This window comes from Jaculus jaculus, chromosome 19, assembly GCF_020740685.1.
Source record: "Jaculus jaculus isolate mJacJac1 chromosome 19, mJacJac1.mat.Y.cur, whole genome shotgun sequence".
Taxonomy (NCBI): domain Eukaryota; kingdom Metazoa; phylum Chordata; class Mammalia; order Rodentia; family Dipodidae; genus Jaculus; species Jaculus jaculus.
Window position 1 is genome coordinate 36,445,435 of NC_059120.1, and position 288,358 is coordinate 36,733,792.

The 288,358-nt window shown below is 44.8% G+C and overlaps 2 protein-coding genes, 1 long non-coding RNA gene and 3 pseudogenes across 5 annotated transcripts; 3 read left to right on the forward strand and 3 right to left on the reverse strand.

Moving 5' to 3' along the window:
- Positions 1-3,607: 3,607 nt before the first annotated feature.
- On the forward strand, positions 3,608-72,923 carry Casq2 (calsequestrin 2). Its single transcript, XM_004667527.2, has 11 exons — positions 3,608-3,973; positions 27,646-27,730; positions 30,971-31,071; positions 33,745-33,856; positions 41,233-41,306; positions 48,314-48,444; positions 50,937-50,982; positions 57,586-57,640; positions 68,620-68,720; positions 70,630-70,704; positions 71,776-72,923. The coding sequence occupies exons 1-11, from the start codon at positions 3,740-3,742 to the stop codon at positions 71,983-71,985; spliced, it is 1,224 nt and encodes a 407-aa protein (XP_004667584.1). The 5' UTR covers positions 3,608-3,739; the 3' UTR covers positions 71,986-72,923.
- Positions 72,924-86,062: 13,139 nt separating this feature from the next.
- On the reverse strand, positions 86,063-134,747 carry Vangl1 (VANGL planar cell polarity protein 1). Of its 3 annotated transcripts, none has more exons than XM_045138374.1 (9): positions 134,695-134,747; positions 124,913-125,076; positions 117,114-117,246; positions 111,435-112,042; positions 95,962-96,095; positions 94,918-94,956; positions 94,487-94,619; positions 93,295-93,529; positions 86,063-87,977 (listed from the first exon to the last, which is right to left on the reverse strand). In XM_045138374.1, the coding sequence occupies exons 2-9, from the start codon at positions 124,981-124,983 to the stop codon at positions 87,717-87,719; spliced, it is 1,614 nt and encodes a 537-aa protein (XP_044994309.1). In that variant the 5' UTR covers positions 124,984-125,076; positions 134,695-134,747; the 3' UTR covers positions 86,063-87,716. The 3 variants fall into 3 exon arrangements, with proteins under 3 accessions (XP_044994309.1, XP_044994308.1, XP_044994310.1); XM_045138373.1 differs by lacking the exon at positions 134,695-134,747 and adding an exon at positions 133,937-133,955; XM_045138375.1 differs by lacking the exons at positions 94,918-94,956; positions 134,695-134,747 and adding an exon at positions 133,937-133,954.
- Positions 134,748-168,421: 33,674 nt separating this feature from the next.
- Positions 168,422-178,368, forward strand: LOC123455966 (annotated as a pseudogene).
- Positions 178,369-198,580: 20,212 nt separating this feature from the next.
- LOC101600469 lies at positions 198,581-199,413 on the reverse strand (annotated as a pseudogene).
- A 74,943-nt stretch (positions 199,414-274,356) lies between these two features.
- LOC101600768 lies at positions 274,357-274,715 on the reverse strand (annotated as a pseudogene).
- A 5,720-nt stretch (positions 274,716-280,435) lies between these two features.
- On the forward strand, positions 280,436-284,665 carry LOC123456071. Its single transcript, XR_006634300.1, has 3 exons — positions 280,436-280,569; positions 281,295-281,392; positions 284,433-284,665. It is a non-coding gene; the product is annotated as an uncharacterized LOC123456071 (long non-coding RNA).
- The last annotated feature ends 3,693 nt before the right edge of the window (positions 284,666-288,358 follow it).

Here is a 288,358-nt window from a genome sequence, read left to right on the forward strand (position 1 = left end):
GGCCACCTGGGCATGAAAGGAAGGAGTCATCAGGTGCTCTGGTGGCAGCAGAGGACTTGCCACATCCAAACAGGACACAGGAATTCTCTTTTTCTTCCAGCTTCTGGACTCATTTTGGAACTAAAGGAAAATTCAAAATTTGGTCAGACCCCTAATGGCTATTAACTCCTTTGAAGAGTAGAAAATGCTGACTGGATCATCATGTGACCAGAAGAGATGACCAAGAAGCCACTTAAGAAAAGGAGTGTTTGTAGAGGAATTGCCCAAGACAGAGGCCATGTAGCCTGGAGTCCTGGGCGTTGGTAGTTTTGAGCTCTCAGGCTGTCTGCTATGAACTCTGGATCCCAGACAAATGGCACATGTCTCTGGATCTCAGTTCATCTGTACAATGACCACAGATCACAATTGTATCAGCTGTCTGGTGGGATAGTAAAAGGTCAACAACATTAGAAACAGATAAATAATTATAATAACCAATGTTCTACTTCCTCCAATGAGAGTTAGGCAACCTCAAAACTCTTTTTGAGTTCTCACTTTGCACCCTCGCTCAAACAAACAAACAAACAAAAACAAACAAAAAAAGCCAAAAGGAGGATTTCAACTCTGACCTGTCTCAGCACCAAGAAGCTGTACATCAATCTATTATTAATGAGGGAAAAGTGGCAAAAAAGGTACTTGAAGAGTTTATGCAGGTCTGGAGAGATAGCTCAGAGGTTAAAGGTGCTTGCTTGCAAAGCCTGATAACCTAGGTTTGGTTGCACAGTACCCATGTATGGTGGTTTGAGTCAGGTGTCCTCCATAAACTTAGGTGTTCTGAATGCTAGGTTCCCAGCTGGAGGTTGGAGATTTAATGCCTCCTGGAGGCAGTGTGTTGTTGGGGGCAGGCTTATGAGTATTATAGCCAGTTTCCCCATGCCAGCATTTGGCATACTCTCCTATTGCTATTGTCCATCTGATGTTGGTGAGGGGGTGATGTCCACCCTCCGTTCATGTCATCATTTCCCCCTGCCATCATGGAGCTTCCCCTCCAGCCTGTAGGCCAAAATAAATCCTTTTTCCCCCAACAACCTGCTCTTGGTCAGGTGATTTCTGCCAGCAATACAAACCTGACTGCAACACCATGTATAGCCAGATGCACCAAGTGCTGTGTACACACATCTGCAGGTCATTTGCAGCTGCAAGAGTCTCTGGTATGCCCATCCTCTTCTTCTCTCTCTCTTTCTCTCAAATAAATAAATAAATAAATATTTAAAAAGAGTTCATATAAAAATAGAAACAAGCAAAGGGACACAGAGAAAGTAAGCTGGAGTTAAAACAGAAGCTGCTCAGCTTTCTTTGTACCTGAAGATGCTATGCAAGGTTCTGGGGGGGGGGGAGTCACCAACAGTCCTACACAGCTGTGGACCCCGTGTACTCCGCCACCGACCCAGCAGGTAAGACGTGACTACTGGTGCAGTAGCGGCATGAATGGTATGGGAGTAACCAAATGCGTTCTTGACTGGGTCTAAGGCCCATCCCACGGGAGGGAATTCATGCCTGATACTGTAAACCCGGCTAGGGACATGGGTCCAAGGGGAGAACCTACCTCTGTTGTTAGGTTAAATGGATAGCATGTCAAAGTGACTTCTAAATACCCATAGTTGCTCCTATAGATTGGTACTGCTTGAAGCCTTGATCACAGAAGTTTCTTATTACCGTGGGCAGAGGTTAATGCAGAGATGCATAGCTGGCAAAATTGTTTTTTTTATTTTATTTTCTCAATTTTTATTAACATTTTCCATTATTATAAAAACATCCCATGGCAATACCCTCCCCCCCACACTTTTCCCTTTGAAATTCCATTCTCCATCATATCCCCTCCCCCTCTCAATCAGTCTCTCTTTTATTTTGATGTCATGATCTTTTCCTCCTCTTATGATGGTCCTGTGTAGGTAGTGTCAGGCACTTGTGCGCTCAGCTCCAAACATCTAAACCACCCCTGTAAGGCTCCAGGAACTGCACAGAAGATGGAGCTGAATGAACGTAAGAGCAAGGGTGGGGTGGAGGGTGGGGAAGAGGGCTGAGAAATGCTGTCTTCTGCATACCAACGCAGCTTTCCCCTCATGCCCTCCCTGCAACTGTGAGGTCCTCACAAAGCTGTGCCTACCAGTACTTCTCCATCAGTGGGGGAAGCGTACATGATCCAGCCCCCTCCCCCCCACTTCCCAGAATAGCTAATGATCCCCGGGAGGGGGGCAGGTTCATCAGTGATGGAGCTGCCAGTAAATTGTCCATTACACAGTAAATAACACTCCACCCATAATTGTGCAAACGACCCTAAATTTTGTTTGATTTCTGAGGTAGGCTATTGCTCTAGGCCCGGCTGACATGGAATTCACCATGTAGTCTCAGGCTAGTCTTGAACTCACAGCAATCCTCCTACCTCAGTCTTCTGCGTGCTAGGATTAAAGGCATGTGCTACCACGCCTGGCAAGCAACCTTAAATTAATTCAACGGACAAAAAAGATATGAAAGTAAGATGTGAAGTAATGGAGAAAAGGAAGGGGGTAGATTATATGCATGAAAATAAAAATGGAAAAAAATAAATTTAAGAAGTTCATATTGACAAGAGAAAGAACGAATAACCAGGTTGATAGCAGAAAAGCCCGAGAGCAACGGCAAGCTTTTATTTTATTCTTTTTTGTTGTTGTTGTTCATTTTTTATTTACTTATTTGAGAGCGACAGACATCGAGAGAAAGACAGAGGGAGAGAGAGAGAATGGGCGCACCAGGGCTTCCAGCCTCTGCAAACGAACTCCAGACGCGTGCGCCCCCTTGTGTATCTGTCTAACGTGGGACCTGGGGAACCGAGCCTTGAACCGGGGTCCTTAGGCTTCACAGGCAAGCGCTTAACCGCTAAGCCATCTTTCCAGCCCTTGTTTTATTCTTGTAAGTGATCAAGGGTTCTCCTGCCTCTGGGCGCGGCTGTGGAAAGGGGCAGCAGGAGAGACGCTGGAGCCCGGGGTCGGCTGGGCCCTCGGGAGTCCTTCGTGCGCAGGGCTGGTGGGACAGGGTGTGTCCTGCACCCAGAGCCCAGCAGGAACCCATGCGCAGGTGCTGCCGCTCAGCAGGGTGCCCACCCACAGGGAGCAGGCTTGCCCCCATGGTGCACTACGCGCATGGCAGCCAGGACTGCTTGGCTGCACGATTGGTCCTAGAACACAGCAGAGCATGTCCGAACCTCTCCGAGTCTTGTTGGCACCATGGTCCCTCTCTGCTCTCCTCTCTCGCTCTCCTCCCTCCCTCTGGGGTCTCTTTCTATCCTTGGGCCTTTGGAGCCTCCTTAATTTCACATATGTCTCCTTTCTCCTGCCAGCTGCCTGTCCACCACACCACACTGTACCAGCGAATCTCTCAACAGTGTCATATCTAACTTTTTTTTTATTCATTGCATGATTTATTTTTAGCCTGAAACAACTGCATCCTAAAATTGGAGCTCCTAATAAGACAGGGGCTGGGCAGAGCTATGTAAGGTATCTGGGGCTTGGCCTCCGCCTGGCTCTTCCCCTATGCGCATGTGTGTGCTCCACTCAGTCCTGAGCCCAAGATTACACCGGTGTGGGGTCCACACAGTTTGTGGGACCCCAGGAGGTGAGAAGGAACAGCCTCTGCTCCCGGCTGGGCCCCGCAAGGCTACCAACAGTCTCCATCTCTCCCACACTCAGCTATTTTGGGGAGTGAGAACCCCAACTTTTTCCAGATGAAGAGAGCTCACCTGCTGGTCGTGGGGGTCTACTTGCTGGCCTCTTGCAGGGCAGAGGAGGGGCTGAAGTTCCCCACGTACGATGGGAAGGACCGAGTGGTAAGCCTTTCGGAGAAGAACTTCAAGCAGATTTTGAAGAAGTATGACTTGCTCTGCCTGTACTACCATGAGCCTGTGTCTTCAGACAAGGTCGCGCAAAAGCAGTTCCAGCTCAGAGAGGTTGTGCTGGAGGTGAGTGCGGCCGGCGCCCCGCTGCCCCGCTTGGGGCTGGGGTGTGGGAGAAAGAGAACAGAGAGGGCATCCTGCTGCGCTCTGCTGTGCTTTAAAAGTGTTGTGAGGCTGGGATGTGTGGACAAACTCTTAACATGGAGGGGCATGCACATGTCCCACAGCAATCCTCCTTGGGTCCCAGGAGTTGTATACTCTTGAGCTCAGGACAAACATCAGAGGATCATGGACAGTGAGTCCTTCATTGCATAGTTCTCCTAATTCTCCAGGGGCTCGTGTCCCTCTGCCATTTCCCTGGAGGAACGTACAAGCTACCGACAGGAGGGGGGGGGGAAGCCCCACCCAGTGCTGGTTCTCGGGTCTACTGCCAGCCGCCCCCTCCCCCCCTGCCCTGCGGGTGCGCGACTTCCCTGGCCCCCACTTCTCTGCGGCTGTGTGGTTCTCCTCTCCTGGTTTCTTCCTGCCCTCCTTACAGAAGTGAATGTGTGACTTTCTGGGCTGCATATTTATTAATGGGGGGCCTTTATTTTTTTGTTTTGCCTTGTTCTGTTTTCTCAGAAAGTTCTTGGTGTGAGCTTAGGGCATGTGCTGAAGTCATTTCTTATTTTATCTGTATTACATGGCCTGTTGGTCCCTTGGCACTGGGGCCATTTCTAATCCTTTGTGAGCGCCCGGGAAAGGCCGCCTACAACTTCTCCTGGACAGCCAAAGGCCACTGTCCCTTCAGGGGCACCTGTGCAGCCGTCAAGGTCCTCCTCAGACCTCAGGCCCAACCTACTCACAGTTATGGGAAATGCTACTTGAGAATGAAGTGATTTATCAGCCAGCATAGTCAGGGAACTCAGATTAATACAATACTTTAACAAAGTTCCCTTATAAAACCCATATGCATTTAAATTCTTCAAAAGATGACTATAATAAAATCTAGCAAACCATGCTGAATATATCAAAATAATAATAAGGCATGGTAGACACACATGGATATTTTCTCTGTTGCTCAAAAGGATGTCACAAAAACACCCAGAAGCAGCCTCACTGGGTTTACTGTCCGAGAAGCGACCTTGGAAATGTTCTTCATCATGCATTTGCAGCTTACTAACTGGGTTAGAGGTTGTGGATTCAAGGAGAGTGAGACACTCAAGCAGTTCTGCCCAAATAAAAGGCTACAGTAGCATGGGTTACTGTAACAACAGAGCAACCTAGTCAGTTGCCCTTATTGGTGAGAATTGGCATACCAAGACCCTAGGTGGATGCCTGAAGCTGCAGATAGTTCCTCACCCTGTGTGTGTATTTATTTATATACACATATACTTATATATGTGAGAGTGAGAACAGGATTCAACTTGGGATCTTCCTGCTTCAATCTGCCATATGTTATGCTTTTTTTTTTTCTGTTGATGTCCACATTCTGATAATAAAGTTTAATTTATATGCTAGGCATACTAAAAATTAACACAATAAATAATAAAATAATAAATAAATAAATAATAAAACCAGACAATTATAGCAACATACTATAATAAAAGTATGTGAATGTGGTCTCTCAAAACATCTTTTTTATTTCATGTTTATTTTTATTTATTTATTTATTTGAGAGAGACACAGAAAGTGAGTATGGCACCTGGAGAGATGGCTCAGCAGTTGACGTATTTGCCTGCAAAACTTAATGACCCAAATTCAATTCCCCAGCACCCATGTAAGCCAGATACAGAAAGTGGTACATGCATCTGGTGTTCATTTGCAGCAGCTAAGGCCCTCGAATGCCCATTCTCTCTCTTCTTTGCTGCAAACAAACTCCACCTGCATGCACCACTTTCTGTATCTGGCTTTATATGGGTGCTAGGGAATCAAACGCAGGTTCTTAGGCTTTATAGGCAAGCCCCTTACCCACTCTCCAACCTTGTCAGAAACTTTCCAACTCTCACTTAAACAGTCAGCCTGAGGCTTCCTTCTGGCTTACCCAGATTGCCAGCATCCTTGTTCTTGTACTTGGAGCCACTATTAAATAAATTAAATAAGGGTTACTTTAAAAAGGATGCTGTGTTCCATATCACGAGATCAGTTTGCTAACTGAGAAGGCGGCTGTTGCAGTCAGGTTCACATTGCTGGTAGAAATCACCCAGCCAAGAGCAGCTTGTGGCAAAAGAGGTTTATTTCAGTTTACAAGCTCGAGGGGAAGCTCCATGATGGCAGAGAAAATGATGGCACGAGCAGAGGTTGGACATCAGCCCCTGGGCAACATAAGGTTAATAGCAACAGTTAATAGTGTGCCAAACACTAGCAAGGGGACACTGGCTATAATACCCACAATCGCGCTCTCAACAATACACTCTCTCCAGGAGGTGTTAATCCCCAAATCTCCATCAGCTGGGAATCTAGCATTCCGAACACCTACGTTTATGGTGGACACCTGAATCAAACCACCACAGCTGCTAAGTAACTAACTGGCAGGTAATATATATGGTATGGACACAGTGAACCAAGGCATGATTCTTATTTCCTGGGCAGGAGGAAACAAAATGAAACACTTTTTCATTCTAGTACTCAGAATGACACAAAATTTGAAGCTGTAAATTATTTCTTGATATTTCCATCTCAAGTGTTTATATCTCAACTGACTTGGAGTAACTGAAGCTGTGAAGCAGAAAGCTAGATGAGAGGTATTGTGGTTTAATGTAAAGTGTCCTCCATAGGTTCATGTGTTTGGGTCCCAAGCTGGGGTTCCTGTTTGAGAAGGTTGTGGAAGCTTTAGGAGGGGGAGCCTTGCTGAAGGAAGTTGATCACTAGGGGCGGTCCTTGTGGGTTTATAGCCTAGCTCCACTTCCTGTTTCTCTTCCTTTCCTGGCTGTGGCTGCCATGTGACCAGCTGGCCTTCTGCTCCTGCCACCATGCCTTCCCCACCGTGATGGGATGCATCCCCTTGAAAATGTAAGCCAGTAGAAACCCTCTCCTGCCTTATGCTGCTTCCTGGCACACGTTTGGTCACAATGACTAAAATAACTAATACAGAAATTTGGTCCCCAGTACCAGGGCCATTGCTATGATAAAACTAACCATATCTTTATAGGCCATTTGAACTAATTTGCAGAAAGAATGTGGAAGAGTTTGGAACTTTGTGCTAGGGAAGTGCTACAATGCTGTGAGCAGAGTTTAAGAAGATATTCTGATGGGAGTTTGGAAAACTAGAATGAAGAGAAAAACACAGGGGTCTAGCAGAGGTCTGGCTCATGAGGCTTCAGAGGGAAACTAGGACTGTATCATCTGGAATGGGGCTAGAGGCAGTTCATGTTATATTCTGAAAAAGAATCTGACTATATTCTTCCCATGTCCTGAGACCTTGACTGAGGCTGAAGTTAAAGTCATGGACTAATGTTTTGGCACAGGACATTTCAAGGCAGGATAGCACTGAAGCTGTGGCAGGATTACTGTTCAGTGCTCTCCTTCAGGTCAGCAATGAAAGAGAATGGGAGGTTTATAGAAGAAAGGACGGAGGAGAAGTTTAAATTCCAGACAAGGCATCAATAATTATTGAACAGATTAAAGAGATTCATTCCATTCGTGAGAAAACTCACTCTCTTCAGTGGGACAATAGGAAAGGTTCCCTTGAGGGCAAGATCCCACCTACTGCAATTCTAATTCATGAGACTATAAATTCTTTTTAAAAATATTGTTTATTTATTTGAGAGAGACAGAGAGAAGGAGGCACACAGACAGAAAAAGAGATAAGGGGAGAATGACTATGGACATTCCAGGGCTTCCTGCCACTACAAATGAACTCCAGACACATGTGCTCCTTTGTGTATCTGGCTTTGCATGGGAACTGGGGAATGAAACCTGGGCCATCAGGCTTTGCAAGCAAGAGTCTTTAACACTGAGCCATCATTCCACCCCTTGTTAATTCTTTTGAAAAGAGAAAACCTAAATTAAGAATGTTGGGCTGGAGAGATGGCTTAGCAATTAAGGCTCTTATCTGCTAAGCCTAAGAACCCAAGTTTGAGTCCCCAGAACCCATATAAGCCAGATGCACATTGTGGTGTATGCAACTTGAGTTTGTTTGCAGTGGCTAGAGGCCCTGATATGCCCATTCTCTCTCTCTCTCTCTTAAATAAATAAATAAGTAACAAATATTAAAAAAGAATGTAACATAAGGGGTTTCCTGCTTTAAATATCATGCCTAAGAAAGTGTCTTCACAGAGTCAACAACCAAAGCACACAGATGCCACTACAGCTGCATTCCAAGGGAATCAGGCTTCCTCCCAAATAGGCAGGAGAAATTGCCAGCATTATCCACATGGTATCAGTTTTGTAGGCATGAAAGATGCAAGAATGAAGGAATCCTGGCATCTTGCTGTGTGGTTAGGAGAGCAGCTGAGGCTTGGCAGTGTGAAGCAAGATTGCATTCCTTGCAAGGAAATATCTACAGGCCCTTAGGTGAAGCTGTGAAGGTTAACCCTCAATTGCAGTGGAGACCCCAGGATGTTGGTGATGTCAGGACCATGGGATAGATAAGAAAATCTATAGGCTCAGAGTGGAGCCAGCCCCAGAGAAAGGATGTACATGCTACAAGCAGCACAATGGGAGAGGAAGGCCTACTGAAGCCCTTTGGAGCCCAGAAGAGTCACATGAGTCCCAGATACTAGACATGGCTATAGGATTGGGTGCTTACCCTGCTGGGTTTCAGTCTTACTTTGATCCTATTTTTCCTTGCTATGCCCTCATTCCTCTCTTTTGGAATAGAAATGGTTACTCTGTGCCATTATATGTTAGAAGTATGTAATATGTTGTTGTGATTTTATGGTGGCTCATAATTAAGATATTGTCTGGAGTCCCAGAAGAGATTTGGGGATTTCAAACTTTTTTCAACAGTGTTGAGACTATTTAAAACTATAGGGACTTTGGAAGTTGGAGCGATTTTGTTGTGTCATGAAATGGCCATGAGCCTTTGGGGACCAGGGGATGCATGCTGTGGTTTGAACGTAAAAATGCCCCCATAGGCTTATGCATTTGAACATTTGGTTCCCAGCTGGGGGCACTGTTTGGGAAGGTTGCAGAACCTTTAGAAGGTAGAGCATCGCTGGAGGAAGTTGCTCTGGGGACAGGCTTTGAGGAAGGAGGTCTAACCCAACCTCCTGTTCTCCTCTGCTGCCTGACTATGGCTGCAGTGTGACTGGCCTGATTGAGCTCCTGCTGCCATGCCTTCTCCGCCATGGCGGAGCATAGCTGGAAGCCGGAATGAATGCTCCTCTTCCTTAAGCTGCTTCCTGTCAGGCATTTGGGTGCAGAAATGAATAAAGTAACTGAGACAAGGGGAGACTGCTGTATAAGGATTTCTTGGAGTGTAGAAGAAAGAGGAAGGGTCCTACGTCCTTGGGGCCACATGTGGAAAGGACGAGAGGGCAGAGTTGGTTTGTGAAGTGAGTGGGAGTTCACAAGGCACAAAGAGGGAGGGACAGAGGGCAGAGATGGTGACAGCGCCCGAACATCCTCCACCCGTCGGCTTTTCCTCAACTTTGGTCATAGACTCTGACTTCCTTAGGATGAGATTTTATTGCCGCTTAGACTAGTCCCTGTGGGAGAGTCAGTCCTGTAAAGACGTCACAAGCCCTGCGCACCTCCCTCTGCTGAGTCTGAGTTGTGTCAAGGGAATGAAGTTTGACAAGAGGAGACTATATGGTCATTAAAGGCTTAGCAGGAAAAGGGCAAGTAAAATGTCACAGGAGTCATGAAACTCGAAATTTGCTTTCCCATCTGTCAGGGTGAAACTTCACAGGTCCTTGGGGTTGGTGCTTAGATTTTGGTGGTGTGTAGGCGTTCTGTGCTTGCGTGATGCATTAGGAAATGGTAGAGCTCAGAAAAACCTTGGGAATCACTTCTCAGGGATGGGCAACCTTTTGACATTTTAGTATGATATTGTAATTTATAAACGTGTTGGGCTGCACACAGTTATCCGGAGATGTGTATGACCCATATGCCACAGGCTAGACACTCCTGATGTGCATCGTTCTCAACACCACAATTCATGGATGTAGCTGTTCCCCAGGTTGTTAGAGTCAAAGTCTGGACCCGGCAGCCCCAACAGCCTAGGCTCCCTCGCCCATCCCCAACAGGTCAATCAAAGAGATCAATCAGAGTGAATAGCAGAGAAAGGAGGTTTATTCAATATGATGACACTGGGGAGAGGAGCAAACAGAGGTTCATCATTGACGCCCAAGTCTCTCTTGGGGTCCTGAGCTGAGGTTTAAGTTTGAATAAGAGGTAGGAGGTGTGCATAACTAAGTAGTCCTGGTACAGATGTGTCCTCCCACCCCTGAGGGGTCATCAATGAAACATTGTCAGCGTTGGGTGAAATCTCTTCCTCGGAGACAAATTCCTCGGTTTCTTCTCTTCCCACATAAAATTTCTAGGGTAATTCCATCTTCTTAGGGCCCATTGTTTCAGTGGGGCAATACTGTGGGGAAGGGCGCATGTGTCTCTAGAATATCTTTTTTTTTGCCTGGGCAGTTACTTAGCCTTGGCTGAAGTAGTTGGTAAGCTTAGTTCCTCACTGGGGCCTCTTCATCAACAATGTAGAGTAAATTCCTTTAGAAATTCAGAATATGTAAACAAAAGATAAGAGGTCATAAAAATAACCACCCACAAATAAACATTGTTAACATTGTAGCAGCTTTCTCTTCAGTAATTTTTCTATGCACAAAGGTACCTTTTTCAATAAGGATTTAACCACTTATATTGTTTTGTTTTCCGTCTTAGTCTATATCTTTAACACTTATATTTGGAAATGTAGTGTTAATGCTGGCATGGTACTCCACTGTGTAATTAACTGCCCCAGAAGACAAGCAGAGATTCTCAAGATACTGTCCCCTCCCTCCCTTCCTTCCTCCCTCTCCCTCTCCCTCCCTCCCTTCCACTATCAGACTATTGAAACCCAAAGCAGTAATATTTCCCCAGGAATCCCTGTACTTGGGGAACCCAGCCAAAGGAGCTTGCTTTCCCAGAAGAGATTTCACACACCCCTGACAACTTGTCACACCACTTGCAGGAGACACCGGAGCCCAGACAATGATGGTAGTAGCGGGCGGGCCTACCTTGCCCAGGACTGCTTAGCTACCCACAGCTCTTGTCCTCTCCTTAAAGCCAGACCTCCTGTCAGTATGCCCAGGACTTTCAACACTTACTTGATGGTCACTGGACCCCTCGTTTGCTCCTCTTCCCAGTGTGGCCACATTGACTAAATCTTTCTCTGCTTTTCACCACTGCTGATCCCTTTAACTGGTAATTAGGATGTGACTGAGCCCAACTTGTAGCTGACAGAGCCCAGGCTTTTACCCTAAAAACTCCAGTTATACAAGCATACATATTCCACAAGCCATTTTCCTATTTGTAGACCCTGACACAATTGTCTGGTTTTAATTTTATTTATCTATTTCCATTTTCATTGTTGTCTTAATGGGACACATTCAATGACTTTGTCACGCCCTTTGTGGAGTGAGGCCCCTTCTACTGTTCAGTTCACAGAGGCAGCTCCCTTGCTTAAGGCCATAAGCGCCTTCTCACGTCTTTCTCCTCTGTTCATGGAGACTTGAGTTGAGTTTCTGTGGTACATTGCCAGCCTTCTACAAGGAACCAGAATTCAAAGCAAGCTCAATACAGGGGAAGCAAAACAACAGTAAGTCCCCTTCCCCAAGATTGAATTGGAAAAGGATGATCAAGAAACTTCTTGGAAAGAAAAGAAAAAAAAATAAAAGAAACTGCTTGGGGGCTGTAGAGAAAGATGGCTCAGCAGTTAAGGCACTTGCCTGCAAAGCCTAAGGACCCAGGTTCGATTCCCCAGTACCCATGTAAAGCCAGATGCACAAAGTGGTACATGTGTCTGCAGTTCATTTGCAGTGGCTGGAGACCCTGGAGTGCCCATTCTCTCTGTCTGTCTCTCTCAATCTCGTCAATATGTAAAATAAAGAAACTGCTTGGGAATCAAAAGTGCAATAGGTTATTATGTAAAGACATCAGAAAATGGTGTTGGAGCCCCAGGTGCAATGTATAACACTTGGCATCTTCAAGGCACTATCACGAGCCTTCAGAAGTGGCATCACCTGTTGCCAAACACCCAAGCCCAGTGAGGGATAGTTGGCCTCCTCCTCTTTCCTCTTTCATACCGACCTCCCAGCTGACTCCAGAACCCATGTCCTTTACCTGTGTCACTCCACTGATAGTTTTAGGTTCTCTGAGGACTTTTCATTTTACATTCCCACATCCAAACGTGATGCTGATGCTGTCAACCGAGTGTGTGGATTGGGGATGGAGCAAGGTGGAGAGCAAGAGATCAACCTGTAAGATACTTACTGGGTAGAGGGAAGTCATGGGAATTCTCACAGGCAGGTTACTGCTTTAGAACATGAGAATAAGCATTGTGAATCTCTGAATAGACATATTCATCTATTCATCAAATAGTTATTGCTCTCAGCAGACACAGTAATCTTCACATGATAAAATGAACGAATGACTCTTACAATCTTTCCACCCCCTCATCCACAATGTTCCCTGAGCCATGACAGGTCTGTTGGCAGTCTGATTTGGTGTTGAGTTCTCTGCAGCCTCTGTATTCCTGCTTTGATAGGTTTTGATTGATTACTTTGTCTGTCACCATCACTCTAATGCTGGTTGTCACACTAGCAGTAATAGTAGTAGTCACGTCACCTCGTTCTCTGTGATTTCTCCTGGGCCCCGGCAGTTGACTCTTACCACACAGGGACTAAATGAGGCCTTCATGCCTCATACCATGGGGAAGGGTCCCAGGGTGGCAGGAGCTGGGGAGAGGGGATGGAAGGGTATAGCTGTTATATTTAAAATAAAATCAATGCAGAATGTGCAATGTGGACATCAGGGCTCTGTAGATCTTAGATAAGGAAGTCCCTTGCTGTCACTGATCTCAGTCTGCAAAGCCCCTCACAGTTGACTCCCTCTGTGTGCAGATCTCCATCCTAACTGATTTATGTATCAGGAAAATGTCACCTTTAGCTGTTCCCTCCTTCAGTGACCTCCAAGCTTACTACTGTGTGCATACTTACTATACCCTGCCCCCAGAAACTGCTTTAACTGGCCAATGGACGAAAGATGATGCCCAGACAGTACAATTTTTGAACATGGTAATCCATAAAGTTTACCAATTGAGGTTGAGGTCTTCCTGAGTGATTGTAACATAAAGCCGAGTTTGAGGACCACGTAGGCTTAGGTCTTGATAATAAAAGCATTCACTGAGACCAATGGCAGTGGCATTGCTTGAGAATATGCTAGCAGCGAAGGATTCAGATCCTGCCCTAGAATTAGATTCTGCCTCTCAGGTGATATGTAAGTATGTAAAGGTTTGCAAAGCACTTGTGGGTCTGTTGGGCTGGCGGAATTTTCCATAAGACCATATCACCTTGCATCTGTTTGGCTTTTGGTCTTTTGGCTTTCTTGAATGATATTAGACTTACTGGTTACCTCTGATTTGGGATGTTAAGTAGAGTCTAAGGGGTGTAGGAACCCAGATCTTCTCTGGGACTCAGCTAACCAGCTAAGAGCTCTCTCACTGACCCCTCACTCAGAACCAGAGGATTTCCTCACCTGAAAAGCCCCTTGCCCTCTTTGAGTCATTTCCCATCGAATTACCTGGTTTTCTAAGACCATACCAGAAAGTGGCCTTGTAAGAACTCTTAGGAGGAGACATGCATCTATTTGGTTGCTGTGTCATAATGACATATGGATGTAGGATGTGAAAATGCAGTAGTGTTTAATGGGAACTTTGAGGGAGTTTTTCAGAGCAAACCATTGGGTGTTCTATACTCAGAAGCTAAGCGTTGACAAGCTCAAATATGAATCCTTGCTGCCTACTTATGAAGAAACAGGTCACATGGCCCCTGACATCCATGATGTCAATTTCATTTAGGTCTAGGTTCAAGCATCTCCTTATTAACCAAGCCATCTCCCTGACCACCTATGTAAGTCACCCTCTCCAAGCATCCTCTTCCTCCTTTCTCTTCCTTGTGCTTCTCAGCATTGGGTGACATATGGCAAATTGTCTGACTTCCTGATAGAAGGTAAAATCCATAAAGACAAGGGCTTTGTTCTCTTTGCTGGTCTCCAACTACTAGGCTAGAACCTGGCTCAGTTTGACATGTCACTTATATTGTCTATATTACAAATATATTTCTCCTTGACTTTTAAAAAATTAAGTTAATATTTTAAAGTATTGAGGAAAATAGTAAGGAGGTAAAATTTACTAGGTTCAGGGACCAGTGTGTTCTCCTACTTAGTCCCTCTGAAATATGGTTAAACTGATATTTTTAAACTGTGGCACACTCAGTCCAGTCCACTTGGGCAGAGGCCTCCAGCTCTGTAAGGCTGACCCTGCCTTCTAAGCCTATTTAGCACTGGCAAACGTCCCATGGTTACTTTTCCAAACCCCAAGGCAAGTGAAGTTGCTGGAGTCAAGTCAATCTACAGATGGAGTGATGTGGGAATACTGGGCACAGAATAGCAATCACGCAGGATTTAGGGACTTTTTCCAACTGTTCACTGCCCAAAGATGGCCTGTTTCAGCCTCACACCTGCTCCACTCTGAAAACTCAGATGAGCTCAGGCTTATTTTGGTTTGGCTTGAGAACACGTCCACATATAGAGCCTGAGCTACCAGGAGAAGATCACCCATGTCCCATGGTTCACATGGAATCAATCCCCAGTGCTACAGGGCTGTAAGATGGGCATGGGGTGGCACTTTATGTGGTACAGATGGTGCTGGGGGCAGGGTGGGACCACAGAAGGTCAAGAGCATGGATGGAGGTGAGGTAGTTAGCAAGTCTACATACAGAAAGCCTAAGGACATAAGATTTTACAAATTTGAAGCCACTCTGTTGACTGGTGAGTATTGAGACCATTAGAGGCCTCTCATTACTCCCATGCCGCCCAAGGACCTCAGTATCCCGAGGTATAAGCAGGAGACTCAGTCTTGTTCAGTTCATGAGCTAAGACTTATTCCAGGCCTTCTCAGTTCAGGAATACAATCTTGTGTTCTTAGAGTAACCTCCTCCCAAAGGTCTAAATGTTTAAATGGGAACATGAGATATTTTGAAAACAGTCTAAGAGCTGGGAATATAGCTCAGTTGGTAAAGTGTTTTCCTCAAAAGCATTAGGACCTGAATTTGACCCCTAGCACCCACTAAAACATCACCAGGCATGGTGGCATGCCTCTAAGCCCAGCACTGAGGTGGCAGAAACGGGCTTTCTGGCCAGCAGCTGGTCTAGGCTAATTTGTGAGCTCCTAGCCAGTTACAGACCCTGCCTCAAAGGAGGTGGATGGTGTTTCACAGAATGGCACTTTAAGTTGTCCTCTGTCATATGGAGTCACATGTGCACATGCATACACACACCTATACACACACACACACACACACACACACACACATATATACACATGCATTAAAATATTCTAAGGACTCATATTACAAAGCAGTAAGGTAAAAAGTAAGACATAGGGCTGGAGAGATGGCTTAGTGGTTAAGCGCTTGCCTGTGAAGCCTAAGGACCCGGTTCGAGGCTTGATTCCCCAGGACCCACGTTAGCCATATGCACAAGGGGGTGCACGCGTCTGGAGTTCATTTGCAGTGGCTGGAGGCCCTGGCGTGCCCATTCTCCCTCTCTCTCTCTCTCTCTCTCTCTCTCTCTCTCTCTCTCTCTGCCTCTTTCTCTCTCTGTCGCTCTCAAATAAGTAAATAATAATAATAATAATAATAACAATAAAAGTAAGACATAAATCTGCTCAAGAACACCGAGGCTTTTCCGTCCAGTCCCCAGCCCTGTGCTGTGTGGTCAGTGGGGACTGGGGGTGCCTCAGCTTGGCCTTGCTGCACATCGAAGACGGCTTGTTTCACCTAGCATGCCTGTCTGGGCTGAAGTACCCACGCATCTGAAGAAGCCTGACAGCTTCCCTAGTTTATGAACTGGATGCAGTGGGTCAGAGTCTCCAGACAAGCTGCTCCTGTTTGGCTAGCTGCGCAGGAAGATAGCCAGTATGCCATCTTGCAATAAGGTGGGTCGGGCAGGCTTCAGAGTGCCCAAGGCACCTGGTTCCAGGAGCCCCTCCTTCTGCTGGCCGCACGGAGCCAGGCCGCCTGTCCTCCCCATCTGCTGCACACTGTACCAAGGCTCACCTGTCTCTGCCTCAACCCTCTCCACAGCCTGGCCCTGGATATGAAACCACTGGTTAGCTGCCCACACATACCCAATTTACCTACAAAGAAAAACGGGTCCAACTCTTGGATTCAGAAAGGAGCAAATGGTGTTGAGTCTTTGTCCAAGCCGTGTGGCATCAGGAAGGTCCTAACTGCCAGAGGCTGAGGGCTTGTTCTATAAAATGTAAGCCACGCCATGTGCTTTCCTAACAGGACATCTTATGGCAGAGACGTATGACAGGTGCAAAGTGGTGAGCACGGGAGGGATGCCCTTGAACTCACCATGGGTGCGAAACCCTGTCTCTCCTCTCCCCATGGCTTGGATTTCTATGGTGTATGTGGATAGTAGATGCCATTGAAGTGACACAGTTAGAAACTGGGAAGATGGCTCAGTGGGTAAAGTGTTTGCTCTACGGTCAAGCTGAATAAAAGCCAGGCATGTAGTATGCGCCTGTAACCCCTCCCTGGGGCCGAAGACAAGAGATTCCCTGGGGTTGGATGGCTAGCTTGTTGGTGAGCCTCAGGTTTGTTGAGAGACGCTGTCTCAGAAAACTAAGGTGGAAAGTGATTGAGAAAGACACCTGATTTCAACCTCTGGCGTCCACACACAGGCATCCACACACAGGAACCTATGTGCGTGTGTGTGCACACACACACACACACACGTTCTCCACACACAACATAACACTAGTCAGAATTTGTTGTTAGTGTTTTCGTTTTGCTCTGAGACAGGGTCTTGCTATGTAGATTAGGCTGGTCTCAAACTCAGGATCCAATTGCCTCAGCTCCCGAATGCTGGGATCTCATCAGACATCTCATAAAATTAAGTCAAGCAGGGTCAGGTTCCTCTTCTGGTTTTCAATGTGCATGGCAGGAGAGAGATGCCAAAAATTTCTTCCTCTACTTGTTATTCTATACAGAGACACTCACCTCTCCTCCTTTAAAAAAAAATAAATTTGAGGCTGGGGGAATGGCTTAGCAATTAAGGCACTTGCCTGCAAAGGCAAAGGACCTAAGTTCAATTCCTCAGAACCCACATAAGCCAGATGCACAAGGAGGCATACGCGTCTGGAGTTTGTTTGCAGTGGCTGGAGGGCCTGGCATGCCCATTCTGTCTCTCAATCTCTGCTTCTGTCCCATTCTCTCTCAAATAAATAAAAATTAAAAAATATATTTGAGAGAGAGGACAGAGAGAGAGTGTGTGTATCGGCATCCAGGGCCTCCTGCCACTACAAACAAACTACACACACACACACACACACACACACACTACTTTGTGTATCTGGCTTTACGTAAGTGCTGAGGAATTGAACCCAGGCCATCAGGGTTTGCAAGCAAGTGCCTCTAACTGTTGAGCCCCATCCTCTCCTCCATTTTAATGAATGAAAATATCAATCAAGAGAAAGTTAGTTTAGAACAAGATGGCTTCTTGTTGGTTCCAGAAAGGCTCTGGACACTGTGGGCTCCTTCTGAGCTGGGGAGGCTGCAGAGGGAATCCCATAGCATGCTGGGGGCTGCGCTTCTAGATGGCATTTCCACGAGCTCTTGGGCACAGAACTCTGATAAGAAAATTAGGAAAGGGTCTGATCTACTCCACGTCAGTCAATTCGTGTTGTTAATTAATGAATAAATAATTCATTTTGTGATGGTGGGGATTGGACGTAGGTCCTTGCTCATGCTAGACAAGTGCTGCATCGTTGTACTATTCTTTCAGCCGCCAAATTGTGTGTGTGTGTGTGTGCGTGTGTGTGTGTGTGTGTGCAAATCAAATCCATTTTTTAAATTTCATCCAATGATCTTGTTAGTATAAAATGGAAAACAAAAACAGAACAAAAATCCTGGCCTCCAGAGATAGTCTGTGTCATTCTGTGAGTCTGGACGTCGTACAAGGCCATGCAGTGAGACGCTGTGATCGGATGTTAGAAGCTGCATAGAACAGAGGTTCTCACCGCCCAGAGCAGACGCACAGTGTCACCAGAGACTCAGTCAGACATGCACATTCCGGGGTCCATCCCAAACCTGCTGCAGCGGAAGCTCTGGGTGGCCCCCTTGGTCTATGTTAATGTCAGCCTCACCCGCAGAAAATGCTGATGGGTGCTTTCAGTGAGAAACCATAGGCTTAGCAGGATGGGATTTGCCCAGCACTGGAGTTACAGGGAATAAACACTCACTAAGTACTTGCATGGAGGTCACACCTGCAAGAATTAGATTTCACTTCCTTTTAGATTAGAAACTCGGAGCTCGGGGAAATGTAGCCTGCTGTGTCTCATAGCTTGTTATCAGGGTTCCTCTGCTGCCCTGTCGGGAATTACATGGCAACAGAAGAGGACCTGGGTCTGGGTCTTAGTGAACTAGGCCCCAGGGCAAGCGGCTCAGCCTCTCTGTTGCTCCATTTCTTCACTTGCAAACCTCTAGGGAGTCTTTTTGCAATGATTTAGGAACACAATTCACACGAGGAAGTTGAGGCTGTGATTGTAGGGTCTTCTCAGCTTCTCTATGTGGAGGGGTGCGCTGAATACACACACAGCAGCCTTTCAGCCTCTGCCTTGGCCATGAGTGAAGTGGGTGAGGAAAATGATCGACAGCCTCCTGCTCCCCCAAGGCACCTTCTGCTGGCCCCCAGAGGCCCTGGTGTCCCCTCGCCTCTCACAACAGGCATCTGCTTCCCCACCCAGCCTCTTTGGTGGACATCTCCCTGCCAACTGCCCAGCTATACATAGCCCGGGCCTCGCCTGAGGGCAGCCCAGAGTGACGGGAGATTACCGGAGATAATCATGGCTCTTGAATTTCAGGGACGCACAGTTGTTGAACAGTTTGACACGTTGCCAGGTGGGATGAAGGAGTTGGGTAACGCAGCCCTCTGCTCTTGGCAGCAAGGAAGGAGCAGGCCTGCAACAAGCCTAGGTCTACTGACTGGTCTAAAGACATTCGCTCTGAGCAGAGATCTGAGCTGCTCCCCTTAGGATCCTGGGCAAGATGTGTGTGCAGATTCCTGAGCCTGCAGAAAAGCATCCCAGGCCCTACCCTTCAAATGGTTCCACCCGTTTTCCTCCCCCCCCACCTTCCCTCAAAGGAAATTTGAGTTTCTCCCCCTCAAAGGCAGTTCTTGGGAAGTGGCACAGATATGTCTGTCTTCATCCCTGTCCCTGGGATAGGGCAGAGAAAGAAGTCTTACACAGGGACTTGGGTGACCTATTGGATGTGCTGTCCTCTGAGGCCCAGAGGATAGTCACACAACAGGGAGTTTAAGCCCTTCTATCTGCCTTGTGTGCTGACCCTTCCTTTCATGGGTGAACTTCTGGAACAAGTAAGCCACACCTGCTCTAGCCTGTCCTCACCACCCACTCAACGGTTCAGTTCCTGGCTTTGGCTTCTGTCCCAGATTTTCTCTACAAGGTCACCCGTGACTTGCCAGTCCCAAAAGGAGAAACCCAACGGGGGGTCCCTCCCCTCCTTGACTCCCTGTGACACTTGATATGACTTCTTTTCCCTTCATGACTTTACAGTCAGGGCACCGTGATCCTTTCCCACCCTTCGCTTCCCCTGTGCTTCCTCTCTGCCAGGACCAGGATCCTCACGCCTCCAACATGGCCAGCCCTGGCATGTGGTTTTCTCATGAACTCACCCCTCAAACATGCCACCCACCTTCTTGCCTCTGCCTCTCATGTCCATAACTCCACTGGGACCTCTTCCTGAGCCGTGGGTGCATATCCCAGCTCTTGGCTGATTTATGTAAGCATAAACTCACCACATTGGTATCCATGCTGGCCATGTTACAGGTTTTAGATGCATCCTGAATGCATGGAAATCAGACCCATGACGTGTATGATGGCTTGCAAGGTTTCACCTCCCTGCCCATGGGCTCTCTCTCACGAGAGCTCTACAGCCCTTATTTTCTGTCCTGCTGCTTTGGGTGCCTCTCTCACTATAGCACAAGGACCTTGAAGCTGATGCATTTCTCACACATTTTTAGTTTGCAAGTACCTTGAACACAGTAGCCACCCCTCCACCCATTAATGATGTGCCTCTCTGATGCTCCAGACTGTGGCAGTTTTGAGTCAGTACAACATCCAGCACCCTATTCCGCTGTTCAAACTCTTCCAAACAATCCCAGGAAATAAATCCTGTTGTTGTGCATATCCTGCAGTGGGTCATAGCACAGGATAGGAACCAAGTCAGGAGCCCAGGGCTCTATCACGAATCCTTGTGCTTCTCACCACTGGGATCTGCTATCAATGGGCCACTTACGCACATCACAGATGTCATGTTCTTGGACCTCACCATTTCAGTGGTGATCGTGGTACAGGAAAGAGCTGCACAGCACAACATAGCATGGAGAAAAGATGTACAATAAGCACCTGCTTCTTTATCGCTGGATTATATCAGGTATGTGGGACATTCTCAGCAGCTCTTTTGCTCAGGAGAATGAACCACAGTCAAAGCACATCTTGGCATTTTTGTAAGAGGGAACAGGGAAGCGATGCCAAGGGAGCTACACATAACCAGGAGCCAATGCCAATCTTGGTCTGGGGTTGAGACCCACAAGACTCAGACACAACAGACCAGCCAAATGCAGACAGCAGGGATGACTGCAAGCTCGCAGGAGAAAATCGCAACCACCCACAAAGAGCCCCCGGGTTTCTGGGCACTTGGGAAACTATGAAGCCACCCCTCTCCTCTCACATATGGGGGGTTGTGGCATTGGGTGAAAATTCCTTCTTACCCTTTGGCTCACAAACTCAGTGAACCTGCGAAGTACGTGGGCCAATTCATTCATGTCCCACAAGTGCGCTGAGGTCTCCAAGACGCTGTACAAGATACAAAGAACAAAAAAGATACAAAGATACAAAAATCAACCCTTCTCCCCGGTGAGGAAAGTCACAACACAGGAGTGACTTACGCCCAAAGTCTGATCGCTATAGAGCCAGTGTCAGAGTGCTGACCCTGCAATGGGATACTGGCATACTAGAAATGAGAATGGGGTGAAAGATAAGCCTAAACTTCACGTGGTAGCCAATGTCAAAGATCGACATGTGAGCAAGACCAAGCCAGTGTGACGGAGTCCTGTCTTGGTCCTAAGAGACTGCAGTCACATTAGGGGTCAGCCCAGAGGTAGCTTTCACCACAGCTAACATTTTCATTCAGTCCCATGGCATTATTAGATGGCTGCCAGGCCTGGCCACTCTAGGGTTAAGTCTCTGCAGGTATCTTCTAGGATGATGGCAGAGATGATGAAACTCAGATGGACAGGCTTTGGGCCTAATGCAGGTTGGAGGGCTCTGGGGGCTGCTGGGATTATGTACCAAGGCAGAAGGTGAGGAGGGGGAGGAAAAGAAGGGCATGTCTCCGGTGGGGGCTTCCTCTTTGATCTGCCTGCTCTGTCTAACCATCCAGGGCACAGGCCACTCGGCAGTGCTTTGTTAGCCAGGGAATCAAGAACTGCCTCACCTGAGCGAGCTCTTCCCACTTGTCCATGTTCAAAGGTGCAGAAGCTGAGCTTCACAAGCCCAGGAAAGGCACCTGTTGTTGCTTGTCTCAAAACCAACAAAGCATGCTGGTGTGTGCTGAGAGAGGCCTGAATCAAACACTCTGATTCTCAAAAAGCTTTCTTTTTCTTTTGTGTTGCTCTTTCTGTGTTGCACATTATCACGACTGTGAACACACACCCAACCAGAAGCAACTCACTGAAGGAAAAGGGCTTAATTCAGCCTGTAGCTCCACCGTGTGGAGACCATCATGGCATGGCAGGCCTGAGCAGGCAGCCTGCATCACATCTTCACACCAATGAGGAGGAAGTAAAGCAAATGGCTGGGCTGTAACACTTGCCGGTCTTCCCTCAGTGACACGCTTCCTCTAGCAAGGCTCCACCTCCTGAAAGTTCCACAGCTTTCTCAAATAGTGCCATTTGCTGGACACCAAGTGTTCAAAAACATGAGCCTATGGGGACATTTCATTCACACCACCTTACAGGCATATATGTGGAGTGTGTGTGTACATGTGTGTCTGTGGGTTTGTGTGCACATGTGTATATGTGAGAGTGGAGGTCAGAGTTAAAATGTCAGAGGTCTACCTCAGTTATTCTCTCTTACTTTTTTTTTGATTGGTTTTATGAGGTAGGGTCTCTCTCTAGTCCAGGCTGACCTGGAACTCACTATGTAGTCTCAGGGTGGCCTCGAACTCACGGTGATCCTCCTACCTCCACCTCCTAAGTGCTGGGATTAAAGGTGTGCGCCACCACGCCTGGCTCTTCTCTTACTTTTTGAGACAGGGTTTCTTGCTGAACCTAGAGCTCACAAGGCGGTATATGCTAACTAGTGAGTGAACTCCAGAGATTCCCTGTCTCTGTCTCCCCAGTACTGGGGTTATAGGGCATGCCACCATGTCTGGCATTTTACATGGACGTAGGGATATGAGCTCAGATCTTGATGTTTGTGTGGCAAGCACTTTACCTGCTGAGCCATCTATCTGGCCCTCTTGTCAGAGTTACTACTGTTACTTCTCTTCTACACTAACAGGAAAGAGGCCAAAAGAGTCAGCACGGACTCAGGTAGAATCCTGTGCAATCGCAGTTGCACCAGAAAACCCTTCTGCTTTTAGATGAGCAGACAACCATTAATAGCCTTTTTTTCAGAGCAGGATCATGGGATGTGGTTTGTAAGAATGTGGATTCCTGGGCCCCACGCCAGCTCTACTATCTATCCTGTGCTGCGCAGGCCCAGGAAGCCCTGCGTTGACTCTTACCCCACCTGACAGGTTATGCTCTAGCACTGGGGACGTTTACTGTGCCACAAGCATTTAAGTGTCATGGCTCTTGACTTTGAATGATAGAAAGGGAACATTTAAGATTTTGATAGACATAGTGACTTCTAATGGAAACAAGAAAGTTCATTGAAACTTTGTATGAAAGACTGAATGCAATAATCTGAAGCCAGGTGACTTTGCAGAAGCCCCGCCTGTGTAGTCAAGGCAGGAGAGCACACAACGAGTCATGAGTAAACCCCGGCTCTGCCTTTCATTCTAAGTCTTCCAGGTTCCAGCAGGGATGGAAGAGAAAAGTGCCTTGGGGGACATGGGGGTCATTCGTTACCTGCCCCTCAGCCCTGCTGTCCACCCCACGCACAGGCGCTCCTCAGAGCAGCTCTCTGTTCTGTCTGGGAGGAAGGGGAATCATTTACAGCCACAGAAAAGAAAGAGAGTGGAAGGCAGATGGAAGGGACGCGTGACTGGGTAAAGAACGACCTTAAGCAGTTATTATCGGAGATTTGGGGAGACTAATACAAGACATGAAAATGAACTGAATGAAAGAAAGAGGCACAGAACAGAAAGTGTGAGTGTAGAGCTAAGTAGTCCTGGAGTTAATCCACCTCTGAGAAGACAAGAAATCTAAGAATATCTTAGACAAAATAATGTAATTGCAAAACATACAATAAAACTGAAAGGACAGAAAGGAAAATAGATAAATCCATAAGACTGAGAAACAAACAAACAAACATGGTAAAAAGGAGCAAGGCACCCTTATTCAAAGTAGTGCGTGATGTTGTCATCAATACAGTCAAGAAAACAAGGAAATTTACAAATTGGAAATGAATGAAATATTGGCAGATGATTGTCTACTTAGAAAATTCATGGAAGTTGTCAACTTGCTAAACTGGACATGATGGCATGTGCTTATAATCCCAGTACCTAGGAGAGGGAGGCAAAAGGACCAGGAGTTCAAGACCAAGCTGTGCTGCGTGAGAGCCTGTCTCAAACTAACAAAGACAAAACAAAGCAAGACATGCTGAGAACTAAGTGGTGTGGCTGAAAGAAACAACAGATGGAGAGATATACCATTTTCATGATATAACGATATCCATGTCCCCAAGGTGATACACAGAGTTAAGGCAATCCCTACCAAAATCCCAGCAAGACTACTTATAGATATAAGTAAGATTATCCTGAAGCCTTCATGGGAAAGCAGAAGTAGGACAGTTAAAGCAATTTACAAAGTAGGAAAAGGAAATCTACCTGTTTTTAAAATGTATCACAGAGGGAGAGACATGAGGAACAGTGAAATGGGACAGAGAAATAGGCCTACACACGTGGCAGCTGAGCTTTGATAAAGGTGCGAAGGCAAGTCATTGGACAAAGGGTCGTCAACAAATGATGTTGGAGCAGTAAGACATCTACTACATACAAAAGAAAATAGAACCTCAATCTCACATCTTGCACAAAATTGAATCCAACTAGGCCAAGGTCTCTAAGATAAGAATGTAAAACTACAGCCCTTTTAGAGAAAGGAGGAAATTTCAGAATTCAGGGCTAAGTAACTTTTACTTAAACGTAACATCAAAAGTCTAATCTACTTTTGGAGAGAGGTTCAGTGGCTAAGTGTGCTTCCTGCTGATGGATGAGGGCCTGAGGGGGCCCGAAGCAGCCCGAGTTCAAATCTCCATAGATTTAACAGCTGAGTGTGGCCACAAGAGCCTGTCACCCCAGACCAGCAAAGAGGAGCAGAGAGCAGGGAATCACCTGAGCTTCCAGAAAGCAGTGTGTTCCACTGTCAGAACCGGACTCAGGCTCACTTAAGAATGGGCAGATGAAAGCGCCACATGTTCTCCCTCATATGGGGATCCTAGCTACAGATGACTGGGCTTCTGTGTGAGAATGAAAATACTTAGTAGCAGGGCCAGTAAGTTGAAAAGGAGACATAAAGGGTGGAGAAAGGAAGGGAGGAGGATACTTAATAGGTTGATATTGTATATATGTAATTACAATGATTGTAATGGGGAGGTAATATGATTGAGAATGGAATTTCAAACGGGAAAGTGTGGGGGTGGGGAGGGAGGGAATTACCATGGGATATATTTTATAATCATGGAAAATGTTAATAAAAATTAAAAAAAAAAAAAAAGAATGGGCAGATGAGCCGTGGTGTGGGACAGCCGACTTAAGGCTTTGGCCACCACAGGCGAGCACTCACAGCTGGGAGCACATAGGACTCCTCAAGGGTACATACACATGCATATGACACCCCTCCACACCACATTTCAAATATACATACACACAACCCCCCCAAAAAAGAAATCCATACTATAAGTGGAAAGAATGGTAAATTGGACTTCATTGACATTAAATGTTCTGTGAAAGACTTTGGTTAAGAAGATGGAAAAGGGATGGGGAGATGGCTTAGCAGTTAAGGCACTTGACTAAAAAGCCCAGGGACCCAGGTTCAACTCCCCAGAACTCACATAAGCCAGATGCACATGGTGGTGCATGTGTCGAGAGTTCACTTGCAGTGGCTAGAGGCTCTAGAGCACCCATCCTCTCCCTCCCCTGGTCTGTCTCTCTCATAAATAAATACAAGTTGAGATTTTTTAAAATAAAGATGAAAAAATAAGGTACAGAATGGAAGAAAATGTTTGCCAATTACATAAACCAACAAACAAAAGTAACTCTAGGGGTTGGGGATTTAGCTCAGTGGATGAGTGCTTGCCTAGCAAGCGCAAGGCCCTGGGTTCGGTCCTCAGCACCGAAAAAAAAGACAAAAGTAACTCTAAAAGTAAGCTAACCTCATGAGTGGGCATCTCATGGACAAGAACATGTATAAGGCAAATAAGTACCTGGAAAAATGGTCGAAATCACATCACCACATCAGTGTAAATTAAATCCACAAGGAGAAAGTAGTACATCTAGATCAGAATGACTAAAATAAGTAGCGACATCAAGTGCTGTCATGAATGTGGAGGCGCTGGACCGCTCACACTGTCCATGAGTATAAATGGCACTGCCATTCCGGGAAGCAGCTTGGGGGCTTCAGTAAAAACTTAGTATAAGGGCTGGGGGGATGGCTTAGTAATTAAGGTGCTTGCTTGCAAAGCCAAGGGACCCAGGTTCGGTTTTCCATGACCCATATAAGCTATATGCACAAAGATGTGCATGCATTTGGAATTCATTGGCAGTGGCTGGATACCCTGGCATGCCACTCTCTCTCTCTCTTTCTGTCTCAAATAAATAAATAAAAATATTAGAAAATAAAAATGCAATATTTTTTAAAAAAAACTTAGCATGAGACTACCATGCAGGTCAGCATTTATTCCAGAGAAATTAAGATCAATCTTAAACTGAAAAATTGAAATGCAGACATTTCTAGCAGTTCATTCATAATAGCCAATAACTGGAAACCAGTCCGATGTCCTGTGATGGGTGAATAATTAAACCAATGCACATCACTACTGTGGGGGAGCCACTCCTGCTGTTCAAAATAAAAAGAGCAAACTTGTTGACGCATGCAACAGCCTTAATGAATCTCTGGATTATGATGCCAAGTAAAAAGTCAATCTCACAAGACATAGCATTCTTACATTGGAAAGATTATACAGATAGAGAGCTGGTGAATTATTGGCTCCCAGGGCCTAGTGTGGCAATGGGGCTGGGTGCAGTGGGTATGACTTCAAAGGACCACAGCACTTGTGGGCGGGACATGTTCTGTATCTTAACTACTTTGCTGCTACTGTCCAGTTGTGATTTATGATACAAGGCCTCGTTGCTGGGGAAAACTGGGTAACATTTACAAGGAAACTCCCTTTCTTATAATTACATTATATCAATGATTTTTTTAAATTAACTTTAGAAATAGTATTAGGATTTGGGGTGTAACTCAGTGGTAGAGAACATTTACCCAGCATTCATGAGACTGTGGGTTCAACCCCCAGACCACACCTACACATCCACAAGAGCTATTTAATGATCTGTCTGGTAATTTCTTCACATGATTTCAAGTCCCTTTTCAGTGAGATGGCAAGAATTGGAGCTCAGGCATCTGATAGTGTCCTTACTTGCTTCTGTCTGTTTCAGGAAGCTTAGCACACGCCAGTCTTACGCATAGTGTCATCTTGTATGCCAGTGTTGACCCGAGTACTTTGAGCCATCTGTCCATCCAGGACACTGCTGCATCTTCCTCACCTTTGGGCCCCATGTACCCCACCTTCAAACACTCCTTGCTGCTCTCCACTGGCTGCAGGAAACCTCCAGAGGCTGACAGGCATCAGTACTTCCCCGGGGGCTGGGTGCTTGGTCCGTGGGTGTGGAACAGACTCCGTCACTGAAGGTGTTTTCCTCCCCAGCTTCATTCCGTAGCTGCAGAAGGGCTCAGGGCTCCATGACGGTATCCGCGGTGTTTCCCGTGCTTCTGTCCGGATCCTCCTCTCTTCCAGTGCCAGAGACACCTGCCCAAAGGCGCAAACGTGCATGCAGCAGTGGCCATCATCTTCCAGACCTTTCCTCAGCCTGCTCCTCAGGTCCCTGTCCTTGGCTTCTTGCTTTTCCCAAAGGGACTGTGTGACAGAGCTCCTTGACTGCTGCTTCAGTTGGTCACACGTCAGGGAGAATGGAGGATAGCACTCCTGACATCAGAACTGAATATGAACCTGTGTCTTGTGCCGTCTTTCTTCCCTTAGCCCATTTTTTTTCTCCTGTTTGTCCCTTCAGCTTGTGGCCCAGGTCCTGGAACATAAAAACATAGGCTTTGTGATGGTGGATGCCAAGAAAGAAGCCAAGCTTGCCAAGAAACTGGGTAAGTGTGACATCTGAGACATATTAGGAAGAAACAAATGTGTCCTGTTGAAAACACGGAGCACCGTTGCATTTACCCTGCCCAGAGACTGCATTATAGTAAAATAAATAAAAAATGATCCTACATACCTAGCCTTGGGTTGGGGAACAGCTTATAAAAGTAAATCTAAGTTGGACACAAGTCATTGAACTTTGCATCGGCACCATGAGGAGGGTCTCTTCCTATAGACATCAACGTCAGGCACCAGAGCCTTTGCTCCTAGCTCATTCGGGGGCCGGCAGGCCAGCTTCGCCGTCTCGTCAGCCTCTTTGGGAGTGCTACAGCAGCAGCCAACACAAGGTGACATTAATGTTAGAGACCCCAAAGTCCCAGGAGTTCCCGCAGTTAAGACTAAACCCCAGCTGGCTATCATCGCTTGGATGATGAGGAGGATTTAGAGAAGGTGGAGAAAGTGATGTGGCACAGTAATCACTTGTGTCAATATGTCTCGCTCTCAGTGGCCTTTAAGATTCTTACCCATAATCCCAAGGGGAAAGGACACAGGACAACTTTGGTTTCCAAACACCCACGCACATACTGCCCATTTGGCTTTCCGCATGACCAGTAGAGAATGGCTATTAAAAATAGTAGGAGGTTTGAAAACAGGACCTTTGAAGAAAGGCTAATTGGATGTGAAGTAGTAAGAATGAAAGGGGAAAAAAAGTTTAGTGGTGGTGCAATAAACACCTTCTGGTTTGTGAAAGCTCATTATCCTAGTAAACTACAAGCCACTCTGTCCTATTCTACTTTTCAGAAGACTAGCCACTTTAAAAATAAGATGTAAATTATAGAAGACTAAAAGTTACTCACAGGAAGAATTCATGTCCAAAAAATGATGGCTTATTAAGAATGTTTGGGGAGCCGGGCGTGGTGGCGCACGCCTTTAATCCCAGCACTCAGGAGGCAGAGGTAGGAGGATTGCCATGAGTTCAAGGCCACCCTGAGATGACAGAGTTAATTCCAGGTCAGCCTGGACTAGAGTGAGACCCTACCTCGAAAAACCAAAAAAAAAAAAAAAAAAAAAAAAGAATGTTTGGGGTATCTCTTTCCTGGACACACATTAAAATGTATTTTTCCTCCCTGAGCATGGGTGCAAAATACATGAAACTCTCCCTGGAGTCCAACACAAAGTAATGAGTTCTGCCTCTTTCCTAGCAGCTCATTGATGCCTCGTCTCCTCCAGCTTTCCCCCCAAGCACATTGTTTTCATGAGTGAGTGGTATTTGGAGAGAATTTTCAGACAATTTAGGGGAAAAAATGCTCGAGCTGAGCTCTAGCAATCTACAAATTTAGGCAGAACAAGCTGAGCAAGAATTCACAAGAACAGACATGCCACGGGCATGATGTGTAAACAAACTTCACACTGGCCTTGGAGGCCTGGAGGCTGCTCCCATCCGGCTGCTTGGTCGTTGGGGGAGCAGGGCACAGGATGCAGTTGTCTGTGAACCTGCTCTTTCCCCCCATCCCCTCCGGCTGGCTTTCTTGTGGCCTCTAGTGGGTTGAGTTTGAATCAGTGCAGGAGTCTCTGAGGTGTTTCAGTCACAAAACCCAACAGTCGGACACCAGCTGTTGCTCTTTAGGGACCTTTTTTGTTTTGTTTTGTTTTGTTTTGAGGTAGGGTCTCACTCTAGCCCAGGATGACCTGGAATTCCCTCTGTATTCTCAAGGTGGCCTTGAACTCACAGCAATTCTCCTACCTTTGCCTCCCATGTGCTGGGCTTAAAGGCGTGCGCCACCACACCAGGCTCTTACGGCACTGAGAGCAGATGTCACTGGTGTCAAGATCACCTGGCCTGTTGCTGTTTTTGAAGTGCTCACCGTGCTTCTGGAGGGCCAGGGTCTCCTTGGATGTGCTGGGGTTGGGGGCAGCTCCTGGAAGTTCTGTGTGAGATTCATTTGGATAAAGCAATTCCTAGCTACTAGAAATATGAAAATAATTAAGTTGAAGAATTAAGGCTGCCATCGGGTTGGGATTAATGTCAGCTTGGCTGGTTAACAATCTTGGGAGAGGGGTACAGCTTTCCAGCAAGCATGTTTGAGCACACAGCATCCCCTGGAGGTGCTGGAGGGGTCAAGGGAGAAGACCTGAGCCTGCCCTGGCCGCCCCGCCAGTGACCTGTGGAAAGAAGAGGCGTGCTCCTCAGATGGAATGGAAAGAAATACAATTCATTTTGTCCACACATATTTAAGATGTGCAAATCAATGTATCCTGACTCTATGCAAGACACAGGAGTGCCAGGAGAACCATAACCCTGCCATCAGAGAACGTCCTGTTGGAGTGAGCATCTCCCTCGGCAACAGATGCTGAGGGAGGTCAATAAAGGCAGAAGGGCCAGGAATTTGCAGTGACCTTCCTAGGAAACAAGGGACTCTAAGCTGGGACCTGAAGGAGCTAGTGAGTGGGGAGGGAGAAGAGGTCCCTCCAGCTGTGAAAACAGGAGCAACATCAGCACAGACGAGTGCTGTGGCTCTTCCTCCACATACCTTTCACATCAGTGTGCAAACCAGACACAGCGAGCCTGAGCCGAGGGACTCCCATGGGAGCAGGGGCAGCTGGCCAAGGGCGAGTGCAGAGAATAGGGAGGCACCGAGGGACTGAAATGCCAAGCTAAGGAGTCAGGTGGGCAGTGGGTATTCAAATTTGTTTTTGGATTTCTTTGAGACAGGGTCTCACTCTGATCCAGGCTGATGTAGAACTCAGTCTTTAGCTCAGGATGGCCTGGAACTCATGGTGATCCTGCTGCCTCGGCTTCTTGAGTTCTGGGATTAAGGGCATGTGCCATGACACCATCTTAAAATTTTTTTTTTGATAAGAAGAATGATGTGGGTTCATCACTATTTTGGGGAAACTAAAGCAGTTAGAAGCTCTCTCACCTCTTATCCCTGCCACAAGGCCTTTCTACTTAGCCCATGTGGCATCAAGCCCACAGTTCTCCTGCCTAGCCTCCCAAGCACCGGGGCTGCTGGGGTTACAAGCAGACACTCACTGTACCCAGCTAGGTTTTAATCTACATGGAGTTGTTCTGGGCTATTTCACATTGCATGCCCACACTGAGAACCACACAGAAGCACTGTTTTGAAGGAACTGTCCTTGGGTTAATACCAGTTCCGCTGATTCCCAAGAGCACTTGGGACCAATGTGAGAGGGCTCCTTCTGCATCAGAAATGACCTTGGCCTTCACCCCTCTTTGTTTCTCCCAGGTTTTGATGAGGAAGGAAGCCTGTATGTTCTAAAAGGTGACCGCACAGTTGAGTTTGATGGCGAATTTGCAGCTGATGTCTTGGTGGAGTTTCTCTTGGATGTAAGCACTGAGGCACAATGGCGTTGCATGGGGCTGGCTGTGCTCAGACACGTGGTAAAGTAAAACCCTGGTACCAGAGCTTAGAAGCTGGGGTGGTCCAAGAGGGTGCTCTGCCTTCACAAGAACCTACATAACACTGGTATCTACTTTTACTGGGAAGCAGGTGCTGACATCATCCCAAACACTACTTGTAAGTGACCCGAGGGTCACAGATATCATAGTGACATACTTATTCTCTTGCCAGTTATACACTTATCTTCACTAAAATTTCCCTGACATTTCCATAGATGTGCTGAGAAAAAGCTGAGGATGAAGGACATAGACATATAACCAGTCACCTGAGGAGAGAAGAGGTGATGAGCTGTCCTGCTTACCCTGAGCTACCCTTTAAGCTGCACAAAGGAGAGGCACCCCTCAACATCACACTTTTAGTCATGGGAAACATGCCCTGGGACCCACATGTTTCAACAAACAGGAGACACTTTGCTATGAAGATATTGTATCCATACAGAAGCTTACGTTTCACGCAGCTGTGGGACTTACATTCTGCACAGATAAAGAACCTAGTGTTGCCAGCCAGGGTGGCAGCCGCCCGAAATCCCAGCACTTGGGAGGCAGAGGCAGGAGGAAGGGGAGTTAGTGGTTAGCCTGTGTCATATAGAGATACTCCCAAAGAAACAGAACAAACAAAAACAATTATAAAAAGAGCATATTTTTATCCATCTATACTGGTCATCTTTTATCAGCTGACACCCAGTGGTCTATTGCTTTCTCTCTAAAGCTTTAAAGACCACAGAGAAAATCAGAAGGAGGCAACTCTTCTCTCTTTCTCTCTCTCTCTCTCTCTTTCTCTCATAATCTCTGCTTGACTGTCTCATTGGCCCACACCTTCAAGTCCTAAACACACAGGTGAGAGAAGCAACAACAAAACTATGAGCCAGCATGGCCCTGCCCCAGCTTCATCAGCTAGGGTAGAGGTTCTAGAAGCAAGCCTCCGACTGTTTCAAACAGTGAAGTCTGTGACTGACCCCTGCCAGTAGCAAAGCAGAGTCAGGACAGAGTTTAGACTTGGTTGACTTAGGCCTTTATCTCTGTAAGCCACAGCTAACTCTCTTTCAGCATGTGGCCTTTGTCCTCAAGGTGACCACTCAGGTTCATCATAAGATGGCCAGAAACCACTGGTACATCATATTTCCTTATTCACATCGAACGAGAGGAAAATATCTGACTCCCATTGCTTCCTGAAGAGTAAAGAACTTTCCCACAGCCCTCAGCCACTAGGCTGTCACTGAGCCAGAGCTGGGCCCCTTGCCCATTCCTGAATCAAGAAATGGCAAGTGATATTGTGGAATTAACCCAAGTCAGTTGGTGAATAAATAAAGCAAATTTATAAATAAACAATAAAACATTGTTGACATTAAAGAAAAAGGTTTTATCATCTGGGACAATGTGGATGGACTTGGAGAACATTATTCTCAGTGTAGTGAGTCAGGCCCAGAAAGACAATTCTTGCATGCTGTGTTAGTCATTTTTTTCATCACTGTGACAAAGTGTCTAAGAGAAACAATTTAAAAGAAGGATGGATTTATTTTGGCTCATGGTTTTAGAGGTTTCAGCCCAAAGTCTCATGGTTCTGTTGCTGAAAACAAGAGAGTTACTATGGTGGCTAGTGTATATGGTAGAGACTGCTCGCCTCCTGGTGGCCAAGAAGCAGAGACAGAAAGAGGAAGGACTGAGAACCTATCTCTACTGACCTACTTTCTCTAATCAGGCTTCACCTCCTAATTCATCACTTCCCTCCGGCAGTCAAATAAAAACCTATCCATGGATCAATCCACTGATGAAGCCAGAGCCTTCATGATCCAGTCACTTCTCAGTGGTTGGGTTCACTAACTATGAGCCAAGCCTGTGGCACATGAACCTATTGGTAATACTTCATGTCCAAACATAGCACATATTTTTTATGTATATATCAAACTTAAAATGGTTGAACTAACAAAAATAGCAGAGTACAGTGGTGGTTACCAGAACCTGTGGCGGACGTGGGGAGATGGTGATCAAAGAGGCAGAGCCTTAGTCACACAGAGGAAAGACAGAATGCATCTGCTTTTCTTTGATAATACACAATAAATAATGTACATTTTAAAACTGCTCATAAAGTAAATTTCAGATCACAAAAACAACAAATATTTGAGGTAATGGATATGTCACTTAGCTTGTCTTAATAATTTCATAAATTATTTATTATTCATAACATTTTATGTCCTAAAGACTTGGGTTCAAGTCCCCAGTACCCATGTGAAGGCAGATGCACAAGGTGGCGCATGCATCTGGAGTTTGTTTGCAGTGGCTAGAGGCCCAGGCATGCCCATTCTCTACTCTCTCTCTCTGTCCTCTCTCTCTCTCTTCTTGCAAATAAATAAGTAAAATATGTTTCAAAACTAGCAAGAAGAATAGAATTACTCCCCAGGCTAATCTTCTTACTCCTTGAGTTGAGACCAATGCCTGGAAAAATATGGCCACGGTGTTGACTGGGACAGGGTGGGATGGGTTTTTGAAACCTCACCCATTGTCCACTACAGCTTCCCTCCAAAGCACCCTATTTCCTACTGGGGATGGAAGCTATCTCTTATTTGAGTATATTTATATGTGTGTTGGGGGGTGACATTTCAGCTCATTGAAGACCCAGTGGAGATCATCAACAACAAGCTGGAAGTCCAAGCCTTTGAACGCATCGAGGACCAGATCAAACTCATCGGCTTTTTCAAGAATGAGGACTCAGAATGTAAGTTGTCTCTCAGTCAACCCCTGCCAATTAGAGAGGCTAGCTCTCTAACAAGGAATTTTAGATACCCAGCCAAGGGTAGGGCTTGAGTATCTCTTCTGCTGAAGACCACAGAGGTTAGAAGCCTTCCTGGTGTAGGAAGATGGCTCAGTGAGTAAAGTTCTTATCTTGCAAACATGAGGACCTGAGTTTGGTTCTTAGAACCCACATAAAAATGCCAGGCCATGGTATTGCCTGCTTGTAACTCTAGCACTGAGGAGGCGACACAGGCAGATCTGCAGAGCTTCTGGCCCATCAAGTCTCATGGGCGAGCTCCAGGCCATCAGAGATCCTGACTCAGGGCTGGAGAGATGGCTTAGCAGTTAAGGCGCGTGCCTGTGAAGCCTAAGGACCCAGGTTTGATTCTCCAGATCTCACGTAAGCCAGAGGCACATGATGGTGCATGTGTTTTGAGTTCATTCATTTGCAGTGGCTAGAGTCCCTGGCATGCCCATTCTCTCTCTCTAATAACTAAATAAATAAAAATAAATTATTTTTTTAAAAAAAGATCCTGACTCAAAAGAGGTAGATGGTGTACTTTATGAATGACACCTGAGGTTGTCATCTGATCTCCACATGTGCACACACATGTGTACACGCTCCCACATACATACATGCACACGTTCCACACACAGGCATACTTTCAAAAAAGAGAATGATTCTTCCTGTTCCTTGTGCAAATGGCCTCATATGCAGAAATTGTGTAAAAGAGGCAGTGGGACTGAAAGAACTTTAAGGTTGGGCCATGCCCTCTGGTCTTGAAGGTAGGAGTAAGAGAGGGAGAGAGGGAGGGAAGCAGGGAGGAAGGGTAGGAGGAAGAGAGGAAAGGAAGGAGGGAGAGAACGAGAAAGTTATATAGAAGAGGGAAAAGTCTTCTACTTCCTACCTCTCCACTGCTCCCATCAGACTCTCTTCTGAAATGGGACTGCCAGTGGATGTCTCCCTGAGGTTGGCAGCTCCCAGGGTCACCAACTGGAGCTTGCCCATCAGCTGGAAGGCATTACGGGAACTGGGTAGGGATGGGCTTAGCAGATGCCATAGACCATGGAAGACCACTGGCTAGTCCCACAGCTGACCATTAGACAGCTGGCCATGGTGTCACCGCACCCTTGGGTGGATTCTCCCTGAAAGCTTTGTGGCTAGGTTGTGGGCTAGTACAAGGATCTGCCACAGCATTGCCTCAGGCAGGCAGCCAGGAAATGGGGGATGGCAGGAGTCAAGGAGAGGGGAGCAGGAAAGGACAACTTCTTGAATATCTTTTCAGAAAGTTTGCCTGAAGGCTTGGGGCCACAGGGATAAGCCTTTTCTTGTGTCTCAGCCTTGGAGAGGGGAAAGTGAAAGAGAGGAGGGTGTAACTGGGGAATTTGCACACATTAGCACCCAAAGGAGGTACAAATATGGGCTGGAAATCTCAAAATATTTTCAAATTATGTTTAGAACTGTTTCTCTTACTTATTTATGTGTGTGTTAGAGAGCAAGAAAGAGGCAGATACAGAGAAAGAGAGAGAGAGACAGAGAGAGAGAACGGGTGCACCAAGACCTCTAGCCACTGCAAATGAACTCCAGACCACCTTGTGTATCTGGCTTACGTGGAGACTAGGAAATCAAACCTGGGTCCTTAAGCTTCACTGGCAAGTGCCTTAATCTCGGAGTCATTTCTCCAGCCCCATAACTGTTTCTTTATCCAAGATGCCCACTAACATTCCTAGTCAATCTGCCAACAGCAGCCCACCTGTTGTCTCTCTCCCACACTGCAGCTCTCCCCTCTTGCTCACTTCTTCAAGCCTCCACTCAGATGCTCAGAAAGGGTGTGGCTGGGTAAGGTGCTGGCCAGGGGCTGTTCAGTTCTGTAGGTGCTGACTATGGGAGAGGGTTTCTCCTGCTTCTTTTGCTCCCTCCTCTTTATATAACTTCCATCTATCTCCCTTTTTCCTTTTCAGCCTTCCTCCCTCATTCTTTCACCTCTTCCATTAACCTCAGTATGGCAAGTAAGGAGGAAGGCCAGGCCAACCAAGGGCAGCATATAAAATACCTTCCTTCCACTACCCTGCTTAATAATGATCACACACACACACTCCAGTTAATTAACATACACTGTAGGCTAGGGTCTGTGCTGGGAGCCCCATGTGGGGAACTGCATCCTCACAGCAAACCTGTGCAGGAGCTCTCTCTGCTGTCTGCATTTTAATGATGAAGAAAGGGACAACACAAATGGCCAATGAACTTTCCCAGTGTCACCCAGCTCATCAGTGGTGGAGCCACCAGTTAAATTTCAGGGCTCTGACTTCCGTGTTCACACACAGTTACTGGATTATAGTTTCAAGTCCTCACACTTCGTCAGGTGATGGCACACAGAAAATGTGGTAATGCTTGTGGGGTATAAAATGAGCATCATCTGGAAGGGATTTGGGCTTAATGGAAACAATTATCTTCCTTATACAATGATAATGATAAGATAGAGCATAGGAAATATATCACATTATATCATAGAAAGTTTCTAAGTAAACTATTTTTAGATTTTGAATGAGAATCTTGAGCTTGCTTCCAAGAATATGGAATTGTGACATTGAGTGCTGGTTTTAAAATAGCTGACTGCTCTCTCTCTCTCTTTCTCCCTCTCCCTTATCTCTCTCCCTCCCTCCCCCCCCCCTCTCTCTCTCTCTCTCTCTCTCTCTCCTGTTACAATAAAGTCTAAAACTCAAACAGTAGCTCCATGAAATTCCTAATGAAAGTTTGAAGTGTTTAGCTCTTCCAGTTCTTGATAGACACCAACAATGAAGAGACTTGTTGGTGGCAAATGAATTAGACCACATCAATTACTTTTTCTTTTCTTCTCATTGGACATAATTCAGATAATGTAGTCTCTCTTCTCCACAGGCATGAGCATCCTTACCACTTGATAGCTAGGACTCTTCTCTTGTTAACAAATGACAGTATAACGGAACTGCAAATCCAACTATAACTTTTCATATTATGCATCTGAAAATAATAGTGAAACCATTACTTTGGAATATATAGTTCTTTACTCCTATTTTTTAATTTTTTGTTGATTCTATTTATTTATTTGAGAGCAAAAGACAGAGAGAGAAAGAGGCAGATAGAGAGAGAGAGAGAATGTGTGCACCAGGGCCTCCAGCCACTGCAAATGAACTCCAGATGCGTGCACCCCCTTGTGCATCTGGCTAACATGGGTCTTAGGGAATCGAGCCTCAAACTGGGGTCCTTAGGCTTCACAGGCAAGCACTTAACAGCTAAGCCATCTCTCCAGCCCATATTTACTCCTATTTTTAAATAATTATTATTAAAATATAAATAATATCCTGGTGTGCTGGCTTATGTCTATAATCTTAGCACTTGGGAGGTAAAGGCAGTATTGAGGGAAAGGCCAGTCTGGGTTATATAAGACTGTGTCTCAAGAAGTGAAAATCGGGTTGGAGAGATGGCTTAGCGGTTAAGGCATTTGCCTGCAAAACCACAGGATGCTGGTTCAACTCCAAGACCCATGTAAGCCAGATACATAAGGGGGCACATGTGTCTGGAGTTCATTTGCAGTGACTGGAGGCCCTGGCATGCCCATTCCCCACCCCCTCCCTCTCTCTCAAATAAATCCTGGGGCTGGGAGATGGTCCACTCACTAAGCTGCTTGTCATGCATGAGGACCCTCAGCACCCACGGACAGAAGCTGGGCATGGCGGCACACACCTGCAACCTCAGGGCCGGGGAGGCAAGGACAAGGAGTCCCTGAGGCTCACTAGCCAGTCTAGCTCATCAGTGAACTCCAGGTTCAATGAGCAACCCTGCCTTAAAGAGTTAAACAGAGCCAGGCACGGTGGCGCCCACCTTTAATCCCAGCACTCAGGAGGCAGAGGTCGGAGGATCACTGTGAATTTGAGGCCACCCTGAGACGACATAGTGAATTCCAGGTCAGTCTGGGTGAGAGCGAGACCTTACCTCAAAAAACCAAAACAAAAACAAAAACAAAAATAAAGAAGAAGAGTTGGATAGAGAGCAGAAGAAGAAGATACCTGACAATGACCTTTGGCCTCCACAGACATGGACACTCACATGCACTTTCATCCTCACAGCATACATGACACACGTGTGCATCCACACACATACAGCACACATGCACACATGCACACAGGCACACACAAACACATGCAAAAAAATCTAATAAAGTTGCCAGTTGAGTTTTAATTGTCTTTTTAAAAATTTTTTTTTAATTTTTATTTTTATTTGAGAGCGACAGACACAGAGAAAGACAGATAGAGGGAGAGAGAGAGAATGGGCACGCCAGGGCTTCCAGCCTCTGCAAACGAACTCCAGACGCGTGCGCCCCCTTGTGCATCTGGCTAACGTGGGACCTGGGGAACCGAGCCTCGAACCGGGGTCCTTAGGCTTCACAGGCAAGCGCTTAACCGCTAAGCCATCTCTCCAGCCCTTAATTGTCTTTTTAGTATATGCTTGGGTGTGAGGGATGGGGGTACGGGCATGTGGAAGATGACCTCCTTCCATCTTATTTGAGCGGGCCTGCAGCCTTTGGGGTTCTCCTGACTGCATCCCCATGCCATAGGCGTGCTGGGATTACAGACAGGCTCCACTTGTGTCCCGCTTTGAGTAGCTGCCAGCGAGCTGAATTTTAACGGTCAGGCTTGTACAACAAACACTTTGAACCACTGAGGCATCTCCCCAGCCCTTAACTTCCTGTTTAAAGTTGATTTTTTTTTTTTGCTTCTAAATTGGTAAATATAAGTCCATTATATATTTCACATGTACCTTGCAATTTTGAGTTCAGTTTATTCAGATGTTCAACAAAGTGGAAGTGTTTGAAGTCAATAATTAAGCTCTGAAATTTTTTCAGTGTATATAATTCATAATTTTTTGTTTATGGTTTTTCAAAGTAGTGTCTCACTGTAGCTCAGGCTGACCTGGAACTTCCCCTGCAGTCTCAGGGTGGCCTCAAACTCATGGCGCTCCTTCTACCTCTGCCTCCTAAGTACTGGCATTAAAGGTGTGCACCACCGCGCCTGGCTCACAATTTTGTTCTTAATTTACTTCTTAGCTGATAAAATCTGCTAACGTCTTTCTTTGGATCATGAATCTGCATTAGTACATATGAAAAAGCAGGAGTGGGCTTCCGAGCCCAGAGAGAAGGACTAGCAGGCTTAGGTGTTTTCAGGGTCACCTGTTACAGCACCCCTTCATGTGGAATTCAGATTCACAGGTAACCCTTTAGATGACCATGCTTCTATGAATATTTAATCTCAAGGCTTTAGAAAGACCTTGACACAACCACAGCACAAGCACGTGAACTGCACAGTGTTTTCAGTCTTTGCTGTTCAACTCCTTCTTTGAATGCCCCATCCCCAACAACTTGGTTTCATTCTTCATCGTAAGACAGCTAATGTTATATCAAGCATTTCTCTTCAGGGGTTCTAACTGCTGCTGTGAACCATACACAATTACTAAAATCTAATGTTCTCATCTCCAGAATGGAATCCCCTGAGAGATGGGGAAAGGGGATGAGGAAGTGCTGTCTTATTAAAGCTGAAAGTGGGGGCTTAGGTGACAAGACCAGGCCTCCTGGAAGACCAGCTGCTGCGTGAGCAAGGCTGAAATTGGCCACACATTGAATCAGTGTTTTGATTGACCACACGTTGAATCAGTGTTTTGATTGACCACACGTTGAATCAGTGTTTTGCTCCATCCTTCATCTTAAAGCAGTGTAGATGGGATCTCCGGGAGGCTCCTGATTCAGGTCCACACCACACTTCTTTCTCATCATGTTAGGAGCTTCCGGAAGTGGGAAAAGAGCCCTCAGAGTTGCTGGGGACAGGGAACAGGGTACAGGGAGACAGGGATCTTATGACAGAGGGCTCTATGATGCTTAGGACTGCTCTCGCCTACCCCTTTCTGAACCAGCTCTGTGCTTACTCCTCCAGTGCTCACACCCTTCTCTCCCTCTGTGCAGCCCTCTACCCCAACTAGCAAGATCCTCATTGGATAGTCTTTCTGGCCACCCATGGCTTAAGGCATGAGTAATCTCAGTGTGTCCCAGTAGTGCTCCAGATCATTTCAAAGCACCCCTCTCTCAGATGCGTGCTGCCGTCACCTCTTAGAGCAACTGCTACACCACATTGTCACTCTTGAGAGCTCGTGGCCTCCCCAGGCTGAGAGGCCCCTGAGAACAGCATCTTTGTCTCTTCCACCCCAGTATCCTCTGAGCTTCTAAACTGACTTGGAACAGAGTCTTATCAAATTCTGCATGATTTCAATGAAATGGGCAGTTCATCTTGTGAAGAAGAAGCCGTGGGCTCAAGATTAGAGGATTGTATACTGAATGTAGAACAACAACATTACTGTGACCCCCATATGGAACGCAGGTATTTTTACCCAGTACCTGGCCAAGCGTCTTCAAGCCACTGTCTTTAAGCCTATCACAAGAGCCATAGCATTCTCACATGCACGATGTCTATTCCACTATGACCATTCAAATGTAAGTTTGAGATCACAGTCAAATATAGGATTGATTAAATTTGCATATACAGAATTGATATATACTAAACCCTCCCAGGGGATTAGAATGTACAAAACAGACTGTATTTCTTTCTCTCTCAAATAACTTTTAAAAATCCATGTTTTTTAAAGGCTGGCGGGATGGCTTAGTGGTTAAGGCACTTGCCTGCAAATCAAAAGGACCCAGGTTTGATTCCCCAGTACCCATGTAAGCCAAATGCACAAGGTGGCACATGCATTTGGAATTCGTTTGCAGTGGCTAAAGGCCCTGGCATGCCCATTTTCCTCTCTATCTGTGGTTGTCTCTTTCTCCCTCTCTCTACAATATTTTTTTTAATCCACATTTAAAAGCAAACAGTAAAAAAAAAAGAAAAAAGAAAGAAAACTAAGATTCACCAGCAGGAGCACTCCTGCTGAGAAACATGGAATATTTCTGTGAGATCATTTTGCTTTATTGTTGAAGTAATTGGGCCTCACTTATGCAGGAAAATGCACTGTATATAGTAGCAGTTACAACAAACAATGAGTTTAGTGCAAGGACTTTTTCTTTGGCTTAGAATATTCCACGATATTTCTCTTCCTTGTCTTAGTTTTCCCTATTTCCTGCTTTCTACCCACAAAAGTATGGGGAAGCAGTCAATTTCAACTTCTTGTGAGAACCATGGGTTTCAATGGTGCTAACTAACCATTTAGATAATTCCTACTAAATTAATAATTAGGCAATCAGGATTGGTTGGTTTCCCTATACACTCCATCATTTAAAAAGAGAAGCATGCAGTGTGCCTCTTACAAATGTCTCTCTTCCATGGCTTCCCCCCTAGATTACAAAGCGTTCCAAGAGGCAGCTGAACACTTCCAGCCTTACATCAAGTTTTTTGCCACCTTTGACAAGGGGGTAAGTACCTATTATAGTCTGACTTCAACACTTCTGGAGGCACAGAAGACTAAGCTCTGAACTTTCTGCCACTTCTTCTCTTTCTCCAGAAGTATTAAAGGTAGGTTAGAAAATAAGAGGGAGGCAGGAGACCCTGAGTGGGGAAGGACCTGATGAAAGGGATTCCAGTCAATTTGTGTATATTGAACCATCCTGTGGGTTTGGCCCCTGTCTTCAATACCTATCATTCAAAAGGAAGGTGAAATTAACACTTCTTACATAATGTGTATTTGAAGCAAGTATGCTGTACTTTCTTGGGTTATCAAGCTGGGACAGTCTTGACCAAGGGCTAAGAATCATTTTTTGGGTACTTTTTGTGGTCCGGGCACCCAAAGGCCTACAAGAGGGAAATTGGTATCATCACTACAGAGGATGAAACTGAGCAATCAAGGGATTTGCACATGGTCACGTGGTTAGTGAAGGGGAAGCTGGACAGTCCCAGTGGGTCTGGAATCAAAGCTGCTGCTATGCTGCTCCGGAGAAAGAAGCCACGTAGGCTTGGGCTTGGACACAACAAGCATGCAGCAAGGGTCGGCTAGCTCCGAACGCTGTTAATACGAAGGCCACTGCCCAGGCCCAGGAGAATGGGAGGTTCAAGTCCGATGTAGAGGGTTGGGAAGACACAGAAACTTGACCCAGATCCATTGCTGGCTTTCAGTTCTGCCAGGCCAGGAGTGGCTAAGGGACTGGTGGTTACCATCTCATGTGAGTGGAACCAACCTTGGTGTCTGCCAACAGAGGGATGTCCACAAACAATGGGATTTTTTTCAACCATAGAGAAATGAAGTTATGTCAATTGCAGGAAAATTGACACACATAGAGATCATCATCTGAAGCAAATTAAGTCATCCCCAGAAAGACAAATATTGTATGTTTTCTCTCATGTGTGAGTCTTGGATTTTTGTACAGATACATAAAATAATTTATGTAGAGATGATATGAATGTAGAAATGTAACTGTCTAGGGGAAGATAGGAAACTAAAGGGAGGAGGAGAAAGAAATGATGGTGGAATATATTATATACTTGCATGAAAATTGCCTTATGTAACCCAGTATGACAAGCTTTTAGAAAAGTTAAAAGCAAAGAAGTCATCGGAAGGAAGGAAAGAGTCACAGAGATGAGCCTGGTTAAGCGTCAAAGCCTTCATTTTTGGAAAGGTGTATCATCCTGAGATCAGGGTAGTGTTTTCTTTCAGAAGTGCCTCACAGTCCAACTACATGATTTCATGTCTGTGTAGATGAAGAAGGGAAGGTCAGGCTGTAATTTAAACCTTCAAACCTGCCTTACTGAAATCTCTGAAAGACACTGAGTCATAAGTGCCACTGTTTGTGTAACCTTATGGGGTTTAATAACCTTTGAAAAGAGAAAGACACATTCTCTGCATTGGGATCACGCTGGTGCCTCCCGCCTTCCAGGACTCACACCCATTATGGGGAAGGTGGTGTCCGGTGGCAATCTAAAAGACGTGGCTGCAGCCTCAAGGGAGCCCAGCAGGGGGCGCTTGAGCAGAATCCGGGATAAGCAATGAATGAGAGGCGACAAAGACCTTTTGTAGGACACACCCACCCTTGAAAATATCAGAGGGAACAGGAGGTGCTTGGGAGAGATTTGAAACCAGCATAGGCAAGGACACAGGGAGCACTCATGAAGTGGGGCCACTGGAGAAGATGAAGAAGAGAAAGAAGAGAGAAAACCTCAAAATACTCTGAGGTGGTTTATCTCAGTCAGCCTCAAGACAGAAAGGACTGATGCCACATTGAGAAGTTCATTTGAAGAAGCTACTGAGTCTTCTTATTCTTTACAAACCGAGGAAGCATCCCAGTGCAGGCGTCTCTCCTGTGTTCATTGGTCCGCTCCTCACTTGGCAAGTGTTTACTGAGCGTCTCTGATGGGGCTGCCGTTCTCCCAGGCACCAGCGACATAGCAGCATTAAACAAAATATGTTCTTGGCTGTGTAGAATTTACAGCTTAGCATGGGAGAGGAAATGGGGCAAGAGAATGTTAATTAACCACCTAATAAACAAATTGTGAGTTGGAGAAGTGAAAAAGAGGGTAAGATTACTGTTGTAGATTTGAAAGATTGAAAGGTCCCAACTATAGTCCATCTTGGCTCTTTCAAGGGACTTTTTTTTTTTTTTTTTTGAGATAGAGTCTCATTCTAGCCCAGGCTGACCTGGAATTCACTATGGAGTCTCAGGGTGGCCCTGAACTCACGGCAATCCTCCTACCTCTGCCTTCCAAGTGCTGGGATTAAAGGTGTGTGCCACCACACCTGGCCCAAAGGACTTTTAAAAGTCTTGATGTGTGGGATCATTCCTGAAAATTTGGGTATTTTGTTTTCTTTTAGAATTGTGACAAGACTCAGGAATCTGCATTTCTAAAAGCCTTCCTAGGGAATTTTACACGAGCTTTTGACCTACATGGATCTACTGATCCTAATCATAAATTAAGCCACACAAAGATTCAACCCTTGTGAGGAAGCAGTTGGCAGGAGAGAATCAAGAGGGCTGGGCTGGCTGGCATCCCCTTTGCTACACCTGGTGGTGTCGATGGCAATAAGCCCATGTCACCTCCCGTGGCCTGTTCCTTTCTCTGTCTGAGGGACCAGGCAATGAAAACATCAGTCTGTTTTTAGTCACACTGGGGCTGGAAGGGAGCTGAGACTAGCCAAAAAGGTTGATGGAGACAAGCAAGATGAAGCAAGCCCCAGTTCACACCATGTTGATTTGTCATCCTAACGACTGAAACAGCTTGTTCATAGGTAGAAAATCAGCCATACCAAAATTCACGTGCGTGCCAATGTCAGAAAATCAAACAGCCATTGCTCTTTGTAGCTTTCTTGTTCCTACCAAAAAATTTATTCCAGCTGGTTAAAGGGTGTGGGGCAGGGGGAGGGGCCAAGGGCAAGCTGGGTGTGGTGGCGCACACCTTTAATCCCAGCACTCTGGAGGCAGAGGTAGGAAGATCACTGTGAGTTCGAGGCCACGCTGAGACTACATAGTGAATTTAAGGTCAGCCTGGGCCAGAGTGAGACCCTACTTTAAAAAAAAAAAGCAAGGGCAAATTAATTTCTTCTGGACTTACTTGGCATTTGATGGTACAGAGCATCCTTATTTAATTCCAACATCCACAAACCAGATCGGCCAGATCTGCTGTAGAATCATGTATTGGTCACTGGAAGGCTGCACTAGAGCTTGTCGACAAAGTGAATGAGTGAGTTCTTCAGTCAGTCAAATTGCCTTCAGTTCTTTCCACCTAAGAAATAATTACAAGAAGGAAAGCAAAGTATTCTGGGAGACACCAGGTGAGGACGTTCCGTGAAAGTGGTGAGGAGAGAAAAACAGGGAAGAAACCTTTGGAAATTTTGTGCTTAGCATATGGCAAACTGATTTTCATTCACAGACAACACTGTCGACTCAGACAGTGGCCCTCAGGAACCAGAGACCCCACAGCCACCACTGGCTGTTTGCTTGGACAGTAGCTCTGATCAACTCTGTCTCATCCTCAGGAAGCCACAATTAGAGCAGATAGTAATGTGGGGTGACTGGATGAGACTATATTACGGGAAAGGCAAGGGAACATCTCACCAAAGCATGCATTGTAATTGTACAAGGACATAGATAGATTCCTCTCTTTATGCTGCTATCAAGAAGATAATTTTCTTTCTTTTGGGGGAAGGTAGGAAGCTTTCAAGGTAGGGTCTTGCTCTAACCCAGGCTGACCTGGAATTCACTATGTAATCTCAGGCTGACCTCAAACTCACAATGGTCCTCCTCCCTCTGCCTTTGTGAGGGCTGGGATTAATGGCACATACTACCACACCCTGCTAAAAAGATAATTTTAAAAAAAGTATTTATTTACTTGCAAGCAGAGAGAGAGAGAGAGAGAAGACAGAGAGAAGGAGTGCACCAGAGCCTCTAGCCACTGCAAATGAACTCTAGATGCATGCACCACTTTGTGTATCTGGCTTTAAGTGGGTGCTAGGGAACCAAACCCAGGGTTTTAGGCTTTTCAGGCAATCATCTTACTGCTGAGCTATCTCTCCAGCCCCAAAGATAATTTTCAAAAGGAAAGGATGTTGGAATATAAGCAAACTGCAGGCATAGAATGCTTCACTGCCTGAGTACAAATTATGGCTCTAACCCTCTCCTGATATATGCTCCTGATGAATTGTTCACCCACATTATTCCCCACATTCCTCATGTATAAGACAAGACGAGCCACTGCCCTTACCTCTTGCAAAAGGTGAGAGTTAATAATCCTACAGCACTGTGCAGGAATGCCCCACAGGGCCGGCATTCCGAGTGCTTGCTAGAGTTTCTGCTGAGCTAATCACTTCTCACTTCTAAACAGTCTGATACTTACAATATATATAGTAAGTGAACTCAAAAGCAAAATCCTTGGGTTGCAGAGATAGCTCAGTGGTTAAAGGTGCTTGCTCGCAAAGTCTGACAGCAAGGGTTCAATTCCCCACGTAAGGCCAGATGCACAAAGTGGCACATGCATCTGGAGTTTGTTTGTAGTGGCAAGAAGTTCTGAATCACTCATTTTCTCTTACTGCCTCTATCCTATCCTCCTCTCATTTTCTCTCTGCTTACAAATATTTAAAAATTAAAAGCAAAATATAGTGTCATTTCCAAAGTCATTCTATTATAGACCCTGCTTTGCAAAGAATTGAGTATAATCTAGACCCTTGCTAAATTATTGCTTCTCTTCCTTCAAAGATCCACACTGCACCCATCCAAGACTGGAGAGAGTAAGTAAAACTCCATAATCCTTCTTTTAAAAATAATTAAAGTGAGCCGGGTATGGTGACACACACCTTTAATCCTAGCACTTGGGAGGCAGAGGTAGGAGGATCACTGAGTTTGAGGTCAGCCTGAGACTACATAGTGAGTTCCAGGTGAACTTGGGCTAGAGTGAGACCCTACCTCAAAAAACCAAAAACAAAAAAGAAAGTGACAAAGTTCACCCTTCAATGGCAGTGTTCTCTGTCCGTGTCTTCCCTTCTCTCTCTGTCTCTGTCTCTCTCCCTCTCTTCCCCCCTTCCACTCTCTTGTATTACTGGCAGTTGATCCCAAGGCCTCACAGGTGCTAAGCAAGTGCTCTATTTCTAAGTTATACATCACACCTCAATCCTTTTGTTGTTGTTGTTGTTGTTGCTTATTTTGAGACAGGGCCTTGCTAAGTTACCTAGGCTAGCCTTGAACTCACACTATAGTCTTATAGTCCAGGTTGGTCTTGAATTTATAATCTTACTGCCAGTCTCCTGAGTAGCTGGGATTATAAGCTTGCATCACCAGGCCCTACCTAATGTAGCTCTTCATGTGACCTATTTTCTTTAGCGTTAGTAAGACGCTGGAATTAAGAAGGGTCTTTTGGAATATAGTGACCTGGAATTAATGGCAATTGAAACACTTGTGGACATAAGTGTTTCTACAGAATAAGAGTTCCCTTGTGTAATATCTTATATAATACCCAGCACCTCCCCCCGCACCATACACACACCATTAGTCACAGCCCCGGGTCACTGGGTGACTGCACTGTGGCTGCCACCTCAAAGCAGCAGCGCTCCTAGGCAATCTCTCTGCAGTTTCTAGAGAGCCACTGTTCGTCCCTGTGCTGTTTTGGACCACAGCTGAGTGAGAAGAGAATAGCATTTGGTTTTCTATTCAGCATTGCACATTCCAGGCCTCTCAAGTCATGTCACGAAGAGAGGCCCCAAGTTCAATGGCTTTGCAAGCAAACACAGCAACTATTCTGCCTTAACAACAGACTGACATGTGGCCACTTTAATCAAGAGAGAAAATGTCTTCCAAGCTATGGGCTCTTTCTTCACACTTTTTATCTATTGTAGGGTGACCCACTGATCTGGCTTCCTGAAAACAATGCAAATTGTAGTGCTGAAAGTCCTACAGCCCATAAAACCCCTTTGTCCTGGCATGGTTGGTCACCATACGTCCACTCATAAGCTCAGCAGTTCCCAGGGCCTGACAAAACACCAAGCAAGCCTGGTGCTGAGAGATGGACCTCGATGGCCCATGCCACAGCCTAAATAACAATTAGGGCTTATGAGCAGATCAAGTACAGATGAAGGGACTGGATTGGCTTCTGATTCCGCAAAGCTACATGCTTTATGGGCTTCTGCCAATTGTCTGCGGGACTCCGTGCAGCCAGCCTCAGTGAGCTGTTCAAGCATTGCGTCCTCTCCAGCCCAGCCGATGCAGAGTGACGATGGCCCTACTTTTTGTTCTGCCTCTCCCTGGCCCTGCTTGGCCCTCATTTGTCAGATGAGTCTCCATCCATCCTTTGATCACAAGGAGATTGGCCCAGACCTCGGGTGATGAATTCCTATTACTTCAATGTCTAAGTTAACACTACTCATAAACTTTCACATCTTTGCCAAAGAACATATGCACCTACTCTTGGATGGATAAATTATTCTTGCAGGCAGCTTTGTGTTGCTGGACAAATACCCGACCTAAAGCAGGTTATGGGAGAAAAGGGTTTTATTTCAGGCTTACAAATTTCAGAACGAACACTATCAATGACAGAAGAAGCTGGCTCATTTCCATAAATCTAAGCAGAGAGAGACATCACCAGCCAGCAAACACCAACACCAGCCAGCACCACAGCCAGAGCCCCAACTGCTCTCCCTGTGCCTTAGGGATGGACTCAAGATTCACCCCTAGTGACAATCCCCCCATACCAGGGATCATGTTATAAGCTCAATTTTGGTAAAACACCTAAGTCTATGGAGCCATACATTCAAACTATTACATTTAAACTACATCACCTTGGATAATAAATTCCTGTTACTTCAATATTTTAGTTGAAACTACTCATAAGCTCTCATGTCTTTGCCAGAGAACATATTCACCTTCTCTTGGATGGATAACATATTACTATCCAAATATTATTGGGCTATCATCCAAATAAACTAGTTTCTTATTTCTAACTGTTACAGGTTGCAAAGAGATTGTCCTTGAAGATGAATGAAGTTGACTTCTATGAGCCATTTATGGACGAGCCCATTGTCATCCCTAACAGACCGTACACAGAAGAGGAGCTCGTGGAGTTTGTGAAGGAACACCAAAGGTGCCCGGGAGAGAGCACGGGGTGGGGGGGGTCTGGGAAACAGATCAGAATATCTCAGTGTGGACAATTCAGACCACCAAGGGTAACAACCTGGAAGACGTCACTGAGCAAACCAGAGCTCACCAGTGAGGTGGTGTTGGTCATTGACCGGTGGTGGGGAAGTCACTGCGTTTGAATATGGTCTCCAGTTGCCAGTACATTTAGACTACTCCCCTGTTCCCTCCAGAGGAAAATGCAGATAAAATTTGACACTAATTAACAATGATTCATGGAAGCTTTCTATAATGGTAAGCACACACTAGTGATGCAGGATTTTAGGGTTTATGGGGGGTCCCCCAGTATTTATAAACCCCAAGTTTTGGATTTTGTCCTACCTTTAATAAAGAATTATTAAAGACATACTCAAGAAAAATAAGTTAGGAATGGAAAATTTATTTAAGGGGAAATCACAAATTGTGGGGTTTATTTAAGGGAGATTGGGATGCAGGAAGAGAGGCTAAACACACGGAAAGTAGAAAACTTGCTCTTATGCAGAAACACTGCATAGTTTATATGGTTCATTAAGACTAACCAAGGTATTTAGAAGAGGACTGGAGCGGAGTTGTAAACACGTGGGAAGCAGAACTCAGGTGTATCTGTAGGAGACTCAGGAAGAACCTTCATGTGCTTTCCTAAAGAAGGAAAGTATCAGCAGAAGAGAAGTTGAGGGTCTTTGGGGAAAACTGGAGTACAGCCACAAATACCTGGAGGGGAAATAAACTGAGGCTTAAAGAGAAATTCGGGGAAAGCATGTGAAAAGCAGAATCTAGGAGCTTGTGTAGGGATACCTAAGAGGAACCCACATGGCATCTGCCACGTGCTTTTAGAGGAGTTAGGAGGACAAACAGTGAGACTCAATGGGAATAAAATGACAGGGCAGACATCAAAGAGAGACTCAGAGACTCAGAGGAGACATGAGTGATGAAGAGGGTTACGCGCAGGGCTACCCTGAGTTTAGACTCTGGACATAGGTAGCAGTCCAGAGTTGGTAGGATCACCTACATAGTAGCTCTGGAGGTCAGAGAAAAGTCATAAATGTCATTAAAGTGAGAAGTTACCCCAAACTATAAAGGAGAGACAAGCAGAAAAGTTTAGATCAAGAAACAATGTGATGCTCTCCCACTGGGAGTAGGCGTCAGACTCCTGTGTTTGGGCAGCACAGGCTGCTGGAGAGAGCTGGAGAGGACAAGTATACACTAACATTTGCGTCCAGAGAGAGCGAGGGGCTGGAAGGCCTCAGCTTTTATAGCATCAGAGTCAGGGATGTAAGGGGAAGACCTGACTGGCTAGTAGATTTGGTGGGTGGATTTTAGAGCTGGCCCACCCGAACCTTTCCATTTAGATAGCGTGTTAGATGGTGGGCAGCAGGGGTGATGTAGGTCGGTCTTGATCAGGCGAGTTCATTTTTGTGGTGGCACCTCATGGTTCTCTTTAGGCCTCAATCCTTAACTGAAACTGCCTGAAAAAAAAGCTGGCTTTCTCCTGTTTTCCTTCACTTGGTAATTTGTGGGAGCTACTTTATCTCACCTCCATTTTTACAGGGTGTTATTGTCCTAACACCACAGACCTAGGAAGAAGGCTGAAGACTTAAATAACTTAACCATGGACAATTGCACGCATTCTACACAGAGAGCTTCTGGGAAAGGGTGTTTGCCAGCACTCAGAGCATCTCTAGCAGGGATCAGCAAATGTTTTCTCTAAAGAACCAAACAGTAAATATTTATACAGTTCTGTGGGACCGATGGCCTCTGCTGCAGCTGCCTGGGCACCACAAAGTAGCCCTTGAGCATACATAGACAAATGGGTGTGGCTGTGTCCCAGGCAAGGTCTGTTTACCAAAACAAGAGGCAGCAAGGGTGCACTAGCCTACCACTCTGAGTTGGCTGCCTCTGCTGTGCCAGGAGGGACAGTGTGGGAACATGGCATGCTAGTGGGCTCACCGCCTCACCGGATGACCCTGCCTTCACAACGTGCACAGATGTGTTCACTGGGCCTGAGCACCACTGATCCCCACGCTTGGAGATTCCTCAGCCCTGTGGGAGGCGGCAGCCCTGGGAGGAACAAATCTTACTAGGTCTGACACTACTTGCAAACATCCAGAAAGAAATGAGACTGTGAGCAAAATATAGATTCTACGCTTCACCTTGAGTCCTAAGGGTTTTGTTTTTACTTTATGTATTCTTGGATAACCATATCCCTTCAATTTTGTATCTCTGGCTTCCTAGGACTGGTACCTCCCCGTGCGGAGGCCTCTGGGATGCCTTGGATGTGAGGGCTCTGTGAGAAAGCAGAGTGGCTTGGGCCAGCTCTCTCTAGACACGCCAGGGCGGAGCAACTCTGCTTCCTTAGTACAGAAGGGGGTGTGGGGGGCCAGTGACCTCATCTGTGCAGAGCTGAGGGTCAGTCTCTGCTATGGTGATTGCTATTCAAGGAACCCCTTTCATTTTTTCCAGACCCACTCTGCGCCGCCTGCGCCCAGAAGACATGTTTGAAACATGGGTAAGAAAGTGACAAACCATTTCCATCTATGCATTTCCAAGAAGAATGCCCTCTCATTGACATCAAACTGTGTCATACTGGCTGGGGTGGATGTCTGGAGGGTGGTGTACTTGGAACACAGACATGCTCAGGTAAAGCCCAGGTCTACCTGGGTCTAATACAGGCTTCTTGGGTACGGCTCGCTATGCAGAGTTACTCAACCTCATTTCCCTTAGTAGCTGCTGACTTCCATTCATGGGCTACCAGGGACCCAGGGTAACAGTGGAAAAAGCTCTGTTTACAAGTCAGAGAGATCTGGGTTCAAGTCCAGACTCTGCTTGTTGAGTAGCTTTGTGGCTGGATCACATCACATGGACTGTTTGAACTTTCACTTCCCAGCTTAAATAGGCATTTGTGTAAGGGTTCATTTGTGTAAGTGACAACAGCAGATGGCAGCTTTCTAAAAAGTATCCGGAAGACCCTGGGGATGGCTGAGTCAGCATGTCCTCCAGGACAAGCTGTGTCATAAACAATGTGTCCCATCACTCCGCACTGGAAAAAGGCCCTGGGAGATGTCCCGGGCTCCCATCTCAGCTTTATGCAGCATTACATTATCAACAGCCCAAGTCCCAGGTCACTGAAGGTGCGCTTTCTGTCCATCGCGCTCCCTGAAGTGATGCAGAGCAAGTATTATTTTACTCCCGTTACATGTGGGGAGACTAGGCTAGTGCTCAAGGACAGCTAATGTGGCTCTCCTCTCTTTCAGGGCCTAGGGCCATCCTGAGCCAATCTCATGTTTCCTCCAGTATACCTCCCTACAGTGGCCAGGGGACTGGAGGAAGAAAAAAAGCATTTGTTTATTTAATTTTTAAGCTCATAGTTTGAGGTAGTGGATGAACAGAACAAGGGGTATCTTGGCACTATTTTGCTGGTATTGAACTTGCTTCAACTTCTGAAGAAGGCATAGCAAACGTCTCACAAGACGACAAGGGAAGTAACCGTGTCCTGAGTAGTGTGTGTAAGAAGAAATTTTAATGAGAGGGCAAAATGCAAACCTATTTTCCTAACATTTAAGTCTTTCTAAAAATTAACCTTTAAATTGTTACAAAATTTAAAATAATAACAAAAAACATATAACACTGCTTTAAACATTCCTTTTAATATGGCTTTTACTTTTTAACTCTAAAATATTTCAGACTTACAAAAATCACACACAGACTTCCATTATCTCTTCCCGCAGTTGTTAACATTTTACCACCTTTGGTTCTTTCCATATATCTCTCCTATTGTTTTGTATTATAATTTCTGAACTATTAGGGAGCACATAGCACCACAATTCCCCTTATCCCTAAGTACTTCAAGTGTTTTTTAAAAGGTTTTTCTTTCACAATCTCAATGCAAGGACTAAAGTCAAGAAATTAACATGGATACTCTATAGACCTTATTCAAATGGACTAGTTGACCCACTATTACAAGAGAAAATCCCTTTTATCCTGGCCCAGGTTCCAATGCAGATTCTCACATCTACCTTTGGTCATGACATTTCTTCAGTTGCCTTTAACCTACAACTGGTTCCCAGACTTTCTTTCATAACATTAAGTTATTTTAAATTGAGAGAAATCATTGTTGTTCACCTTTTCTGTGTCTTTATGGTTAGTTTTCCTTTAAGAGATCATTCTCACTTGCTTAGCCTCTGGGAGGGGAGAGAATACGTGCAGAGCCACCCTTTGCTCAAGACTGCCTCCTGACGTGCAGTATAACACCCAAGACCAGGACTCCATGCTGGAGAGAAGGGCCTGTCACAAATTTCATCAAGTCAAAAAGAGAACACCTAGAATGGTTTGCTCTTTCCCAACACCACATTGGACTGGTCACATGACCTATTCCTCCTTCATCCAAGTCTCCAAATCAGGGTCATCTCGGCACCCTCACAAAGGAGAAGCACACACAAACTGGGCAGGACTTCTGAGGGATCACTGCCCATCCCCCCACCCCATCCAACAGTGCCCACCTTGGAAGGCACTGCTCCTAAAAGCAGCATCTCCATGGGCCACTTGGCCACTGCAACTGAAGCCATAGATGTTGTATAGGAAGTGACCAACACGAGGCAGGAGAGCTAGCTAGGCAAAACCAGCTACTGCTCTTGGGCTCCCTGAAATAAAGCAGGCTTTTAAAGTAGCAGCCCAGTACAAAAGCACACCACACATTGTCATTAAAGCAATAGCTTCCTTTAATGTTATTGCCTGGGAATCCCAGGCTTCACTCACTTAAGATAGTCGCAGGGTGTTAACGTGAGGCAGGGTAATCCAGGCCTGGTGTTGACCCATCCTTCTTGGACACTTCCCTCACCACCTGCCAATGGTCAGCCAGAGTCCTTGGCAACTGCCCACCAGAGATGAAGATAAGCAATTTTTTAAATTATTTATTTATTTATTTGACAGAGAAAGATGTGGGGAGAGGGCGAGAATGGGCGAGCCAGGGCCTACAGCCACTGCAAACGAACTCCAGACGTGTGCGCCCCCTTGTGCATCTGGCTAACGTGGGACCTGGGGAATCGAATCTGGGTCATTTGGCTTTGCAGGCCAAGGCCTTAACCACTAAGAAATCCCTCCAGTCCAAGCAATTTCTTTTAAAGAATCCTTCCTCTAGTGCAATAGCAAAGTACTTCTGAAGTGGGGCCCAATGACCACTACTGTCCTTTATTTGGGAGCCAGATAGTCTAATCTGCTTTGTTTTTGTGTGTCTCCTTACACAACAGGAGAAAATGCAATAGAGACAAAGGAAAGAGCAAAATATCATCAGTGGTAAACTAACTGGCTGGTCAATAATTAATAGGGACAGTTTCTCCTTGTTAATGATAAGATTTCCTTTTATTCTTCAATGAGTAAAGGTTTGATGCCCACAGTGTTGTCTTTGAGTCAATAGACATTAGTTAATAGACACTGTGCTGAACAGAGAACTGTGGATTTGTTTTCCTATCCTTAGCACCTCAGGGATGAATAGAAGAACACAGTCTGAGGTCTGGAGGGATCGTTTAGCAGTTAAGGTGTTTGCCTATAAAGCCGAAGGACCCAGGTTCTATTCCCCAGGACCCACCTTAGCCAGATGCACAAGGGGGTGTACATGTCTGGAATTCGTTTGCAGCATCTGGAAGCCCTGGCACTCCCATTCTCTCTCTCTCCCTCTTTCTCTGTCAAGTAAACAAACAAATTAAATATTTTAAAAGTAGAAAAGGAAAACATCACAGCAGCCCAGTGCTATGATAGGGCTGTATAAAACCTGGGAAATCCACAGGAGGGAGTTCACTAAAGTCATTCCAGCATCTCCTGTTTGGGACAGTCTAGTATATGATCACCACATGCAGAGACCCTTTTTTGTCTCTTAACTTCAGAGCCACTAATCCACTTATATGCCTTGTGGAGAGCAGCAGTTCCCAGGGCCTATTCTGCAGTTGGTGGAGAGAAAGTACGTGGCTCCTATAGTCTATAGGCTTGCATGTGTCCCAAATTCATAGTTGGAAATCCTAATGCTCAATTTGGGCCTTTGGAGGGGAGGAGGTCACCAGGGCAGTCTTCATGACTGGGATTGCCCTTGTAAAAGAAACCCCAAGTTGGGCACGATGATGTGTGCTTACAACTCAAGCAGGATTGCAAGTTTGAGGCCAACCTGGCCTAATTGGTGAGTTCACAGCCAGCCTGGGCTACATAGTGAGATGTAGTTTGAAAAACAGAAGAAGAAAGAGCAAAGGGAGGTTGATCCAAAGAACAATGAACCACAATGAGAACAATGAAGGAACAAAAGAACAATGAGGCCACAGAGAGAGTGGGCAACCCTCGTGAGATGTGGACTCTGCCAACGCCTCCATCTTGGGCTTTCCCAGCCCTCAGGACAGTGAGAAATACATGTCACTGGTGTCTTGTTAACAGGCTACCCAGTCTGTGATCGTTTGTTAGGGGCAGCTGGACTGGGCTGGCTCAGTAGACTGTGGGCTACACAGAGCCAGCTTGAATTTTACATATGTTACTACCAGCTCTGTGGCCTTAGGTAAGCCTCTTTGATTATTGAAGGACTGAATAAGACTTCCATTTGAGATTCAGAGAGCATATTTAAAAGAAAAAACACAAAGAAAATGACAAGTGACAGGTATTGTTACCATTTTGATGATTGTCCCAAGGCGTAGTCCCTCGTCTCAGAGAGCAGAGCAGATGAGGAGGGAAGATTCCTTCAATAAAAAGAATTTCCATGCTAGAATGAAACTTATTACTTTGTATGTGAACCTAAAACATTAAAAGGAGAGAGAGAGAGAGAGATTTTTCAAGATTTCATGCCTTCAAGGCCACCTGGCTGATCTGTATAGTAAAGGCTTCTGGGTTCAGAGAAAGCTGGTCAGCCTGCTCCATGGCTGGCCCAGCCCTGTGGTCAGTTTGCCTCCTTCTCCACTGCACTCGCTGGGTCCTTGCAGCCCCGACTCACATGCTGGCCTGTGGACTGTCGTTTTGCAAGTTTATTACCCCTCATCCCTAACATGCATCTGATCTTCCCTGGTATTCAACACAGTCTCACATGCTGAATCTCAGGAAGCAAGCAGACATCCCTTCTCCATCGAGGGACTATCTCAGGCCTAGGGAGTGACAGCGTATTAAGGGCAACCTCTTAGAAAATGAATATGGATTCTTAATTCTAAAACCAATTTCCAAATGCATTCTAGAAGGGCAGACAGAAATGAGGCTTGCTTCACCGAGTTAGCAGGGCTCACCTCCCACTGACGGCAAGCGGCTGAGACCCAGGGCGGCCTAACGAGACCTGACCGGGATCTTCTGTCTGGCAATAATAGCAAATGTAAAACAGCGAACCGCAAACTCCCATTTTGGTTGCTGTCAGACTTGTGTAATAAACCAGTGCACACACAGATATCTGTAACATTCAATTTCCCCGAGAACCTGGCCAACACAGTGCCCACTCTCTTGTTTTTAATAATAATATTTTCTATTTAATCTCACTGAGAATTTTTGGAGGTTTTATCCAGTCCAAACTCAAAGGGAAAAAAATTAGCATTTAGATAGGATTGCACCAGCGTTAAAATCAATTGAAATGGAAACAGGTGGGGAGGGTCATGATGCGCGGAGGCTGCCCCCCAGAATGACTCTGACAGGACATTCAGGTGTTCAGTGAACACCGCTCCCTGCGGCAGCTGTAATCAGCGTTCGCTCAGCTTTGCTCCCGGCCCGTCTGTCTCCTAGCACAGCATTTCCCTCGAGCTCTCCTGGGAGTCACATTTTTTATAGCCGAGGACTGCCAGGCTGTCACTCTTCCTTCCCCAGCAGCGATCATTACCAAAGCGACACAAGCCGAGGTCTTTTCTCCCAGATGTGCAAACGTGAACCGCCCCATGCTTGCCCCATGAAGTGACATGTCCTCGTTTCTTTTCCTTGCCCTGGTGCCTCTAGCCCAGCTCTACCTTCCACTCCTGGTCACACCCACCGTAACCCCAAATTCCAGACTTTCCTTAGAGCCTCCCCTACTCATAAAAGATTTCACACCAATTTGGCCAAGTTTGGGGTTGTGATCAGAAAGGACACCAAGAAAACCACCCCATCGGGGCTGTCAGCAAGGTACCCCTCACTGACCCCATGGCTTTATTTCTCCAACTTGTTGGAATCCTAAAGTGTTCCCAACTCTTATGTGGCAACAATGACACACGTCTTTGTGGAGGTAACAATCTGTGCCTGCCACATCTGGGGAGAGTTTCAGGACCTGGTGCCACTCGAGGGTCTCTAGAATCTGGCACATCCTTGCATCTACCTCCCGGTGGGGAATTCTTGGGACAGCCATGTTCACAGAGTTGGTTCTGTTGTCCCTGGAGCCTCTGAAACTCAGACTCACGGCCTTCCTTCTCTTGCCTTCACTGCTGCTCCCCCGGACCCACCAGACACCAGGAGTGAGTCTGCTACTGTCTTATTCTAGTTGATGTTGTCCTGTCTTGCGAACACATTGTTCTAGTCCCTAATCAAAGTTCCAAGTGGTGGGGGCTGAGAAGATTGCTCAGTGGGTGAAGTGTTTGCCACAGAGGCATGAGAGCCCAAGTTCAGCTCCCTAGTGCCCACGTGAAAGCTGAGCTGTGGCTGCACGTGCCTGCAATCCAGCCCTGGGGAGGCAGCGGCAAGAGAATCCCTGGGGCTCCCTGGCTGATCAATCTAGCTGATTTGGTGAGCCTTTGGTTCAAGGAGAGACCTGTCTCAATAAATAAGTTAAAGAGTGATCGAGAAAGACATTCAGTGTCAATCTCTGGCCTCCATATGCACATGCATCATATGCACATACACCTACACACACTCATGCCCACACACATATGAACACCCACGCACACATGCATACATACCACACACTCATACGCACACACACGTACACACGCCTGTACACCACACATACATATACAGACAAGTTAAAAGGTTCTGCGTGTTGCTACCAGCAGCCATCAGTGTCCCGCCCATGAGGTGAGCCTACCCTGCTCCTGCAGAGCTCCATCTTCACACCCATCTCCCTCTACCCTGCAGCCTCCATGTCATCCTGCCTGATCATTCCTTCCACCTCCCCTCCTGAGCTAATCGTGATTTTCTTCTTCAGGAAGATGATCTGAATGGGATCCACATTGTTGCCTTTGCGGAGAAGAGTGACCCAGGTAGGAACTGCCCCCTCCCCAATCTGTTTAGCTCTAAGCTGGACCTGGCTTCTAACCTGCCTCAGCTCTCTCATCTCCAAGGCAACTACAAGATATTGGGCCCCCTCTGGTGGTCACCTGTTCGTTATGAGTCTGTCTTTAGTTGGATGCAGGGCTAAGGGAACAGATTAGAACTTCAAAGAGAACTGGGTGTGGTGGTGTACACCAGTAATTCCAGCTCTTGAAAAGTGGAGGCAGGCAGATCAGGAGTTCAAAAAAGACAATGCTACAAAGAACTTCAGACATTTTGCTCAGCTGCCTATACTGGGAATGAACACAGGGTGCTGGTGAGGGCACTAAAATACCCTAGATTACATTGTGTGTGTGTGTACATGTGTACGTGTGTACTTCTTACATTCAATGTTTATTTGCCAGTTTTGTCACAAAACCTCTATCAATGTAATAAATGTATCCTTTCATCTATAAACTACTATTGGTGTTTAGGGAGCAGCAGAAAATATTCCCTAAACAATGAACAGGGGAAAGTATGCAGCTCATTTTCAAAAGTGGAAAATGATCCTACAAATGGATAAGTAACTTGATTTTATTTTTGCAACTTGGATAACTTTCCCCTGGCTTCATTCTGACATGAACACTGGAGGAGAGAGAAGTAAAGAAAAATTAATTTTATAGGAAGTTAAATGCTGGTTCCCGAGGCAAGAGTCAAGGGTCCAAAGGGAGAGAGGAACTGGGTGTGTTCTGGGGTGTGTTTGGAAGACTGGGAACAATCCAGAATGCAGCCAGAGAAGGCCAGGAACTCCAGGATGTTCAGTAGCCAGCCTCAAGTTTGGGGCAACAATTCCAAAGCCTGACAGCATCCAGGCTGCAATCACCAAGGCCACCCAAGGATGGCTGAGATGACATCCTCAGGAGCCTGTGATTTTATGGGGTTCTAAGGCAAGTTAGGGATGCACCATCAGGCTTCAAGACCACCGTTCCAGGGAATGTGGAATTATATAGTGCTTGTCAGGGACCTGAGCTTCTGTCACCAGGAAAGATCTAAGGACTGGGGATGTGGCTCAGAGGCTAGAGTTTAAGCTCCAGTACCACATAAAACAGAGTATGGCATTTCACACCTGTAATCCCAGTGCTCAGGAGGTGGAGGCAGGAGGATCAGAAGTTCAAGGTCACACTTGGCTAGTGAGTTTGATGCTTGCTTGGATTAACATGAAATCCTGTCTTTAAAAACTCTGGGGGCTGAAGAGATGGCTTAGCAGTTAAGACACTTGCTTGCAAAGCCTAAGGACCCAGGTTCAACTCCCCAGGACCCATGTAAGTCAGATGCACATGGTGGGATCTGAAGTTTGTTGGCAGTGGCTGGAAGCCCTGGCAGCCCATTCATTCTCTCTCTCTCTCTTTCTGTCTTTGTCTCTCTAAATAAGTAAAAATTTTTAAAAAATTAAAAATCTGGGCCGGAGAGATGGTTCAGTAATTAAAACATTTGCCTGCAAAGCCTAATTACCTGGGTTAGATTCCCCACTACCCATGTAAAGGCAGATGTACAAAGTGGCGCATGCATCTGGAGTTCATTTCCAGTGGCTGGAGGCCCTGCCATGCCCATTTTCTCTGTCTTCTTCTTTCTCTCCGCTTGCAAATGAACAAATATTTTGTTAAAAATCTGAATATGAGTCTAGGAAATAGAGAATTGAAAAGTGTAACACTGCACAAGACAACGCAGTGGCACCATGAAGGAGGAACCAGTTTTCTTGCCCATTGGTTATACACATCTGATTTCCTCACAGTGCCATGCCCTAGAGCCAAATAAACATGAGTAGATGACTAGACAGATGGCTGACTTATAGACCAAAACCCACATTTTTTAACTATGCAATTTTAAAAATCAGAACGGAATCCACATCCATAATAAATGCTCTTTTTAAGTATATAGTTCAGGGAGGGTTTGTGTGTTCACAAAGTTGTCAAATGTCAGCACTGTATGGTTCCAAACAGTTTCATTATCAACACCCATTAACATCACTTCCACTCTCCTTTCCTCCACTGTTGGCAAACTCCAATTCCTTGCTGTCTCTGGACTTATTTGGGACATTTGATTTAGGTAGAATCATGTGGCATGCAGCCCTTTTTGGCTGGCACCCTTTACTTAGCATGAAGCCTTCCATAGGAATATCTGCTAGACACCATGTATCAGTACCTCATTCTCTTTTAGGAGTGAATAATATCCCATTGAATCAAAAACAATTTATCTGAGAACTTCCCCCAGTCTTTTCATTAACTCTTTTGAATGCCCACTGATATGCCAACTTTCTCATCATAGACTTGCTGACTAAAGAAGACCCTTCAAGGAGAACTAAGCTAGTTAGAAAAAAATATATATCCCATGCAGTTTTAGCTCTTTTTTATAGATTCTGGCCACCCCTCTGCTCCTGGAAGAGTGCATTCTGAAGGAAGTCAGTTACCTAAGGTTTGTAGGCTATGGTCAACCCAATCAGATCCTTGGTAGTGTGCGAATAGAGAGAGGAATCTGCTGCTGGCAGGACTCCAGGGGGCTTCCTTCCCCCCACACCCACTGCCCCCTTCCAGGATCTCAGGGAGGCCTGTCTGGCTTTCTGGAACAATAGAACAAAGAGGCCTCCTTGAACAGCAGAAACCTGTCTGGCAGAGATTGTTGCTATAATGATCCAGGCTCCTGAAAGTACTTCCACCTCCTCCCTATGCAAATATCCCAGGGCCTGAAGCTCTGCCTTTCCCAAAAGCCCAAGCTTGGGCTTGTCTTGGGAAAGCTGAAGCAATGCAGGGGCTGAGGGGGAGAGGCAGTGGGAGGGGACATGGTCTCTCAGCTACAAGCAGCCTTACCACTCAGGACTCTAAAAAGAGGGCTTTTGGTGAAAGTTCCTGACCTTGATTTTGTGGTTAGTCAGTGATGTACCTGCAGGGCCCTGATGTGGAACCTGGGGCCACGGGCCTGGCTATAGGGCTGGAGATTGCATTCCTATGGAAGGCCGGGCCCTCAGATCTGCTGCTGTTACTAACAATGGCCTAACCTACTGAAGGAGTAAGCTTTAAGAGGCTTCCTCTGAAAGTGCTGACAATCTTGAGGATGGAGCCCAAGTCCACTCTGATATGTGTGTGGTTATAATGATCATCATTCAGGTGTCCCACCAGGAAGGTCAACACTCTAGCTGGCCCTCTTGACCGTTAAATGCACTATTGCTAAGATGAAGGTTGATGGCCATTATTGTGTGTTTATATGACATAGCAATTCTGTGAAGAAGGTTTGCTCTTTGTTCCCATTTTACAATTGACAAAGGGGAGACTAAAAAAAGAAAGAGTAAAACGAAGCCTAGGGACTTCTGGCTTCACAATCCACACCCTTAACCACCGGCCCTGCTGCAGACAGATTCCTGTGCTGCTCACAGCTCCTATCCTGATGCCATCTGCCGTCAGGTGGTCACTCGGGGCACCTCCCTCCACTTCTGCTGCCCTTTCTACCTCTGCCTCCAAAGTTTGAAAGACAAGAAGAAAAGAGACCCATTCAGTGGTGAGCTCAATGTCGCAGAGTTAGAGGCACGGCAGAGAAGTGAGCTCAGCTTGGCCACTGCTTCTCCTGGGTGCCGTCCTCAACTAGACCACCCTCCTTACAACAGAGCTTCCTTGACAGCAGGCTCGGAGCATGCGCAGTGCTACTGCAGGGCACAAGGGCAGGGGCAAGCGTTGGCAGAGTGCAAGAGGATGCTGGGACGTGAGAGGCTCCCTGAGCCACCTGGCAACTTGAGCACCCAGTTAATGAAAATGCATCTGACTTCCTGCCTGTGCCAATGGACGTTGCTAGATTTGGGATTTGAGCTTATACTGTGGTCGGCATCAGGGGTCTGGCCTCCAAGGATTCCCCGTGATAGTCCCGACACTGTTAGCTAGAGCTCGTGTTTCCTGTTGCAGAAGGCTGAGGACCTATGGTCAGTGTCTGCTCTCCAGAGCCTGGAGTGTGACCTGCAGGTTTCTCTTCCGACCCTTGGGCCTGACCTGGAAGGACATTCCCGGGTCCTCTTCACTTGCTGCAGCTCATCCTCTTCCTCCTCTGCCCACACCTTCAGAGCACCAGCCCGAGCTGCTTGTTTGACAGGTTTGAAAACGAACCTCACGGCCGCCCCCAGATGTGTCTGCATCGGCCTGACATCTTCTTTGTAACACTTGATGAAAGGTTTGCAAAGCGGCTTTCTACATGAGCGCGCGCTGGATGGAAATCCTCCAAGGGCACTGGGAATTTTCGCACTAACAAGCTGGAAATGCAAGGACAGGCTGCTGTCAGTGCACAGGGGAACAGAGTCAGTGATAAGCCCTGGAAGGAATGCTCCAAGCCTTGCTGCACCTGAGTTCTCCCTGCACAGGTTCTTGTAAAAAAAAAAAAAAAAAAAACAGGGTTGAAACCAGTTGTCTCAATAGGAACACTCGCTGCTGATTGGAACTTTTTGAATTTAAAGTTGGTTCATCAGTTCTCCATTTGGTGAGAAGCATTATTTCATGCACCTAACAAATATCAATGCATTTGACCTTCATACCAATCCTGAGGGTAGGGATAGCCATGCCATCTTCCTCTGGGTATTGGTGAGGAAGCATGAGCATAGATAGCATAAATTGCATCCCCAGCTCATGGATAGTAAGTGGTGGAACTGGGATTCTAACCCAGAAATCCAGACCCAACTCTGAGTTCCACAACTATTCCTTATCCTTCTCTACTGTGAAATGGGCCAATTGACTTTCCCCCAGCAATTCTGGGATCCACGGAGTAGAAGACAGCACAGAGAAAGAGGACTGGGAAAAGAGGGATGGAGAATGCCCATGTCACAGACATCTTTTCAAGGCCACAGGGACCTGTAGTGCCCCCTACGCTAAGTGGCTTCCTGACACAGTCTTGCAGGAAGAGCTCCTACCCTTGTGGGTACCTCTGAGCCTCCCCACATGGCCCAGATCCAGAGAATTCTTCTTTTGGAGAATTCCACATTACTACATAATCTCTGGGTTGTGGACCACTGACCTTTCTGAAAAGAACACATCATGTCTTAGTACGTGGTCCCTGGCCTGAAGTACGTGGGCACTCAAAACCCCTGCCTGAGGAAAAGATGTGTCCTTCCTATCAGTGAATAATGAAAGATGTTGGAAGAGAGTGAATCAAAATTTGATATTCAGAGAGGGGAAAACCAGAAGACAGAAAAAATCCTCAGAGACCTTTGTGCCCTTGTTCCTCTGTCTTCCCATGATAACATGATCTTCTTATTATCAACAAGCCTGTCAGGCCTGAGAGAAGCTCTTCTCCCCATTTTCAAAGGAAAAAATAGAGGTCCTGGGGGACCCACTTAAGGTCTCCAAACTCAAAGCCCAGTTTCCTCTCCAGGTACAGCGCCAAGCTGAGCGATGCTGTATTTCTGGCTACCTGGTGCAATGGCAGGACCACACTTAGGACCACACTTAGGATCCTGAGGTACCTCAATGCCTTGTACCCTGTACAGGGAGAGCACAGTAGCCCAGGAGATAAGAGTGGGAAGGGCAGGATGGCCAGCGCAGTGGGCCTGTTTGCTTCCAGGTCATGGCCTTGTATGAGGCATAAATTTATTTTCCAAATGGGGCCTTGACTCTCCAGATGGTGGGGCATGGCCTGGACCTGGTTCCCCAGGGTCTGCTGTAGGCTCATTCCCATCAGTCTCTGCCAGGGAAGGAGGAAAGAATAATCATCAGGTTCTTTTCCCACAGAGATGTGATTCCCAGGGGCCTGTGGGAAACCTGGCTCGATGTGCACCCCTCGGACCTATGTCTTGACTCCCAGGACTGAAGTTGCAGCAACCGGAGGGTAACTGCAGTTCTCAGAGCCCTCTTCTGATTTAGGCTCTCATGTGGAGTCTCAGGCCGGTTCAGGGCATCGCTGGTTTGACCCTCCTGCCCACTGTGATTGTGGGCGGGACAGGGCACAAAGCATAGCGAGATGTAAGGCAGGGACTTTGCTGTGATTGTCCTGTGGGAAAGGCAGAGGCCTGTCACCGGCACTGAGTCCACACCATGGACCACTCCCTCCCTCACTTAGCCTGTGCATCCCGGAGGATGGAGCTTCATGAAAGCTTGAGCATCTCCGACACAGACAAGAGGAAGGACGGTTCAGCAATGCTCACGGGAGTGCTAAGACCTCAGAGGAGAGACAGATAGTAGAAATGGCTCGGACATGCAATCTGAAGACCTGAGCCAGATTCTGGTCTGCCTCTTGCTCACATGTAACGGGAACAAGTGGCCTTCTTTTCCCATGTCCCAATTCCAGCCTCTGTGAAATGGAAAGAACAAATTGTTCTACCCACCATCAAGACCAGGTGGAAGGCAAGGTGTGGCAACTCACACCTGTACTACCAGCACTTGGGGAAACAGAGGCACAAGGATTGCCACGAGTTAGAGGCTTGTCTACAGTGTGAAACACTCTCAAAGAAATCAAATACAAAAAAAAAAAAAAGCCAAAAAGATAAAAATAACAATTAAAAATAAAGAAACCAATTAGGTAAAACTTGATACCCACTAAGTGCTCAGTGGATACTCATGAGCAGAAGGCTCAGGTGGTGTGATTACAGATTTTTCTACATATAAAGTATGTCTTCTGATTATAAAGGAAGTCCTTGGTGTGGAAAGGGAGATTTCGTTTGGACGCTGTTAGGATTGTCAACTCTATAGACAGCCTTGAGGAGGGCCAGAGGATCCTACCTTAGAAATAACTTAAGGGAAAAGTCAGACAAATGTTTCGGGAAGGGCTGTCACTGACCTGGTTATTTAGGACATTGGGAAGCCTTTGGCTTCTGGAATGGGTATCTCTCTGGTAGCTTCAGGGAATAGTTCTCTAGTGTCTAGACAACTTTTGATCTCCAAGTCTCTGGATAGAATGTCTCCCTTTCTCTTTACCTACTTGTTTTGGATAATGGGTGATCCTTCTGAAAGCTAGATGGTCACAATCTGAAAAGACCTCGGAGCAAGATCTGGTGCTAATGAAGAGAGCAGGTACTGGTGGTGTCAGCTGTGCTGAGCCTGGCATCGCCCGCCTCCCAGTCAGAGAGGAAGCTCCACGGTGACCTCCCTTGTCCAGGGCACCTGCTGCTTCACTAATAATCACAAGCTCTCTCCAGTAGGGAACCGCTTACCTTGTACAGGGTTTGTCACTGCATACAGATGATCCTGGGCACACATGTGAACACCTCCCAGATAGCTGTGGTATCGTTGGAATGGGTCTGATCAAGGCTAGGGCTGAAGAAAGGAGAGTCTGGGAGAACATCCTAATGGGCTCATGCTTTACAAACAAAGGAGTTAAACCTGCCTCTAACCTAGCCATTGAGGTGGTTGTCATAGTTGCCCAGGAGCACAGCTGGTCCTGTAGCCAAATATCACAGAATGAGCACCGCCCCTGATGGACTGTTTTGTGAGGCACTTTCCTTGAGCATCCAAGACTGTATCTAGCCTTCTCTCGGTACCCAGGTCATTGAATTAACACTCCTTTCTTGAATGACTAGACGGCTGGCTGTGCTTAGAAAGGATGTTCAGATCCCTTGCATTCACTTGAGGCTGTCAGAACTTCCTGTGTGTCAGGCTCTCAGCGCTCCAGAAACATTCAATTAGTGTTCAGCTCTCCTGTGAGGTAGGTATTATTACCCCAGCTCATTTTGCATTTGAGGAAAGGTGACAGACAACTTGCCCTAAGTTACCCTGGAAGTGATTTGGACTAAAGTAATTTGGCCTCAGAATCCATGTGTTCAAGTGTTTTGCTTGGCTGCCCCACTGAAGGAAGGACCCTGTTCTGTAAATGAAAACATCCAAGAGTGCCCATCATAAAATCCCTCACTGGATGTCAAAAAGCTGCCCTTGGATCTTTTGTTTTGTTTTGTTTTTAATTTTATTTGCTTGCATGTGGGTATCTCTCTGTGTATATGGCCATGATGAGGTCTCTTGCCATTGCAGACAACAGACACGTGTCACTTTCTTGTGTCTAGCTTTAGGTGTGTGCTGGAGAATTGAACACAGGTCAGCCAGCTTTGCAAGAAAGTGCCTCTAGCCACTAAGGCATCTCACCAACTCCTCTCCTTGGGTTTTAAAAATAAGACTTTTCTGTCTTTAGTACCAACTTTATAAACTTTTTTTATCTTTGAGTTTTCCTTGCTCATCCCTAGACATGGAGAACATTCTTTTCACAAAAAACTTTCATAATCTTAAAACAGAAATCAAACCACACTTTAAAAGTATTTTATTTTTATTTATTTATTTGAGTGCGAGAAAGATAAAGAGGAAGAGAGAGAAAATATAAGGCACGCTTTTGAATTCTTTTGTTTGTACCAAGACTTAAATCCATTTTTTTTCCTTGCATAACTTAAATTTTATTCCTTCTAACTTTTCTTTTTATCTCTGAACCTGCTGTAGAATGTAGAGTGGACCTAGGGTCTGTTTATTCCTGCATCTGCCATTTCTGTGACCAAATCCCAGCGTCACTCCTGAGAACTCGGCAGTGCTGTGTGGTGTGCTTAGCTTTTCATTCTGGTCCCGGGCTGCGCCTTCTGCAACCCCACGGGGAGTCTTTGTCCTTCCATTTGGGAGACTCGGTCTGATGTTTACCTGAATTTGGGTCTATCTTGTTGAACTTCATTCTCTTTGTGATTTTCAAACCTATCAAGATCACCCTTACGTTTGAATCTCATCTTCTAACATCACCTCAATTGCTCCTTCCCTCTGCTGCTGAAAGCAGCATCCACAGATGTTTTGGAGGAATTTGTTCTTCTGCATTATCATCCATAAACCTACAGATAACTCCCTGGAGGTTGCCACATTTCCCTGTCCCGAAACATGACCACATGCCCAGAGAAACCATAGTGTGCCCATGCAGCAGAGATGACATTCTAGGGTGGCTTGACCTTCCCAGCCACACCCACAGGCAACAGCTAATAATGCCCCTCCCATGTGCAATGAGGGATACATGAACTCAGAAGCTCTGGCGCTGGCTGCTCTGGTAACTGTCATGTCATCTCATGTGAAAACAGATCTAATCATAGGCTGAACAGCATCTAAGGCCAACCCAGCCCAGCCCAGTCATCTCTGCAGGCCATGAAAACCTTCGCCATCAGACGCTTTGCCTCCTGAGAGGTAACGTCTGAGGGGGCAGGTAGGGGTCTTCAGTAACACTTAGCAGTAGTTAAAATGACTATATCTGAGCAGCCAAGAACGGTGTGCACTTGCTTAGAAGTGTAGAGAGGAGGGGTTAGCATTACCTTTCCAAGAAGCTAACACAGCCAAGTAAGCATTGGTGTTCCTGCCAAGGGGAGGCTGAGCCAAGGCCTCCATGAGGCGTTCAGGGTCCCAGAGAACCCAGGGAAGAGAAACGCTTGGGAAAGAAAGGGCAGGTGCTACACCGCCTTCCCCTGAGCTGCTGGGGCAGAAGGCATAGATAAATCCCAGGCCATAACGTCAGCTGTGCAAGAAAGGGTAACTCTGTGGTTTTGAGCTGTATAGCACTGAATGGTAGAAGCTGGTATGCCAACCGGTCCACTAGCCCCACCCAGCCATCTTGAGGGAGTTGGGTCTTGCTGGTTCCCAGGCATGGCTGGGTGGGGTCACTGTCATCTGCTCCACTGGCATTTGTGGAGAAGTTGTTGCCTGTCTACCCTCTGGCCCTTGTTCTAAGCAGGTCACCACTGGCCCCTCCCTCCACACTGTGAGACCGTCGGACCGGCCCGCTCCTGGCTCCGTCCGTGCTCTAAGGAGCACAGACCATGGGGCATCCTGAAGGGCTCTGCCACAAATGAGCTTGCTTGAGACTTTCTATTTGCCTGAGGTGATTTTTGCTTGTTTTGAGACAGAGTTTCAGGCTGGCCTCAAACTCTCTATTAGCTGAAGATGAACTTCTGATGCTTTTGCCTTCATCTCCTAAGTGCTGGGATTACAGGCATGTGCCACCATCCAATTTTATGTGACGCTTGAGAATAAACCTGGTACAGTGCGTATGCCTAACAAGCGCTCTTCCATGTTCACAAGCCTGCATTTTCCCATATTTTATTGTGAAACAAAGCACAAGATCCCTACACGTGGGGATTTCCTGAACTTCTGTAGATTCACTATTTGAACATATATGCATGCATTTGTCACACACACACACACACACACACAGAGAGAGAGAGAGAGAGAGAGAGAGCAAGAGAGAGCGAGAGAGAGCGAGCGAGAGAGAGACACTAGTGTTCACTGTCAGGGACCTGCAGAATCTGAACTCTCATCATCCCTGTTCTAGCTGGGTGGGGAGCCGATGTTAAAGGTTTGCAGTATGCTATCTCTTACTGAATGTTCTTTCAGAATTTTTGTTTATGACAAAAATTGTATGCTCCAAGGCTCAGGCGTGAAGCTGAGGGGAATTGTCTCTGCTCTCCCTATGACTCATCCTTCCCACAGGGCAGAGAATACTGCTGACATGGGGTGTGCAGAGAAAGCTGGGTGCATGGTAGGGGAGGCGGGAGGAGGGCACCCCACTTACCATCTCAAGGCCAGGAACTGGTCATGGGGCCTGAGTACACTTACTTAGTTTGAAGGGTTGGGGTTCCAGGCTCCTGGTCCATGAAGGAGATACTGTGGGAGTTCAGGGGTGATACACGTGTTGAGAGACACAAGATTACTGGGACGGGTTCCTCTGGTCAAGGACTAGCCTTCCTCACCAAGGCCGCTCACTCAGTTTTCACCTAAGGATGGATAAATACAGTGTGGCCTCTGTAGAAATAGGCCACTTCCCTGTGACTTTTCAGTTTCTTCATCTCGAATGTCATTGTCTTCTTTGTATATGCGCTTTGTGGCTGTAGCTCTCTGACTCATTTTATAGACGAGCTCTGTAATTGAGGGTATGGACCAGATGGCCTAAGAAGCCCATGGAAAAACCCATGCCCTCACTCCCTGGGTGTGCGGTGCTTACTCAACCTTCTTGAATCCTACTTCAGATGGTTACGAGTTCCTGGAGATCCTAAAGCAAGTTGCCCGGGACAACACTGACAACCCTGACCTAAGTATCCTGTGGATTGACCCAGATGACTTTCCTCTGGTGAGCGCTCACATCAAGGCCCATCTCTGGTGGCCCTTACAGCCGTATGTTTATGTCTCCCTGCCCAGCTGGGGCACTGCCCTAGAATTATAGAAACTAACTCTTAGAGATGGCTTAGCGGATAAGGTGCTTACCTACAAAGCCTAAGAACTCATGTTCGAATCTCCAGGTCCCATATAGCCAGACACCCAGGGACGCAAGCACACAATGTCACACACGTGCCACAAGAGGCCACACGTGTCTGGAGTTTGTTCACAGAGGCTGAAAGTCCCTGGTGTGCCCATTCTCTGTCTGTCTCTCTAAAGAAAGAAAGAAAGGAGGGATGGAGGGAGGAAGGAAGGAAGAAAGGAAGGAAGGAAGGAAATTGACTCTTGGATTCAGTTAGCTGAGTGGGTCCGCTGCCTTTAGAGCAGAGCCTGAAAGCAGGAGAACTGACTTTTGGATTTGTTTAAACCAAGAGTGAACCTTCTGCTTTGGCTGTGCCACTCCTCTGTGTTCCTGTGGCTGCTGTTTCTGCACTCACTGTTTTTATTGACAGCCAGAAAAAGAAAAAAAAAAGAAAGAAAAAATGAAAGAAAGAAAGAAAGAAAGAAAGAAAGAAAGAAAGAAAGAAAGAAAGAAAGAAAGGAAAAGAAAAGAACCAGCAATACATGGATAGTAGCCAGTGTCAGTTAACAACTGCAGGAAGACTTTGGTTCTACTTAGTTTTGAACAGCATAAACAGAAGTTATACAATACACAAAGCCAGTGGTAGCAATCACAAAGGTCTTCTGTAGCCAAAATCCTGAACTGGCCAAGTCCAGTGCTGAACCAGAGCCAGGCTCTCCCATACTGCATGGGATAGCCTCTGGTTTTCTTTGGGTGACTTGAGACTGACATGGTTTCTGAACATCACCACAGCTAATCCTCTCATCACCCATGAAACAGGCGCTCGGATGACCCTGTAACACCTGGAGAGACCAGAGCTACTGATGGCAGATGTAGTATTCCAGCCTAGGTCACCACATAGGTGACACCTAAGTTTGGTTTGTTAACTGTTTCTGGTAGGGTGGACCACTGGTAATTAGTGGTCATTTATTTAAACTTGACACAGAATAGGAGACCTCCATTATATTTGAGGCCAATGTCATAATTTTGGGTAATTATAAGAAAGTTCTGGGCATATAAGGTTGCATACGGGATAGCTTTGCTCATTTAGCTTCTGTTCGTTATATTTCTAGTTTGCCCGCCCTATCTTGTTATGTTACTTGAAAATAGTCTACAGTTCTTTTTGCCAATCATTTCTGCCTTGAATTTTGTAAGACAATCTTCAGACAATTATAATTTCCAGATTTCTCAACATTTCAGTTCTCAGAAGGCCCTGTGTGTTCCAGGAGCATCTCCATGTTCCTACCCGATGGCTTCCACCCCTTAGTCCTGCCCCAGTTGGAGATTTGTCACATGGAGCCCAAGTTAACTGAATGAAGAAATCTCCCTTGTAGTTAGCTTTTATGCCAAGTTATACCCTATCACTGCTTTCCCAGCCATCTCGGGTAGCAGAGTGGCATGAGAGAAGGGAGTTTAAGAATGGGACATTGAAAGAGAGTGGAGGGAAATGGCATTTTCACTACTCACCACTGTAAAAGGGCCACAACGTGAGAATGAGCTTGAACCATCTCTGTGGTATGTTTCCTTACAGCTTTAGAAGCATTTATGTTGTATGTTTTCAGACCCAGTGCCATGACATCTTTTAGTTAATGCTTAGAGTGCCAAGCCTTCAATTTTTTAAGTGCCTAAACAGTGTTAAAAGCATTTGGCTAATTGTGATGTACTTACTAGGGCAGGATAGTAGACTGTGTTTGGCCAGAAAAGGTGGCATGTCCAGGGAAGCCCCGTGCCCTTGTCTCACAGGACTTTTTTGTTGCTGCAGCTTGTTGCTTATTGGGAGAAGACTTTCAAGATTGACCTGTTCAAGCCGCAGATTGGAGTGGTGAATGTGACCGATGTGAGTGTCCCCGTGAGGGCTTGCTCGTTAGGTACAGTCATCTTAGAAGCCCACAGAAGCAAGCAGAACTCCAAGCTTTTCCTGAGCTCAGAAACTTGCCTAAGTCTGGTTTCTGAGCTAGTTCCCGATCTGGTCCCATAGCTTTCTCCATGCATGCTTATCCTTGTGGATGGATCCAGCCTGATTTGACTCACTGACCTAGAACTTTCCACCCAAGAAATTTCTCCTATCCCACCCCTATCTGAAAGCCAAACAGGCATCGTTACATAAGAGAATTGTGATTGAAGCTGTCATCACACCATGGGAGATGGGAAGGTGGTGGCCCATGCTGACAACCACCCACTTCCCAGCCAGAACACTAGCCAAAGGAAGGGAATTTTCCTGACAATTCAGATGTTGGGGGACAAAGGGTGGGAAAAGTTATTGAGGTCGATTTTAGAACGTGAGGAGTTTCAAACCTTGGTGCTGATCTGTGACTCAACTTCACCATAACAGACCAGAGGTGCAGGCAGACAGGGACCAGTGAGCACAAGGGGCTGGTCACAGGGGACCCTCTGCAGCCAGGGTGTTTTGTGAAATGGGCAAATAACAATGTCTTTTTGCTCTTTGGAAAATGTTCCATCACCCGGGGAATTCTACATTCATTTATTCTTATAAAACTACCTTTTGAATCATTTTTAATAATAATTTCTAAAATATGGAAAAGTTAGGCTCTTTAGAAATAGGATAGAATAGAAATAGAAATACAGATGTAAAAGGAAAGTTTTTCCCATTGCGATGGTCCCATCCCTAGTCACGTTCTTTGAGGAATGGCTACAGGAGTATGCTAACAGAACTTAGCATATGCACGTATATATGCATATATACAAAGTATGTATATTCTGTTGGGATGCAGAGCACACATTTGCTTTTATGGTATCAAAACAAGCAATTGCACATACCATCCTTCACCTTGGCCCGTGTGCCGTTCCCGACAGGCGTGGGACATGGAGGCCCACTCGGCACAGCTACTCTGCACCCCCGGTGTGGCCCCCACGTGCCTTTGCCCACACGTGCTGTCCCTCACTGCAGGCTGACAGTGTCTGGATGGAGATCCCAGATGATGACGACCTGCCCACGGCCGAGGAGCTGGAAGACTGGGTCGAGGACGTACTCTCTGGAAAGATCAACACTGAAGATGATGACGATGAGGATGAAGATGACAATGGCAATGACGATGGAGACAACGATAATTCTGATGAGGAGGACAACGACGACAGTGATGATGACGATGATGAATAGCTTCAGCCCTAAATGAGTCTGGTGACAAGCGAGTCGCAGCTACCCACTACCACACAGACAGCCTAAGGTGGCAGCAAGCAGCGTGCCCACAGCCAGTCCCTCTCTTCCCCTCCCAAAATCTCTTCCCCCTTGCGTCTCGCCAGGAGACGTGCATTCCAGCAGACGCCTTTCAGAGCCAGCCGCCCTGCTCAGCAGGGACAAGAGGGGAACGATTCCCATGCGGCCCTGTCACATGGTCAGCATCAGGGAACAGTTTCTGTTCTTCGCTAGACCTTCCAGGGTCATGGCAGTGCTGGCGTCTGGAAGTCTGGGGACAGCTCTCCCCAACACCTCCATCCTGACTTCTTTACATTGGCTCCGATGGTAGCCACCTTCTAGTCAGAGCTCAGAGAAGACATACTTAATCAACTCAGCCCCACAGCCAGAACATGACTGAACTCAGATCCAAGTTTTGGATGTCTAACCAGACTCCTTGAAACATGTAGGTGTCACCATCAGTTCTAGCATACTGAGGTCCCGGGTTGGGAGAACAACCCACTGAGCTTCCCACCAGAGGGGACAGGTCTCACCCATTCACCAGCAGTGGGGGAGGAGAGAGGCTGAAGAGTTAAACAGTTTTAGCTTATTTCTGAGGGGTTAGGTTCATGTTGCTCAATGGTCAGCTGACCTTCTAGCCTGAGCTGGGAATGGAGCGCTCCTTCCCTGTCGTGGCTACTGAGCCATGCCATTGAGTTTGCTTTCTCCAGTGGTCAATTAACTCCATTCATCAGCACTCCCACATTTGACCAGGGCAGCAGTAATTAGAGTTCATGATGCCCCGAGGCACTGAAAAAAATCCCCCAAGTGCCTTTCACACTGTCTGAAAGTTACATTGTGCTTGGTAGTTTTAGTGTTAAGTGTTCTAATTTATTTTCTCCTTTTGTTAACACATATCAGACACTGCAACTCTCTTTTGGAAACAGGGCAGTCCTTCCTTTTGTGGAATAATAGAAAACTGTCATTAAACGCATATTTTGAAAAGGTTGACACTATTTTGACAATCCTGTCCTGGTCTTTCTGATCCTGTTCATTCCTAAGAGGAGGCAATCCTCATCCTCCATCCTTCCCTTTCTGGGCCCTCGTCCTGGGCCTGCCCTTCCAGCCTCAGCATTTCAGTGTCTCTCAGCCACACCCAGGCTTCCAGATGCTACCATCCATGCCATCAACCCCACCTGGGTGTTCCTGGCCTCTAAATACGGGTCGTTAACCTTGACCTCTTGCCTTCAACCCACTTGGATGTTACAAACCCAACCTTATTACCTACCCCTTAGCCCCAACAAACTTAGGCTGCTTCTTTTCATGGAGTCCCCGTATATCCACCATACATGTAACTGTCTGGGTTACCTGAAAGTGTCCCATTCTCTTCTGCTCCTGCAGCATTCACTGTAAGGCCACTCTGGGTCATGGCATTTGTCATTTGAATTAGGATACACATTTGTGTGCCCATCTTTCCACAAAACACAGGTTTTTAAGAGGCCAGCAATGTACCTGCCTTTGTATGTGCAGCACTTCAGATTTTGTCCATCACAGGGAATGGTGTTTATTTATCACGCTGAGACATGAAGAGCTGACTAGGCAGAATAATTACCTTTCGCTAGCACCACTGGAGAACAGAGCTTATGTGGTACCTTAGGTTACTTGGGCTGTGTGTGACATAGCTTTTGGTTGCTGTCACAAATTCTTGAGAGGCAGGAATTTTAAAGAGGGAAATTTTATTTTGGCTCATGGTCTCAGAGGTTTCAGTCCAAGATCAGCTGGCTCCGTTGCCAGAGGTAGACCACCATGGTGTCAGGAGCAGACAGCAGGGAAAGCTGTTGCACTCACAGCAGCCAGGCAGCGGAGACAGAGAAAGAACCAGGATTCCCAAGTACCCTAAAGGACACTGCCCCCAGTAACCTACTTCCTCCCACTAGGCCCCACCTCCTAACAGACCAGTCAGCTACCAACTCATCAGTGAATTGATTAGGAAGAGATTGGCCCCTCATGATCCAGGGAGCATTCAGGACTCGCCTCTGAGCACTCTTGCATCAGGAAACAAGTCAATCATGCATGAGTCTTTGGAGGATATTCATTTTCAAACCCTGCACGCTGCCATCGCAACCCCACGGATTGGGTGACTTAAGCAACAGAAACTTGTTTTCTCAGTTCTGGAGGCTTGAGGTCCAAGACAAAGGGCCAGCTGTTTTGGGCCTGGTGAGGGCTCTTTCCCTGGCTTCTCACAGATGTTTGCATGTGGCCTTTTCTGTGTGGAGAAGGAAGGGAAAAGAGAAAAGGAGTGGGCAGGGGGAGAGACTGAAAGCACATGCAAGTATTGGAATTTCCTCTTTTTTGTTTATTTGCTAGGGGGGAGAAAGACCAAAAGAGAGGAGGCAAAAGAGAATGAGAGTAAAAGAGAGAAGGAATGGGCACACCAGGTCCTCCTGCCACTGCAAACAGACTCCAGATGCATGGGCTGCTTTGTGCAGCTGGCTTTCACATGGGTACTGGGTATTTGAACCTCAGCTACCAGGTTTTGCAAGCAAATGCCTTTAACTGCTGAGCCATTTCCCTAGCCCTAGAATTTCCTCTTCTTATAAGGACATCTTTGCTTAAGATCCTACCACTAAGACTTCATTTACCCTTAATTTCCACCTTAAAGACCCTACCATCAAGTATAGTCCCATCAGGGACCAAGGCTTCAACACGAATTGGGGGAGCACACATTCAGTCCCTCCATATATATATTTCTCCCTTCATCAAACCAAGCCAGCTCGGCTGTGCTGCCCTCCACCCAGACTCAGGTTACTTCAAACATGTCTCAAACAGTCTCTGACATTAACCTTTCAAGTGGCCAAGGAGTTCGGGCCATCATGAAAGTGGTCTATTTCTCAGCTCAGGAGAGTCTCTTGTTCTCAGAGGCCAGAGGCCATTGCATCAAGTTGAGGTCACGTTTTGGTGCTCCTCTGTCAGAACCCCTGGGAAGCAAGCTGGCTCTATCTGCAAGGACTGTTCAGTCGCTGCTCTAAACCCTGCAAACTGGTAGGTACAGAACATTTGTTATACGCCCCGGGCACTACGCTAAGTGCTTTACATATGTTATCAACTAATCCTCACAAAGGATTATGAAATGTGCCTTGTTATTGTCCTTGTTTTATGGGCGAGGGCACTGACTGAGACACAGAGAGCTCAAATAATTTTCCTGGGATTACATGAACACTTTGAAGAGATGTGGTTGGAAGGATTTAAATTCAGGATCAAAGGACTGCATTTTTTTTTTCTTCTGATCATGTCTGTATTAGTTACTTTTCTCATCGCTGTGATCAGAGACCTGCCAAGAAGCACATTAAGGGCGAAAGGGTGTACTTTGGCTTACCTCTGAGATTCCGGCCGCCGTGGCCTGGAGCATGGTGGCAACAACACGAAGCAGCTGGTCACATTCTCTCCATGGTCAGGAAGCAGAGAAAGGAATACTCTACTCCGCTCAATCTCTCTTTTTTATTTACTCCAGGACCCCGGCCCCTGGAATGGTACCACCCACACTTACCCTACACACATGCCAGAGATTGGTCTCCTAAGTGATTCTAGATCCTGTCATGTTGCTAATTGAGATTAATCGTTACAATATTCAAAGAGGGACTCAAGTGAATTTGAAGTAATATTTTTTGTTGCTTGACCTTAATGCTCTTTTCCTCCTTCCATTCTGAGGCCATAATCAAATCAAATATTATTGGAAATATGAGCTAATTATCAATGCAAGATCTGACTATCCTCTCAAGAAAAACAAGACTTAGTGTGTTATCCATAAAACAGAATCATTTTCATATGTTGGTCAAATTTTATCCCAGAATGAGCTGATGTACTATAAGCAGGTTTTGTACTACTCCAGTGTTCATTCATATCACCCAGGAAGCCCATCCCATTAACAATATTACCAGTCCCAAGTCAATATCAAATGACTTTGGATCCAGGGATAATGCCCTCCAAACACAAACACAGGTCCCTCATCCATGCTGCTCCCCGAGGCTGCCTGCAAACCTGGCACTTTCAACAAGGCTGCTTCTCAGCCCCACTCGGCACTAAAGCGCAATCACAATCACGCAGAAATCCCCTAAGCTGGCATGTGGCACACATCTTCCCACTCATCACTCACTTGGGAGATGAAGGCAGGAGGATCTTTGAGATTTCAAAGCCAGCCTGGGCTACAGAGTGGAGCCTGAGCTAGAGTGAGACCCTGCCTCATAAAAAAAAAAAAAAAAAAAAAAAAACAACCCAAACCTTACTTTAGAAAACACAGGTATGTGACTGGAGAGAGGGCTTAGCAGTTAATGAGCTTGCCTACAAAGCTTAAAGACCCAGGTTCCATTCCTCAGTACACACGTAAGCCAGATGCACAAGGTGGTGCATGCTTCTGGAGTTCATTTGCAGTGGCTAAAGGCTCTGGCAATACTCGTTCTAGCTTTCTCTCAAAAAAATAAATACTAATAAAAAAAAATTTAAAAGAAAACACAGATGTCTTTCATCACCAATTTCTCTATACTATCTCCAGAGAAGGGGCCTGACCATCTGAGAAACTATGTTGAGAAACTACGTTCAGCACAGAGCTGAACATGGTTGTGTGTAAACCCAGCACTTAGGAGACTGAGGTAGGAAAATGGTGAGTTTAGAGCCAGATGGGGCCTATCACCACCACCTTTAAAAGTTTATACAGCCCAGATAACACATTTTAGAAGAAAGCAGCACTCAGGAGAATGATCACCCAGGGTGGGCAAGAGGGGTCCTCCTCTGACACTGCTCCAGCCAGAAGCCCTAGAGCCGTTCCATGTCTCTGATGCCCACATCTAATTGGCAAGTGTTCTCTTCTCCATCTTGACCATGGTGATTCGGAGCTTTTCCAGCTTTCCTCATGGATCACTGCAGGATTCGAGTGGTTCCCTCAGCTCCAGTCCATAAGGACAACCATCAACTGCTCTTGCAAAATAGATGGTATGCTCCTCATGGGATCACTGCATATGGAACACAGATGGTATGCCCCATGTATATGGAACATTGATAGTACTCCCATCATAGGATCACTGTATGTGGAGCACAGATGGGGTGCCCCTCATGGGATCTCTGTATATGGAGCACAGATGGGGTACCCCTCATGGGATCTCTGTGGAGCATAGATGGGGTGCCCCTCATGGGATCTCTGTCTGTGGAGCATAGATGGGGTGCCCCTCATGGGATCACTGTATGTGGAGCATAGATGGGGTGCCCCTCATGGGATCTGTGTATATGGAGCATAGATGGGGTACCCCTCATGGGATCTCTGTATATGGAGCACAAATGGGGTACCCCTCATGGGATCACTGTATGTGGAGCATAGATGGGGTGCCCCTCATGGGATCACTGTCTATGGAGCATAGATGGGGTGCCCCTCATGGGATCTCTGTCTATGGAGCATAGATGGGGTGCCCGTCATGTGATCACTGTATATGGAGGATAGGTGGACTGCCCCTCATGGGATCACTGCCCAAGCAGTGCCCCTCATAGGGTCATTATATGCCCACACAGTAGAGACTCAGTCCTACCTTTATCATGGAGTGAAAGTCAATTTCCTTTGCAGGACACTCAAGGTCCTATGTGAGCTATATCTGGTCTACTTCACCAGACTCAACTCTCAGGACATCTTACAATCACCTGACCCTTCAATACTGGAATGTGTAATTTGGAAGCTGTCTGATCTCTTAATACCTGCAAGACTTAGCCCATGCTGTCTAAAGGAATGCCTGTCCTTCCCCAGCACCCTCCCTTAAGTGTTAATCACTTGGACACTCCTTTCTAGTCATGCTTCAGGCAAATTGGCCACCTCCTCCATGGTCGGTAGTGAGCTGTGTAGACTTCCTTGCACGCTCACTTGGTGTGTTTCTCACCTAATGGTCTGACAGCAACCTTAGAGGACAGACTATAGTTTAACTGGCTCTACCCTGTCATATGTTCTGGTGGGCGGGAGAGATGGCTTAGCAGTTAAGGCATTTGCCTGCAAAGCCAAAGGACACTGGTTCAATTCCCTAGGACCCACGTAAGCCAGAGGCACAAGGTGGCACATGCATCTGGAGTTTGTTTGCAGTGGCTGGATGCCCTGGCGTGCGATTCTCTCTCTCTCTCTCTCTCTCTCTCTCTCTCTCTCTCTCTCTCTCTCTCTCTGTCTGTCTCTCTCTCATGTGCTCTGTCTCTTTCTCTCCCTCCCTCTCAAATATATATATATATTTTAAAGACTCTTGCCACTTCTTTGTAAGCATGATACAAATCTAACTGGATGGCTACTAACCCTATTCACAATACACAAAAACAATCCTAGTGACTAGTGAGTCTTACCCAAAGTGAAGCAGCCTGGAGTTGCTGTGGAAGTACCACACCCTGATATATGAGAATGGGATTTATTCATGACTCAGCAGACCTAAGAGTTTAGCAAAATGCACTAAGAAACTTTAGAATTAATATGACATTAATCTTAACAATGTGGACTCCTTAAAGAGAACTAGAATTCTTAATCCTGGGAACTCAACAACTTGTAACAATTCCCCTAATGTAACCACATGGGATTTGACTGTAGCCTATATTGAGGCTGCTGTTGTAGTTTCATCCACTCATTAATAATTTCAGCCAGTGGAGTCTTAAAATTTACCACATGCTGATTAGGGAAGGCAGAAATGAGTGGGTAGATGGGACAGCTGAGCAGACAACTAGGTAAAGAAAAAAATGTTTGAGCTGGAGAGATGGCTTAATGGTTAAGCGCTTGCCTGTGAAGCCTAAGGACCCCGGTTCGAGGCTGGATTTCCCAGGACCCACGTTAGCCAGATGCACAAGGGGGCACAAGCATCTGGAGTTTGTTTGCAGCAGCTGGAGGCCCTAGCTCGCCCATTCTCTCTCTCTCTCTCTCTGCCTTTCTCTGTCTGTTGCTCTCAAATAAATAAATAAAAATAAACAAAAATTTTAAAAAATGTTTAATGAACTTGGGTCAGTTCTCAAAATGCATCTTGATTTTATCTGAACTATTATGAGGTCTCAGATCACAGAAACATGTGGACAAAGAGAGTACGGCCAAAAGTCAACTGGAATATTATTGGATTATCCACAGCAACAAGAGTTAGTGTAACTAGAAGATATTTACACGATGCACTGGCAATAGTAAGGAACAGCCCCGTCTCTTCTGAAGGATCCTTCCTTGCACACTCTACTGCTGGTGCCTGGGTCCTGCCTCCTACTCTGTGCTATACTGACATCTCTTACCCCACTTCTGTCATCTAATCACTTATCTACTGAGTTTCTCAAAACTCCCCATTCTATAGCTTGTATCACAGGTAATGAATGAGAGAGAGGAGAACCCTTGGTTAGTATCTGCATATTGCTGTATTCTTTTCTCCAGCAGTGTGTGCTTGTGCAGTTATGAACTATGTACATCTTGGCTGATGACTCAAGGAAACATCTTATAAATAACCTGTATGATGAACATCCTTGAGTGAACTGTTTTGCCTGATCCCTATCCATGCATCTGGTGAGAACTGGTGTGCTATTAGCATTTCAAGCTGGTAGAGGATAGCTGAGTTTAGCAGAAGGCAAGTCTACATATTTCTTCATCAAACAAGTTTGCTTTTTTGATATAAGTCAATACTTTAAGCTGAATTTCCAGACAACTCGCAAATGAAATTGCCTATACACACCACACATCCATCTAGGGTCTCACACTTCTCTATCTTTACTTGTCTCAACAGCTTTTTCACTTGACTTGCTCAAAAGTTCTTCTTCCTCTTCAAGTTTTAGGGCCTAAGGATTTCATCTTTTGCTATCTATTCATTTGGAACTTTTCACCAAAACATGATTGGTAACTGTTAGTTTTCATTACAGTAAGAACTATATTTTCCTACTCTATCACTGTTTTATTTTAATTTTCATAGAAACATGACACACTTTTTATTATTTATTTAAGAGAAAGAGGGAATGAGGGAGGGAAAGAGAGAGGAAGAAGCAGACAGAATGGGCCTCCAACCACTGCAAACCAACCTGACGCATGCGCCACCTTATGTAACTGGCCTACATGGAGACTGGGCAATCAAACTTGGGTCCTTGGGCTTTGCAGTCAAGTGCCTTAACCACTAAGCCATCTCTTCAGCCCCAAACACAACACATTTTTAAGACAGTATAAAAATTTCCACAATTGAAAATGTTTAAGATTGAAACAATCATACAAAGAAAGAAAACATTATATCATTAGAACTTCAACGTATTTTCAAGCTTATAGTATAAAAATATAATGTTGAGGCTGGGGATATGGCTCAGAGGTTAAATGTGCTTGCTTGCAAAGCCTTCAAACTTGAGGTTGATTCCCCAACACCCATGTAAAGCCAGACTCAAAATGGTGCACGCATCTGTGATCCCAACTAACTTACCACAGCAGGAGGCAGAGTCAGGAGAATGCAAAGCTTGCGGTCAGGTAGACTGGCATTCATTTGCAGTGGCAAGAAACTCTGTTCCAAAGATGGTGGGGGAACATAGGCCCAGACACCTCAGTGTTGTCCTCTGACCCCTGCATGTGCACTGTGGTGCATGCACACACGCGTGTGCGCGCACACACACACACACAATGTGTAAAATGTTTCATAGTCGATTAGAAGAGCAAACAAAGGGAACAAAATTCATTGGATGCCAGGTGCCTTGTGTTTATGACTGATGCTACCACAGTCCCCAATATCATGGATTATGTTTATGGAAAGATTATGGAATATGGACATATTAATATTATGTCCCCAATATTTTGGAGTTACAGGAATTTGTGCAGGCAGTTGATGAGGACTGAATTCACTCACATGCTTAGAATTGTCTAAACAGAGCCCAGCAATGGATAACACAGCAAACTCGGGCTTTACCAAATACACTTGCTTACAGATGACCACGAGTACAGGCCAGAAAGCAAAACACCCCTTCTGGTCACAACGTACAGTACTAATTCTTCATAGTAACTATGGCTCCTGGCAACATGTTTTGTCCTGTTGACCATCAGATACAGGCCAGATGTTGGATGCAAAATACAGAAATTTATTAACGAAATGCACTACGGCCTTTTTTGTTTTAATTTATTTATTTATTTATTTGAGAGCGACAGACACAGAGAGAAAGACAGGTAGAGGGAGAGAGACAGAATGGGTGCGCCAGGGCTTCCAGCCTCTGCAAACGAACTCCAGACGCGTGCGCCCCCTTGTGCATCTGGCTAACGTGGGACCTGGGGAACCGAGCCTTGAACCGGGGTCCTTAGGCTTCTCAGGCAAACGCTTAACCACTAAGCCATCTCTCTAGCCCTACGGCCTTCTTTACTGCTCTCTACTAAGGCCTGGCCCAAGCCTCTCTGGTCTAACCAGCACCTTTGCAGAGAATGGATGCAGTTCAGTCCATAAAGTAAGTTCAGTTGGCTGCTCTAGTGAGCTCCCATCTGTTCCCACCTCACCCCTGCTGGTGTCCTGCACTTTATGCATTAGCAGCACTCAAAAGCCACTGCTTAAAAATCAACTGTGGGGGCTGGAGAAATGGCTTAGCGGTTCAGGCATTTATTTGCCTGCAAAGCCAAAGGACCATGGTTCGATTGCCCAGGACCCAGGACCCATGTAAGTCAGATGCAGAAAGTAGCACATGCATCTGGAGTTCGTTTGCAGCAACTGGAGGCCCTGAAGTGCCCATATTCTCTATCTCTCTCTCACACACACACATCTGTCTGTCTCTCTCAAATAAAAATAAAAACTGTTTAAAAACGAACTGTGGTCAGACAGGTCATAATTTAGGAGCTTACTACTTAAAACCTGGAGTTCATCATGAACTATTGTCATTGTAGGTAGATTTTCTCATTTCTCCACCCCTGAAAGAATGATGTCAACACTAGTGTTTCCCTATTCCTACAACTGAGAGACAAGAGTGACTGTGTTGTCCTTCCTGACCCCTAGAATGGCTCTATGTGCTTTTGCCTAAATCCTTTACAATGCAAGTTGACCTAAACTTGTCACCCGCAGATGGTGTCTAAGTCCCATTACTAATTTCCCGAGCCCAGGTCTCTGGGCCTCAATGATGATCTCTCATAGGCTGGGTGCTATCTAAGTCTCTTAACTTCTACAGAGGGAGCAACTTGGCCACCGTGAAAGTCCTGATGAGATGAACAGACACAACAAGCCAGACAAAGGCACATTCATCACACACGCTTTCAAATGTTAAGTCAGTGCCAAAAGAAGTCCCCGAAACATTCCTAAGATAAAGGTCCCCAGGGCTAAAGATAAAAGTTTTTACTTCACAAAGACAAGGGCAGAATTCTTATGTGAAACGCCAGTCCAGTCTTGGTGCCCCACAGAGAGCCACCGTCACTGCGCTGCCTCGGCCGTCGGGACAGAACCTCTGGCACTGGGGAGACAAATCTGTGGCAGGGGCTTTGTGGAAGTGGCGCGGGACCTGGGAAAGGGACTCAGAGACGAAGCTTTCCTCTCACTCAGCAGCCTATGCTCCCGCCCATCCCCTGGAAGCTCATCTTCATTCCTTGTCAGAAGCAAGGCTGACATGAGCCCCACCCACCTCTGGTCTTCCACTGAAACCAACAGCAGGGTGGAAAACCATGTGTACAACCAGATCAAACCTTAGTAAAAAAAGAGAAAAACAGGTTTTCTCCCCTCCCCCACCATGTTCTACGGGTGTGTTGTGCCAGAAGTCCAGAGGGCGAGGGTGGGAAAGCAGAGGGAGGCCAAGTGCTTGCTGAGAATGCAGACCTCCCGGGCCGCTGCACACAGCCTCTCCCCTCGGTTGGGCTAATGCTGCTCTCGCACCAGTCAGACCAGACCCTGGCAACGCCTCCCTGTGCTCAAGGCCCACGTGGACCTCTTGCCGCAACACAGCAGAGAAGGGCCCAGGGCAGCCCGCAAGGGCACCTAGGCTCCCTACAGCCCAACCCGGCAGGACGGCGTTTCCTGGAAGGGGGGGTTTCAAATCGACTAGCTTGGTGGAGAAGTCTCCCTAGGGACCAACTGGCACAAACTTAAAGGGACAGAAAGCAACCTCACCTCCCAAGGAACGCCCCATCTCAGGCTCTGCTTCAAGTTGTCTCTAGGACCCTCCTCCACATGCAGAAATGCCAAACTACTTAAGTCATACTTCCGAGGAGCATGGGCTGAGAAACTGGCCTCCAACAGCTTGTCTGAAATCCCATTTATTAGCTCTCAGTCCTCCACAAGCCACTCCTCTCCCATTTTCCTTTCTCACCTACAAAACTGAAATAGTTCCTACCTCAAGAGGATGTGGACATTACAAGGCTAAGTAGAGCAGTACCTGACAAATACCAGAAAATTTATTAGTGCCCTTCCCTTCCTTCTGCAGCCTAAAAGTCAACATTTTTTTTCAAAATGCAAGTCCATTCACTCATTCATGAGGAAAAAAGTACATGTATGTATAAAAACATTAGAATGAAACCCAGTACTTTTATGCTAGGTTAACATATTAATTAAAAACGTGATTTCAAATCTAATTCCCTAAGAATCCATCTGTTTAAAGCTCATTACAGGGGCTGGGGAAATGGTTCACTGGTTAAGGCACTTACCTGCAAAGCCTAACGATGCCCTCTGGTGTGTCCATTCTCTCTGTCTTCTATCTCTCTGCTTGCAAACATACATACATACATTACAATGGCTTTGATGACATCTAACCTGTGTCATCTAACCTGTGTGGACTCATGACTGCTGAATACCATTCAAGAACTGCACTATGGGATTAAAAACAATGAGTATTTTATTTATAATGGAATATGACAAGGTTACATAGTAGTAAATTCACAGTAGTGATTTATTTTTTTTTTGTATGTAACAATATCCATAAAGAAGAAACACTACCCAGAAGTATCATTTTATAATCATAGGGTCTCTGCTGTAGGACTGTTTAAATAAATATGTTAACATTTCTGTGCTATTTTCAGTAACCAATCATTGCATTTTCTTTTAAATTACATTAAAAATGTATAGTAAGGCTTCCAGGGTAGTGGAATTTGAGCAGTTTTTCTCATTGAGCTTGACCTTTCTTTGTCTGCTTCTTGCTGTTTGGGGGTTCCAGGGTCCTAAAGCCAGAAAGAATATAATGGATGTGCCTGCAGGACACAGGCTCCCCAGCAGACATCTCCTGGGGGAGAAGCCAGCGAAACTGCAGGAAAGGAATGAAGAAGAGAGAGAAGAAACTGGCCGTACAGTAACCTTCTAAAAGCTGGAGCTCTGAGGAACGCTCCCAGACAGACAGACACCCTCACATGCTCAGCCATACACACACGCACAAGAATCCTGTATGACACGGGTCACACAGGTGTTAAAAGGGCTAATGTGCAAACATGTCTACCTGGTTCTACACTCAGAGAAATGCTCACGGAAGTGGCATCAGTGCCTTCCTCCCCATATGCACCCTCATGTAGGGAACCTGGCACAGCCAGGGCCCAGGCTGAAGAGGGCAAGGCAGGTTTCCACATCATTGGTTTCAGTGGGTGGCTGGCTTGCTTGCTCAGACGATGGGTGGGCAGTGAGGAGACCTGGGTGATCAATTTGTTAGTCCAGTTGGTTGGTAGTAGCCCACAGATTGAGCTGTTGTGTAAATATGAGCACTCAGGAAGATGAGGTACGAAACTGAGAGCATTGCCCCTACCTCTGATGGTGGGGGTTGAGTGAGCTCCTCGGGTTCTCCAGCACCCACTACCACTGTCTTGTCTCCCCATCAAACAGGAGTCCTGCTCCCAACAACGAACCACAGCGTGATAAGCGCATCAGGGCCACACCTACTCTCACCCTCGGCTTACCTGTGCTGTGGTAAATTTCAAAAGGGAATGACAGAGAGGAAGAAAAGGAGGGAAAACTTGGTGGCAGCATTTTTTCTGGGGCTTACCTTATGAACTTTAGCTAAGGGTTTAGACTCAATGGGCAATGTCAAGGACGGATGAATTCTATAACCTTAAGATCCCTTCCAGCTCCCACAGTGTTTTTTAAACATTCAGTTCACAGACTATAAAAAACGGTCATATATTTTAAAGCACATACTATGAACAAAAGTTACCTACTAGCTAAAACACAGCATGGAAGACATCAATAGCAGGCCTAGAGTCCTTATTACGTTCTTGCACATTTAATGTTAGAATTTTAATAACTTAGGTTCAAAGTTATAGAAAAATCTATGAACATTTAAGGTAAATTAAATCCTACCTCTTCTAATAGGGACATATATTCTCCTAGCCTTAGGGCACAGTTTAACCCCTTTAAAAAGAATAGGCTACTGGTTCCAAGAACTGAAACAAAAACTTACTGTTTTCCATTGTGGGGTGCAGTTTGCTGCAATCTTACATTTTTAAATACCATTCACATGGCTCCCCCTGCTCTGGTATCCAGTTATTCAGAGGTTGAAAGTGCAAACGTTTTAGGGATCCTGCATTTGGTTTTGCTATTCTTTCTAGAAGGACTCAATACAAAGTTAGCATTAAAAAAATCAATACTCAATTTAAAACAGAAACAATAATTTCAGGAAGTCTGACATTCTCCTATGCAAACAATGGGAGAGAAGATAGGAGAGAAAATAAATCCCCTAACTTGAGCATTTCTTCACGCTGTTGGAAACATACATAGCTAAGGGAATGAATCCAACTTAACTCCTTCTTGACTGGTAATTTAAGATAGGGATTTTAAAATGCTGATGGCTGTGTTGCTGTAACTCTAACATGCACATTTATGGCACTTACAGCTGCACCGTGTTCATGGTAGAGCAGCTAGTCTGTGACATCATCCTCTTTCCAAAGCCAGTCTCTCACACCCTCGCCCCATCATCCCATCTCCTGACACATTCCCTGAGAAAGCCACCACGAGGAGCTTCCGGTTGAAGGGACCTAAAAGGAGTAACTAAGAGCAATAAAGCACCAGGGTTACACGGCGTGGGTTCCTCACGAACAGACCCGTGTCGACGAAGAGCACGCCTTGGCTCCACGCCCAGGGCTTTCCCCTTGCTGATTCTCCAACACATCTTTTGAGCTGAAGTCTGTTGAGTCAAGAAGGATGTTTACTTTTCTACAAACAGATGCATTACAATATCCAAAGCCAATTTTTGTATTAAAAATGACACACAAAATACGGTATGACTTGTGAGATCTACAGGCAGGAAGGGGACATGTGCACACTCAAAGAGCTCTGTGACAGGTCACCCTCTACTGACGCAAGGGGACTGGCTGCTCAATGACCGGGGGCAGGGATGAGTGAGGACCTGGTGATGGTTTGCCTCAGACACTGGGAAGCAGAGACCAGGGGGCCCACTGCAAGGTGTTGGCATGTGCCTTCTTAGGTACTCCCTTGTAGCAGGAGTCTGACAGGAAGCACCTCCGTTCAAAACTAGGGCAGCCAGGGGCCAGTGCTCTGAAACCTGCTGCAGTTAAGAGCCAGGTCCCACAAGGGCTCCTGTGCACTAGACCACGGTCTCCCTCCTTCCGCTTCCCCACGTTCCGCAGCAGGCACATTCCTTCTCTCCTCTTGACCAATGGAGAGCAGCTAAGGTGTAAGTTGCACAGTGACAGTGGTTGCACAAACACAGGGAATGGACAGTATAAGTAGTTGCCAGCACAGTGGCCACTGTTTGGTGTCCTGTGCTGGGTCAGCCTGGGGTGAGCTCTGTGAGAATGCATCTCCCTGGGAAATCAGATGGCTCCAAGTGGTACCTGCCAACTTGGGAGTCACAGTGTTGGTCTTTCCTGGCTTCTGTGGAGCAGGGGTGAGGAGGATTAAGTGGGAGTGGACCCTGCTGCAGCCCTTCGAAGGGGGGAATTCTGCCTGGCTCTAATGGGGTCTACTTGCTGGGCCACACCATGCAGTTTGTGGGAGGAGCGCAGGCGGTGCAAAGGGCCCATAGGCACAGGTGGAGAGCCAGGTCCCCATCAGCTCGGGAGCACAAGCTGGCCTGGCTGCCCACTAGGCAGGGCTGCAGCGTTCCTGCTCAGGAGAGTGTGAACAACCAAAGCCCAGGTGGGATATCCCAGGGCTAGGAAATGGCTACCTGCTTCCGGCCAGCAGAGGAGCAGGACCAGAAACAGAACAAGTAGCTTCTCTCTTTGGGAAAGGTTAAAAGCAAACCATTTAATAGCCGTAACCTGACAGTGCACATCTGTTGGTGTGGTTGGAATCTCTCTGGGAATCTAAGGCAGCGAAGAACAAAGGAGGTGGCAGGCATCTCCTGGACCACCCACCATTCCCTTTGGTCCCGGGTGGTATGGACATTTCTATACATGAGTGCATGTGTGACTTCCAGAAGAAGACGAGAAGTGAGGGTCTCAGGATCTAGGAGGTCGACCAGAAGCAACAGAGGACGCAGTGCCGGACGAAAGACAGGAATTAGCTCTAAGGCGAGGCTCCCAAAGACACAGCAGCTCCGCTTTGGTTTCTAGAAACTCCATCATGGGAACTCCAGTGAACAGCTTCTCAAGAAGTCCCATCCACGACAGTCAGATGCCACCAGTCACTTTTTGTCAGGGTGGACATCCCCTGCTTCCTTCCAAATAAAGTGCAGATGGTCAAAGGATACTGGTCTATCATCTGCCAGCTTCAGTCAGCAATGAAAAATTAAAAAAAAAAAAACTAAAAAAAATCCCTCTGGACATATATAACTCTCTCAATATTCTTCTTTTAATAGTCACAAATATAGAACTTTTAAACTGATGTCTCAGATTGTAAGCGAAGAACAAACTTGTGAGATTTGGGGTCTATGAACTCCTCTGAGAGCACAATGAATGGAATTTTCTTCACATTGACTACGAGGCTGAAGTCCAAGCACTTAAGGACGAAAACTATTCCATCCCGTAACCCATTAGTCACGGCCTCGTCACTAATCAGTCTCCACTGTGTGGAGAGCCAGCGCTCCTTGTCATACTGTAAGGTGGGGCCTGCGCTGAGGTATCGTTCTAGAAAGGCCTGCGAACAGAGAGGACATGGTTAGGAAAGGGGCGCAGGTACTGAGTCTTACCCGGGGGTTCAGCCTCTCATGCGAGTCCCATCAGACCCTCACCGAAGGAAGACTTCTTTGGCCTCCTCATTCTCCTTGGTTAATTTGCAACCAGAGGGTGAGTGAGGTGGGCTTCCCACAGTGATGAGGGAAGTGGTGTGGCTGCCACCTGTTTTCAAGAATGCACTGGTAGCCCCATTGGAAGGACATGGACCCACTGACATGTTCTGTCTTTCTACCAAACTGAAAGTTGCTTCATGGCAGAGCAAGTGTCTGACACAGAACAGCACTCAGTAAACACAAGTGGAATGGACCAGAACCCATGAGCGTGGACAACAGTGCATGCTCTACCATGTACTGGTCACACACCTCTGCACAAGCCTTTCACGCTCTGTAGATGGAGCTGCACGGCCTGGCAGGCAGAGCTGACATGAGGATGAAGGGTCAGTCTCAGAAAGCAACTCAAACTGGCCTGTGTGCAGTAAACACAGTGTGAGCAATGGCTATTTTGTGCTGAGCTGACTGCATGTGTGCATGGCCCTGTGCGGGTCAGATCTCTCCCTCTTCTAAACTCCTCCTTGCTCCAGGGACACACAGATCACTGGAGTTCTCTAATTCCATCATATCCTCACATGTGTTCTGCAAGGTCCTCCTTGCCCTTCATGCCCTCTCAAGCTATTTCCTGCAGCCTCTCAATGGATCAACAGGCCCTTTACTTAAAGCTCCTGTAATCACAGGGACAACCTCGTGTGATACATTATTTGTTGACTTGCTTGTCTTCTCCCTGCACATACAGCTTCATGCTCTTGGAGGGTAGGAATTTAATTTCTTGTTCCTTGTTAATATTTTATTTGACAGAGAAGGAGAGAGAATGGGCCTGCCAGGGCCTCTTTAGCCACTGCAAATAAACTCCAGACGTTCCCCACCACCACCCCCAGTCTGGCTAACGTGGGTCCTGGGGAATCGAAACTGGGTTCTTTGGCTTTGCAGGTAAATACCTTAACCGATAAGCCATCCCTCCATCATTCTTATTCTTTTTTAAAACGTGAATTTTCAATATATCTGGCATAGACTAGAATACTAATGGCATTTCAGTTAAATTAATTGATTTAACTAGCAGAAGAAAAAAGAATGAATTAGTAATATAAATTGAAAAGTACTGGGTGGGATGCATGCTTCTGGTCCTAGGCAGAGGTCAAGGAGTTTTCCAGCAAGACCCCTTCCAACTACAGCTCTGTTGCTTCTGGCCTGTGAAGGGTACATATTCAAGGGCAGAAAGTGAAGCCTTGACTACTTTTGCCCTCTAATATAAAAAATAGCTCATAAGAATCATAAGAAAAAGTAAATAACTCAATCATTAGAGAAACAAAATGAGTAGGATAAAAAGTATAAATTAAGGTAACAAGGAATGCTCTTCCTCTGAGATAGGACAATGATTACAAAGAGTAACAGCATTCCATCCCACCAAGTGTGAAGAAAATGGAAGCATCTCAGGTGCTCGAGGCTGACGTGTGAAAGGGGAAATGCCCAGAGAATGACAACCTGGAAAAACCTGAAACTTTGATCCTGCTGCTCCTCTATTCGAAATTGACCCTTCAGGAATGAAATACTTATACAAGCACATTATTTTAAAAGACATCCACTACAACATTGTGTAGGACAAAGACTAGCAAACTGCGTGTATTGTAAATATTTTCTGTCAAGTAACACCCTGTCTTAACTGCTCAGCTCTGCCATCACGCGCAAGCAGCCACGGTGACAGGTACATAAGAAGATGTGGCTGTACTCCAGTGAAACCGGATTCACACAGATAACCTCTGGCTTTTACTCATGAAACTCTTGAATCAAACGAGTATCAATAGACAGCCAGTAAAACAGATCTGTGTATTTGGTAGAATAAAATATAACTACGGACAGAGTGAGCTGGCGTGCCGAGGTCCAGGGAGCTCATGCGAAGACGGCAGATCTCTAAGGCACAGCGAGCATCACCACTGCTGTTTTCCCATTTCTGCTCCACAAGCAAACGGGCCTGGCACACACCCGGAAGCATGCAGACCAGCTAGGGAGAAACGGCATGGGGCTGGAGAAAGAAAACACTTCCTCCCTCTTTCTTTTTTCTCCTCTTCTTTTTTCTTCTTGGTGTTTTTGAGACAGAGGCTTTGCTAGGCAGCCAGGTTGGCCTGAAACTCACTCTGCAGCTCAGGCTGGCCTCAAATTCATGATCCTCTGGCCTCAGTCTCCCAAATGCTGGAACTACAGCTATGTTCCACCACAGCTGGGAAAAAAACCCCACCACTTTCTACCTTGATCATTAGTGTTTGAATCTTTATACTAATAATGTATCTATTACTTTTAACTCAAGAAAGTAGAAGTTTTAAAAATGAAACAGTAAGAAATCAGCAACCTCTCAGAAGTCTTGGAAATAGAGTGCTGCTCTTGGCATTGGAAGATGTCACTCGGCAGGAGCAGGCACTTTCTCACTGGCTGCCACTGTCCATTCTCTATAGCATCCAGATTTGTGTAACTCCATAGTCTAACACAGTTTTCTCTCCACATTCCAAAAGCTGGCTCATATATCGTAACATAAAAGACACTGCTATTTTTTTAACAATTTTCAGCTTAGAGTTGTCACAGGGTTTTTTGCCAACACACATGCCTTTCAATGCAAAGTTGTATATGTAGTTATTCCCAGGTACTCACTGAAGGACTGACAGCAGGACGTCCCTCAGATACCAACATCTGAGTCTGCTCAAGTCACTCATATAAAAATGGCACAGTATTATATATGTAGTTATCTATAACTTATAGACATTGCTGTGCTTTATATCACTTCTGTACTACTTACAATACCCAATACAACATAAACGCTAAGCAAATATCTTACTATAATTCTATTGTTTTAGAAACAGTGACAAGACAATAAACTTGTATTTGTTTAGGACAGAGGTTTGTTTTCTCCTCAAGATTTCCACACATGGATAGTGGGATCTGCAGGAGTAAAAGCCCAAAATGGAGTACAAACTGCAAACTTAACTGTGCTGAACAGTCTTTCTAGGAGAGGTTACTGAGTCAAAGAATATGGAGAGGACCTGGAGAGATGGCTTAGCAGCTAAGGCACATGCCTATGAAGCCTAAGGACCCAGGTTTGATTCTCCAGGTCCCACGCAAGCCAGATGCACATGGTGGCACATGCATCTGGAGTTTATATGCAGTGACTAGAGGCCCTGGCACACCCATTCTCTCATTCTCTCCCTCCCTTCCCCCTCTCTCTAATAAGCAAAAAAAAAAAAAAAAAAAAAAAAACAACAACCAACCCTTAACAAAAAAGAATATGGAGAGATGGTTCAGCAGATATTGTACTTGTTTGCAAAGCCTAAAAATCTGGGTTTGATTCCCCAGTCCCCACATGAAGCCAGATGCACAAAGTGGTGCATACATCTGGAGTTGGTTCGCAGTGGCTAGAGGCCCTCGTGTGCCCATTCTCATTCATATTCTCTCTCTCTCTCTCCTTGCAAATATTTTTTTTTAAGTATATGGAAACCCTAGAGTTTCTCACTGGTTACTTCTATACTGCTTTCCCAAGGTTGCAGTATTGGTCACCTGTGTTATCACAGCAGGGTGGAATGCATAAACATGTGGGGTATAATGCATCAATACAGTCCTTATGAAAAAGAACTAGAAATGTTACACTTGTGCTAATGCCAAGCTCATTCTCTACCAGGCAATTTGCATACTAACATGCCTTCTGTAATGTCACTTTTATATAACAACCCTATAAAGCAGACATTAATGTTATCCTTGTTTTTCAAATGAGAAAGCAAGTGTAGACTAACTGTGCACAACCAGAGACCAAATTAGTGGTAGAGGGAGGATTTGAACCCATCATAGCATCTGCTGCATCCTTATACTTCTTTGCTTCCTTGGCCACATTCCTCTATTAGAAAACATGGATAGTAGGCTGGAGAGAGGGCTTAGAGGTTAAGGTGCTTGCCTGCAAAGCCTAAGGACCCAGGTTTGATTCCCCAATACCCAAACAAGCCAGATGCACAAGGTGGCACATGCATCTGGAGACCATTTGCAGTGGCTGGAGGTCCTGGTGTGCCCATCCTGTCTATCTCTTCAATAAATTAATAAATAAAATATTTCAAAAATCAAATGGAGATATGATCTCCGACCTGTAGTTCTGAAAACTGTCAGAAGCTGTTTGCCCAGAATCACACAGCTTATGGTCGAGGGGTCGGGTCAGGATGAACCAGCTCAGCTCCAGTGCTCACAAAGTGCCCTAGACACAGCTGGTACTGCCTCCAGGTCAAACTCTTTCCCCTATAAGCCTTCCAAAGGCATACTGACAAAGCAATCATAGTAAGATGGCATGCAAAAGTGAGAATCACTAACTCTTCTCAGTGGGTGTGGTAAAGATGCCTTTGACTTTATTCCCACCACAGTTTTATCATTCCTATTCCTAAAGTCCCGATCTATAACGCTCCAAAATTCAAAAATTTTTGAGCATCAACAAGGGGGTACAAGTCTGATGTTCAGTGTATACAAACTCGGTTTCATGCATAGAATTATTAAAAATATTATATAAGGGTTAGAGAGATGGCTTAGCGGTTAAGGCCCTTGCCTGAAGACCTAGGTTAAATTCCCCAGGACCTACGTAAGCCAGATGCACAAGGTGACACATGTGTCTGGAGTTCATTTGCAGTGGCTGGAGGCCCTTGTGTGCCCATTCTCTTTCTCTCTCTGTCTCTGTTTCTTTCTCTCAGTCTCAAATAAATAAATTAAATTAAGTATGTTAAAAATATATAAAAAGCTGGGCATGGTAGTTCACGCCTTTAATCCCAGCACTCAGGAGACAGAGGTAGGAGGATTGCTGTGAATTCGAGGCTACCCTGAGACTCCATGGTGAATTCCAGGTCAGCCTGGGCTAGAGTGAGACCCTACCTCGAAAAACCAATATACACACACACACACACACACACACATATGTATGTATGTATGCATATATATATATATATATATGTATATATATATATATATATATATATATATGACAACTTTAAGGTAATGTGTATATGAAGCATATGTGAATTTCATACTTAGACTTGGGTCTCATCCTCAAGGTATCTCATTACACATGCAAATATTCTCCCCAAATCCAAACTCTGAACCTTTCTTTGCTCCAAGCACATCTCATGAAAGATACACAACGACCAGCACCCTGAAGCGTGACCGGCCGAGCCGGTGGCCGCTCAACCCAGCGCCGTGGGCCACAGCGCAGCGCACCTTGGGGGTCATGCCGTTGGTGATGCAGCAGGCCAGGTGCTGCAGGATGCTCTCCATGCTGTGGAAGTGCTGCTGCCGGGTGGCGCGCAGGTACCTCTGCAGTGCCCTGGCCATGGAAGGGAAGATGGCCTGCGCCGCCTCCCTGGGCTCCATCACCTCCCCCGGGGCTTTCTGCTGCTCCTCAGCCTGGAGACGCTGGATGTGGAGGAAGGCCTCTTCCACTGCTACCACCAGCCTGGAAGGAGGTGCAACACAGTCTTCATGGCAGGGCCCACCCGAGGGCTTGGAAACGGTCCTGCAGGATCTGGAGGGACACCAGCCCCCCTCCTGCTGCCTGAACTACCACCAACACCCCCAAGACTCAGTCACCCTGCTCACGTCCCTGGTGTCCCCCAGGGGATGGGAGAAGAGGGGAAGAAAGGAAATAACAAAATTAAGATGTAGGATGGGGATTCTGGGACTTGAGGAACTTGGCTCTCTGGAATTCTGCCACCGAGAGAGGGCCTGCACCTGATAGGCAGTGCGTGTGCAGACGTGGCCTATAAAGAGTCAGAGCTTTGGGCTGGAGAGATGGCTCAGCAGCTAAAGGCACTTCCTTGCAAAGCCTGACAGCCTGGGCTCAATTTCCCAGGATCCACGTAAAACCAAAGTGGCTGTTTGCAATGCCAAGAGTCCCTGGTATGCCCATTCTCACTCTCTCCCTCCCCTCCCTCCTTCCCTCCTCTCTGTCTGCTTGCCAATAAATAAATAAATATTTTTAAAAAGCAAGAATCATAGGTCTGTCCCCCGATCCAGTCAGCCACCAACGAAGCCCAGTAGACGCATAGAAAACCACCTTCCCCCACCCTTCAGCTAATAAGAAGGGACATAGAAAACCAGCATGGGTACGTTCTGCCACTGCAAGGCGAGCTCTGGGGCCAGCAGCTTCAGCCACCCCTTGGAAAGGTGCTGGCCTTTGTGGGTGGTAAGAAGTCCTCCTGATGGTACTTGAAAACAAAGTCTGAGAAACCCAGAGCAAGTGTGCTTTGAGCAATCACATGGGTCACGTTTGTAACTAAAAGACTCATTGTGATGAGGGGGGTAGGGAGAGGGAGAGATGGGGGAAGGGAGAGGGGAAGAAGACGAGGAAGAGGGAAGAGAAGGGAAGTTAAGTCTCCCACAGGAGGGGCTGGGCACGCGGAGGGCCCCACACCTGGCTCTGCGCTTCTTCACGCGCCGTTCATGCTCAGCCTCTTCATAATACAGCTCGTTGTGGCTGGAGTCCCTGCGGCGAGCGGCCGCAGCGATCATGGCCCGGGACTGGCCAGTAGCATTGTTACTGGGGCCTTTGAGGAAAAGATAATGGAGGAAGAACAGCTTTAATCCTGAGGGCCTGGGAAATAGAGCCAAAACAGGACTAGGGTCGGTCAGTACTGTCCACCCACCCACATGAAGCACACACAAGCCTTAAACACGATGCCCAGGGGTGCGGAGCTTCGCGTCCACTATGGTCAAGACACAGGAGCTAAGACTGTGACCCCAATCTGACGGGGAAACAGAGAGAACTCCAAAGGGGGTAAAGAATGCTTGCCACTGAAAATGCCAAAAATGACCCCGCCGGAGCGTGCTCAAGATGTCACTTACCATCTGCTACACAAAGTTTCAGTTTGGCCATAAGGGCAGCTGGGGCATCACATTCAGCAAACAATGAGAGAAAATGAGCAGGATGGGAGAACAAGGACAGACAGAGAGAAAAGAAAGTCAAGGGACAAGCACAGTGGTCATTTACACAGCTGAACTGACAAGGCAGCGGCAACTCTTACCCCAAACACTGACGCCCAGGGACATGCAAAATGGCCCATTTACTAACAGACTTAGAACTTCTGTCTCCTTCCCTGACCGCTGACCACTGTAGCTTGTCATAAAGACATGGCAAGGCCCTGCCTTTCTTGTGGGTGACCCGGTGGCCTGGTGACCTGGTTGCCCTAGTGGTAATGTACTAAGTTTTCTTATCACAGGATTCAGGAGGAAGTGTACACCTTATAAACCCAACTAAAAAAGTCAGGGATGGCTACCTCATCAAAAACTGATATTCTATATAAATCATCTGACTTGTTGATGACCAGATTCTGCTTTGCAGTCTGCAAAGCCCATGACCTGACCCCAGGTGCCCAGCCACAAACAACCCCGTGTCCAGTTTCTCACACTTAAGCATCTGACACCCTGAATGAAACCCAGCTTGGATTCTGCAGCCTGGCTCTAGCTTCCGGCTGCCACTCAACACCAGTTCCTCGCCAGGGTTCAGAAGGGCCTACTTGGCTCACTAGATGCCTGGACTACTGAGATTTCTAGGCTTAATGCCCTGGGGAGCTTCCTCAGTCTTTAGGTAACAGCAGCCCTTTCCTGAGAGCTTTTGCTATCAGGTGCTCCCAACAGGAGGCTGGAAACACACCAGTATTGTTTTCAATCACAAGATCCCCAAATCAATAGATTTCCCACAAATGTAGACTCTAAACCAACCTTCCTTTGAAAATCATGTTTACATAAATTGCAAAAAGAGAGTGTTCTGATACGAGAAAAGACCATAATAAGGTAAGCGGAGAAGAGACAGAACCAAGCAGGCCATGGAGCTTAAGCCAAGTAGTCATTCAACTGTGCCCCAGATAGAGACAGCCACAAACGACTCACCATCTACATTGTAGACTTTCAGCCCGGCCATGTGCTTGGCTGCTCGGAACTTGGAAGCTGTTAGGAGGTTTGGGTTATAGATGGTGAAATCTTTGTAATAATTTTCCAGAACTACCAGTGCTGCTCGTTGAATGCTGCAAAATGAGGACAAAATTAATGTACAGTTTTTGTGCAATAAGCAGGCCCTAAGTGAAAACTCTTCCTGAGGGAGGTAAGAATCACAAAAAGTCAAAGAACACCTCACCCAGAGGCAGGCTTGGTTCCACACTGCTGGCGAGTCCGGTCGTCAGGTGGCTCCTGGCCCTCCCCAGGCTGTCACTCACCACACCCCAGCCAGCCAACGGTCAGAAGAGCAGAAAGTTGTAACTGAGATTTAGAATGAGGTTACACAGAACTTTCCCTGTTTTTCCTCAGTTTCCAAAAGGAAACTGGTGGACATCAAAAAAAGGCAAGAGATCTGTACGGTCACAGAGCTCACGATTGAAAGGACACAGCCCAGGTCTGGTTCCTTTGTTGCAAGGACCCCTGGCTCTCAGGTCTCCCGGGCCACAACAATGGCGTTCCTACAGGACGGAGCCCACTTGTGCAGCTTGGGGTGTGAACACGTTAGCCTCATGGGTGGTTCAGTAAGGCCCCTGCCCCTCGGATGCCGTCCCTGGCACTCAGCAGAGGGGTGTGATGGGGCCATCCTGCTACAATGTCTGAGGCCTCCCAGCTATTATCTTGGACTCTGGCAGAGGAGTGGGAAAGGAGAGGTCAACAAATATCTATAAGCAGGAGTGCAAGTGCATGCTAGGAACTAAGCAAAAACCTATTGCAGGTCTCAGATGCAGGAGCCCACACCTTTAAAGAGCAGTCACCAGGAGGTGGTAAGAACTTCACATACCCTACCTCATTTGGTATCACTGAGAGTTGGAAAGCTCTGAACCAGACAATGCTATGAACCACAATTAGGCTGGGATTCCATAGACTGCCAACCTCCACCTTGGCTCTTCACGCTGCAATGTGTGGCCTCGGGAGCATAGTGTGTCCTGACATCTGCAGTCTGTGAGCTTCTCATCAACCCCAGTGTGCTAAGTACCACAGCTCTGCTTTAATCTGGAGCCTCCTTCTTAACACTCTGAGAAGAAGATAGGCTCCTGAGGTTGTTTATAGTAGCTGGAGCACTAAGACAGAGCTGCCCTCGATTCCAGGATGACCACCTGGCCTCCCAACGCTCTCCCAGTAGCTCAGGGACCGTCACTTCCCACTGACTATGCAGCCCCTTTGCCTACTAACTACAAATTTTGGGATTATTGTCAAGTTTTCCCTAAAACCCCTCTGGAAACCTGCTTTAAGAATTTATCACAGGACTGGGGATATAACTCAGTTGGCAGAGTGCTCACAGGCAGGCATGGAGCCCTGAATAAAACTGGGTGTGGTAGCACACACCTGTAATCCCAGCACCTGGAAGGTAGCGATAGGAGGATTAACAGTTCAAAGTCATTTTGGGCTACACTGCAAGTTCAAGGCTAACCTGGACTACAAAAAGGGGAGGGGGGCAAGGGCAGCTTCCTTGGGGAAGTGGCTCTGGCGCTACATTTGTGTCATTACAAGGTGTTTGTGATCACTTGTCTAGAGCTCGAGCTCAGCATGGCCCCAGCCTCCTCCCTGCCATCTGCTGTGACATCCTCCAGTGAGACAAGTGCTCCTTCATCCCTGGGCACCCAGAGACACGCCATGGCCTCCTCCCTGGCAGCACACGCCTTTCCTTGCATACTTATGTCACTCCTGGCTCTTCCCACATGCTGACTCTCCAGAGCCTCTGGGCCTAATGCGAGACACAGAAGGAGCCCCTCAGTGCAAGAACAAGCCTCGGTGACACACCTAAGCACCATGGTTCACTTCACACCCCACGCTGACAGAAATGTCTCCAGGTGCCTAGATTCTAGTAAACAAAATGATTTCCCTGATCCAAACATAAAAATTAAAAGGACGGGCTGCAGGGATGGCTTAGCAGTTAAGGCATGTGCCTGCAAAGTCAAAGGACCCAGGTTCAATTCCCCAGGACCCACGTTAGCCAGATGCACACGCATCTTGAGTTCGTTTGCAGTGACTGAAGGCCCTGGCATGCCCATTTTCTCTCTTTCTCTGTTTCCCTCTTTCTCTGTCAAATAAATAAATAAAAATAAAATCTTTATTTTTAAAAAATTAAAAGGCCATCTTCATAGATTCTACTGAAGCTTCTTCTCTTCTTCACTATGTGTGCAGACATGCAGGTGGGAATGTGCATGTGTACATATATGGGGACACATGTGCTGTAGCACACGTGTGCAGGTCAGAGGACAACTACTTTCAGATGTTGGTCGTCACCTTCCACCTTGAGACAAGGTCTCTTGTTTCATGTGGGGAGGCCAGGCTAGCTGGCCTGCAAGCTCCGGGCTTCTCCTGACTCTGTCTCCCGTAACTGAGGTGTATTGGGATTACAGACGTGTATGTCGCTTTACGTGGGTTCTGGGGATTTGAACTCTGGCCATCAGGTTTGCACAGCAGTCCCTTTTAACCACCAAGCCATCTCCCTAGCCCAGCCTCCTCTTCAGAGTAAAACTCTGTCTGTTGTTGTGGTTTTTGGACTCTGCTTTTCAGCCAGGCCACAGGAGGGGTCGAGAGAATTCCACAGCTTAGTCAGGTTGGTGAGGGAGCAGTCTCGTTGCTCAACACCTCTACCTCACAAGTGTCCAGTGTTGTCTATAGGAATGGCTGTCTTTGCTTCGCTCCAGGGGGCTTCCACCATGCCACCTCCCAGCATGGGGCCTCAGGTGGGATGCAGCAAGGTTCTGGCAGCAAAGCCCGGGGCGTCCCCTAATACCAGGGATGGGGTTGGACTGTGGGACGGAGACCCAATGTTTCACGCAAGGCCTCAATCTTCCCCTTTGCTCCTTAAAAAACCACACAAAAGAAGTGCAGACGTTTTGCTCCCTGCCAGTCCCAGCAGCTCAAAAAGGCAGCAAGTGACTCAGAGCCAGTCATGGCCCTGGCTGGCTGCCCAGTCTGACAAGCTAATGCTGGAGTTGAAGGCTCTCACGCCAAGGTTATAAATGTCTTCAAGAACTGCGCACTCTCTCGGCTACAGAGAATAGTTTGTCTGACATTCAACAAATCTCACAATACTAAGGAATGAGACTTTCCACAGGGTTACATACAACACATAACTGATGCGCCAGTTTAAAAAAAAAAAAACATGGCTGTCATCTTTTAGGTTCAACTCCAACATGCTGTACTTCATCTTTTACAGAGTAAACTATGCAATAAACATGACTTTAGTCCTGTTGAGACTAAGGAAGAGGATTTCCTGTCTTCATTGCTAAGCCATGCCTCATACATGACAAGTGAAGACATGGGTTCAGCGAGCAGGCAGAGGCTCTCTGTCCAGGCTGCAGTGTGGTTTGAAAGCTCTCTAGCCCAAGTCACAGCTCCACAAAGAACCGGATGCACAGAGCCCTAACGGGAAGGCTCAGGCTCCTTCCTGCCTCTACTCCTCTGGATCCTCCAAACATGGCACCAAACAGAAGCGTAGCAGACCCAGCTGCTTTCAGGAAGCTTCTACTTTCTTATTTAAATTTTTTAAAATTTATTTTATTTATTTGAGAGACATAAAGAGAGAGAATGATTGAGTACAACAGGGCCTCCAGCCACTGCAAATGAACTCCAGATGCATGATCCACATTGTACATCTGGTTTATGTGGGTTCTAGGGAATTGAACCCGGGTCCTTTGGCTTTGTAGGCAAATGCTTTAATCACTATGCCATCTTTCCAGCCCTACTTTCTCATTTTGAATTATCTTCTTGGTTTGTTTAGGTTTGGATCTTACCTATTCTCCCAAGATCATGCATTAAAGGCTTGGTTGCCAGCCTGAGGCATTATTGGTAAATGGTGAATGATTAGGAGGTAGAGTCTGATCAAAGAAGTTATGTCATTGTACCCTTAAAAGAGATCCTGGTGGGCTGGAGAGATGGCTTAGCAGTTAAGCGCTTGCCTGTGAAGCCTAAGGATCCCGGTTCGAAGCTCGATTCCCCAGGACCCACATTAGCCAGATGCACAAGGGGGCACACACATATGGAATTCATCTGCAGTGGCTGGAGGTCCTGGCATGCCCATTCTCTCTCTCTCTTTCTGCCTCTTTCTCTGTCTGTCGCTCTCAAATAAATAAATAAAAATAAACCAAATAAATTTTTTAAAAAATGTTTAAAAAAAAAGATCCTGGGACACCACCTCACCCTCCCTCTTGGCTTTCTGCCTGCCACACGGTTAGCTGCTCTCCATTGTGAGCTCCCACATGATGCACTGCCTGGCCAATGGTCCAAAGTGACAGGCTAAGTGACTAAGTGACAATAGATTAGAAGCTGTGCCACTGTGAGTAAAATAAATCTTGTCCTGTGTATTTTCCCACAGTGATAGAAAGCTGACAAACACAATCACAGAAGTCTAGAAATAGAAGAGATCTGCTTTCTCCCAGAGATTTGAGAATCAAAGAAATTCCCAATTCATGTAATAATCCTTTTGAGAATGTCCCAGGAAGTCCCTAGCCTATGAAAAGAAAGGTCATTTCCATCATGATATGTGTTTATATTTATGGAAGTTGCCAATGAAAAAGTTAAAAAGAAAAGAAAAGGAAGGTCATTCTCACATGGTGCTGGAATAATCCCTAACTTCTACTGTTGGCCCATCACTGCTTTCTCTGAAAGCCACAGCCAAATCCTCCTTCCTGGTGAAATCTATCAGATACTTCAAGGAAATAGTTATGGCTGTAAGCCCTCTCGTTTTCACCCCTTGTTGTGCAGACATAGGTACGGAAGTCTAGAAGAGCGTGCGTTCACACACACAGACATGCTTCCTATCCACTCACTTTGCCCTGGCTTTGCCCATCTGTGCTTTCTACCATCCAGCTAATACACACTATTAAGTTCAGAAGCTGACATAGCTTTGGAACTAATCCAGGCTAAGTCTTCACCATCTTCAAGTCCTCTTAGAACAAGGAGAGAAGGGAAGAGGCAAGGCCAAACTTTCAAGTTTCAGCCATTTCTTTTCAAAACTAAATGGACCCCTGTATCTCTGTCAACACCATGTGTGGACAATGTGAAAGCCTTTCTCGCATGCTAAGGCCCCTCATCAGTGCCAGGCCATTAACCTGGTTACCGGGCACATGCTGACTGAAGCAGCACACAGTAAAATCCGGAATGACTGCCATCTAGGGGATGTACTCATTATCCTTGGAGCCAACCAAGGATGCTGACATTCAGAAAAAGCCTAATAACCAGCCTCTGCAGCCCCATCACAAGCAATTACCAATTATGAACACCTGCAAAGCCCCAGACACCGAGATATGGATGGGAGCCAGATCTTCAAAGGGACTTCCACTTCAATCAGCGGTGACAACCACTCCAGCAATGAGCACTGTGGAATGATTCAGAGCCTGTGGAGGAACAGGACATGGAAAGGACAAGGGAGGGGGTTCTAGCAGAAGTCCACCCAAGTGGCAGAGTGAGTTTAATGTGGATACGCAGCTAAGCAATTCCAGGCCAAGGAAGCAGGCTGAGCACAAACAGGTGTTAAGGGACACTCCCAATCCTCCACAGCAGGAACAGGGGAGTCAGTGCCCAGTCACGGGAGAGCTTTGAGGGCTCAACATAAGGAAGAGTGTCTCCTAAAATGTGCAGCATGTACCTCAAACCTTAGGAAGCAACCTGATTTCTGAACAGGGTTGGTACAGATGTGACTACACTTAAAAGTAGAACCACACTGGTGTCCTTACAAGAAGACCCACAGGAAGACTGGGGATGGAAAGGAGGGTGATGCTGACAAATGCCAGGGTTGCCCACAAGCTTGGGAAACAGCAAGGAAGTTTTCTTCCCTTGAGCCTTCTGAAGGAGCCCGGGCCTGCTGCGATGCAGAGTTCGGATTCTTGGGCAGCAGGCATGGCAAGCTCATGTAAGTCAGCCAGCTTGGGGCACTGCATTTATGCAGCCCCCGGAAACTCGGAGCATGCATCTGGGTGAGGAAGAAAGGAAGCATATCAAGGGCAAGACAGGGAAATGACTCCAGCAATGGAAACTTTGCACGAACACAAAGGGGAGAGGCTAAGGGGAGGCAGTGAGACACAGAGCAGCGTGCGCAATGACAGCACCAGAACACAGCTCAGAAAGACACCTGGACACCTAGCCGCCGCACCCCCTCACCCCGACCCTTCAAAGCCTGTCTGCTTCAGTGGCGACATTTTAGGGCCCAAACCCAGGAAAATTCTAAAATATAGGACCCCAAATTAAAGCCTATTCTACTTTTTGTGAAAACTCCCAGTCAAGGTAAGAAAGACCATCAATGCCATCCACTTAACCCACTTCTTGTTCTTCCAGAAAAACCTATGGAAGCTACGTCTCCCCGCATGCATGGGCATCTGTGCTCCCGGCCTGGAGCAAGGCGCCGCAGACCACTGAGAGTAACACCTGACAGCGGCTGACAGCAGACACAGGGGCGTTTACGCCACTGCCTTTTAACTAAAATGCTGGTCTTGCCCTAGTACTGGGGAAGGTAGCCTGCTCTCGAGCCATGTAGATAACAGGCAATGATGGCCTCAGAGCTGAAGGGGACGTGGAGAGGTAAAACCTGGAATTGGCTCAAGTTTACTGACGTGGTGACGGGCCAGGTTTTCTGGGACTCTGTCAAGACAAAGCAAAAGGGACCCATTCTGCCTTCACTTCTAAGCCAGCAAGCATACCACCCAGGGAAGCAGGTTAGTGGCTCTGCCTGGATTGTAAGACTGCAGGAGGTCCCTTTCCACAGTTACCTGAATTCCCTGGCAGCCTTCAGCAACTAGGTTCTTTAGATCAATATTCACAAGCCTGAAGTGTTCCCAGCCTCAACATTGAATATCAGGCTGTGGACAAGCAGTAACCTAGTACATCTAATCCCAGAGCTACAAGGGCAGAATCGACAGGACTGAATTCTCATGGCATGGCATGGCTTTCAAGTGCAGGCTGGGTCCTCTGAGCACTTTCCCATGCTCTAACTGTCCCCATTTTAAGTTTCTAATGTTGAAGTGAAGCCCTGGGAAGTCAAAGTAAAACCACAGCCAGAGTATGTTCACATTAGAAAGGGTCTGTGAGAATGAGTAACCACCACCACATGGTTGTCCTGGGTGCACACCCCCTTGGGTGATCCCATGGAGGCTCTGAGTGTGGTGACAGCACCAAGAGCTGGTCAGCCTCCTTCCGGGGGGCTAATCAGTTGCAGTCAGAGCCCTCTAGCTACCTTCCACCAGCACAGAGATATGGGATCCCTCTCGCACTGGACACGTCAGAGCCTTGTTTCCACAGGTGACAGCTCTGCTTCGGTGGCTCTGTCACGATCTGCCTGGACAGCTGCAGGCTGCAGTACAGACCCCTAACACATTGCTACCTCTCTGTACAGTCCAGTCTGGGCTGGGGCTTCCTGACTGGGAACGTACCTTTCTCAGTGTCAGATTGCGGCAGGAGAGACTGGACGATCAAAAGCATAGGTCTGCTTAGGGTGCTCTTTAGATAGGGACTACAAACGCCTCCAGCCCCACCCGAGGCGCTCTGCTGGCCTCACCTTCCTCAACATATGCACTCCTGCACTCGGACAGACTACAGGAGCACAGGAGTTAAGTCTGGGGTTCACGTACAAGCAGCTGCCCAACACGATCTCTGCTTGCAGAGACAGGACCAGATCAGACCTGGAAGAGAGCACAGTACAGCTCAGCAGAACGGGAAATGCAGCTCCAGGCGCTGCCTTCCTGCTTTGCCTGTCCTACATCACATGCAATATCCAGTTATGCTTGCTGATTTGGGAGTGAGACTGTGACATGTAGGACCAGCTCACCAGAGTCCTTGAGAAAAAGAGCAGCTTACTATTCTGGGAGCCCAGCTATGGCCCTTTAGGATGAAGGACAGCCATCCCCAGGAAGGCCGTCCACACCAGCACAGCCCTCAAGAAGGTACCCAAGGGGGTCTCCATGGGCACTGTGCTGTATAAGAGGCGAGTCCTCTGACCTCAGCATGAGGCTGTGGGTAGACACAGCATATCAGGCCATCCCGGCTGTGGCCACTGGCAGAAGGCAGCTGTATAAACACAGTGCTTCAGTGTCTGCCAACTTACTCTCTCATTAAAGCCACTTTTAACAGACACCACAACAGCAAACCACAAACGGCAGCTCCATGCCTGCCTCAAAATTCCTCCCAAGCAAGGCCTCAGCAACGACCTTCACCCTCTACTTTTTTTATTTTTAATGCCTACATTTCACTTTTATGCTTTGCTCTTTCAGGGAATGGGGCTGAGGATCAGTGAAATATCATTATTGTAAAGTAGTGAGTGACACAAATGAAAACCATGTCTTTCTAAAAACTCCAATAGTAGTAACATAAGCGCAAACCTCCAGTGCTCGTTTTTAAAAATGCTCCCCAGCATCACAGCCAAGGCTTGGGGCCCCTCTGCGCAGCCTTCCAAGACCAGTGGCGTGACCCGCCAGCGTGGGAAGGAGAGCCGGGCCCGGCCTGACAGGTGAGTCTCGGTGTAGCCACAGCTTAGGTGCTCCTCGAGCCTGGGTCACCAAAACAGTCCCAACAGAGCTGGGTGCATCCTGGGCTTTCTGGAGTAAGTAGAATCCTTTCTGGAGATTCTCCCTTCCTCACTCCAGCTAGGAAACGAAAGTACAGCCAGGAGGAGCAAGGCTTCCACACAGGCTGGGAGAAACACAGATGCATTGCAAATAAGATGAGACCTGCTACTTCCTCATGGGCACACTGTGCTTACTGACCCCACAAATTCTTGGGTTGGGGGTCAAAAATTGCTAGTGTTCATAGCTTGGGCTAGCATAACTAAATGCCCAAAACTGGGAGCTTACATGATAGAAATTTATTTCTCACAGTTCTGAAGGCTAGAAGTTCAAGATCAAAGATCTAGACAATTTGATTCCTAATGAGAGCTGTCCCATTCTGGCTTTCAGATGGCCACCTTCACTATATTCTCACATGACATGTGGGGGGGGGGACAGGGTGGTGCAGAACACAGTCTGATCCTATGATCTCATAGAAGCTGTTATTTTTTTTCTTTTCTTTTTTTTAAGGTAGTGTTTCACTCTAGCTCAGGCTCTTCTGTAATTCACTATGGAATCTCAGGGTGGCCTCGAATTCATGGTGATCCTCCTACCTCTGCCTCCCGAGTGCTGGGATTAAAGGTGTGCGCCATCACACCCGGCTGAAGTTGTTATTTCTTTGAAGGCCATCTCTAAATACCACCACACTGGAAGTAAGAGTGTCAACATAGAAGTTGCGGGGATATAAAAGTCCCTTTGCAACACAGCAAAGCAATAACTATGCATAACAACAAATTCCTACAGTTTGAAAAGCACCCAAGACACAGATGAGTTTGTGACCTCTGAGAAAGCACTGCAATGTCAACTTACATGCTACTAAGTGTTACTGAATAAGCATGCTTAAAAGTCCAGTTAAAGGGCTGGAGAGATGGTTCAGTGGTTAAGGTGCTTGCCTGTAAAACCTAATAACCCAGGTTTGGTTCCCCAGGGTTCAATTCCCGTGTGCCCATGTAAAGCCAAATGCACAGTGGCACACACATCTGGAGTTAATGTGCAGTGGTAGGAGGCCCTAGAATGCCCATTTTCTCAGTCTCTTTTCTATCTCTCTCTCTGCTTGCAAATAAATAAATAAAAATATTTTTTAAAATCCAGTTAAAATTCACTACTGAATTAGGAACTGTGGAGCCCAGCAGTATGAAAATGCTGCGGAGCTGACCACTGTGAATAATGCCAAGACCTGTGCCTGCCTCTGTGTGTTTGGGCTCTTTTCTTGCTAGTCAACTATCATTAATAGCTGTGTCCCTACTGAAAGCAGCTCTCCTCCCCAACACCCACCTTGCCTTATAATATGACACTTCTAGTCCTGTTATGATATAGAAAACAACCAGTAAATATCATAACTGTATGCAAAGTAAGAATACGCAGACTGGGAATGAGGGTGCCTATGGTAGTAAGTGTTAGCTACATTGAACTAGGGCTCTCCTGATAGCTGAGTTTGCTTTACCCAAGAGAACACAATAGAAGTGATGCTGGGCCAGCTCCAGGCCTCAGCTTTACAAGGCCTCTGAGCTCCTACTTGGTTGCCTTTAGGACACCTGAGTTGCCTCTAAGTCTGGAAACCTCGATGCAGAAACCATGAAGACGCCATGTGGAAAGGGAGAGCACCTCAGAGTGTTCAGGAAGGGACTGAAGTCTAGTCATCACTGGATCACTGAGTGAGTGTGATTACACAGGGCTCAGACAGGACCTGCAGAAGAACATGCCAGCTGAGCCCAACCCACACTGTGTTGCTGTGAGAAATAATAAAATGGCAGGTGAGTTACTATTTTAGAGTATTGTTACACAGCAATGAGTACAAGGCAGGTGGAACAGAGAAGGAAAAAAGGCTTGGCCAAAGGCTCAAATCCCAAGGACCAGGTTTTGGAACCACAGACAAGCAACTGGCTAGTCCTTATATCCTCTGCACCCTATTCATTCAGCCCAGAAATAAGAGTCAGATGAACATGTGAATGTGGACAACATCAGCTAACACCAAGTCCAGCACACAGGCAGCCTACAAACCATGCTTGAGAGTCACTCACGTGTTCTTACAACAGCACTGTAAACATGAGCCCTCATGCAAGCCCAGTGTGATAAAGGGTTAAGATCTTTCTGGAACCAGAGCTCTGGGTTCCAATCTTGGCTCTGACAGTTATACTGTGGGGCTTTAAACAACTCACTTAACTTTCCATTCCTCAATTTCCTCATCTATGAGCATAACAGCACTGACCCCACAGGACTGCTGTGAAGACCGAGCTCCATGTTAAGAGCTGAGACGCGCCTTTAGTAAGAACTACATGTTTGTTCATTGTTAAGGTTTTCTTTGTCTCTATTGTTCCATATCTCAGGTTCAATAACACTAGCATATATATTCCAATGTTTACCAAATTTCCCTTTAAGGCCAAGGCCCTGGTGCACCAATTCTCTTGCTCTCCCCTCTCTCTCTAAAATTAAAAAAAAAAAAACCATAACACAAAATATTTCAAAATAGAGAAATTGCCAACATAGTTAAATGCTACCTTTCATCTTTTTTTTTTTTTTTTTGGTATTCTCCCCAAATACAGTCAAGTCTCTGGTGAAACTTGGGAAAAGTTAGCAAATCATTGTGAGAACAGGGCCAAGAAAAGTTCCATGTGGGGTGTGTGAGGGTCAAGACCCTGGGGTGCTGTACAGCACAGGGGTATGATGCAGAGCAAGATGCTGCCTGCAGTCCTCAACTGGAAAATGGAGACACCACTTCCCTGCCTGCTCTCACTCCTAGAGATGCAATGAATTATAACCGTATGAAAAGCCCTCATAACCCCTACAGCCCTGGATAAAGGTTAAAACATATCCTAATCTATTTACAGTATCTCACATCCTACACACACAAAAAAAACTTCTTTTTCTAAAGGCTTTCAAATAGACCCCCAACTATTCCTGCACACAAGCAGGACTACAGCAAGTACCTTTTATGAGAGCTAACCAAAAGCCTATTTTCTTCAAGAAACTAAAGAGCAGGCATTCTTTTGACAGCTATCAAAAATAGCTCAGTCCATTCAATAAAACCACCTTTGAAAACAGGAAGAAAGAACTCCCCATCACTCTGTACTGCCCAATAGGCCACTCTGCATGCAGTGAAAGCTTTGCAGAAAGGAAAAGCAGAAGGGCCCGGGTTCCGGTTGGGTCTGTATTCTGATGTTCCGGATGGCTTTGTCCATCCTGTGCCACCCTCCCTCCTGTCTCTTTTCTTTACAAAAGGGCTCAGAAGTTATATTTCTGGCTGGGTGTCTCTTCCATTTAGTACTGGGTTTGGATCAGATTTAGCTCATGATCAGCAGGTGACCAGGCCCGCATAGTGTTAGGGAGAGGAGACAAGCCTGCTCCAGCTCTCTCAGCCTGGCTTTAAGGGCACTGAGCCCTGCTCAAGGGAGGAGAGATGCCCCTTCTTCTCCAACCACTCTGCATCTAAGAATGCACTTTCCAGGTGAGGTACAAATGGGGCCTTGCAGGAGGAAGAGCAAGGAGCCAGGAGGAAGAAAATGGGGATCCCTCAAAGGGTCTTTTCTAGGCCTGCTGGACATGTAGCACCAGTATGTCTCACAGGGGAGCTGTGGGACAGCTGCTGGTCACAGTGACGATAGACCAGGAGGTCTGCAACAAACCTGAAACCATGCAGCACACTCAGTCTAGCTTCTCCTTCCTGGTTCTGCTCCAGACCCATGTATCTATCTGTGCTGTGAGATGCCAGAGATGTTGCCAGTTATGTTTTAATAGTTTCCCAGGTGGTTGGTTTGTCCCAGGTCTTCAGTGAAGACCAGATGGATCTGTCCTAGAGAGAGGAAGGAGTCCAACCTGGAATGAGACGAGACAGACACACCCTCCCCTGTGCAGGTGGGAATATTACACCAGCTCCAGAGTAAGACTGAGAAGCAAAGCTGCAACAGGCCACACTCCCAGCCCATGACCTGCCTCTCCACACTGACACGTGGTCCCTGGCCCATGTCCTGCCCTTTCACCCTGCCACATGGCCCATTCACCCTGCCACATGGTCCCAAATGCTGACCATCTGCCTCATCACCACAGGGTCCACAGCAGGCTTCTCTCCACTTGGGCACAACCTGTCTTGAGACAGACTGTTTGGCCATGGACTTTATCACTGCCACTGTCTAAAACACCACCCTCCTACGTTCCCATCCCCTGTCTTCAGCAACCATGGTTATAACAACTGTGTGCTACATAGCAGGGCAGGGCAATGCTGCAAGTGCCTGTGAGTCCCAGGAAACACTGTGAGGGTGAGCACCCCTGCAACCCTGGAGCCGGGAGGTCTGACTCTGTGAGAGCGTATGCATAGCTGCGAACCTTCTCCAGCAGTAAACTGTAGGGAAGAATGCTCTCCCGGGTTCGTATGCACAAGTGAGGTTATCTTCAGAGCCCTTCAGGCATCTGTGAAGGACCTGAAACACCAGGTAACACCAGTGCCTGCGAATCAGACAACAATTCCCCCTGAGGATCAGTCAGGGTGGGAACCACCTTGAACACTAAACCAGCCAGTCCTCAGGTGACATGAGCTGGGCCAGAGGAACAAAAGAGGGTGCATGCCAACAGGACAATGGTTTGGCAGAGGGATCGGATTCCAAATTGGGGCTGGGCCACCGCTCTGGATAGCAGCCAAAGCTGTGACAAAGCCGATTGTTCTCATAGTCACTAAGGTAGGTAGTCTCACTATCACAGGTGACACACATCAGCATTTACTGCTCAGGAGAGCAAAGTGCTCAAGCCAGGTACCTCAGGTGGCTTACTCACTGAGAGACAATGACTGCCAAGTGTGTGCTGTGCTGCAGGACAGACACCAAGGGTGCCAGGGGGAGCAAGGCACAATTCGTGTCCACAGAAGCTCATAGTTTATGGAAGAAAATGGATTTAAAACTAAGTCACGGGAGGGGATATGATGGAGAATAGAGTTTCAAAGGGGAGAATGGGGGGAGGGAGAGTATTACCATGGGATCTTTTTTATAATCAGGGAAGTTGTTAATAAAAATTTGTAAAACAAAAAAAAAAAAAAAGCTAAGTCACTAAACATAAGGAGAGTTGCTATAACTGGGCATTAATTCAGCCCTGGCCTCATGGCCATGAAGTAAATTCCAAATAAGGTTAGCCATGTTACTTTGTACAAATCACATCACTCTCCTAATGCTAAGTTTCTTCTTCTGTAACACTGGGATTAATATCACAAGGCTCTGTGAAGATTAATATGTAAGCTGTATAAAGTACTTACTTCTATTTATTTATAAAACAAAAAATGATCTTTACTCTTCTAGGTAACCACAAACTAATGAGAATTTATATACAGACTTAAACAATTTCAACTTTGAGAATTTATATACAGATGTAAACAATTTCAACTTTTCCTCATGCAAACATTTTCAGAACACTCTTAAAAATGTAGAATCTTTAGTTTGACTCTTTATTGGGAGCCACTTAGGATGAGCATTTAATTCATTGCTCAAATCAGGTATCTCAGGGCAAAAAGGGGACAATTAGTAATTCTAGTAGGATTCCAGGGTAAACTAGATGCACCATTCTAAAAAAGTGGGAAGCTGGAGAGATAGCTTAGTAAAGGTACTTGTCAGCAAAGCCAAAGGACCTAGGTTCAATTCCCCAGTACCACAAGGTGGCACATGCATCTGGAGCTCATTTGCAGTGACTAGAGGCCCTGGACTACCCATTCTCTCTATCTGCCTCTCTCTCTCTAATAAATAAATAAGTTAAAAAGTATGATTATATTTTTGAATACTGACTTTAGAGGCTGTTGTATATTTATTGTACAGAGTGATGGGTTTTATGACAAGGTTTTTTTTTTTCTTTTTTCTTTTGTGTTTTTTTTTTTTTGAGGCAAGCCCAACAAACTGGCCTTTTCTTTTTTTCTTTTAATGCAAGAGAGAGCGGAAGGGAGAGAACTGGTGTGCCAGGACCTCTAGCCACTGCAATCAAACTCCAGACATGTGCGCCCCCTGGTGCTCATGTGCAACCCTGCACACTTGTGTCACGATGCATCTGGCTTCCATGGGACCTGGACAGTTGAACATAAGTCCTTAGGCTTCGCAGGCAAGCACCTTAACTGCTAAGCCATCTCTCCAGCCCTTTTATGACCTTTTTGACCAAATATATCATTTACTTTAGCCATATTCCTTTCCCACCATCCTTTCCTATCTCTCCTTCCCTCTCCTGCTCCCCTACTTTTCTTTCCCAAATAGTCACCCTTCTATTTTCATGATATGGACCACCTACTTTCCACATATGAGAGAAAAAGTGACGTTTGTCTTTGTAGGTCTAATATGATCACCTTCAGTTCTATTCATTTCCTGCAAATAATTTTGTTCTTCATGTCTAAATAAAATTTCATTATGCATGTATTCCACATTTCCTTTATCTATTCATCTGCTGATGGACACCAAAGCTGATTCTATAATGGCTATAATGAGTAATGGATGAGCCATTTTGGACAAAGTGGGATTAACAGTCACTTTATCCATCACCTATAAATCAAGTTCATAGTCAAAGGTAGCCATCACGATGAATATCCTTTCTGCATTTCTTTGGGGAGCTGCCAATGAGTTTGAGAACAAGTCCAGAAAACAATGAACCTGGCTGAGAGCCAGCAACTGCCCTGGCCCGTCCAGACACAGTGGGCACCACTGGACCATCACCCACAAGGCCTGCCCCTCATACACCTCCCCCCAGAATCAGAAGGGAAGAGTCAGACCCGGTCGGCACCTGTGTCTGTCACCACCCCCCGAATGCTAAGGATGAGCTGTCTTCAAGAATGATCACTCACCCCTTCTGCATGCTGAAGCTGCCTCTTACCTCAGGTGTCCCAAGCTGTAGAACCGGGACTCGCCATCGGTGGAGCGGACCACCTGCAGTGTGAACATGGGCTGCAGCTGCCGCAGCTCCAGCAAGACGATGGCCAGGTAGTGGATGAAAAGAAGGGCATCCACAAGGGAAACTGCGTATTGCACGATGCCCTGGTAGTTTCGGTCCCGAGAGTCCAAAATGCGGACCCCATAAAAAAGCCAATAGGAAACCACAAAAAGGAAGATGAGGACCAACAATAGGGCCCGGAACACAAACACCCGTGGCACATCGGCCCTCTGCTTGCGGAAGAAAAGTGCCCAGGTTCCGATGAGCAGAATGAGCAGTTTGAATGACACGGAGATGAAGAGTCCCTCACAGATAGTGCCACAGGGCTCCAGCTCCTCCCTCCACAGGATTGGGGGTAACAGGATGAAGGCAACGGGGGTGAGGAAAACTAGAAGTCCAAGGAACGAAGCAACAGTGAGACCCAGGTAGCGCTTGCAGTCCAGTCCCACGCTGTCCTCCATGTCCTTGCTGATTCTGGCAATGTCCTCCTGGGATATGCTGTGCTCTGAGGTGCCAGTGATGGCTGTGGTGGTCTCTCCCCAGTTGTCATCCTGACAGCAGAGAAGACAATGAGTGTGACAAGCCTCAGGAAGCAGTTTGTTTGTAAAAGCCACAAGCCACCTCATTTACCCAGCTCTGCACACATTGGGCTCCTAGAAAGTAGGTGCTGAACCAGCATTTTAAAAAATTTATTTATATGAGACAGAGCAAGAAAGAGACAAAGTACATGAGCTTGGGTGCTGCAGGGCCTTCTGCCACTGCAAACAAACTCCAGACTCATGTGCCACTTTGTCTGTCTGGCTTTATGTGTGGATATTAGACAGCTGAACCCAGGTAGTCAGGCTTTGCAAGCAAGTATCTTTAGCAGGTAAGCTTTCTCTCCAGCATGCCATTTTTTTGTAAACTTCAACACTTTCCATCATAATTTTCAAAATGTATTATCCTCTTTTCAAACAGAGAAAATGCAATGTAATCTTTGCATCTCTTTGGATGATTCACTACCATAATATTGGTTTATCAAACCCTGTGTTAAAAGTTCTGTTGTGTAGCTTTTTGCCCAGCAATAAACAATTCAATTGTTAGGCTAACCTGCAAGTACTATCCTACAGAAGAGCTTCCACACCAGTGTTTTCCCTCCCGCTCATACTGAGCTCTACTTATGAAGCTGAATCCCAGAAATGGGGAACATCACCACTGCCTCCAGTAGCGGAACTGCAGGGAATGTAATGAAAAGGGAACCCAGGGCTGGAGAAATGGCTCAGTGGCTCAAGGTGCTTGCTTGCAAAGCCTGACTGCCTGGGTTCAATTCCCCAGTACCCAAGAAAAGAGAGATGTACAAAGTGGACGGAGGCCCTGGTGCACCCAAACTCACTCTCTTACTCTCTGTCTCCTCCCTCCGCCCCACTGCTCTCTCCAACGAAATAAATTTTTAAAACGGGGAACTTAATCATGATAGCAATCCAAGCCCTCCTACAGCCTCTCTGAGTTTGTAAGAGCCTCGTAAGTAGCAGCCTCAAGCACTCTTTCCCAGTACTTCTCACAGACCAAGCTATGCAAATTCAAAACTTTTCCTATGGGCAGAATAGCTCAAAATTTTTTTTTTTCTAAAAGATGTTTTCATGACAAAGCAAACATCAAAGCCAGAGAAGTAGCCAGGATTATTATATATTTAAGCCCTCCTGTCCCTCCCCCCACTTTTTCTAGGTAGTTGCTAGTGGGGCAAAAATCTATTCCTCTAACAAGATCTGGTTGCTAGGATTTCAAACACTTCTGCTGTTTCATTGGCAACTAGGACTCTATTCCAAAGCACAACAGGGCGAGGAAGCATAGGAAGACCATGTGGGGTTCAGAAAGATTTTTAAAAACTGTATTTTTATTTACGACAGAGAAATAAGCACACCAGGACTTCTTGCTGCTGCAAATGAACTGCCGCTGCAGGTGCTGCTTGGTGATCCCGGCTCGGCGCTGGTCCTGGGGAACTGAAGCTAGGTTGTCAGGCTCTGGAAGCAAGTGCCTTCAGCTGCCAAGCCGCTTCTCCAGCACTGCCCACTGCCAAGATTCTGCCTCAGAATTTACGTGTATAATTTAACTCAGATATAGCAGCAGGATGGGTGAAATGAGGACATCAACTAACAAGAAATGGACTTTAACTTAATAGTCCTACCAGTGACACAGATCTCTCCTAACTGAACAAACTCTAATTTAGTAATAAAAGGCGGCCATGGCATATGAGATGCGTGAGCCATGGTGACCAGGGCTAGTAAAGGTTTCCACCTCTGAACACAAGGCCTTCAACTTAAGCCGTAGCCTCATAGAGCCGTGACAGAAATGGTGACAGGCATTCCAGAAGCAGCCGGCATGCTGGAGGAGGTGGAGGAGGACATAACACCTCTAGAAACCTGGCCTGGCAGTTTCACTGCAATTTCACTATACACTTAACTATATGGCCGAGAAAGTCTACTCCCAGATTTTCTCTAAAATTAATTACAATATATATCTACAAAATATTTTTGTAAGAATGTTGACAGCCTAATTCATACCAGCCAAAATGGGTACACCCCAAATACCCACCCACCAGAATAGTTAACTGTGGTAAATCCTATGCAATGTGAATCAGCAAAAAGAATAAAAAATGAACTGTTGCAACACATGAAAACATGAATAAATGTTAAAGTTATAATGCTGAATAGAGAAAAATCATATGATTCCAATTATATTACATTCTAAAGCAGGCAAAACCAATGTGCAGAGATAGAAATCAAAACAGTGGTTGCCTTGGAGAGGTGGGGGCAGGGGCAGAGATTAACTATGAACAGCCTAAAACTTTTTAATGTGGTGAGGGGTGTGGGTTAGATGGGATTATTTATCTGTTGAAATGTGTCAAAGTGTGTACCTAAGATCAGTTTAATTTCTGTGTGCAAATTTTGGTTTTTTGTTTTGTTTTTTAAGAACTACATTAGCAAGAGGGAGGGAATTACCATGGGATATATTTTATAATCATGGAAAATGTTAATAAAAATTAAAAAAAAAAAGAACTACATTAGCAAGAGAAAAAGCCATAAATTCAGACATATGACATTCTTTAATATAAAGTCAGCTTAGAGGCTACAGAAAATCACCTGCTTTGTAAAGACAATCGCTGGGTTCTAGGGTTGCAGGGGTTAGCCTGCAATGATTAGTCCGTGCAGAAGTAACTCATCCCAGGGCCGTGTGGTCACTCTGCTGTCTACTGCACCTTGACTCAGGTGCTCATTCACTTTCCTGCTAAAGAGTTGCCAACTAAATCCCTGTCCACTTACAGAATGGCCAAGAATCTGCCTAAAGAGTCCAGATGGACAAAGGGGTCTCTCAATCTTGAGATCTTTGTGGGGCGGGGGAAGGATCTGAACTTCTGTAATCCAATTCCCTACATTTTGATGAAGCTAAAGGCAGGCCAGACTGGGGAGAAGGCTCAGCAGTTAAGAGCCCTTGCTGCTTAAGCATGAGGTCCTCTTGGGCCACAGTCTGTCCAGAAGCCATGTAAGAGCTGGGCATGGCCATGCACATTTGTACCTCCATGCATGGTTGGGGGAGGGGGAGACAGGAGAACTGCTGGGACTCACAGACAGAGCTCTGGAGTGAGGGAAAGAAAGTACATCAAGGAAGTCCATCAATGAGTGATAAGAGAGGACACCCAACGTTCTCCTCTGGCCTCCGCATGCGTGCACATGGCACACACAGCTATAAACTCACGTGTATGTACTGCACACCACCTACCACACACACCATACCATATACAAATGCTACACACTCACATATACATGCAAAATAAAGTAAAATAAAAAAAAAAACTGAGGCCAGTAAAGGTGTGACTGCCCAAGGTAACAAAGTAACTGAGAAACACACCTCCAAATACTCTTCCCACAGCATCCTATTGTGAACATCAACAGCTTTCCAGTGAGCACAAGGTATAGAGAAACTGTAAAGAAAGCAATGCCTTCACTGCGGACCACCAGCTTCTCTGAATATTTCACCATGGACCACCAGCATCTCTGAATCTTTCACCATGGACCAGCAGCATCTCTGAATATTTCACTGTGGACCATCAGCGTTTCTGGATCCTTCACCATGGACCACCTGCATTGCTGAATCTTTCACCATGGACCAGCAGCATCTCTGAAGCCTTCACTGTGGACCATCAGATCTATGAATCTTTCACCATGGACCAACAGCATCTCTGAATCCTTCACCATGGACCAGCAACATCTCTGAATATTTCACTGTGAACCATCAGCGTTTCTGGATCCTTCACCATGGACCACCAGCATCACTGAATCTTTCACCGTGGACCATCAGATCTATGAATCTTTCACCATGGACCACTAGCACCTCTGAATCCTTCACCATGGACCACCAGCATCTCTGAATCTGTTTCTAGGAGGAAGTTGAGCCTTGAAGCCCTTAAAGGTGATCCAGTCCTAGGACTGGTTTCCCCATCCACTCATCTAGCTATCTATCCATCCTCCCAGAACCAAAGCAAGTAGTAAGAACAATATTAAAGCAATGTCTTCACTGCTGAGCAAGTCCCACATTTAGTCTGCAAGCACTGTTTTGTGTCAAGAGCACCAATTTCTTCTGAGGTAGCAGTTTCAGTCTATTTATTACAAATGTACATCTGTGTGTACTCACAGGTGCATACAGATATATGCTTATCTACATCCCTGTATCTTTACAGCTGTGTATACATGAATTATTTTGTTTATGTGAGGCAAGGCTGGGCCTGAAATATTTCAGGAGATGTACAATGTACAAACATGCTTCTGAATATAGCTCAAATGTTTATTTAAATCAGCTAGGCTGCCAGACAGTTGAGACTCAAAGAAGAACCCACACAATGTTTTATAAAAAGTGATAAAGTACCAGTATTTTTAAACTGAGTGGCATCACATAAAGTTCTAACACCAGCTTTTCTTAATCACTCAAGCCTCAATTACTCAATGCAATGCACTGGGCTCCTGCATTCCTAAGTGGCTGCAACTGAAGGTCTACGATCCCTTGACCGAGGAAACATATTCCCCAGCTTGCCCTAGGTCTTTCACTTCATAACATGGTCTTGACACTGAGGCACCCCAAAATCCCAAAGTGTGCTAGATGTACTTTTCTCTTTCTCTTTAAGTCACTAGGTATCTCATTCGGTTCATTCCATACCAGTCATCTAATGTCAAGCTCTTGACTTATTTCATCTATGTAAGTTCTGGGCTGCCTCTTCATGTTAATGTGAAACATTACTTTACAGAGTCTCCTTCTTTCTACTCCATTTTGGAATGAATCTCCTGAGACTCTAGTCTTTAATTTTTCCCTTTCCTGACCTGTCATCAGCTAAGCTAGCTTCTTTTCAACTTCATTTAAAGCAGGCCAACCAATCACATTTCAGAAGGACCCCCAAGCCTACCCAATGGCTGGGCAGGCTGTCCTTAGACCAACAAGAAACCACAGGGCATAGATAAACTCATTAACATGCTAGAAAAACAAAGATAAGAACCCAAGAGAACCTAGTGCAACAAGAGCTAGGAAAACATTTATAGAGGGCCGCCGGCCGTGGCAGCCAGCAGCAGCGTGCTTGCAGGCGCCTTTGAGGCTTACCTGAACTTCCTCTGTCCGAGCAGAGTCATTTGCCAACAGGGGCTCTCCAGTGGGAGCTTGAATGGTGACAGACTTTTCGGACCCTCTGCCATCTTTATTCCGGGGTGATTTGTGTCTCTCCCTTGTTCTCTCCCTGGGGCGGGGGGAGGGTATGAGGTGAAGTTAATCAGATATCAAATTTGTGCCATTAAAAAAAAAATCATTGTGTGTATTCATGGTACATGGTACTGAGTCACATAGGATATTTTTATACAAGCATGTAATGTAGGTATGCCATATCAATTACTTTACCAAAATATAAACTTCATTTTGAATATAGGAAAATTCTGTATCTATACCATATACACATAAGAGTGAATGAACATTAATACTTATCCAGCCCCACAGTCTGCTAGCAGCAAACTGATCTTTAACTCCCTACTTAGTATTTTCACTCCACCATTCCAAAACCCAAAACAAAGGCTGTCACTCCTCTACCAAAAGTGATCACATTTTTTTAATTTTAGAATTTTTATAGCTAAGATATTTTATTGTAGTAATTATTCAGTTGACTTGGTTATCATTTATATGAGCTAATTTTCCAGGGATGAGTTTCATTGGGACAACAATGTATCACATCTAAGCTTCAATCTGGCCAAAAAAAAAAAAAGAGAGAGAGAGAGAGAAATCTGGGACATATTGTTGCCCTACACGTTTATATGGGAACAAAGGAAATTTTAAACCAGGACAGAGAATCACTTGCTTTTTCTTCTCACAAATTTGAAATAAAACGTCACTCCCATTGGTTCTAGCTAGTGCAAAGACACCCGCAGAGGAACAAAGCATGCATGGACAAATGACACCAAGGGACATGAAGTGGGATGTGGGTCTCAGGTCTCCAAAGAAAAGCATGCTGGCACACACTTTCACCCCAGATGAACTTTCAGGGTGGTCTTGCCCAGACAGTGAGAAGAGGACACCCTGCTATGGATAAGTGTTGAAATTACAAAAGTAATCAGCCCAGGTGGCCAAGCCCAGTGGTAAAGAATCAGTCCCTGAGACCAAGCTCAGAGGTCACAACCTACAGGAAAGCAGCACTATAGTGACCAACTGAAATCAGCATGATCCCTTGGCTTTCTGTCCCTCAGGCCACTTGACCTCAGTCCTCTTTCCCAGCAACCACCTGCCCACATCCCCAAGGTCCCTGTTTCACATGCACATTTTGAAGACAAATGATTTGATCTGGATTTGTCCATCAGATGAACAACCTTGCACATGTGACCTATCCTCTGAAGCTTAGTTTCCCTACATAGGAAATGGAGACCATGATGATGCCACATCAATAAGGCACATGTGCTCACTACAGGGGTGTGGACTGAGTGCCCAATCGTGTGGCCATTACTGTTGTTCTTAACTATTAGCCAGTGGAAGGAATTGTGTCTGGGCTTTGTGACACACTTTTACTTGGAGGCAGGTATGACATGTGTAGAGCTACCAGGACACCACCAAGCCCTGTCCCACCACACACGGATTTCTGGTTAGACCTTTAACTTGGCAACATCTTCCAAAGAAGATGAGTAAGTGAGCCAAGGAGTGGGGTCCCATGGTGGAGAATTTTTCAGTGACAATAGTTCAATGTCTATAGCATAACTAGAAAGAGGTGTGCTCAGGGCTGGAGAGATGACTCAGCAGTTAAGGCTCTCGCCTGCAAAGCCTAATGACCAGGTTCAATTCCCCAATACCCACATAAGCCATATGCATAAGGGGTTGCATGCGTGTATGCAGTGGCTAGAGGCCCTGACATGCCCATTTTCTCCCCCCATATGTATGTGTGTGTGTGGGTGCTTCTTTCTCTCTCTCTCAAATAAATATATACATATGTACATATATATACATATATGTATATGTATATGTAAAGAGAGAGAGATTGTGTATGCATGTGTAAGGGGGGAAGAGATCTGGTCAGCTGCATGCTTTGATTTAACCAAGAAACTAGGGAAACAATGGAATACGCAGAGAATCTCACCCAGCTGTATCTAACATCACCCTTCCCAGTGCTTGACTATGTGAGTGCCCTTCACTCCTAACAGTACCCCATGAGGGCAGCACTGCTGTTCCCACTGGACAGTTGAAGAAGGCAAGTGGTAGAACAGGAACTGAAGCCAACCTGTTGCCACCATCTCCATTCAAAGCCACTACATTACACTGTTTTGACAAACGATTAGGAGACTGTTTAAGTTAGCATGTATTAATTATACAAAATAATAGGTTTCACCTTGACAGTTTCAGGTACTTTGCTCACCTCCGCCATTCATTATCCTCTCTTGTTCCCTGTCCCATTCCTGCTGGTTTCCTTCCTCCTCCTAAGCAGTCTCAGTTTGGGAGAGTTTATGGAATAAGTAATACTCGTCCTTACACCCTCACACTGTCAAACTCCTGGAACTATGGAGCACACTGTGGAGTCACTACTGTGAGTCACGGTTAAGCTGTGGCCTTGCCCGGGCAAAGCTAAGTGCTGACACTGACAGGCTCAACACGAGCACCGTCCAAAACGCTCCCAGTGAGAAACAGCGGTCACTGCGCAGAGTCCCTCGTGCTTGACCAGAACTAGCGCTAGACAGGCTACTCTACTAGAACCCATGTAGAACCCACGTAGAGCCCCCGACCTACCCACCTCCATTCTTCTTTCCTTGACTGCTCTCCCATTTATCGCTCTGTCGGCCGTCAGCCAAGTCACATGCTTACCTAAGCGTCTCTCTATTGACAAGTCACACAGGTCACATCCTGTGATGGTAGAAAGATTCTACTTTAAATTAAAATCTTTCAGTGCGAGCCACCTGTTGGTTCCTGAATACCACTAGGGCAGAAAGCAGGTGGGAACCAAACAGGGCTGGAGCCTGCCAAAGCTCCCCACCCCTTGACAAGCCTGGCTCCTAAGAGGACCCAAGAGCACCCAGCTGGGAACAACCGGTCTCAACACTCTGATAACCCAGGTACACCAGACAAGAACCTTTTCTATTGTTTATCTGGTAGCCTACGGGAAGCTTCATTCTTCAGCACCTGAAACCCAGAACCAGAGCAGACAAATGGGGGGGGGGGCGGGTTGCAGAGATTGGTTGGCCAGATCCTCAAAGACTCCGTCTAAAAGAGAGACAGCAGAAATCTACATTCCCCCCAGCACCCCAGGTGGTCAGGACGCAGGTGGTATCAGAAGTGCTCCCCAAGATTCTCCCCACCCACCCACCTGCTTAGAAGTCTGCCAAAGTGTGAAATGCCTGAGGGGGTTCCGTTGCGGGAGCCCTGAGTGGCGCTGGGCTATGTGGTGCTAAAATGCACAGTGCTTTTATTATTACAGCCGTGTTACATGGACGACAGCAACACGCACTTCCAACTGAGTTGCCCAGAACAGCAAGGCCCAGCAGGACGCATCGTCTCAGTGCTGGAGCAGAGCAGCTCCCTGCACTGGTCTTGCTGTCGAGGGAGCAAAACCCACACAGTGTGGACAGACATCCCAGGGAATTCACTGCTCCAGGGAGGTCTGAGCCAAGCCAGGACTTAAAAGTGATGTTCAAGAAAAATATTGCCATCCACCCAGTGCTTTGCAAACCTACAAGCCCCAGTAGGAGCACCTCGCTATACTGTACCCCAATCCTCATGCCCATAGCTCCACATTCTGTAACACCAAGGGATGTACGCTGTCGCCAAGAGTGCTGTAGGAGGGTTCCTCAACGATGAAGGTGTGTCCACGAGCAGAGAACTAGGAGGACAGGGGAATAAGCCAGCGAGCCGGCTGCTCCTCGCACTGTGTCTCTCCTGCTCTGCCTAGGCAGTCAGCGTCACCTGAGTGGCTTTGCTGGGCAGCTGTGTCACCCGCATAATCCGCAGCTCTATCTCTGAACCTGTCTCCATGCCTTGCCGGCCCACAGTTGAAGACACGCGTATTTGTGCATGTATGTGAACACACGCATGGCAGGGCGGGGACAGCAAGTGGCAGCATGTAGGAGGCACTTCCGAGTCTACCTAAAGCATCTACTTCAGCAGCCCTGCAGCTAAGCCCCGAGGGGTTCCTTACTAAACCCCCACCCCAGCCAGAACTCCTGAGAGGCCCACCTACAGCCAGCATTTCCTGGGAAGACTACTTTGTCCTGTCCTGCTGTTGGTCTGTTTCTATTTGGGGAAAGCTGTTGTGCTGGTTCACCTCCCTCTCCTCCTCTTCCACCACCCGCCACCAGCCCCTGCCCTCTCTGTGGAGTGCTGTGCCTGGCCGATGGCTTCCTCTCCAACCTGATGGGTGGGTGGGTGGGCCTGGGCGCTGGGCATACTCGCTCCAAAGCAGCATCTGAATCCTCCACTGCTGGAGCAGTCCTCTGAATAGGGCCATCTTAGTACATTAGTTGCAGTCACCCTTTCCTTTTCCTTCCTAAGGACCAACAAGTCTGAAAGCTGTGAAAGAGCCCGATTAACCTCAGGCAACCATTGCTCACCATGTCTCAGGCTCGTCATCTGTAAAACAGTGTGTTACTCCTCACCCCACCACTTCAGGACGTGAACGTTGTCTCTGCCCTGGCAGAACACTCCTCGTGCCCTCTGTCTGCGTGTACCACCATCTTCTCCTCACAGTCCCAGTGCCCTACATGGCTTTCCCTCCGACAATTCACCGCAAGCCTGGGCAGGGGCTGTTTTATAAAAGGCCACCAGTATTCCTACCGATCTCTAGTGCTCACTCAGCTCCCCTCAGAGTCAGCATTCAGCAACATCCCCTGACCAGCTGACCAGAAGCCTCAGCCCCCCAGTTTCCCTCAGAGTGGGCATTCAGAAACATTCCTTGATTAACTGATTAAAAGTCTCAGTATGCACTGACATTTGCCAAGTACTTTCCAGATGGGCCCAAGAAAGCACTAAGAATTCTGCATGCTGTTTTAATTGAAAGTTACAGTCTCCTCAAGTTCCCACAACAGCACTGCTGTATCCACATCTGGATCCCCAAAAGGCCTAGGGAAGCAGCAGCCAGCAGTGAGCGGTGGGCCCCAAAGCATAAAGTCAGGGAGCAAGTGTAGCCGAGGGACTAGCACTGGCTCCTACTCAAGAGCCCTGCAAGCCATACTCCCCGACTGTGACCCTCATGCTACAAAAGAACCCCAAATTCTACTTCCGCCACTGTAGTATGGAGCAGGAACCTGGCAGGGTGATAAACAAGTTGCTTTTCCCAGTTAGATCCAAAAAGTTGGCATTTGAAATACCTGTTTCTGGCATTTTATAACAAGTCTGATAAGCTCACCCACGGGCTGAAATCTGTGACCAGTTTTAAATCAGCAGGAGTCATGGCTTTCTCAGAATCTGGACTCTGGCTTGTCACTACAGGCTCCCCAACCAGTCTCGGCGCAGGTTATGCACGTAAAACGTTTAACTCACCAAATAGTAGGAGGTCACTAGCAGGTAGCTGTGTTTACGGTATTTTAACAGCATTGGTATTTCAGTGCCTACAACTGACCCCAGTGGGAGGCTGAGTGACCAACCAAGGGCATTCTGCTGCCAGTCCATACTGGTGAAGTAATCTGGGCTCCAGCGCAGGGAGCTGAATGTGTGTGCTTATAAGTGCAATGCATGAAAACTTATAACACAGTGAAAGCTTTTAAGAAAGTTCTACCTATAATCCTATACTCAGAGACAGGCATTGGCAATATGTTAACATTCATCTTAGTCATATATATATATATATACAACTATCATAATGTACAAAGTTTTGAATCTCATTTTTTAATGTTATTTTATTTATTTGTTCAAGAGAGAGAGAGAGAGAGAGAGAGAGAGGAAGATAAACAGAAAGAATGGACAAGCCAGGGCCTCCAGCCATTGCAAATGAACTCCAGATGCATGTAACACCTTGTGCATCTGGCTTTATGTGGGTCCTTGAGAACTAAACTTGGGTCCTGATGCTTCACAGACAAGTGCCTTAACTGCTGAGCCATCTCTCTAACCCCAAAAGTATAGTTTTGTGGATTTTTTGTTTGCTTTTCAAGGTAGGGTTTCATTCTGGCCCAAACTGATACTATGTCTGAGGGTGGCCTTGAACTCATGGCAATCCTCCTTTCTCTTCCTCCTGAGTTCTGAGATTAAAGGCATATGCCACCATGCCCTGAATCTCATTTTTTAAATTTATCTTTAATTTTTAATATTTTATTTTATTTATTTGAGATTGAAAGAAAGAGGCACAAAGAGAGAGGGAGAGAATGAGAATGGGTGTGTCAAGGCCTCCACTCTGCAAACAAACTCCAGATGCAGGCCTGGCTTACATGGGTCCTGGTCAATTGAATCTGAGTCCTTTGGCTTTGCAGGCAAGTGCCTTAACCACTATGCCATATCTCTAGCCCAATATTTTTATTTATTTATCTGAGAGAGATAGAGAAAGAGAAAGATAGAAAGAAAAAGAGGCATAGAAAGAGAAAAAGAATGAGCACACCAAAGCCTTCAACCACTGCAAACTCCAGATGCATGTACCCTCTTGTGCGCAGGTGTGACATTGTGTACTTGCGTCACTGTGTGTCTGGCTTACGTGGGACCTGGAGATTTGAACATGAGTTCTTGGGCTTCATAGACAAGCACCTTAACCACGAAGCCATCTCTCATTTGTTAAGTTATGTGGTCTCATTCACATTTTTTTTGGTATCATCAAATCTTTGGAAATCTTTCCATTATATTCTCTCATTCCACACACTGTGAGTACTCTTGGCAGCAGGGAATCATACTAGACCTTTCTATGTGCACATTCATACGGCGCAGTAAATTAGATATGCACATCTTACTGCAGTGTCACCAAAATCTTATCTGCATGGAGCTGTGTGCATGGGGAACTGCTCTGTGAGGGAAACACATGGTCCTCACTTGTATTTCCACACCGGCACACAGCTGTGGCCACTGGTGGACCTTCCCACTGGGGTCAGTTGTAGGTACTGAAATACCAATGCTGTTAAAATAGCATTAACACAACTACCAGTTACTGACCTCCTACCTTGTGATGAGTTAAATGTTGTACATGCACAATGTCATTCACCCCTCTCCAGCCCTGTAAAGAGGGGACCCAGGACACAGTGCACACATGAGACTCGACTAAGCGGCAGCACAATCTCATCAGCTACGCTGTCACCCAGCACAGTACCAGCTACTTATTCAGTTATCTGTGGATTCATTCCTCTACTGGGCAAGCATGCTGAGATCAGAATGCACAAGGTCATTAGGGCCTACGAGTGAGGGCGCAGGCCCGTTCAATCTGCAGAGCGGAGGAATGCAGCCCCAACATCCAAGACAGCATTTCCGAATCAGGCTTGCTCACTGAAGAGAGACCAGATGACAGACGACAGGCCCATCACACTGCTTTGTGTGCACACTTCAGGACAGATGCATAACGGACTGTGAGTCAGCAGCTTTGGTTCAAATGCAACAAATTAACATTTGTTCTTTAACTTTCATTGATAGTATTGGTAAAGCTTTGGGAGACCTGACCTCTATGAGAGGTACTTAGAAATGAAAAACATCTCCACTGCAGGGAAAACTTTAATTTAAAACCAATTGTGAGAAATTAAGGTCATCAACTCTAATGGTGGCTATAAAATGTAAATTGGCAGTGTAGTTACTCCCAAAGCACGTCAACCATTCTTACAACAACTCGGCTTCTCACACACCAGTGCACTGAACCCCCCAAACACACCGCCCCCCAATCCTTGGCCCTGCAGGTGGGCTATTGGAAAACTGGTTCTAGAAAATCCCACCAACCTGCAGGCTTTTCCCACAAGGAAGGGTGGAGTGATTCACAGCTTACATACCCTGGTCTGTGAGATTTCTTCGAATGGCTTGAATAGTAGGAGTATCCAGAATAAGTCGATTCGGTATCCATAGCAATGGAGCACTTCCTCTTGGAGAAGGAGCAGTTTCACCTCCTAGTTCCTAAAGCCTTCAAATCAAAGCTGCTCTTCCACAGGAACAAACTCTGGGAAAGGGGGGAAAAGGAGGTTACCCTTCAAAGCTAGCCTTAAAAAGGATGAAAGATAACCAACAACAACAGTCCCCCCAAACTCTGGGGTCACTAGGACGGGATGGGGAGGAGCAGAGAGGAGAGAGGAGCTCCACACGCTCTGCTGACAAACTTCACAGGCGTGTCGCAGGCAAGATGAGAGCTGAGCAAGCTGAACCCACCACCACAGGAAGACAAGCGGGGAGGGCCTGGCACTGGTGCATAGGTTCCCTGGGCACAGCCTTGCCCACCCCAGCTCTGGCTGGAGGACATGCTTCCCACACCAACCACCCCAGAGAGGACCCACCCCCACTGCCAGTTGGCTCACAATAAAACAATGCCTAGGGAAGCAGCTTTTTAAGAGAGTTGGCCATTATTTCTCCAAGTCAATTAGTCAACTTCATAACTTTAATTAAACCTAACAATCTCAACTCCTAGGAATTTATTTTAGAAAAACAATTATTAAGGAAAAATATGCCTGCCTCACTGTGAATAGTAAAAAGCTAGAAACAATATAATGCTCCCAAAAGCAAGGAATGGGAAGGGATAACATGGTTTATCCACCCATTTCATACATATATGCATAAAATGATATAAAATGAAGATTTTTATGACAGAATGCTTAATCTAAAAAGCAGGAAGACTGCAGATAGTTACTGAATCTACACCACAGGTACAATCATATAAAATAGCTTATGTATGGGCAAGGATTAAAAGGTGACTCCAGAAAAATGAAAGCAGGTAATTTATTAGTTGCACGTTCCAAGGTCCTTTCCCACTTTCCTCAGATATTGCTTTGCAATAAAAGCAAATTGGAAACATTTCCAAGTACATTCCTGAGCTCCCACATGCTAACGCTTCACTTCTCAAAAGCAGAGTTAAAAGTTCAGTCTCTCCCAACACCCCTCTCCCAGGCTCGTCTCCGTCCACCAGCATTCCTCCTTCGGGGTTCTGGAAGCTGAATCTGCGAACAGAGCCAGTGAGACAAGTGTGAAGAGAATGGAGTCCCTGCAAGCACCTTACTCCTGCCCTAACTGGGAGGATCCTGCTCCCAGCAATGGTGAAACTGGAGGGACCTGGAAGTCACATCCTCACACACCAACACAGCCCCCACAACTGCAAATACAGGTTAGGAGATATTTCCTTTGACTCTGCACTCATTTTTTCACTTCCAAGATGAAAGGAAAGGCTCCTTCCAAAGGCTTGCTACCTAGGAGTAGCCTCCAAGGTCCCAGCCGTCACAACTCACCAGGCATTTATCTTAGAGAACTAGTTCTTCAAGAATAAGATGTGACTGCCTCCCTGTCTGTAGTAATAAAAAGCTAGAAACAATGTAAATGTCCCTGAAATCAAGAAATAGAGAAAATATGATTCATTCATCCAACCAAAGAAAGAATACTTGTCTACAAAACATGATAGCTGAGTCAAATCCAAAGGCCACATCCTTGTGCTAACACCTTCTCCAAGCCCTTCTTACCTCACTGATTCATTCACTCCCTTCCCTATCTAACGAGCACCCCCAAGACCCTGCTCAGCAAATCTAAGGGCACGGCTGTCACGAAGGCATACAGCCTGCCCTTGTGGGCCCTTGCTGGTGGCTAGCCTTCAGCTTGATGGCATTTACATTATTCCTCCTCCAACGCTTCCTCCTGTCTCCCCCAGTCCAGTATCAGTATCCCATTAATACGCCTCCCTAACCAAGAGCTCAAGGCCAGCTCTGAGGAAGCTGGGACTCCAGCCTGAGCTCAGCCACTATCTGCTACGACCCAGGCTGCCCCTTGCCTTCCTGAGTCTCGGTGTAGGGATCAAGGAGGCCACTGTGACCTCCCAGGGCTGATGGGAAGCTGCCAGGGCAGCGTTCTTGCCCTGGGCTTCACACACTTGGGCCTCAATCGAGTGAATGACTCTCTCTGCAGCTGCAGCATGTGGACATCAGAACTGCTGCCTGGGTCAATGAAACTGGGTGGCTGTGAGCCCTCCCCTCTGCAGCTCCAAAATTCCAGGATCCCCCCTTGCCTTTCCTGGGGAAGCTTCCCTGGGAAGCAGAAGGGCAGAGCACCCACACCTGTGGGCCTGCCCACCCGAGGCCCACCTGCCGCACGCAGAATGGGCTGCCTGCCAGGCCTGGGCTTCCTTTCCGCCGGGCATCGGAGCAAGGCGATCCAAGCCTGGAGCTGCAGCGTGGCTACCCCACAAGAAGGAGGTCAGGCAGCCAGCTTGCTGGAGCGACTGGAAAGATTCATCGTGAAACACAGCAGGCCTCTTTTAAAACGTGAGTTTGGCTCCTGGGCTGAGCTCCGGTTTCCTGGAAGACTTCAAGAGCTGCCTTATCTTTTCCCCACTCCGGCTCCTACCATTTTCACCAGCAACTTCAATGAACTTTCAACACCTGAGAATCTCACTTCCTTTCTGCTGTGGGATAGGCAGCCTTTCCACTGGTTTTATACCTGGCAGACAACCAGCCTTAGGAGGTAGAGCCACAATGTGTGGCCCAATGTGAACTGAGCCGACTCTCTCCCTGAGAGCCACCCTCGGCCTGAGAACCCTTGGCTTGGTTTTCTGTTGACATGAAGGTTCCAAGGTTTGGCTCCTCCTTCCAGAAAACTGACATCCCTTCTCTAGATTCATAATTAACCCTTCACAACTCTGTCACAGTTATTTTTGCCTTCCACCTCTGTAACCCATGATTTTTGGTTCTATTCCAGATTCCACTGATCTTTCACCAGATGCTGAGGGGTGTCTAGGAAGCAGAGGGCTCCAGCCCAGCATACCAGAGCGGATCCTGTTCTTTGCATTTCTAGCTGTGACAACAGCAGGCAGGAGCTTACCTCTCCGAACTCCTGCTCTGCCCCACAGGCAAACCCCAGTCAAATGAGGTCATTTAGTATCGCTGGCCTGGGTAAGGCTGAGGATTAAACAAAGACCCTGGTGTAAAATCTCCAGCCTATAGAACCCAAGTTTTATTTCCTTTGTCCCCTTTCCAAAGGTCACCACTTTTTATCCTGATTAAAATATGACCATCCATTAAGGCAACTACGGGCATGTCCCTCAAAGGAAACCATAGCTTCCAAGTGCCCTCCAGGGAAAGCCTTTTCCTAACTACCAACCACCCCTGCCCAGTTCTCTCCCACAGTTCCTTTACCAAACAGCAATCAGTACATGTGGGTTCTCTCTCACTGCTTCTCTCTCTATTGTCACCAAATCCTCCCTGGTCAACTCTCCATTGGACTCCAAGTGGGTCAGGGGCTGCTGAGTCAAATCCAAAGGTCACATCCCTGTGTCCCTTCTTTGAGACCTTCTTACCCCATTGCTCAATTCACTCTCTTCCATATTGAATGGGCATCCCAGAGAGCCTGCTCAGCAAGGCTAGGGCCATGCTTATGACTGACACGGACTGCCTGCCCTTGTGGGCCCTGCTGGTGGCTAGCCTCCAATCTGAGGACAGGCACCCGTAGTATTCCCTCCTCTCCTTTCCCCCTCCCATTAGGTGATCCCTTAACCAGAATAGCCATTGTTCTTCATCAGTGAATTTACTACAGGATAAGCTCTTGGGAGACAGGAGCTATGACGTTCCTTCTGAGATACTATGAACACAATGGGTAACAAACACTTCCTGAAGAATAAAGCCCGATTTCCCACTGTCGGCACTTGGCACTATCATGGTCCTCAAAGCTGCTCCTTCACGTCCTGGCCTAGTCTCTCCACTGTCCTCAGCTACAGCAATGCCTTCAGCCTACGGAATCTATGTATCCAATCTTGTACTACTATCTCAATACTCTCTCCCCTTTGTTTCCCATATCCCACCATCACCAAGGCCTGCCCAGGTCCTCCCCCATCCTCCTGACTCACAGAAACAGAGGGATAACCTAGAGCACAACCTCCAGGCTCTCCCTCTTGACCCAGCCTGTGCAGAGCCCAGCCCTTCTCCTTCATCAGTTTTCACCATGGTCACGAACAGCCATCTAAGATCCAAGAGGGGCTTCAGGAAGCAAACTAATAAAATCCAAAGTGAACTTGCTTTAAAAGAGGTCTTGAGCCCAGGTACAAAGCACACCCCATGCTTACCTTTGTAGGTATGTATTTATAAGACAGCTGCCCTGTATGCACAGGAATTGGCCACACTCATGACAAGGTCAGTAAAAATAACGAAGCAATGACAAGGAATCAGCTTCCCTGGGTAGCAAGTTGATGAGCTGCTGCCTGCTGGGGGCCCAGAGACTGGGGAAGAGGTATAAATATGTGACTGTCTATCACACTGACCCTTGGCCTGAGCCATACTGTATTTTGGTCAAGGCTGGGCAGAAGCAAGGCTGGCATTTAAAATCACAATGCAGACTTCACTTCCCTGTTTCAAATCCTTCCACAGGGCCCTTTTAAACATTAAATAAAATATAAAATCCTTCCCTCGATCTGCAGTGTCCTGCCAGTTCTGGTTCCTCCAAGGTGCCAGGTGAACGGAGTTCTTTCTAGCCTCAGGGCCTTGGTAGAGCCCAATTTACCTACTGGTACTCCCTCCTTTCATGTGCCCTATTTTACCTAATCTCATTCAATTTAAAATCTATTCTGATCCTTCCGTTCATATCAGCCCCATCTGAGCACCTGTCTTTCCCTACCCAAATTTCCTGTTATACATTTATTTCTTTGTGTGATTACTTAAAATCGGGTTTTTAGTAGAGGTTTCAGTATAGGTACCAGAGACAGGTACTCCTTTCCTTACTATTGTTCCAGCTCCTAGAACACAACAGCGTCCAATCAACATCTGCTGAATGAATAAAGGGTTTTGCATAAAGGATATGGGGGAATGGCTGATACTAGACAGCAGTGATGTAGCGCTATCCAGAGTAGAGCTGCTCTGAGGGCATGCCCAGCAGCCTGCTCAGCACTAAGGGCACAGTCCAGAGGTGTTCAGGAAAGATGAGCATCTGTTCTTTCAGCTTCTGCCCAAGAGCATCCACCTTGTTGGGTCTGGGCCAGAGCTCATCAAACCACATGGCCTTGACAGCAAGGAGAACGCAGCTGAGACACATGCACGGGGCATTTTTGTCTGAGTGTAGCATCTTAAATTCTAGAGTGCCCTGACAAATTTTTGGAAAAAACCTCCATTGCGACCATTGACCACAGCAAAGTCAGTCCGCAAATAACTCCTGACTCTTACTTAAAAGGAAAATAGTGGTCAGAAAAAAGAATCATGTGAGGGAAATAATAGGTCATGGTAATGACCCTGGTAAACATAAGCTAACCTCCATGAAAAGGAAGTTATAAAAACATCAACAGCTCTGCCTAGAGCTATTAATTAAGGGGGCTCTGCAAGGGAAGGTAGAAAGCTACTGTGTAAGAAATACAGATACACACCCACATGGAAGCCATCAGGGTCCTTCTGCAATGGATGTTTTGTCCAATGGAAAGGCATTTCTGATGCAAATGTTCCTATATAACCTGTGCACTTACTCTGAATATCTGATTTTCCTGCATAGAAAATTCTAAAGGGCTTACTCCAGTAAATATCTACATTATATCTCAAAGCCAACACTTTTCTGCAAGTATACACTTAATCATATGACACTGAAGGGAAAATGACTATTGAAATAATGTCTAAAGTCAGCTTTTCTTCTAGACAGGAGTAGCATATGAACAAGGTCCTAGAGTCAGACCATCAGCTTTCAAATCCTGAGTCAGGCATTTATTAGATGTGTGAACTTAGGGCAAGTTACTTACCTTCTCTATGCCTGGGTTTCCCTAGCAATAAAACATGTTCCATGGGTGAGGGACCAAGATTACAGCCCATGGGCCTTTACAGGACATTCTGGATCCAAACTACAACACACTCTTTATAAGCTTGGTGGTTTGATTCAGGTGTCCCCCAAATGTGTTCTGAATGTTACGTCCCAGGCTTGTGGCAATTTGGGAACTGGATCCTCCTGGAGGCACAGCATTGTTGGGGGTGGGCTTATGAGTGTTAGAGGAGCTCCCCTTGACAGTGTTTGACACAATCTCTTGCTGCTGCTGTCCACCTGATGTTGGCCAGGAGGTGATGTCCACCCCCTGCTCATGCCATCATTTTCCCCTGGCATCATGGAGCTTCCCCTCGAGTCTGTAAGACAAGATAAACCCTTTCATCCCATAAGCTGCTCTTGGTCGGGTGTTTTCTGCCAGCAATGTGAAGCTGACTGCAATGCGTGGGTATTGAAATGGCTCATTGAATCGTTTAGAACTGAGACTAGCACGTGGGAGCACTCATGAAGCCCACCGACCAGTCCTTCAGTGAGGAGGACGCTGTGCGGCACGTGGCTTCTGTATCACCGGACTCCATGCAGTTTTGGTCCATGTGAGGTCACTTCTAATAGCTATTATTAACTGCAACTAAGTAATAAATTCCATTCTGTCCTTTACAGGCCCAGGAGACATTCTGTCGAATTTGCATCTATAAAGCATAAAATATCACCCAAGTCACTGAGGATCTGCAGACTTGGGACACCTGTGACAAGTCCAATGTTCTTGTAAAGCAATAGAGGCCTTCTGAATAAATAACTCTGGGCCACTACTCACAACTCACATTACCAGAGTGGCCAGTGGTTCTACTTCACATTCCCAGAAAAACACTGGCTTCATTCATTAATTCATTATCTGTGAAATGTCTCTAGCATCTGGATATAGATTTAGAAGAACTGTGAATAGTTATTGTATCTAGGGTTCTAAGATGGGTATTCGTTTCCAAGCAGTCTCTTGTCCCCTAACTAGACTTTTAAGCTTCACAGATAGATTTCATAAGCACTGTCAATGTGTAAATCCCATAGTGGTGTGTCCAGTGACTCTAAGTGATATTTGCAAGGACACAGGTGGAGAGAGCAGCAGAGAATGTGGGTTCCTCTTCTTCAGGCTTCAGGGAAACCCAAACTGTCAGAAGATGTCCAGCCACAGGCACGTCATCTTGTCCTCCTTGTGGACATAGGCAGAGCAGCCATGCCCAAACCACCTGTCACGTACAGCAGGGTCCAGCCACAGCCAGTTCACTTCACAGAGAACCCAGACAGGGCTTAACATCAAGTACTTACTGGGTGTTCTGTTTTAATGGGGCTGGGGAGATGGCTCAGGGAGGAAAAGAGGTCTCTGCACAAGCATGAGGACCTGAGTTCAGATCCCCAGCACCCATGGAAAAAAGCCAGGTGTGCTGAGTGCGCACCCGGGCAAGGCCAGCCTTGGCTCGCTCTGGCTCAGGTCAGCCATCTGGCTGAAAAATGAGAGCTCCTGATTCAGTGAAGGACTGTCTCAAGGAAATAAGGTGGAAGAATGACAGAGGGGGACACCCAACATCCTCCTCTGCCCCCTCCACATACATGTACACACACCCCAGAAAGTTTTTAAGTTGTTCACATGTAATACGCCCATCTTCAGCACCAGCCTTTAAGGAAGATGAAAGATGAATCTGATGACACAGTTGAGGCGGCCACGGCCGCATGCTGTCGAGTGCTACAGCAAGGGCCTGAACTTTGAAAAACGAATTGCAGAACCTGTGTTCTTAGCTAAGGGAAATGTGCAGCAATGTAGCAATTACCAGGATTGTTTATTTACATAGAGGAGTGCAGGCAACAATAGTAAATTGTTCCAAACCACTTACAACCTCACAAGGCATTCTGCAACCTCAACTCCTACTCATAGGTTCAGAGGCCCAAGCATTATGCAGGAGTCAAAACAGTTCCAGGCTTCATCAAGCAAACTCCAGCCCAGGTGGAACCTCTGATAATGATCCAGTGCGGTAAGGGCCCATCCAACCCAAACAGCAGCTAAGTCTAGGGCAGTGAAACAGGGTGTGTCTATGTTAGGAGAATAAAAGAAGCATATTTGCCTCACTCAACCATTATTAATTCACCAGAGAGTGTCATGGAATTGTTGCCTGGTGAGGAAATTTTTTAATTTCCTTTATGGTTTCATCCTATTGCTCAATAAATAAGACAATAAAAATATACCTCTTGGCAGACAGTCTTAACTATGCCACTCTGAAGATTCTTCTCTCTTTTCTCTAGCCCAGGCTGACCTGGAATTCACTCGGTAGTCTCAGGGTGGCCTTGAACTCATGGCGATCCTCCTACCTCTGCCTCTCCAGTGCTGGGATTAAAGGCGTGTGCCACCACGCCCGGCTTCTCCTCTCATTTTACTTACAAATAAAGTTGCAACCCAGTCACACTGTCAGCTTCGTAACTGGAAATTTCACACTGTATTTTCACTAATCCTATTAAGAATAGCTAACCTCAGAAATGCTAAGCGCTCCTGGTAAAGTTCCTTATTTCTTTAATATGCAGAATAAGAGTTTCCTCTCACAAATCAAAGCCCCAACTACATCACATTGATTTAATTCAATTGTAAAAACTCTAATTAGTGGTTACATAAAATGGTTAATTACATCTCCCAGGATTCAGACAGTCTCTGCCATCTCACTTAAAGAGCCTAGGAACTGTGTAATCAACACACCCACTAGAAGGAGCACGCTAATTAGCACTGTTGATTGGTGACACAAGTTATAATATTTTTCAGCAAACCCTGTAAAATTTATAAACATGTCAGTAAAAATGCCAGGTTCTTTACAGCTTGTTAGCGTTTGGAGTAAGTGTGTAAATATGCATGCATTCCAACCACAGCCTCCTCCGATGTTAACAAAATGCACGTGCCAGCCCCAAAAGTCCTAATAAAGGGCCCCGACACCTCTCCACGAGCCTCGCAAGGCGCTCGCTTCGCGGTGTGGGTATCATTCCCCGTCTGGAGAAGCGAGCCCTCGAGATTCCCAGGCTCCAAGCGTCCCAGCTCATCCCGGCCGCGGGCCGCCGCGCCGCCCCACTCCTACCTCCGCCACTGACGCGTTTCAATTTCCACGAAGCTTCGCCCTTCCCGGGGCGCGTTCGTTGCTCGGGGCAGTTCAAGGACTGCGGGATGAGCCTCGGTGCAGCGGCGGCGGACGGAGGCCCGGCGGGGCGGACTCCCCAGGGCGGGCCGCGGCGGGCAGCGCCTCCTCCTCCTCCTCCCGCCGCCGCCTCGCTCCACCCCGGCGTTTTTGAAAGTAAACTCCTACCTGCCTGTTGCGCTCCGCGGTGCGCAGCCGGCCGCGCCCCCGGCTGCCCGGCCCGCGGCTCGGCAGCGAGGTGGGCAACCCCGGCCAGCTCCGTCCCGGTGCCAGGCGACCGGCCGGAGACCCCGGGGCCCGCGAACCCCGATCGCTTCCCGCGGCCGCCCGGACCCCACCCCGCACGGCGGGCACTGCGGCCGGCAGCCGCCGCCCCGGCACGCGCACCCGAGGGCGCACCCCATAGGCCATCCGGGGAGAAGAAGGGGCGACCGAGGTGCGGGCGGACAACGCGGGTCTCAGAGAAGTGGGGTGCGGCGGAGACAGCCGGGCAGGGGCTGAAGGGCACCCGGGACAGGGGTGGGAGAAGCGATGGCCCGGGAAGCCCTACCCGGGCGCGGTCCCCAGGGGAGCTTCTGGCTCGAGGCCCCGAACCCCGATCTGGGTCCCAGGGCGCAGGGGCGCCCGGAGACGGGGCGGGGCACCTCCAGCCCGAGGTCTGCCCCGGGGCCGCCGCGGCGCCCGCCTCCCCCGGGACTCACCTCCGCGCCGGCGGCCGGCCTCCCGCGGCCCGCGGTCTCGGCTCGCAGCGACCCCAGCTCCGCGGCCTGCGCTGGGCTCCTGGAGAGAGAGCCCCGCCGCCGCCGCCGCCGCCGCCGCCGCCGCACTGCTGCTTTCCGCTTCCTGTCCCGGCGCCGCCCCGCAGCCCCGGCCCAGCCCCGCGAGCCCGGCGGCCGCCAGCCAAGAGCTGCGAGCAGCGAGCGCCGCGGCCCCGAGGCCGGCCCGGCCCACCTGCAGCGAAGGGCGGGGCGGCCGCCCAGGTCCCACTCGCACAGCGAGCCCTAGGCTGGGGACCAGCACACGCGCGCGCGCGCACACACACACACTCACCACTCACGTACCCAGTCACAGGCGAACACACAACCCAGCATACCACCTCGAGAACATGCCCCAGCGATCGACACCTCCCACCCAGCACCCCAACATACTTGCACCCTCAGGCTCTAACACTTACACGAACACGCACATTCTTAGGGTCATACTTACAGAGCCCTAAATCACATCTTCACATGGCTCCACTCCCCCCCCACACACACTCATGCACACAACTGCTCATCCGTGCCCACATTTCAGCCTAAATAGCACTTGCACTCAAACCCTACCTAGCCCAAGAAGAGACCCTACAAATGACCGTCCAAGCCACTGCTCCTCCTGGACCAGAGACCAGTGCAGGCATCCGCGCACCCCACCCTTCCCCTGGCCTCCTGGAAACTGCTGGAAGAGAACACATCTCTGAAGGCCAGGAGCCAAAGGTTCCAGGCTGATTCAGCCAGGACTGCTTCCCTCTCTCTGGGCTTTTCTGTCTGAAAAGTGGTGAGGATTCTAGAAAGTGGACAGTGCCTTAGTGGGTGTTGAGCAACTGACAACTATTTTCATGAGCATTTGCACTCTCCTTACTTAGCTGTTAACACTGGAACCCATGTCCAGTATCCATATATAGCAGCTACCTTAACAGTATTCTCCCCTGGGAGCAATGTGTTGTGAAGTACTGAATTTGCAAGGGTTGTCTGCAAGAGTACTGGAAGTGATGAGGACTGGCAAACTCGGGCTCATCCTGAACTAGCTGTATTCAGGAACCTGTAGCCCCTAGAAGCCCTCTCTCACCACTTCATGTTCTCCACTATATATACTACTTTATTATTATTAGTTTTTGAGGCTGGTGGGGTAGAGGAGGGCTGGCACAGGGTCTCTAGCTCAGGCTGGGCTCAAACATAGTGATCCTCCTACCTCAGCCTCTCAAGTGCTGGCATTAAAATATGCACCACCACGACCTATGCCGCTTCCTTAAGAGTACATCAGATGTCCCATGTAACTGATTTTCACCAATCCTAGCGACCAGAAGCCACTGGGATCCAACCCCTGTGTGGACACTAGAAGGCAGAGGATATACACTCCAGCAACCAAATTTATCAGGTAGACACTGCCCACCATTAACTGTACAGTTCTGAACAGAGGCTTGTTTAGAGCCTGCAAAATGATGGCAGTCCAGGGCTTTCCAGTGGAAGTCATGATGCTCCTGAATAGCCCCAATGTAATACAGAGATCTCAGAGAATGATAATTTTGATTATTCTATATATTTATTTCACAACAATTATATTCATTTTCATCCAATTCACTCTAGATTATTATGTCTTGTCGTCTCACAGTCTTAGTGGGAAAGGGGGCTCCTTAGTCAACTTTTAAAATAATAAATTTCCCCATAAGTGCCATTTACTATTCATTTTGACCCAACAGTCTTTAGTTTTAAGGTTGTAAGGTTCAGCAGGAAACCATCCTGGGCACTGGGTGGTGATCTATGGAAGCTAGAGGCCTGAGCTAGAGCAAGTCCCTGTGCTGAGAAGGCTCACTCAACTTTTACCTGAAGTTTACACTTCCAACTTCATCTTGATTAGATCAAAAATAGCATTGTGGGAGTCATGTGCTACTCCTCTGTCTTGCTAATCCACTTATTCCAGACTCATTTGAGGAGGAGAGGTGCCATGTGTCAGGTGTTCTCGAAACTCGACTACATGCTACACGTGCATCATAAATTTCACCCCCCCCCCCTTCTCAGTATTTCCCAGAGCTTGTTTATAATGTGACCTGTTGAGATTCACCCTGTCTAATGTAAGAACCCCCAAAACGAGGACCCCACGCTCTGCCTGGATATGGTGACACCCCAAATCATTCACGAGAAGCGGTCTTGATGCAAACTGCAAGAGGATTTTATTCCAAGCGCGCTGGGGCCCACAGTCGTACACCGCACAGGGATAGGGGACTGCAGAGCCCCGAATGCAGGAACGGGAGTTTTTATAGGGTTTCTAACAAAGCCTGTGCATTAGACCAATCATTTTTTTAATATCAGGAGCCCGTGGGGTGCAAGCCAGTCAGTTTGTGCCACCCCATAGTTTCTATAAGCCAATTAGTTTAATTTGTTCAAGCCCCTCGTGGACCAATCATTCTCTTATGACCTTGGTGGTCAGCATTTGCGCAGGTCCTTAGGTGGGGGTAGTAGAGTGTGGTATCAGCCTCCTATGACCTTGCTGGTCTGAGGCAGGCTGCTACAGCTTATGGTGCAGGCTATTTACAGAAACCAAATAAGTGGTTCACTTCATTACTTATTTCCCATCCTTGAGGGCTATCTCATGCCCTTTTTACCTAGTTTTATATGAGGAGCAGGCTCTGATATAATGAGAAGAGGGATTCTTTACTTGCTTTCAACAGAGAGTAAAGCCTGGAGTTTGAGGTATGCAGGGGCCCGCTTAAGCTCCCTTTGGAGCATGGTAGTATTTCTGGGCTTCTGAATTCTTGGGCCTTTCTCTACCAGGACTCAACTTGGATCCTCAGTTAAAGAAAGCCTGCCCCAGGTCTCTTAACCAACATACAGTCTCTTCCCTTGTTTGCATGAATTTTTTAAAACCATTTTTATTTATTTATTTGCAAGCAGAGAGAGAGAGAGAAAGAAAGAATAGGAATGGGCACTCCAGGGCTTCTAGACACTGCAAATGAACTCTAGAGGCATGTACCACTTTGTGTATCCAGCTTTACATGGGTACTGGGGAATCAAACCCGGGCATTTAGGCTTTGTAGGCAAGTGCCTTAACTGCTGAGCTGTCTCTCCAGCTCTACACTGCTTTTTTATGTTTACCTTTGTGCTTTGCATTGGCTATTTACATTTATCATATCCTCTCTCCCTCCTTCCCTCCCTTCTTCTCAATCTCTCTCTCCCTCTCCACCCTCTCCCCCCCACCGCCTTCTGCCCCCACCTCTTGAGGTGAGATTACAGGCATGTACAACCCTACCTGGTTCACCTTGTTTTCTGTCACAGATCTCCCCACATAGCACTTACTTATAATATCCATCACAAATAAATGAATGACTAAGACTTCTTGCCCTCAGGAAGTTACTAAGCTAGCCAGGGAACAATCTACTTGAAAAGTCATGATGTCTGCTCACATAAAAATAATTTACAACACCAGATGTTATATACAATGCTAAATGCACTGAAAGCACACATTTGAAAAAGTCACCTATTCAACATCAAGAATTCTGAATACAATTGAAAACCAAAAGCTAAATAGGAAAAGTCTCTGATCAACTGAAAACCTTTCATAAGCCCCAACTTAAAGAGGATAGACTTACAAGCAGAAGATTCTCTCATCCACACTAAAGAGCCTGTTTGTGCAGATTTGAATAATCTCTATTTTCTTACTCCTTAGCCCACTGTTGATTATGAATTTATTAGAGGACTCTTAGTGTTCACCTCAGAGAGATTCTAAGGACTACAAAGGGACTGTAGCAGACAGTCTCAGATGGTCCGAGATGAACTTCCAGATCAGGCACAGTTATAAGAACCCCTAGGAACTCCAGGAAAAGCTCAAGCCCTTTGCATATCTTTCAGCTGGAATTTCAAGCCACACCTTAGGGCTGGACTCTAGGATGCACCCACAGTGACACCTCCTCCAGCCAGGTGGCTACAGATCTAAATTACAAACTTTAATAAAATCCTGAATATATTGGGGGCCAGGCATTCAAACTACCACATTTCACCCCTAACCTCCAATAGATTCATAACCATCTCACATTGTAAATTGTATTCAGGCCAACTTTAAAGGTTCCCCAAATCTTTACCAACTTAAGATAGTTCTAAAGTCCCAAGTCTCCTCTGAGATTTAAGATGGTCTCTTAGCTGCGAGTCCTGTAAAATCAATCAAGTTATATATTTCTAACATAAAAGCACAGAGTAAACATTTCACTGCTATAAGGTATAACAAGGAGAGACTAGAACAATGCAAACTCAATAACCATCAAGCAAATATCAAACATCTGCCGGTCAAGTCCAATATCATAACCAGTGACCAGAGGAATCTAAATTCTGCCACTCCAGCTGGGCTGAGTAGCCAGGGAAAATTTCCATCCCTAGCCAACAGCCTCCATGGTAGCCCTTGCACAGTCCTGATAAAAATCTAAAAATCATTGGGTCTATACTGCAAACCATGGTCCATCTTCCAATGGCTCACCAGCCTATTAATGAGGGTCATCAGGCCCTGGCTATGTGCTGTGTCTCAGCAGTGGCTCCTGACACCATGTGTGCTTCATGACCACTCCATACCTTTTTCATGCTTCCCAAACCAACAACAGGTGTGCAAGACACAGCCATGTTCTTAATTCGGGGACAAAGTAAATCGTAACCTTGAAAAGCAGGTTCCTTCTCCAGTGAACTCTTTTCCAAAAGAGTTTGTATTTCTATCATAGTCTTTCTGGGTTAAAATCACCTCAGACATTCTCCCCATTGTTTTCATGTAAAGCAGTTGGACCATCTTCCTGAAGATTGTTAATGTGTTTAACAATAGCAGCTTCAGTAACCAAAAACCAGTCTCTGCCAATGATTTTAAACTTGCTGGAGTTTTTCCAATTTTAAATCATAAATCTCTCAGTCCATATCTTTAGTCAAGCACATCAGTCCATTACACGTTTAGCCTTCGTCAAGATCTTTGGCTATGGTCAGCAGAATGCAGCCAGCTCTTGTGCTGGTAGCACAGTTCCAACGAAGTTCTCTGCCATCTTTCCTTCTCCTCAGAAAGTTCATAAGCAAAGCCTCCAAATACAATTCCCTCTGCAGTTAGCAGTCTCCAACTCATCAGAATAGTCCATAGTCTTTTAAGCTGGGTGTGGTAGCACATGTTTTTAATCCCAGCCCTCAGGAGGCAGAGGTAGGAGAATCACTGTGAGTTCAAGGTCAGCTTGGGCTAGAGGGAGACCCTACTTCCAAAAACCAAATACACACACACACACACACACACACACACACACACACACACACACAAAGTTCTCTTAGATGACCACAAAATATCAGTCCTCAGCTAGCTTGTTAAACCACACTGAGTGTATAAGTGGCTTTCTGTTTATTTTATTGTAAACATTAAAAATGTTAAAAGGAGATGGATTTTGCTTCAGAGTGTCTCCCCTTAGTTCAAACAAAAGTTGTAAATTACAGCTATTTCACATTCTCCCTGATTTTTATCTTACCATTTTACCTTTAAAAAAGAAAAAAACAATGGAGCCTGAACACAGGTTTAATGAGAAAGCTAGAGCTTTAAACTTAAATGTGTATATATGTAAATGTATGTACAAACTGCCATGAGGTTTGCCACGTGTGGGTGCCAAAACCTGGGAAATGTGATAAAAGATTAAAAAAAAAATAAAACACTTGGCTTGCCACTCCATAAGGCATCTTCACTTTCAAGCAGCAAATTTCCTATTCCTCCAGCACAAAAAGTTCCAAAAGACCAAAATCCACATGGTCAGATTCATCTCAGCCACACTCCACATTCTGGTACCAATTCTGAAGCAGACAGCCTTGGGTTGCTGAGATGAACTTCCAGATCAGGCACAGTTCGTAAGCATGCTTAGGAGCTCCAGGCAAAGCTCAGGCATTTTGCATATCTTTAGACTGGAATTCCAAATCCACTCCCACATCTTAGGGCTGGACTCTAGGATGCACCCACAGTGACACCTCCTCCAACCAGGTGGCTGCAGACCTAAATTACAAACTTTAATAAAATCCTGAATATATGGAGAGTCATCCATTCAAATGACCACAGAGACCATTGTGAGGACTGTGTGATTCCATGCAGTAATCTTACCAGGTATTTCTCTTGGCACACAACCATATGCATAGAGATGATTCTGCATTGTAGATGGTGTTCTGTCTAAACTGTTCTATTTAAGAAGACCAGGAAGGTGAGACAAAATGTTAAAACCTTTTCTGCCCAAAATACTAGAAATGTTAAAAAGTACTGATCCTTTAAAAGACTGTTTTCTATAAAAATCTATTCATTTAATATCTGCTTCTCAGTTCATAATGGTAATGATGAGAAGCCATGGTGATGAGAATCATGAGTCCCACAGACCTGAGTAACCAGGGAGGGCTTCCGAGGGGTGGTCAGCTTATCTACCCCTTGAAGGAGGAGAGAAGCAGAAAAGTCATAGATGGAACACAGCATCTTGAATAGGGAATGTTTGTCTCAAGGGCTCCATGTCTGTGTGGAGTAATTGGGCCAGTGGCGTTTCTGTTTGAATGTAGACAAGGGTATGAAGGGAACAGTGTCCAGGATATATTTTTTTATTTTATTTAGAGAGAGAGATAGAGAAAGAGAGAGAGAATGGGCACACCAGGGCCTCCAGCCACTGCAAACAAACTCTAGATGCTTGTGCCCCCTTGTGCATCTGGTTTATGTGGGTCCTGGGAATTGGACCAGTATCCCTTGGCTTTGCAGGCAAGTGCCTTAACTGCTAAGCCATCTCTCCAGGCCCTGTCCAGGATATCTTAAGGGCAAGGAGGACTTATACTGACATAGAGAGAATTTAAAATTGAATGGCTAGGACCAGAAAGTAAGAAACACTGCATCCAACACTTGTGTTTGAAAGTTTTTAAATGTATGTGTATGTGTACCTGTGTGTGGGGAGGGGTGGGTGGAGACCAGAAGAGTGCTTTTCTACTTCTTTTTGAGACAGGATTTCTCAATGTCCTGAACCTCACTGATTAAGCTAGATTGGCTGGCCAGAGAGCCCCAGGCATCCTCCTGTTTCTGCCTCCTCAGCACTAAGATTAAGGACATGTGCTCCTACACTCAGCATTTTTATGTGGATACTAGGGATCAAACTCAAGTCCTCATGCTTGTGAGGCAAGTACTTTACTGACTAAACTACCTCCTCAAGCCTATGTTTGACCTGTTTAGAGCAAGCTAGCTATGTAATGAGCATTTATCTACCCAAGAACATGTGCAGAGTCTCCAAATGACAATTTAAGACTTTTTAACTTTACAATGGTGCAAGAGCAATTCTTGTTCAATAGAAATCACACTCTGGGGCTGGAGATATGGCTTAGAGGTTAAGGCATTTGCCTGCAAAGCCAGAGAATCCTGGTTTGACTCTCCAGGACACACGTAAACCAGATGCACAAGGGAGCACATGCATCTGGAGTTCATCTACAGTGGCTAGAGACCCTGGCATGCCCATTCTCTCTCTCTCTCCTTCCTTCTCCATCTCAAATAAATAATTAAATAATAAAATATGAAAAAAAATCTTACTTTGAATTCTGAATTTTGATCTTTAGCCCAACTGGCAATATCTGAGCAGCTTCAGTGAGCTGGAGATTCCTGCCAGTCCACCACGTGAGCAGAAGGTTAAACAACATGACACAACACTCTGTGCCATAAGGGTTGGTTTTTTCTAAGCACTTATCCAATACATTAATATTTTATTTGTTTATTTATTTATTTAGGCGAGAAGAGGCACTACAGGGCCTTGAGCCACTACAAACTCCAGATGCATGTGCCACCTTGTGCATCTGGCTTTCGTGGGTACTGGGGACTCAAACCTGGTTCCTTAGATTTCACAGGCAAGTGCCTTAACTGCTAAGCCACCTCTCCAGCCCTGCAAAATCTTTTTTTTAAAAAATATTTTATTTATTTATTTATTTATTTTATCTAATACATCAGATGAGGTATTTAATTCATAAACAGGCTTTATAGTAAATGATGAATTTTCCCAACTGTAGAGCAGTATAAATAGATGCCGACTTAAGGTGGGCTAAACTGCAATGTTTAGTAGGCTAGGTATATTAAATGTATTTAGAAACTCAGGATGCTTTCATTTTAATAGTTTTATGAGAACATAACCTGGGAAATGGAGAAGAATCCATACTTACTTTCTGTTATATGTCGGGCATGAGTTAGCTGTCAGGGATATAAAACTAAGTAGTGTAACAAATGTTTTCTAAACACTTCCTTGTTAATAAGCCTCTTTTCTAGGCTCCGAGGACACTAGGCCATAGATAAAAAGCTTCTGCATTAACAGAGTGCATATTCCGGGGGAGAGAGATGGCAGATGAGCAGTGCCACCTTCTATTTAGCAACACGAGTGCTCGGGAGAAGACAAAGCAGGAAAGAAGATGGGAGGCAGGCCCCCCGCGTGTGTGACACCCTCCGGAGGAGCTCAAGGACATCGGCACCTCTTATTGTAAATGAAGACTTACAGTGGAATATGATAGTGCTGTGGCCAAGGCCAGGGCGGGATGGGATGCTGTAGGAGCCCAGAGACCCAGGGCCCAGTTCAGCCTGCAGAAGTGGCGTGACTGTGAACTGGCTGTGAGCCTGCCCTAGGACAGGAAGGATGAGGACTTGTTAGATAAGGAGGAAGGGAACACCGGGCGAGGCTTGGCCATGTGACTGCATGCGTCCAGGAAGGCGAGTCTCACCAGGAACTGCAGACCAGGGCGGTGAGGGCCCGAAAGGCTGACGGCGGCACAGGGAAAGGAAAGGGAGATTGAAGTGGGGTTCTCTTTAGGCATCTGTTTGCAGTCTGGCTTCAGGAGCAAGGTGGGTCTGAGATGATGGGAGGGGTGGACACAGGCCTTGAAGAAAGGCTGTGGCTCGAGCACCCCTACTTGGCAACTTAGAAAATCCAAGTGTATGTGGTGGACGAGGAGGAGCCATTTCCCAGTGGGATGGAGAACCAGGCAGTAGATGTTTCACAGAGAAAATGTAAATCCCGTTCCAGGCCTGGGAAGTACCTGTGGCATATGCAGGTGAAAAGAAAGATTTTTCACATTATTGAGCAGTTGTTATGGGCTGGGCACTGTAACATGATGTAGATGTTATCATCTGGACTGTACAGTGAAAGAAAAGTACAGAAAGGTTAAATGACTTGCCTGAGATCAACCAGCTGCTAACTGCTGGGACCAAGTTTTAAGCCTAGGTTGGCTGACCACCCATCCCTCCCTTTCAATCTGTAAGCTAGACTGTATTGTGGCAGTGGGTTTAAACCTCAGGAAGGGATAGTACACTGATGCTTATTATAATTTTTGAAGATTACATGCAGCTGAAAATGCTGATAAGAGGTGAGTCAAGAAATATAGACTTCATGAAGCAGAGATAAAACAGGCAGGCAGAGGAAAGACAGGTGTCATTGTGGCTTTGTGGAAACACCGGGAGCTTTTAAAGCTTTATATAGACTAGAAAGAAGTAACCAGACAGAGGTGGAAACTTAAGGGAAAAGTGATGCATTGGAGACAGTGAGGTCTGGTGAGGAAGAGGGCGTGCCTAAATTTGGACAGGTGCAAGCAAAATGAGATGGCCAGGTGGCGGGACACAGGTCAAGGGAGGCTCAACATTCTGTAGGTCATAGGTGAGGAGACCTGGCAGCTGGGCTAAAGCTAGGGAAGCCAGGAGCTGGAGTCAGGCTGGGAAAGGAGATACGCCTCATGGTTTCTTAAAGGGTGCTTAGAGAATCTGATGGCCACTGGGATAGGAGCCACAGAGAAATATACCTTCTTCCAGCTATCTGCAAGCAAATTTAGTTGATTGACAGGCCCAGAGGTCCTTTCAGTGACTCTAGACACAAGGTTTTCTATAATATCTATGTCTAAGGACATTTTTTTCTTCCATGCTGGGAGTAGAACTTGGGACTTCAAGCATGGGAGGCAAGGTTATACCACTGAGCTGTGTCCCTACATAGTCTAAGGGTTTTCATCTTTGATGAAATGAGCTGAGAGGCGAGGGTGGGATGTCCAAGTGGAACATTGAAGACACAGTTGAAATGGTGGGTTTATTTTTTCTAATAATAGCTTAATGTAGGCTGGGAGTGTGGCGTGTGAACAGGATAAGTATGTGATCCGTGAAAAGTCACCAGGCCCAGGAAGACCTACATGGTGGTGTCTACAGACTGAGTATCCTGACTCTCCAGTGAGGCTAGTCCTGTGGGTCCCTCTGTGATTCTCTGCAGGTCCAGGCAGGCAAGCTGGCAGGCTCTTGGGCCCAGGGAGGGAGCATGATGTCAGATAGCGATATGGGATCTCAGAAACAGGATTCTGCTTGGTCTGTCAGCAACCTCTGTACTTGAACAGTTTCATTATCAATGAAAAGCATATGAGCCAAGCTGAGGGGCCGGGAGCCTGACAGAGACACCAGCCAGGGTGTTCCTGAAATGATCCCACTTGCCCAGGCAGTGCAGTGGCCCACGCAGAAGGACCAGCCGTGGATGGAACTAGACTAGGCTAATGATATCTCTAGGACCTGGAAGTTTCGTCTTCAATGTTGTGGTAATCTGTGGTATCATCACCAGCAGTCTATTAACTATTTATGAGAAACACCTGAATAATGCAGCACATACGGTGTTAGACTAATTATTTGGATGAACCTCAGGCGGCATTATTTTCCAATGGTGGAGCCGGCCTCTACAAACTCTGGAGCAGCTCAGACTCCTCCTGCTGTGGAGGACGGTCTCTCCCCTGAGTCACAGTTGGTACCTGAGAGAACTGAAGGAAGGGCAGGTGAAATCTGGGCATCGTAGGACAACACCGTTAGCACATCTTAGCAGTCAGAGCTGGCATTAAAAATGCCTCCTTAATTTTTGTGTTCTTAACGCTTCAACATCTGGGGCCTCCACCTCCCTCATCTGGCTCTTGTGGATCAAACACCAGAATGGCCTGCCCTAGTCACTCCTGGCGAGGTGTCAGAGAGCAGCTGACCTCTCCTGCAGAGCCTGCTGAGCGTATTCAAACTAGCTCGTCCTGTCCTGTCCTCCCCCACAGGAGCCACCATAAAGCCTCTTGGCCACATTCTCATGACAAGACACTAGGAAACAACAGGATTCAAGAACATTAGGAAAAAGAAGACCATAGTCTCTTGCAGAAGGGAACAGATGAAGTGATCCCTACAGCAGTCAGAGCTTGCTGCCTAGAGAGAGTTTACCAGCTCTGGTGTAGGAAAGGGAGATCTGGTGGTCTTCCTGTATTAATGGCATGGACCTGGGCCTCAGAGGAGGCCAATCGGCAGGGCAGAGCTACTGAGAAGGCCATGGGGAAGGAGCACTGTTAAGACTGTGTAGGACTTCCTTCCATATCCCATTGAGCACCATTCAGTACAGATGTGAGAGGAAAACAAGCCCTTACTGGCTTAGAGCAGTTCCTAGAACTCACACAGGGAGGTAAATAGTGATAAACAGGCAGACAGAGAGCCATCAGCAATGTCTTGCCCTCATAATGAGACACAGAAAAGGCCTGCACTCAATGCTTCTCTTCTTGTACCCAGCGAAGCTTAGAAGAGAGACGGAAGACTCTTAAACTCTTCCCATGCACTTGGTACGACAGAAAAAAGCACTGCATATTTACAGAACAAACAATTTTCCAACATCTAACAAAGTAAATGCTCAATGGATGGAACCATATGGAAAGATTTCCAAACCCATAGGAGCAGGAGGGTGTGGCTCACACAGAAGAGGAAAACAGATAACTGGACCTCACCAAAACTAACACAGTACAAATCGTTAACAAGGTCATCTGATGACATTTATGGTCAAAATTCTAAGGGATAGATTGAATATTGTAAGCAGAGAAAAAGAAGATATGAAACAACAAAAGTTGAGCTTCTAGAAATGAAAATTAAAGTTTCTTTTTCTTTTTTGAATAGGGTCTCACTGTAGCCCAGGCTGTACCTGGAATTCACTATGTGGTCTCAAGGTGGCCTCACTCACGGCAATCCTCCTACCTCTGCTTTCCAAGTGCTGGAATTAAAGGCATGTGTCACCACGCCCAGCTTAAAATTAAAGTTTATGAAAGAAAAAGTGATTCCACATAGGATCCACAGATAAGAAGACAGTGCAGGAAAAAATATTTGTAAACTTAAAAGCAGCAATAGAAATTATCTGAAGTTAAACACAGAGAAGGAAAGTTTATGGGGACCTGTGAAGTTCGACTGACTGCAGTTTGCATTGTGACATGGTCTTGAGTCCATTGGGGCCAGAGGTGGAACGTGGTAGCTTGAATGTATGGCCTCATGGACTTAGGCTAGAAACTCGAGTCTCCAGTGGAGCCCTACTGAGCAGGAGGTGTGTCACCGGGCATAGATCTAGAGTCCTGCCTTAAGGTGTCTGCAGAGCAGATTGTGGTCTGGCTGTTTTGTGGTGTTGCCTGTTGGTGATGTTTCTCTGTTTGGATTGATGAAAGTGAGCCAGCTGCTTGTACCATTGATGGGGTTCCCCTGAAATCTATAAGCCGGAAATGAACCCCTTCCCCCCAAAGCTGACTTCTGTCAGGTGCTTGTCTAGCAATGCGAAGCTGACTGCAACAAGTGCATACTGACATTGGGTATGGCGATGCGCCCAGTCGTCTTCCTTTTGCTGAGGATATTTTTGGCTATCCTAGGCTTTTTGTGAATTTTGAGACTGTTTTTCTATTCTGTGAAGAATGGTGCTAGAACTTTGGTTGGAACTGCATTTAAACTGTATATTGCTTTTAGTAAGATGGGTCTTTTCACAATATTAATTCTTCCAATCCATACGCATTGGAGGCCTTTCCATATTACTATTATCTTTCTCCAGTGTTTTCATTATATAGATCTTTCACTTTCTTGGTTAGGGATATTGCAAAATATTTAATTTTGTGGCTATTATAAATGGGACTGCTTCCCTTATTACTTTTTCCATGTTTGTCATTATTATATGAAGGCAACTGATTTTTGTGAGTTGATTTTATATCATGCTACTTTAATTTTTTTTGTTTATTTATTTGAAAGCAACAGACAGAGAGAGAAGGAGGGAGAGAGAGAGAGAGAGAGAGAGAGAGAGAGAATGGGCACGTCAGGGCCTCCAGCCACTGCAAACAAACTCCAGACACATGTGCCCCCTTGTGCATCTGGCTTACATGGGTCCTGGGAAATAAAGTCTTGAACCAGGGTCCTTAGCTTCACAGGCAAGCGCTTAACCACTAAGCAATCTTTGCAGCCCCTCATGCCACTTTTATGAAAGAATTTATCACCTCTAGGAGATTTTTTTGGGGGTAGAGTCTTTTAGGACAGTTATGGACAGGATAATATCATCTGCAGACACAGCTAGTTTGAATTCTTCCTTTCTAATTATCTCTCTTTAATTCTTTCTCTTGCTCAAGCTGACTTCAAGTGCTATGTTGAATAACAGTGGGAAGAGTGGACACCCCTATCTTGTTCTGTATCTTAATGGGAATGATTCAAGTTTTTCCCCATTTAGTATGATATGGGCCTTAGGTCTGTTATATATAGCATTTATTATGTTGAGATACTCCCCTTCCCCAGAATTTTACTCATGAAGGGATTTGTGTTTTGTCAAAGGCCTTTTCTGCATTTATCAAAATGATCATGTGATTTCTGTCCTTAAGTCTGTTTATGTAATGTATTACTTTTACTGATTTCTGTATATTGAATCATCCCTGGGATGAAGCCTACTTGAGCAAGGTGGATAACACATTTGATATGCTCTTGGACTTAGTTGCAAGAATTTTATTGAGAATTTTTGCATCTAAGTTCATCAGTGATATTGCTCGATAGTTGGTACTATTATAATTGGTGTAATTGGTATTATAATTGGTATAATTTGGTACTAGTGTAGTGTGGCTTGATAGAGGAGTCAAGGAGCATTCCTTCATTTCCAATTTTGTGAACTAACTTGAGAAGAAGTGGTTTTATTTCTTCAATAAAGGTTTGGTAGAATTCAGCAGTGAATCCATCTGGACTTGGACTATTTTTAGTTGGGAGGCTTTTAGTTACTTTTTAAACTTAATTAGATGTTACAGCTCTATTCAGGTAATTTATATCTTATATGTTTAGTTTTGGTAAGTGATATGAATTAAGAAGTTTATCCATTTTTCTAGATTTTTCTTTTCTTTTTTAAAAATTTCTTTGTGAAAGCTTCAATTCTGATTTTTTAAAAAATTTGTTTATCTTTATTTATTTATTTGAGTGCAGCAGACAGAGAGAAAGAGGCAGATCGAGAGCGAGAGAGAGAATGGGTGCTCCAGGGCCTCCAGCCACTGCATACAAACTCCAGACACCTGTGCCCCCGTGTGCACTTGGCTAACGTGGGTCCTGGGGAATCAACCCTCAAAGTGGGGTCCTTAGGCTTCACAGGCAAGCACTCAACCTCTAAGCCATCTCTCCAACTCTCTTATAGATTTTTCAATTTTGTGAAATATAGGTTTTTGAAATATGTTAATATATTTCATTGGCATCTGTTGTAACATCTCCTTTTTCATTTCTAATCTTATTGGTTAAAGTCTTTTCTCTCTCTCTCCCTCTCTTTTGATTGATTTGGCCAGGGATTTAGCAATCTTGTTTATTTTTTCAAAGAAATAGCTCATTGTTTTATCAATTTTTAAAATTGTTTTCTTCATTTCTAATGTATAAATTTATGCTCCATTCTTGAATATTTCTTTCTGTCTGGTACTCTTGTTTTTCCATATCCTTTAGATGGATTTAAGTTATTTGAGATTGCTATTTCCATAATGTAGGCATTTAGTCCCTTAGGACTGTGTGCATTGTGTCCCACAGCTGTGTTTTCATTGTCCCTTTAGTTCTAGGGTTGTTTTTTTTTGTTGTTTTTTTTTTTTTTTTTTTTTGAGGTAGGGTCTCACTCTAGCTCAGGCTGACTTGGAATTTACTATGTATTCTCAGGGTGGCCTCAAACTCATGGCGATCCTCCTATCTCTGCCTCACCAGTGCTGGGATTAAAGGTGTGCACCACTATGCCCTGCCAGTTCTAGGAATTTTTAAATTTCATTTGTGTTTTCTGAAATGACTCACTCATTGTTCAGTAGTAAGTTGTTCAATCTCCAGCACTTGGTGTGTTTTCTGTTGTTTTTCTAGTTGATTTCTTGTTTTATTGCATTATGGTCAGATATAATACAGGAGTTATTTCAGTTTTCCTGAATTTGAGGAAATCTGCTTTATGTCTTAATGTATCATCTATTTTAGAGAAGGTTCCATGAGCTGTTGAGATGAATGTGTATTCTGTACAGTTGGAATGACATGTTCTGCAGATGTCTATTAAGTCCATTTCATCTATGTTGTTGTTTAGCTCCATTATTTCTCTGTTTATTTTCCATTTAGATTATGTGTCTATTGATGATAGTGGGATATTGAAGTCTCTCACTATTAGTGTGTTGGGATTTATTTCTGATTTAACATCTAGTAGATTTAGCTTTATGAAATTTGGCGCATCCATGTTTGGTGCATATAACCTTATGAACCTAATGTCCTGTTGTTGAATAGTTTCCTTGATGAGTGGCCTTCTTATCTCTTTTTATTACTCTTAAAGTATTTTTTTGTTTTTGTTTTTCCAGGAAGTGTCTCACTGTAGCCCAGGCTGGCCTGGAATTCACTCTGTATTCTCAGGGTGGCCTCAAACTCACAGCAATGCTCCTACCTCTGCCTCCGAGTGCTGGGATTAAAGGCGACCATTCCCCACTTAAAGTCTATTTTGTCTTATGTTTGTATAACAATACCTTCTTGTTCCCTATTTCCATTTGTTTGGAGTATCTTTTTCCATCCTTTCAACCTAAGGTGGTGTCTGTCTTTCTTGGTAAGGTAGGTCTCTTGTACATCCATTTAGATGAATCAGTTTTCTGATCAAGCCTTGTCTTTTGATTGGGGAATTGAGTCCACTGATGTTCAAATCTATAATTGAGAGGCATGAGTTAATCCCTGTCAAGTTGAAGACTGTGAAGTTTGTTGTTTTCTTGATCTTTGCTTGCTTTCTCATCTGTTCTAGTTCTGATTATTGTTGTTTCCCTTGTTAGTATGTTTGTTCCTTTATTTGGTGGGGAGTATTCTACCCAGTATTCTCTGTAGGGTTGGCTTAGTGGTCACATATTCATAACACTGACTTTCATCATGGGAAGTTTTTCTTTTACCTTCTATCATGAGGGGCCATTTTTCGGGTTTTGTTTTGTTTGCTTTTATGTAGGATAATTTTTCTGGGCATAGTAGTTTGGGTTGGCAGCTGTGGTCTTTCAAAATTTGAAATACTCCGTTCCAAGCCCTTCTGGCTTGAAGAGCTCCTACTGAAAAATCAGAAGTAATTTTGATGGGCTTACTTTTATAAGTGGTGAGCTGTTTTTCTCTTGCAGGTTTTAGTACTCTGTTTTCTGTGCTTACTGTTTTAAGTATAATGTGATGTGGGAAATGTCTTCTCTGATCCTGTCTTTTTAGTGTTCTGTGCACCTCCTATACCTGGATGGGCCTCTCTTTTACAAGATTCAGAAAATTTTATTCTATACTTTGATTGAAGATATATTATTTTTTTAAATAAATATTTTATTTCTTTATTTGTTTGAGAGAGAGGAAAAGGCAGGGAGAAAAAGAACAGGCGTGCCAGGGCCTGCATCCACTGCAAATGAACTCCAGACACATGCGCCCCCTTGTGCATCTGGCTTATGTGGCTCTAGGGATTTGAACAGGGGTCCTTAGGCTTCACAGGCAAATGCCTTAACCACTAAGCCATTTCACCAGCCCATGATGTATTCTTTATTTCCTTGGCCTACAGTTCTTTATACGAATGTTTGGTCTTTTTAAGGTGCCCCAAATTTCCCTCATATTCTCCTCTAAATTCTTTCTATCTATCTGTCTGTCTGTCTATCTATCTATCTATCTATCTATCTATAGCAGAGAGAGGTAGACGAGAGACACAGAGGGAGAATGTATACACCAGGGCTTCCAGCCACTGCAAACAAACCAGATGCATGTGTTACTTTGTGCATCCAGCCTTATGTGGGTACTGGGAAATAGAACCCAGGCTGTTGTTAATGCTTTCAAGTGCTTTAACCACTGAGCAATCTCTCCAGCCCCTCCCTCATGTTCTGTTTGCATATGTTTTTGAACTTGTCATTGATTTTGGACTCTCACAGGATTAATCTGGGTACACTTTAATCTGAGCAGCCTCTTCCTTGTGCGTATGTATAGACTCCAGGTAGGAATGCCTGGACCCTAGAGACCTGGCATACTCAGTGTTCAGGCTATGGAGTGTGATCAGCTTGACAGTTTCTACCTGGGGAGGCGCATATGCCTGGCTTTTCATATGGGTAGTGGGAACCAAACTCAGTTATCATGCTTGCACAGTAATCATGTTTACCCAATGAGCCATCTTCCCAGCCCTGATACTTGGTAATTTTTAACTGGATGCTAACAGTTGAGAATTATATTATGTTGTGTGTTGGGTATGTTTTGTATAAACATCTTTTGTATAGCTATGTTTTTAACAATTTTTGCACATGTACATAATGTATTTTGATCATAATTCCCTCCTGTAAGGTTTGGAAGTGACCAAGACCACAGAGGCCACTCTGAGGCAAAGATGGAAGCTTTTATTCAGGAAAAACATGAGCTGCCAGGACTGACTCTCCAGAGCGGAGCACAGTCAACTTTGAGATTACAGACAGTGGGCTACATAGAACTCTTCAGCTGGGGGAAGGTGAGGAAGGGAAATAGCTAGGGAGTGAGACCAGAACAATGACCAGATGACCTGAGAGATAAGGGGGCAGGAAACCTAGACCTGGGGCATTGTTAGGCAAGGAAGGGATGATGGTTGGTTCCTTGAGGAATGTGGATGACCCGCTTCTCTATGTCTCTGTCGCCCTCCTGATGTGACTCCATTTTTTTTGCCCTGACCTAACACCTCCCATTACATTCTGCTCTCCCCCTTCCCCAACTTCCACTGAACCCCTTCTTTCCAACTAGTCCCTTTTCAGCTTTAATGTCTCCCTCCCCATTCCACTCTTCATGATGGAATATTGGTGGGCCAATGTTGTAGAGATCTTGTACGGGCCATGACAGTCTCTGTGAGGTCATGAAAGCAACAGCCATGTCATGTCCAGAAGACAGTGTTTCACAGCACTCTGCCCCATCCTCTGGCTCTTACGTCCTTTCCATTCTCTCTTCTGCACTGTTCCTCAAGCCTTGGAGAAGGAGATACGGCTATCTCATTTAGCACTGAGCATGCAACAGTCACTTTTTACAGCACTTGGGTGAGTTTTGAGTCTTCCCAGTAGTCACTGCCAGTTGTAGAAAAGAAGTTTTACGGACCAAAAGTCAGCACTAAGTTTTGCGCATAGACATAAATATTTAGAGGAAAATTTGATGGGCACAACATAACCATTTAACCATACAATGGTAATAGTTTCCCTTCTATGGCCACAGACTTTCCCAGGCATAGGCTTCTAATTAGGTGTTTAGTACCAGCTATGAAATCCAGTCAGAGAGCAATTGCTTACCTGCTTACATATAACACATAAGTCTGTTGTTGATTTTTGTCCCCCAACAACTTGGATAGCACCTTCCAGTGCCATGATGACTAGGCAGCATGGAGAAAGTTTCCAGCTTAGTTCTACCCTGATTTTTTAGTGTCTGCAACTGAAGCATGTGGTGTCCTCAGATCTCTGTCTGGTTTTGGTAGAAAACCAAGACAACCTGTACCTTCTGAGAGCAGCATTTTCTGCCCATAGAGGCTATTCCTGCTGAAACTCTACTTTTAAAATATTCTAATTAATTAATTTGAAGACTGAAAGAAAGAGAGTATGTGTTGGCATACCAGGGCCTCTTACCGCTGCAAATGAACTCCAGCAGCACACTCCACTTTGAGCATCTGTCTTTACATGGGTACTGGGGATTTGAACCTGGGTCAACAGGTTTTGTAAGCAAGTGCCTTTATCTGCTGAGCCATCCTTCCAGCTTTCTTTTTGTAAATAATATTTTAAATAAGCTAATAAAAAGGTAGGAGTCACATGGCATTTTCATACTTATTTGGTCTTGGTTACGCTTCCTCCCAATCCCTTCTCTCCTCAATTCCGCCACCAGTATCCTCAAAAGTTTCCACAAAATATTTTCTTTTTTTTGTTTTGTTTTGTTTTTTGAGGTAGGGCCTCGCTCCAACCCAGGCTGACCTGGAATTCACTATGTAGTCTCAGAGTGGCCTCCAACTCATGGTGATCCTCCTACCTTTGCCTCCTGAGTGCTGGGATTGAAGGCGTACCACCATGCCCGGCTGTTGGGGGCCATTGGGCTGGCCTTGAATCTGTAGCATTGGGCTGTGTGACAACAAGACTTTTGCACCTGAAAGTAAACAAGATTGTGAATATTCAGTGTTACTGGCAAGAGCTGACCATTCCTTGAAACTTTAGGCTTATATTGCTGGGAACAGAGGGTTTGTTCCTCTCCAAGCCTTGGAATAATCTTTTGTGCTGAAAAGTGGTTGAGGTGCATAACTCTGTAACAGAAAGAAGTTGTTTTGATAGAAACTTGTGTAAAGGTCCCAGAGTTTTTGTATATGGGCAAATTGTTTGCAAGAACATATTAAAAAGGACTGCTGAGAAATAAGCGGGGCTTGTGTCCTGGCCTGGGGTCCTTGCTTTCACTCTTTTCTCTCTTTCTTTAATCCTCACTCCCCATCAGGCTCAAACTGTTTCAGCCAGCAGGATCCGGAATCTGGCCTTTCCACAAAATATTTCTAAGCTGTAGTCTCAAATTCTATTACACTGTTCAGAAATAATTTGACCCTCTTAGAGACTATAAGCTGTGTGTATGAGTTACTTGGGAGTTACTGTGACCACAATACCTGACGAAACAACTTAAGAGAGGGGAGGTTAATTTTGGCTCATGGTTTCAAAACATAGGTATTCATTGTGTGCTTGGCCCCGTATACTTCAGTGGAACATACCTGTGATGGTTCAGTTCTGTTGTCAGCTTGATCTGTTTAGGAATCCACAAACATTCCTCTTGGTTGGGTCTCTGAGGTTGCTTCCAATAAGGACTGACTGGAGGAGGAAGTCCTTCCCCCAGAGTCAGCCCTTCCACTACAGTGAGTGGCCCCTCTCAGAGCAGGGTTTGATGTAAGGAAGCTCTGGGAGAAAAGAATCCCTTCCTCCCACCTGGTTGCTGGTGCTACTTGCTGGCAAGTGTCTTCACCGGCACATGCATCTATCTTGTTAGGCTATGCTTCCTTGCATTGCAATCAAGTTTCTTCAGCCTTCCAGCATGGACTGAAGATCACAGCTCTCCAGAAAGTCTTTAGACCTTCAGTGCTGGACTGGAACTGCTGGGGCTTCCAGCCATCTGGACTGACCAGCTACAGGGTTCCTTGACTCAAGCCTGCAGACCGCTGTTGATGCACTGCTGTAAACTAATCCCTGGTGCCCTTTATACTAACATTTGTTCTTTAAAAAAGTTATTTGTTTTTAAAAATTTTTTGTTTATTTTTATTTATTTATTTGAGAGAGACAGAGATAGATAGATAGATAGATAGATAGATAGATAGATAGATAGATAGAGAGATAGAGAGATAGATAGACACAGAGAGAGAGAATGGGCACATCAGGGCCTCCATCCACTGCAAATGAACTCCAGATGCATGTGCCACATTGTACATCTGGCTTACGTGGGTACTGGGGAATCAAGCCTCACAGGCAAGCACTTAACAGCTAAGCCATCTCTCTGACCCTGAAAATTCAGTCTTTTGGTTATGTTTCTCTAGAGAATCCTGACTAATACAATACTGGGGGGGTCCCATGGCAAAGGACAGCTATTCACATCACAGGAGACAGGAAGAAAATAACATAACAGGAAGCAGAGAAAGTGACAGTCCCCAGGGCTGAGTGTTCATAGGTCTGCACGAGTGACCTCCTGCCATGTAGACCTCACCACCTCAGGATTCCATGTATTTACAACAGGAGCCTATGAAGGATAGTTCAGATCCAAGCCAGAGCAGTGTGTGACCAGAGTCATGTGTAATCTAGGGATGATTACTTTGAAATACTGAGGAATACTTTTCTCTACTCAGTGTCACATGGATTATGAGGATTTCTAGTGAAAACTCTACCTACCTTATTTTATGAGGCTCTTTGCTCCATTTCCACAGCAGATAATCTTTTATGATTTTCCTGGGTTTGCTTCCCAAAGCAGTGAGCCTAGGCAAGCCTAAGTTTCATATTATTTGTTTCCCTCTTGAGTATCACTATCCTGTGCCATGAAAAACCACTATTTTATGTAGTTTTTGGTTTCAGGTGGAATGGACAAATTTAGACACAATCTTGGTTAGAAGCAGAAGTCTTAGACCACTTACATTTAATGCAGTTATTGATAGGGTTGCTTTAATGGCCACAATATTGCTGTTTTAGTCAGTTCCATGTTGCTGGGATAAACATCCAACCAGATACAGTTTATAGGAAGAACAGATTTAATTCAGGCTTAAAGATCCAAGAGAAGTTCCATTAGTGGCAGAAGAAGCTGGCCCCTTTCCTTCATTTAAGCGGAGAGAAACCACCAGCCAGACCACAAACTGCCAGAGCTCAGAACTACTCTCTCAACACCTGTGAACTGGAGGCCAGATCCACCCCCGCTGACGCCTCTTCCAGCTGGCTGCTAGAGATTGCAGAAGGAAGCTTAACCTTACCCCAAAATACCTGAGGTTTTGGGGGACATACTTTCACATTCAAACCGCCACAATTGCAATTATTTTCTGTCGGATTTGTTCTTTTTCCTGCCTTCATTTGTATTATTTATTTGTGATTATTTCTACATCTTTTAATAGTTCTTTAGTTATTCTCTATTTTTTTTTCAGTGGTAGGCCTTAGGTTGATAATACACATGTCTTTCTTATATCTATCTTTAATAGTATTATCCTGCTGGGCATGGTGGCGCACGCCTTTAATCCCAGCACTCGGGAGGCAGAGGTAGGAGGATCACGGTGAGTTCAAGGCCACCCTGAGAATACAGAGTGAATGCTAGGTCAGCCTGAGCTAGAGTGAGACCCTATCTCAATAAACCAAAAAAAAAAAAAAAAATAGTGTTATCCTAATTTATGTATTGTGTAGGAAATGTTTAACAAAATACATAGAATCTTTTATTCCTGTATTTTGACATGTATTTTACTTTAATATATTTTTTACACATTACACAATGCATTGCTACTCTTTTTATCTATAATGTAATTCAGAACAATGCATCTTACACTTGTCTTCTATATGTTTTCCATTCCTTTATTATATTTAAATTCCCATCTGGTATTACTCTTTTTTCCTTAACAACTTAAGATTTATTAGTTCTTATAAAATAGATCTACCCCAAATTAGTTTGCTCAGGTTTGTATGTATATAATAATGATTAATTTGCCTTCAGATTTGGGATATATTTTTCCAGATGATGGAAGTCTAGACAGATAGGATTCCCCCTCCCCCCCCGCCAAATTTTTAAAGATCTCACTTCATTTCTTCCAGCTTGTGTTGTTCCTGACAAGATTATTGCATTGATTGTCTTTGTTTATCTATATATGCTTCTTTTTCTCTGGCTACCTCTAAAGATGTTCGCTTTCATTTTGGTATTCAGCAATTTGGCAGTAATGCATCTCGGTATTTTCAAAGTATATATCCTGTTTGGGCTTTTCTGTCACCCTTACATCTGTGGTTTTTATATCTTTCTTCATTTAAAAAAAAAAAAAAGATTTGACAAAGGGTTGGGGAGATGGTTCAGCAGTTAAAGAAACTTTATTTCAAAGACTGCGAGCCCAGGTTCAATTCCCCAAACTCCTACTTAAAGCTGGATGGCATTCATTTGCAGTGGCAGGAAACCCTGGAGTGTCTACACACACATAAATAAATTAAAAGTTTTAAAATATTTGACAAGTATGTCTTCAAATACTTTTTCAATTCTATTTTTCTGTCTCTTGTCCTTCTAGGACTCAATTTATATGTATTTAAAAACATCTGATAGGCCTGGAGAGATGGCTTAGCAGTTAAGCACTTGCCTGTGAAGCCTAAGGACCCGGGTTCAAGGTTTAATTTCCCAGGACTCACGTAAGCCAGATGTACAAGGGGGCACACACATCTGGAGTTCGTTTGCAGTGGTTGGAGGCCCTGGTGTGCCCATTCTGTCTCTACTTCTCTGTCTTTTTTCTCTCTCTGTGTATTGCTCTCAAATAAACAAAAATAAAGAAAAAATATTTTAAAAAACATTTGAGAGCTGGAGAGATGGCTTAGCAGTTAAGCGCTTGCCTGTGAAGCCTAAGAACACGGGTTCAAGGCTTAATTCCCCAGGACCCATGTAAGCCAGATGCACAAAGGGGCACACGCATCTGGAGTTCATTTGCAGTAGCTAGAGGCCCTGGTGTGCCCATTCTCTCTCTACCTATCTGCCTTTATCTCTCTATCTCCCTCCAATAAATAAAAATAAACAAAAATATTTAAAAAATCATTTGAGGGATGAAGAAATGGTTTAGCAGTAAAGCGCTTGCCTGTGAAGCCTAAGGACCCCGATTCCAGCCTTAATTCCCCAGGACCCACATTAGCCAGATGCACAAAATGGCGCACGTGTCTGGAGTTGTTTGCAGTGGCTGGAGACCCTGGAGCGTCCATTCTCTCTCTCTCTCTCTGCCTCTTTTTCTCTCTGTCACTCTCAAATAAATAAATAAAAATAAACAAAAAGTTTAAAAAGACATTGGCTCAAAGAAAAATATACAACTTAAAAAAAAATTACTAGTCCCTCACAGCTGTGAATACTTAAAAAAAAAAGTGGTTTTTTTTTTTTTTTTTTTTTTTTGAGGTAGGGTCTCACTCTAGCTCAGGCTGACTTGGAATTCACTATGTAGTCTCAGGGTGGCCTTGAACTCACAGCGATCCTCCTACCTCTGCCTCCTGATTTTTTTTTTTGAGGGTCTCACTCTGGTCCAGGCTCCTTTAATTTTTTTTTTATCATCTCTTCTCTTTGTATTTTAGTTTTAATCATTTCTTTTTTTTCTCATATTTTATTTTTTTATTTCTTTTTTTTCACAATTTTTATTAACATTTTCCATGATTATAAAAAATATGCCATGGTAATACTCTCCCTCCCCCTCCAAGTTTTAATCATTTCTATGACCTGCTCTCAATGTGATTTTTTTTCTCCTCTGTGTCTTTATGTGCCCATTAAGGAAATTTGTCATCTTTGATATCATGGTTTTATTATTTAGCCAAAATACTTTATCATCCTTTCCATCTTCTCCAGGTTTTCATGAATTCATTTTTTTTTTTTTTTTGCTTTGTCTTTTTTTTTTGTATCAAGTAGAAACTTGTATGGACACATCATATGTTGGTACCATCATTTTGCTCTTCCATGCTCTCCTTCCACTGAGGACAAGGCCTCTGTATATTCCCTCTGTAGCAAACAGCTTCAGGTTCACTGAGATGAACTTCCAAAACAGGCACAATTGTGGAGGAAGGGATCTTTATTGAAGCTTACAGATCCAGGAGAAGTTCTATAATGGCAGAAGAAGTTGGCCCCCACTTAAAGGACCAGCCAAAGAGAGAAAAAGCCAAAAGAACTCCAGGCAGAACTAGGCACTTTGCATATCTTTAGACTGGAATCTCAAACCCACCACCACACCTCAAGATCCACCCAGTGACACCTCCTCCAGCCAGGTGGCTGCAGGTCCAAACTACAAACTAATACAACACTGAATATTTTGGGGAGCATCTATTCAAACTACCACACCCTCCCACTCCGTGGCTCTTACAATCTTTCTGCCCCCTCTTCCACAAAATTCCCTGAGCCATGTTGGGGTATGTTTTAAGTCTACTCCAGTGTTGAGCCTAAAAGCTCCCCACCCAACTACAGCCCCAGAAGACAGTCACAGGAGAGAAGAGGGTGAGGAAGGCACAGTGGAATTGCACATCTCACTACAGTGTTAGAGCAGTTCCTGAGAGAGGGGCTCATCTGTCAGCGCTGTTTCCTGAGAGACCCCAGTGTCTGCCAGAGAGGCAGAAGTCATGACAGCACATGCTGGAACACCACCGCATAGCAGCTGCTAAGGGTCTTCTCTGGAGTCTCACCATTGCCCCATGAGGTGGGCCACACAGGCTGGGCTCAGAGCACTGTCATGCTTGGCTGGTTGCTCAGTGAGTATGCCTCTGTCGTAGACAGCTCCACAATGCTGGGATGAATAGCCACAGGATTTATTTCAGTTTATGGATAGAGAGAAGTTCCATTAATGGTGAAAGAAGCTTTTTACTTCCATAGATCCAAAGAGAGAGAAAAATTGCAGCAAGCAAAATACCAGCACCAGCGAGCACAAAAGCCACCAGAGTGCAGACCTCTCTGCATACCTTTGGGCTGGCATTCAGGTCATCTCCAGTGATACACCTTCTGTAGCAGGAGTTGGACTACTTGGGGCTGAAGCTGCAAACTCAATTTATTTTATCTATTTGAGAGAAAGAGGGACAGAGACAGAGAGAGAAAATGGGCACACCAGGGCCTTCAGCCACTGCAATTGAACTCCAGATGCATGTGTCACCATGTGCATCTGGCTTTATGTGTGTCCTGGGGAATCAACCCTGGGTCCTTTGGCTTTACCAGAAGTGCCTTAACCATTATGCAATCTTTCCAGCCCTGCCAATTCAATTTTAACAAAACACCTGTGTCTATTGGATCAAACATTCAAACTACCACACTCAATGAGTATGACATAGAGAAGAATTTTAATCCAGCCATTCTTTTTGTAAATATTTTTTTTGTTCATTATTTATTTATTTATTTGAGAGTGACAGACACAGAGAGAAAGACAGATAGAGGAAGAGAGAGAGAATGGGCGCGCCAGGGCTTCCAGCCTCTGCAAACGAACTCCAGACATGTGCGCCCCCTTGTGCATCTGGCTAACGTGGGACCTGGGGAACCGAGCCTTGAACTGGGGTCCTTAGGCTTCACAGGCAAGTGCTTAACCGCTAAGCCATCTCTCCAGCCCCTAATCCAGCCATTCTTATAACATATTCCATGCTCTTTTTCTCATGGTTCAGGTCATCTCTGATGTGTACAGGTGAGGAATGCTGTTCCAGGCTAGCTATAAAACGGAGCTTGGTGAGGGGCCCCATGCCACAGAGTCAGCCAAGAGAGGCTGAAGGCATCTATGTGATTGGCTTGAAATTTCCTTCTCACTTCATTCTCTGTAGTACATAATTTTAAAATGCAGATCTAAGAAAAATAAAATATTTAATTACTTTTCTGTAACTAACTGGAACTGAGTTAATTTTTTAAAAAATAGGGGGAACTCTTCATGATATAGGAGTGGGGAAAGACTTCCTGAACAATACCTAGTAGCCCAGGAAATGAAGAAATCTCTCAACCAGCATGATCTCATGAAGCTTAAAAGCTTGTACAGACAAACATATCATAAACAGAGTCAATAGACTACTTACAGAATGGGAGAAAATCGTCACCAGCTATACCACTGAAAGAGGCCTAGTATCTAAAATCTAAAAATAACTCAAAGAACTAAACAATAAAAAATCAAGCAATCCACTCAAAAAATGAGGCAGAGAACTGAATAGGGAATTCTCAATGGAAGAAATACAAATGACTAATACTCAAGAAAATGTTCAACATCCTTAACCATCAGAGAAATGCAAATTAAAATAACTATGAGATTCCACCATACTCCAGAAAGGATGGTAATCATTAAAAAATCAAATGACCATAAATGTTGGTGAGGATGTGGAGAAGGAGGAACCCTCATCCACTGCTGGTAGGAATGCAAACTTATCCACCCACTATGGAAATCAGTATGGAGAGTCCTGAAAAACATGGAAATCGAGCTATCAACTGACCCAACCATTCCCCTATTGGGCATCTACCCTAAAGGTCCCACCCCCCACTGCAGAGATATTTGTTCAACCATGTTTATAGAAACTCAAATTAACTCAGCTGTCCATAGCTGGATGATTGGATAATGACGATGTGGTACATTTACACAGTAATTCTATACAGCAGTAAGGAAACATGATACAATGAAATTTGTAGGAAAATGGACAGACTTGGAACTCACACAGGCACAGAAAGACAAATGCTGCATGTTCGCCCTCATCTGTGGGTCCTAACCAGGAACACCTTGAGTTGCAGGCGTACCTGACAGGGAATTTGAGGATCAGATAATAAGGATGGAAGTTTTGTTGGGGAAAGGGACTGGAAGTGCTACAAAAATACACACAGACTAAAGCCAAGTGAACTTGTTCCAAAGAAACCTTTCTCCTGGACAGCAGACTAAACTACAGCTCTCAACCGGAATATACAGAGATAATCGGGTAAGAAGGGCCTTGGAGAGGGTGGGATGAAGCCTAACCCTACAATATTTGTCTCTGGCTTGTAACTTCCAGTACCAGAAACTGCATACAATCCATATGGAGCTGTTGATCAGAGAGACCTATGAGGCCCCCAAAACAAGAAAGGCATCTGTCAAAGCACTTGATTACTCGCCTGAGGTAAAATGCAAGACCCTGTTGCTGAAGACTCCACATGCTGCCAACACAGAGGAAGACAGTCTGGAAAGTGCTACGTGAGCTGCTGTGGGAAAATGGCTGACAACCTGTATGCTAACAGGGCACACTGCTATACCAAAGCAACCAACCTGACAAGATGGACATGCCTGGGCAATAGTGTCACCCAGCATAGGTGGGTAACCAATGACTTCTAAGAGTTCTTCTCAGTGGAAAAGAACCCTTAGCTGGGAATGGGAATTGAGTCAGAATCTCTCTTAATTAATAATGCTTATCCCATTGAGCCTATGCTGACCTCAGTCTCCTTTTGAGACTCTGCTGTTTTTTTTTACAGAAGGCGGCTAGAATGAAGAGATAAACCACCTGCTGCACATTAGCCAGGTGAAACCACAGAGGAATTGGTGAGATGGGCAAGTGTGCTGCTTCAATAGCAAGCCTGTCAACCAGCGCCAGGGTGAAGGAGACAGACATTGAGGAGACTCAATGCACCCCAATGCAGAATTACAGAACCTGCAGAAAGCACAACACTAAAGCAGACTTAAAACACCCACCATGGCTTAGAGGGGCAGAAAGATTGTAAGAGCCACGAAGTAGAAGGGAATGCCCAGAGGCATTGCCCTCCCCCCTTTCAATGACTGACTGACACTCTCACATCTATACCCCACAAGTAGGGATAACACCAGCAATCCCACTGAGGGCCCTCAGCAGAATAGGGGCAGGGAGGATGGAAATTATGGCACTAACATATGATGTATCCATACAACTGTCTACTTAATAAAAAAAGTCAAAACATATTTTTATTTATTTATTTTGAGAGAGAGAGACAGAGAGTTAGGGTATGCACATGGGCGCATGTCAGGGCCTCTTGCCACCGCAAACAAACTCCAGATACGTGTGCCACTTTGTGCATCTGGCTTTACATGGGTACTGGAGAATTGAACCAAGGTCTTCAGGCTTTGCAAGCAAGAGCCTTTAAACCCTGAGCTATCTCTCCAACCCACTGAGTTAAAATTCTTAATGTCAGTTGTCAACAAGGAGCACCACAATGTTTTGTTTCTAGTTTTCAATCCTTCTGAGCATTTGAAGAACAATTAAACATGGGGAAGTTGGGGGAGGGTCACTAATACAATTTTTATATAACAGGGGCAAGAAGACCTCTCTTGTGTGGTGATGTTTGAGCTGAGACCGGAAGTAGTCCAGGAAGTAAGCATCAGTGATCTCAGAGGAAGAAGGAAGAATAAACACTGAGTTTGTAGCATGCTTGGAAGGCTGAGAAACGGCAGGAAAGAGGAGCAAGAAAAGAGGATTAATAAGAGGTGAAATGGGGGATGAGGGTTGGAAGAAGCTCTATATGTCCCACAGGACTTGGAGTCTCGGTAAGACTCATCATGCTTTCTCTGAGATGGGGACTATGGGGATGCATGAGTGAGAAGGGACTGTTCCTTCATGTAGGTGCCAGGTAGAGTATAGACCATAGGGAGGGGCAGATGGAGCTGCAGGGAACTGGTTAAGATGAATTTGTAATACAAGGAAATGATGACTACCAGGGTGATGTGAGAAGAAATGTGGAACCGCATAGAAAGTACAGCTGACAGGTGTGCTGATGGATAGAACATGGTGCCTGAGAGAAAGGACAATGATGACTCTAGGTCACTTGGCCTGGAAACTGGAAGGACGGGCTTCACATTTCTACAGTGAGAAGATCTGGGAACAAGTTTGGAGAGGAGTGAGATTCGAGTGTGTTTGGCTTGCTGTGCAAGGGAAATGGCCAATGAGACAGGTGGATGTGGGGGTCTGGGGCGAGTGAAATAGAGATGCATCTGGAGAACTAGTCATTCTTTTTCCCATTTAGGTATGGCTTCAAGAAGAAACATAGAAGACTCTGGAAATAAGAGGCAAGGCTGTGGATAGTCTCCACCCTATCCTAGTGACTTTCTACCTTAAGCTCATTTCTTTGTCCATAAAGAAGGAGCTACCATAAGATAATGTTAAGTTCTGTCCATGGTATATATAGTGCTGCAAGAATCTTATGAAGATTAGAGACACGTAAGGGGCTGGATAGATGGTTTGGCAGTTAAGATGCTTGAGTGCGGAGCCTAAGGGCCTAGGTTCAACTCCCCAATACCCACATAAGCCAGATGTACAAAGTGGTGCATGCATCTGGAGTTTGTTTGCAGTGGCTGATGGCCCTGGCACACCCATTCTCTATCTCTCTTTCTGCCTCTTCATCTTTCTCTCTCTTTCTCTTTTTAAAACTTTTTTTTATCTTTTATTTATTTATTTGAGAGAGAGAGAGGCAGAGAAAGGGAAAAAAAGAATGGGAGAGCCAGGGCCTCCAGCCACTGCAAGGGAACTCCAGACACGTGCACCCCCATGTGCATCTGGCTAATGTGGGTACTGGGGAATTGAACCAGGATCCTTTGGTTTGGTAGGCCTTAACAGCTAAGCCATCTCTCCAGCCCCCTCTTTCTCTCCTAACTAACTAACTAACTAAAAAACTAACTAACTAAATAAATAAATAAACAAAATATTTAAAGAAAAGATTAGAGACACTTAAAAGAAGAGGGAACACTATTCAAACTACTGTATCTTGTGTAGCTTCTTCTCGCAGTTGTCCATTTGGGAAGCAGAAGGAAGGTCCCAAGTGTTCAGACTCACACAGGGAGGTGTTGCAAAGAGCTGGCTCAGGGCCCAAGTGGCAGCATGTGGGATTTGCTCTTCAGAGAAAAGGACAAAGAATAGGCTTCAGGATGCTCACCAGTCTGCTCTGAGGACCAGCTTCCCAGGCTGTTTCTGCAGGAGACTGGCCACTGAAAAATTCCATCTTTAGAGTTCTTAAGGCAACATTATCATAGTTATCATAGCAGTCCATTAGACTCCCAGCTGCACATTCTATATAAGTTTTCAGTTCTATGATGAACAGAAGGATGTAGCGGTCTATGACCCGAGGCCCCTCAGTGTCCATGATTACTGTCACTTGACTGGGTCAGGATGCCCCAGTTTCTGATAAGAGATTCTTTCTTTTTAAATTTATGTGTATTTATTTGAGAAAGAGAGAGAGAGAGAAAGAAGGAGAGAGATACAGGGAGGAAGAGAGAGACAGGATGCGCCAGGGCCTTCAGCTGCTGTAAATGAACTCCAGATGCATGCATCACCTTGTGCATCTTGCTTATGTGGGTCCTGGGGAATTGAACCTGGGTCCTTTGGCTTCACAGGCAAATGCCTTAACTGCTAAGCCATCTCTCCAGCCCAAGAGATCCTTTCATTTTTTTAAAAAATATTTTATTTCTTTACTTATTTGAGAGAGAGAGGAGGAGGCAGAGAGAAAGAGAGAATGGGTACACCAGAGCCTCCATTCCCTGCAAATGAACTCCAGATGCATGCCCCCCACTTGTGCATCTGGCTTACATGGGTCCTGGGGAATCCAATTGGGGCCCTTAGGCTTTGCAGGCAAACGCCTTAACCACTAAGCCAGTTCCCCAGCCTAAGAGATTATTTCTTGATGTATCTTTGGGGCATTTCCAGGAGAGGTCAGCATTCGAGTCAGGGCACTGAGGAAAGAAGGTCACCGCTTTCTCCTGTGTGGCACCGTCATCCAATCAGCTGAGGGCTCCAGCAGAAAAGAAGGAAGAAGGGCAAGTCCTTTCTCCTCTTTGGCTGGGACATCCACCTCCTGCTCTTGGGTCTCACATCTCTTGATTTTTGGGGTTCTCACACTCTCCCTTGCCCACCCCCCAGCCATGTGCCTTGATTCTCAGGCATCCTGATTCCCTGCCTCTCCAGCTCACTGACGGCACATTGTGGGGCCTCTTTGTCTTTATATGAGAAACTCAGTGTTTTAATGAGGCAAAAACATAAGTAACCAAGACAGAAAGTAAACAGTGTTGTTAGCATTTAAAGTTGTCCATAGGGTAAACTTATGGAACAAATTATAATTAAACAAAAGCAAAAGCAGCCAAGTTATATTAAACAAGAGTATTAGTCAAGCCACAGAAACAGTAAAAATGGCTAGAAATTTTACCCAATAAGTCACTCCCTGAGATGATGCCCATAATAAAGTACTAGTTCTACCTTTTAAATAAATTTTATTTATTTATTTATGGGGGGGAGAGAGAATGGGTGTACCAGGGCCTCTAGCCATTGCAAACAAACTCCAGATGCATGCGTCACCATGTACATCGGTTTTATGTGGGTTCTGGGGAATCAAACCCCAGTCCTTAGACTTCTTAGGCAAGTGCCTTAACCACTAAGCAATCTCTCCTGCTCTAGACTCCTAATTCTGAGCCATTAGTAACAACCTCTATTGGGAAGGCCAGGGGAAGGCTTAGATAACACTCATCAAGGGCAGGTTCTCAGACTTTGGTTCCACAAGAATTATCAGCACATCTAGGATGTGACCTGAGGTTCTGGATAGTACTAAAGTACTTTTGTAAGCACTGAGGCAATTCTGCCTTGAGTGATCATGGATCACACTTTAAGAATCACTGGTACAGAACGGAGGGCTCAGTCAAGGAGGCTGGAGGCTAAGAGAGACGTCTTGTTTTAGGGAAACCTTTGGCTGATGGCAGAAGCTGACGCCCAAAGCTGTAAGGAGAGATCATCAAGGTAGCAGTAGCAAGGCTTAGTCCTAGTTATCAAGCGATGGGTCCATGTACACACATGGGCCTTCAGATGGCAGGCAGTATATTCGAAGAACCAGGTTGATAGACAACAAGATGGTCTGGATCACTCCACCTAAGAAAGCTGGAGAACATGTTGCTCACCTAAATGATATGGCAACATAAGTTGTGAGGTGTGTGTGTGTGTGTGTGTGTGTGTGTGTGTGTATGAGCACACAAGCACAGTTGTTTTTACCAGGGCTAACTGATATGGGGGGACTTTGCTTCCAAAAGATGCATTAGGGATGGAGAAATGGTTAAGGCGCTTGCTTGCAAAGCCAATGGAGCCAGGTTCAATTCCCCAGGACCCATGTAAGGCCAGATGCACAAGGTGGAGCAATTGTCTGGTGTTCATTTGTGGTGGCTACAGACCCTGGCGTGCCCATTCTTTCTTTCTATCTGTCTCTTTCTCTCTTTCAAATACATAAAAGTAATAAAAAGATGCATTAATTCATGACTGGCACTCTCTGGCTGGGTCGAAAAGGATTGTTTTTGCAACTATGAGTGAGATTATATGAAAGTTAGTTTTTATGACCACTCCATAAGACCCATCGTCTCTGACTGTGTCAACATGGTTCTGTAGAGAAAGTGGGAAATGAGCCAGGTAACCATGTAACATGTAGAGAGAGAGCCAGACACGTTCAGACAGACAGTAAGAGGTGGTGTGTTTCCACCTGCACCTTGAATAATGCTGAGGTGATTAAGTTTTCTCTTGGGTGAGGGTGAAAGGCCCAAGAATTCAGAAGTCCAGAAATACTATCACGCTCCAAAGGGAGCATAAGCGGGCCCCTGCATACCTCAAACTCCAGGCTTTACTCTCTGTTGAAAGCAAGTAAAGAATCCCTCTCCTCATTATATCAGAGCCCGCTCCTAATATAAAACTAGGTAAAAAGGGCATGAGATAGCCCTCAAGGATGGGAAATGAGTAATGAAGTGAACCACTTATTTGGTTTCTGTAAATAGCCTGCACCATAAGCCTTAATAGCCCACACTGTAAGCCTTAGTAGCCTGCACCATAAGCTGTAGCAGCCTGCCTCAGACCACCAAGGTCATAGGAGGCTGATACCACACTCTGCTACTCCCACCTAAGGACCTGCGCAAATGCTGACCTCCAAGGTCATAAGAGACTGATTGGTCCACGAGGGGCTTGAACAAATTAAACTAATTGGCTTAGAAACTATGGAGTGGCACAAACTGACTGGCTCGCACCCGGTGGGCTCCTGATATTAAAAAAATGATTGGTCTAATGCACAAGCTTTGTTAGAAACCCTATAAAAACTGTTCTATTCCTGCATTCAGGGCTCTGCAGTCCTCTACCCCTGTGCGGTGTACGACTGTGGGCCCCAGCGCGCTTGGAATAAAATCCTCTTGCAGTTTGCATCAAGACTGCTTCTCGTGAGTGATTTGGGGTGTCACCATATCCGGGCAGAGCGTGGGGTCCTCGTTTTGGGGGTCTTACAAGGGAGCAATCTGTAACCATGGACAGGTATACAAACCAAAGTGGGAATCATAGATGCAGAATAGTGGAAGTAGATGCTTCCCCTTCGCTTGTGCTACATGGGCTCTGCTACAAGTCCAGAAACAGGTAAATAGTTGTGCAGATTTTCATATGTCTTGTTTGCTTTCCTGTTTTCATGGTGTTTGAAATGAGTAAGAGAATCTGAATTGCCACATTTATAAGATTGATTTATTAGCTTACAAAAGTACTTTATGCTGAGAATAATTTTGCTCATAAGTCTGCCACAACAGGAGTTTCAAGTGCCTGGGAGAATCTGATATATTAAATTTGTGATTATGGTTTCAAATGTCTCAGGAAATACAATTAATTATAAAACAAGAGGATTAAACTTTAAGAAGGATTTAATCTGCTACAATTAAGTGAGTGGAACATTGATCAAAGCACTAGTACAAGGATCGTTTATAATTCTTTTTAATTGTTGTATTTGTAAATATAATGAGATAATTTATAAGTTAAACATAAAAGTTTAGGGAAAACTACTTTTTAAAAGTTAAAAATGATAAATCACATATAGATTTTAAATAAATTTAAAAAACACATTTATTTTTATTTACTTATTTGCAAGCAGGAAGAGATAGGGAGAGAGACAGACAGAATGGGTTGGTATTTTTCTTGTATAAGAAAACCCTTTCCTCATTTGAAAAAAAGATAAACATACATAACTACATTCTCATTAGCTTCTTCCTTGAGAATTGCTGGAAGTACTTATTGTTGTTGCTCTTATTAACTTCTGTCAGCCTTAGGAGTCAAAAGTAACATTTAATTATTATCTGATACATTTCCATGACTACCATGAGGTTGGACACTACCATGGTTGGCCACCTTTTATTTTTGAATTGGACTTTTCTAGTTGTATTAGGGTTTCTAATAAAGCTTTAAAACTGAAAGCAGCAGATTGAAAATTCTGACAAATTTTAAAGAAAGCGTTCATTCATCTTAGGCCACAAAGAGAAAGCAGAGGCTCCGAGGTCCTACATGGAAACCAACAAAAGGATGCAGTTGCTCCTTCTGTGTCCACATGGGTGACCCTCTACTGTTAAAAGTATCTCTTCAGGTATGGGCCTGAAGAGATGGCTTACCGGTTAAGTGCTTGCCTGTGAAGCCTAAGGACCCTGGTTCGAGGCTTGATTCCCCAGGACCCACGTTAGCCAGATACACAAGGGGATGCGTGCGTCTGGAGTTCGTTTGCAGTGGCTGGAGGCCCTGGTGCGCCCATTCTCTCTCTCTCTCTATCTGCCTGTTTCTCTCTGTGACTGTTACTCTCAAATAAATAAATAAAAATAAAACTATTTTTTTTTTAAAAAAGTCAGGTAAGAAGACATCCAAGACTGACAGTGTTAGAAAATGTCAGAAGCACTTTACTTGTAAAGAGAGGAGACTGGCATTTTCCTACCCTGGCTGATTAAAGAGAACAGGGGCTGGGAGGGTTGTCTTATGAGTTCCACCAGAAAACACTCTAAGGGATGTACTGAAAATGAAGCTATAGGTGCTATTTGACCATTTTAGGATTTTCAAGCCAGCCGAGCCATGGGTAAAGAAAGGGAGGTACAATATTGTTTACTGCCCCTAATTATCCTGACAAGCTAGGCTTGCTGCAGCACAATAGGAAAGATAAGAAAGATAAGGGGGGCACCTCACCCTTGGGCACTAGGTAGGCGTTAATCATTGTTAAGGCACTGTTGAAATCACTTATTAGTGTTAATGATAAGTTCTTACTGAGAGCACTTCTTCTGATGTTCATTTCCTGTAAATAAGCAAAGGCTTTGGGGGATGGACACTGCCTCCTAGCTGAGCAAGGGCTCTTCCTTGTTGCTCTGGCTGCCTTGAGCCGGAGGATTGCCAGAGCACCCCATGCCAGCACCCGTCCTTTTAAACACTCCATCACTCCTTGAGGAAACTACACAAGGGTGATAGCTGTGTGCTCTGGCTCCAGATGGTGTACCCCAGCCAGGACGGTTTCAGCTTTCACAGGACGTTTTGCTATCACAAGCCTTGGTGAACTTTAGATGACCCTACAACCATTTCCACCCAGATCAGAGGGGAAGCCCTTCCCCTGGTGGCCCCGCAGATGGACTGCTGAGGCTGGTACAAAGGGACAATGGCTTGATTGCTGTAAACACAAACTTCATTTGCATAAATGGTTTGCTGTGATTGGTGGGAGCCCCTTGTTCGGCTGGCTGTATCAGCAGGCTGTTCAGCTCACTTAGTGAGAATGGCAGACACCCTCCTGTGTTGCCTCCCCTAATATTGCAACATTAGGCCCAATAAAAGGCTGTTGTTAAGCAATATTTTACTGCCTGCATTTAGTAGGGTGGGCTGAACTAGTAACATAAAAATAGGAGCAATGCAACAGAGAATCTTAACAGGGACCTAAAACAATGGACCATAAATAATTAAAGTGTCCCCAGGAATGCTGAGCTGGGGAAGGGAAAGGCTTCAAGCCCTGGACAGAGGAGAAGCTTGCTTCTCAGGGAGAGCTGTCATGCGGTCCTTTGGCTTGTCTCGCAGAGAAAGCCACACGTGCATGTTACTTGACTTTTGTTTCTTCGATCTGGTCTATAAAATTGGAATACTGCTAGAGGAAAAGCGGAGTGTGAGGAGTTCACTCTCCCAGTGAAGCTGGTGAAGGGTCCAAGTTTGGAGGATACTGGCTGCTCCCTGGAAATGTCAGGTTCTTGAGTCTCAGGACGAGGAACTGTACCTGGGCTACACAGAAAGGTAAAATAAATAGAGATTGTTTTATTAAGAAGAGGACAGGGGGCCGGTTCGAGGCTCGGTTCCCCAGGTCCCACGTTAGCCAGATGCACAAGGGGGCGCACGTGTCTGGAGTTCATTTGCAGAGGCTGGAAGCGCTGGCACGCCCATTCTCTCTCTCTCCCTCTATCTGTCTTTCTCTCTGTGTCTGTTGCTGTCAAATAAATAAATAAAAAATGAACAAAAAATATATATATATAAAAAAAGAAGAGGACAGGCACTCCCAAGAATGCGAGTAGGCTGGTGAGCTAGAAAAAGACATATATGGCCGACATATATGGGCGTGGTGGCACGTGCCTTTAATCCCAGCACTCGGGAGGCAGAGGTAGGAGGATTGCCATGAGCTCGAGGCCACCCTGAGACTCCATAGTGAATTCCAGGTCAGCCTGGGCTAGAGTGAGACTTGGGCTAGAGTGAGATCCTACCTTGACAAACCAAAAATAAAAAAAGAAAAACAAGAAAAAGAAAAAAGAAAAATACATATACTCAAATAAGTGCAGGGCCATGAGCCTCGTGGCCCTTTCCAGGGCATTTACATAGCACCCATCACCTCCTCTGACACTTGTGCATCACGGGCTTTTCTGCACATGCTCTGTTGTTACAGCACTGGGAAGGCTTCAAATCTTCCAGCTGCCATCACCGCCGTTTATGTGCTGATCTTGTAGTGGCCCTCTCCAAGTCCCTGTTTTCCACCACCAGTTCTGGTCAAACTGTAAACAAATACACTTTCCTTTGTTAATTGCTATCTCTCAATTTCTTTGAAATACAGAGAAACTAAGGTCTATGGACCTAGGTGCCTGGCACAATGGTCATTTAGTAATGTGACAGATGGGTAAAATTCTTAGGAAATTATTTGCTTGCATTTGAATTTGAATGAATTGTTGAGCTACTTCTATTGTAATTTGTGTAAGTATGGGATATACTAAGTGTATGCTATTTTGGTGGAAGAATTCTAGACAATAAGTCCTTTTATGATCTAAGTGTAGACTCTAAGTTAATATAATATGATTGTGTATGTGTCAAATTGTGTATTAGTCTATTGTAGCTGTCTTGATAGAAAGTGAAAATTTCTCCTGTTTTTCTATTTTTTTTTTTTTCTGTTTTGGTTTTGCCCCTGGAAAAAGGTGGTTATTCGGGGCCTTTATGTTACTGGAGTTGTTAGGGCAAGAGTCTGAGTCCTGTTGTAATTACCTTCTTATTGCTGAAATGAAATAATGAGTGAGAGGAAAGAGTTATTTTAGTTTTTAAAATTTTATTTATTTATTTGAGAGAGCAAGAGAGGGAGAGAGAGAGAAAGAGAGAATGGCCATGCCAGGGCCTCTAGCCACTGTAAACAAACTCCATATGCATGTGCCCCCTTGTGCATCTGGCTTACATGAATCCTGAGGAATCAAACAAAGGTCCTTTGGCTTTGCAGGCAAACACCTTAACCGCTAAGTCATTTCTCCAGCCCCGGAAAGAGTTATTTTAGATTATAGTCTTGAGGGGAAGCTCCATGATGACAGGGAAAAGCATGGTCTGAGCTGAGTCTCAACATCACCTCTGCCATATTATGAGGAAAACAGCAGCAGGAAAGTAAGTTGAAGTCTAGCAAGGGGGAGTTGGCTATGACACCTCAAAGCCCACCCCAGAAACACACCTCCCCAAGCAAGCCTCCACCTCCCAGATTGCTTCCAGCTGGGACCAAGGATTCAGAGCACATGAATTTTTGGGAGACATCTGATTCTAACAACCACATTCTGATCCTGGCCCCTATAGATGCACAACTGTCTCAAGTCATAAAATTGCATTCAGTTCAACTATTAAATTTCCTGTAGTTTTTCTTATCAATCCCCAGATCCAAGGTCTCATCTGAGACTCAAGACAATCTCTTAACAGTAAGCTTGCAAAACTGAAACACAGGTTAAGTACACATAATGGTACAGAATAAACAATCACTACAGAGATGGCACTGGGCATAGCAAGGAGAGATTGAACCAAGGCAAGACCTAAACCAAGCAGGGAAATTATCAAATTCTGTAGCTCTAAGTCTGACATCTGTAACCAATGTCAAAGTATCTGAAGTTCCAATTCCATCTTTTGGTCTTGGGAAGACCCCGTCCTACCATCTCCTATGCAGCTCTCCTAGCATCTCCAAAGTTCTGTTGTCTCCACCGCAACCCATACTTCATGCAGTGGCTCTGCCAGGTCTCCGTGCAGGGACTCCAACATCCCTGCTTCATGTGTCCCAGTGACTATTTCCAAAAATTCATTTTTGCTGCAAATCCAGTGACCCTCCACTTTTCTGCCTTTGTTATTCTCCCATAGTTCCAAGTGGGATACCAAATTTGTTAATCCTGAGGGGAATAAATCCAACGTTGAAGAGCAGGAAAACTCAGCATTTTTTCCTACTGTCCCAATGCAGCAGAGCTCACCCAATCTCAATGATGGTAAACTCTCAAATAATTGCAGCGGATGTTGCTACAATTTCTGGCCTGTGCCATGCCCTTCTGTTCACAGAAGTCCATTTCTTCTAAATTCAGCCCTGTCCAAGTTCTCAGGACTCAGACAGAATGTAGCTAATTTCTCATGCAAACTATCTCTAGTCCAGTCATAACAAAGTTCTTTTTCCCCTCATAAACCAAGTCTACACAGTCAATAGTTCTTTCTGCATTTTTGGTCTTTCAACTCTGACCAGAATGGCTCATGAAACTCTGCTTACAGTTATAGAAATAAAATCAAATACCTCTACACATCTACATTGAAGTCTTTTTATTGGTTTATTACCATGTGATATTTTATTAAGGCTATAATACATACAAAATTCATGCATGAATGTTTGTGAAAGATTTTTGGTATATTTCTTTTTCATAATGGAACTACAGAACATGTCAACCCTACAGATAGTAACATTCAAGACCTAGTTAAGCTTTCTATCATTCTGAATGTGACAGAAAAAAAGGATTATGTTATTATATATTGTCAAGAAAAGAGATGACTAATAAATTATAAATTATAATAACATATATAATATATATAATAAATTATATCTTGTCAAGAAAAGAAATGACAATTAAATTATTAAATTATGATTTCCTTAAATGCTCAGAAGTTTTCCAAACTGATTTTTGCTAGGCAAATTTAAAATGTAAATTTAAGATAAATATGAGGAATCTTAAACTCAAAATGTATAGTTTTATTTGCCCTTCCTTTCTCTTGTCCCAAGTCAAGTTGTAAAATGAAAAAGCAGATGATTTGAAGTGCACCAATAGTGCATACACGTTTTTTGATTTTTGGGATGACATCCTTTTATTGCAGCTTGAGTGTATGAACTATCTGGATGACTTTAAAGTTTTGCACAACTATAAGGAGCTTATGAAGTATAAGTCTTATGGGGCAGAAGAGATGGCTTAGTGGTTAAAGGTGCTTGCTTGCAGCCAGGGTCCAAGATCCTAGCCACATATGTAAAGCTGGATGAGCACTAATATACAGTGACAAGGAACCCTGGTATACACACACACCACACCACACACACACACACACACACACACACATACACACACACACAAAGGAAAAATAATTTTACAAAAGTATAAGCTTTATAACAGAAGATAATATTACTTATAAGATATTCTAATGCTTTACATTTAAGTCAACTGAACTTTGTTGTAATATTGATTTAATTTTAGTAAAGTTTACAGAAGTCTAATTTAAAGTACAAGCATCTGATTGTGTCTCCTGTAATTTTGTCAGGCTTTTAAATAGAATTAGGGCTCATTGAAATTTTTGCTTGGGCTGAATTTTTTCTTTCATTTTGTGTGGGGTGCATATGTCTTAGATGCATATCCATTTGTGTGGGCACACATGTTTGTGGATGTGTGTGCACATGCATGTTGAGGTCATAGGTCAATGTTGGGTAGATTTTTCTATTGCTGTACACTTAATTGTTTGAGACAGGTTCTCTGGGTGACTTAGAACTTGCCAGTTGGCATAGACTGGTGAGCTAGTGAGCCCCAGGGACTTCCTGCCTATGCCTCCCCAGAGCCGCAATTACACACTCACACTACCACGACTGCCACTTCATGTGGGTGCTGGGGATCCAAACTTGGGTCCTTATGCTTGTGTGGCCAGCACTTTATCCACTGAGTCATTCCTCCAGCCCTGAATTTTTTTAATGACCACTTTATAGCACTTGTTAAATAGGCCATTACATGTGTGATGTGTTATGGACATTGATAGTATTTTCAATGTAAAGGGTCTAAAAACATTAAAGATTCTCATTATTTCTAAGGAAAAAACTGTATAGGTATGATGTTGATGTTAGATGTTAGTTTCTTTATGTATCTATAGCCTTCTAGGTTATAAGTCTCGAATGCAATGCTTAAAAATTGCTTTATCAGGGGCTGGGAGGATGGCTCAGTGGTTAAAGGTGCTTGTTTGCAAAACCTGCCAGTCTGGGTTCAATTCCCAAACCACTCACAAAGCCAAACACAAAATGTGGCACAAGTGTCTGGCACTCATTTGCAGCAGCAAGAGGGCCCGGTGTGCCCATATATACATACATAAGTGCCCTAGAGACACTTACGTCCTTTCCTTGGCTATGACTATTGTATTTCAAGCATCCCAAGGAATTGGAATTTCTCCAGAAAAAGGCTGGAGCCTGGTGCCAACCACAGAGGGTACTTGTCTCCTGAAAATAGATTTCATTCAGCTCTGACAACTTGTCAAACCAGCTTGTAGGAGACAGTGATGGGCAGGGCTGCGCCTTGACTGCGACTGCGTAAGCGTGCGCACCGCTGGCCCTCTTGTTGGGAGCCTTTGCGTTTGCATTGACTCTGAGGTATGTTTGCATTAGGCTTGAAGGACTGAGTTGTGTGGCAATTTGCTTTTCTGGCATTGTGATTGTAACTTTGCTGCTTAGAATGAATTCTTGGCTGCTCTGGGTACATATGAGGAAGAAGTTACTTGCAGGATAAGACTTGTCTGTTCCATTATCTTTATTTAACCTTCTGTACTGAGAAGTGGCCAGTGTACCACTGCCACCCAAGAAGTGGTCAGGCACATGATTTACAGGAAGAAGTTGTTGGATGGAAACTGGAAATTTATGTAATTGATTAATGATGCTTGAGTGTGTATCAAGGCAAGCATGGAAAATAAATCGAGGCTTCAGCCCTGACCTGGAGTCCTTGCTTTTACCTTTGTCTGTTTTTTCTCTTTAATCCTCACTCCCCATCAGGTTCTGTTCAATTTTGCTGGCAGGTGGCACCTGAACGGGGACCTGACGAGGGGGAAGCCCAGTGAATGACGAGGTGCGCTCGAGGAAAGAGGAGCGGTAAGTGCATATAGAAATTAAAGCATGGGTCAAGGTAGCACTCGTTTGCTTTTTGTACATATGCTTAAGAATAGGTTGCATACTTGAGGGGCTAAGGTAAGTCATCAGCAACTTTGTAATTTCTTAGATTTTGTAGAAACATTATGCCCTTGGTTTCCAGAAGGAGGGACTGTAGATTTAAAAACCTGGCAAAAAGTAGGGACCAAACTTCAAGATTATTATGATGCCCATGGACCAAGTAAGATCCCAGTAGAAACTTTTAGTCTATGGACTCTAATTAGGGATAGTTTAGATCCTAGACATGAACGGGATAAAGTTCAGTCACAAAAGGCAGTTTCCAAAGCAAAACCGAAGCACTGTGAGATTGCTACAGAAAATGAAACTAAACCTTCTGCTCCATCCGAGGAGTCAGAACATGGGAAGTTTAAAGACGATGATTTATTTGACCCCTTCGATCCAGAGGAAGAGGAGGAATTGGAGGAGGAAGCTGCAAAATGTCATCAAGATGAGGGTCCACCTTTTATTGCTTTTACTAAGTTTGAGGATGATCAGAGAGGACGAAGTTCAGAGGAGGTTCAACACCTCCAAAGTATGGTTGAGTCTTTATCTTTACAAGTGCAACAACTGAAGAGAAAATGTGTTCAGGGCAGCCCAGCACCGACTGTCATAGCAGGATTAGATCCTCCACCAGCGGTGGATCAGCCACCAGTAATTGCAGTAGTGCAAAGGCCCCCAGGGAAATTTTATCGCCTATCTTTGACACAATCCTCCCTATCACCTTTACAGGCTGCTGTATTGGAGGCAGCTCGGAGAGGAGAAAATACCCAAGGTTTTCAGTTGTTTCCTGTAATTGAGCAGGATGGTGGGCAGGGGAATAGAGTAGGGGCACATAATCCTATCCATTTCAAGCGGTTGAAAGAATTGAAAACTGCTTGTGCCCAGTATGGTCCCATTGCTCCTTTTACGCAGGCTATGTTAGACTCGTTGTCTTTTGAAGCACTGCCCCCAGGAGATTGAAACGAATGGCAAAAGCATGTTTATCTGGAGGGGACTATTTGCTTTGGAAAACAGAATATGTAGAACAATGTCAAAACATTGCAGAAATAAATAGAGTTCAGGGGCTGCCTATAACTTTTGATAGGCTTGCTGGAGAAGGCCCATATCGAAGGCCCATATCAAGAAACTAGATAACAATTAAATTTTGAGCCCAGCGCTTATGCGCAAATTAATTCTGCAGCTAAAAGGGCCTGGTATAAACTCCCTTCTACTGGAAGAAAAACAGCGGATTTGTCAAAAATTAGACAGGGACCTGATGAACTATATCAGAACTTTGTAGAAAGATTATTACAAACTGCAAGTAGATTACTGGGAGATTCAGGGTTAGGGCTTTTACTTGTAAAACATTTGGTCTATGAAAATGCTAATGCTGCTTGCCAAGCAGCTCTGAGACCTTTAGAAAAAAGGGAAAGAAGAGTAGAGTTGCTGGACCTCCTGGAAGTTGTTTTGGATGTGGTCAAATAGGTCATCAAATAAAACGTCCTAATAAGCAAAAGGCTGATGCTACAAAAAGAGAGCTAGGATTGTGTCCAAAATGCCAAAGGGGTAAACATTGGGCCAATGAATGTAAATCTAAACGAAATATCATGGGAAATCCTCTCCCACAAGGAAACAGGAGGAGGGGCCAGCCGCAGGCCCTGCAGCAATGTTATAGGGCACTTCAAAACTTTGTTCCCCCACAAGGCGATCCATTCAAGATCTCTTCCGAGCCACCCCAGGCAGCGCAGGATTGGACCTCTGTTCCTCCACCTACACAGTATTTATCCCCGACATGGGAATGCTAGCCTTGCCAACAGGTGTTTATGGGCCATTACCTAAAGGATCTGGGGGGCTCTTGCTCAGAAGAAGTAGCTCTATCATGAAAGGAATCTTAGTGGCTCCTGGAGTGATTGATTCTGATTATGAGGGGAAATCAAAGTTATGAGTAATTCCCCTGGAGGAATATCAGTAATTAATAAGGGACAACAATTAGCAAAATTAATATTACTCCCCCAACTACAAGCTAAAAATGCTAGTAAAAGGGGCAAAAGAGGTGATGCAGGGTTTGGTTCTTCAGACGCTTACTGGATCCAGGCCATTGGATCACACAGACCAGAATTAACTTTATATACTAGTAGTAGGAAGTTCCAGAGTTTGCTAGATACAAGAGCTGGTATTTTACTACTTACAGCTGACCACTGGCCCTCTAAGTGGCCTTAACAATTTTCTGTGACTCAATTACTGGGGATAGGGCAAACTCAAAGCCCAGAACAAAGCAGTGATGTACTGAAATGGAAAGATGAAGAAGGACAGGGAGGAACTCTTAGGCCATATACTGTGCCTGGGTTACCTGTTAACTTAGGGGGAAGGGCTGTGACGAGCTGTGTGGGAGTTTGTCTCTATAGTCCCGACAATGCCATTACTAATGAAATGATGAATCAGGGATTTCTACCAAATCAAGGATTGGGGAAAATGGCCAAGGGCAAGTGGAACCTATAACTCCAATATTAAGACCTCCAAGACCTGGCTTGGGTTATTTTTAGTGGGGGGGGGGGTCACTGAACCCACTGAACCCTGTATCTCACACAGACCCCATCACTTGGAAAAGTGAGGACCCTGTGTGGGTGGATCAGTGGCCTCTTACTGTTGAAAACATTCAAGCCACAGAGCAGTTAGTACAGGAACAGCTCGAAATGCCCATAATGTTCCTTCTAATTCTCCTTGGAATTCTCCCATTTTTGTTATTAAAAAGAAGTCAGGGAAATGGAGGTAATTACAGGAGCTTAGAAAAGTAAATGAGACCATGGAATTGATGGGAGCTTTACAGCCTGGGTTGCTTACTCCTTCAGCTATTCCCCAGGACACCTATAAAATTATTTTAGATTTAAAAGATTGTTTTTATACCATCCATCTTGCTCCTCAGGATTGTAAGAGGTTTGCTTTTAGTGTACCTTCTGTAAATTTTAAGGAACCTATGAAAAGGTATCATTGGAAAGTTTTACCTCAGGGTATGGCTAATAGCCCCACCCTGTGTCAAAAATTTGTAGCCTAGGCTATGGAGAGAACTAGGCAGGCAAGCTTATCCACAGGTATACATTGCTCATTATATGGATGACATTCTCTTGGCACATAAACAGGAGGGATTACTATTGGCACCTTATGCTCATTTGCAACAGTTTTTAAAAGGAACAAGGGTTGGTTATAGCCCCAGAAAAGGTACAAACTGAGCCTCCTTATTCCTATGTAGACTATGGGCTGTATCCTAAGACTATTCTTCCTCAGAAAATACAAATCAGACAAGTTGGATTATAGACTTTAAGTGACTTTCAAAACTTATTTGGGGACATCATTTGGCTTAGACCTATTTGAAAATTACTACTGGGGATTTAAAGCCTCTCTTTGATATTTTAAAAGGTGATCCTAATCCAAAATCTATTAGGCAGTTAACTGAAGAAGGATGGAAAGCATTGCAATTGGTAGAACATGCTATTGAAAAACAACAAATTCAATATATAGGTTATTCCCAGGGATGGACTGCATACATTTTAGCTACAAAACATACTCCAACTGCAGTTTTTTGCTATGGTTATGTTTGCCTGTGTCTCCTTCTAGGGTATTGACTCCTTACTATCATGCAGTAGCCTGTTTAACTCAAATGGCTCACATGGAGTCTAGAAAATACTTTGGAAGGGAACCAAGTGTTATAGAAGTTCCATTTACAAAACAGCAAGTTGATTGGTTATTTCAAAACGTGGATTCTTGGGCTATAACTTTTTTTTTTAAATATATTTTTTAAATTTTTTATTTATTTATTTGAGAGCGACAGACACAGAGAGAAAGACAGGTAGCGGGAGAGAGAGAGAATGGGCACGCCAGGGCTTCCAGCTTCTGCAAACGAACTCCAGACACGTGCGCCCCCTTGTGCATCTGGCTAACATGGGACCTGGGGAACCGAGCCTTGAACCGGGGTCCTTAGGCTTCACAGGCAAGCGCTTAACCACTAAGCCATCTCTCCAGCCCATAACTTTTGTATATTATTCTGGCACTATAGATAATCATTATCCTAAAGATAAATTGTTACAATTTGCTAATTCTCATGCCTCTACTTTTCCACAAGTTGTAAAACAGGAACCTGATACCGGTGCCCCGGTAGTATTTACTGACGGATCTGCTAATGGCACTGCCGCCTCTGTTGTTCAGGGGCAATCTTACTCACTTCAAACTCCACCCGCGTCAGCTCAAATAGTGGAATTAAGAGCTGTTGTCATGGTATTTCAGGCTCTAGCTTTTCTTCCTTTTAATTTGTATACTGATAGTCATTATATTGCTGGGGCTTGACGAATCCTTGAAACCGTGCCTCATATTGAAACTGCCAATACTCAAGTTCAAGAATTATTTAGTCAAATACAGAGATGCATACATGTTCATTCTCATTCTTGTTTTGTAGGTCATATATGAGCTCATACAGGGCTTCAGATCTTCTGGCCCTGGGTAATGATATGGCAGGCAAAGCTACACAAATCATTGGCATATTTCAATTAGAATTAGCCCACAAGTCTCATAATTGACATAATCAAAATAGTCAAAGCTTAAGAAAACAATTTCACATTACTAAAGAAGCTGTAGACAAATTGTGCGGCAGTGTAATACATGCCCTCAACATCACTCAATCCCACAGTATAAAACTAAGTCATTTGTGGCAAATGGATATAACTCATATTCCTGAATTTGGAAAATTAAAATATGTTCATGTATCCATTGATATTCAGGATTTTTGATGGCTACAGCAAAGACCAGAGAAGCTACTAAGCATGTTGTAGCACACTGCATTAAATATTTTGCTATAGCAAGAATACCATCAATTATAAAAACAAATAATGGTACAGGTTACACTAGTTAATCTTTTCAGTGCTTTTGTGCCCAATTGTCACTTGTTCATAAACAGGCATACCTTACAACCCTCAGGGACAAGGAATTGTTGAACATGCCTATGGAGCTTTAAAAAATCAATTACAAAAAATAAAAAATGCTTTAAATCATGTACTCTTCATTTTAAATTTTTTAGATATGGATGTCCTCGGTCACTCTGCAGCAGACAGGTTGTGGCATCCCAGAACCTTAGACACTTATGCACAGGTTAGATGGAAGGACCCCATTGGTGGGCAATGGCATGGCCCCGACCCAGTGTTAATATGGGGACGAGGGCATGTTTATGTTTTTCCTCAGGATGCTGACAATGCCAGGTGGCTGCCAGAGGTTGGTCCAGTTTGCAGGGAGTGAACATCAGAAGAATAATGCCTCTGCTACTGATGAGGTAGATTCAGCTCCCAATGACCTGCAGTGAGCTGTACTGGGCTTATCTTCCTGACCCACCCATCTTACACCCAGCAACTTGGGAAGATAGAGAAATTATAATCTTGGTGAACAATACTCATTGATTAGGTACACCATCCAGTAGAAAGATGTAAGTACATCAGAGGTCAGAATTTAATTATTCTGGTCATGGCGCTGGCATTCCCACATGTCTTGCACAGGAAGAGGCAACTGGCTGTCTAACCATTGCACCCAGGAATATAAGAGTGAAGCGTCAGAACGATTCTGCCAAACCAAAAGTCGTCACTACCCAGGTGAACATTTCGCTTCCCACTGGCCTACAGAAAACAGGACTTACTCCACCTGATGCTTTTCTTCCCTGTGAAGGGAAGAGCCCTTGGTTTAATAAGTCTTTACTTTGGCATAAATGTGTTGGACTTTCTCATCTGCAATATAATATCTCTGGTACAGAAAGACATGCTAGATTGGTCAGGAAATCCTGGGGAAGCAAGAAATACTGAATGGGCAAATGATCAGATGACTGGACTTTCTGTATGACTTTGGTTGATGGATGAAGGTTATCAACAAACATATTTATGGAAATTTGCTGCAGCTATGCAAGAAATAACGGCTTTCTCTGCTTGGAGAAATAGTAACTTAACCCTCCCAAAATGACATGTATAGGCTTGTGTCACTCCACCTTTGTGTTACTAACAGGACAGTTAAATGTTACTTGGGATAAGGGAATGTATAATGTGACATATTATAACTGTATTCTTACTAATTGTATTTCTAAAACCTCCTCTGATAATGGGGTTATGATAGTCAAACAACCATCATTTGTCATGATCCCTGTTAATATCACAAAACCTTGGTATGCTGAATGAGGGTTGCAGGTACTTACAGAAATGGAACATGCTTTAAGTAGACCAAAAAGGATTGTTGGATTGAGAATTGCAGGGATGTTAGCTTTTATTACACTCTTAGCTACTGCTACTACTACCCCTGTTGCCCTAGCACAGGAGGTGCAGACAGCACATTTTGCCAATCAATTATGAAAGAATGTTTCTGTTGCTTTAGGGACCCAAGAAGATATAGATAGTAAGTTAGAACAAAAAATTGATGCTATATATGATGTGGTTACATATTTGGGTGAAGAAATACAAGGTTTAAAGTTTAAAACACATTAAGAATGTCATGCAGATTATCAATGGATTTGTGTTACATCAAAACAGTATAATGATAGTCAAATCTTCTGGGATAAAGTTAAGATGCATTTGAAAGGCATTTGACACAATGCTAATATTTCTCTGGACCTTATTCAATTACATTCTAAAATTATAATCTTACAAACTAGTCAACTTGATTTTGATGCTGCTAAGGCTGCCAGAGATATACTTTCAACAATTAAGTCTGCTGTTCCTGGCTGGCAAACCTGGAGTACCTTTTCCTCATGGATGGGAAGTATTGTTGCTGTAGGGATCTGTGTCCTATTCATTTTCTGCCTGTTGCCACCAATTATCAGATACATTCTAAGATCTATTATCCATGTTCAAGCAGATATGCATGGACTTCAGTTGCATGCTCGTCGGTGGCTTCCTACAGCTTTATCCTAATATGACACCCGTGCAGAGGCTGGTAGTCAAAGATGGGTAAGAGTTCCTTGGGTTGGGCCAACCTAAGACAAGACATGAACGAGCTGGTGTTCATGTTCCCATGACCGATAAGGCTTATACTTTGAAGGAAGTCACCTAAGACAGACACAATCTTTCTGCACCATAGCCTGGAAAGGTATGGTTTCTTTTAAAATAAAAAAGGGGGAGCTGTTGGGAACCATTGTGTTTGCGTTGACACTGAGGTATGTTTGCATTAGGCTTGAAGGACTGAGTTGTGTGGCAATTTGCTTTTCTGGCATTGTGATTGTAACTTTGTTGCTTAGAATGAATTCTTGGCTGCTCTGGGTACATATGAAAAAGAAGTTACTTGCAGGATAAGACTTGTCTGTTCCATTATCTTTATTTTACCTTCTGTACTGAGAAGTGGCCAGTGTACCACCGCCGCCCGAGAAGTGGTCAGGCACATGATTTACAGGAAGAAGTTGTTGGATGGAAACTGGAAATTTATGTAATTGATTAATGATGCTTGAGTGTGTATAAAGGCAAGCATGGAAAATAAATCGAGGCTTCAGTCCTGACCTGGAGTCCTTGCTTTTACCTTTGTCTCTTGTTTTTCTCTTTAATCCTCACTCCCCATCAGGTTCTGTTCAATTTTGCCGGCAGGCTTCTGCACCCTCTACTCAAACCTGAAGATGAACTTGAACATGCACATCCTTGGCCCTCTGTTACTCGAACCTAAAGTGAACTTGAACTTCAACGTGCACACCGCTGGACCTCTACTACTCAAGCCTGAACACGAACTTATGAGGGAGGTATCACTGGGGTTCTTTGTCCCTCTTCCCAATGTGGCCACGTTGAATAAATCTCCTTTTTCTGCTTTTCACTATTAGTTTAGCTCTTTAATTGGCTTGCTGGGGATAGGTGGCTGAGCCTGGATGGTTAGGCGTTCGGGGCACAGGCCCTGGAGACAGGAATTAGCTCCTCCTAGACAGAAAGCACCAGGGTCCACGGCGGAGGCAAGCTCGCAGAGCACAAGGGCAAAATGGGAGTCAATAAGCTTCCAGTCAAGTACAAGCAGTGGCAAGAGGGAGAGGGTAAGATGGCCTCAATGTGTGATTGTTCCCCTTATTGGTGAGTGGCCCAGTTGGGTTGATGGGGAGCGTCCAGGATGTGTGGGCGCCTTGCTGGTTTGGCAAAATGAGGTATGTGAAGAATAACCAACTTCAATAAAGATTACGTCAGTCTTTATCTGGTTCTTGCCATAAGTCCCATAAAAAAAAAACAAACAACAGAGTAGACCAGACCAGCTCCATGATAACCTACTTGGCATCCCTCCTGCTCCCTGGGGTTGACCCCCACTTTTTTCTTTAATAAATCTGCTTTTGTTTTCTCAGCCATTGTCCCATGTTCTTACTTCTCCAACGAAAGACAACAAACTTGAGAGACACTGGCTGGGGTGGAGGTGGGCTCTCGCGACCACTGGCCATCTGGCACCTGGGCCATTGGGTGAAAGCCCCCAGAGCTCAGAAAAAGCGCCTTCGCTCTCAAACATAAAATCGCAGCACTGCTATCTACAGGAAAGGCAGAGAGAATCTAACAACTTTTCTTTCAATTTCTAGCCAAACTAAACAAATCCACTTCCTTTGTACCAATTTCTCTTTCTTAATTTTTTTTCTGAAATGCAGAGAAATGGGTTAGGGAGGGTAGCTCAATGTTTACAAGCATTTGCTCGCAAAGGCTGTTGGCCCCGGTTCAGATCCCCAGTACCCATGTAAATCTGGATGCAAAGTGGCACATGTGTCTGTGATCCCAGGGTGCTTGTGACACTGGAAGGTGGAGGCTGGAGAATCCGAAGCTTGCAGACCATCCAGTCTGCTCATTTGCACTGGGAAGAGTCCCTGTTCCAAAGCGGAGTACAGTCTCCTCAGAGTTGTTCTCTGACCTTCATATGCACACGGAGGCATGAGCGTGCATGCGCATGCGCACACATAAATAATTACAATTTTAAAAAATGAGAGATGTGGGGGAGTCAGGGAGTGTGGTAAGTTTGTGGACTACTGACGGCAGAGTGACCAGCGCTCCACGTGGCAGAATGCTAACATGGCTCGATGCTTCGGTGGCTACAGTGGAGGCAGAGCCACGGACAGGGATGGGGAGACCGAACCAAGAAGCAGGGGAACCTCAGGAACCAGGCAGCCATGTTAAGTGGGGAGGTGGAGCCACGAGAACCCACATGGCCTTGGGAAGCGGTAGAAGCAGAGCGAGGGAAGCACAGGTGGCCTTGACAGGCAATGGAGGCCGGGCGGTTAGCGGGCAGAACTGCAGAACCACAATGTGGCGGTCCAGCTGCCTTGCCAGCTGTTGATGAGGCAGAGCTGCAAGACAGGCAAAATAAATAAATAAATGAAAGTAATAAAAATCCTGCAGAAACTGGCCCCCTAATGGTGGCATCATGGCAGTGGCCACAGATGCTGGAACACGGGCTGCTATCCGGGGCTGAGCAATCCTAATTTCCGAGGCTGACACCGGAACTGGGACCCAGGGCACACACAACTGTAGATGCGGCAGCGCCCTCCTGTTCGACGGATGCCCTAGCACAAAGGATTCTCTTTGCCAGCACAAAAAGGAAGGTGTTTGTACTAGGCACCTCTAATACTTGGTTTCACATCTTCTCAGCTCACCTCTGCCATTCTAGTCATCTCTAGAGCAATCAGCTAGACACAGAAATGACAGGCAGATAGCATCTGGCTACAGCGACATTGCACATACCCAGCTTCGCAGATCTTCCTGGCATATCTTCTCCCTGGGGTTTCTGTGGCTGTGAGCTCACCTAGCCATTCTGTGGCATGAACAAAACTGGAAGTTTGGGGGAGCTGGTTCCCATGGGGAAACCCTCGATTGTGTCAGAATGGCGCTCCAGCAAGCAGATGCTGAGATGGTATCAGGAATGCAAGGCGTGTGTTTGGGTGCAGCTCCATGGAAACTTGAGTGTGTGTGGGAAAAGTAGCACTGGGTGGGAAAAACCTCAAGACTATATAGTGCAGATCAGACACCTGTGTAGAGAAACTGGGGTTGGGCAGGGAGCCCCCCCCTCCCCGCCCCCAAGTGATGAGACACGTCAGCAAAGTTTTAGCTCAGCAGAGAACTCTGAAACAACAGTGGCTCACAGAGGGCAGAAGTGGCCAAGCCCCAGGGCCACACCTCCTCACTGAACTGATCTTGCCCGTTCAGAGCAGCTGTGGCTCACAGCAAGAAAGATCTCAAAGGAGCTAAGCCAGAGGCTTTCAGCTAAAGGCACTCCTTGGGGCTGAACGGTGAGTGTGTTCTCAGAGGCCAGCCGTGTGCTTCCCTCTTCTGTTCCTAGGCAGACAACTCTGCGTGTTCCCCATTCCCCAGAGGGTTCCCACACTGAGCCCCAGCTGCCTGGGGCAACAACCAGCTCAACGATGCACCTCTGTTTGGCTTGCAGGTCCCTCCTGCCTCGTACCCTCAGCGATCACTCCTGCTTCTTCACCTGGAGTAAACGTTCCCATAAACCTGTTGTCAAGCTCTGCTTCCCTGAACTTCCCGAGGCCACTGATGACTTACCGCGTTCCTTAACTCAGCAGTGCCCTCTTCTGTTTCTATTAATGAGTTCAGTTTTTTCTCTCTAGAAAGAGTGTACAGCGTCTTATTTTTGTGACAATTCTAATTTTCTTGTTGTTGTTTTCTTTATCGTTTATCTTTCTTTATCAAGTATCAGCATTTTCAAATCATCTCTATCTCCTCCTAAAGTCCTTACAGCTTACATAGTTCACAGCTTTTTTATTTTGTTCAGATCTACTTCAAAATCTTAGAATTATTATCAGTATTCTCCCTTCTAGATGGGAGGCTGTCCTTCTGATACTGTACTCTCTGATGGAAGTTTATTTATTGATTGATTTACTAATTTTGAGACAGGGTTTTATGTAGCCCAGGCTGGACTTAAATTCACTGTGTAGCTGAGGATGACCTCAAACTCTCGATCTTCCTGCTTTCCACTCCCAAGTGCTGGGATTACAAGTGTGTGTGCCCTCACACCTGGCTATTGGAAGTTATCTCTTTTCTGCTTCTGTGTGGCTCTTGCTGTACTTCCTGGAAAAAACAAACAAACTCCTTATTCTTCACTCCAGAAGGAACTCTTCATCTGGTTCTCTTCCTTGTCCAGGCTCATTTCTCATTTGTATGTAAATTGCTTTTCAAAGTCTGAAGAGTGACCTGTTTGTTCTCTGATAGGTAAGTAGGAGAGCAGACTAGTTTGATGAGGGACACTGAGATAAATTAACCTCCCAGAAATGGATCTCTATTAGGAGAGCTGTAGCCCCACGCCGCAGGAAGCATGGTGGTGTTCTGAAACCGGCAAGGGTTGTGTCTGACTACCCGAGAGAAGTCCTGGAGGCAATGGAGGAGAGCGGGACATAGACAAGGCCTCCAGTCCCTGAAGTTCTTGGAGGGACAAAGATTATGTTGCCCTGCCATGTTGCTACTGCTTCATGGCAGGGGTAGGGAACGGGCTGGGGGCAGCACGAAGGCTCTAGTAAACTTACAGTTCCAGGTTGTTTTAGATCAGGCGGCAGGAGGTGCTGGGTTTGCCCACCTGGCTTCGGGCCTGTGGTTACAAGGTAGTGGGGATCTTACCAGCTCTCTGGAGAGGGAAAGGCTGCAGGGCTGCGGCCTGATGTATGAGGACACAGCTCCCCATGGGACATTCTCCTTCTCGTACTGCGTGGTTTTCAGAGTATGTAGAGACCTATTTATTTTCTTTTCTTTTTTTATTTAATATTTTTGACAACTTCCATAATTGTAAACAATATCCCATGGTAATTCCCTCCCCTCACTTTCCCCTTTGAAACTCCACTCTCCATCATATCCCCTCCCCCTCTCAATCAGTCTCTCGTTTATTTTTATGTCATCATCTTTTCCTCCTATTATGATGGTCTTGTGTAGGTAGTGTCAGGCACTGTGAGGTCATGGATATCCAGGCCATTTTGTGTCTGGAGGAACACGTTGTAAGTAGTCCTACCCTTCCTTTGGTTCTTACATTCTTTCCATCACCTCTTCTGCAATGGACCTGGAGCCTTGGAAGGTGTGATCGAGATATTTCAGTGCTGAGCACTCCTCTGTCACTTCTTCTCAGCACCATGTTGCCTTCTGAGTTATTCCAATGTCACTGCCATCTGAAAAGAGAAGGTTCTCTAACCAAAAGTGAGAGTAGCATTAATATATGAGTATAAACATTAAGAGAAGTGCTTACTGGGCAGTTTGGTGAGCATAGTATATACATTTAGCCAGACAGCAGCAGATGTTGTAGTCCTAGGGCTCATGACTACCCCTGTTGTAGGTTAGGGTTAGGGTGAGGGCTATTTCTGAGTGGCTGCCAATAGACCGTAGCAATCAAAGGTTTTGACTCAAATTTATTCCTGTTTTGGATTCCTTCTTGAGTCAATATGGCACTTATAGCTCAGAACTGGCATTTTCATTGAACTTTTAAATATACTGATAAATTTACTTAAAAATTTAGGCTTTTTTCTATAGTTTTCTCTCTGCATTACCAATTTGGTATTTGTCTTCTTTCTTGATCATTATATTATGGATTTTTCTAAAATATCCATTTATTTGATATACCATTATCTTGGTTTATTGAATCATATCTTTGTTTTTTATTTTATTAACATCTTCTCTGAAATTTATTATTTCACTTTTTTCTATTTTCTTTGGATTTATTCCCTTATGCTTTTTTATATGAATGTCTAACACACTTGTTTTCAATATTTTTTCTTTTCTAATATAGATATCAAAGGATAATGTTTCATCTTAGCTGGACTTATAGTCAACAAATTTTTGCATACAGTATTTTTTATCATCCCTCACCACTGCTTTATAAATTGCCTCAACCCAACTCCTTTAGAAAGCAGAGCCCATCTTGGTTTCCCGCCAGAAATATATAGGAAGAACCTATTGCTGAAGACTCCACATGCTTGGGCTGCAAGGTCACTGAGAAACCCTACTGGAGCTGAGCTGAAAACCGCCTCTGTGTAGACCAGCTGACAGAAAGCTGGAGAAAGCTACACTGTATGCAGCTCCATGGGAGAGAGATGTCATCAATGGAGATAAACACAGCAGACACTGCAAGCCTTAAGTTTGGCCAGCCAGGCCAAATGAGCCAATGGGTTCAATAGTGGCATGTCTGCTATGGAGGAAACCAACCACTCTCTACTTGGACCAGGGGCCCACTCTATGGAAGGGACTGCATGTCTGATACTGAAAACATATAATGGCAAAAGTCATGAGCCTTAGAGGTATAACATCTGTTGGTGTCTGCCTAAATGCATATCTTATGCTCACCAAACTGCCCAGTAAACACTTCTTTTAATGTTTATACCCATATATTAATGCTACTATCACTTTTGGTGAGAGAAACTTCTCTTTTCAGATGGCAGTGACCTCTGAGATGACTCAAAAGGCACCATGGTGCTGAGAAGAAGTTACAGAGGCATGCTCAATGCCAAAACATCTCTATCACACCTTCCAAGGCTCAGGGTCCATTATGGAAGAGGTGGTGGAAAGAATGTAAGAGCCAAAGGAAGGGTAGGACTACTTACAATGAGCTCCTCCAGACACAAAATGGCCTGGATGTCCATGACCTTGCAGTACCTGGCACTGCTGATGCAAGACCATTATAATAGGAGGAAAAGATGATGAAATCAAAATAAAAGAGAAACTGATGGAGAGGGGGAGGTGATATGATGGGCAGTGCAGTTGTGAAGGGAAAAGTGAGTGGGGGAGGAAATTATCATGGTTAATTGTCTATAATTATGGAAATTGTCAATCACAAAACATAAAAATAAAAAGAAAGCAGAGCCAAGCCAGGCATGGGCATTCAAGCCTATATTCTCAGCACTCAGGAGGCTGAGGGCAGGAGGGCTGCTGTGAGTGTGAAGCCAACCCAGGCTATATAATGAGTTCCATTCAAACCAGTCTGAGCTACGGAGTGAGATCTTGTTGAAAACAAACAAACACACAAGCCCAGAATCTGAAGCAACAACTAAGAGCTGGATAGTGAGGGCCAGCGTAAGGGAGTGACAAGAGGGCATGATACAAGAGGCCCCGCTGTGCTGCCTGCTCTGTCACAGGGGCATGAAAGGACGACTGGTGCTCCAGGGGGCCGTGCTCACTGGTGAGATGAATTTCTCAGAATGCTGCAAGGAGGGCCCTTCCCTCAGAGGGGCGGTCTTTTCCCAGCTGCCTTTCATCACCCACTTCCCATTAGTCAACGTGCACACTACAGGCATCTCATTCCCAGACATTTTCAGGATGTATCATGAGGCCCTTCAATGGCTACTGGAGCAGTTATGTCTCAGACACCCCACAGAGAGGCGGGGGTTCACCAAAACCCAAAGCACTGAGGAACCTGGTGTGGGGACCATTGACTGAGAGGGAAGGAGGCGATCGAGAGCCTGGGGAGCACACTGGTTTGTTTCTCAAAACTTAAAGGATTTCTATTTTCTAGTGAAGAGTTATTAAGAAGTATGTTGCTATATTCTTATGCACAGATTGTAAGGTCATCATTTTAAAAAATTGGCTTTATATGTGCTTGAGGAATTGCATCTTCTCTAGTTGTCAGATGCAAAGTTGCCTATGTGCCCAATAGGTAATTGTCCTGTTCAAATCTTATTGATTTCCTCTCAGACTGATTCATTGGTTACTGAGACTATAAGATGCAATTCATGTATAGAAGGGTATATTTATCTCTGTTGGTCAATTATGCTTTACATAAACTGGATCTTTTAGGTACATGTAAGTTTAGAATTCCTACATTTTTCTCAAGCAGAATAAACCTTTAATGTGGTAATTTATGTATTTTAGGAGCTATTTTATGGATTTTAATATATAGCTATGTACCTCCTGTTGGTTATTGTGTGCCTGGAAAATGCATCCTAGGTGTTGCACTCAGTCTTTCCTTAGACTTGGGTCTTTTAAGCAACTGCAGGCTGATTTCTTTCTTTCTTTTCTTTTTCTTTCTTTCTTTCTTTCTTTCTTTCTTTCTTTCTTTCTTTCTTTCTTTCTTTTTTTCTGTTTGTTTTTTTGAGGTAGGGTCTTGCTGTAGCCCAGGCTGACCTGGAATTTACTATGTAGTTTCAGGGTGGCTTCAAACTCACAGTGATCCTTGGATCTTCCTACCTTTGCCTCAAAAGTGCTGGGATTAAAGGCATGTGACACCATGCTCAGCTTAGATTTCTTTTTTAGTCTAGTCTGACAATCTTTGTTATAAGTAGAATTTTTAAGGGATTTGCTTTAAAATGTATCCTGATTATTGCTACATGAAACTATTTTGGCCATCTTTTATAAAACATTCTATTTGTTTCTCCTTTTCCCCTCTTTTTGTTGCAGTCAGGTTCACATTGCTGGCAGAAATCACCCAGTCAAGAGCAGCTTGTGGGGAAAACAAGTTTATTTTGGTTTACAGACTCAAGGGGAAGCTCCATGATGGCAGGGGAAAATGATAGCATGAGCAGAGGGTGGTCATCGCCTCCTGACCGACATCAGATGGACAACAGTGACAGGACAGTATGCAAAACACTGGCAAGGGGACACTGGCTATAATATCCACAAGCATGACCTCAACAATACACTGCCTCCAGGAGGTGTTAATTCCCAAACCTCTATCAGCTGGAAATCTAGCATTCAGAACACCTACGTTTATGGAGGACACCTGAGTCAAACCACCACATTCCACCCTGGTCCCCATAAATTGATAGCCATTCATGATGTAAAATGCAATGCATTTAGTCCAACTTTAAAAGTCCCCATACTTTTTAAACCTAATGATATTCAAACATCCCTATAATCCAAGGTCTTCTAACTGCAAATACCAAAAAAAAATCCCCTCCAAGCCCATAATGGCACAGAATAAACCCTCATCCTACAAAAGTTGACATTTGACATAGCAAAGAAATATTCAACCAATACAAGATTTAAAACAGGACAAAAATAAAATTCTGTAGTTCCAAGTCCAACAACCATAGCCAGCAACAAAGCTCCAAATCTAATAATTCTAACCAGCAACAAGTCTCTCGAGTTCCAACTCCACCCCTCCAGCTAGGCTACTCACAGTCCTAGAAAACTTCATCTGGGGCTGGCAGCTCTCCTTAGCATCAATCTCATGGTCCCAGCATCTCCAATGGGTCTCCACTGGAACCCATGGTTCATCCTCATGGCTCCATAGGGTCTCCATGCAGGCATCCAGCAAACCTGCTTCACACTGCCCATGGCCGTTTCCAAAACACAAGACCATACTGCAAGCTCAATGACCCTCTTTTTCCTGCATTGCTTATACTCCATAATACCAGGTAGGGTGCCAGTTTGTTAATCCAGGAGGGAATAAAGCAGACTTTGAAGAACAGGACTTCAGCACTCAAGTGTCTTCAAAAGAGTCTGCATTCTTCTTGTTGCCCCAATTTCAAAGGTTGTAATTTCTCATATAATTGCAACCAAATGGGCAGCAATTTCAGCCCAAATCTTTCATTTTTTTCTGTGCCATATCCCTCTGCTCACACCAGTCTGTTTCTATGCAAATCAACCCTGCACAAATTCTCAGGACACGGACACAACAGCAAGCCTCTCCTACAAACTGCTTCTATCCCAGTCCAGGCAAAGCTCTTTCTCACCCTCACAAGCCAAACTTCACAGTCCACAGTTCTTACTGCATTCAGGTCTTTCATCTCTGATCAGAATAGTCCATAAAGCTGTACTTACAGCACTGCATGGTGTCTCTTTGGCTGAGTTTTCAAATCATTCCACATTCCTCTTTAAAATCAGCTCCAAAAGGCCAAAGCCACACAGTCAGATGTCTAGCATGCCACTCCTCAATACCACTTTACTGTTGCAATCAGGTTCACATTGCTGGCAGAAATCACTTAATCAAGAGCAGCTTGTGGGGAAAAACAGATTTATTTTGGCTTACAGACTCAAGAGGAAGCTCCACAACTGCAGGGGTCATGATAGCATGAGCAGAGAGTGGACAACATCAGATGGATAACAGTGATAGGAGAGTGTGCAAAATACTGGCAAGGGGATACTGGCTATAACACCCATAAGTCCGCTCCCAACAATACACCGCCTCCAGGAGGTATTAATTCCCAAATCTCCATCAGCTAGGAACCTAGCATTCTGAACACCCAAGTTTATGGGGGACACCTGAATCAAACCAGCACACTTCTGTTTCATCTTCTTTTGGAATACACATCCATTCTTACTCCATTCTTACCACACTAGTTTTAAAGGCTATACATCCACTCTTTTTTCTTTTTATAACAGTTGCTTAGAAATTTTAACATGCATGTTAATCAAAGTGAGTCAACCTTTTCACTCAGAAAATGCTGTGAATTTCGCACTGGCACAATGAGCATCCCACCCCAAATTGAAGCATGTGCTGCATTGCCCCGCGGTCATCGTTTGCTTTCACACTGGGTAAGTCTTGACATCACTGCCGTTTATGCAGGTGGTGATTCTTGGGCTGACTCACATCTTCACTTTTTGATTTTTCTTATTGATGGAGATTAGGAGCAAGGTATCTTTCTTTCACAGGTAGTTAGTCAGGGACACAGACCCAGGAGAACATAGATGCTGACCTGCCCCACACAATTAAAGTGGAGATTACGGAATGTGCAGTGCTGGAACCCTCCATGCCCACTTTAGCCTAAAAAGCCTAGGTTGAGTCACTGCCCATCTAAATGATCTTCGAGTCTTAACTCCTGAGGAGGGGGTGCTGTAGGTGGGCAAACATTCAGCTTAGAGGTCAGTGAAGGAAAGCCCCTTCTCCTGTTTCCCTGGCGATATTAGACAGGGGAGAGCCACTTCCTCCAGACCAGAGGACTTTGTTCCTCTAGTTCTGGGAAGGGCTTGTCCCTCACCTGGTCAAGAGCCCACCCCTCCCCTACACACTTGCTAAAGAGGGGGGCGGCATACTTCTCCTCCCCTTCAGGAGAAAATGTACCTAAACCTGCAGAAGCCCCTCTGTTTCTGAGTTCTATTTCAAAATGGGCAACGTTTTCTGTGTTTTCTTTCTTTCTCTTCTTTTGGATGCTAGCAGAAATCCTAAGCATGCTTGCTGTGACACTCTTCCATCTTTATATTCCCAGCTCCAAGTTCCCGATCCAGCAATCCTTTCTCTTTTTCTTTTGGGAAACCTTCCCACTCTCTCAGGAATCTTTTTCTATATTTTCCATAATAAAGTCTACTTCTCCCTTTGCCTCTTTGTATCCCTTAATTTCCTTTTGTGTGCTAAACAAACTCAAGAGCCTTAGAAGTTCAGCCCATCTGGGCCTAGAGATACCTCATCACTCTCAAAGTACAGTCACATTATTCTGTTTTATATATGAAATAGTTCTCTGGGAATATTTTTTCTTCTTTTTACAGAATACTCTTTTGGTGCCTTTAATGAAGGTCACTTGTGATCAAGTTATCAGATTTTTCATTTCACCATTGAATATGACAAGCAATTTGCTGTGTAATTCTAGGTGTTCTTTACTCTCAGCACATTGAAGGTATTATTCTTCTGTTTTCCCCCTTCCATCCTTGTCTTTGGGCAAAACAGGTATCTGTGTAATTGCTAGTTTGCAAAAACAGTTAGCATGTCTTTGCCTGCTTCAGCCTTTTCTTCAGTGTTATGTAATCTTATGTGGATTTATCATATGGTTAGCTTATTTCATAAATAGAGTACTTTACTGGGTCTCAGTTAAACTTAAGCACTGTGCAATTCTTAACTCATTTAAATCTCAAGGTAACTTATGAGGCATTATGAAGTGTCTTTACAGGGGAAGAAAGTCAGGTCCAGAGGTAGTCGGCCACTTCCTTAAGATTACACAGCCGGTGAGTAAGTAGAGCTGTGGTTTCAGCCCAGGCAGCTGGGACCTGGGGTCTTCTCTCTCTCTCTTCTTTTTAGTTTTGGTTTTTCGAGGTAAGGTCTCACTCTAGCCTAGACTGACCTGGAACTCACTGTGTAGTTTCAGGATGGCCTTGAACTCATGGAGATCCTCCTACCTCTGCCTCCCAAGTGCTGGGATTAAAGGCATGTACCACCATGCCCGTGGCAGTCTTCTTTATAAATGTAGGAATGTCCTGCTTGTTTAGCTTCTTGACTGCTTCCGTAACTCCTGTCTGTGAAGAAACAGACTCATTTATCTGAGTTTCATGGAATGCGTTGCACAGAGCTTTTCATTGTATTATGTTATTGTCTTTTTAAATGTCTGTGCAGTCTATTGTGACACATTTTCTTTCATTCCTGGTACTGATAATTGGCATCTTCTGCTTTTATCTTCATTTATTATTAATTTTTTGCTTGCTTTGAGCTTGATTTCTTTTTGTATCTCTTTATTTTTTTTTGAGAGTTGAGATTATTAACCTCTCTGATATAATCACAACTACTGCTTTCACAGAATTCAAAACATTTTCTGGCTGTCTTGTGACTTCCTCTGTAATGTATTTGTTTGTATAGGTTTTTTGGTTTGTTTAACTTACACATATTTTAGGATTTTCCCATTTTCTTTCTGTTTAACTCCCCTCTCATCACAGAACATACTTTGCCCAGTTTTCCTTCTTTCAGTTTGCTGAGCTGTGTTCTATGGCTCAGAAACCAGCCTTCCTCAGAGCACTTGGGTGTGCATGGCAAGAATGTGACGGGCTCTCAGCGCTGCAGTGGCTTCCGTAATGTCAGCTATATCAAGCAGCAAGTTGCCTAGACAATGGCTGATTTTCTTGATTTTTTTTTTTTTAGAAAGGAGTTTCTTTATCTTTTTGTTTGTCTATTTATGAGAGAGAGAGAGAGAGAGAGAGAGAGAGAAAGAGAGAGAGAGAGAGAGAGAATGGATGTGCCAGGGCCTCCAGCCACTGCAAAAACTCCAGACACATGCATGCACCACCATATGCATCTGGCTTTGGGTAGTATGTACAAAATAGATTTATAAGAGAATTGAGAGAGAGAGAGAGAGAATGGGTGTGCCAGGGCCTCCAGTCATTGCAAATGAACTCCAGACACATGCATGTATCACCATGTGCATCTGGTTTTGGGTAGTATGTACAAAATAGATTTAATAAGAGGAGAGAGAAAGAGAGAGAGGGGAGGGGGGAGACTGGGGAAACGGTTTTTCAGTAAAAGGCGCTTGTTTGCAAAACCTGCCAGCACAGTTTCAGTTCTCAAGCCACCCATGTAAGCCAGACCCTCAAAGTAGTGCAAATGTCTGGTGTTCATTTACACTGGCAAGAGCCCCTGGTATGCCCCCATGCCACGTGCAAATAAATAAGTAAATGAAATCTGTAAAATGAGTTGGAGGCTGTTGAGCTCTCTACGAAAGAACAGGTAAGGGCCTGACCTCAAAACGGAGTAATGAGAGGCAGTGAGGACGTTACTATTTGGACAAAGGATCTTTACTTTGTCTCCAGGGGAGTACAAAAGACAGACCAGCTTTCTGGTTTGGTGACGTGGGATGACAGGGATGTGCAAGAGGGTTAGGAGGAGAGGGCGGTGAGGGTCCAGTCATCAGAGTTTGCACTGCTGTGACAAATACCCGAGCTGGTCAGTTGAGTGGAGGAATGATCTCTCTTGGTTTATGTGTTCAGAAGTTGGCTGGCTCCATTGTTGTGGCCTGTGGTGAGGCAGAGCATCATGATGGAAGGGTGTGGGGGAGCAAAGCTGCTTACCACATGGTATCCAGGAAGCAGAGAGGAGAACAGGAGGAAAGGCACTCTTCCAAGACAGGCAGACCCTCAGTGATTTACTTACTCCCACAGGCCCTGCCCCCAAAGTCTCCTCCACCTCCCCAAATAACACCACCATCTGAGAACCATACTGTTAACAACTATGTGTGTGAGGGATGTTTACTATTCAAGCTATAACAGCTAGATCATTGTATGTGTCAACTTAACTGGACCCTGGCTTCCCAGATATGGGCTAACCATTCCTCCTAGTGGCCAAAATATTTGGGTCCCAGTTCTTCCAGAAACAGGACCAGTAGGAGTTTATTAATTTATTGTGTGTTGATCTGAGCAGTTATAGAGATCAAAGCTCTCTAAAGTCTGCAGAGTAAGCTATGAGTTAGGAGAGCTGATAGTGAGGTGTTGGTCCCCACACTGGTGGGCTGGAGACCCAAGGAGACTCAATGCTTGAGGTAAACTCTGAAGACAAGAAAAAAGCCAAGTCCCTGCTTAGTTTCATGCAGGCAGGAAAGTGGAGCAATGCTCATGGAATTTACGACTCTTACCACGTTCCCCCACTATCCAGAAGCAGGTGGCTGGATAGAGAATGATGAAATGGCTTAAGATATTTATTTAGGTGCGTGTGTAGAGATTGTGTGGTGTGTGATGTGCTATGTATGTGGTGTATGTGTGTGTATGCAGATGTGTGTGTCCTTTGTGCATGTGTGTGGAAGCCCGAGAAGAACGTCAGATATCTTTTTCTTTTTGCTCATCAGCCTGTTTTGTTGAGATGGAGTCTTGCACTCAATCCAGGTCTGCCATTTTTCATTTTTGGGTCTGAAAACTATGACCAAACTATGACCATTCTCCTCTCCTGCATCACTACAGGCCTGGGGTTACAGACATGCATGGCCACACTTGGCTTTTTTTTTTTTTTTTTTTACATTTGTAATTTAGACTTTATTGGTAGAAATAAAATATACATATAACCACATACAATTGGAAAAGGCCAATCCCAAGAAACAGTAAGAAATGCATACATACAGGGCAAATTGATTTACAAATTCAATTTACTAAATTTCACCTTATATACCATTTTTGGATTGACTTAGAAAACTTGAACTGCTGAGGTTCACTTCCTGCTTCTTGAGGATGTTTCTTGTTTGCAAAGCCCCCAGTTGTGCCGGTAGCTTCTTAAGGCCATCTGCCACTTCATCCTGTGACCAGGGCTCTTGCATAAAGACATTTATTTACCTTTGCACTGCAAAAGCCTAAATAAAAATTAGCTTCACTTTTATAAAACTTTACAAAACTCCACTAAAAAGAAATCCATCTAATTTTTGGGTCAGTCCACAAAAATACTTTCTTTTTAAAAAAATCAAACACTTTTATGAGAATAAAGATCCTTCAAAGTTTTAAACTCTTCTATGAGAGTTTTATTTTGATTTTCCAGGACTGCAACTCAATTTTCCAGGCATTTGACATACTCTTTCTTCTTTATTCAACATTCTCGAGTAGCTTCTCTGTTTTTCATCAATCTTATTTCTCTTTTCAATTGGGGATCATCTGTCTTAGTTGCCTGAGAGGTAAGAGTGACAGGCGACGTCATCACCACAGCTTGTGGCAGCGAAGTGGCCAATGGTGTGATGCGGATCTGGTATGTCTGCATATCTGATGCACTTTGCACAACCACCTGGATGCTGGGCACAAGTATTTGCTGTCCACCAGAGGTCTGTGCATACTGGAGAATCGTACCTTGCTGAGGATTGCCTGAATTTGTCATGGTTAAGGTCTGTAGTCCCTGTACTCAGTCTGTGCCTGGACTGACCAACTGCAAGGCTCCATTTGGGGCAATGGCAGTGTCCTGTCCGCTGCTGGTCTGGTAGATGGGAGTTGGAACAGACATAGAAGTAACAGCAGAAACGCCAGGATTTTCTCCGTCTCCTTCTCTGCTTCGTTTTTCTTCAAAATTTTTCTGTAAGAAGGGCGCCGTGCTAGGATCCCGTGAGCTTTCTGTGAGGAGCCTATGCTGTCAGATGGGTCCTGAGACTCCTCACTTTCTGATAAAGATGAAACCTGTTGGGCAATATGAGAAACATGAGCTCCCTGAACTGCTGAACCAGGCTGAGGTGCAGTCTTGGAAGTGTCACTCTTGTGGGAACCTTCCATAATCAACTGCGGCCGTCGCCCCGCTGCCGCCCGGGGTGGACACGGTCCACTCCCCCTCCCGGGTGGATCCGAATTCACTTCCCAGGCCCCCTCTCGCGATCGGGCGCGGACGCGCAGGGCCACTCGAGAGCTAGCTGTCCCGGGCTGCCGCTCCTCGCCGTCCCGGGCCGCCAGCGGCGGCATGATCGACACCAGGCCCGGGGCAAGGGGGGCCAAACTGAGTCCACACTTGGCTTTTTAAGTGGAGGATGGGAAATCACAGTCTCAGGCCCTCTCAGACCCCCATGCTTATATGGAAAGAACTCTTGACTGCTGAGCCATCTCCCCAGCCCTAAATGGCTTTGAAGAGCGTCAATTACAGTGCCACCTACACCACAATACCGTGCAGGACTGGGGGCAGATTTTTCCAAAAGGCTGTCTGTGCTCTGAATCAGAATCCAAGATAGTCTGGCTTTTCTTTGGCTAGCATTCATGGTGCAGGAATCAAGGACAGAGAATGGAGGGGCATGACTCACCATCATTTCTGGTTTACAGAATGGTTCGTGAAACTTTTACTTCCTATCGCATGACCTGTCAGTTCCAAAGGGAGGAGTGCTTTTGCCAGGAGCTGTAACAATGGTGGTTCCACTGAACGTTGAGTTAAGACTGCCATTGAAGGAGGCCCAGTCACTGACCTAGCTGACTCCATCTTGTTTCTTATCCTTTCTTCTGAGCCCTCTTTATGAGTCTTTTCCCCCTGCAGTCACCTTGGATTCCAGGCACAAAAGACTGATGACAAGACAGAGGGCCTAAACCTGCCCCTGACAGAGCTGTGCATGATGGGCCTGAGGCAGTGGCCAGACGCAGACAACCAGGGCCCTCAGTTCATCTGTGTTTCTCTTCCCTTTGCAAGCACTTTGATGACGGGTCTGTTATGAGACCTCTGTTTGTCCTGCTGTGGTTCCGTCTTCACCACTGCTTCTTTCCTTAACAGTAGTTCTGGGAAGGACTGCTGGACTTAGCCTGTGGGGATTCCCTGGAGCTGGGGCTTTGCCCTAAGTCCACTGACATCACCTGCCTGCTTTGGGCTCCTCATGCTGCTGAGCCATTAGGCTGAGAAGGGAGTTATGGTTATCAACTGCAGTGAGAGAAATTTGACGACTCATTCAAAGTGAAGGTAATGAAGAATGTGTCTGGCGTGCCAGAGACTCCCTAGGCTATGTCCTGCTATTGCCATGACTGGTGACTAAGGGCAAGGAAAAGCCAAAGGGACACAGATCAGTTTTTTTTTTTTTAATTTTATTTTTTATTTATTTTGAGAGTGACAGACAGAGAGAAAGACAGATAGAGGAAGAGAGAGAGAATGGGCGCGCCAGGGCTTCCAGCCTCTGCAAACGAACTCCAGATGCGTACGCCCCCTTGTGCATCTGGCTACGTGGGACCTGGGGAACCGAGCCTTGAACCGGGGTCCTTAGGCTTCACAGGCAAGCGCTTAACTGCTAAGCCATCTCTCCAGCCCCAGATCAGTTATTTTAAAAATATTTTTCTTTCATTTTTAATTATTTATTTGAGAGTAACCGAGAGAGAAAGAAAGATGCAGACAGAGAAAGAGACAATGGGCGTGCCAGGGCTTCCAGCCACTGCAAATGAACTCCGGATGCGTGTGCTTCCTTGTGCATCTGGCTAATGCGGGTCCTGGGGAATCGAATCTCAAACTGGGGTCCTTAGGCTTCACAGGCAAACGCTTAACCACTAAGCCATCTCTCCAGCCCTATTAAGTTATTTTTAAATATTCATTTATTGGTATGTGTGTATGTGTGTGTGTGTGTGTGTGAGAGAGAGAGAGGGGGGGGGGGGAGAATAGGCGCACCAGGCCCTTTAGCCATTCAAATGAACTCCAGATGCATGCGACATCTTGTGCGTCTGGCTACTGTGGGTACTGGGGAATTGAAAGTTGATGTTACCTTACCAGGCAAAGAACCATGGCAGCTACATGTGTTTCTTGCTGAAAACAAAGAAGATATATACCAGATAAAGAACTAGGATAATGAGATAGCATATATATATATACATATATATATATATATATATATATATATATATATATATATATACACTCACTTATATGTGTATATGGAATATCTTTATTTTCCTCCCTGACTTTTCCCCTTATCATGTTGCATAAAATACACCAACTTTATAAGACAGTATTATGCTTAGATATGACTCTAACAAAAATGTCAGCTCATCTTGGGTCTTGACCTTCTCAGTTTTTGGACTAGAACTTAGTTCTTCCCTGAAGGTCTGGTAAAATTCAGCAGTGAATCCATCTTGGCCTGGACTTATTTTAGTTGGGAGATTTTTGATAACTGCTTGGATCTCCATACTTGTTATTGGTTTATTTAAGTGATTAATCTCATCTTGATTTAATTTAGGTAGGTTATGTAAATCAAGGAAATCATCCATTTCTTTCAGATTTTCATACTTAGTGGAGTATATGTTTTTATAGTATGTCCCTATGATTTTTTGAATTTCTTTGGTGTGATGTTGCCTTTTTCATCTCTAATTTTATTAATTTGTATCTCTTCTCTTTTTCTTTTGGTCAGATTTGCTAAGGATTTATCAATCTTGTTTATCCTTTCAAAGAACCAACTCTTTGTTTCATTGATTCTTTGGATTTTTTTTTGTTTGTTTCTATTTCATTAATTTCTGCCCCAATCTTTATTATTTCTTCCTGTGTACTGATTTTTGGTTTGCCTTGCTCTTCTTTTTCCAAGGCTTTAATTAAGGTAAAGCATTAGGTTGTTTACTTGCAACCTTTCTAATTTCTTAATATAGGCACTTAAAGCTATAAATTTACCTCTTAGAACTGCTTTCATTGTGTCCTGGAGATCTTGGTATGTTGTGTTCTCATTATCTTTTGACTCTATGAATTTTTTGATTTCCTTCTTGATTTCTTCATTGAGCCATTCATCATTTAGTAGTGTATTGTTTAGTTTCCATGATTTTGTGTATGCTCTATAGCTTTTCTTGCTATTGATTTGTAGTTTGATTCCATTATGGTCAGATAGAATGCAAGGAATTATTTCAATTTTCCTGTATTTGTTAAGATTTCCTTTGTGTCCTAATATATGGTCTATTTTAGAGAATGTTCCATGTGCTGCTGAAAAGAATGTGTATTCTGCAGCATTTGGATGAAATGTCCTGTATATATCTGCTAGGTCCATTCCTTCTATGACCTCATTTAGTCCAGATGCCTCTCTGTTTATTTTTCCTAGGATGACTTGGACTAAAATTTACACTACTGCTTCTCCCTAATCTGTAGCTCGACAATGGCAGATCTTGGAACTTTTGTTGTTGTTGTTGTTTGGTTTTTGTTTTTTTGAGGTAGGGTCTCACTCTGGTCCAGGCTGACCTGGAATTAACTCTGTCATCTCAGAGTGGCCTTGAACTCATGGTAATCCTCCTATCTCTGCCTCCCAAGTGCTGGGATTAAAGGTGTGCGCCACCACGCCCGGCTGGAACTTTTTGTTTGTATGTTTGTTTGTTTGTTTGTCTGTTTGTTTGGTTTTTTGAGGTAGCGTGTCACTCTAGCCCAGGCTGACCTGAAATTCACTATGGAGTCTCAGGGTGGCCTCGAACTCACAGTGATCCTCCTCCTCTGCCTCCCGAGTGCTAGGATTAAAGAAGTGTGCCACCACGGCCGGCTGTCTGCTTTTTTTTTTTTTTTTTTTTTTGAGGCAGGGTCTTGCTTTAGCTCAGGCTGACCTGGAATTCACTATATAGTCTCAGGGTGGCCTTGAACTCACGGCAATCCTCCTACCTCTGCCTCCCTACTGCTGGGATTAAAGACATTCCCCACCACGCCCAGCTTGATTTGGAACTTTTTCTTTCTTTCTTTCATCTCTCTCTCTCTCTCTCTCTCTTTTTGTTTGCTTGTTTTTATTTTTTCGCGGTAGTGTTCCACTGTAGTCCAGGCTGACTTGGAATTCACTATGTAGTTTCATGGTGGCCTTGAACTCACAGAGTAAATGCCTAGTAAAGGTACAACAGGGTTTGTTGGTAACTCCATATTCATCCTTTTCAGGAGTCTCCATATTGATTTCCATAGTGGTTGTACAAGGTTACATTCCCACCAAAAGTGAATGAGTGTTCCTATTTCTCTATAGCCTCACCAACATTTATTTCCATTTGATTTTTTAAATACTTATTTATTTATTTATTTATTTATCCGAGAGGGAGATAGAAGGGGAGATAGATAGATAGATAGATAGATAGATAGATAGATAGATAGATAGATAGAGAGAATGGGCATGCCAGGACCTCCAGCTGCTGCTATAAATGAACTCCAGATGCATGCACCCCCTTGTGCATCTGGCTTACGTGGGTCCTAGAGAGTCAAACTGGGATCCTATTGCTTTACAGGCAAATGCCTTAACTGCTAAGCCATCTCTCCAGCGCCCCATTTGATTTTTTTAATGTTTGTTATCTTTACAGGGGTAAGGTGGAATCTCATAGTTGTTTTAATTTGTATTTCCCTAATGGTTAAGGATGTTGCAAATTTTCTTAAGAATGTGTTATCCATTTATTAGCCAGGCATGGTGGTGCACGCCTTTAATCCCAGCCCTCGGGAGGCAGAGGTAGGAGGGTTGCCATGAGTTCGAGGCCATCCTGAGACTACATAGTGAGTTCCAGGTAAGCCTGAGCTAGAGTGAAACCCTACCTCAAAAAATCAAAAAAGAAAAAGAATGATTCTTTCTCTGAGAGCTCCTTATTTAGTTATCTGCCCAATTTTTGGAGTGGGTTGTTTGATTTTTTTTATTGTTTAGGTTTTTTGAGTTCTTTGTAGACTCTAGATATTAGGTTTTTGTCAGTGGTATAGCTGACAAAGATTTTCTTCCATTCAGTGGGTAATCTATTGGCTCTGTTTATGGTATCTTCATGAGATCCCATTGGTTGAGTGCTTGTTTAATTTCCTTGGCCACTGGGGTTTTGTTCAGGAAGTCTTTTCCCAGTCCTATATCATGGAGAGTGCCTCCTATTTTTTCTTCCAGTAGTTGAAGAGTTTCAGGTCTTATATTGAGGTCTTTAATGCATTTGGACTTGATTTTTGTATATTGTGAAGTGAATGAGTCTAATTTAATTTTTCTACATATTTCTCCAATTTGTCCAACACCATTTGTTGAAGATGCTGTCTTTTCTCCAGTCTACATTATTGGCAACTTTGTCAAAGATCAAGCATCTGTAGTTGCTTGCCCTAAAGTCTGGGTCTTCAATTCTGTTCCATTGGTCTATGTTTCTATTTTTATTCCAGTACCATGCTGTTTTGTCACTATGGCTTTGTAATATAGCTTTAGATCAAGTATGGTGATACCACCAGAGGTGTTTCTTTTGCTGGGGATATGTTTGGGTATCCAAGGCCTTCTGCCATTCCATATGAGATTTTTTAAATTTTTTATTTATTTATTTATGTGAGAGAGAGTGAGAGAGAGAAAAAGAAGGAAGGAGGGAGGGGGAGAGAGAGAGAGAGAGAGAGAGAGAGAGAGAGAGAGAGAGAGAGAGAGAGAGAGAGGGAGAGAATCGGTGAACCAGGGCCTCTAGCTGTTGCAAACGAACTCCAGACACATGTGCCCCCTTGTGCATCTGGCTTACATGGATCCTGAGGAATCAAACCAGGCTCCTTTGGCTTTCAGGCAAATGCCTTAACTGCTAAGCAATCTCTCCAGCCCCCATATGAATTTTGAGACAAAGTTTCAATTGCTGTGAAGAATGATGCTGGTATTTTTATTGGTATTTCATTAAGTCTGTATATTGCTTTTGGTAGAATTGTCATTTTCACAATATTGATTCTACCTATTCAGGAGCATGGGAGGTTTTTCAATCTTCTCACGTCCCCTCCTTCTCTATTTCTTTCTTGGGTGTTTTTATGTTTTCATTATATAGTCCTTTGGCATCTTTTGTTAGTTTTGGTAGGTGGTATGTGTCTAGGAATTCATCCATTTCTTGTAGATTATCTAATCTTGTTGAGTGGAGGTTTTGGAAGTATGCCCTGATGATTTTTCCAATTTCATTGATATCTTTAGTGGCCTCTCCTTTTTCATTTCTGATTTTGTTAATTTGAATCTTCTCTCTCTCTCTCTCCTTTTCACTTTGCTTCATCAGTTTGGCCAGGGGTTTGTCAATCTTGTTTATTTTTTCAAAGAACAGGTTCTTCATTTCATCAATTTTTAAAATTGTTTTCTTAGTTTCCAATTCATTACTTTCTTCTCTAATCTTGATTATTTCTTTCCCTCTGGAGCTCTTTGGGTTGAATTCTTCTTCTTTTTTTTTTTTTTTTTTTAGTGCCTTTAGGTGGACAGTCAGGTTATTAATTTAGCATCCCTCTGTCTTTGTAATAAAGGCATTTAGGGCTATGAATTTCCCCCTTATGACTGCCTTCATTGAATTCCATAAGTTTTGGTAGCTTGTGTTTTCATTATCATTTAATTCTAGGAATTTTACAATTTCTTTTTTGACTTGTTCTATGACCAATTCATTGTTTAAAAGTATGTTGTTTAGTCTCCAGGAGCTGGTGGAGTTCTTAATGTGTCTCTTATTAATTTCCAGCTTTTAACTATTGTGATCTGACATAATATAGGAAGCTTCTTCAATTTTTCTGACTTCATGGTGGCTTTATGGCCTAATATATGGTCAATTTTGGAGAAGGTTCCATGGCCTGCTAAGAAGAATGTATTTTGTAGAGTTGGGGTGGACATTTCTGTAGATATCCATTACATCTAGTTTATCTATGATGTTGTTGAATTCTATTATTTCCCTATTGATTTTCTGCTTGGATGATCTGTCCATTGATAATAATGGAGTATTGAAGTCTTCGGCTATGATGGTCTTGATGTTTATTTCTGTCTTATTGTAAAGTAGATTTTGTTTAATAAACTGTGGTGCCCCTATGTTTGTTGCATATATATTTATAATTGTGATGTGCTCATATTTAATCACTTCCTTGATGTGTAAGAAGTGGCCTTCTTTGTCCTTTTTGATTACTTTTGGTTTGAAGTCTATTTTATCAGATATTAATATAACAACACCCACTTGTTTTTATTTCCATTTGCTTGGAATATCATTTTCCAACCTTTCACCCTGAGGCGGTGTCTATCTTTATTTAATGAGGTAGGTTTCTTGAAGACAGCAGATAGAAGGGTCCAGGTTTTTGATTCATCCTGATAACCTGTGTCTTTTGATGAGTAAGTTAAGGCCATTAATATTTAAGGTTATTACTGTGAGATTTAAATTAATCCGTGTCATGATGAGGTGGTATTTTATTGGGTTTGGTGCTTTCTTGTGTTCTATACTGTTTTGATCCTGGTTTATTTTGGTTATTGTGATCTTCTTCTTGTAGGCTCTTGAGATTGGTTGTTTGACTGTTGTGTGTGGAGTATTCCCTCAAGTATCCTCTGTAGGTTGGGCTTTGTGCTCATATAATCATAGAGTTCACTTTTTTCATGGAAAGTTTTTCTTTCACCATCTATTATGAGGGATACAATTGCTGGGTAGAGTAGCTTGGGTTGGAAACCATAGTTTTTCAGACTTTGAAGTGTTATATCCCAGGCCCTTCTGGCTTTCAGGGTTTACATTGAGAGATATGATGAAATTCTGATGGAATTGCCTCTGTATGTTGTAAATTGTTTTTCTCTTGTTGCTTTTAACACTCTCTGTTTTCATTGTTAAGTGTTTTAACTATGATGTGTCTTGGAGAGTTTCTTCTTTGGTCCTGCTTGTTTGGTGTTCTGTGGGCTTCTTGTATCTGGATGGGCCTCTTTTTGGCAAGATTTGGAAAATTTTCTTTAAAACTTTTGTTGAGTATGTTCTCTATGCCTCTGGTCTGAATTCCTCTCCTTCTGGTATACCCATGATCCAGATGTTTTGTTGTTTTAGGGTGTCACACAGTTCCCTCAGACTCTGTTCACTTGAGTTTTTGAACTTAGCAAAGATTTTTGGACTCCCAATCAATTTCTTCTGTCTTATCTTACAGGTCAGAGGTTCTCTCTTCCACATGAGTAACTCTGTTGGTGAGTGATTATAGAGAGGTTTTAATAATTTCGAATTGATTTTTGTTTTCTGTTGTATTTCTATATGTATTTTGTATCATAATCCATATGTTTTTTGAGGTATGATTTTAATTCAAGTTCTGATTTTCTTGATGCTTCCTGTAGTTCATTCTTGCATTTGATCAAGTATCCATTAAGCTTAATCAACCACTTGTTGAGGTCTTCCATTTCTTGACTTGCCTTCAATTTATTCATATCTCTTCGGGGGGTGGGTTCTAACATTTTCTTCAAACAAGTTAAGCCTACTGTCAAAAGCTGAATGCTCTAGGAGATGACTCTCTTCAATTTCATTGATACAATTGCTAGTGCTTTGATACTTTGCTTCAAGTTCAATGATTTTTTTCATCAGGGTCTCATTAGTTGTTACATTTTCATTTTGAGAATGTACTTCTGTTGATTTCTCTATGATTTCATTGGAGGCTGCTGTAGTAGGACTAGGCATCCTTGGTGGAGATCTTTCAGTTTTCTGACTTTTCTTGGCCTTTCTGTGTTGTTTTCTAGCAATTTTAGGGAGACTCTTTATTTTATTGATGAGGAAGCAAGTTTTTGTCCTTTGGCCTGTGCACCCTCTGACTCAGGTGAACAGGAATGTTGGTACCCAGTGACCAGTCAGGATGCCAGAGAAACAGTCCTGATTTCACAGCTCACACAGGGTCTAGGCCTTCCCAAGCAAGGCACAGTGGGACCTAACAGGGCCAGGGAACTGTGAGGAGCAAAGGAAAGCGATCTGGCCTACTTAAGTGTCTTGCCCTCCAGGACAGAGACCAGCACAGACAACCCAGACTGGGGAGGTGGGGGGAGCCCATAAATGGGTCTGTCTTACTCAATCCAGACCATCATGCCCATCCACACACTGTCTAGACAATGATCTTGGAACTTTTAGCTTCCATGATTGCACGAGCTAATGCTTTATAGCAAATCTGTTGCTATATATATGTGCATCAAGTTGGTTCTGTTTGTTTGGAGAAGTCTGACTACTGCAAGGCTATTGTGAGTGATGGGATGAGGAATTGAGATGAAAGATTCAGAGGTGGCCATGTTAATTTGTGCATTTGTCTCATTGCTGCCTAAACTAGAAGAGACTTGGCCTGAAGATACAGATAGGGATTGATAGCATGTTTCTAAAAACCAGAAAAGAAGCCTGAGGAGATTGCTCAATGGGTAAAGTGCTTGTATGAGGAGCCCATGTTAAAAAAAAAAAAAATCCAACATGATTCATGCCTGTAGTGCTGGAGAGGCAGAGACAGGGAGACCACTAGGATTCTCTAGCTAGCTAGTCTAGCCAAAGCTCCAGGTTTAGAGAGTGATCCTGTCTCAAAAAAATGAGGTAGCGAGCTGGGTGTGGTAGTACCTGCCTTTAACCCCAGCACTCAGGAGACAGAAGAAGAGGATCACTATGAGACCCTGAGACTACATAGTGAACTCTTGGTCAGCCTTGGCTAGAGTGAGATCCTACCTAATAGAACTAAGAAAAAAAAAAAAAAAGGAAAAGGAAAAGAAAAATAAAAGCTAGAACAAGAGTGCTGCTTTCTTGGTGAATCTGATATCAGCACAAGGATGATGGAGATAGATACTGAGGATGCTCAACACCTACCAAACCAGAGATCCAGAGGCTCCTAAGAGCTCATCACTGAAGTAGACCTGAAACTTACCCACCATGGCTCAGGGAGTTTTGTGGAAGAGGGTGCAGAAAGATTGTTAGAGCCACCCCCCCATAATGCATGACCCAAAATCCCCATGGGGTTGACCTTCATCCCCAACAAGGAAGGCCTCTTCAGAAAAGGGGCAGGGAAGAGGGAATGGATGTTACAAACATGTGTTGTTTACATACAAAATATGCCCATATATAATTTTAAAAAAAGAAAAAGAAAAGATAGAGAGCAATTGAGGAAGACAATGAACTCTGGCTTCCACACACTTGTGCAAACACACACATGTGCACATGTGTACGTACATACATACAAAAATATGGTCAGGTAAGGAAGACAATCAACATCAACCTGTAGTCTTCACACACGCCCCGACACACATCCACACTTATGCAAACACCATACCCACATACATATGCAAACAAGAAATTACAAACCAGGCAGGTGTATAGCATAATCCCTGTAGAAGAGACCACTGGGGAAATCAAGGCTTCATGGGTGATTCTCACAGTGTGACCCCAGGCCTGTCTCACACGTTTACTAGACACAGTGGTTATTAAAACACATTCTTGGGCTTGGAGCTGGAGAGCAGCTGTTTAACCCTTGCCTGGCACGAACAAAGTACTGTGCTTGATCTTTAGCACAATAACAAAAAGACAAACAAAGACTCTTAGATTCCACCCAAGAAACTCAAACAAACTAAATGCTAAACTCGAGGTCTTCATCCCAGGATTTTCTCAGTTTTAGCAAGCATCCCAGAAAATCTTCACGCACACCAAAATCCAAGAAAGGCTGCCCTATAAGGACATAAACTGCTGCTCTCAGAGCAGACTGCATGTGGGGACCTTTCACACTAGATGGCGCCACACACACACAATCTAATCTCCCTCCAGTTTTCAATTTCCTCAGCCATCAATAGGAAAACTTCCTTAGTCCCTCCTCAAAGGGAAGGAAAAACCACTGAAATGTAGAGGCAGACGCTATCAACCACCCTAAGAAAGGTCTGCCTGGAGGAAATTGAAGTTAGTTATTGGTGAAGAGAATTCTCTCCTGATTGACCACTCTGGACCACACTCGTGTGGCAGGCAGTTTGGGAAAGGAAGGAGATCAGAGGCAGAGCTGTGGAGAGCCAGGGGTCCACTCTCTTTACAGACCACCACTCCCTCTGCTTAGGGTGTCTGTGTGCTCGCAGCAGGGTCAGACAGATCAACTCACCAGAGTCAGGTACCCCCTACGTACTTCCGTTAAAAGACTTGATGCAGCCGCAGTCAGCTCCAGCATCCAGGCTCCTGCTTCCTGTCTTCACTTAAGGTCTCCTTTGTCTCCAGTGGAATCAGGAAACACTTCTCTTCACCCTCTGCCTCAGCTTCAGCCACGTCCACGTGTTGACTTGCCCCTACTGCCAGTCTTCTTGAGCGCCCTCGGGATGTTTCTGGCTGTTAGATCTTACTATTACTATAAAAACCTCATCTCTAGCCTGACGTCAAGAATGCTCATCTTCTGGTTTCATGTCAGCATTCTGGACATTATTTCTGTACTTTAACTTTGCTGGAAATTTGCAGGTCAGATAAGACATGATAGAAGGGGACAGGAGTGCAGAGGAGACTCCAGGGACACTTGCTGGAGAGGAAGGCAGGAGTATCACAAGCCAAGGAAAGGGGCCGCACTGGGGAGTACATGAGGCAGGCACCCCACGGAAAAGAGAAGGAACCTGGATAGGGTGACTGTGGAGAGTTTCATGGGAGGACAAAGGGACGGGACCATGGACAGGATAAGAAACGAGGAGATAATGATTCATGGTGGTGCTAACAAAGGGGAGAAGAGAATAATCACTTCAGCCATCCATTTTCTGCTGTAACAAAATGCCTGAGGGTGAGTGTTTTATACAGAAAAGAGGCTCAAAGTTTGGAAGGTTCCAGAGCATGGTATCAGCATTTTGTTTGGTTCTGAAGACAGCCTTCTGGCTACATCACAACATTGCAGATAGCACTATGACAGAAGGGTGTGTGAGATAGACAGACAGACAGACAGACACACAGACACACACACACACACACACACGCACAGAGGGGGGGAGAGAGAGGGAGAGGGAGAGGAAGAGAGATCAGGTGGTTGGACAGGAAGTGAGAGAAAGCTGACCAAGACTGCTGAGACTTTGTAGCACCACGGTCTGGTGAGAACAAATCCACTCCAGCCATTAACCCTCCTGACAGTAGAATCCCCATGATGCAATTGCCTTCCATTAGGGTTTACCTCATAAAAGTTCCTCGGCCTCTCAACATTGCTGAACTGGGGCCAGGCATGTAGTGCGTGATTCTCAAAGCATATTCACAATATAACATTATCCCTGGGTCACTGGTGGAGTGGAGGGTGCAGCTGCTGGGGTCTGGTGGGCAGCCGTAGTTATAAGAACAAGGCAGGACTGCGAAGAACCAAGGGACCTTTCCTGTACCTTCCTCTGCTTCTGGCCAGTGCTCACTGCCTGAGATGCTGTCTGCTGGGGCCTTGCAGGCTTACCTGACAGCCAGAGGACAGGATCACCTCCTGGTGCCAGCATGAAGTAGACAGTGGAACAGAACAAGCAAGACAAGGATGCTGGGCTCATTTGTTATGTTTCCCAATGCTGTGACCAAAAAGAAGCAACTTAAGAGAGGAAGGATTAATTTTGCCTCATTGCTAGAGTGACACAGTCCACCAAGATGGGGAAGACGTGGAGACAGGCTTGTGAGGTGGCTGGTCCCATTGTCTCCAGTCAGGAAGCAGAAAGTACTGAATGCTACTTTCCACCCCCTTTCTATCCATTCCAGCCCATGGATGGTATCACTCACATTCAGGGCAGGTCCTACCTCCTCAGCAAATCCTATCTTGAAAAGCTATGACAGACGATACACCCAAAGGCGTGCCTTATTAATATCTTTGGCATTTCTTAATCCTATCCAGGTGACAATCAAATGAACTACTGTACCAGAGGAAGGAGAAGAGAAAAGCCCAGCACAGGAAGCTGGAGTCATGTTAGGACCAGCACAAGGGGACCCTCTGCTCTCTCTAGACCAAGGGCAGCCATGGGGACTGAGAGATCAGCTCCAAGCCTGTCATCAGTGGATCCCTTTAACACAAGGTCCTGGGGCCTCATTGCTGCTTTTCCAGAGCAGCAAGCTGCAAGGCTGTGACATTGTCTGCATATTCTGTCCATCCTTCTTGTCCCCAGCAGCCCACTGTTCTCTCTTTCTGTTCCCAGAGTCTAGCAAGTACCTCATCAAACTGAGGCTAGACACAGCAGTCCTTCTAGGGTCACAAAGAGCACAGGACCTGCCTTATAGCAGGAGGTCTTGACTGTGGTCCCAAGATCGAAGAAAACATTTACAAATAAACAGGGCGGTAGACTGGAGTGTCTCTGAGGCTGGGCAGGCACGTTGGAGGGAGGTCAGAAGACCAGAGGCTGCGTCTTTCCCATCCAGAACCAGCACGTCCTCTGACAACCAGCTCACAGTCATTCCTATCCACAGCTTGGACACACACCAGCCACTGCACAAATTGCACTGGGGAAACTGGACAGAGAGCAAGGAGTGTGACCTTAACCTCCCTTGTGCAGAAAGCCTGATACATGAGCCTTGCATTCTCAGATCCAGATGTGATTATTCAGTTACACTTTTGTTGTTAAAAGCATTAATAAAACATTCACTATTTGTCCATTTAATGATCCCATTATGACCTTAAAAAAATCTTCACTGAGACTTAAAAAAGCTTTAAGGTTTATTTGTAAGAGGATAGGAGCAGGCAAGCATGGCCACCCCAGGGCCTCAGACCATCGCAAATGAATTCCAGATACGTGCTTCACCTTGTGCATCTGCTTTGTGTGGGGTACTGAGGAACTGAACCTGGGCCAGCAGGCTTTCCAACAAGCACCTGTAACAGCCCAGCCATCTCTACAGGCCCTGCACTATGACACTTACTTAAAATGAAGCAGAAACCTTGTGAAACAGAAATAGACGGGACCTTCCTCCATTGCAAGAGCCCTGCTCCAGCAGGTCAGAGCCCACCTATGATAAGCAGAAATTTGCTACAGAAACATTCCAGCCCACAGCCCTTTCCCCTCCCTGCCCCACTCCTCCTTAAGGGATTCCCTTGATTTAGGGGAAGACCTCACAGTAAACTCTGGATTAGGGAGACCTGGGGCTGTCCATTCCTTCCTCTGCTTCCTCTAGGTGGGTGGTCCAGCTCTTCTATAACACACAGAACCAAGGTTGCTGTCCACCCAAGAGGGGCCAGCCCCCACCCCCACTCCAGCATCTTCTCCAGTTTCAGCAGCCAAAACACACACGTGGAATTCACAGGGGATGCTGCATAAACTCCCAGGCTGGGCGCAGTCACCTGGGGCATCCAGAGCTTCAAAATCCCAGAAATACACACCCAGCTCGGGAAAGATTACAAATCCTGGGCTCTAGCCTCCAGAGGCCAAAGCCTTGGCAAGTAGAAGCAACCACTGAGGATTAAACATGTGTTAAGGGAGAGCAATTAGGTCATCCAACTCCTTGTCTGTTACTATAACCAGGGAGAATCTTGAGGGAGGAAGTGAGGATAGTAATACAATAGCTCCCATTCACTTTGTGCCAGTAACTGGGCTAAATGTGTTACACACATTAAATCCTAACAGCCACGCTAGAATTGGAATATTGGTGTTCTTCATGAGTAAGAAAAATTAGGCAATTTGCTGGCTCACCATAAGGAAGAGTTGGAGGATTCCATCCCACATTGGCCTCTCAAACTTTTATTTTTGTGCTGTATAATATTTTAATTTTAGTTCCACATGCATTGACTTCGATATATATATATATATATATATATATATATATATATATATATATATATATATATATAAATATAAATGAGGTATACACAGGGTTTTACATCTCCACTTCTAAGGTGGGGTGAGGCCAGAGTCCCAGAATGAGCCATCGTGGCTAAGGTAATCTTGTCAGGGCTTCAACTTCTCTTCTCTCCTCTCTCTCTCCCTTTTGCTGCCTCTCTTGCTCTGGGGTTTTGACACAGGGTCTATAGCCCAGGTTGACCTGGTATTTACTACATAACTCAAGATGACTTCAAACTCATGGCAATCCTTCTACCTCTGCTGCCTGAGTGCTGAGATCACAGCATGAGCCAGTGATCTCTCTTGAAATCACCTGCTCATTCCTCCCATCATTACCTTTTCAACTCTTACGTTGAGGCATGTGCTTTGCTCAGTACCAGGCCCACTGGGGGTTAAAGCAGTAAGTGCTTGGAGAACCTAGAAGGGGGAGTTATTCCGCCTGCAGTAGGGAGGTAAGGAAGGCTTCCCCGAAGAGGAGGTATTTGACTTGGCCTGGAAGAGGTTTGTGTTCATTGTGGGAACCCTCCGAAGGCAAGTATAAGTAGAGACTCAAGGAAGAGGGAACAAGGTTGCTTGTTAGAAAGCCAAACCCGTAGCTAGGGCCATGGCTCAGGTGGTAAGGCGCTTGCTATGCAAGTGTGAGGGCCAAGTTCAGATCCCCAGCACCAAGTAAACTCAGAACATGGTAGCATATGCCTGCAGTCCCAGTGTGGAGGAATCCAGATAGGGTGTCCTGAAAGTGAGCTGTCTAGCTATCGTGGGTGACCTGCTTGTGTAAGCAGAAGTGGCCCCCACTAGAATAGCCAGCTGGAAGTCAACCCGCTATCTGTAGCAACCTGTGTGAGGAGAAAACACCAACTCTGGCAGCAGCTGACTCAGATGGCCAGGACTTGATTATTAACACCCGCTGCCCTGCCACCACTTCTAGTATCCCCCGAGACAGTAGGATGTGCTTCCTTAAGCAGCCACACAGCGCAGGCTTCTCATTAGCCAGCCAGCCTGCACGCTGCCTTCCCAGCTATCAGCCCCACTGAGGGCTCCTGAGGCTGTGTGTGTGTGTATGTGTGTGTGTGTGTGCATGCGTATGCAGGGGTATGTGTGTGCCATGGTGCACGTGAGGCCCTCAAAAGATAAACTGGGTGCCATTCCACTCCTCATCTCCCACCTTCTTTGAGTCAGGATCTCTCTGTTATTCTTTTCTTTCTTTGTTTTTTAAAAATTTTGTTTATTTTTATTTATTTATTTGAGAGTGACAGAGACAGAGAAAGAAAGAGGGAAAGAGAAAGAGAGACACAGAGAGGGAGAGAGAATGGGCACGCCAGGGCCTCCAGCCACTGCAAACGAACTCCAGATGTGTGTGCCTCCTTATGCATCTGGCTAATGTGGGTCCTGGGGAATTGAGCCTCAAACTGGGGTCCTCAGACTTCACAGGCAAGTGCTTAACCACTAAGCCATCTCTCCAGCCTCCTCCTTTTTTTTTTTTTTTTTTTTTTTTTTTTGGTTTTTCAAGGTAGGGGTTTTCACTCTAGCTCAGCCTGACCTGGAATTCACTATGCAGTCAGTCTCAGGGTGGCCTCAAACTCATGGCTATCCACCTACCTCTGCCTTCCAAGTGATGCAATTGAAGGCATGCGCCCCCACGCCTGGCTCTTTTTTTTTTTTTCTTTCATTTTTGAGGTAAGGTCTCACTGTAGCTCAGGCTGACCTGGAATTCACTATGTAGTCTCAGGGTGGCCTTGAACTCACGGTGATCCTCCTACCTTTGCCTCCGTGCTGGGATTTAAAGGCGTGCGCCACCACGCCAGTCTTCTCTATTATTCTTTGCTGCCTCCTGCATACTCTCCATACTAGCTGTCACACAAGCTTCTGGAGAATGTCTTGCCTCCACCTCCAGTCTCGCTGTGGGAGCGCTGAGATTCCAGATGAGTGTTACTGGGTCCAGCTGTATGTGGGTTCTAGAAATGCAAAGTCAGGTCTTCATGTTTGCAAAGCAAATGCTTCGCCTAGTGAGCCATCCCAGCCCCGACCTTATAGTTTTCCATTCCTCTCTGTGCCTTGGAGTCTCTGCCAAAATAGGAGCAATGGTGGCTGGCTTCCTTGCTCTAGCAGCCACAGAATAAATGGTTGTTTCTTATTTCCATTTGACTCATTCTTATTTGCAAAACAGAAAGCTAATAGCTGAAGTTAGTTTATAACTGATAATTTTCAAATGGGAAAATATCTGCTGAAGGTTTATGGAAAGGAAAACATAATTGTTTAGGAAATTTGATTGTTTCCACTTCATTTAAAATAAAGATAGAAAAAAAAATCTGGAGGCTAATGTATAACAATCCTGAGACATGATTTTTTTTTTTCTAGGAATATTAAGTAACCAACTTCAGAAAGTACAGAGTAAGGCCTTGACATTTATATTTTTATAAAATTCCAAGAACAAGTCTGATGTGCATCCCAACTTGAGAATCACTAGCCAAGAGGATGCTTTATGCCAAGTCAAGAAGCGAGGTTGTGGTGAATTAAGCGTCTTAGCAGTATGCAGGCCTCGGACTCCTATGACTCCATACTGCTGCCGCCTAACGTCACACGAAGCGTCTCCATGACTCTGAGGAATATGGGCCAGGGCTATGTCACTAGGCTATTGATAGGATTGTCCAGGGATAAATCTATAATTATAGCATCAAGGTCATTGATAAATATACAGAAACTACCCACAGAGCATACAATTCCTGAAATACTCACATTAATAACATTTCACTTGTATGAACTTAACCTGCAGCAGCATGGATGTCCTGATTCGTCAGCCTTTCCCAGGCGGCTTACAGTAGAAGTGTGCAAAATAAACCCAGTTAGTTTCCAATTCTTCTTTTTTTCATGGAACTTCTCTCTTCTAGGGAACTGCAAAGATCGTGTGTGAACAACCCTAGTACAAAACAACTCAGAAAGATTTGTTTCCCCTTATATTTAGGATTCCATTTTGAGCAGAAAAAGAGTCTTTTTTTTTTTTTTTTGAGGTAGGGTCTCAGTCTAGCTCAGGCTGACCTGGGATTCACTGTGTAGTCTCAGGGCGGCCCCGAACTCATGGCGATCTTCCTGCCTCTGCTTCCTGAATGCTGGGATTAAAGGCGTGCACCACCACGCCCAGCTAGAAAAAGAGTTTTAAAAGAAAATTTGTAAGATATGATCCTGCATAGTTGACAAAGAGTGCTTGGTTACTCATGGGAGCAAAATGACAATGAACATTGAAAAGTAAACCAGACAATCATGTGGATAGAAAAGAACCGATGTTCTTTTGTAAATAAAGAGACTGTCTTATTTCACTTTTTCTTAAATAATAAAGGATATAATAAGGTAGATATAAAGCTTATAAACTTACTATATAGGTAGATTATGAAGAGCAGATCTTTCTATCATGGGCAGATAAATCAATAATTGGCAAGCCAAGGAGCTGATTCATCTACACTGGTGACCTTTGCTCAAATTTTAGCATGTTTCTTTTTTTCAAATGTAAATATGTTAAACAGAGACCAATGATATTAAGTTTGCAAGCTTTGTCCTCCATTGTGCTGTTTTGTTTTCTGAAGCCACACTTGACTTAAGGACAAGGGTCTAAAACTGTTTTCATGGGCTGGAAAGGCAGCTCAGTGGTTAAGGCACTTGTCTACAAAACCTAGCAATCCAGGTTCAATTCCCCAGGACCCATGTAAACCCAGATGCACAAAGTGGCACATGCATCTGGAGTTCATTTGCAGTGGCTAGAGGCCCTGGTGCACCTATTCTCTCTCTCTGTCAAGTAAATAAATAAATAAAATATTTAAAATGTTTTCATAATATTGTACGTTAATTTGCAATATACTTACCATGTTATCTTTAATGAATCAATGCATAAATAAGAATATTGGTAATCAGTCCCACATATAAACCTCCAGCCCCCAGCTGCCCAGAGTGGAGACTAGGTTCTCTTGGCACTGGTCCCACTCCCCAGTACTTCCAGCCCAGACTGCCTGTGCCTGCCAGCCCTCTTCCTGCCTGGCTGCCCCTACTAGTCACTTGGATGCATACTTCTCTTGTTAGGCTGACCTTCATAGGCATTTGAATCAAGTTTCATCACCTTTCCAATGTGAGCTGAAGACCAGTAACTCTCCAGGACTCCTCCAGGCCTTCAGTACCAGATTGGGACTACTGAGGTATCCAGCCATGTGGACTGAGCAGCCACCAGTTTCCTTGACACCCAAGGCTGCTGAAAGCTAGCCCAATAATCCTTCTTTAAGGCCTATTCATCCTATAAGTTCTGTTCCTCTAGAAAACTCTGTCTAATATAGTAGAACAACAACAACAACAAAAAAAGACGAGAAGTGGGGACATTAACAGTGTTACATTTCAATAAGTTTCACATGGACTTCACCTCCTGGATCTGCGGAAAGCTGTGCCTGGTCTTCCCATAGTCCCTGAGTGTTCACCTTGACCACACAGCTGACTTGGCTCTGTTAGGGGAAATCCATTGAGCCGTAAGATAACTTCCAGCCTATTAAAAGGTTATTTTTTTTTTGACAAAAGCAAAATGTACACTAGATAAATATAATTTAAACTTACACCAAAGATTTTACTTAGATCTTATTTTTGAAGGCAACTGTTACATTTTATTTATATATTTATATAAAATAGACAACTTCTATGCTTACAGACAACAAACCATGGTATTTCCCTCCCCTCCCCCACTTTCCCCTTCATAAATCTGATCTCCGTCATATCCCTTCCTTCTCTTCATTAGTCTTTCTTATAATTTGATGCCGTCATCTTTTTCTCCTATTATGACAGTCTCATGTGGATATTGCTAGGCACTGTGAGGTCTTGGATATTGAGGCCAAGGTCTGTCCAGACAGTTGCATGTAAGGAGTGGTAACCTTCCTTTGACTCTTATATTCTTTCCATCACCTCTTCCGCAATGGACCCTGAGCCTTGGAGGATGTGAGATGTTTCAGTGCTGGACACTCCTCCATCCCTTCTTACCAGCACTATGTTGCCTTTTGGGTCATCCCAGTGGTCATCGCCATCTGAAAAGAGAAGCTTCTCTAACCAGAAGTGAGAGTAGCATTAATATATGAATATGAACATTAAGTGTAGTGCTTTCAGGGTAATTTGGTGAGAGTAATATATACATTTATCCAGACAAGAACAGGCTTTATACCCTTAAAGATCATGACCTCCCCTACCATAGGCTTTTGATTAGGTTTTCAGTACCAGGCATGTATTCCCTCCCTTGGAGCAGGCCTTCAGCCCAATTAAAGAGCAGCTGGTTTCCCCCAGAGCACAGATGCCACCATTGCACTTGTTCAGTGATTTGGCCTGTCTGGCCAAACCTGAGGCTTCCAGTTTCCACTGCTTTCACTGCTGACTTCTGTCTCCCATCAGGCTGTATACAGTATAGCTTTCTCCAGGTTTCAGTTGGCTGGGCTACAAGGAGAAGGTTTTCTGCTCAGCACCAGCTTGATTTCTCAGTGACGTTGCTGCTCAGGCATATGAAGTCTTCAGCAATAGGGTCTTACCATCTCTTTCTCATGGGCAATAGCCTATAATGTTTTGTAGGCAACAGGGACCGCCATGGCCAATAACTCATTGGAAAGTATCCCATCCCTGGCACTGAACATTTTCTAGTAACAATCAATGGCTTCTTGATGTGCCATTGTTCAAGAAAGTAGATTTTCATATATCTTATTCAGAGTATCTTTGATTTTGATTGAGCCTCCCCCAACCTTTCTTTTATACAATCTCTTCCCCTAATCTCCTTAGGCCTTTCTCCTCCCTGTAATCTCTTCTACTTCTGTTCTTCTACTTACATATATATAATATAGTCCCCTTAAGACCTTCCCTCTCCTCCCTCCCTCATAGCCTTTTTCTAGCTTATGGGCCTCTACTACTGATTTTTGGTTCCAGATCACACACAAGTCTATACATTTTAAGCTGGAATCCACATATGAGAGAGAACATGTGATATTTGGCTTTCTGGGCCTGGGTTACCTCATGTAGTATAATCCTTTCCAGATCTATCCATTTCCCTGCAAATTTCATAATTTCATTTTTCTTTACTGCTAAATAGAACTCCATTATGTAGATGTACCACATCTTTATTATCCATTCATCTGTGGATGGACATCTAGGCTAGTTCCATTTCCTAGCTATTGTGAATAGAGCAGCCATAAACATGGTTGTGCAAGTATCTCTAAGGTAGTGAGAAGCGACATTAGGATATATGTCTAGGAGTGCTATAGCTGGATCATATGGTAAATCTATTTTTAGCTGTCTGAAGAACCTCCACACTGATTTCCACAATGGCTGGACCAGATTACAATCCCACCAACAGTATAGAAGGGTTCTCCTTTTTCTGCATCCTCATCAACGTTTATTGCCATTTGTTTTCTTGATGGTAGCCATTCTGACAGGAAAGAGATGGAATCACAAGGTAGTTTTAATTTGCATTTTCCTGATGGCTAAGGATGTAGAACACTTTTTCAGATATTTATATGCCATCTGCATTTCTTCTGATGAGAACTCTCTATTTAGTTCCCTTTTTTATTTACTTTTTTTTTTATTAAGAACAAACTTTGTATGGACCCATCTGGGTTGGCATCATCATTTCCTTTCTCCTACCCCCACTTCACTGAGGGTCCTCATCAGTGGGGTTTGCTGGTATAGACCATGGGGTTGTGGATTATGAGTTGTGAGAGCAGCAGTCAGTCATTGTGGGGAGGGCAGTGCCTCTGAATATTCCCTTCCACCCTGTGGTTCTTAGAATCTTTCTGTCCCCTTGTTCACAAAATTGCCTGAGCCATGGTGGGTGTGTTTTAAGTCTACTTTAATGATGAGCTCCCAGCAGCTTTGGTATGTTTTGAGTATCCTCAGTTCTGTCTCTGTCACCCAGATGCAGGTTGTCAGGCTTAACGTGGAAGCAGCATTCTTGCTCATCTTGCCAACTCCTCTGTGGTTTCACTTGGGCCCTGGCTGATGTGTGAGGGATGGCTCATCTCCTGCCAGGGAGTCAGCTATCTTTCCTTGTCTTGTTGATAGATTGGCTGTCCTTGGTTCTTGCTGCCTTCTGAAAAAGAAAAACAGTTTCTCCAACAAACAGACCCCAATGAGAAGTTTCCACTAGTTTTTGGCCAGAAGAGAGGCTACACCCATCAAAATCTCTCTAGATCTTTTTTTTTTTTTTCTTTTTGAGGCAAGCCCAACAGACTGGCCTTTTTTAATGTGAGAGAGTGAGAGAGAAGGAGAGAAAATTTTAATGCCAGGGTCTTCAGCCACTGCAATCGAATTCCAGATGTGTATGTGCCACCTTGTACACATGTGTGACCTTGCATGCTGTCTGGCTTATGTGGGACCTGGAGAGTCAAACATGGGTCCTTAGCCTTCGCAGACAAGCACCTTAACTGCTAAGCCATCTCTCCACCCTTCTCATTTAAAAAAAAATTTTTTTTTGTTATTTTTTATTTATTTATTTGAGAGTGACAGACAGAGAAAGAGGCAGATGAGAGAGAAAGAGAGGATGGGTGCTCCAGGGCCTCCAGCCACTGCAAACGAACTCCAGACGCATGTGCCCCCTTGTGCATCTGGCTAACGTGGGCCCTGGGGAGTCGAGCCTTGAACCGGGGTCCTTAGGCTTCACAGGCAAGCGCTTAACCGCTAAGCCATCTCTCCAACCCCCCTTCTCATTTTTAATGAGAAACATCAATGAAGGAGACTCCAAACAGCAGACACATGTAAGGTTATCAAATGTGCTTCATTTTGTCTAACCAACCAATTTCCCCAGGGGAGTAATTAACTGTATCTCACCAAACACAATATGCATGGGCAAGAATCAAGTCTGCAGTATTAATTTCTCCACCACAGCTGAAAGACAAAAAAAAAAAAAAAAAAAAAAAAAAGAAAGAAAGAAAAAAGGAGAGAGAGAATTGAAGGGTATACTAGAGAGGATCTCACCTAATAATTCTCACTTCTGCAAAGTTTCCCACAGTTCCCATGGCAGCAGGTATATAGAGTCCATGCATGTTCTTTTTTCATCTTATTTAAGCTGACTCTTTCCTATGCATGACACTCCAGGTACAGCCTTGGATGCTTTCAATTATTTCCTGGCAAAAAAGGAAGATAGGTGTTTCCTAAACCAAACAAATTACTATATTGTTTGAGGAAACTTCATAAGAGGTTCTGATGTGGGAGTAAGTGTGAGCAGTAGCAATGAGGATTAGAGGTTGTTTCAGTTCAGTTAGAAAAAGCCCAGTCTGCTAAGCTAAGGGTTGGATGAAGAAGGAAAAGAAGAAAGAACTTCTGAATGTGTCCATTTTAAAAAGTACAAGTGACAATATGGTGATTTGAATCTGAAGTGTCCATAGCCTCAAGTGTTTGTGATTAAGCCTTCTATTTAGTTCCTGCTAGAAGAGCCTTGGGAAGGTGGATCTTTGTTAAAGGAGGCGTGTCACTGGGGCAGGCCTTGGGATTTCATTGTCCAGCTCTTCTTGCCAGAGGTACCTTAGCTTGCTCTTCCTGCTTCTTCTCTGTTGCTATGGAGGTGGGATGTTTGGCTCTCTGTCTCTTGTCATGCCTTTCCCCCTTGAAACTATAAGCTGAAATTAACCCTTTCCTGCCATAACCTCCTTTTGGTTGGGTGTTTTGTCCCAGCAAAAAGAATATTAGTGCTACAGAAAACAACATAAATTATATTTGAAGCAAATTGCTCCTGTTACACTGACCTCATCAAGTTAATTCAAGCTAATGGAACAATGAAATTAACTCCCTTACTGCTGGCTTTCCACCAGTGGTTTGTCTCCAGGAAGCTGTTTCCTTCCAGACTCAGATGGGTCCTGGGAATCCTTCCTGGCCCACTGGGGTGGTCTAAAGTTGCCGGAGAAGTGTCAGTGTGAAGGCTGTAAGTCTGTATCCAAGAATCTATTCTTTGAAATATCAATAGCTGGAATTCTTCCCATAAGGTGAAAATTTCCTTGTGGCTTATTGGAGAGCCTTTAGGCAAACAGGAGTTCAACAAAAATTATCTGTAGATGGCAAACACTGAAAAGTTGAGGTCAACTTATCATAGCAGCCAATAGCATCAGATGTAAGAAAGTAAAATTCTGTGTTAGAATTTATTTCGTATGTTTACTCAGAGTTTTTTCCTAGAGGGTGAAAACATGTTATAGCTAGTAAGCACACTGAAAAGTCTCTAGAATGTAACATTTTTACATGGGCTCAGTTGGTAAAGGGCTGGCAAACATGAGGACCTGACTTTGGGTCTCATAACTCATGTTTTAAAAACATCCAGGTGTGGTGGCCTGTGCTTGAATCCCAGAGCTGGGGAGACAGAGACAGAGAGGTGACCAGAACTTGTAGGCTAGTTAGTCAGTCCTGCTTTTTGAGTTCCAGGTCAATAAGACAGGTTGTTTCAGAAAGAGTCGTTGGTGCCTGAGGAACCTGACAACGTAGGGTGACTCTCTGAGCTCCACATGCACATGGCCCTGCATGCATGTGAATACAAACATATGCATGCAGACATATGCACAAAATAATATTTGATTTCCAACAACTCAGGAAAGGCTAAGTAAAGATTGAATGACTTGATAATTGTATATAGCGCTTACAATAAATGCTGAGTTACTAATCAAGAAAGATGGAGCATGATAAACAGGTCTAATGACTTTTAACATTTGTAATGCAAAGTAGCAGATTGTCAGTTTTTCCTGGACACTTTGCTTATCTCAGAGATAGGGTTGGTATTCTGGAAGTATTATTTTAGTTTTGCAAACTTGAGGTCTGATCTTGGGCTGGAAAAATGAAAATGGTTGCTTGAGATTTGATCAGTTGATATAGAGTCTGAGTGGACTGAGAAATAAGATTTACCAACTTAATCTAATTCTAATGGGAAAAATTTCAAAATACATAGAAGTAAATTAATATAATTCTACAGAAACAGTATTTTCTAAAGTAAAGGAACATTGCCAATATTAAAAAAAAGTTTGTTGGTTAAAGGAGTTAAGCACTTGGGAGCCATTCTGAATGTTAAGAAAATATGTTCCTAAACTTAGGAGTATGGCCCATGTGCTCCAGTTGGCCTGTCTCCCTCAGGAGCATCCACGAGAGCATCGTAGTGAAGGACCTCCCAAATACCACAGTGTACATTTTCTAAACTGCACATGATGACTCATAGAAATTCATTAATATGCACGCATCAGAGGATGATTCTTTAAATGATGAGGGAACCATTATGACCTTGATATCAATTTTATCAAGATTTGACTTCCAGTGATTTATGGACACCATTAGCAAAATTTGCTAGTATAATCACAGACAGAAATTATTAGTATTGCTGAAGAAAACACTGTCACTATGATCAGCTTCCTGAAACTGCCTTATATATGAAACGTATCAAACAGCGTTTATCAATCACGGGGGATCCGTGACATGACCTGAAGAGGCACAGTCACTGTCCCTGGAGGTCTTATCAAACAGGGCCAGCGTTTCCAGGAAATGGTCCTAGTAGTCGCTGTCTTTCCCAGTCTTCAACAGTGTTTTATTTTTTACCCCTGAGTAGACAAGAGGTTTTGGTGAAATGGATGGGGAGGGGAGGAGTGAGAATTGAGAGAATGGGCCCAAACCTGGACTAGACGGCAGTTACTATACACTCCACACAAAGGTTCCATAACAGGGACGTGTTGTGATCACTTTATATTAAAAATTTACTCTGATGCCATTTGAGGACTGTTCAGAGGAGACATAAATGGCACCGGGGAGACCAGTTAGCATGTTTTGTAATTATCCTGGGAAAGAATGACCAGGTCATTTAATAGTGAGAGAGTGAGATGAGGTATTTCTGGGGTAAAACCAAGGCACTGGTAAGAAAGACAAAAATCAAGACAAAGTAGTTTCTGGCAAGGCATTAAATTTACACATCCAGATGTCATTAATAAAAGATGACGTAAGATTCCCAGTTTTTAGCCATTGTTAGAGCCTAAGATTATAGAATAAGCAATAGGTTCCAGAAAAGTGAGTTCAGTTTTAGAGATGCTGCATGAGAGAGAAAGTGTAGATGCCTTCAACAGTCACATCTAACAGTTGAAAGTAAGGTTGGAAGGTGATGAGAGCGATCACAAGGCATTAAGGCTGAAGGAGTGAGTGTATTGTCTTCTGAATAGAAAGAGAAGAGGGTGGAAAGTGAACCCAGGAAAAGGACAATTGTCCCTAGAAGAAGCTGGGAAAGTGGTCACGAAATTAACATAGTGGGTTGTTCCTTCCTCCGGCCACTTGCCATGTCCTACCACTTGTGCCTTCTTGGTTCTCTTCCCGTGAGACAAGGCTTACAGTAAGTCAGGGAGAGCAGAGGTTCCATTCACAAATAGGCAGTGAGAGTCCACAGAATTCATGATGAACTGATCTATGAAGGCTCAAGAAAGTTGCTCAGGGTGGATGGAGTTCTCATAGGTGTGAATCCCATGTCGTCACCGCCGAGGAGCCCTGACGTCACTGTGCTGTGGGCTGTATGATGGGAACAGTGGGGTCATGGAGCACAAATGCTGAAGAGCACACACAGCCCGCTTTGCCCCAACAGTTCCCCTCATCTCAGAACTCTGCAGCCTTTGTACATCTGAAATTATCTTAAGAACTATAGGCAAGAAGAAAGAGAACTAGGTTGACCAAAAGGTCATTCAGAGAACTTGCCACCTACAATTAATTGTCACTTACTAATTTTTTTTATTTTTTGTTCATTTTTTATTTATTTATTTGAGAGCGACAGACACAGAGAGAAAGACAGATAGAGGGAGAGAGAGAGAATGGGCGCGCCAGGGCTTCCAGCCTCTGCAAACGAACTCCAGACACGTGCGCCCCCTTGTGCATCTGGCTAACGTGGGACCTGGGGAACGGAGCCTCGAACCGGGGTCCTTAGGCTTCACAGGCAAGTGCTTAACCGCTAAGCCATCTCTCCAGCCCACTTACTAAATTTTTGAAATGCTACTTGGTGGCATCTTTCCCTTAACCAATTGTGCATCCACATCAGAACTTCAGAGACGAAGAAGCCTAGGGCTGGGGAGATGGCTCCTCATTAAAGTGCTTGCCTCGTGAGCATGAGGACCTGAGCGTGACCCCAAGAACCCACATAAAATTCAGGTGTGGTGTGACGATGCCTGTCTGAAACCCTGGAACTGGGAAAGCAGGCTCTTGCTGGCTAGCTACTTGAGCCTAACGGGTAAGTCACAGGCCCGTGAGAGAACCTCTGTCAAAAGAGGCAGATGCTGTACCGGACAATGACACCTGAGGTTATCTGTAGCCTCCTCATGCTTGTCCACACATGTGCAAGAGTGCCCATGCACACATGTGCGTACACACACACACACACACACACACACACACACACACACACACACAAAGAGATATATCAATACCAGCCACACAACTGTGGGAACACCACAGAGAGGCACCAATAATGAGGATGAGAAAAATAACAACTCTCTCCATCTTGGTGTCAATGTGCCAAAATATCACTTCTCAGCGTCTGCTGGAGAGATACTGCCCCAAGGTGTCCACAAGCCACTGATGCGTTCTAGTCACTTGGGTGATGAAGGCCCTCAGGGGGGAGACTCTCTTGGAAAGGATCTGGGGCTCCTCCTGGTGCAGGATAGGGGTATGGGGGGGACTCTTTCCACATAGCAAATTGATTGATTGCTCAGAGTATTGACTCATTATTATCAATAAAGAAGGAAAATAGCACCTCATGAAGTTTCTCTATTTTATTGCTTCTCTGTGAACAGAACAACCACTATTATCCTGGACAATAACATACTACACCTACTACTATACTTTGGATAAACGTTGCCCAAAGGCCAGCATGTTAGAGGCTTACAGCCAGCCTGTGGCACTCCAGGGAAGCAGTAGAAGCTTCAGGAGATGGGGCCTAGTGGAAGGACATACTGGGGCCCCAGCGCCTCCTTTCCCCTTGTTTCCTGGTTTCCACTAGGTGAAGCGCATCCTCCACTGTGTCCTCTCTGACCACCTTACCACGAGCCTCAAAGCTGTGGGCCAGGGCCAGAGCCTCCCAAACTGTAAGCCAAAGAAACCTGCCCTCAGTAAACTTGAATATTTTATGCATTTGTTGTTATAATAAGGAAAGTTGGCTACCACAATCATTTATTTCCCCTGCCTTTTTCCCTGTCACTGTCCAGTGCCTTTCTTACTTAATAATAGTCATGGTCTAGAACTTTAGAAAGTTAATTTAGAAATTCATTAATCTAGAAATACATAAATAAACTTCATGTCACATTATGTTATGTTTTCTTGTTTTTATAATTAAAAGTAGCTTTTAGAAATAACAGTTTTATCTGTTTTTTTTAATTTTTTTTTAATTAATTTATTTATTTGAGAGCGACAGACACAGAGAGAAAGACAGATAGAGGGAGAGAGAGAGAATGGGCGCGCCAGGGCTTCCAGCCTCTGCAAACGAACTCCAGATGCGTGCGCCCCCTTGTGCATCTGGCTAACGCGGGACCTGGGGAACTGAGCCTCGAACCGGGGTCCTTAGGCTTCACAGGCAAGTGCTTAACCGCTAAGCCATCTCTCCAGCCCAGTTTTATCTGTTTTTGCTTGTGTATGTGTACATGGTGCACACATAAGTATGAGTATTTATATGCGTGTGGGAATATTTGTGTGTGTGTGCCCATGTGTGTATGTGTGTGGGCATGCTTGTGTGTGGTTGTGGAGAAGCCAGGGGTTGTGTCAGGCATCTTTCTCTCTGCTTTGTTTACAGAGGCAGGGTCTCTCACTTGAACCCAGGGCTTGCCAATTTGGCTAGTAGAGCTAGGGTGACATAGTCTGACCTGGATAAGAATGAATAAATTCTACCTCTAGACCCAAACAGAAATGGTATCATAAAATTCTACTACCTAAAAGGCAGACCAAATGGCTAAACCTTCACCAGGCCCTAGAGGGAACACCTGAACCACAAGCCATTGGAGAGGGTATGATGAAGACCAACCTTAATCTTCTACAGCTTCCCGACCCCCCCCCCCCTCTTCTCTCTAGCTCTTGTATATTAGTTATCTTTTTCCCCTTTTCTTAGTGGGCACTGACCTGTAACTCCCAGTACCAGCATGTGGCTATCATCCACAATGAGCTTTTGATTAGAGAGACCTACAAGGTTTCCTAAACAAAAGACAGATTTCTGTCAGAGTACTTGATGACTCACCAAAGGTTAGTGGTAAGACCCTACTGCTGAAGACACCTTATGAGGTTGACACATAAAATGGAATGGCATGGATGGAAGTTGGAAGAGAGTCAGTCCCCAGACAGTCAATGTGTCTAGTGCCAGAAGGTGCTACATGGGCGACTGTGGGAAAATGACCAATATCTGTCCAAGCAACTCATGATCTAACCTACTTAGCAGCAAATAACCTGTTGTGATGGCCATACAAGTGCAATAGTGGCACACAGCCACAGTAGGGAACCAACTGCTCTTGATTTGGCTAACTGATCCCCTCAGTGTTATGGGCCCCATAGCTGGAGCTGGGAAACAAGTCAGAACCATATTCAAACATAAGCCCACTCTCCAATATCAAGCTACCATCAATCGTGGACTACAAGAGGGCCTACACCTACTAAATTCTCTATTAAAAAAGTAAGGGTTACCTCATTTTTCCTAGTGCTAACTTACTCTCCATTGGAGAATCTGCTCTCTTTACCAAATAGATGCAGATCCTAAGGAGAGAGCCACCCCATCATACCTCAAAAGGGCCCCGGCTGAAAATAAGAAACATTGGCGAAACAAGCAAGGGTGCTGTTTTCTGCGTGTACTGGGTACCAGCACAAGGGGGAAGGAGATCAACACAGAGAAAAATCAACTCCTACCAAATCAGAGAGCCAGAGACCCAGAGGCCCCCAACACCCCATCACTGAAGCAGACCAAAAATGAACCCAACATGGCTCAGGGAAATTTTGCGGAAGAGGGGACGGAAAGAATGTCAGAGCCCCATGTTGGGTCATGAAATGCAGAGACATTTATCTTACCCATAACTGTGGGATAACCCCACAATGCACGACCCATATCCCTCAACAAGGAGGGGCCAAGGGGAGGGAATAGGTCATGGATGAGCCTAATAATGGTACCAAACTGACTATATTTGCTGAATACAAAACTAATTAATAAAAAAAACTTAAAGTGCAGTCATGAACCAACTTTTAAAACATTCATTTCATACACATGACACAAGTTCTAACACACAATACAAATATATGTAAATACACATAGGTAGAAATATAAATAACACAAATGAAAGCAGCACTTTCAAAATATGACAAATACCATCCCAAATTTCAATAGGACAAAATAATTTAAGTCTCTCACAGATAGTGTTTATTTATCATTTGTGGCTACAAGGATCCCCATGTACTCTCAGACAATGTAGAGGGGCTCACAGAATATCTGAACTTTAATGAACCACTGATGATTGAGAAAATATAACCACAAGCTATTATGGATTCTCTAATTGTTTTAGATAAATTTTCATTTAGTCACAGTGCTCTAGATTGACACACACGTGTTTGGTCTACAACCAAACTTCCTGGTTTTGTTTTCTGCCACTGACCTGAGCACAATCACCTGCGATGACCAAGGGGTGGAGACATCAGTAAACTCAATAGAGGCATTGGCTTGGCATGACCTGCTTACTCGGGGCTGCCTTCTTAGAATCCAGCTGTGACTGGAGAAGGAAGGTGGGTTCATTTTCTTAGAGATAAAAGACCGGCTGGGTGGGAGTTCTACTGTGGGCTGAGCTGTCAGCTCACTCCCTAGCTGATAAGTCAGTAAACTTTGGAGTTGTTTGTTACATAGCAAAGATCATAAATTCTATGGTGTTTACATAATTTGAAACATATGAGTATATAAATAAAGGAGATGAACCATTTATTCATTCACTGATTTATAACTATTTTCTCAAGACCTAGTAAGTGCCCATTGCCTGGTCCTCAAGGCTATCTGCACATAAGAATCCACAGAACCTTTGTAATGACTCTGAGGCCCAGGAAGTCTGAAACCGACAGGAAAGGAAGGAAGCCTCAAATTAGGAAAATATTCTACATAGAGTAATTTCAAAGTTAGAAAACACATCGAGACCCACCCCTCCCCCCTCCCCAGGTCTATAATACAAGCTGACTCTAACTCTGGTGGCCTGAACAGTGATCTGAGGATAATGGAACTGTGTTTTATGCCTACCTAATTAATTATGTTTTTTTCTGGTTCTCTCCTTCACCACTGGTTACTGTACAGTGAATTTCCGCCCAGCTAGGAGTCTGTCTTTACCATGTACAAAATGCATTCATGTATCCCCTTACAGTTTATGAAGCACTCTTTGTTTTTGCACAGATCCTTCCTACACATTATCACATTCAACCTTGTAACAATCTAGAGAGGTTAGCTGCTCCAGGTCCCCTAGACGTGGAGGGTCGAGCTCCTCTGTCACCGCTCTTAGACAGATGCTTTGAACACAGGCATTACAGGTGTTTGGACATTGATAACCTTGTTCTAAAGATGACGACCTTGCAGTCTTCAATCTCATAAAGATGAAGAATGATTCCAAAGGTGATACGCCTATATCTATGGAATTAGTGTTTTTCCAATTAGAATTTTAGACCAATTTCTGTTTTGTTCTGCCAAAGTTTTAAATAAGACATGACAACTTTAACACCTCACACCCTTTACCATGTACCACTATAGCTTTGGATATTTCTCTTTCTGTGGTTCCCATCCCCTCAGGGAAATGTTAGCAAAAAGAATGTGATTGCAAGATTTCCAGATGTTACCTCTCAGATGTGTCACAGCATGCTTCTAAACCATCCGGTAGCAGAAACAGCTGGGCTGAGTCCCAAGCTAAGTGTTCACGCAGGTAAGGAGTATTAATAGAACCTGGATTAATCAATGCTTTGTCAAGCACGTCTGTGACACCGTTGGATCAGCTGCTGAGAGGAGCTCACAGTAACCAGGGCAGGCTTTCAGAACTCTGCTATGAGCTGTGTTAAACACTTAAGGGGTGCAATGGGATAGATGAGGTTTTGCCTCCAAAGATTCATGTAACCAGTGTAGTAGTAATGCTGAGGTCGTGGAATAGTCAAGAGGTGAGGCTTTGCTGGACAATGTGGCACACACCTCTGATCCCAGCAGTTGGGGGGGATGAGGTGAGTTTGAGACTAGCCTGGGCTAGCTACCTTGTATGACTCTAATCTTAAAAAGTAACAGGCTGGAAAAAATGGCTCAGTTGCAAGCCTAAGGGCCTGAGGAGGCTTGAGTTCGATCCCCAGCAACTGAGTCAACAGTGGAGCATGGCCGCATATGCTTGTAACCCTGTGGGGAGGGAAGACAGGAACATCGCTGGGGCTCACTAGTCAGCCAGGCTAACTGAAAACAACAGGCCCAGGTTCAGTGAGAGATGAATGAGCCATGGAGGAGGATGCCCGACATTCTCCTCAGGCCTCTCCCTGTGGGCACAAGGGGTGCACGCATCTGCACACGCACATGCATGCATTCTGCACATACATACCACACCACACTGTACATATTACATAAACACACCAAATTATATATACGTGTGTGTGTGTGTGTGTGTGTGTGTGTGTGTGTGTGTGTGTGTAAAATGGGCCTGGTGTGAGGTAATTAGGCCATTGTGTACGCTGCTCTGGTCTCATGGAGTGATCTTGTTCCCAAGAGAGTGGGTCTGGTGTTCATTGTGCAAATAAATAAGCAAAAATATTAAAATACCCTTGTATCTCCATGCCCTTTCCAACTAATGAAAGAAAGGTTTGACCCTGAAGTGTGTTGGGGAGCAGAGGTGAAAGCATTTATTAGGCCTCTGGAGTGTAGGTAAATATATTGATTGTTGATCTTCTTCAGACTCAAGAAAAGGCACTTGGGGCTGGGAAAATAGCTCAGAAGTTAATGACACTTGCAAAACCAGTGTCCCGGGTTCCATACTCAAGTCACCCACCAAAGCTGAATGCAAAAAGTGGCACAAGTGTTTGGTGTTCCTTTGCAGCAGCAAGAGGCCCTGGTGTGCCCATACACACATACAAAAATAAATAAAAATTAAGAAGAGAAAATACATTAAGCAAAAGTGAATGATAATATTCCCAAGTCTTCCTCTAATTCCTGGAAAGAAATCTCATGTCCACCACTCTTCTGACTGTGAGACCTCTTCCAGATAAGACAGACCTCTGCTTGGATCAGATAGTATCATTAAATCAGCTTCTTCTGTTTTGGAAGTTGTACATTTATTTATTATTTATTTTTATTTAATTAGAGTCAGAGAGAGGAAGAGAGAGAGAGAGAGAGAGAATGGGCGTGCCAAGGCTTCTAGCCACTGCAAACAAACTGCAAACTCTTGCACCTCCTTGTGCATCTGGCTAACATGGGTCCTGGGGAATTGAACCTGCATCCTTTGGCTTTGCAGACAAATGCCTTAACTGCTAAGGCATCCTTCCAACCCTATTTTATTATATATATTAATTAGTTAATATAATACACTATATATATAATGTGTGTGTGTGTTTTACAGAGACAGAAAGAGAGGGTTGGTCACAGTAGGCACGAGAAAGTCAGAGAACAACTTTAGAGTCTGTCCTTGCTAGCCCACCTTATGCTAGGCAGGGTTTCTCTGGATCTCATCCTGCTCTTTTTTTGTGCTCACCTCAGAGCTTCCAGGGAATTCTATTTTGGCTTCCCATGTTACTGTTAGCACCCTAGGCTGACAGAAGCCTGCCTAGACATTTTATGTGGTCTGAGGATCGAACTGGAGCACTTGGGCTTGAGTGGCAAGTGCTTTATCCACTGAGCCACCTCCTCAGCCTGGAAGCTGTACATTTAAAAATAACACTTCCAAGCACCTGAAAAGCAACTGTGTCCACTGGAAAACAATGGTAAACATTTGTTAATAACTTATTATTTGTAAGGTATTTTGCTAATGACTTAAAGAATATCTAATTTCATTAGCATATTGAGACTATGGCATCTCTCATTAAGCCTCATTCAATAGACACAGAAATGGAACTGGAGGTGTGGGAGTTGAATGTAAAGCAACCCCGTGGCATGCTGGCAAAGCCTCATACTCATTCCCCAGCAGGTGACAATTTGGGAGGTGGAACCTTGCTGGGGGAGATGTAGTATCAGAGTGGACCTTGAGGTTTATTAGCCCAGTACTTAGACTAATCCCACCCAAGATGTGAGCCACTTCCTTGCTTGTACCACCCTTTACCTGCCATGATGAAGCTTTCCCTGGAAACTATAACCCTGAAATAAATCCTTCCCTCCCATCTGTTAGTTTAGTCAAGTGTTTTGTCTCATCAATGAGATGTTTACTGCATAGTAGGGTATTAAGACATTTTCTCAAAGTAACAAATTTTATAAATAACATTTGAAGTGAGTTTTAAAAATATTTAATTAATTTGTTTATTTAAAAGAGGCAGATATATCCATATCTAATCTATATCTTTATCTCTATATATACATATAAAGAGAATTGGTGTACCAGAGCCTCTAGCCACTGAAAAAGGACTCCAGACGCAGGCGCCACTTTGTGCAGCTGGCTTTGAATAGGTACTGGGGAATTGAACCTGAGTCCTTTGGCAAGTGCCTTAACTGCTAAAACATCTCTCCAGCCTTTGAAGAGAGTTTTGAACTTAAATATTTTAATACTGTGACCCATATATATCTGTGTGTGTATGTGTTCATTTGTGAGTGTGGACATAGTACATCATGGGCACGTGTGGAGGTCAGAGGACCGAGGGCCAGTCTCTGCCTCCCATTTGGTTTGTTTGAGTCAGGCTCTCCAGTTCACTGCTGTGAAGGCCAGGCCTGATGGCCAGTCAGCTTCTGGCATTCTCCTATGTCTGCCCTCATTCGCTGCAGGACAGCTGGGGTCACAGATGCTCGCTACTACATCCAGCCTTTATGTGGACTCTGTGGATCTGAATTCAGCTGTCATTCATGCACAACAAATGCTTTTCTTCCTGAGCGGCCATCTCTCCAGCCTTTACCTGATGTTTTAAAAGATTTTGTTTTTATTTATTTATAAGAGTCAGAGAGAGAGGGAGAGGGGGAGAGAGAGAGTGTGTGTGTGAGAATGAGTGTGTCATGGTTTCCAGCCACTGCAAATGAACTCCAGACGCATGCCACCATACACATCTGCCTTACATGGGACCTGGAGAATTGAACCTGCATCCTTAGGCTTCACAGGCAAGCATCTTAACCGCTAAGCCATCTCTCCAACCCCCTTTACTTGATTTTTAAGGCCCATCAAGACATTTTCATACATATGTGTCATTATATTCAGTTTTAGTTACCCTCTCCAGGCCTCTGCTTCCTCTAAATAGTTCCCTTCTTCCCTTTAATTTGTCTTCCCTCTTGATTTTATGCTTAAAAAAATATTTATTTGCACATGTGTGTGCAGTGGGGGAGAGGGCAGATGCCAGAGTTTCTTGCCACTGCAAATTAATATTTGTTTAGCTTTATGTGGGTGGCTGGGGAATTGAACCCAGGTTAGCTGGCTTTCAAGTAAACACCTTTCTTGGTTATTTATTTTTGAGATTGAAAGAGATAGCAAATGGGTGAGCCAAGGCTTCCAGCGCTGTGAACGCGCTCCAGATGCGTGCCCCCCTTGCGTGCCTGTGCAACATTCCGCTCTCGCATCACTGTGCACCTGGCTACGTGGGACCTGGAGATCTGAATAGGAGTTCTTAGGCTTTGCAGACAAACACCTTAACTGCTCAGCCATCTCTCCAGCCCCACACAAGCACCTTTAACCACTGGGTGCATCTCCCCAGTCCCTGCTTTTAGGCTTTAACAGTTAGTTACTCGCCAAGTTGACTCAATGATTGCCAATATTCATTCTTTTACTTAACAGAGGCCTAAGAGTATTGAAGAATCAAAATTCCATGATGCTTTTTCCCTTCACTTATAGCCAGTGATGAAGTCTGCTTATAAACAAGTCAACAATTCAAAGGCAGTGCCTCACATGCAGTGGTACACAGACACAATGTGCGCTATGGAAGCACCAAGGGAGAGAGAGTCACAGCACAGTGAAAGTTTCCTTATGGCCAGCAGAGTATGTGGTGGCCATCAGAGGAGGAGAGAGCGTGTGGACATGCTCCGAAGCATAAGACAGTTAGACATCTTGGTTCTCTCTGGATCTTCCCACCCTATCTCACCCCAAGATTTTGGAGGAAATAGGCAGACTTTTAGCAGGAGGGCAACTGCGGATAGGATCACACTATGTATCTGAGGAGCAAATTTGAGAGGAGTGTGAGAGAAGTCAGACCCAAAGCTGAAGGTTCCACGAGGCTGTCGTGAAAACGCAGATCACAGGTGATGCAGGGAGAGGTTGAAACAGAGGCAGAAGGGCAGCAGGAGGAACAGGAAGGTAAAGGCAAGCCTACATTTGGGAGTAGCTTATATAGGGTTGGTGGGGAGAGGCTTGGGGGGTGTGTGTCTCAAAGGGGCCGCTGGCTGTGGCTGGAGCGCTTGTGGCATGGTGGACACCCTTCTTATGGCACCTAGGAGTGCGAGAAAGAGGAGGCCTGAGCAGAAGGAGATGAGTGCTCTTTGGATCATGATGACTTGTGGAGGATACTAGACTCTGCCTGTTTTGCACTCCTTTAGCAGAATAACCGAGACTGGGCACTTTATAAAGAACAGAAAATTATTGACTCAGTTTTGGAGCCTGTGAAATCCAATGTCAAAGCAAGTGCCAGGCGTGGCATGATCTTGAGGATGCCTTGGTCCACCGTTCCTTGCTAGGATGGGAGAGGGAGGGTCGGCGAGCACAAGAGGAGATGGACTCACCTTTCCAAAGTGACTTATTCACTTGTGTGGTAAGTAACTCGTCCCCTCGATAATAGCACCAGTCTATTCCCAAGGCAGAGCTCTCATGGCTTAATCACCAGTCAAAGGTCCTACTACTGAACACTGCAACATGCCACACTTCACGAATCTGAAAGGGGCAACCATGAAGACTGTATCAGATGGGCAGGCACGGAGTAAGCACACGTCTGTGTTGAGTAGAGGCTAAGTTGTCTGTAGACAACATTCAGAGGGACGTCTGGGGTTAAGACATGGGTCTGGGATTCTTCACCACTGAAGGTGTCTAAAGATACTACACAGGACTCACAACTGACGTAGAGGCAAAGGACATGCAGAGGGAACAGTGACATCTCAGAAACAAAGCAAGAGGGGGACAAGAGGGACTATTGCCAAAGAAGTTGCAGAGGCCAGAGAAAACACAGACAAATAATTTGCCAGTTGGGTTGGGGAGTAAGGAGTCCCTGGTGACTTTGATAAGGATAGTTTGGGGCGGAGGAACTGCAGTAAAGAGGAGGTAAGAAAAGAGAACATGGCCATAGATAATTTCCAAGCTCGAATGCTGCACAATAGAGAATGGGTGAGATTTGGACTCAGTATAAGATCCAGAGAAGTCAATTGGTTGGCTTTATGTTCTAAAGACAGTAAAATCTTTTTATTTATTGATGTTTTTTAAAATATTTATTTAGTCGGGCGTGGTGGCACACACCTTTAATCCCAGAACTCGGGAGGCAGAGGTAGAAGGATCACCATGAGTTCAAGGCCACCCTGAGATGACAGAGTTAATTCCAGGTCATCATGGACCAGAGTGAGATCCTACCTCAAAAAACCAAAAGAAAAAAAAATTATTTATTAGAGAGAGAGAGAATGAGCATGCCAGGGCCTCCAGCCATTGCAAACAAACTCTAGATGCATGTACCTTAACTACTAAGCCATCTCTCTAGCCATATTTCTTATGTTTGAGTTAGCACACACAGCGAAGTTATCATGATGGTATTGCCAAACACAGCTTATTTCAGTTGATTCTCCCCCTTCATTTCCCCATTGCCTCCTGTCCTCCTGTCTTTCTATTCACACGCCCCGTGTGTCCTTTTGCCCTTCCCCACCCTCTTCCTTGTCATTGCTTACTACCCGCTTTTGGACATCTTTCCAGCTTTTTAGCTTTTACCCGTGTATGTTACCTTTTATATACCTACATGTACGTATCACATGCTGGGATCCACGTATGAGACAGAGTATGTGATTTGGGCCTTTTTGAATTTGGATCATCTTGTTTAATATAATTCTTTCCAGATCCATCCATTTTCCTGCAAGTTCCCTAATTTTGTTCTTCTTTATAAATGAATAAAATTCCATTGTATGTGTGTATCACATTTTCATTATCCATTCATCCGTAGATGGTCGTCTGGGCTGATTCCATTTCCTAGCAATTGTGAATAAAGCAGCAGTAAACATAGATGTTCAAATATCTCTGTAGTAACATGACGTTCTTTGGGTATATGCCCAGGAATGGTATAGCTGAGTCATATGGCAGTTCTATTTATAAATTTTGTACCACCACACTGGTTGTATGTAGTGCTGGGGATGTGACCCAGGGCTCTATGCATGCTAGGTAAGCACTCTAGCAAATGAACTACATCCCCAGCCGGGTGGCTCTCTTCCCAACTGTATGTTCTCTCCTAGACAGAGGTACCCAGGCTTTTGGCCATCCTTTCTTCCTCAGGAGCCCTCATGCCAACCCCCCCCACCCCCCACCACCAACACATGCGTCCTCTACATCCTATGTCGGCCTTCCTTTACTGGGTGGAGTTCTTTATGCCATCATGCCTTTGCTTCCTGCTGTCCTGATTCTTTTTGATGCATTTGAACATAATAGTGAATCAAAATTATGAGAAGCACTGGATTCATCAGGAGAGACTAGTGCTTTGCAGGGGCTGCTCTGTCAGTGTGAGTACAGAGACTTAGGGCTTGGCAGCAGAAGGACCAAGTGTGGCAGAAGATAAAACCGAGGTCAGGGAATCAAACAGGAAGGTGGATGACTAGAGAGGAAAGAGCTCTCCCAGGAATTCTTTAACCCTAACCCAGGAAAATCAGCAGAGAAATGTTTATTCTGACGTCTCCACCCTAGTGTATTCATGGTCAACAGCTCAAAGGTTTTTTCTGGAAAAGGATACTTTGTATATATTTTCCAGCCCTGTGGATTGTATCAGCAGGACTTTCCCAGCCTCTGAATAGCTCACTGTTCCTCCTCCTCATCCCAGCCTTTCCCGCGTTCATGTGTTTGCTTATGCGGTTGACTTGGCCAGGATCCTTTCCTCATTCTTCTCTGTCTGCCAGGCCCAGCTAGTCTTTAATAGCCCAAATGCCAGTTGATCTTTCACATTAGCCCCAGGATCATTGTTAGCATTGCAGGGTCCAATAATGTGTGTGTGGTGGGTAGCCTGAGGCTGGGGCTGCCTAGAAGCAGTCTGTTCTAGATTTCGAAACACTTAAGAACCATAATTAAGTGAATTTTTGACAGAATCCCCATTCTCACCAAAGTTACAAGTTATATTTTGGAAAATATTAATATGGACTAGATATGGATGATTCTTAGGAGATTTTAATTTACTAGTGTATAGTGTTGTATTCCTTATATGAAAGACTGGCAATTTTCACATGTGTCTGATGAAGAATTATATATATATATATATATATATATATATATATATATATATATATATATAAAATTGATTTATTTGAGAGAGAGAAAGAGGCAGACAGGAAGAGAGAGAATGAGCATGCCAGGGCCTCCAGCCATTGCAAATGAACTGCAAATACATGTGCCCCCTTGTGCCTCTGGCTTATGTGGGTCTTGGGGAATAGAACCGGGATCCTTTGGCTTTGCAGGCAAACACCTTACCTGCTAAGCCATCTCTCTAGCCACTGACAAAGAATTTTTAATGAAGAATCATTATAACTCATAATAGTTTAGCAGACATGTATGTGAGCACAATATATACACATTCACATATATGGTGAAGTGCTGCCATCTGGAAATAGCTGGTAGGTTGTTCTTTTTTGTGTATGTGTACTTGTATGTATGTGGGTACATGTATGTGTGGACCTGTTCCTGCACATTGGCGCACATGCATGGGGGGCAGAGGACAGTCTCAGTTGTTACCTTCTGGTACATCACCACTTCTCTTCGAGGCAGACTCTCTCACTGGCCTGGAACTCACCAGCTAGGTTAGAATGGCTGGCCAGAGAGCGCCAGAGGTCGACCGGCTTCACCCACTCACACAAGGGGGGCACAAGGGGGCGCACGCATCACAAGCACACACAGCCATGCTCAGCATTTTTATGAGTGCTCAGATGAAACTCGGGTCCTCTCACGCATGTGGGGCAAATATTTTACCCACTGAGTTATCCCCAGTGTTCAAGTTGTTCATTTTGTCATTCTTCTATTTTGGTGTTATTTTTAAAAAATTTATTTATTTGAGAGTGACAGAGAAGCAGAGAGAGAGAGAGAGAGAGAGAGAGAGAGAGAGAGAGAGAGAGAGAGAGATTGAGAGAGAATGGGCACTTCAGGGCCTCCAGCCACTGCAAACAAACTCCAGACTCATGTGCCCTCTGGTGCATCTGGCTAACATGGGTCCTGGGGAATTGAGCCTTGAACTGGGGTCCTTAGGCTTCATAGGCAAGCGCTTAACTGCTAAGCCATCTTTCCAGCCCTTGTCATTCTTTTTAATCCTTTGCATACCCAAAATTTTTGTAATAACAATTCTTAAATAAGGGCTGGAGAGACAGCTTAGTGGTTAAGATACTTGCCTGTGAAGCCTTAACAATGAGAGGAGAAATGAGAGGAAACATCTTCATCCTTTTATTTAAAAAAGATATTCAAGGGCTGGAGGGATGGCTTAGCTGTTAAGGCCTTTGCCTGCAAAACCAAAGGACCCAGGTTCGATTCCCCAGGACCCACATTAGCCAGATGCACAAGGGGGCGCACACATCTGGAGTTCGTTTTCAGTGGCTGGAGACTTGGCGTGCCCATTCTCTCTCTCTCTCTCTCTCTCCCTCTCCCTCTTTCTCTGTCAAAAAAAAAAAAAAGACATTCAAGGGCTGGAGAGATGGCTCAGCAGTGAAGGCACTTGCCTGTGAAGCCTAAGTACCCAGGTTTGATTCCCTAGGACCCATGTGAGCCAGATGCACAAGGTGGCACATGAGTCTGGAGTTCATTTGCAGTCACTAGAAGCCCTAGCACACCAATTCTTTCTCTTTGCCTCTTTGTCTCTCCTCTCTCAAATATATAAATAAGTAAAATATTTAAAAAGAACGACATTCAAGGGCTATAGAGAGAGCTCAGCAGTTAAAGGTGCTGACTTGGAATGCCTGATGACCCAGGTTCAATTCCCTAGTACCCACATACAGCCAAATGCATACAATGGCACATGCATCTGGAGTTCATTTGCAGTTGCAGTAGGCCCTGGCATGCCTATACACTCACTTTATCTCTCAAATAAATAAATGAAAAAAAGAAAAAAAATCAGCATTTGATGAAATCCTACTCCATTCCAAAACACCCTCACATGTTAATTTATTTTATTCTCAAAATAATTCAGTGAGATAAGTTTTGTTCCTGCTAGTCACATTTTATTGGTGAGGAGACATGTCTCTAAATCCAGTGACCTTTCTCTCTCTCTCTTTGTCTTTATTTCTTCCTTCCATCTTTTCTTCCTCTCTCCCTCCCTCTGTCCCTTCCTTCTTTCCTTCTGGGCTTTTTTTCTTGACTTGTTCTGCCTACCTTTTCTTTCTTACTTTCTATTTCACTTCCTTTGTTTTAGTCCCTCCTTCCTTCCCACCCTCTCTTTCTTTTCCCTTTCTCCTTTCCTCCTTGCTTGCTTTCTATGTTCTTTTTCCCTTTCCTTTCTTTCTTTCCCCCTTCCTTCCTTCTTTTCTTCCTTCCTGCCTTTCTTCCTCCCTTCTTCTCTCCCTCCCTCTCTCCCTCTCTTCCTTCCTTTCTTCTTTCTTTCCTTTCTTATCACCAAACTTGCATGTGGCAGTGAGTCTAATTCAAGTTCTGTGGACTTCACTCCTGAGGTCATTCTAGAGCCTCTCTGAGATCCTTTCCTGGGCTGTAAAGCTTGAAGCCCTCACCTCAGGGAACCATAAGCTCTAGCGTGGGTGAACTTCAGAGAGAGTATGAAGTGAAGAGACCCATGCCTGGGCCCTCCGGAGAATGTTTTGGGCTCAATATATTAAACCGCCCATGAGACCTGGAGGAGCACTGTGCTCCCCAGTTACTTTCCAGCAACTGCAGAGCTTACAGGTCTGCTAACTGATGCTTGGTGTTGCTCGTCTAGCCATTGGGTGAGCACGCACCCCACAGGGGCTTCTCGGATTGCACCAAGATCTCCAGAAGCAGGAAGGAAATCCGTAGGCAGCTGGGAGTCAGGCTTTCATGAAGAGGGATTTCTGCCTCAGAGCAGACAGCAGACACCGGACCACATCAAGGAGGAAACCGACTTTCAGGCCGACGTTGAGTTGCTGCTTTGGGGAATGATGGCTGATTAGCCAACCGCAGGGTGGGATGTGCTGGGCCCTTCAGCCGGGGCAGAGAGGGTGAGGCTGGAAGGTGAATGGAGCAGGCAGGGAGGCAGGGAGGCATGAGGGTCTATGGACATCTGGGGATGTGTAATCGGGAGGAATCACAGACCTCCCACACAGTAGCACTTTTATGAGCTCTGATTATACACTGGGGTACACAGAAAAATAAAAGAAAGCAGTGCTCTGGTCAATAATAACTTCTGTGACCCATTAAACACACTGTTTTCCTGATCCTCCTCTCATGAGACACACATCAAAGGGCGCTCAGTGTATCAGTGTGACGGGAAGGTTGCTGAGCAAGCAGGTGCCTGTACACCGAGAGCTCCTGGCAGGCCCAGAGCAGATAGACAGCAGCACTCGAGTCGCAAGAGAGGGAAGGCCTCAGGTTTCCTTGGGGAACTGCAAAGCTCTAACACTGGTCTGCAAGTTTCAGAATCGCACTTGAGTTGTGAGGCCAGGATTGGGTTGGTGTATGAGAGGTGAGGGAAGAAGGGAACAGGCCTGAACTTGCTCACGTGCTCATTCACTCTTTCTGCCTTTCCTTCTCTTTCTCTCTTTGTCCTTCTTTATCCACCCATCCATCTAGGCATCCATTTCAGGTGAAAGCTAAAAGTGTGCATTCTGGAATCGGGTATATCTGGATTAAAATTTCAGTCGCACCACTTGAGAACCCTGTACATTGGGAAGTTATTTAGTGTCTTTAAGCTTTTGTTTCTTCATTTGATGACAGAAGTCCCTGCATTATAGAAATACACAGCCCAGCAATATAATAATATCACTGGGGCTGACGCATAGTGGTGACCAGTGAACGCATGCAATGACTTCTAGGCTACTTGCTGAGGGTTCAGAGGTGGTAGTTTTGGGAGCATAATTTTATGCACCTGACATGAAATGAGACACGTACCCAAACTTTCCTCCTTCCTATCTTTCTTTCTTCCATGTTCCCATAGACAGACCATCTGATGCATGAATCAAAAGACCTACAGGCAGAGAGGAGACAGAAAGCATGCAGTCTAGAATCCTCTGGGCCTGGCTATGGAATTAACTCCCTCCACAGACTAACTGCTTAGAGAGTGGGAACTTTATTCTTGTTTTTCAAGTGCTTTGACTAAAACATAGTTGCTCACTTGGAGTTCCCAGGTTGCAAACTGGTGAGCCAGGGATCAGGCTGGTCCTTGCAACACTTTTTGTTTGGCCTGCACAGTATGTTAAAAATTAGAAAATTTCACATCAAAATCTATGTTTCTGGTTTCTTTTGAAAACCGAGGAGATCTGACTGTCCTGGGCTGCATGCCCAAGTGGTGGCATTCAGAGAGAGTGGGCAGAGGCTGTGCTGTTGGTGTGACTGAAACTTTACTTTCCATACATTGACACCGGCCTCGTGTCAATGTCAATACAACTAGCCTTCCATTATAAACCCTGCCCTTCAAGAAGCAAGAGCTTGATTACTGTGGCATCTTATACAAGGGCATTGCCCTCTGTTTAGGCAAGCACAGGATGAATGCAAGTGCACATTCCTCGCATACCTGAGACATGGCTGGGAGGGGTCTGCTAGCCATGGCTTCTTTGATTTGCAACTTAGGGACTTCCTAAGGGAAGACTTAGGGCTCAGAGTACACTCCTTCAAGCTTGGGCTGTTTTATCTTTTATTGGTGGCGCACTTTTGCTTTTTCTTTTCAAGTGAGTGCCTATACAGACACCATATAAAACCACATACCCTGGATCCCAGCATTAAAAGCCACTGGCCTCAGCTGTTGGCGTCTTCCTTCACAAGTGATGAGGCGGAAGCCTGGAGACAGAAAGATGCTTGTCCTGGCTCACAGAGGGAGGATGGACACTTCGCTATGGGTTTAGGGCCAGTTGCTGTCTGACTGCTGTCCGACTGCTGTCCTGAAAAACATCTTGAGAGCAGCACCAAGAGTGCATGTCTGCACGTGACCCAGCTGACACGGCGCATGCGGTCTGCAACCTTCACTTAACGGGATTCCAGGTGAATCTGGTGGGCTGTGCACTTTGGGGACATGATTCTGACTTTCAGTTTCCTGATGTGTCAAGCCAGTGTTCTGCTGTGTCTCAGGCAGTCATCCTCCAAGGTGGCCCCCAGGGTGGTGTGTGAGGCCTGTGTTCTGTTGTCTCTGAGGCTGGCATCTTCTAAGGTGGCCTCTGCTGGTTCTGGAACTCATGGAACGTAAAATGTGGTCCTTTCTCACATTGTGCTGGGCTTGGTCTGCATGGCCAGTTGATGTGATGGGCTACCAAAGATGCAGCAGCCTGCACTGTGGTTTTCCCCTCTGCCCCGATCATTTGCTGTGGGGTAGACATCACAGTGGGATCTCTGGGTGGGCTGGCTCACAGGGTGAGTAGCTGAAGTCCACAGCTAAGCCATGGGCGGGTACAGAGAAGCGTGTCCTGCAATCCCAGGCAGACGTTCAGAACTGTAATCCTGGGGCCAAGTGGACTAAAACCCACTGAGCCACCCTGAGCCCGAGCCACCCTGCTGAGCTGCTCTGCTCCCTCATTGTCAGCAAAGGGTCAATGGCCCAGAGCAGCAGTTTTCAATCCTGGTCCTCAGGAGATGCAGGCTGTGTGGCCAGGAAAGCTCTAGTTTTGTCAGATCCTCAGAAATGGTGTTGAACAAGTATTTATTGCTTGAAGCTGCTGAGTTTTGGGGTGGTTTGTTACATGGCAAATAGATAGCCAGTGCACTCTCATAGCAGCAGGGACCTGCTGCCTCACCTCGCCTTCCCCAGCACACACAGTGATGTGGGCGGGTAGGTACTGCTGTCAGCTGAGTCTGCTGTCATGTCTGCCATAGGCTGGCTCACTTAAACAAGCATCTGTTTCTCACCATTCTGGAAGCTGGGAACTCCAAGGTCAAGGCACTGGCTGAGGGCCTGTTCTCTGTCATAGGTGTAGTCTTTATATTGCTCCCTCACCACCAGAGAGAGGAAGCAAGCTCTCCCGGGACTCTTACGAGGCACTGATTGCATTGCGGAAGGCCTAACCCTTGCTCCAATTTGTATGCAGGTTGTCCCCACCAAAACTCATATAGAAATTTGGGTGCCAATGTCGTGTCATTGACAGTAGAGGTCTAAGTGAGGGACTGGTATCTTTGTCACGTGATTATATTCATTCTTGTAAAACCGGAATGGCTCTCAAGAGGGCAGGGTGTTAAGTGGGTCATCTGATTCGTCCTCAGGCAGCTGCTTCCTCCATTGCCTTTCTGTCACTCGCGGAGCCGCCTGGACCTCACTGGAAGCTGGGCAGGTGCCCTGCCATGTTTTCGAACTTCCAGAACGGTGAGCAAAGGTGACTGACTCTCTTTCACCCCAAGCCTCACATAGTCTATTATAGCCACAAAAAGAGATTAAGACAGCATTTGCAGCTACATCTAATTCTTACTACTCATAAATATCTCCCAATACCATCACTTCACAAGGGAGGGTTCAGCGAGCTCATAAAGGAGCAAAAGCATTAAGTCCATGACAAGCACCCTTAAAAAAAATTCAAAGTCCAGACTAAAATAGACAGACATGTTTTGCTTCCTATAAATAAAATGTGATTCTGAGGACATGAATCAAAAGCAAGAACTAATGTGTTATTTACAAACATAATATTTATCCAAACACACACACATACTCACACTCATCTATTTAGTAATTCTTTTTCCTGTTTAAAAATACTACATGTGGAAACAAGAGGGTATTTTAAAAATTGAGATATAATTCACCTAACAGGAAATTCACCATTTTGAACTGTACAATTTAGTGGTTTTTAGTATACTCACTACATTGGGCAATCATACCACTAATTCTACAACATTTTTATCCTTCCAAAAAGAAACTCTGTACTTTTCCCCTCTCTTCTTCCCTGACAACCACTAATCTGCTTTCTGTCCCTATGGATTTGCTTATTCTGGACATTTCAGATGAATGCAATCACCCAACATGTAGTCTTGCATGCTTGGCTTATTTCACTCAGCATTTTTTCAAGATCTCCCCATGACACAGCATAAGTCAGAACTTCATTGCTTGTTATTGCTGAGTCATATTTCACTGTGTGTATCACCACATTTTGCTTTCCATTGATCTGTTGGTGGGCACTTGTCCTGTTTCCACTTTGGGGCTATTATGAATAATGCTACTGTAAACATTTGTGTCCACATATTTGTGTGACATATGGTTTCTATTCTCTTAGATGCATACCAAGACTGGAACTCCTGCATCATATGATAATTCTAGGTTCCGCCTTTTGAGGAATTGTCAAACAAACTATTTTCCATAGTTCTGTATTTTGCATCCAAGATGGGTATTTTTAGTTTAGTAAATGATCCAACAACTGGGTAAAAATGAAACATCATAATATGTAGAAAACTGTGACCTAAATGTTTACCTAACTATATTTAAGTGTCTGCTCACTCATCATCATTTGGCACCGTAAGCTCAGGCCTAGTGGTGATAGCCAAGTCCCTTAGTCAAATTCTAACATCCGATCTTCCCTCTTAGAACTGAACCCTCTACTTTAAGCTGGGGACTTCACTGCCCAAGGCAGAGATGCCATTTCTTCCCCTCCCATGTCACCATAAAGACCATTAACTCTCTATAATAATGAAGGCAAAGCAAAAAAATGGAAGATATCCTGAGATCCTTAACATGACATAACCTAAATCAGTCGCACATTAACTAGTGAAAACAAATTTGTATCTCATTTTCAACTATTGTTATTTAGAGTTTATTGTTTATTTCAACAGAACTTAACTCTGAATAGCTAAATACATAAGGAGCAGAGTGGTGAAGTCTTAGGTTAGCGGACTTGAATTCATAGGCTTAAGCATTCTGTTCTCACTGTTCTCATCCAATTACAGTGGCTTTATTCCTCTAGCCTTGAAAAGTTGAAAACTTGAAGAGTGTTTTTTAAAATTTATCTTATCTCCATCATCACCCCAAACCACTACTGTTTTCCTTCTTGACTTCTAACATAGCTGGCTGTATAATCAGCCATCTGTACTTACCCTCGCTTCCCTTTAATTTGTCCTCCATACAATACTCAGTGTGACCATCCTACATTGAGTCTGCCCCATTGCTTAAAATGCCCAATGCTGTTATATGAATCCAAGGATAAAAATCAAGCTTCTCAAGAGCTTCTCAAGATTTGACCCTTCTTTTTGCTCTTCTTACTCTATTCTCTTATCCTCTGTCCACTTCAGCCTCACTGACATTTGAATTCCTTGACTAGGTCACACTGTGATCTACCACAAGCTTTGTACAAACTAATCCTTTACCTGAGTAAAATTCTCTCCTATATGTTATACTCTCTTGACCTAGTTCACTCCTTGTCATACCTCAGATCCAAGTGAAGCCTTCCTTGACCATGCGTTTGTGTCTGTTTTCTCACAAGCTAGGCTATATTTTAGAGTCTTCTCACTACTATACAGGGTCTGTCATATGGCATGTGCTTAGAGTTAGAGTTCCTCTGAGTACTAAGTGAGGACATGTTATTTTAGTCCATTTTCTGTTGCTATAGCAGAATGCCCAGGCTGGGTAGTTTATTATGACTCATTGTTGTGAATGCTGAGAATACCAAAATCAGGTGGCTGTGCCTGGTAAGGGTCTCATGTTGTGCCAACTCACGTTGGAAGTAGAAGGGCAAGCAGATGTGTGTGTATGAGAGAGAGGAAAAGAGGCTGATCTCTGGAGGCAGTCAGCCTGTTTCCATAAGAAAGGCATTCATTCATGAAGGCTCTGCCTCTATGCTCCAAGCCCCTCTCCCAGGTACCGCCTTTCCACACTACCTATGTAAGCCATAGCAATGCACACCATAAACATTAGTCTGCATCACTATTCTCACCATCATAATAGTTCTCACTAGCCATCTGTGGGCAAGATGGCAGAACAAAGAGTAAGTGGTTACATATTCTCCCTGCATATTCTCTCTCTATATAATATATGTTTCTCTCTCTCTCTCTCTCTCTCTCTCTCTCTCTCTCTCTCTCTCTCTCTGTACATGTCTGTATCTGAACTATCAGCACTGTGTTAGGGGTTAACTCTCACCTATTTGATGAGCTTACTCTTTTCTGGGGCGAGGCGAGGATGGCATGTCAAAGTGCTGAAAGCCGTTGTGCAGGAACAGCAGGCAGGGACTGCAAACCCAAGGCAAGGGAGATGACAGCAAGTGCCAAGAGGCTTTGGGCTTGCTGGGGGCCTGTTACCTCTCCCTCTTGGCACAATGATCTCATGTGAAATGCAAGGTCTATTCCATGTCTGTCTAACCCTTGTATTTTGAGGGGAGGAATTCAAGGATATTTGGATATGGTTTATTCCTTTCAAAATTCATGTTGAAATTTGGCCCCTGAGAAGTGATGAGACCCCTAGAAAATGTGTTGGTTGCCCTCATGAAGGGGTCCCTGCTATTCTTCTATCAGTCAGTTCTCATGGGAGGTGGTTAGTTAGGGCAACAGCAGGCTGTTATGAAAGGGAGTCTTCCTTTCTTTGATTCCTCTTTCTATCATTATGTTCCTCTTATGCTCTTCCATCACGTAATGAGGCAGCATGAGGTGGGCAAGAAGCTGAGCTGATGTCAGGTCTTAGACTTCCCGACCTCCAGAACTATGAAATAGTTAAGCCTCTGTTCTTTGTTAATAACTCAGTCTCAGGCATTCCATTAATGTAACAAAAAATTATGACACCATTGTCTATATACTGCCTGCCCCAAAATCACATCAGTGACTTTCCCCTCTTCATATATGCTTATACAAATGGTGACACACACCTTTCATCCCAGCACTCAGGAGGCAGAGGTAGGAAGATCGCTGTGAGTTCAAGGCCACCCTGAGACTACATAGTGAATTCCAGGTCAGCCTGAGCTAGAGTGAGACTCTACCTTTAAAAAAAAAAGATGAAAAATATGCCATACCCAGATGTTCTTCAGAAATAGGTCAGAAATCCAATAAAAAACAGTAATATCAGAAGCTTGTATGGGGTTAAAATCTTCCTTCTCTCTGGGACATCTCTTTTCCTACTTCCATTATAATTGTAAAATTCTGCCACTGCTCCCCAAAAGAAAACTAGAAAATACAAATAGTCCAAATTTTTGGATAGCCCATGATCAAGGGGTGACCAAGGCTTCTTTGAAAGAATCTACATCTAACTCCCTGATTTGAAGTTAACCCTAAGTTTGAACTTGGGAATCTTCCAGAAATGCTTCAAGACTCCCAAGGATGTGGACAATGGCTCCATGCAGAATATTTACAGGATATTATTTTGTGTGGATCACAAGCATCTTCAAATTACAACAAAATCAAACATTTGTATTACAATAGGAAAGGAATCAGAAAGAGGCATGCTGGCTGCCCAAAACAAAGATCTTATTCAACTTTCTCATCACAGATGTTGAAATCTTCACTCTCTCATAACACTTGAAATTGCTTCAGTGCAATGTGGGGCCAAGGATTTCTCCCTCAGGAGACATAGATAAATAGTCAAGTTCCTTAGGTGAACACGTCATTATATTTGGTTCCTACCAGATGGTTTCCAGCCTGGATGTCATGCCTCCCACTTCCTGACCTGCAGCTGGGGTGTCCACTATGCAGCCAGTCCATATTGTCTCCTCTGAACCTCACCCTTGGCAGCATTCCTAAGAAGAGTGAAACTTGACAATGAAAAATTTAAAAATTCATTTACTTATTTGTGTGAGTGTGTGTGTGTGTGTGTGTGTGTGTGTGTGTGTGTTGGAGGGGTACATTGCCACAGTGCACATGTGGAGGTCAGAAGACAATTTCCAACTTCCAGATGGCTGTGCTCCACTTTCTTTGTGACAAGGTCTCCTGTCACTGCAAGAAAACTATCATACTAGCTGGCCACGGAGCTGGTTTTATGTGGGTAGGGGAAATTGAAGCCGGGCTGGCAGGCTTTGCAAGCAAGTGCATTTAACTACTGAACAATTTCCCCAGACCTTGACAAAAGAATTTGACTTAAAAAAAGCACTAGAAATGTGTAAGGCATGGTGGCTCATACCTGAATCACAGCATTTGTAATACCAAGGCAGGAAGATCATTGTGAGTTCAAGGCCTGCCTGGGATATATAGATGGACTCTGCCTCAAAAAGAAAAAAGAAACACCACCAGAAATTGAAAATCAAGTTAGGATGCATGTAATAAGAGTTTGGTAAGTATGTGACAAAAATGAATGAATGAGGGCTGGAGGGCTGGCTTAGTGGTTAAGGCACTTGCCTGCAAAGACAAAGAGCCCAAGTTTGATTCCCCAGGACCCACGTTAGCCAGATGCACAAGGTGGCGCATGTGTCTGGAATTTGTTTGCAATGGCTGGAGGCCCTGGTGCACCCATTTTCTATCTTTCTCTATATTTCTCTCTCCCTCTTCCTCTCCGTCAAATAAATAAATAAAAATAAGAAGTTTAAAAAAGTGAATGGATGAAAGAAATAAAACAGTGGATGAATTTACCCAACGGACTATCTGCCTCATAAGTAATAATTTAAGAACTGGTACTGTAGAGGTTTTTTTTTTTAATGTTTTTCACAGAACCCATCCAAGAGTCAGCTGGAGTTGAACACTGCAAGGTTCTGGGTCCCAGTCCAGAAACACTGAATCAGAATCTTTGGGGGACGTGACCTTATCACAAGTCCTTCAGGCAGTTTCTTGGGTTGACAAAATTTGAACAGACACTTGAGCCCCAGGAATTCTGAACCCAAGCATGTCAGTCAAGAAGCCCTGCTGTTCTGAGTGGTGTCAAGAGGCCAGGGAGAGGTCTAGGGAAATGGTAACAGATACGCAGTTTGGTTTGTGGGCTGTGCTAAACTCAGAACAGCCCAGAAGAGCCAAAGGACTCATAAAAGCAAGTGCATGAACTGTGCTGCCGCAGATTTCCAGTGAGGTAACTCAGTGACACGATGACCCAGAAGGAAGCAGACGACGTGGGACAGCTCATTACCGGGGTGCCTGGATAGCGGTCATTTCCCAGACAGCTCCAGGCTTCACCTCATGCAGGCAGTAAGGGGTGGAGGGTGGGGAAGTGGGAAGAAGTCCAAGTGGCCCAGGGAGCTTTCTGATTTCAGAGAAAAGAGGAGAGTTTCCCTCAACAATCACTCCTAGAAAATACCAAGCGCCAACTATAGAGCATGCATGGAGGATCATCAGAATATTGGGGTCCGCTGGACACGCTGGAAGGGTAGGCTATTCCATGGCTGCTTATAAGGTCTCTCACATTACTCAGCAAAATTGCCCCAGGTAGAGCTTCATTCCAGTCACTTGTTTTCATGACTTGCCACTCCTCTGTAAAACCTTGGTCCTCCTGCACTCGCCAGTGTGAGGAGAGGGCCTTATTGAACAAGAGTGAGAGAGTGTCAGCTATCAGCTCCTCACCTGCCAGACAAAGCAAGCGTGGGTTCCACAGCTTCCAGGGAGCAGACCACTGTGGACTTGCATAGAGGTGGACAGTGTCTATGCAATCCTCTTTCACCTGTTCTTTTCACTGTCCATGAGATTCCCCCAGCCCTCACACACAGTTCTACTCATTTTCTGTGGCATTCTCACTTTAGACAAAAGTCGGGAAGCAAGTTTATATGCACAGTCCCTCAGATCCTTGTTTGGTCTCCCCTTAAACTCTCTCTTTGCTTAGGACTAGAAGCCTTCATTTTCCTCCATCCTCCACCTCTAGTCACAAGCACCTGCCAGGACTGAGGATAAAGCTAACACAGAGACTGAGTTTTGGCCTGTCCTGAACGCCTCATGTCCTGCCACAACCCACTGTCACCAGAGTCCATGAGCACAAGACTTTGGTGCCAAGGGCTGGGGATGGTTTTTACCACCCCTTATAAGGGCCACTTTCAAATCTTCCATAGTCATGGCCATCTCTTTACAATGTGGATAGTCAACCATTCACAGGCAAATGGACCTAAGTTAAAATAGTCTCTCTTATCCCATACGTCTTCCTAAGTCCATTGCTTATCACCAATGTGATCAATAGACTGATCACGCCTTGTTCTTTTCCTAACACTCCTTACTCCCCAGCCCTTATGAAGTCCCTTCTATGTACTCTCCTGCCACGGTTATGGTGATAATTTGCCCTGATCTACCCCAATCATCCTAGCATCTACCTGTCCTGCTGGCTCCTCTTCTGGGGAGCACTCCTTCTGCCCTTAGAAATGACCCAATCTGAAGGCTGCGTTGTATCCAAGAAATTACACAAGACCAATCACTTTGCCTCAGTGTGAATTTAAAACTCTTAGCTTTCAGAGGTCATTCAATAGCTATTTCCTCCAAGTTGCAATATTCTGTTCTAGAGGAAAGCATGATAGGAATTTCTAAATTGAAATATAAGCTCATTGAGACTCAGGGTGCTCCAGATAGACAGGAGGCTGGTCAAGGCTCAGGAAATAAAAATTCACAGGTCCCTGGGAGATTCACAAGGCCTCTCCCTAAGGTCATAAGAGGAGCAAGACTTCAGCCACTGGGCTACAGGAGTTCATGGTTGTCACTCATGCTGAGGTTGGCTTTTCAGTGCTGCAGCTGCCCCAGTAAGTCCTCATACTCTTATAAGGAACCTCATGACACGTGTTGGTTCACTAAGCTAGACTTGGGTAGAATCATTTCTTTGGTCTGTCACTTGTGCCCTATGTTGGGTGAACACATGTTTTTCATACCTCCCCAGGAAAAGTTAACATAACAGAGACATTTCCATTTTAATTCTTACATGTATCTATGGAAGAAAGTTAGTCCCTGATTGAAATGATGGAGACATCACTGGGGAGGATGAGTACTTTGCTATTCAAAGGGAAGTCTCACTGTGGCCTAGAAGCTGGTAAAACATGGAACAGGCCAATCACAGTGCTTCCCAAGCGGTATAATACTGTTTATTTATTTTGATATGGCCACACACAAGGCAAGGACCACACTTCATCTCCACATATCTTTTCTATCTACAGACCTGGCAGATAATAGACATTCATTAAATACTTGTTGAATGAGTCAATAAAACAGTGATAGAAGAGTGGACCAGGGTAAGAATGAATCCCCCAGAGCATGACTAAAGTCTGTAATGATCTGATTGATCACCATGCATTAGATCAAAGCTTAATGGAGGGCTCTCAAGAATCAATTGCTCTTGGAGGTGTGACATGGAGACATGTATCATAAACAGCAAGAGTCCTTTCTATACTTGCATGTACTTCAAGACAATATGGTAGCTCTTAATTTTGCATTTAGAATAGAAGGAGTGGTCATTTGAAAAAGAGTGATGTTGTTCTAATATAAAAGAAATTTGGGGTCTGGCGAGATGGCTCAGCACTTAAGGCACTTGTCTGCAAAGCCTACTGACCCGGGTTCAATTTTCCAATACCCACATAAGCCAGATGCACAAAGTTGCACATGCATACGGAATTCATTTGCAGAGGCTAGAGGCCCTGGGAACTCATTCTCTCTGTCTGTCTCTCTTCTCTCTGCTTGCAAATTTTTTTTTCCAGGCATGGTGGTGCAAGTCTTTAATCCCAGCACTCAGGAGGCAGAGGTAGGAGGATCACCACGAGTTCAAGGCTACCCTGAGACTACATAGTGAATTCCAGTTCATCCTGAGCTAGAGTGAGACCCTAGCTTGAAAAAAACAAAACAAAACAAAACAAATCAATCAATCAATAAATTTTAAAAGCAATTTGGTTCATTCTTAAGAGTACAGTGAAAATCCCAACCTACTAGCTGTCTCTGTATAGTAAATATCTATTATTTGGAATGTCTAAAAGAGTACATTCATGCCTTCTACACAAACGCCTCCTCTCCAGAACAACCATGTGGTTTGACTACATTTTTACCATTTTTCCTGTAGCTTGCACTGTTAGCTATAGCTGACGACCCAACAATGTCAGGAACCAAGCCTCATGGAGTTAGTAAGTGTGCTTCCCTGTGATGACAGATGAGAGCCTATGGGGCGGCTACATGTTTGGTCCTTTGGTTTGGTGCTGGAGATCCAGCAACTTCAGGTGAAGTTAGTGCTATACTTGCTATAAAAAGACTATCACATTTCCAGGTGTTATCATTGTCCCTGTGCAGTCATTAGCACCCAGCTGGGAAGCAAACGGCTCCCAGAGTAATTAAACTCTCTTTGAAACCAAACACATGCAACTTATTTTCAGAACTCAGGTTTCTACGCTTGTTTTGAAAAATGTAGCTTTATCATTTGTGCCATTACAAGCTTGTATTTTGATGGTTCAGAAATTCACTCTGAAACTTTCAAATGACTCTGCATTAATACACTTCTTAGACTATGTCAATCAACCACGGTGTCTCATTCACTTGCATCTTGTCCTCCCCCAACCTCTGCAGCTGCTCCTGTCTAATCTCATCCACATAAACAAGAGAAAACCAAAGTGGTGAAATAAACCATTCTTAGGTAAAAGACATGATTCTGTTTTATATGGAAGATAGATATTTACCATCAAGTATTGAAATATCAAGAAAGCTGGGCTGGAGAGATGGCTTAGCGGTTAAGCGCTTGCCTGTGAAGCCTAAGGACCCCGGTTCGAGGCTCGGTTCCCCAGGTCCCACGTTAGCCAGATGCACAAGGGGGCGCACGCGTCTGGAGTTCGTTTGCAGAGGCTGGAAGCCCTGGCGCGCCCATTCTCTCTCTCTCTCTCTCTATCTGCCTCTTTGTCTCTCTGTCACTTTCAAATAAATGAAAATAAACAAAAAATTTAAAAAAAAAAGAAAGCTAATTAAATCCTAAACTGAATAATGAAAAGATAGTTTTCATCTGAAGGAAGGTGACTGATAGCTCTCTTTTAACAGTCCAGTGTAAGGCTGGGAAGATGGCTCAGTAAGTAAAAACGGTTGAGAGTTTGGATCTCCAGAACCCACTGGAACTTCTGTCATCCCAGCCCTGCTATGGCAAGATGGGAGTTGGAGACAGGAAAATCCCAGACGCTCATGGGCCAGCTATCTGTGCATGCAGCAGTGAGCTAGACAGAGAGCCTGCCTCAAGCAAGTTGGAAGGTGACTCCCACATGGAGTTACACACACACACACACGAGATCCAGTGCTGAGTATTACTACACACACTTTGTGACACCATTCTCTGTGGGTAGCAGTCACAAATCAATCACGATCTAGAGTCCAGGGAGCTAAAGATCTGCAGTCTGGCTTTTTTGAGGTGTGAGTGACATTAGCACTCTGAAAACTATACATGAGAATATGCTGCTAACTTCAAATCGAGAGCACCGTGGAGCCCCAAAATATGCAGACTCAAAATGTATTTCTTTGGCATATTTCAAGATGGCTGTTCAGAGAAAGCAGGGGCCTCTGCAGACACAGGGTTTGCTCTTGCAAGGCTGCTGCTCTGGAGGAGAAATTTCCATCCATGCAGGAACCTGTCTTAGAAATAGCATAGTGAAGTAAACGGTGGGTGCTGACAGCCTTTCCATTTGATGTTCGCCTTCTGCTGAGGAGAGACCCTTTCCCAGAAAGAGGAATGGGGTCTGACACTGTCCAGTCAAAGGTGACCACAGCTGGCTATTACCTTCATTGCTTCCTGTGCACTCCTTCCCTTGGCCTTCCACAGCCTGTACAATGTCTCGCCCCTGAGCCCGGTTCCCACCCCTCCTTTTGCTCTATCAGAGGTCTATCTTGCTTACCTTAGAGTTGCATACCGTGTGTGTGGCTCCCAAGCCAGGCATGTAATAAATTGGTTCTATTACCCCCCCCATATTAGTATTAAAATATTTACATTTATTTATTTGAGAGGAAGAAAGAGACACAGAGAGAGTATGGGCATGCCGGGCTTCTTGTCTCTGTTAACCAACTCCAGATACATGCACTACTTTATGTACCTGGCTTATGAGGGTATTAGGGATGGGCCAGCAGACTTTGCAAGCAAGTGACTTTTACCACTGAGCCATCTCTCTAGCCTCAAGAGCAGAAAGAGTACCTTCGGAGCCTCCCTACAGGATCCACAAGCAGCTAGTGTGGGGCAAAGCTGTCGCGGAGCTTCCTTGTCTTCCATAAACTCCGGGCCCTCCAGGGGCAGTCCGTTTCTGAGAATCCTCTCCCAATCATGTCCCAACACAGGGAAAACTAACAAGCAAGAGCGGCTGAGTGCGACACCACACTCCCAGCCCAGGAAAACGGTGACAGGCTGCTGTCTGTTCTCTGGGCTCATTCGTCCCCCCAAAATCACTTGTTTTTTTCTGTAGAGCTGCCCACCTGCCTCACTTGCCCTATCAGCACCGAGACGAGCTTTGTCTTCCAGGGTCATGTGGCACTTGGGTTGGGGAGCTGTGGAGGTCACAGAAGGACCTTCCCTTCAGGAGCAGCTCTGTCCCTCCTGAGATTAAAATGCCATATGAAAGGGAACAGTGTGGAGATGTCATGGTTTGGTTGAGGCCCATTAAGGGAAAATTCCTCCAGGTCAAAAGACTAGAATGTGAGTTCTACTTCTGGCCCTGGATGAAGACATGACACTCTAACCAAAAGCCTAAGATTACAAAGACATACTATTGGCCCCCTTCCTTGTAGTTAATCCAATTAGGCTTGCCAATCACCCAGCTCAGTAACCCCGACCCCAGGAAAGCTGATTTACCTGAAGACATGCTAAGATGGTGGCAGGAGAAGAAAACAGTGTGCTTTTACCTCCAGAAGCCCCTCCTTTGAGGCACATGCCTCCTTACGTACACTGCAAGACTGCGGCCTTCCTGAGTTCTAACTTTCGAAGTATAACCATTCCTTCCCCTCATCATACCTCTTCTTGGGATGCTGGCCAAAATCCTAAGAGCGCTTGCCATGACACCCTGGGATTCCTCGCTGGTTTCCCCATAAATCTTTGTTTTACTCACTTCTCGGCATCTGTGTGCCTAATGTTCTGTGGTCAAGAGACAAGGACTTGACAGTGAGAAAATCTGCAACACTTGCTCTCCTGTGATGTGTGCTGCACCATGTACACCATACATTGACACATTTTTCTCCTTTACAAAGATAAAAACAAAACCAGGGATTCCTTGAATGCTTGAACGCAGGACCATGTGCCTTCTAGGCAAGCACTTTACCACTAAGCTGTAACTCCAACCCTCATTACTTCTTTTTTTTTTTTCTGCACTGTGTTTTAAGACAGAGTCTCTAAATTGCCTAGTCTGGCTGTGAACTTACTTCTGTAGTAGCCCACGCTGGCCTTGAACTTTTGATCTTCCTGCCTCAGCTTCTCTAGTAGTTGGGATGACAGCCTGCACCCCTAAAGCCCACCCAGCCTTTTCTTCTGTTACTCTGTCTATTGACGCTTTATTTCTCACACTCAACTATTGACCCTCTAGAAAGGAGTTTTCTCAACCCACAGTAAGAACTGATGATGAGCCAGAAATGGAAATAAACTTTAAAACATGAATATGAACATTGAAGGGCTTGCTACATACATGACAGTGACTGTTAAGAGGCTTATACAAGGATGCAACTCTCTGTCCCCTCAAAAGACATGCATGCTAAACAAGCTTGTTGTCCAGCTAGTGGCGGCCATTGAGAAGCATTGGTTACTGAAGGTTCTGGATAATTAGTGGATAACTCTTGATGGGTTAATAAGGTTATTAGAACCTGAATGTTCTGTTACCCACAGCCTCTATCAGAAAAAAAGGAAGTAGAACTTGCTAGAGGAGTTCATTTATATTTGGGCCTCAGAAAATGAGCTAGATTGTCATTTTTCAAAGAAAGGTCTCCTCCATTTGTGACAATTCCCAATGGTCCCACACCAGGACATTCACATATTCTTGTTGTGTTGGATTTGTGGCAGAGAGGCTTCTCTGCTTTTCCTTCTCTATCTTTTCCTTCAAAAGCTAATTTCAAGCCTGGCCTGTGTTTTGCCAGGAAAAAACAATGATGCTCAAGGAGGAGTTTGTTTGCTGACCACAGACTGAAACAATAACAGGCCCTTAGAAACTGTGCTTGCTGAACACCTGGCATGGTAGCTCACATCTGTAATTCCAACACTTGGGAGACTGAGGCAAGAGGTCAGCCTTGTGTACATAGTGAGTTCAGAACCAGCCTGGGCTGAAAGACAAACAAGCCTGGTTTTGCTAAAAAGCATAGACTCCTACCTGGGCCCATGAGGTAACTGGAAGCAGATGAGGGCCATCTCTGCCTTCATTTTACACCGGTCTCCCTTTCTTTGGGCCACTTACTTTACCTGTGCATGTCAGCTTGTCAATCACTTAACGAGTGTCTATGTAGAACCAATGACCCCTAACCTAGGGCTAGAGGCACATAGATTGACTGCATCATATTGCGAGTTCCTTACAATGTCCTGTGACAAACTCTGAAAAAAGCACCTAAAGCTCTGTAGTGATTGTCTTAAATATGCAGTCACCTTGGATTCTAGGAATAGGGAGCAGTAAGGTTTTGTAGAACCGACCACCCCCATATGAGGGCAACTTTCCATGATGGTGAGGCTGTATTCTGATGCATGAGCTCATCTCCTGAGAAGTAGCTTGTCCCCTCAAACAAGAAGGACATGTTTAGACTACCTTGAAGAACTCAGGCAGTGATGAACCAGACCACATCTGGCCAGGACGGCCTTCCTTATGCAGACCTTTTACCCTACCCTAATTCTTCAAGTTAAAGTTCATGTCAATACCCTGAAGATTGACTTGGGCTCATGGGACCACTTTAATTGTTTCTCTTCCTTGTTCATACTGATCAGCATTACTTCTCTCTCTCTCTTTTAAATTATTACTTGTTTCTTTAATTGGTGTGTTGGGAATAGGCTGCTAAGCCCACTCTGTTGTGGCTTGCTGAAACCAGACTTTTGCCCTAAAACTCTGGTTAAAACCTCTGAAACTGTGAACCAAAATAAACTTTTCCTCCTTGTCACATGTTTTCTCAGACTTGAGTCAGTGATGAAACACACAGATTAAGACTTCTTGAGTGCCTCCCACAATGTGTGCTGCGAGAGAACCTATCATGATGAAGACCAGATGCAGACTAGGGCTTGGATCTATATGAGAAGGAAAAAAATCCAACTTATTCTGATTCTTCTACATTCTGCTAATGGGATATAAATTGACCAAGCCAGCTTAGTAGAACTAAATAAGCCCTATTAGTAGGACTAAATGAACCAAATTAGTAGGACTAAGTAAGCCAGATTAGTAGGACTAAATAAGACAGATTAATAGGACTAAATTAATGTTAAATAGAATTATGTACACATGGGCATCCCACAAAAACATGAGACCAGGGCTGGAGTGATGGCTTAGCGGTTAAGCGCTTGCCTGTGAAGCCTAAGGACCCCGGTTCGAGGCTCGATTCCCCAGGACCCATGTTAGCCAGATGTACAAGGGGGCGCACGCATCTGCATTTGCAGTGGCTGGAAGCCCTGGCGTGCCCATTCTCAATCTCACTCTCTCTATCTATCTCTTTCTCTCTGTCACTCTCATATAAATAAATAAAAATGAACAAAAAAATTTAAAAAAATACATGAGACCAAAGAAAATCCAGATGACTGAAGTTTACAGAACATCCTAAACTACAGAAAGGATCAAAGGTTTTAAGCTTCTGGGAGGAGATGGGAGCACATTAGGTGAGAAATTGATACAACCAGTTCTTCTTCGTTCTCTCCTCACCACAAAGAATGAGGCAGAGAGACAGACAGCAAAGAGTGGACAGATGAGGAGGGCTTTATTCACACAAGAGCAAAACTCAGAAGGAAAAGTGATAGGTCTGAATCTCAGTGGTATGGGATACCAACCGAGGGGTTGCCATTGGGTGTCACAGCTCCAAACCCTTGACAGACTTTGGGATATCTTCCAAGAAGAGTCTCATCAAAGCAGGAACTGAGACTGCCAGTGCAGAAAAGGGTTCCAGGGAAATAGGAACCAGGACCACCACCCCAGTGGACCAGGAGCCATAAGTAGGTCCCATTGCAAAAGGAGCCAGAGTCTGCAGGTCTCTCTCTGAGGAAGGAAAGAATCCAGGCATCAAGAGCATAGGTCCAGACTCGGGGGTAGATGTGGTGCTGAAATTCAGAAGCAGGTCTCTACTCCAAGAGCAGTTCTGGCAGGTCTCATAGGCCAGAATGAGTGTGGATCAATTTCAGCCCCAACTTTTCTCCACCCCTCCCAGCAGTTCCAGAGGGTCTCAGAGACAGGAACAAGTCCAGCACTATGAGCATAAACAGTTCCAATGGCAAGAGTGGGTCTGGGGCCCCAGCATGAGCAGCTCTGGGAGCCAGATGTGTCAGAGTGTCCAGCTAATCTGACAAGTCCACAGTGCATGTCTCTAATTCAAGCACTCAGGAAGTGGAGGCAGAAGGATCAGAAGTTCAAAGTCATCCATAGCTACATAAAGAGCTAGAGGTCAGCCTAGGCTACATGTTACCTGTCCCAAAAATAAACAAATAAGGAATAGGTAAATGAATAAAACTAAAACAATAATAAAGCAAGCTTCTCCTCTATGAAATGCATACACATCAGAGAGTTATGTGCTAATTAATGAAGATAGCAGCAGAAATTGCTTTGAAGAATTTATTAAAGGCAGAGAGATATGTATAGCCACAGAAAGCAACAATTCTAAAGTAAGATTGTTAAATTAAGTAACAAAACTAGTTAATAACTCCCAGAGCAATAAAACTATATGTGAAGATTTTCTTTTGTATGGGTAGAAATATTTTCCCTTTTTGTGGAACACAAATATTTGTATTGTAGTTAGATAAGAATCATTTTCAACCAACTAATGGCCACCCTTCCAGGGTTATGAAACCTAATCAGTAGTAAATAGTGATTCAAACACTCACACATGCCTCCAAAAATGAGATCATCCTTGGGTGGACCTAGGAGGTGCTGTTCCAAGATGACACCCACAGGACATGTGGTCATCCTGTCTCCTGTTTCCAAGTTGTTGGTCTTTTTTCCTTTATGCTGTAACAGACGAATGGTTTCAAACACCAACTCACAGAAATAGAATCTTCTGTTCATCACTCTGATTTCTTGCCTGTGTGGTTAGCTTTATGTGTCCATCTGGCCAGTCTATAGAATGCAGTCACACATGAATCTCAATGCTGCTGTGAAAGGATTTGGTGGCTGCGGCTAATATCTACAACCAGTTGACTTGGACAAAAACACACAATTGAAAAGCCTTAAGATCCTGAGAGCGAAACTGAGATTCCCTGGAGGGAGAAGTAAATCTGCTTTAAGACCAGCACCAGCTCCAGCTGGAGTGCTACAGTCGACTTGCCAACCCTATCGATTCGGCACTCACTGGTTCCCTCAGACACATAAACCAATTCCCGGAAATAAATCTCCTTTCTCTCCTACTGGCTCCATTCCTCCGGAGCACCTTGACTCATACATCATCCTTGCAAAGCACAGGCTTTTCCTCCTCTGCCGACCAGTCTTCTTGCCTCTTGCAGTGCTGTCCTCAAGTGCAGTAGGCATGACCACACTTCAGTACCCTGAGGCTGTGTGTGTCATTAGGAGGTGCACTGGGGACAATGGAGGAAAGTACAACAGAACACGATGGCATTCTTCGAATGGCTGCTGCTCTTAATAGCATAAGGAGATGTTGTTCATCACTTCCTGATTCCAACTTCTACTATGTTGAGACCCAGCCTCTTCATCTTTGTTTTCCAGCCTTTTCTTGGATCCTGGGACTCTACTCTTCAATCACTGAAACTGTCAAAGAAAATGCAAAATTGTCACCACCCAATTGTACGAAGAATATAAATTTCACAGAGACAGGTGTTTTGGTCTGCTTCATACCCTGGCAGCCCAAGAATGAAAGGGAAGGCAGTAAGGTTCTTGGCATGAATGAATGGACTGACTCAAATGAGCACAAAGCTTTCTTCTCTCAATGACTTCCAGTCCCATTTATAGCCTCTTTGCATTACTAAAGAAGTTCTTTGAAATCTTATTAAAATGAAATGTCCTTTATCATTGGGTGGCTTATAATAAGTAGCTATGATGATTGGTTTATGTCAGCTAATCTTTTTTTTTTTTTGCATCAGTTTGATTTAGATTTTTTAAAATTTAATTTATTAGTTTTCTTTTCAGTAAATACAGGCAGTTTGGTACCATTATTTAGGCTCATCTGTGATCTACCCCCTCCCATTAGACCCTCCTTGTTAATGAAAATGGGTCGTGCATTGTGGAGTTAGCCCCCAGTTATTGGTATGATAAATGTCTCTGCATATCATGACCCAACATGTGACTCTGACATTCTTTCCGACCCCTCTTCCGCAAAATTTCCCTGAGCCGTGTTGGGTTCATTTTTGGTCTGCATCAGTGCTGAGGTGTTGGGGGCCTCTGAGGCTCTGGATCTCTGATTTGGTAGGAGTTGATTTTTCTCTGCATTGATCTCCTTCCCCTTTGTGCTGGTATCTGGTTCACAGGAAAACATCACCCTTGCTTATTTCGCCAGTTGTCCTTAGTTTCAGTTGGGCCCCTTTTGAAGTATGTTGGGGCAGCTCTCTTCTTATATGTCAGCTAATCTTAATCCACAATTACTCAAACACTAGAATATAAGTGTTACAGAGAAAGTAGATGGCAGCCAAAGTCCACAAATGGCTGCCTTCATAAGGGCGCTTGTCCTATAGACAATGTGAGTGGGCCTGGCTCAGTTATTTGAAAGTCTGTAAGAGGAGAGCTGAGGCTTCTATAATGGACAATGTCCACCTGTGGATAGCAGCTCCAGCTCATTACTGGGACTTGAAGGCTGCCCTCCTGAGGGCCTGCCCTGCGGAATTTCAGTTGGCTTAGCCAGCTCCTTTCATATATCTCTTCTTGTATCTCTCCTACTGATTCTGTCTCTCCTACTGAACAACTGCTGTGAACTGTAGCAATATTCATTAAATCAGTTTTTCTTTTCTTTCAACGTGTAAAGACCAATCTTAGCTGATCATCAGAGGGTCAGGAGCTCTGATACCTGGAGACAGGAACAGACAGATAGATGTACCAGCTGAAGGAATGGTTCACTCAGAGAGTACAAGGTCAGCCTGGGCTACACAGTGAATTCCAGGCCAGCATGGGCTATACATGAGATACAGAGAGACTGTATCAAAAGAAAGAAAGACAGAGAAAGAGAGAGAGAAGAGAAAGCATCTTTTTTATACTATTTAAGCTCTCAGAAGGGTGATGCCAACTATATTGCTAAAGGCAATCTTTTCTTAGTCTATTGATGTAAATCTTTATGGGAAACACCCTCCTGACACACCCAGAAATAACATTTTTTCAGCTATCCAGACATCCCTTATCACAGTTAAATTGACACCTAAAATTAACTGTCGAATTTCCTTCCGTCTAAAGAATCTGGCATGGTGCCTGACCATGCACTAAGCATCGTGTAAGTGGTAGCTGTGCCCACCATCCCAGAACTCAGGAAGAAGCCCGTCAAATCCAGAATTGACTTGGATCTTAGTGGCCTTTGAAATCCTAGTTATTTTTTGCCAAAAAAAATTGTCCAGACTTCACTGAAAGATGAGTGACTAAGGGACAGTCTGGACTGCTACTATTATTCATTTCCAATCTGCCACAAGGCCAATGTTAAAGTAAGTTTTTTTCCCCCTTATGAAATGTTGGCATAAATCCCAGTGAGGAACCTATAGAACTGTGAAGAAAATATCTGTAATTTGTAACTGACCAAACTTTTAAATAGCTCCCTCAATTTTGGTATTTTCCACACTGTGCATTCTACTTCCTCAATGACATATTTACTTTTAACTCCTATTTCTTAGCTTCCATTGCCACAAAGCATAGACATGTGCTTTAGGTCCCACAAGACAGATTTATCTGAGATTGATTTGGTATAGAATGAGCTACACAAGACTGGTTCTGAGTTGTGGCAGAGGTAGCTTGAGTTTGGACAGTGATAAAAATGGTTCTCTTTATATATATAATTCCATAGCTCTGGAAGACCTGTTAGGAATTCTGGTCTAGGATTCAAGCCCTTCCAATAACTCATAGTTTTGTGAGTTCCTTGGGCTTACAACAAATCCTTCAGTATTCACACTGACAAGACAATTCTACTATGAGCTGCCAAGCACCTAAGCTTATAGAAATGACTTGGGGCATGGGAGAGACACTACACAACGCTGTTGAATCAGTGACATATTTTATGTTTATTTAAACCATGCCTATGAGTAAAAATGTTTTAGGAGTACAATAAGTTAAAAGGAAATAATAAGTTTCCCCACATAACTCTCTAATCTGATTCTCCAGAGATAATAACTCTTTACAAAAGATTTGCTTTGACTTGACAAATAGTAAACCTCTATATTTATGGGGTATAATGTGATGCTTTTATCTATGTGTACTTTATTGAAAAATTCAATCAAACTTGTTAGCATATCACCCATCCACCATTTTGTGTGTGTGTGTGTATGTGTGTGTGTGATGAGAATGTTAAAAATCTACTTTGCAATTTTGAAAGAGGAAATAATCCCTAACAAATTTTCATGACATTTTTGGTGTATGTGTTATGGGGAAGCACCAGTTTTTCTTCTGAGTGCCCAGTCACCTGAGCACTGGAAAGAAGCAGGTGGAAACAAGGCATACACACATTTGAAAACTGGGTGTGTGTATAGGTGCCACATAAAAGACCAAGCTCAGAGAAGGGCCAGGGGGTAGTGACTGGAGTCTTAAGTACTCTCTTAACTCTCTTCTCTTGGCAGTTTTAGAGGGGTAGTAAATGACTTATACCGGAGGTAAGTGGCCCAAAGAACAGAAAGTCGCTTGGACAGTGTTCCTCTGGGATGTACATGTCATGTTAGGTTTTCAGGTTCTTTCTCCATGAGATGGGTTCAATCTGCCTCAGTAAATGGGAATTATATAAGAAAGATGGGGGGGGGCAATATTATTCCTCTTTGTTGAATCTATTCTGTAAGTAAACAAGGGAACTTCAAAGAAAGGCCTTATCCAGCTGTCCGCTGGTCCCAAGTACATTTAATTTTAAAATAATCAGCAAATGCAATCAAATTACATTATGTCAGCCTGGAGGGATGGCTTAGTGGTTAAAGCGCTTGCCTGCAAAGCCAAAGGACCCAGGTTTGATTCCCCAGGACCCACGTTAGCCAGATGCACAAGGGGGCACACACATCTGGAGTTTGTTTGCAGTGGCTGGAGGCCCTGGAGCGCCCATTCTCTCTTTCTCTCCCCCAAAAATAAATAAAAATAAATAAATAAAAAATTACATTATGTCATATGTTAAAGTTCTCAATAAAATGTTTAAATATAAAATAATTCGTATACCATTGTGTCATGTTTAATCATGTAATTTTCTAAGCCCAAATAGTATACAGCCCTCCTAGTTTGTTCAGCTTAAAGGGACATACTATACATTTCTCTAACTTGATTTCTTTCTTGCCTTAGTTTATTTAACTAAGCCCTATTGATGGACATTTCTACCATTAGCTTCTTGTATAATGTTACCAACACCTCTAATAAATTGATACAATGATGTGTCTAGTAAGTTGATACAATGTATGCATACACACACACACACACACACACACACACACACACACACATACTCACTCACCTGTGCAGACATTTGTGCAAGTTCACCTATCAAATAAATTCACCAAAGTGGTATTGGTACATTAAAGGGTGCACAAAATTGAAATGTTGACAGATATTGCCCAATTCCTCTCCAAAAACATTACTGATCTGTATTTTATGCTCAGCAGTTTTCCCTCAAGCATTCATGAGCTTTAAATTGTAGCAGCTGGAATTTTGTTTGTTTGGTTGTTTTTAGAATTTTGCCTCTTAAACATTGCTTTCTGGATTGATTCGCTTACTCAAACAAAAGAACAGTGGGGTGGGGATGAAAATAAGACAGAACAGAAGGAGGAGACAGAGAGGTTCAGAGGTTAGGACTGAGGAAGCTCAAGGCTCAGGAAGGGAGCTTGAACTTGCAAGAAGGAGTTCTCATCCAGCAGGGACTGCTTCAAACCAACGGTCAGGTTAAATACATAACAGACAAAGTTGTTGAATTAGCCCAGAGCATATTCCCTAGGAGCTACATGAGAGCAATCTATGTTTCTATGTCAGGTCCCTGAATATTGAATGGCATTCTGACACGCGAAGAAAGTGAGCCACACGTGTTTTGTGACTGGCATGACACCCGAGGATTGAGTTATACAAGTGCTACAAACCTCCCCACGCCACTCATGCACATGTGCTAAGGACGCTCATCTTTTGTCTACGCTGTGGAATCACCTTACAGTGGCTTTCAGTCCTCAGGGTGACTGTGGTGGTGGTGTATTCTCTCTGTCAGCACCCAAAGAAGCAAATAGAGTCACTGCAGTACGATCACTTGGAAGAGGCTAGGGAGATGGCTCAGTGGCTAAAGGCACTTGCTTGTAAAGCATACTGGCCCAGATTCCATTCCCTGGCCACCCATGTAACCTGGGACACAGAAAGTGGCACAAGTATCTGGCATTCTATTTGTAGTGGTAAGAGTCCCTGGCAACCACCCTCACCATAAATAAACAAATAAATAAAAATAAAAAGAAAGAAATGAACCCTTTGCAATGCTCTTCACTCAGGGGTAAAGTCCATTTCCTTATCCTTTAACTCTGGGCTGACTTTGTAGCTTTTTCTGACCAACAGAAGTCATGGATGACAACATGCTAGTTCTGAGGCCAAGCCTCAAGAGGCCTCGCACATTTCTTTTTCTTTGATGAAATGGAATCAGATGAGAGAGCTGAGAGAATGCAGAAGACAGGGCAGCTGCACCAGGTTACTTGCTTTGGGTTTGGATGGTAAGCTAAGAGCAAAACAGTCTCCCTAAACTAAGAAGGACAGGTTGACTCGACTCTGTGTCAACATGTGTCGTATGCACTGAGGTATAAAGAAAAAGCTAACAAAGGAAGTTCTGTCTGTCTGTCTGTAAAGTTCTATTGCTGTAACCAGGGAGAAAGCTATGTCTTTCTCCTCCGGGCTGTAGGATGCAGCACCCTTGGGTGCACAGTAATGGTGCAATTCCCAGACTCTTGCTTTGTTCCTGTTTTCCTTGTCTGAAAGAATGAGTATTGCTATACTGAAAAGTGACTGTCATTGAAAGCTGACAAGGTTGTCAGAGAGCCCCATCTATCTGTTTTGGAGCTGACCTCCTCGTCAGAAAAGTCAGAAGTTATAACATGTTAAATGTGGACTTGGACGTCTACTGGGGATTACTCTTGTGTTCCAAGAGGATATTCTGGAAGTTTATATTAATACTTTATTCAAAGCTACATTCAAAATCTCTGTTGTTGTCTATAGTTTTTGAGTTAAGACTGTGAGTTTTAGCTCACTAAACATCACATTTGCCATCTCTAGTCTGAGCACTGAAGACATGTTAAGACCCATGCAGAGGCAGCATCTTACCCTCCTGACACTTTTACATTACAAAGCAGAGACAAAAAATAAAGTATACACATAACTTATCCATTATGTCAGGTTATAATTTCTATGAAATTGAATAAGTAAGGGAGGAGATACAATTTTTAAAGTATGACAAAGGAGGCCCCACCAAGGAAATATCTAACTATTTTGAACCCCATTTGAGTGTAGTAAGCTTAATTTTTATTAAGTAAGTTAATTATCTGAAAACCCTCATAATTCTAGTAAACTAAAATAATAAATATGATGCCACTAGGCCCTTTCAATATATGAAAACAATAGAATTCTACTGTAAATCACAAATTTAAATCAATTAGCTGCTTGCACATGTTGTTTTGGAATCAAAGACTGACTCCTTAAAAATAAAAGGTCAATTGTCCTAAGTCAAATATATACAAATTTATAAACAAGGCTTGGCTACTGAAGCTCCAAGCCCCTTGAATTCTGTACTTGATGTTAGATTGGTGAAAATATATTTGTTACTAGAGAAACAATTCTGTTATCCTACAGAATTTTGCCGGTTATTTTCTCATGTGATTTTTTTGGGGGGGCGGGTGGGAATTGCCATCTCTGTTTTCTGGGCTTCATAAAAGCAACATCAGGAGTTTGCTGCTGAGCCTCAGTCCTAGCTTACATATATAATAGGAGCTATGTTGTTGTTTTTTTTAGGATAGATTTTAGGAAGGAAGCAGCCATAAATTCCATCTCAGATTTGGGTCATGACTATTTCATTTAAAGGTGAATTAAAATCCGCAAACACCAAGTACTGGGTTGAATTGTGTATTTCTTTATTTCTACTAAGGAATGAATGTGTTTTGCCTAATTTCTCAGAACTCTGAACCTGACTGAATCCTACATTCTTTCCACTTGCTTCTGCTGCTGCTTTCATTTGCATCCATTGGACCATGTAGAATGACAGCTAATTATAGTATAACCTTTATCCACAGGGAATATGGTCTAATATCCCCCGTAGATGTCTGAAACATCACAGCAAACCAAACTGTATGTATACTACATTTTGTCCTATACATAATTATGAAAGTTCAATCTATAGATTCAGCACAGTAAGAGATTCACAATACTTAAAATGAAATTGAGCAATCATAGCAATATGCTGCAGTGTCTGGTATATCCTTCCTGTGGTGATGTGAAATGATACCTAACAGAAACATTTTAAGGTTTTTCTGTGGCATATTTGGATTGCTGGCATCACATTCTTGTACATTAGGGCCATAAATAATAAATAAAATAAAGGTAACTGGGCCACAAGTACTGCCAAACCTGGATCTGATAAACAAGGTGGTTCCAGGGTAACTAGCAGACAGGTAGTATATACACAGATATGCTGCACAAAGGGAAGATTTATAGCCCAAGCACTGTGGAGTGGGACAGCGAGAGAGCTCCTCATGTCACTCAGAATGATACACACTTTGAAACTTACAAATGGTTTATTTCTAAAATTTTCCTTTTACTATTTTCAGACTGAGGTTTACCACACTGGAGCCACAGAAAGTGGAGTTGTGGATAAAGTCTGTGGTTCTGCTGCACGTACACACGTGATCATCAGCAAGGAAAGAATGAGAAGGAAACACACATGGCATTTCTATCCTTTCTTCACTTGACACAGGCAACTATCTCCTTAGACCATCAGAAAGGTGGCAATATCCAAGTATTTGCTGAGACTCGCTGATGATATTTAAAATCCAAACAAATTTTCATTTACTTACAGCCACCACAGAGCAGAAGTGTGTACCGGCTCACATTTGGCTTGGCCAAAGATGAACAAACAGGAACACTGTAAGCCTATCTTTATTGTTCTTGCCCACCTAAAAGGAGAGGCAGTAATCTTTTGGGAAATATAGGAACATGTAGGCTTGTGGAAGTGATGCATTTTAATAATGTTTCAGGAAGTTTGTTATCATGTTTCAGTCTTCCTTTTGAGTTTTCAAAAACATTATTTTGAATAAATGATTCTATTTCAAGAGCAACTTGTTGGGATTTGAAAGTAAATCTTAGCTCTTGAGAAGAATAAGAGAGACTTAAGGAGGTGTGGAGAGAATGCTGAACCAAATCCAAAACCACTTTGTAACTGTATTTTGAAAGAAATAATTCAGCATTGTTTATAAATAACAATTTCTGGAGTGAGATGTAGAAATTGGCAAGTCTCATTCAATGCCGACTTGGTTACAACTGTCCTTCACTCTGCTGTGTGTGTTTTTTTCCATCTTACGTGAGAGCTCTGTTGCTGTCTTAGGGTTGTGAGTTCTTTGGACATAGTCATTGTTTTGGTTGGAAAGCAGGAAAAATTGACAGTGGAATTCACGCTGGAGAAAGTGGACCAGGGACATAGACGTGGAGTGTTTCTCCACTGTCTTGTCTGCAGCGGAAATACCCAGACCCTGTGTCCATGGCTCACAATGGAGCCGTGCCCCAGCCAGGGGTAATGAAGGCATGCGAGGCACAAGTTTCTGGTGCCATCCAAATTAAGTCAGTGACATGGTGTGCGGGGGGCGGGGCTGAGCTGTTTGGGAATAGCCATTCTCTGACTTCCCACAGATTCACATTTTATCTAAAGCCCCGAGGACCCTGGTGTGAAAACCACTGCACCAGGAGAGGAGGAGGGACGGGGAATGGAGTCTGGCTGGGAAAGAAGAGGGCGACGGCAAGACGGTGGCTGGCCGGGGTGGGGAGGACAAGCAGGGACCCGAGAACGCTTCTGTGGCCCAAGGCCCTGCTGACCTCGGGGCAGCTCTCGGCTTGGCGCACGCTCTGCCCCTAGATGGCGCTGTGCAGTAAGCAAGGCCCGGAGACCACCGAGGCCGTAGGCGCCGCCCCGCCCGGCCCTCGGCCCGCGCGCACGTGGCGCTGCTTCGGGTCTGTCCCCGCAAGTTCCGCTTCCACGGGCAGGCGCTCCCCGGGCTGCCGCCGGCCCTCTTCTCCCCTCCGTTCTCCGCCTCATCTCTCGTCAGGGCGGTAGTAGGTGCTGCTGCCTACCATGTCACGGGTGACCCGAGAAGTCGGTGAGGTGGACCGCGCTGGCTCTGAAGGAGAGATGGACGCGACGGACTCACAGATGGAGAGAGCAGCTCGTGGTCGCTCAGTCTGTGGAATTCAAGGTTTAGACTCGCGTCTGGGGGACCGAAAGTCCCCGAGACGGGCAGGGGGAGACCTCATGCTTGACTCCCCAAGCCTGGGCCTGGCTGGGCTCAACTTTCCAGTGCACTTGAGAGGAGGCCTGTCCGTGGACCACCTGGCCGTCTGCCAGTCAGTCAGTCAGTCAGTCAGCCAGTCAGTCAGCCAGTCAGCTAGTCAGTCAGCTAGTCAGTCAGCCAGCCAACCAGCCAGTCAGCTAGTCAGTCAGCTAGTCAGCCAGCCAGTCAGCCAACCAGCCAGTCAGCCAGTCAGTCAGCCAGTCAGTCAGCCAATCAGCCAGTCAGCCAGCCAGCCAACCAGCCAGTCAGCCAGCCAGCCAGTCAGCCAGTCAGGTAGTCAGTCAGCCAATCAGCCAGCGGTCCTCATAGAGGGGAGACCACACTGTGTACAGAGCCCCGCCCGCCCCAGCCCTTGGCCCTGGAAGTCACAGGTGGCCTGACAGGAGGGAGGTGGATGGTGAGTCACGAGCTCCCCCATGATGATTGGTCACCAGCGTGACACAGCTGAGAGTGAGTAACCAGAGAAAGGCAGGGGAGGGAGAAAGGGGAGAGCCTCTAAATCACCACGCTGCCTTCTGCTCTGACAGGGAAGACGCTTTATTTCCCATTTAATTCATACCTGTCACAGCATGTGGACGCTACAGGCCACTGATCCAAGAAATAAATCCTATTCTCAAATAATTAGTAACAAAATGTTACAAAAACTCAAAATCGAAATTACTATGTTATTAGGTGGTAATAATCTTTTTAAAAGAAAGCATAGCCTTTAGACTCCATTTCCTGGGTTTTTTTTAAATTGGGAGAGTGAAGAGAGGTGAAGAGGAAACAGAAGTAGGGGGCTGACAAAAAAAGAAGGGAAAAGAAAGATACAAAAAGATTCACCTTGGGGGTACCACAGGAGTTGTTTCTTTCCTCATGACCCTTTGCCTATATTATGGTATTCACCTTTTTTCCCTATACAGATATGTAAGTGCATTCTGTTTTCTTTCCCTGTTCACTGTTACATATCTGTTTTTACTCCCTCCATATCAACTACATGGGAATTCTCACGGCGCTGGAAAATGAGTGAGCAGTTAATTATCAGTTCAGCCCACAAAATAAAATTAAGATAATTGTGGTCTGAACTAACCACTTAAAATTTTTTTTACAAAGCATTTGAGTGCATTTTCTACAGCTGAGTAGCTGAGTAGATAATAGAACACATGAGATGATTGCGATGTTGATAAATAGTTTTGACAGGAAGATGTCTTCTGAGTGTCTGGCACTATGTGAAGCACCTGGCCAGCTACAGACAGTAATAAAGACAGACTTCACAGAAAAGCAAAAGTGAAATCATATATTATTATGTTTCCTTGCCTTTAAGCTCCTCGGGGTTCATCAAAACAAAGGTACTCTCATCTTCCATGAGGAAAATATGAGGCGCTGCTGTGACATCTGGTGAAATCGTCTGCTGATGGAGAAGGTGCAGCCAAGGGTCCAAAGGAATGACCTCCTCTAGGCCCTTCTGTAAACGGTCTGGGTTTTATCAATGGTCTTAACTTCATAAAATACAGCAACCCGAGAGGCAGGCATCCAAGTGAGTTAGCTTCCAACTGTCAGGACTGGGACAGACAAGAATCCTTCAGTCCAGCAGCTGTGACCCAGACATAGGAGGCCTTCAAAATTCATTTGCTTTGGGTGTTGAGATCAAGCAGGAAGACCATTCACTTTAAGTGTTAGTGCTATTGCAGCCTCAATGAGATTTTATCTATAGAGTGAAAGATTAGGGGAGACCAAATTTATTGTCATTCAGAGGAAGTATTTATAAACTTGGCAGAGCCTCATGTGAGAGTAGAACAAAGGCTGCCAAAGAGATTCATAAATTGAAACGGATGACCTGAGAGTATTTTCCACTACATACATATGGTTATAGACACACTCCATTGCTCGAACACAGTGTTGGATTGCCTTGCACGAATGCTGATGGTGTTGCCTTTGTAGACACTGAGTGGGGTGGAGAGCTTGAATTTGCATCAGTTAAAATTGGGACAGAGAAGAAAGGATGCTCCGAGGATGAGGTTGCATGGCTAAGGAGGAATGAAAAGAAGTGAAATATCACAGTGGTGGGAGGTTCCTGTTTATGCAGAAGATCTTTCATGAGAAGTTGCACGGAGGGGAAAGAAAATGAGGGTTGCATTGGGGAAGAAGCCACAAGTGGGCTAGATTTGACTAAGGACGGCATGAAGGAAAGGGTAATAGCATAAAATAAACGATTCAGTAGAGTGAAGAACAATTTGATCAGTATGGGCCAAATGTGGCCTGCTGCCTAATTTTGCTTGTAAAGTTTTACTGGACAGGGATGCTCATTTGCTTACTGCTTATTTATGGTTGTTTCCGTGCAATGGCCAAGCTGCACTAATTGTAATAAAAGCCACAGATCCCCAAACCTAAAGTATTTACTCTGTAGATTGGATTTATTTTGCATGTGCTCTAAAGTTTGCCACGTTACTCTTGGGAAAGTATATAGAGTATGTCACTTTAGAGAAGAGCTGCTTGCACACAGGGAGAACACCATGGGGAGTTGGTGGCAGAGATAGAAGATGTGTGCACAAGTCCAGAAACACTGAAGATTACAGGAAACCCTTGCCCGAAGGTAGCGCAGAGGCCTAGAACCAATGTTTGTTTGCTTCGTATCCTGCAGCATTCACGGATCTTGCCACTCCTTGGTCCCACAGTGTCCAGATGGTAAGATAATGCACTCGTGTTGCTGGACCCACTTGGTTGCTGGTACTCCAGGAAGGTAAAGCGCAGGGGCACACTGTCTCCTGACTTCCTTGTCCACACTGACCATCTCCAAGGGGGCTACCTTCTTCCCATGAGGACACTTTCTACATTCAGGAAACTTACTGCAGTTCAGACATGGGAGCTCACAGGAATCTAGGTATCTGCTGTCTCTCTAAGAGAATCCCAACTGACAGGCAAGCTTTCTATAAGCTGACCTTTGGCTCTAGGGCTATCTATATCCAACTCTTCACCAAAATTCCAGCACAAGCTTTCTTTCCTATGCTGACAAGAGGAAAGAAACAAAACCTCAAGTTTATCATTTTTCTGATCCAAAGTAGTCTTTAATCATAAATTTGCTTGGAAAATGGCATGTTCATGACCCAGTTGCCAACATGAGGGCCTCAGAGCATCAGTCACCACTGACCTGCAAAATTGTATGTGTATTAGACTTTATGAGGTCTTAAAAGGTATATTATATCCATCAAGTCATGACGAAATTTTTACCTTCATATATTAAAAATTCAACTAATAATTTGCACGAGTCCATAAAGTTATTAAATTGTTTGAAGTTAAAAAGGAGGTCCTGGGCTGGAGAGATGGTTTAGTGGTTAAGGCACTTGCCTGCAAAGCCTGAGGACCCATGTTTGACTCTCCAGATCCCACAGAAGCCACACATATGAGATGATTCAAGTACACAAGGCTGCACATGTGCACAAGGTGGCACATGTGTCTGGTTCAATTACAGTGGCTGGAGGCCCTGGTGCAACAATTCGCTCTCTCTTGCCATAACTCTCACTCTCTCATAAAAAATAACAAAAACAAAATCCTGGCCAGTCTGTTGGGCTTATCTCAAAAAATAAAAATAAAAATAAAGGTCCTGAGGCTCAAGAGATAGCTCATCAGTTAAAGGTGCTTGCTTGCAAAACATGACAGTCAGGGTTTGAGTTCCTAGCACTCACATAAAACCAGATTCACAAAGTGGTACATGTGTCTGGAGTTCATTTGTACTGGCAAGAAGCCCTGGAGCACCTATTCCCTTTCTCTCTCTTGCAAATAAAGAAAAAAAATTAAAAGGAGGTCTTTATACTCATGTGTATCTTATATTTTTTAGATAAATGAATGTTTGTCTCTTTACAAATTATTGGGCCCCCTATCCATTACATTTTTGTGTGGTGCTCATTGTACTCATAGGCACTGGGGACTTTACTGGATGGAGCACCAGGAGCTCAGAGTCTAGTGAGTAAACCAGAAGATGAAGGATGAACTGCAGGGACACCTTCACCATATCAGAAGCACGCGGATGGGAGAACAGAGGTGAGTGCTTAGCAGGAACGGTGAAGGGAATAAAAGGAACTGCCATAGGCCCCACAATCCATGAAGGGTTGAGGGATGAGTTGCAGTGCTCCGATGGTAGTGCAAGGACTTTTCAGAAAGAAGAGTGGCATTTTCTGTGCATCATGGCCAGTACGCGTTTATGTCTTCACTGTGGCCTTCTGAGACAGGTGCTATAATTTTAAAAACTTACATTGTAGTCAAATATACATAACATAAAATTTATAATTATAAGTAGTTTTTAGTTTATGATTCTGTGGCCTTAAGTTTATTCACATTGCTAAATCACCCATCATCTTTTTTTTGGTTGTTTTACTGAATAAGTCAGTTTATTAAAATAATTGACTTAGGCATCTGCAATGGTGATTTTAACCTCTACTCCTGGCTCAATGCTGATGAAAGTAATCTGTTTAACAATCTCAAAGGGACTGTGTAAATCAATGAGTCGCTTGTGGATTCTCTTAGGGAAGCAATCCAATGTCTTGGAACCTTCACCACAAGGTGTTTTCCCTGTAGTTATTCTCAGTGTCTTGATTGGCCTGTGAACTGGTCCTTTCACTCTGAGGCTCTTGTCCTTGGCTCCTCTGATCAAGTCAGCACACACCTTCTCCAGGGACTTCACGTTGTGGCTGGTGAGGGTGATCCGATTCTGTGGATGGCCACCTCCAGTTCCACAGGTGTCTTTCCGGTATCCTTAAAGGCCATGGCTGCGGCCTGCGTGGCTTCCTGACCTACTTGTTCCTGGGTGAAAGGGAACAGCGGAGAGTTGAGCAGGAGTGGACAAAATCTCTGCTGCACCCCAAACCATGTCTCAGAAAAGGCCCATCATCTTTTAAAAAATATTTATTTATTTATTTGAGAGAAGGAGGCAGATAGGAGAGAATGGGCATGCCAGGGCCTCTAGCCACTGCAAACAAACTCCAGATGCATGCGTCACCTTTGCACCTGGCTCATATGGACCCTGAGGAATCAAACCTGGGTCTCTTAGATTTGCAAGCAAATGCCTTAACTGCTAAGTCATCTCTCCAGCCCACAACCCATCATCTTTACAAACTGAAACCCAATACCTATGAAGCAATAAAGTCCCCTATCTCCTTTTCCCTCAGTCTCTGGAAACCACCATTCTAGTTTGATTTCTGTATATTTCAAGTACTTTAGGACCCCATAGAAGTGGAATCATATAATATTTATCATTTCATAACTGGCTTACTTTGCATAATACCTTTAAGGCTCAAGGTCAATGCAATGTCACATGTCCGAATGTCACTTTTCAAAGGCAAATAATATTCCTTTGTACATATATACCAAATTCTGTTTGCTCATCCATCTACAGAGTTATTTGTTTCTTTGCCACTTGGCTATTGTGAGTAGTACTGTTATGAGCATGGAAGTACAAGTACCTGTTCACATCTCTGCTTTCAGTCATTTGTGGCTTGTACTAGTGGTGGAATTGCTGGATCATATGCTATTTCTAAGAGTAACTGGGAAAATTTAGATGCAGATTTCATATATATATGTATATATATGATATATATATATATTATTTATTTATTGAGAGAGAGAGAGAGAAAGAGAGAATGGGTATGCCAGGGCCTCCAGCCCCTGCAAACGCACTCCAGATGCATGTGTCCCCTTGTGCATCTGGCTTAAGTGGGACTTGGGGAATCACACTGGAGTCCTTTGGCTTTGTAGGCAAATTCCTTAACTGCTAAGCCATCTTCTCTAGCCTCCTTTTTTTTGTGATAACTTCCATACTTACAGACAATAAACCATCCCCTCCTTCTTTGTATTAGTCTCTTTTTTAATTTGATGTCATCATTTTCTCCTATTATGAGGGTCTTGTGTAGGTATTCCTAGGTACTGTATGGGAAACAGAAGTCATCAGCAGTGAAAATAGTGGACAATGGAAGCCTTAAGTTTGGGCCAGGCAGGCCAAATGACTGAACAAGTGCAATAGTGGCATGTCAGCTCTGGGGAAACCAACTGCTCTCTAATTGGACTGAAGGCCCACTCTATTGGAGGGAATACATACCTGGTACTGAAAACCTATGGCAGGGGAAGTCATGAGTCTTAGGGGTATAAAGTGTACTTTTGTCTGGATAAATGCATATATTATTCTCACCAAATTGCCCTGAAAGCACTACACTTAATGTTCATATTCATATATTAATGCTACTCTCACTTGTGGTTAGAGAAGCTTCTCTTTTCAGATGGTGATGACCACTGGGATGACCCAAAAGGCAACATAGTGCTGAGAAGAAGGGACAGAATGTCCAGCACTGAAACATCTCTATCACAACCCCCAAGGCTTAGGGTCTGTTTTGAAGATTTCCAATTTTTTTAGGTACAGTCATACTGTTTTACACAGCAATAAGCCATTTTATACTGTTTCCCTAAATGTTAAGAACTCTGACTTCTCCACATCTTCACAAACATGGCCATTTTTTCCATATTTTTTTGTATTTGCATTTTTAAAAATTTTTTGAGGTAAGGTCTCATTCTAGCACAGGCTAACTGGCCTAGAACTTATTCTGTAGCCCAGATTGGCCTTGAACTCTTGGTGATCCTCCTACCTTGGCCACTTGAGTGTGGAGATCAAAGGTGTATGACACTATGCTCAGCCTGTGTTTACTTTATTTTATAGTGGCCATCTTACTGGGTGTGAAGTGGTACCTCACTGGGATGAGATGGGTACCTCTCACCACACACTCAACTTAACTTTAGAAATGTGTACAAGGTCATAAGGCCAACAAATGGTAGAACCATTTTTGTGTTCATAAGCAAGATGCCAGATTGCCTGGTAAGGGACCCAGTGAAGTAAACAGAGGGATGGGGGGTAGAGATGGGCGTGTGAAAGTATGGATCATAAAGGATCATGAAGACCTTACCATTTTTTTCCTGGAAAATTTTCAGTTCCCATAAATAACTTTTAAGCATAAAATGTATGTGGTAATCATATTAATCCAAAGATAAAGAAAAGGAAACATAAGATGAGCCCATAAATTTTTTTTAATGTGCTCTGCTTCTCAGAAATGTAATCAGAATAGCTGTAGGTTAAGGCCTAATATATGGAATAATATTTTTCCATCAAAGTGCAACTGAAAATAACCAAGAATAATAAGACGCTGGCTTCACATTTTTCCATTTGTATCACACAAAAATATTTTGGGGCATCTTATGGAAAATATAACCTCAAGGGTTAAGAGATCATTCATCAGGCATCCGAACAACATTTGACCCAACCAATGAAGGAGTCTGTGTGCGCAAGGCGAAGTCCCTGGGCCTGACCCAGAGAAAGAAAGCAGCACATGGTGCATTCCTTGGGTTCATGATGGCCAGGCATGACTCCTCCACCCAGCATGGAAGGGAAGTGTGGAAGTGAGAGGATGTCTATTGGGAGGGCTTGAGTCCATCTCAGAGGAAGGAGTCCAGGGAATGATGCCACAGCCCCAGAACCCAAGGACAAGTAGTCCTGGCAGAGTGGCCAATTCTGGGGACAGCAGGGATGCATCTTCCACTCATCTTTAGCCTGCCACCTTCTTGGTCTCTGTCCACCCCCCAAGGACACTACTAGAGCTTGGAGAAGAAGCCATGAGGAAATTGTGTTTTGGGCATAGCCAGAGAAGGCAGAGGGGCTGGGCAGACAGGCATTCAGTCACAAGCTCAGTCCAGCAGCAGTGATCAGACATGTCAGCAGTGCTGTGAGAGTCAATGTGTGCTCAAGCTGAGGCCTGCAGAACCTTTCGCATGCTTTGTGCAGCACAGAGGAGGACTCCGCTGCCTTGTGATGGGCAGGAGAGAGGTGCACAGAGATGCTGTGAGGGCTGGGAAGGAAGTGTGGGTCTGTCCTGCTGTGGAGAAGAGCTGACTGCAGACACTTCTCACTGGCATTATTGAGTCCACTGTAGGTCTCTAAGTAGAGCCTCCAAAGACATGGGTCAGATGTGACATCCTTTTTCTACTGGACAAACAGGAGCTTTGCCTTTGAGCCACCCTGGATCTTGCCTTACATGTGTCTTACTCTGTCTGGATCCAAGTTACTTACTTTTGCTATAACATTGTGATCATAGGTAGCATTGAGATCTGTGAGTCATTCCAGCAAATTACTCAACCCTAAATCATAGTTGGATGCACAGCACTTGAAACCACAGGTTAGAACTGAGAGCTCCCTGAGGACCCCAGAGCAGTGCCTGTGCATGGCCAATGGAGGGAAGGCAGCTTGCTGAATAAAAAGTACTGCTGGTAATGTCCACAGCATGGTGGCCACCCCTCCCTCACAGAGGCAGAAACATTTGGATTTAAACAGAAGGGACAGTAGAGGGTGAAGGAAGAAGGAGCAGTTGGATCTTAGAGGGAAAGCCAATAGTATATTCAGACCCCAGTGGAGGCTAGAGCAAAATGATCACAGAGTGCCTGGTTTGAGAGTCAATTTTACCTAAGGAAAGGTGTGGCCTCTGACCTCCGGTATGAGTTGATAAACTACAGACTTGGAATTTCCTGAGTGTTGGAGTGTCTGCCCATCCCCTCGGTCTGAGTCACTTGTCATACTTCACCACTGGAATTTGTCTCTGTGTTTACCTGCATGTGGTTTTCTTGGAGGGTAGGCAGCCTGAGAGTGAAAGATCTTTTGATTTCAAGCCTGTAAAACCATTGACTGAAAGAGGAAGTGCCTAGTGAGTGCTTGGAGGTAGAAAGGGGCTAAGTGTGTAATCCCCCATGGGTGGGTGGGTCAAGAGAATGATGGGGAGTTGGTCAGAAGTGAGGGAAGGGAGAGAATTGACACTGCTGCCTAAGAGCAGTACCCAGAGCCCTTGGTCTCTGTGCGGACATAAATCCCTGCATGTTTTATTCTAGGCACTGGTATTGGGGGTCCCCGGGTCTCAAAGGCATCATCAGAGCTGGCTGCAGTGTCTCCAGTAACGTCTGGCAGGGATACTGTTCTATGTCCCATCTAGTCCATCTCCTCCATTTCAATAATCCTGCAACAGCTTTGCCCAAATAGGTTCATGAGCTCAGTTTCTCTGTTTATAACATGAATTCAGTTGGATTGGCTTGTCTCTGAACTGTCTGATTTGGTCACAAACAACCCTTGACACCTTGCTGGAAGCAAACAGGCACACTTCCACTAAGCTGGAAGTGCTAAGAGCATTGCAAAGGACAGGACCGGACCATCATATAGAGGCCCCAAAAGGTCACATTTCCTGTGGGCCTGGAGCCTTGGCTTCTGGGCACCTTGGGGTACTAACCTTTAAACCTCCTGAGAAAGCACAGGGGTAACTGATGAAGCAGAGGGCATGCTTTGTAAGAATGGGTGGTAATGACAGGGAACTTGGGGAGATGGTTTGGCAAATAAAGAGTGCTTGCTGCATGAGGACCTAAGTTGGATCCCAGCACTTATATAAAAATCAAGGTGTGCTCACACCTGCTTGTAACCCCAGCACTGAGAAAGGCCCTAGACAGGATTGCTGGTCAAGAGGTTTAACTGAAAAAATGGTGCAATCTTTCCATTCAGTGAGAGTCTATGTCTCAAGGAAATAAGGCAGAAGAGCATATGTGCACATGCATTTGCACATATGTGTATATGCCACATGCACATACACACACATTCATACACATGCCCATAAACAAGTACAAAAAAATATGAGAGGTGGTTTTTTGGTCTCTAGAAAAGAGACTGTGACAGGTTATTAGAAAAAAAAAAAGATGGAAATCTGACTCAGAAGAAAACAGAAAAGCTGTGCTGCTGGGGTGTTGGATCACTCACGAATCTAAGCAGGTGGCAGCTGAGAAGGGCATGGGAGGTGGGGTGTGGGAAATGTATCTCTGTAATGATAATGACAGTAGCTATGGCCATTAGGCATCGGGCAAGTCCTGTGTCGTGCTGCGGAATGCTGCAGCTCTCTATAGTCTACGAATACCTACTGTGCTCCCGATGTGCTAGACACCGCGGCTGCAACGATGAGTAAAGCGGGTATGATTCCACAGCACTCAGGGTGGGTGCGGTGGCTTCTCAGGCTCCTGGGTGACTCAGAAATAAATTAAGCATGTAAATGGTTCATTGCATTGCTCAGGAGAATGTGCAAATTCCATGAGAAGGCGAAACAGCGCATCTGAAAGGCTTGCTCGTCCCAAGTGTTTGGTTAAACTTTTCCCATTTCACTGAGAGGAAACTAAGGCTCGGAATGGTCAGGACTTTGAGCAAGATTGCCCAGGGATGAATGGCAGGGCTGAGGTTTATAGATTTGTCTGATCCCATCAGCTCTGATCTAGGGACATCCACATCCAAAGGCTGGGGAGAGGCCAAGAGATACTCTTACATTTTGGTGTGATTTGTAGTTGCCTGGTTCCTGATACTTTACATTTCCTGTCCTATCTGGGGAGGAGTAAGCCACCTCTCTACATTCTCTCTATCATGTGTTTCTCCCAGGTTGGCCCTCTTACACCAACAGTGTCCTGGCGGAAGCATGAGATTTCCCCCCTGCTTCCTGGTGATTGCAAAGGAAGTTGGGACCACAACATCCAAGCAGTTCTCCAAGTGCTCCCCAGAGTCTGTGATAAGGTGTGGCATCAGTGAAAGCAGTGCTTATGTTTGAAGGGATCTGCCAGAGTTGTTTACCTGTGCTGTGGACAGACAGGAAATGTGGTTGTGCATGCATGTAAAAATGCACATGGTGGCTACCCATACTGGGGGGATATGTCCATGTTTGTGAGCAGCGACATGTTTGTGTGTGGGCAAGTGACATGAAGGCAGGAGATGTGGGAGGCTACCCAAAGATCCTGGGGGGAGCAGACTCCACAGTCCTCACCCAGGGCCTCAGGCTGTCCTTTGGATATGTGTCCTTAAAAATGGGTCTGTGAGTTAGAAAAGTGGTAGATAAGAGACCACCCTGAGGTGAGCTGTTGTGTGTGATTCTGGGGAGCCCTGAGGTACTCTTTTACCTAGTAAAAGTGTATAGAGGACAAGTTAAAGCCCAGAGCATGGATCCCAGACCATCTGCTGCCTGTGCAATCTGCCCTGACCTACTGCTCTTTAGTCTCAGAGACTCATGGAACAATGACTTATTGAATGGCGGGATGTTTAGTTTTCATTGTCAACTTGACTGGATTTAGAATCACCTAGGAGATACACTCTAGGAGTGTCTGTGAGGATGTTTCCCCAGAAGTTTAATGGAAATGAAAAGCTCTACCTCAATGTGGGCAACACCACTCTATGGGAGAGGGGTCCTGGCTGGAATAAAAAGGAGAATCGAGCACTAGCATTCATCTTTCTGCTTCCTGACTCAGAATGCAATGGGACCAGCTGCCTCACGCTCCTGCCACCACAATGAGAGCTGCTTTCACCACCACACCTTCTTCACCATGATGGGTCATATCCTCAAATTGTGAGTCAAAGCAAGTACACTCTTCAGTTGGCTTTTGTCAGGTACTTTGTCACAGCAATGATAAAAATCACTAATCCAGATACTTACCTGTATTACTTCATCTTGATGGATGCCTGTGAAAAGTAGATCATTATGCCCACTTTGGAGATGAGGAGACAAAGGCTCAAAAAAGTTAATTAACTTACTCAAGGACATACAAGACAGTCAGGGGCAAGTTAGGGATCTGGCCTTAGATTTGTCGGACCTAGAAAGTTACAAGTTTTGTAAACTTTGTTCTACTGGCTCCCTCAATGTTCCTTGCTTTATTGACAGAACATCAAGAGGTAGAAAATTGTTCAGGGGCTGCAAAATGATGTTTTTTCTTCCTACCTTACTTGCCTCTGTTCTTTCTTAGTTTATCACAGGCAGTTCACACCTCCTGTTCTAAAAAAGGAGAGCTGGAATGCCATGGTCTAGAGCCTGGAGCTGATGTTCCTCACAGAGACTGACACACACACACACACACACACACACACACATTCTAGGATAAATTTTTCCCATTTACTAATTTAGTGATCCTCTCAATTTGATAGAACAAAATTCCTTATTTTTTAAAAAAATGTTTTCAGAGAGAAAGAGGGAGAGAGAGAGAGAGAGAATGGGTGTGCCAGGCCTTTTCAGCATCTGTGAATGAACTCCAGATGCATGCATCCCCTTATGTGCATATGTGACATTACATGCTTGTGTCACTGTGTGTCTGGCTATGTGAGACCTGAAGATTCTAACATGTGTTCTTAGGCTTCACAGGCAAGCACATTAACCACTAAGCCATCTCTCCAGGCCCATAGACCATAATTCTTGCAAATAATGGGACTTGATGGTCTGAACCCTTTGCTCTACTAGCTCAGAAACATCTGTTAACACATGGACTCTTTTTTGGTTTTTCGAGGTAGGGTCTCTCTCTGGTCCAGGCTGACCTGTTATTAACTCTGTAGTCTCAGGGTAGCCTTGAATTCATGGTGATCCTCCTACCTCTGCCTCCTGAGTGCTGGGATTAAATGCGTGCGCCACCACGCCCGGCAACATGTGGACTCTTTAAATAAACCCATCCATCTTGCCAGGAGTACCCAGTGTTTAGCTCAATATTCTCTACACTTATTTAAAAAAAAAAAAGACAAAAGAACTGGGCGTGGTGGCACATACCTTTAATCCCAGCACTTGGGAAGCAGAGGTAGGAGGGTCACTATGAGTTCGAGGTCACCCTAAGACTACATAGTGAATTCCAGGTCAGCCTGGGCTAGAGTGACACCCTACCTCAAAAAAAAAAAAAAAAAAAAAGACAAAAGAGGACTGACTGTGTCAACTTTCCATTGCCATTACAAAGTACCTGAGATAAACAACTTAAAAATAAATGCTTATTTTGGCTCACAGTTTTGGAGGTTTCAGTCTCAGGTGCTTACGTCTGTGGCTTTGGACATCATGGCAGTGAGTGCATGGTGGAGCAAAGCTCTTTACATCTTGGTGTCTGGGAAAGGGAAGGACAAGATGGGATCACAATATCCCTTCCAGTGACCTAACTCTGTTCCACCAGGCTCCACTTTGTAAAGTTTCTAGCACCTTCCAATAGTTCCATCAGGTAGGAACATATGTTGAATTCAAGAGTTTGAAGGAGTATTTAAGATACTCCTTAAATCATAAGCATTTAATTTATTTATTTAAGAGGGAGAAGGAGAAACAGAGGGGAATATGCAGATAGAGAATGGGCATGCCAGGCCCTCTAGCCACTGTAAAGAATGAACTCTAGACACCTATGCCACCTTGTTCATCTGGCTTATGTGAGTACTGGGGAACTTAACCTGGGTCCTTAGGTTTCACAGGCAAGCACCTTACCTGCTAAGCCATCTCTCCAGCCCTATAAGCATTTTTTAAAAACCAGCTTTTAAAAAAATGAATAAACTTGGAGCTAGACAGATTTCTCAGTGGTTAAAGCACTTGCTTGCCTGCAAAGCCTAAGGACCAGCGTTCAGTTCCCCAGTACCCACATAAAGCCAGATGCACAAGGTGTGCATGTGTCTGGAGTTTGATAGCAGTGGCTTGAAGCCTTGGTGGGCCCATTGTTCCTATCTCTACCTGCCTCTTTCTCTCTCTGTCTCTCAAATAAACATATAAATAAAATTAAAATAATTAATAAACTTCTAAGGAAGTTTTAGGTTAACAACAAATATAAGTGAAAATACAGAATATCTTTTCCTCTTCAGTTTGCCACACCACCATTAATAATATCCTACACAGTGTGGTATATTTGTTATGACTGGTAGTTATACACTGACATAATTTTCACCCCAAGATCCATAGTTTCTTTTAAAGTTCATTCCCTGTTTTATAGTCTATGGATTTTGACAAATGTCACATGTCTATCTTAGCATGTAGATCAGTTTTAGGATTCTAAACATCTGTTGCATATTGCCCATTCTTCTTGACCTCATGTTAACTACTTTGCAACCACTGCTCTTTTCACTGTCTCCATAGCTTTGTCTTTTTCATTTGGCCTCTTTCACTTCACGTATCTCTTTCATCAATGATCGCAATGAACACTTCTCCGTTGTACAGATATACTACGGTGTGTTTGTCCATTTACCCTTGTAGGGTATCTTCCTATGAGTTCTTCATAGGGGCTGGGGAAATGACTCAGCAGTTAAAGGCACTTGCCTGCAGTCTGTCAAGTCTGTTCAGTTCCCCAGATATTCATGTAAAGCTGGATGCAAAAGGTGGTGCAAGCATCTGGTGCTCATTTGCAGCAGTGGCAAGAAACCCTGGCATGCTCTCTTCCCACACTAATTAAAAAATGTCTTTGTTTGTTTTAGATAATAGTACTTTTGGATATGTGCTCTGCAAAGCTTTTCTCCCTATGTGGCTTGTTTTCTCATTCACTTAATCTAGTTTATTATTTATTTATTTATTTTGGTGAAAGATGTGAATGTCAGCTTCAGTCTCTTCTCTCAGTCTCTCTCAAGTCTTTCTTTCTTTTCCTTCCCCTCTCTTTTCTCTTTCCTCCTTCTAGTCTCATGGATTTTGTTTTATCATTTTGTGGTGCCTTGGGCTGAAGTCTTGGACTGAATAAAAAGAAGAAAGAATGGAAGTTCCAGCATTCATCTCTCTGCTTCCTGACTGTGAGAACAATGTGACCAACTGCCTCACACTCCTGCTGCCATGCCTCCTCCCCACAATGGGCTGGCTGACAGAAGGAGAGAGTGTGTCAGCGTCTTCTGCCACCGCAAACAAACTCAAGATGCATGCGCTACTCTGTGCATCTAGCTTTACGTGTGCACTGGAGAATCATACTTAGGCCATCAGGCTTTGTAAGCAAGTACCTTTAACTGCTGAGACATCTCTCCAGCCCTAGAGATGAGTTTCTGACACATCTAATCTTCCTGGTCTCTGAAGAACTTTAATAATTTTTTTTTTTTGTAAGATAGGCCTTTCATTATAAGGTCCCTCAAATTTTGTTTGTCTGAGGAAATCCATTTGTCTTTGGCTTTTGAAAGATAATTTCTCTGAATATGGTATTTTAATTTGGTAGGAATATCTCACCTTTTATAATTTAAGCATTTTGCTTCCTTCTTGTCTTAGCCTATTTGATGTTGCCATTATAAAATATCTGAGGGTATTTTAAAAAGGAAAGAAGTTCATTTGGCTCAAGATTCAAGTAGCTGTTGTCCAAACAAGCATGGTGCTGTTGTCTGAGGCTCCTATATGGCAGAGCAGCAGTAAGGGAACTGGATAAGTATAGAAGGGGTGTGCCTGTGAGTGAGGAAGCAAGATAGTGGATGGGGGCCAGGATCTCTTTTATAACACCCCATAAAAGTAATCTATGGCAAGGTTAGCATTAATTCCTTCAGGAAGGCAGTCATGACAAAATCCCTGCTACTTAAGACCGACCTCTTCAAAGTCTTACCAACTTTCAATTCCTTTACATTGAGGAATTAAGCCTTAAAATGAACTTGGATGGGGGAAAAAGTGAAACCATAGCAACTGTCTTCTTGCATGCAGTGTCTGCAAAGGGTGTAGATACTTGCTCTAGCTCCTCCTTCGAGCATGCGCTGTCTTCTTCCTGTGTTGTCTTTCAACATTTCCTTTTGTCTTTGGTTTTCCCATCATTTGAATATGGGTGCAGGCTCTTGTTCTGTTTTGGGATGGATACTGTGTGGTGTTCTCTGAACTCCCCATGTCTGGGGTTTGGTAATTGAGAAGTTCTTAGTCACTGTTTCCTTTGTTCCTTTCTTTGCTCTAGTTCTGCCATTCCCATGTTTGTTTCACCTTTTGTAAGTATAGTATAGTTTCTAATATTCTGCTCTATTATTAAATTCCTTTTTCTCATTTATTTCAATTTTGAAAATCCCAACTTAAGTACTGTAATTTAAATTTTGACTGTGATCAGTTTATTGCTATTCCTATCAAAGGTATTCTTCATTTTGGTTATGGTATTTTTAAATTTTCTAGTATTTATTTTAGATTTTTCTATTAGAGTTTCCACTTATAGTGCTCATCTGTTCTTGAACACTGTCTACTTTTTCCATTACAGTTGTCTACTTATTGGGATTTAAAGTCAGTTAGATGACACAGTTTGAGGCATGTCTCTAAAGGCATTTCCAGAGAGGCTTAACTGAGGTGGGAAGGCCCCCCTGAATGTGGGCAGCACCACTCCATGATCCCATGACTGGGGACTGAATCAAAAGGAGAAGGGGAGCAGAGAACCAGCATTCATCTCTCTGCCTCTTCACTGCCAATGCGACGATGTTACCAGCTGCCTCACACTTGCTCCCTTGGCTTCCTGCCGTGACGGAGCAGAGCACACTTTCAAACTGTGAGCAAACAAACCCTTTATTCATTCATTACTTTGTCAGCCACTTTTTCATAGCAATGATAAAATTAACTAATACATTTATCATTATTCAGACACCTTATCATAACAGTCTGATGTTCTTTTTGTCTCTTCAAGCTGTGTTTTATTGTCTCCGTATGACTTATAATTTTTTGTCAAAACTTGGATATGATATGTTGGGAAAGAAAACAAACTAAGGTAAATAGGTTTTAGTGAGGTGTGGGGTAAGGGAAGCATCCTATAGTCATATAACTGGTCTCAGTTTGTCCATGCCACTGGGCTACAAGCTGAAAATGGGTTTCCTTATCACATACCTTTAAACACTCTCATTCATTAGGTGAGATAGAGACCTGGAGGGCCTGGCATTGGAGTAGCTCCCTTTCTTCAAGTCCATCAGGCTTTGGTAGGATCCTAGTTAATTAAGTTCAAGTAAAGCAATTTATTTTGAGGACAGGTCTTACTGAAAATAGGGTCTTCTAGGAGTGTTCAAGCATAAATCTTTCCCACAAGTACAGCAAGACTGTTCTGTCAGGTGCATTATGGGCACCCAGTGGGGATTTTGGAGGTAAAAAGATCACAAAACAAGTGTGCTAGCTCATCATAACTGCATACTTCTAGAGTTTATAGTTATAAATTTGTCCACACTAAGCCTCAGCAATTTACGTTTTCCTACCCCAAACTAGTTCCCATGGAAATTTTCACTCTGGAAAATTGTACTTGTCTACATTTCCAATATGGGGGCAGAGGCTTGCCTTGACAGATCTTAAGAAAACTAATTGATGTTCCGTTTGCTTAACTTTTTTATTTTATTTTTTATTTCTATTTATTTATTTATTTGAGAGAAAGGCAGAAAGAGAAAGAGACAGAGACTGAGAATGGTTATGCCAGTGCCTCCAGCTGCTGCAAATGAACTTGAGATGCATGCACTACATTATGCATCTGGCTTACTTGGGTCCTGGGGAACTGATTTGGCTTTGCAGGCAAGCGCTTTAACTACTAAGCCATTTCTCCAGCCCAATTTAATTTTCTTCTTGTGTGAACAAGGGTGACAAATTTCTTATATGCTGGACTGGAAAACAGAAGCTCCAGTATTCCATTTTCAAGAAAATTGTCTTATGGACATTTCCCAAAGTCCTTTGCATTTGGAAGAGGATCAGAAGCTAGGTTAGGTAAACAAAATAGAGTATTCCTCAGTGATTTTTCTAAAGATGGGAAGTTAGCTCTCTGGGACAAAGGTGGATATCTTTGGGGGAAAGCAAGGGGGAAAAGGCCCCTGGGAACCGTTTCCTTGAGTCCTCTCTGAAGTCCATTGCCAGTTCACGAGATGGAGGACAGCAGTGTCTGCTCCACTGCCAGGATGTATGAAGCTCTGGGCCTGTGTCAGAACCAAATGCATGTATTAAGGTGGAAAGCCTACGAAAGACAAGCTGGGCTCCAAGCTTATCTTTATCTTTATATTCACTAGTGATTCTGGGCCTCAGTTTCCCCACTTGTAAAGTGAAAATATGGATTGGATCTCTGTTGTTTCATACTTTCAGTAATGGGATTTTTAGGGGGCAGTACCTTAGACTGCCAGTATAAATAACCATGTTGGAGTTGGGGATCTGCCGATGAGATGTATGGTCGAGGATAGTATTAGCGAGTGCACAAGCTGGGGATGACTGGCCTTGCAGGGCAGAGCCCCAGCTCAGAGCTGCCTTCGATGAGCTGGACTACAACCCGCTGCCACAGCATCGGCCTAGGTACTTCAGGGGTAGAGAAGGCACAGAGCTGGCTCTCTGTAAATCTCCCATGCTAGGTTATGCAAACAAGTTCTCCAGAGCTTTGCTGACAGCGAGCGGATGGCATCATCCCTGCACGCAGGAACCTGCGAGTGGGGTTTGCCAGTGTGTGTCACATTCCTGTCTGCACACGATCGCACAGCTACACTTTTCTCTGCCCCAAGCCCAAGAGAAGCCAGATGCACTGGATTGTAACCATGAAATCTATTCTGTTCATCCTCAAAGCAAGGAAGAACTGGGATAAGAAGACAAAGCAATTATTTAGGCTGTGGAGAAAGACATACGTCATAGTGACAGTAGGCATCCTAGCAGGAGTATTGCTGC

What these genes read in the sequence shown, in the direction of transcription:
- Vangl1 (XM_045138374.1), bottom strand. Translation starts at nt 124,983, where the DNA reads ATGGATACCGAATCGACTTATTCTGGATACTCCTACTATTCAAGCCAT. An exon ending in AAGAAATCTCACAGACCAGG is followed by an intron (nt 117,247 to 124,912) that starts GTATGTAAGCTG and finishes CCCCCGCCCCAG; the next exon opens with GGAGAGAACAAGGGAGAGAC. An exon ending in GAAAGTCTACAATGTAGATG is followed by an intron (nt 94,957 to 95,961) that starts GTGAGTCGTTTG and finishes GTGATGCCCCAG; the next exon opens with CTGCCCTTATGGCCAAACTG.
- Casq2 (XM_004667527.2), top strand. Translation starts at nt 3,740, where the DNA reads ATGAAGAGAGCTCACCTGCTGGTCGTGGGGGTCTACTTGCTGGCCTCT. An exon ending in ACCCAGATGACTTTCCTCTG is followed by an intron (nt 68,721 to 70,629) that starts GTGAGCGCTCAC and finishes TTGTTGCTGCAG; the next exon opens with CTTGTTGCTTATTGGGAGAA. An exon ending in GAGTGGTGAATGTGACCGAT is followed by an intron (nt 70,705 to 71,775) that starts GTGAGTGTCCCC and finishes CCCTCACTGCAG; the next exon opens with GCTGACAGTGTCTGGATGGA.